Genomic DNA, 287670 nt, shown 5'->3' with positions numbered 1-287670 from the left:
CTTGCAGCCTTCAGGAAGCACATACGGTCAGTAAATGCCGTCGTGGTGTGCAGAGTGCAAGTCATAGATCAGCAAGGAGATAGCAAACCTGGAAAAAATGAGTCATGGTGAAAGGAAAGACAACGTCGGTCATCCACAGAGGATAAGAATCACCACAAGGCAGCATGACGGTGCAGAGGGCTCCATCTGAGGCTTAGTAGTAGCATCATGTGGAAGTGTACCAATATCACCAAAGCCCAGCACATCCCACACCCTCCATTCTTCTGAGTCCTCCTGGGGTTTTGATTCTGACAGTGTAGGTGAGGCGCATGGTGAAAAGGGCCATGCTTTATAATTTTACAGCTGCCTCTCATCATTGCATACTGTGTGACTCTGGAAAAGTCACTTAGTCTTTTCTGTATATCAATATTCTTTGTGAAACAGAAAAATTTGCTCACAGAGATGGTAGGAAGAGTTAATGAAAGCAAGCAGGTAAAGAACATGCCACAGAGCAGGTTTTTAATCATGTTAAAGTGTGTTTGCTTTCTCTTTTTCCAGTGGTGCATGTTCACTCATGTATCCATTTCCTCTTTCCATCAGGCCGTAAAGCAAGAGAGGATATAGAAGTTGATTATAAACAGAAAACAGGAATAGCAATGTGTATAAAGATGACATTTTAACCAGAGCTGTAGCGGTACCTTTATTCATAACAGTAAAAAGATGGAAGCAATCCAAATGTCCATCAACAGCAGACTAATTAAATAAATTGATTTAAACAACAATTTTAAAAAACTACTGATAACACACAGCAACATGGATGCCAACAGACATTATATTCAACAAGATAGACACAAAAAATACATACAATTTGACTCTATTCAAATGAAATTAATGAATAAACAAAACTAACCAATAATGACAGAAGTCGGCATGGACTCTGGCGAGGAGAACAAGAAGTCACCAAGAAGCAAGTCCTCCCCGAGAATCAGCGCCATGTGCAGGCTGTTGGGGTGGGGTGGGGGGCAAGATAGATGCTAACCCCTTCCAGCACTTGGGCTGAGAGACAAGAAGAGCCAACTCCCCCTCCACCTGCCATAGGCAGCCAGCTGATTCAGAGAAACACAGGCTGCGATGATGGCTATTGAGGTAAAATACAATTTAATGCTTGTAGTGTTAGTGCTTCACTGACTTTGCAGGTCTAAAGCCTGTAGTCTGATCATATATTCAGAGGGTAACAATACACAATATATCATCTATGGGGGATCTCCTTCTGAAGGTGGTGGCCACTGTTAATTCCAAATCATGTTGTTTTGAAGTCCTATATCATTTGCATTGTTTTGTTGGGTTGTGTTTGATTGTGTTTTATTATTTTGTTTTGTGTGATTTTAGTATATCCGATGGCATGGGCAGCTATTTTAAAGACAACAAGATATATTATGGCTGGAGATTTAGTTCAGCAGCATAAGTGCCTGCCTAGCAAGTATGAGGTTGTAAGTTCGATTCCCGGTACGAAAAAAAAAAAGATATTATGGTGGCCATTTTGGATTTACTCTTATCTTGCATTGAAGTCCTTTATTGTATTCATTGTTTTGCTTTTATTGATTCTATTCTATTCTATTTTGTTTGATTTTTACTATGTCTAAAGATATTTTCAAGACAACAAGAAGCAATTTGGTAACCATTTTGATTTCTTATTGTTTTGAAGTCCTGTGTCACTTACACTGGTTTGTTTTGATTGGCTTTATTCTGTTTTGTTTTGCTTGGTTTTATTCTCTTTAAAATAAAAATAAAATAGTGACAGAAGTCAGAATACACCTTTGTGGGAAGTGATTTGGAAGGAGTACAGAGGAGACTTCTGGAGTGCTGGAAATGATCTGAATTTTTATTTCTTTGGTGATTTGGGTTTATGCATAGTAAAAATTCATTGAGGTATACACTTAAGATCAGTGAATTTTTATTTTATACTATACTGCAATGGGGAGAGGGCTGCCACAAGAGTGTACAAGGATGTATTGCCACACTACCCAAAACCCCCAAAATGCCAAATCTGCAATTAAATAAATGGCTCAAAAACCCATTTTGCTACAAGTGCAAAGACTGAAAGAAAAAGTAAAATTTGATCTTGAGGGAACCCGACTGCTGGTCACAATGTCAATTTCATCATAAAGGTACATTATTGTGGGTGTATAATACCCACATTTATTCTTAAACATATTCCTGTTGATGAGCTTTTAATTTTATGAATTTTATTATATTAAACAATGAGTACTTAATGAGAAAAATATCAAAAAATGAAGTTTTGAATTTTTAATATTATTTATAAAGAAGCATCAATTTTCAACATCAACTGTTTTTGGTGTACAAAATCTAACAAATAACAGAAATAAATTCCTATACGAACTACAATGAAAATATCAGTAGTACTGCACAAAAAATTAATTTTAACTTCAATTATCATGCCTAGGGCAACCTTCAAACACGACACCAGTAATTCCATGCACATATGTAGCTTACACTGATAGCACGTGTGTTTTGCCTTCCTGGCTTTTTTCAAGGACATAGTGGGCATTGTGTTGGTCTTGCTGTTTTGTAAGGAGGTTCTTATTACATTATACAATGTGTAGTTAGCAAGAACATAAAATATCAACAAAGTAAAGTATTAAATTCTTAATGTGTATTGCCCAATTAGAATAAACTTCAACATTTTTACATTGGCTGTATACTTGCTTAAAAACCTAAAAGATAACATCAGAAATAAATTTCTATATGAACTGCAATGAAAATACTAATCTAATTCTGCAAAACAAACCTCTTTACTTCCATATCACACCTAAGGCAATCCTCATACATGACAACAGTATGTTCTGTACACACATCTCACTTACACTGACAGTACATATGCTCAGCTTTTCTTTCCTACGTGGCAGGCCATTCTTGTCCTTTTTCTAGGACATTCTTGATATCTTCCTGGCCTTTCTGTTTTGCCCAGGGCTTCTTGCTATATTTTTACAACACACACTTACTAAAGAAATATATTAATGAAATAAAATATCAAATACATGACAAGGGCTTAGAATAAACACCAACATTTCCACATCAGCTGTTTATGTGCTTAAAAAACCTAAAAGATAATATCAGAAATAAAAGCCTATGTGAACTACAATGTAAATACAAACAAAAGTCTACCACAGAAATCATCTTTGCTTCAACAGTCTTCACACATGAAAACTGCATGTTGCATGCACAAGTATCACTTCACTGATAGCATGTATTTTTTCCCTTCCTTTCCTGTAGGACACAGTTGACATCTTTTTAGTTTTCCTGTTGGTATAGTATGTCTTTGTGATGCTGTGCCTGTCAGCTCACCAGTGTGCTCCACAGTTTTTTTTTTTTTTTTTGCATAGTTCCCTGGGAAGTAATATTTTGTTTTTCCTCTGCTATAAATGATCTCTTATATGAGTTCATACCAATCTTCGAAGAAAATTTCTCTGTGATATTTTGTACTTATTAGTTTCTTTGTAAATTATCAAACTATTTATGCCACACATGTTTAGGATCAAGTAAAACACAACCATTAGCCAATCCTCTGTGCTGTAAGTGACATCATAGTTGCTATATAGCTCATCAACATCTACTCCTCCTTTGGTTCTGTTTTAGAACGTTACCGCTTCCATTTTGTTGAGGTTTCCCTATCAATACTTTTATTGTGGTACAATGTTGATACCAGTGAAATCATGCTACTATGAAACAGCACAGAAGAATGACTGTAAAGTATACAAAGTCCATCAGTTAATAATGTCCAAGTAAAAGAGTATCAAAAATGTTAGAATTCCTTGCAACTCACCTTTCTGCTTAATCATATTTTTTTATAAAAATAGACTCAATTAAAACAGTTATGTGTTAATGACAGTAAGAAAAACTAAAACTTGTAAGATATTTTTATTAAGCACCTTTTAGGGAACAACACCAAAACACTCTCCTCAATAGCTTCTCACTGCCAGTTATTCTTATTTCATTATGCCGTGAGGCATAACACTGGGTTACAACCCAGCCCATATTTTTCTACTGGAAATTTTTACTTTAGCATAATAGTAACTGGCTGTGTATCTCAGTAGCTGGGTCTGAGGGACACAGGAAGCAATCTTGGTGTTTACCGCTTGGTATGATGAATGGCAAGGTATGTGCATGTGTACAAAAATATCAAACTGGGGTTTTATCCACATAATGCTTGACAGGTTTTACATATGTTTACCTCAGTATCACAGTGGGTAAAATACACCCATACCACACTTTATTAGAGGATTTTATATGAATCATGGAGCCATTAAGAGGGGCAGAGAATCAAATCTGGAACCTCTGTACCTGGGAATGGTAGCCACTGGTCCTGTGAAGATATATAAATTGTACCATGAACGGAATGTGAGCCTGGCTCACAGTAACTGCATCTGGGGAAAGCAGAAACCCATCTGTGTATCTGTCCACTTGGCAGACAAACAACAAGGTGTGTACAGGAAATCCAAAGCACTAACAGGTGAGTTTTGCCCATGAAATGCTCATTGCTAAATTTCTGTGCATTTAAGATATATTTAAAAGTTTTCTTTTAATTTTTCTGGTAGCAGTCCAGTTCAGTAAAATGGCACATGACAAACCAGATTTGCAAGTTTTGGAGGAGGTTGAAAGTAAATCATCAGATCATTCATGCATGAATAATAAAGATGATAATGACTTTGACATTGGCCAAGTGAGCCAAAGTTCCTGTGACAGTGAAATGGAACACGAATTGACCAATACAGACACAGGGAACGCAGACCTCCTTGATTCAGATGATGAAGAAAACAGCAATGTGAATGCATATTTGATTAGTAGAAATGGTCAAAATGGCCAAGCAACCAAATGGAAAGATCCAATGGTAGGTCTGAAAATATAGTGAGGATCTTGGCAGTGGTAAAACCTATTGGATGGAATGCCAGCACTGCCATCCAATGTTGGAAAATATTTGTAACAAGTGAAATGCTACAGGATGTTGTGAAATATATAAATGCTGAAATATAACAAAAGTGTTCTGCATGCACTGAAAGTCATATTCAAAAATGTATTTATGACAACACCTCACTTGCTGAATTGAAAGCATTCACAGGTCTTCTGTGCTTAGCAGGGCTTTCTCCTGGCAATTGCAGGAACATAAAAGGCTTTTGGAATGTGATGGGTGTGGGTTGAGGTTTGTAGAATAACAATGACACTAAGGACATTTGGATACCTTCCAAATTGCCTGAGGTTTGATGACAACACTATCCACCAAGAAAGAAAAAGAACTGACTGGCTGCTAACTGATCCTGATTTGAGAGAGTTATGGGTAATTGTCAAACAATTGACATACCATCTAAACACATGACTATTGCTTCCGGGAGAACATGGCGGACAGATAACAGCAACTACCGGAGGCTCTCTGAAAAACTAGGCTCAGAAGCCAGGTATGGTGCGGACTAAAGAGACATAAGCAGGTGGAGTTATGCTCTGCTGACTCAGGAATGAACTCGGCTGAGAGAAACCAACTTGGAATGCAGTCCTGGTGCTAAAACAGGAACAGAAAAGTCTTGCTGCAGAGGCTGGACCCTGCGCCATTGGAAGCCGAGATTTGGGTTTCCCGCCGTGCGGTGGCTGGCTGCCTCTACATCAGCTCGGCAAGGAGAGAGACGCGCGAAAACTCTGAGAACGGGAGTCTGTGAACAGAGTCGAAAACAGGACAGGCAGAGAGGCATGTTCTGACTTGTGGCGAGGTGAGTGAGAGAAACTGACACTCCACCACAGTTTGACTCCAGCGGACTTTCTGGACCCGAGCAGTCCTGCGGGAGCAGGGCGCGGTGGCGACTTCAGCCACACATTGCCCTCTCGGGCGGGATTGGTGAAAAGTGCCTGGCCTGCGTGACGCTGCCGGCGGACCCCGTAGGCTGGCCCAACCCAGATCCCAGAGCCTGACGGAGGCCGGGAGGGGCGGGCCCCCGCGTAGGCTGCCTGGTGCGCAGCGGTGAGTGGGAACACCTAACTGGGGCAATTCGATCAGGCTGTGGCTGACAGGGAGAGAAGCTGGGCCTCTCATATAAGCTTGCATATATAAGGAACAGAGAATATGGGAAGAGGCAGCAACAAGAAAGGCTCCTCGGCCCCCAATTCTGAGAAACAGGCAATAGAGGACACCGCACCAATACACATAAAGCACCATATAGAGAGCCTCATAGACCAATTCAGGAATGAAGTTATCAACGACCTGAAGCTAGAAGTATGCAAAATAGTTAGAGAAATGCTAAGCACCACCCAAGAAAAAACAGATGGTAGAATGGAAGAACAGAAAAAGAGGGGAGAATTGTTTGATGGAGAAAACAGGGAAAGCATAGAATATGTGAAGCAGGTTCAAAGGGACTACCAAGAAACTAAGAAGTCTATCTAAGACTGGCATAACAGCTTGAAAGAAACTAAGGACAGACTATCTGAACTGGAGGGCAGAATTGTAATATGGGAGAATGAAATGAAAAACTTCTTAAAAATAACAAAGAAACAAACAGCAATAATACAAAGACAAGAAGATGATAAGAGGAGCCATAACTTAAGCATTAAGAACATAAAAGAAGAAGTAGGGACACAAACAAGTGAACTACAAAAGCTACTCACAGAAATAATCCAGGAGAATTTTCCTAATTTAGCAAAAGGTAAAGATACTCAGATGTACGAGGCATACAGGACCCCAGCTACCTACAACCCTAACAGAGAAACACCCAGGCATATAATAATAAAAATTCCAGAAATTCAGTACAAGAACAGAATATTAAAAGCTGTCAGAGACAAGAAACAGACCACTTACAAGGGAACACCCATCAGAATTACAGCAGATTTCTCTGCACAAACCATCAAATCACGAAGAGTGTGGGGGGAAATAATTCAAGCTTTGAAAGATAATAATCTCCATCCAAGATTGAGATATCCTGCACAACTGTCCCTGGAAATTGATGGGAAAACAAGGTGCTTCCAGGATAAAGAGGAACTGGGGGAATTTGCAACCACCAATTCAACTCTACAGAGAGTATTGCAGGATATTCTAAAAAAAGAAAAATACAAAGAATCCAGAAATAGTGGAGGCCACGACTAGTGGAGCAGAGAACAAAGTGAAGAAGACAAACTGACAGCTACTGACAGAATAAGAGCTCAACAGAAATGAGGCAGAGAAGATTGGATGATAGGAACAGCTATTTTGGAGAAAATGACATCTTAATAGGTAATACTGATTTAGTATCATCTAGCTTTTGTCCTTCTGTCTCCAATGGTCTAAATAGGTTGTATCTTACTGGATTTTATTATGTACGATAGTATAAGCAAAAACCTTTTAAAGACAAGGAGATTATACAGAAACCATTATTCATTTTCTGTTAGTCAATTCTAAATACTCTGTAATACTGTCATTCTCTTAAATGGTTTTACATTGTTTTGATATACTTAATGCTACAGTATACGAAGTTGTACTCAAGGATTTCAAGGAAAGAGACAATATGGTAACTACTTTTAGGTCAGGATTATCTGGTGGTGAAACACTATTCTGCTTAAATGGTTATGTTTTGATCTGTGCTGTTTCGTTGTTATGCCCTCTTTTATCTCAATCTCCACTCCATTATTTACTTTTTTAATACTTTTTAAAAAAATTTTTATCCTTTTAATTAAAGGAAAAAAAATAGCAGGATATATTATAGTAACACACTTTGACTTTCCATTACCTCGATTTAAAGCCTTGTATTACTCTCATCATCTGGTTTTTAACTGATGTTCCCCTATTCTGTTTTGCTGGATAGTATCAGGTTCGAAAATTTAGGCATCAGCTGTGAAGATAATGAGATTCATTATAACGCTCATTCTCGTTGACTTTTATCTACTTTTGAAGACCTACAATGTCTCCAATGGTTTGGCTTTGTCGGTTTTGTTCTTTACTGTTTTGTTCAATTGTATTATAACTGATGATATAGGCAATTCTATTAGAGATAGCGGGAGGCATTATGGTAACCATTGTTGATCACCTTGTATTATGTTTTCACATTATCTATTATGTCCACCCTTTTGACTTGACCGATTCTGTTCTGTTATGTCACATTTGGTTTTACTCTCTTCCAAAAAAATAATAAGAATCGTGAGAGCAATGAAACCCAAAATGTGTAATAGTCATTGTACAAAAGAGAGGAAAAGAAAGTGCTCTAAACTATATAACTGCATGTATATTTAAGTGTATAAGATAGAATATGATATCACAGAGTTTTATTGGATCATTGAACAGAACTGTTTGCAGTATCATTGATGGAATGTCCACTTTACAAGCTTTAATTTTGTGACTTGAACAATTATTTCTAAGATGACAGTATGTAATCCATTAACTAGTGATTTCCTACTGTTCATTTTTTTTCTGCAAATCTGTATAACTTGTACCCTTTCTCTGCTTTTTTTTCTTTTCTCCTTAAATAAAATTAAAAAAAAAATAAACACATGACTATTGATGAACATCTTGCAGTATTTCATTGTTGCCAAAGCTTCAGCAGCATATTACCCCAAAACCTTCAAAATGTGGTTTAAAGTTTATACCCTTGTAGATGTGAAGACTTACTATGCTTTCAATTTAGAAATTTGCACCGGAACTCAGCTGCCAGGTCCTTATTAGTATAGATACGTCTGCAACTATATTGAGCAGTTACCAGGTTGATAGAAGGTCTTTGCAGTATCCTAAAGATAGGACCCACAGAGACAAAGCAGAGCTAGGAAAATGTAGATCTGCTGAGGTAGATTTCTCGTGTTTTCCAGCTCCTTTGGACACCTTTCTTACATACAGGGAATTTCCATATTATGAATTCCCCCTTTCCAAGACTCATGCCAGGAAACTCACTTTACTACCCTCTCTTAGAGTGGTAAAACAGACACATGAGCCAAACCCCACCAATCAAACACAAAAGAAACATAAACTCTAACTGCAAGAAAATGAGAAGCAGACATCATATAGAATCCATTTTCTGGCAAGTAGCCATAGCAGCTGCCAGATTGGGAGACAGCAGTAGTGGGGCTCGGGCAGCAAAGGTTCAACTTGAGATACTTGCAATGAGTAGCAATAGCAAAGGGATTTTCATGGAAGCAGTGCTCACTACTCTGGGTCATATAGCCTTCAAGCCTAATTCCCTGGCTCTCTCAAGGGCTCGTGGATTATAAAGTGTCCTCTAATAAGCCCCTTCCTGCTTAAAAGGGCTAGAGAAAATGCTATATGAGTCAGAATTCTCCAGAGAAACAATCAATAGAGTATGTGTATATATATTATATATACAAGGGGAAAAAAAATATATATATATATATGGAGAGAGAAAGAGAGAGAGAGAGAGAGAGAGAGAGAGAGAGAGAGAGAGAGAGAGACTCACATGACTGTTACAGCTGGCAAAACTGAAACCCATAGGTCAGGATGGCAAGCTAGAAACTCAGGAGAAGCTGATACTGCAATTATGAAAAATTTCTCATTTTCTAGAAAAATCCCAGTTTTTGTTCTGAAAATCTTTCAATGGATTAGATAAGGCCCACCCATGTTTCCAAGGATAATCTTTAAAGTCCACCAATTATACATATTAACCACATCTACAAAACACCCTCATGGCTGCAGCTAGATTAGTGCTTTAACTGGGCCCTATTGCCTAGCCAAATTTATACATAAAACCAGCCCATTGCACCGACCAAAGCAAAACTCCAAGAATGGGTGTTCAAAGTATGAACATTAAGAGCCTTCACCCTGATGAAGCCTTCTTGGTGCATTTGACAGGTTTCCATCTGCAAAACTTCCAGGCACAGTTGTCCATGCCAAGCAAAGTTCACCTAATATAGGACTTTGCATTCGAGATAGGAGTCCTCCTGAGACGCCATCCCAACCACCATCATCACGGTCCTTCTCTGGCCCCAGATGGCAGTATCCCTGGGTTAGAACACAACCACAGTCTCTGCTATATACCAATCAGAGGCTGCTTTTTCCAAAACAGTAATTTTATTGCATTTTCCTTGATTTAATCTCCCCTAAGAACCATTATATGCTTTCTGTTTCCTTGGGCATGCAATGATTAAACTTTGCTTGCAAGCAACAGACACCAACTCTGGCATAAGCAATTTAGCAGCCCTTAGAATAAAACAAAAAACTAAAGTCCTGAGCAGATTGGAAATCCTGGCCTCCATGGGGATCAAGGAAGCAAGAATTAATTAATAGTCTTTGCAGAGCCCAGCTGCAGAGACGAATCAGAGTGAGGGATCTGTTTCCCTGGAGTACTCAGTGACCAGTTATCAAGGACAAGGTGTGCAATTTCCCAGGAGTGGCCCTGTCTCTAGTCCAGAATATGCTCTTGATAAACCATCGAGACTGAAATTAATGAGAGAAGTCAGGAAAGCAAAGCAAGGGGTATTAGAAGAGAAATAAATACCTGGAAAACAAAAATAAGACCCATGCCCATTTCTGGGACCCAAAGGACCTTCTACATCAAAACCACAGGGGCTGCAGAGAAGGATTACATTTTCTGCATTCACAAGGCCAGGAAAGAATGGCTGCAGCATCCTTTGACCAACTAAGGAGAAACAAAGATTTTCCTGACTGCAACAGTAGCCCCAGTCTCAAAGGTCGTCAATCCCAATTTCCTCCTGTTGTTTCTTATCCATAGCTTTTCCTAAGGAACGTGGTGTTCAAAGTGTTAAACACAAAGTCCTTTTCCTGAGCTCATGCCTTACCCCTCTCTCTTTGCTGAATACAAGGGTCTGTTTGGGGAAAGAATCTCATGCTGGGAGTGGAGGAAAAGGAGGCCGACATCCAGATCCCACTGCTTCCACTCTGGTCTTTAGTGAAGTCAGGGCTGATGAAGCAAACTGATTGAAAAGGAAAGCCATGCTCACCAGTATTTATCCTGTTTCATTGTTTTCTCATTTACCATCACTTCTAACCCCATTGGAATGTGAGCTCCACACTGGCACCTACACTGATCACTCACTGCTGTATTCCCAACCCCAGCACAGTAACTGGCACACAGCAAACACCTAGGAAAGTAAACTCTTGTGACTGAGTGAGCAGCTGGCATGTAAGGTACAGGCTATATCCCGCCTTCTGTCTTTGATCCTGAGCCAGATAGGTAAGGTCAGGTCTAGCATGAAGTCTAAGCCAGTGAGAGAGTAAAGAAAAGAGGGAGGGAGGGAAACAGGAAGAGGGGAGGGTGGAAAGAAGGGAGAGCTGGGTCCCCTGAACACAGCAGAGTTGGGTTCCATGCCTGGCTCTGGCACCTATGGGGCAGGCATGTCACCTGACACCCTGAAGCCAAATTTCCTTGGTTTTAAAATGGGGATCTTACCACTTCATACTGTTGATGTCAAAATTAAATGAGAACTGAAGAGGCTGGGGATTTAGCTCAGCAGCATAAGCGCCTGCCTGGCAAGTGCAAGGTTGTGAGTTTGACCCCCGATATCACAAAAAAAAAAAAAAAAGGAATCCACAAATAAATGAGAACTGAGCGGGCAGTTGGTGCACCATAGCACTCCCCTCCACAGGAGCCCCTTGTCTCTGTTGTCTGCCCAGAAGGAAGGGAGGGTAGTTGCTTAACCAGCTGGTGAGAACTGAATGCTTTATCTCCAGAGCTCGGGAACTGGGGTTATTTTAGAAGAACATCCAGGAAAGGGCAGTGCCTGATTCACAAGAAGCAATGAAGCACACTGGTGGTGTACTCCAGGGAAACAGATCACTGGTGGTGACGCACATGCACAAGGATGGGCCCTAGAGATCCCTGTAGAAAGCCTCGTGCTGAGATTGTAGCATGCCTAGCTTGTCACTAGGAGAAAGGCCACTTCAGTGCTGTCTTTGCATTCAGGGATAGGACCAAAAGACATACATAGCAAACAATTTTGAAAAGAAAATTTTATTAGTTTTATGACAGCTGCCACAAGTCAAGCCCTGGATGGGGACAGAGCTCTGGCAGCTTCCAACCAATGGACTGGAAAAGCCCTGATGTTCTCTCTGTACCTTTAGATCAGAGTTTAAGTGGAGGTCCCAAGAACACCCCCACTTCCTTACCCTTCAGGATGGAAACAGATTGAAGCAATGTAATCTTGTTGGTAATTAGGTTCCCCTGCCCTCAGTAATCTCCTTGGACAGTAAAAGGAATTGAATCAGCATCAGGACTAATGTGGCCCACCAGCCTCTGCTCTGGGTCATCAACCATGAGCACAACATTCCAGCCAAGACAGTCAACATTCTGAAGGGCCACCCAGATTCTAGAATACAAAATAAGAATCCCTTACCTTTTTAGGAGAACTTACCAGGAAATCTAAATTTTAGAGGGTCTACATTTCAGATCAACTAGAACTCTGATATTATAGGTTGTTAATTAGTTAACCACTTTTCTGGAAATCCCAGGGAGAACCAACCACTCCTACCATTCTGAAGGGTGAACGAGGAATTCAGTATTATAGAGTAACCAAAAAACAAAAACAAAAAACCCATGGTATTCCAGGTAAGACGTGAGACCCAAAGACCTAAATGTCAACCCTGACACTCACAATGCCAAACCAGAAAACCAAGGCTGGAGATCATCTGTGTTGGCCTCAGCATTCTGGAATCACCAGAACAAAGCTCTGTCCTCCAGAATGTCACTTCACTGTCCCCTCAGAGTTCTGTGGATGGCCGCTCAACAGCAGATCCATCGTCTTGACTGGAGTTGGGCACGCGGAAAGAGACGTAGGGACAGGTCTTGGTGTTGAGGCAGACTAGCTTCTTCAGTGTGGCCGTGTTGACGAGGTTGAAGCCCACCTCACCACCAAATGTGCTTGGCTTCCAGTACTGCGGGGAGCAGATGGGATTTCCCAGGAGTCCCTTGAGGGAAAAGGGAGCCCCAATCTCGATCATACTCTCCCCAAAGATGGAGTTCGGTAGGCATTTTTCAAGGAGCAATCCTGGGTAGAACTCTAAAGCATCGATGTCTCCATATAACTCCTCCAACTCAGCTGCCATCTCCTTGTCCCCTACAAAAGGGAGAAGCAAGAGTCAGAGCCATATTATCAATAAGGTAAAGCTTGGGAGGGAATCTTCTATGCCTATCTTTTTTTTCTGGGAATAATAGAGATTCCAGAAGAATAATTTGGGCAACTAAGCAAACATCTTAAAATTGGCCTCACTGGTGCTAGGGAAATGATAAGCAGGGAAAGCACAAATGGGCCCTTGTCCTAGCCTGAGTCTAGGGAATAAAGATTGCCTTGGTACTTTTAGGTCTAGGGTTAATTAGTTAACCACTTCCAGAAAAGTGGTTAACTAATTAACAATCTATAATATCAGAGTTCTAGTTGATTTGAAATGTAGACCCTCTAAAATTTAGATTTCCTGGTAAGTTCTCCTAAAAAGATAAGGGATTCTTATTTTGTATTCTAGAATCTGGGTGGCCCTTCAGAATGTTGACTGTCTTGGCTGGAATGTTGTGCTCATGGTTGATGACCCAGAGCAGAGGCTGGTGGGCCACATTAGTCCTGATGCTGATTCAATTCCTTTTACTGTCCACCAAGCAGCTTACCCATGTCTCTGGGCACTAAATATCTGGTAATTACAACAGGAAGGAGATTGCCTAGGTTGCTGTCTTCACAGGTAAATTCCACAGTCTTTTCTTGGTCCAAGCCCCTTTATTATGCTGATGATCAAGGATATAATAGAATGTGTCCAAGTTCCTACAGACATCAATGACAGTTTCCTTTCTGTCCTGCTGGACCATTTGTCTTGGGGATTAAATAGTGACAAAGGTTACTGTCCAGAATCACAGGGAACTTGTCATTGATCCTAGGTTCTGTCCCAGGCTAGGAGACCCATGAGTTTGCAGATAGTGATGATGAGGAGACAGACATGGAGCTTCCCTGCCTATTTCCTCAAACCCACCCACCCTAGAACCCTGGAGAGGTATCATGTCACACCTGCTTCAGGTGCTGATTATCTGTGACAAGCATTCCCAACTCTGCTGACCAACACCTGGGGACATGGGTGTGTGTGTGTGTGTGTGTGTGTGTGTGTGGTGCTGGGAATTGAACCCAGGGCCTTGTGCATGCAACACAAGAATTCTACCACTGAGCCACATTCCAGCCTCCCTTTGGTCCTTCTGTTCTTCAGCTGGAACATTCCTTCCTATTTATTCCTCAAACCTACTAGCTGAGAAGTTCCTTTCTTCCCCGGGCAGTGGCATTGCCACACTCACTACTCCTTATAATTCACACAGTCACAGCACCAGCCATGTATATTATCCTATTGTTTGCTTCAGGTCTCTCACTTTCCTGCAAGGCCCTCGAGGATAGAACTCTGTCCAGGAATGGGCTGCTCACCGGTGAGCTCCTGGAAAGAGGTGTAAGGCTTCATGCCAAATCTCTTGCGGTACTCATTGAATGGCTGCAGCCGCATCTCTCGAGCCTCCTTGATGACCTCCACCGCCACGTGCAGAACATGGTGGTCTATGTTCCTACCCCCACCAATCTGCCAAGAGACAAGCACAACAGTTGATCTGAGAGCCAGGGGGGAGTATGGTAGAGACTTCAAGGTCCTGTAAAGACTGTCAAGTCAGGAGTCTTCCATCTGGACAGAGAGAACCAGGAAGCCCAGAAGCCGCAATACGGGTACCTGGTCGTAGGCCTTGCCAAATTATGCTCTCTCCAGGCCCCCAGGGAGTCTCAGCTTCCCAGCACAGAAGTAGGTAGTGGGTCAGGGGGAGCTATGTAGTGACTCAAAAGCTACACCTCTCCCTAGTCCTGTCAGTCACACCAACAGGTGGTGTAATCCCCTGGGAGAAAAAGTAAGGCTCAAAGTCCAAGTGACCTGTAAGACAAAGAAGGCCCCAGGAAACACTTCTGATTCATGCCAGGGAAGGGGCATTGGTCTAAAGAAAGCTCTGTTCCTCAGATAGTGTTCATAGTTCAATGGAAGTGTAATGGACAGGGACAAACAAAAGCATGGTTAAATAAAATCATACAACTTGGAAAGTTGAAAAAAAGCACGCAGAGTCTGACCCTCATCCCAGATCATGCACTTGGTGCTGCTGTGAGTTGAACTGTGTTCCTCCTGAGATCTTAACCTGCAGCACCTGTGAATACGATCTCACTTGGAAACACAGCAGTCCCTCTTATTGGTGGTTTAGCCTGCACAGTTTCTGCTACCCACAGTCAACTGTCATCCAAAAGCACTGAATGGAAAATTCCGGAAATAAATAATTCACGAGTTTTAAACTGCATGATGTTCTGAGTATCGTGATAAAATCTAGTACAGTTGCGCTCTTCCCTTCCAAGCGTGTGAATCATCTCTTTGTACAGCATATCTGTACCATACAAGCTACCTGCTTGTCAGCCACTTAAGGTGGCAGCTAACTTGGCCATCAGATTGACTGTCACGATATCACAGACCTCATGTGCAAGCAGCCCTCCTGTAGTATGCTAAGCCTGCATCATATGCCTGTGACCTGCATCTCCCTTCATCCCTCTCCATAGGCACTGCATCATCACACATCATCCTAAAGATGTGCATAGTAAAACAAGATATCCTGAAAGAAGAGAGACAGACAGACAGACAGACAGACGTGGTTGGGCGGGGCTATAGCAACATGCTTTGTAACAGACTAGCACAGAGCAATGTTATAAATATTCAATTAGTTGTCACTAAAGATCTCTTATTGTAACTAATTCGTAAACTAGACTCATTATAGGTGTGTGTGCAGAGGAAAAAAACAGTTTATGTAGGATTCAGTATTATCTACAGTTTCAGACTTCCACTTCCATAGGTCTTGGAACCTATGCCCATGGATAAAGGGACTACTGCAGAGTCTCCACAGATGGAATTTACACGAGATCATGTTAAGAGCATTCACCTGAGATAGTGTGGGAAACAGACGAGATAAAGGATGCAAAGCAGTTATCGCAAGGTTGGTGACAGGGCGACCCCCACACATGATTATCTTGCAGAGTCCTGTTTTATCACTTTTCATTCTTTTTTTGGTATCCTGAGCGTCAACCCACTTCTGCTTCTGCCTTGTGCCATACTCAACGCTCCACCCTTTCCACACTCATCGTGGTCATTTCTGAAAAATGCTCTGGAAACCATGGAGCCCCACACAAAGGCTATTGTCTCTGTTCATGTGTGTGCCTCACAGGAACGAAAGCCACAACCCAGCCAGTCTGCCCCGATGGCAGCACATGCTAATGCTAGTCAAATTCCCAGATGGAGCCCTAACTCAGTGCGACTTTGTGACAGGGCTTAGGGATTGGAGGGAAGCAGAGGACTGAAGATGAGAATGAGACATTCAGACAGCTAAAACAAAGCAGGTGGGAACCTCCAAAGGCGGAGGAGGAGAGATTTTAGAGGGAGTTGGTTAGAATTCCAGAGAAAGAGGATGTTTTAGTTTGTTAGGGCTGCCACAACAAAGTCCAACAATCTGAGTGATTTAAGTGACAGAAAATTCTGTCATCTGTGTTGCAGAGCCCAGGGGGTTGGCCTCTTCTGAGGCCTCTCTCCAGGTTGTCTTGTCCCTGTGTGTGTATGTCTGTGTCTTGATTTCTCATTCCTCTGAAGACAATAGTCGTGCTGGATTAGGGCTCCAATTTCCTCATGTAACTTTAATTGCTTTTTTAAAACATTTTTTCCAAATGCAGTCATATTCTGAGGTTCTAGGGTTTCAATACATGAGTGTTGCAGAAGACAAAATTCAGACCATTTGCAGAGACTCTGATTTAATAAGCAATTACTATATGCCTATTACTGTGCCTCCTGCTGTCCTTTCTGTCTGGAGCACAGTCATCCCCTGCCCAGGAAATCCCGCTCCACCCTTCCAATTTCTGCTCAGTTTCTGTCATTTCCTTTCCCATAATCCTGATCTCTGGGCTGGAAGTTCTTCTGAGCTCCAGAGCACTGTGGCTTTTCTGTATTGTGGTTCTTAAAATGCTCATTTAATTCTTCTCCCTCTCTGGGTATAATCACCAAAGAGCAAGGACCTGAAGAACCACATCAGCCTTGTTCATCACTATATCCCAACACCTGAAGAAATGCCTGGGATTTGCCAGTGAACAAATGAAGAAGAGAATTCACAAGGGATGATGACAAGTAGCCAGCAGAAGTGACACTCTGCCTCCTTTATGGAAGAGGATACAAGGATTTGGCCCAGTTCTGCTGGACCCCAAAGCCCACATACCCTCACTGCTCTGAGACTTACCCGGCCAGCGCTCTGGCGAGAGAAGGCATCCACCAGGGCCTCGACTCCATAGTCCACTAGCATGGAGGTGTTGAACAAGAACTGCTCGTAGCTGTACTCCTGGGAGCCCACCTTGAAGGAGTCAGGCATGAGTGGGTGCCAGTGATACAGGTGGTTGAACTCCATGGCGATGCGGTTGCGGTACTGGAACTGGGCTCGGAACAGCAGTTCAGGGTCAAACTTGAGCTGCAGGAAGTAGCCACTCAGCTGCTGCACGTACTCTTCAATGACGATCTTGATGGTTTCACCTGCACAGAGGAGGATGGGAAATGCGGTCAGCAGAACATGGCAACTGACTTAGACACCAGACCTAGAAAGCAGGCTGGCATGTGAAAAGTGCTTCCTTTTTGTCGCCTTGTTGTGCTTGTTGTTAATTTTATCTTCCAACTTCCACTTTGTTTCTTTGTAACAGGATGTGAAAATGGAAGTTTCTGGCTCAGGTTTGTCTGGGGTCCCAAGACAAGAGCACTGCTACCCCCACATTCCAAAGGGAGCTGTAGATTCTGCTAAGCAGGACTTGCAAAGGAGGTGTAGGAGAACTGGTTCAGTGACCCCAGGTGCCCACCCTCCACTGCCCACTAAAAGAGTTTAGAGATACCTGGAAAGACAGAAAAGTTGGAGACTGACTTAGCAAAACCCCCTCAGTGACACAGGGGGTTTCAATGAGACCACACTCATAGCTGCTATAAGCACCCACAGAGGGATCATGAGGACAGGTGTGCTTAACCCAAAACATAGGTGAAAAAATATGTTTCATATGTTCATATATCAGCATTCTGATGGATAGAATTCTCTTCTGTCCCCTAAGAACCAGTTACAATGCAAACCACTGGGGAAGAAGCAAATCAAACATTCCACAACAAAATGAAAACTGGCTAACAAGGTATTAAAAAACTAACATTTTGGCCAACTGGCTTTTAGTTCATTGACTTGGAGCCACAGAAGCTGGAATCAGCTGACTTAGGTACAAATCTCAGCTTCACCATTTGTAGCTATCTGACCTAGGCCAGGGTTCCTAATCTCTCTGAAACTCACTTTTCTTATCTATAAGATGTGTACTGCATTTGTGTCAGTGCAATAACGTTTATTGGGAGGTGTGAAGCAGACGATGGATCCTTCTGAAGTGTTGGCCCCAGGGCTGGGCATAACAAGCAGTGTTGACACACTGGGCGGAAGGAGGAGCACCAAGTGCAGGTGTAGGAGCTGAATCCCCTCCCTATATACTTGCATGTCTCAAGAGACCAGAGTGAGGATTGCAACCCCTCTCTGCTCAGGAAGGTGGGCCCCACCTAATGAATGTCGTAGCATAAACTTTAGTAGCAGCCAGACCTACTTCAAGTTTCCCTGTGCTGGGTGGCCTTGGAGAATTCGCTTAACCTCTCTGAAACTTAGTTTTCACAAAGGTAGTCACATTTGATTCACACACGATTAGCCAGGCATGCTGCTGCATGTCTATAATCCCAGCACTCTGGGAACCTAACACACTAAGATCAAGTTCAGCCTAGGCAATTTAGCAATTTAGATTTTGTCTCAAGCAAAAAAATTAAAAAATAAAGCATGGTGATATAGCTTAATATGAAGGCCCCAGGTTCAATATCCAGTATGGGGCAGGCTGTTAGGAAGCATTGCAGGGGCTATTCTAGAAGAGTCTTGCCTTTGGTCACCAGCCAGTATGCTGGGCAGTCTCCAGTTATACACTGTCACTCTCTGGTCAAGGTCTCTGCAATGTTTGGGGCTTCAGACCAACTCCTCCACCCTCTTTAAGATATTCCTAAACCAGATGCCTGCACTTCCAGGCTCCAATGAATTAAGCACTATAATTGGGACCAGCCATGCCCAATGGTGCCCAGAAGTGGGGAGAGGAAGTTGTTAGTGACTCAGAGAGAACACGGTCTGGACAGAGATGTTAAGAGTCCAAGCTCCTAGGCAGGAAACCATCTGACATTTTAGGTTGCAAACACCCCCGGGGGGGGGGGGACAAAAATATCCCCTAACCCTGAGTCACCTAAAAGCTACCAAACTCCAGAAAGGCAAAGGCACATACAGCAGGAAAAAAGAAGCTCCTGGAGACTGAGCAAGCTGGTTTGATCCTGTAGGTACTGGGACATCAAGTGTACATCTGGATGCAGTAGGAGGGGAAACGTGAATCACCCAGCTAAGAATCATAATAGTCCCTCCTAGGCACCTTGCCATTCATGATCTCAGTGAATCCTTACAAACATCATTCTGCCCAAAGTACAGATTTGGAAACTGAGGCTCCTAGAAATGGAGGAGCCTTCTCAAGATCTCATAGCTGGAAAGCAAATGAACAGGGCTGTTAGAGCTCTCACCTATGAGGATGAGGCGGGTGGTCTGGAAGAGCTGTTCATCATCCCAGGTGGGATGCTCTGCCTTCAGCAGGTCACACACACGGTTGTGCTCACGCAGCCAGAGCGTGGCATACAGCATGAGCCCCGGCAGCAGCCCAAACACTTCTTGGCCCACGGCCATCCGGTTTTGGAGTGGGACACCCCGTGGATAGTGCATCAATATGGGCACCTCTTCCACTGATGGCGGATACACCTCCCCGTTCAGCACCTGCAGAATGGGTCCACCTGGCAAACTAGGCACTGGAAACCTGTATCTGCCTCCAGCTGACCCTTGCCTGCTCCTACCTGAGCTGCCTGTCCTTCTTGACCACATTCCCGCTTCTGCTTCCTGAATCTTTCCTCGAATCTGTCCTCAGTCGACCATCTGTTACCATCACCTTGTCCAAACCCACCCCCATCCTCCACCCTTATTCCTGTGAAGCGGACTCCTTGTGTCCATCCACCCTTGTCCCAGACAGTCCCTTCTCTTTATGGGAGCTAGCATAGTCTTTAAAAGACTCAAAACTAGTCACAGATACTAGCTTGAAACCTTTCCAACACAGCCTCATGCTCAGCGGGAATCATTCTTACCCTCAATCACTAGGCTCAGCAACAATCCGTTCTTACCTTCCTTCCATGTTGCCCAAGCTGCCTCCTCCTTCCAAGCCTTTACACATGCTAAATCTCCTTCCCGCAAACCCCATAGCCTCTCCTGGCCTCCTTATTTCCTCCTCATTTTTCAGGCTTTATTTCTAACTGTGTAAAGAAGTCTCCCTCAGGGACACTCTAATGGTACCCAGCTTCTCCTTAAGTGTCACTAGTTACGCTGCAGTTGTATTTACTTATTAAATGTCCTCTGCCACACTACCACATGCCAACTACTGTTCTGAGCCCTAAAGATTCAGCAGAGGACTTTGCTTAGGTTTTTGTTTGTTTAGACCTGCACAGTCCAGTGCAGCAGCCACTAACTGCATGTGAATACTGAGTATTAGAAATGTGGCTAGTGTAAATTTTAAAATCAATACTTCAGCTCCAAAAGGCCTTCAAGGATGGTTTGGAACAACTTGGGTACAGAAATCTATTTACTCAATTACACATTTTATGAAAATGGAACATAGACCTGACATCTCTAAAGAAAATTTAGCATCCAAATTGAAAGGTTCTGTGAACAGAAATGCATAAATGATTTTGGAGATTTAGTGTGGGGGAAATGAGATCATTAATAATTTTTGTGTTGATTACATGTTGAAATGATAATATCCTGGACACACTGCACCAGGTAAAATATATTGTTAAAGTCCATTACATTTATTTCTCTTTTCTTTTTTAATGTGGCCACTACAAAATCTTCTAACACATGGGACTCATATTACATTTCTGTTGGACAGTGCTGATTTAGACAAAAAGTCCCTGAGGAACTCCTAGTACTGACCCCAGTATCTATGTTAGTGACCCCTGATAGTCTGTGGGTGGTCGAGGGCAGAGTTCATAACGATGATGGTCACTGCTCAGTCACTTACTCAAGACACATCATGGTGCCCAGTGAGTACGGTGGAATAATTAAGTGAATAAACACGGGCAGCGAATTTCCATTTCCTGCTGAGCTCCACATGCCCCTCCCTGGAGGACACGGGAGGCCCTGTCTCCTCTTCGTGTGTGCTCACTGCCCCTCCTACTGGCACATATCTGCAGTACCCAAGGCTGGGCCATTCAGGACATGCATCAGTCCCCTCCCAGTAACCTTTGCCAGGGAAAGCAGGGGAGCCCCTCCCCAGAGCTCTCCCCCAAGACCAGTACTACCTGATACTTGAGTTTCCCATCCTTAAAGAGCCGCAGGTGATACTGACGCTCTAGATTATCTCCATAAATGTGGCCAAGGTCTACCTGAGGACAGAGAGGTCCACTCAGATTGCCCGGGTCCTGCCCAGCCAGTGATGACCCAAATGGGCAGGCCTGAGTACCTCCTCCTCCAGTACCTACCCCGTGGCCCAAGGCCTTGGTGAAGCCAGGACCCATCTTGCCGGAAGTCTTGAAGAACTGGTGGGTGAAGTGTTGTGCAAAGAAGGCAAACATGAGATTTGTGCCTTGGGGGTCAGGGATGAATTTCCTCCTGAGCAGGAAGCGCTGGCCCAGGAGCTGTGCATCCGGCAGCTGTTTCTTCCCTGGTTGGTAGGTAGGAAAAAGTGGTAGTTGCCTGGGTCCCGTTTGAACCTTCCTGTTACGGGGACTGCTGAGCTGCTTAACCCAGAAACGAAGCCCAGAGCGTCCTCTGAACCTCCACAGGTAGCCTGCACTCTCTACCAAAATACCTAGAACTATTTATCAATGTAATGGCATAATATTTGGAATTTGCCTTGAAATTAATTTTGAAATAAGATTGGCCACTCATGGGTAAATGTTAAAACTGGAAGATGGGTACATAGTTCACTGTATTTTCTTCTCAACTTTTGTATGTATTTGCAAACTTTGTACAGTAAAAAATTAACCAAAATGTTAAAAAAAAAATACCTTGAACACCCTGGCTCTGAGGCAAGGGAGGTTGTGTTTGTAACCAGTCATGTCTTTTTCTACTTTTGTAAAAACAGACAAATCACTTCATCTCTAGGCCTCAGTTTCTCCATATTATAAAGCAGATAAATGATGATACTTATTTATACAGTAGACTTGAAGATTACGTGAAATAATGTAAGTATGACAGAGAACTGGTACGGTCCAATCTGTTAAAGGAGTCATCAAACTTTTTCCTATAGAAAGGCAGGTAGGAAATGTTTCAGGCTTGTTGCACATTTCTAGGTTAAAGATAGTAAGTCATGACAGATGTTCTTCATGATGAGATTAAATATTGAGAAGCTTTCCTTAATGATGTCAAAACAGGTGAGTTGGCACCCAAGTCCTTAACAAAAAGGAAACAGTGAGATGGGCTGGGGATTTAGCACAGTGGCATAAGTACCTGCCTGGCAAGTACAAGATCATGAGTTCAATCCCCGATACTGGAAAAAAAAATATTAGTTTGTCTCTGCCCATGACTTTCTGGGTGACCTCAGATGAGACTTTTTCTGGCCTTTCCCGCCTTTATCCCTGGTTCTGGTCAAGTCAGCTGTCTGGCTTTGGACCACCCATCTATGAAATGGCTCACTAAATGCTCTTCTACCTGCTTTCTTTTTCCCCAAAAGAGATATAAGCACCTACTTACCCAGCTCCCCTGACCCCCTTACCTTTAGCGCCCATAGGCTTGGGGCAGTCTTTGGGCACAGAGGGCAGAATTCGAGTATAATAGCTGACATTGGAAAAAGATTCCCAGCTGATGTAGTCATGTGCTAAATTGTAGGTCGGGGGGCTGGGGATGAGATTGGACCGCACTGCAGAGAACAAAAATGATGGTGACAAGGATGTCCCCACCCAGTGACACACACCCCTTTCCCTGCCCCGTCCTGGATTGGGGCTTGTTTTATCTGGCATCTCAAAGGCTCTGCATCCAGTGCCTTCATGTGACACCAAGAATCCCAAGAACCGGCCACGCATCTTGTTCCCCAGATTAGAGGGGCCCTGCTCCACACCCACCTGTGAGTACCAGGCGCATAAGCATGTCTCGTATGAAGGTGGCATTGATGAACTCCCAAAACCAGCGTCCATGTGTAAGCAGGAAGTGAAAGAAAGCAGGGCTGGGCCGCAAGGAATTCCGGAGCCAAGTCCAGAGCTCAGCTGTGGGGGAAGTGTGGGAACGGCTCAGTTGGGTCCTCCTGGCAGGACCCAAGTGGCCAGGGCAGAAGGTGGGACTGGGGATACAGGGCCAAGTTGGAGCAGGGAGGCACCTGGGGACAGGGGCAAGAATGGAGCCTTGGAAGTGGTGACACATGACAGAGTCAGACCAGAAATGAGGACGGGGCCAGGGACTGTGGTGAATTCCTACAGAGCCCAGAGCCAAGGTATGTGGGTGGCCCAGGAGCAAGTGGTCCCATTCCAGCCAGACTGGGGAAAGGATCAGGATCACAAGTGAACCATGGCCACAGACAAAGGCCAGAAGTGGGGTCCAGGAGGAGGATCCAGGGGACTGTGAGGGCCCGGAGAGGAGGGGGGCTGGAATCTCGGCTCACGGACGGTGCAGTTGGGGCCGCTGTAGCCCGTGCGGGTGCAGTCACACTCGTAGTGCTCAAGGCCAAAGCGGACACAGACCCCCTGGTTCTGACACGGAAAGTAGCAACAAGGGTTCACTGTGGATGAGAAACAGGCATCAGAGACCACGTGACGGGCTCCTGACCACCCCAGCCCTGTGCAGGAGGAAGAGGACAGCAGCGGGGACTCAAGGGACAGCTCTGCTTAAATCACCAGGTAACCACCTCTGGACTTCAGAGTCCCCCAAGGCTACCCTGTGACCATTCCCAAGCCATGCACATAAAGCCCCCACCCTGCTTTTTCTAAGCCCTGCTCTGGACCTCTCCTTAGCCCACACTGGACCCCCAGGGAATCCCTACTGTCACCAAATGAAGACAAGGGGAAAGTCTATCCCTCATTCTGTAACACTGAGGCTAGGAAGCAGCTGATAAGATACTGCAGCCACATACTTCGGGAGTGTTCACTTCCTCCTTTCTCAGAGCCCAGCAGCAAGGGTAGGGTTTGCAGCATTTAGGAAGGGAGACAAAAATGGGGGAGAGGGTTCTGGTTGGGAGGGTTCTCCCGGACCAGTTGCCAAGTTCTGAGCACCTGGATATTAGGAAAAATGAGTGCTACCACCACCTCTCCATCTTCACAGCAGGAAAAGAAGAGCAGGCATCAGAGTGCCCACTTTGCAGGTGGGAAAACTGAGGCCAGGAAGAGAGCCATATGAGTCACCAGAAAATGTTCAAACTAGATCAGGGGCTAGCTATCCTTTACTTCCTCACCACTTCAAGAAGCTTGATAACCAAGAAAAGGAGTTTTCCAGAACCCTGGGCCCTGAGCAAGGGTTGCAGAGAGAGAATTCTAGGGCCTCAGCTGCCTTGGCTCCTATTCCTGAGAGACCCAGACTCAGTCCAAATTGCAGTGGCATCTAGACTTCAGAATCTTGAGAAAGGTCCTGAACCAAGGAAAAAGGAGAGCCTGGGCTGGAAGATGTCCTGAGACAGTAACTGGAGTCCTGCACCCAGCCTCTGGCTCTGGGAGTAACCCGCCCCCCCTCCCCTATGTCTAACTCGAGTCCCTTGATCAATCTGCACTGCCTCAGGGATTCTTCAGCAGCAAAGTTAGACTCTGTGGGCTCATTCGGGCTCCCTCCCACCCCATGCCAGAAAGAGAGCACCTCCCTGCTCAGCAAGGGAAACTGAGACGCAGGGCGAGGTAGAGATTTGGCCAAGAACACAGAACAGAGCTGGGCAGACCCAGGACTCCTGGCTCCCAGTGGGAGGCTTCCACTGCAAATGCCAGAATCCCTTCTGATAACACAATTCTTTCTCTGGGCTCAGGGCCAACTCTCTGTATAACTGATGAGTGGGGGGCCAAGAGAACAGTGAAAGGTGGGAGTCGCTGAGGGGAAGTGTTCAGTCATCTCAGTGGGCTGGGTCAGAGGTCTCTACTCTGGGGAAGGGCTGGTCACTCTGGTCTCAGTATCCTCACTCCAGGTCCAGCAAGGGGCCTGGATCTGGGCAGTAGTGTCCTCTTGCTTCTCTCAAGAGAAGGCCTCCATCCACACCACAAGCAAAACTCAAAAAATCATGCAAATCATTTTTGCCTAAGCCTTGCTGACTCTCCACAGTCTGACAATGACATCCATGTGGCCCTAACAAGGGTGAAGAGGGGAGGGGCCAGGAAAGAAGGCTGAAGAAAAAAGTCTTATCAGACTGTTGCAGGCAGACCTGATAGGCAGGACCCAGGGAAGGGGCCTGGCAGGACCCCAGCCTCCCCCTCCCATAGCCAGATGCCTAGAAAGTCTAACAGGCTCAGAGTGCAATCCCTGCTGCTGGCTTAGGGACTGCCCTTCCCCCTGCTGGGACCTCATGGACCATCCACTTGATTCACCTACCAGGAGCCCCAGAAGCTCGCTACCACTCAACTCCCAAGCCCAGTTCTGGGACTTTGGCTCCTATCCCTCAGCAAGCCCAAAGCTAAGGTCTAGACCTCTCTGGGTTTCAGTTCTCCATCCCTATAGCAGTAGGGGCTCAACGCCAAAGACTAAAGGCTTCTCCATCCTCCCCAGACTTTGCTGCTCCTTTGTAAGCCTCCCCCCTGTCTACCTAATCCTGCCCTCCAGGACTCCCCCAAGTCTCTGTTCTAACCCCTCCTGGTCTGACTCCACTGCAAGCTTCCAAGAGAAGGGTGCACACCTCTCTCAATACAGCCTGGGACCTCATGGACCATCCACTTGATTCACCTACCTGGAGCCCCAGAAGCTCCCTACCACTCAACTCTCTGTTGATCTCCAGATCCTAGGGAGATTCAGACAGGCAGTCCATGTGGTGGCCAGAGCTTAGCACACTTCTGTGGAATTACCAGAATGACGGGGGCAGAGTGACCACTCCCCTCTTGGCTGGGCTGGAGATGCCTTCATCTTTACAGCCTCCTCCAATCCCCTGCACACTCCCTGGTTCTGCTCCAGCTGACTGAGCTGGAGCTGGTGGTGGGCTGGAGGCAGCAGAGGCTGTCCATGCCACACCCACCCAGTGAAGAAAGGCCCTGTCCCTGGAGCCTCTGCCAGCTCCCCCACAACCACTGCCCTACTCTCCACAAACACCAGCTGCCCCCGGGCAGGAAAAATCCTTCTTGCCAAAGACAACAGCTGCCACCAGAGCCCCAGAGTGTCAGGTGGGCGGAAACTGGATGCTGCTTGTGCATGGCTGGACTGTCACTGTCAGGCTGGGGAAGCCAGAGCTATAACTGAACAAGACCATGGCCTCACAGTCTCCTGCCCACTTATCCTGCCAGCTCTCCCAAAGACAGGTGATCACCTGAGCCTCCTCCTGTACAATGAAGACCCTGAGGCCCAGAGAAGGCAGGGACCTTGCCCAAATTCCAGTGCTTGGAAGCTACAGAACCAAAACTGAATCCCATGTCTTCTTCCTGGAAGTGCTCAGGTCTGGATTGGGGAGGAGGGTGTCCCACAGGCCAGGAATGGCCACTGTCAGGGTAGGTTCACAGTGACCTTGAAAATGTTACATGAATGAAATCAGGAGCCTTGAGTTCACAAATATCCTGTCCCTCAGCAGAGATCTCTATAGCTTGCTCTCGCCCTGTGCTGGAGGCCCCAAGGTAGGAATGATCAGCCCACCCACACTGTCCATGAGACACAAGATCTGATGGTCAAGCAGCTTGTCCTAGTTCCTGAAGATGACACCCACCCAGGACTGCCTGGCTCCGAAAATTTTCCAAGAATTTGAGCAAGGAAATGCCCTCCAGTCCAAGAGTTGAGGCTCGGGACTCCAGGCTGAGCGTGACTAGGGGACAGACACATCTGGGGAACACCAAGTGCTCCAGAATGTGGAGGTGGTAGGCAGTGAGAGGCAAGGCTGAATCCAAATTCCCTAAGAATAATATTTACAGAAGCTCTAGGAGCCTGGCAGCTCAAGAGAAAATTGGGCCGTGAGCAGCACCAGGCCTGGACCCGAGCCCTTCCATTAGCTGTCAGCAGCTCCCGCCAGGCGCCAGCACACCAGGCCCTCACAGCAGCACCCAGCAGCTGCAGGAGCCCAGCTGGAGAGGAAGCCCCCTCCTGGCCCACAGATGCAGCTGGTGCTAGAGATAGGAGATGGCAGGCAGCAGGCAGAGGGAGGCCTGGCCACAGGCTGGATTCTCACCCCACGTGCCAGGGTTAGCAGGCCTCAGGCTCCTCTGCCTGGCACACAGCCTGGGTAGCCAGGTCGTGCCCTCTCTCTCCCTCTCTACCTCGGCAGAGCATGCCAGGCCAAATCCAGGGGCTGGAAAGGCTGAATTTGAGCATCACAGATCTGGCACAGGTTTGCTCCTAGCTGGACTCCATCTCCTCCCTCGAGAGGCAGAAGCAACCTTCCCTCCAGCACCTGTCTTTCAGATGAGCCTGCCGCCCTGTCTCTTCATTTTCCAGTATCCCTGGATTCTCCTTGAGCGCAAAACACAGTCTTTGGCTTCCTTGGCAACTTCTGCACCTGAACCCCACTAGTCTCATCATCCAGTCTCTCCTTGGTCCTTGCAGGAGTACGGACTCATTTGCAGACTCATCGCTACCCATCCTGGCTCTCGCGCCCGATGGCCCTCAGCCTAGGTCCACTCCCATCCTGCACTGCACAGCTCCGCACTCCCAGCTGCTGCCTCTTGTCTACTGCTCCGACCCTCCTGGCCTCTTCTTCCTGCTCAGACCTTTGCACCTCAGCTCAAACTGCTGCTTCCTACCTAGCTGCACTGCTTCATTGTAAAGTCTCAGTTTCCCTACTTGCCACCTCTTCAAGGCCTAACTCAGCGTCAGCACCTCCAAACAAGGGCTCCCTCAATTCCTCACACGGAGGGGCAGCTGCTCCTCCACTGGGCTCTGCATACCTCTGTGCTTCTCTCTCCCTGGCCCCAGTTCCCTCAGAGGACAGTCTGCACACTTTTACTTCCTTGGTCAGACTGGGAGCTCCTCCTGGCTCTGTCTGCAGGTGCCAGCGAAAGACTGGCGCAAAGCAAGCCCTCAGGAATTAAAAAAGTGACTCCATTTAGACACCAATGCTGTAAGAACAAGAAACAAGGCAAAGAAAAAAAAAGAAAGAAAGAAAAAAGTAATGGCCCAGATCATAGCTCACGCTGCAGCTGAGTTCATGCCCTGTCCCCACCCAGGCACAAAGCACCAGGCCAAATCCACGGACCCCCTTACTCAGCCTGGTCCTCCATGCAGGGCTCTGTCTTCTCCCCAACAAGAGAGGCACAAGCCACCGAGAAGAGAGGCAGGTATGCAGGATCCGATGGTGTCAGACAGCCCCCTAAGGAGAGCTAGGCTCATCTGGAGGGCTGCCAACACAGGTCACAGAGGCAGCCCAGTCAACTATGGCTGTGCTACCAACTGACTGTGGGGTCTCACAAGCAGGCTCACCCACTCTGAGCCTCACTAACCTCTTTTGTAGAATGGGTCTAACACATCTCCTCAGCAGGGCTGATGTGAGGGACCAAAGAAGTACACATTCACAGCCAACCTCTTGTAAACTGTAAAGTGCAGGCCACGTGGCTCTTCCTCTACCCCTTCCCACAAACCAAGCTTTCACAGAACCCACACCCTTTCCTGGGACATCCTCCATCCTTTCTTTTTTCTTTCCCAAATGCCACTCATTGAAACCTACTCCTTCACAAATCCTGGTCTGACCCACAGCCCTCAAACGTCCTGAAAGCTTCGCAGCAGAAGGCCTGGACTCCTCCTTGACTCTCCCGCCCTCTCTAACCCCGTTTCAGAGATTAAAAGTGGGAACTCAGACAGGGATGTGTTACACCCCTAGGTTAGTGGAAGGAGCAGTGTACACACACATGCACACACATGCATGCAGTGAGGAAGAGGAAGAGGAAGAAGCCGTCTGCATAAGGGGCAGATTTCCTCCTCCAACTGGTACACTACACGCTGCGGGGTGGCGCGCTGCAAAGGGCCTAACTTTCCTCACCAGCCCATGAACCCATCGCCTGTAGGGAATAGGAAGAGTTTCTACGCGAAGACTTTGCAAAGAGCCTGGAATCAGACAGGTCTGAGTTCTAATTCCAAGCCCACCGGGTACCGCCCACCAGGTACCGCGTAAGCGTGGGGTTATCTGCAAGTACTGAGTCTCAGTTTCCTCATTTGCTTAGTGAAGACCTCGTAGGTAAAAATTATGCCCCAGAAAAAAAAGCAGCCCTGCCCTGTCACTGCATCTCTACCTGTCACCTGCCTAGAATGTCTGGTGAGCCCGGAATCTTCACCGGGAGGCTTTCCTACTAGGGCTGGGGATCAGGCTGGATCCCCAGAAAGTGAAGAGGGAACTCTACCCAGCTGACTTTCCCCTGGGCGCCTGCCGCTTCCTGTGCAAGGTCCCCACAGGAAACTGCGGGGATGTGGGGAGCCCAGGGCAGGTAGGGAGGCGGGAGAGGGGCTGTCCCGCTCCCCGCCGGCGGCACAAGAGCCCAGTCTGCAGTTCGCCCCTTGGGCACCGCCACACTCTGGGGGTCTCCAGGGAGCCCCCTGCCACCTCCAGACTCAGCCCCCTCCTCTCTCCCAAATGTCACGGGCAGAAGGGGAAGCTGGGCCCTGTGGAGAGAAGCCAGTGAGCTGCGCAGGGACCCGAGGCTCCGCGTGGGCACGGAAGGGGGCGCCTACCGGGTGCGGGCACCCTAGGCTCGGCGGGCAGGACCGCGGGCGGTGGCAGCAGGAGCAGGAGCAGCGGGAACCGGAGCGAGAGGCTCCTCCCTGCGGAGGAGAGAGAAATGCGCGAGTGAGTTCGGCCTTCAAGGCTCCAGCTAAGAGCACGCGGATTCCCGGGATCCGGGCGCTGGGGTCGCAACTCACGGCTCATGGCGCCGGCGGAGCGGCTCACGGTGCGGGGCGCGGACGCAGACTCAGACTCCTGGCTGGGCTCCGACACTGCCCGGGGCTCGGCCCGCCCCCACCCAACACCCATCCCACAACACCCATCCCACGGCTCCACCCCCGCCCCTCCCTCCAGCTGTCACCTCTGCAGCCACCAGTTTACTTCCTCTTCTCCCGCTCCGTGCATTAATTCCATGATTAGACACTTGTGTGAATTCTGTGATTGCACCTGAGACCCTTAAAGCACTCGATCTTTTAAAACCAAGTTGGGGGCGCTGGGGCTTTAGCTCAGCGGCATAAGCACCTGCCTTGCAAGCAGGCGGTCGTGAGTTCGATCCCCGGTACCGATAAAAATGAAAAAGACAAAAAAAAAAAAAAAGTTGGAGGGGGTGCCAAAAAATGTGTCTGTTTAATAGCTAGAAAACTGAGGCTTAGCAAAAACATACAAGTCTGAGGACACCCAGGGTTGGGGTCAGAACTATGGCTGGAAGGGAACAGCTATCCACACAGAGAAGGAAGGGCTCGGAACTGGAACAGTCCAGCATGGCCTGCAGGTAGGGCCTGCAGGGGAACTGACCACTCTCAGAAAGATCCAACAGGATGGACTTTACTGCCCCCAGGGCTGAACTCTACCAGAAATGCAGAGCAAGGATTCCCAGCCAGGAGACACGAGTTCAAATCCAGACTTTACAGCCTGCTGTCACCCTGGACAAGGTACCTATCCTCTCTGGTCCTCAATATTCTCATCCATAAAATGGGTATAATAACAAAACCCATCCCCTAGAGGATGTGAAATGCAGTGTGGCAGCATACACAAACCTCATGGGCAGTAGGTGTTCAGTTAGCAGGAGATCTCCTAACCCAGATTCCAGGGCTGGCCAGGTTCAGTGCTCCAGCAGAGCTCCCATCCACCTTCTGACTGCAGAGGGACAGTACCTGACTCCTGTTTTTCACAACTGGGGAAACTGAGCCTACAAGAGGCAAAGAATAGCCCCAAGAGTACACAGTCTCGTGGTTCCCCCACCCAGAGGTTCTCTCTCTCAGTTTCCCCAGCACACTCAGCCCCACAATGGGGAGGTCTGGCAGAGGGAACCCAAGATCCTAATGCCAGTGCCAGGAGTCTCTGGGTGTGAAACAGAGCCGTGCCAGGTGGGAGAGGTGAGACCTGCCAACTCCTCACAGAGCAGTTCCCAGGCTGCACCAGGACCAAAGCCAGCCGTCCTGGGAAGATGAGCAAACCAGGCAGGACCAGGGAGAGAGTGGGGCCTTGGGGTGCTGGAACCAGCTTCAGCCTTCCCTACCACCCCAATCCAGGACCCCCACAACTGCCCATGCAAGGCAATGAGACATGAGCCAGCAACAGGATGGGGAGAAGGCATAGACTGGGGTCTCTCAGGTGAGGCAGAAAGAAGAAAAAAGCAGGAAGGAGGTTCCATCTCCAATTCCCAACCCCTCCCTCCTTTTGGGCCCCAGGCCCAACAATTTACCATGCCTGCATCTCCTGCCAGCATCTATGTCCAAGCCCTCAGCTGTACCAAAATAACAAATAGGTGCGACCCTGGCATTGAGGGGAGAGAGTCTGGGAATCAGAACTGAGTTCGAGTGTCACTCATCCTGTGCTGTGACCTTAACCAAGCCAGTGGGCCTCTTGAACAATAGGATAATCAGTCCCCATTGTGGCCTGGAGTGGACCATCACTGTGGCTCTGTGACCCACTGCAGATCCCAGGATGAATCTAACAAAGGGTGGATGCAGGCAAGGGGAGGCAGAGACCACGACAGCACACAGGATTCCAGCGCCGCCCTCCAGGGTGGGCTGCACCTGGAGGGAAGAAAAAGAGAAGAGGGAGAAAAGAGAGCAGGTGGCCAGTGTGCAGGGCTCGCTGGCTTGCTGGCGCTGGAGCTGGGGGAAGAGAGTTGTGGAAAACACCGTAAGGCTCCTGGCTTGATGCTGGAGGAAATACGCTGGGCATGGGGGAGCCTGCTGGGCTCGGTGGGGTTTGGATTTGGCCCATCTCTGGGCAAAGTTCCTGCACATAGCTAGAAATGCAAGAGAGGCCCAAGTTAGCCCTTGCCCCAGCCCTGGGAGAGGAGCCACACAGTCACCACGCTTGGCCCCTCTGCTCCAAAGCCAGGAGTAGCCTGAGACTCAGGTAGTGAAACAACGCATGTTCTCTCTTATAGGAGAAATCTGAAAATAATCATAACAATAAATGAGTGACTAAAATAAATGAGAGATGATGGGAAGCTAGAAGGTAGATTTTTGGAGATGAATGAGGATAGAAGGAGGGGGAAAAAAGGGAGAAGTGGGTCACAGGATCAAAAATAATCCAAAGATGTTACATGCATGTACTGATATACAAAATGATCTCACTTTTCTGTATAGGTCATGGGCACCAATACAAAATCAACGGAAAGCCAACAGCCTGGATTTGTCGATGAACTCCCACGGCCCCTCAGGAGTCTGCCTCCTCTGACCTGTCTCCCTGATTCTTCTGCAGGCAGTTGCTGTGCCTCCCCTGGCCACACCAGGGCTGGCTGTTGCTGTTCCTCTCTCCTCTTTATTGAGCTGTGAATGTCTTGGTCACTCTGATCACTAGTGTTGTCCCCAAGCCCAAGCACAGAACCCAACAAAGGGAAAACCAGTGATGTTGGTTTTGCTTGGATAAAGAAATGGGTAAGTGCCTATGAGGATAAGTGAACTCAGGAAGAAAAAGACCTTCTGTGAGTGAGAGAGGATCCAGGGCCAGCCTCATCTAGGGGCCTGCCAGCCCATCCATCCACTGTGATGAGTCTCAAATGTGCAAGTATCTGCCTCAGTTTCCCTGCCTTCCCCAGCCAGGCCCCTTGGCCAGCAGTCCTGATACAACCCCAAATTCAACTCCACCCTGGGACCTGAGCTCCTCCCAGTCAAGGCAGCAAGAACTCCCTTCCATACCCCTGGTGACAAGGGGTGAGGACATTGCCCCCTGCCCCTACTCACTCGCCCTCCTGCCCACCCTAGGCAGGACCCAGACAGCCCTGAAATAGTCTCACCTGTATGGGGCCCCACCTGCTCTTGGGAAACCCAGAGCTGACTCACCTGAATCACTCACAGGCTCGACCCCACCCAGCCCCACCTCTGCAAGCAGATCCACAGATGGGAAAACGTTGGAATGCACCCAGCATTTCTGCAAATCTCAGGCCCAAATCCTTGTCTCTGGCTCTTACTGTGACCTGCAGCAGCCAGCTACCCTATGGGGACCTCAGTTTTCCCACCTGTGAAACAAAGTTAATAATTTCCCCTTTGCAAGCATTAGTGAGAATCCTCAGCCTTCGGGAGAGCTCAGTGTTAGTTCTTCAGCATCCCTCACCTGGATCCCCTACCTGAGCAGGAAAGTCACGTAGAAAGCTCTATTCCCACTCCTCCTCGCTTTCCCAGGGTCCAGCTGCCACTGAGCAATAATAACAGCTGATATTTCTTGCGTATCTACTGTGCCCCCGGCAGTATTATGTATTTTCAGTACACTTGTATATTTAACTTTCTCAACAGCCGTGTGATGTCAATGTTTTCACCTCCATTTACAGGAAAAAAAAAAACTGAGGCTCAGAGCTGAAGCAGCTTGCTCAAAATTGGACTAAGGCCAGGTGTGGTGGTGCATGTGTTAGTCTCAGCATCCTCATGGGAGGCTGAGGCAGGAGACGGCCAGTTTGAGCCCAGCTTTGGCAATTCAGCAACTTAATGAGACCTTGACTCAAAATAAAATTTAAAAAGGCTGGGATGGAGCTCAGTGCAAAGGTCTTAGGTTCACTCCCCAGTACCTGGGGGTAGAGAGGTGGGATGGATATACTAAGAGAAAAGAGAAATTCCTGTTAGGAATCCAATGAAGTGACACAGTCTTGCTGAGATGCTAAGAACTGAGTAACAAAACGGTTTTACTCCTCTTTCTTACTGGGACCCTCACAACAGCTTCAAAGGGAAGCTATCATGATGTCCATTATGCAAAAGGGGATACAAAGATTTCCATGGATTATGGAGACAGATGGGAAGGGGGGCTGTTACAGCGCCTGCCGGGACACTTTCTACATGGCAGGCAGGATGCAAAGCGCTTACAGGGTAGCAGGATCTTTATAAACAGCCACATGGTAGATTTTCTTCTGGCCTTTGTTTCTGTAAACAGGAAAGCTAACTGGTTGCTAGAGGCCACAGGCTACAGTTGGTAGTGCTGAGATTTGAGTCCGGCTCTGTTTGATTTCGACATTACAGACGCAACTGCTTGCTACACCCGTCCCTGGCTCTCGTGGCTCCCCAACCCTGAATCTTTAAAACAAACATCTGAATCCCGGAGGGGATGGACCAAAAAACAACAAGATAAACATGCTGGAATTTGGTAAGTGGAGAGTCCCCAGGCTCATCTGGGGAGTTTCCACTATAGTGTCCCCGTCCCACAGACCTCACCACTAGGTACCTGGAGCCATCTGACTGGCACAGTGTGCCCGAGTGTCATGCAGCTGGCATCCTCCCCACCCCCACTACCAGTGTAATCTGCAGAGCATCAGACAATCAGTTCCTGAGATCAGGGGCCCAGCAGCCTGTGACCAAGGAGCCAGGAAAAGAGCAACTGCCTGGGCACGAGGCAGGAGGTTGCTGGGACTGTAAATCGTCAGTCCTCTCCTCTCTCCTTCTTCTCCTGGTCCTAGTTCTCCTCTTCCTCCTTTTCCTCCTTAGTTCAAGAAAGAGGAAATGCCCTCCTACATCATATAAAACATCTCCCTAACTCTGCCTAGAACCTTCACTAGCTCCCACCATCCCTAGACCTTCGCCTGGATTTCAAGCCCTTGTCATTTGCTATTCTTATAATTGAACCCCCTGAAATCATTGTGGGAATGTCAAGAAGTTTTGCTCCTTCTTGGGCCTCAGTTTCCCTTCTTGTTAAATAAGCCTGTTGGTGTGCTGAAGGTGAGGAGCAGGGATTTGGGAATCAGATCCAGCTTCAATATTCTGGCACTGTGATTTTGAACAAATCATCTGTCATCGCTGAGCCTTGGTGTCCCTGTTGAAAATCAGGACAATAACAGTGTCTATTTCCTGGAACTTAATCCAACCCCTGTACTTGGGAAATGATCATTACTGGTGGAATAATTGTGATTTGTAATTATTCAGTGAACCTAATCCTGTCATTATGGTCCTAAATGGAGTAGGATGGGAGATGTTCTAGACTCTTAAATTTAAGCTGTAGGCAAGCACTAGCTTAGTGTCTTAGAGCAATGCATTGGGCTGCAAGTAACAAAAACCCAAAACATGGAAATTTAAACCAATGGAAGGAGGGGACCCCAAGCCACCATACACCTCCATCATGCTGCCAGGTTTCCAGGCTCTCCTCACCTTTTGGCTCAGCATCCTCCAATCACGCTGCATCCCTCAGGGCTGTGCCTCGATCCCTTTCCGAAGGGAAAGGCAGCCCCGGAAGACTGCCAGGCACACAGCTCTCACCAGAACGCCAGCCTGAGGCCTCACCTGGCTGCCCAGGAGGTTGGCAAATTGCATTTAGGTGAGGGACAGGGAGTTGGAAATGGAGATGGAGTGGACCAGCCATCTGTGCCTCCCAGACTCCAGGTGAGAGTCCCTTTCTGCTGCAGTGTGGTTTCTGAAGCGTTCACTCGGGAACTTAGGGATGAGCAGATGCTGCATGCTCCAAGGCAAGGAGGCTTTTTCTGTCCTGGGATAAGGTCTGCAAATGGCAGGATGCAGAAAGGCACTGCCAGGGGCTTCCAAGAGGAGGCCCAATCCAGCCCCATGCAGGTGACAGACACACACTCAAAGCAAGACTGTGACAGTCCATTTTCTGGACCCTTTCCAATAGATGTGGGGTGACTCATGCCGTATATGGAATGTGTGTCCCTACTTTAATCCCTTGTTGATAACTTACTGCCATTTAACCATACACAGCTTGGAAAAACATTTCCACTTGCATGATAGTTCCCTTAAGCCACCCGGCAACCTCTGATGCCCATGTTTCCATCCCAATGCAAGTGACAGACACTTCCAACTGATCTGGGCAAAAGAAGAGGAGGTATAGGGCTGGGGATTTAGCTCAGCAGCATAAGTAGCTGCCTTGCAAGCAGGTGGTCGTGAGTTCAATCCCGGTACCGATAAAAATGAAAAAAAAGACAAAAAAAAAAAAAAGAAGAAGAAGAGGAGGTGTAAATGCTCCACTGGAAAATCCAGGGACACACATGGCTGCAACCAGATATCAGTTTCTCTCCTCTTCCCCTTTCTCTCTTTTCCTTTTGTTGGCTTCCTCTTAGTTAGGTGCTCCCAAGTGTCACTTGTGGAGTCTCAGGCATCTTCAGATCTACCCTGTCCTGCCCAACCCCCTGTGGAAAAACAAAGTGCCTATTTCCTGGCCTCCCACCAAAAACATGTGGGACATTTCTGATGGCTCTGGCTTTGTCCTGTGCCCATTCTTGAACCAAATGCAGTGACCAGGAAGACGAAATGTCCGGACTATGACCCCTCAGCCTAGACTATGTGCCCATGTGGCTAAGAAGAGAGCAGGATGTCCCCAGAAGAAAACTGGCAGTTATCAAAAGAGGAGGGAAAGGATGCAGGGTGGGGACCGATAACTGGTCCCTAGCCACTCTCTCTTCTCCCACAGACAGACCAGGAAGTTGGGCTCAGAGGGGCCATGTGGCTTTCGTCAGCAACCTCAGAGCGCTGATGTCTGAGGGCAGCTTACTTGGCTTTGGCCTCGGCCTGGATGGAGAGACAAGGGAGAGGTCACGCGGGTGGCAGAATTCGTGTTTGCTGGTAGCCTCGCCTGCCTGGACCTCAGAGCATTTCCCTTTGAGCCCTCCAGGAGGAAGGAGAAGGAACTGCAGGCAGATTGGGAGCGGAGCTGTGCTTCTCTGTACTTCCTGCCTTTTGCTTGAGCAGGAAAAGAACATTTGTGTTTACTGAGCAGCCAAGGGTGCCAAGCTCTTCAGGGCACCACATGTACCGAGGTCTCCGGCTGTGCTTTCAGAGATAGGAGCTGAGGCTCAGAGAGGTGACGTCATTGGTCCAAGTCACACAGTCTTGAAAGGACATGCCTGGGACTCAGTCCAGGTTAGAAAGTCTCCAAAGTATGTGCCTTCTTCTTGAATGATTTCTCAATGGGGCACTATTGCCATTTCGTGAAGGGCAGGAGGCTTGGCTGGATAAGAGTAATCCCAGGCATGGCAACAACAACAATCTCCCCCTACATATCCAACCTTCAGCCCTGGAAGCCACGTCTGTTCCAGAGGAGAACTATGACCACCCAGAGCAACTCTGTGCCCCTTTTGTGAACTTAAGGAAAGTGCTTTTTAAGTGTTTGTTGAGTGAATGAATGAAATACTCCAGAATCAAATGGGTCTAGACACAAACCCACCCAGTGACTCCGCCCTTCTATACCTCACTTCCACGTTTGTAAAATGGTGGCGATGCTCGTATCAGCCTCATAGGGTTATTATGAGGTGAAATGCCTAGGACACTGCCGGTGTGTTCTAAGCCCTGCATCAGTATTTGTTACAAATGCATGACTGTAGCCACAGGTATGTGTACGTGCATGTGTGTGTGTGTGTGTGTGCATGTGCATAAACTGTAAAGTCATTAAACTTTGCACACGTTGGCCTTTGCTGTATTGTTTGATCTCTCAAGAGGACAGCTGAGGAGACAGGCAGAGAGGCACGCTTGGTCCTCTCTGTATATCCCAACCTCTCAGAGCACCTGCAAGGTGGGGGTGTCCCCAGCCCCCAGCTGTGAGGGACGAGCGAGCCTCCTCTCCACCCAACCTGGGGCTGCCCGAGCAGGGAGTGTGAGTGACTGCGGAGGCTCAGGGGAAAGAAACTCAGCCATCTGCAGGGACCACGAGGAAGAACTTGGTGAGCGAGAGCTGCTCAGCTGCCTCCCACAGCTGCCCAGTGCCTCAGGAGAGGGGCTCTGGCTCTGGGCACCCCAAATCCCCATCCTAGCAACACTCCTCCACACTACCTGATAGCTAAGAACTGGTGTGTCCTCGGGCACCCACCACTCAGGGGACAGGAGTGACCTCGATACCCCGGGACGCCTTGCTTCTCGGCTCTGCCTGTCTTATAAAACAGTGTCTCGAGCGGCTCCCTGCTGGGCCACTGGAGACCTCTGCAGACAGCAGCTGGCGGCAGGCTCCGCCATGAGGCTCCATCTGCAGGGCTGCCCGCTGGCCCTCCCGCGGTCTTCCCACCTCTTCTCTGCTCTCCAGCCCTCCTGGTCCCCAGCTCGGTCTCTCAGCCGCTCCCTCTCCCCCGGTCCATCCTTTCCCTTCCGCTTCTCCATCCCTCGCACCTCCTTTACCCATCTAAGTTTTTCTGGTCTTCCTTCACCCTCTTGCTGTACGAGGTGTACAGACCCGAGCTTGCATCACACCAGCTGCATTGTTGTTTACAATCTTTGGACCACAGTTTTACTCCTATAAAGTGGAATTATTTGGGGAAATTGGAGAATTTGGCACAGAAACACAGAAAAGGATATGAAAAGGGCACACCCAGTAGGTACACAATAACTACTACATTTCCTTTTTCTCCAAAGGCTGCTAGCTAAGAATTTGGTTAAACGGCAGAGGAGAGACCTCTGACCTTTGTTCTCCCCTTCACTCACCTTTAAAGAAAATCCTCCTGCTCTGAAATTTACACAAACTTAACTCCTTGTCTACAGGAATGGAAATTATGTAAGATCTTGGCTCTAAGCTGGGATAGGCCCTAGCCTGGAAGGTGGTTAAGGATCGCCTATGGATATTTGCTCAAATTACACACATACACAGAGAAACACACATGTGCAACCATATACACACATGCAGTGTGCTTCATATTTTCTTCCTGTGTCAAGCTGCAAATCACAGTTCTAAGCCTCCATTACCAACGGGAGCGCAGCACGAGACTGGTCATTCTATGCCAGGCCACCTCAGATTTACAGACCTGCCTACATCTCAGCCAGGGACAGTCCCTATCGCCGTATCTTCCTTCCCCTGTCAGGATCTCAGTCCACCTTCCTGAGTCATGGGTTTGGGTTCCTCTTTCCTTTCGTTTACTTGGTACCTTTTAATTCACATATAGCCCAACCCAAACTAATTCAGTTCAACTCAACCCATCTCAACTCTCCTAAATTTGACTCAAATCAATCCAGATCAGTCTACTTCCACTCACCCCACCCAAACCCAAGCTAACACAATTCAGTCAAACTCAACTCCATTCAACGCAACCTAATCCAACACACCCCAAATCATGTTAACTCTACGTGGTGGCCCAGCTAACAGTCAGTTGAAGTGGGGTCACCCAGCTGAACTGAGTCAGCATGGCTCTGGGCACTGCCGAAACCACAGAAAAGGAAAATAAGAGGGGAAGAGCGCGTGCTGCTGACTTCCCTCGAGAGGGCCTCACTCCAGAGTCCCGGAGGCCGCCACCTGTGGGGGCTGCCAGAAGCTCCAGAGGGCACTCACCTCCCGCCCTCCTCCTACACTCGGGATAGCAGAGGCTGCTGAGCTTTGGTGCTGCGCTCTTTGGGGAGTTCGAGTCTTTGCCTTCATCTGGGCGTCAAACCTTGGCTGTCAGCGCTGACTCCTGGCCTTCCGCACTGGTCCTGGGCTTTCTGGAGCAGACCTCCAATCTTCTGTCACAGACTCCTTGGCCTTCTGATGTGGTCTCACAGGGACACTGCCATGGAACACTGGCCCTTGGCTGGATTCTTCAGATCTCCAGCCTGGGCAGATCTCTTACACTCTTTTGCACCTGACTGTATGGGTGAATATTTTAAGACATCCATATAAACATATATGTCCTGTACCAAATCTATTCCCTTGCAAACCCTGACTACAACACGTGACTAAAATCAATTTGCGTTAAAACAATTCAACTCATCTATGCTCAGGCAAATCCAAATCCAGTCTATTCATTCACCAAACAAATCAACCCAACCATCCTAACATGGAATAACACAACCCAACCCTACTCTGCTGCACCAGATCTAAATACACTAAAGCCCACTCAACACAATTCTGCTCACACATCTTTGACTCTCCATCTTCATTCCAGCACTACTTTCTCCCTACTTCTATCCCTCCTATGAGATTCCTTAAATAGTGAGACACAGTTAAAGACTGAGTGCAGTGAGAGTGAAGCCCTGAGGCTGGACCGTAGGTTCTGGACCCAGAGGAAGGAGATTTAGGTGCCAACAGCTCCCATCCTCAAGAGCATCTCTATGAACAGAGAAAACAGTTGCCTGGTGCCATCTGAGATGCACCAGTGCCTTCCTGACTCTCTTTCCATCTCTGCCTCTTCTCTTTCCTTTCCTCCCTCCCATATAGTAAGATGTTTCCTCTGGAAGAAGAGAGGAGAGGAGAGGAGAGGAGAGGAGAGGAGAGGAGAGGAGAGGGGAGGGGAGGGGAGGGGAGGGCAGGGGAGGGGAGGGGAGGGGAGGGGAGGAGAGGAGAGGAGAGGGGAAGGGAGGAGGGGAGGGAAGGGGAGGGGAGGGAAAGGCAGGGGACGGAGGAGAATAACTCTAGGTCCTCCTTGGTGAGAGTCCTCTACCACAGACCTCTGGCCCTTCCACCTCTTGGGGATGGGATCCCAGGCAGAACTTTGAGAGTCCAGAGGAGGGAAGGACACAGGGATGTCTTTGTTACTTTTCTCTCATTGCTCAAATAAAACCCCAAATACCCAAAGTTAAAGGAGGAAAAATTTACTTAGGTCACAATTTGTAGCAGTTTCAGTCCATAATGAGCCAGCTCCAAGGCAGGGTGAGAAGAATCACGGCCGGCAGAAAATAGCAAAGTGTAAGACACGAGACTCTTTCTGTCCCTTATATATTGTATCTAGACTGCTGGGGTCAGGGTGGTGCCAAACCAATCAGCAGGCTAATTTAGTAATCAGACATCCTTAATCCCAGCATCAGACACTCTAGATTCAGCCTCCTAAGACTGTATGAGGCTTTGGGGGACATCTAGACACAAACCATAACAAGGGGTTTGGTTCTTCACCCAAGCTGGCTGTCTGTGGGGAACAGGGCCAGCACTGTAACAGACTGAACCCAGAACCCAGCCCCTGAAGTCCAGGCTGCTGCCCAGCCAGGCACAGCCCCGGGACTGTCCTGGTCAGGGCGAGCACAGGGATAAAGCTCAGGACGGCATTCCTATCGCACCCTAACCAGCACCAGCACCCTGGGCAGTCCAGGCTGCGACAGGAACCAGCGTCCTCTAGGGGCTGGGGCAGGCAGGGAGGACAGGGCAAAGCCCCCGACACACCTTCCATGCATGTATTCTGCCAGCCCCTCTCCAGCCTGGAAGGCCCAGCTATGTCTGCCGTGAACTTCTAACTGCGTGGCTCCCTCTTCACCAGCTGCCTCCCTCAGCAGCTCAGAGTTCCTGGGCTGGCTGGCGCCTGCCCGGGTCTTCCTCAGAATTCTAGGATGTCTGAAAATAGAAAAGGAGAAGACAAGACTATGGTCTGTGTGGTGGACAGAAGAGGAGCAAGGAGGGGTAGGAGGAACTGGGCTCTGGCCTGTGGACAAAGGACACAGGACACATCCCACCCCTCTGCACCCCCCCAGGTCCCTGATTCCTGGCTCTCTACACTGAAGGGGCCTCAGGTCACTGGGCCCAAACCTCCATTCAACTGATGGAGAGACTGAGGCCCAGAGAGGGAAAGAGTGTTCACAGGGACACCCAGCAGAGAAAGAGCTAGAATCCAGGCCCCACGAGGCCACCAGGAGGGAGACTGTGTGGGGACTGATTTCTGCTCTACCTGCCTAATCCAACGGTCTACTCCCTGCCGTGATGTGCCCTGTGTTTTTGAGTCCAGACTCGGCCTGAGAGCTGAGATGGAGCCCCTGCCTGCTTCCCCTGCTCCTTCACTGACCTCTGCCTGGGTGGTTCTTCCTTCCTCTTTCCTCAGAACCCCTCTTCCTACCCCGGCCTGGGCCAGCGGAGATAAGCAGAGGCAGGGAAGTGTGCCCGCTCTCAGCTGTGTCTGGGCCTCGGGCCTCGCGGTCTCATCCTGTAGCAGAGAGGTTAAGCAGGGCTGTCTGCTGCCTCCGCACTTGACAGTCTCAGCTCTCAGAAGGTCTGGGGACCCAGCTGAATCTGCTTTTCTGGCCTCCCACTGACCCCAGCACCCCTGTGCCAGGGTCCCGTCCTCTGCCCTGTGACTCTTGAGAGACACATAGGTAGTAATCGCATTCCTTAGCAGCACGACTGCTTGGGGAAGCTATGCACATGAGTTCCTCGAACTTTAGCCCTTGGACCTGGGGTCCCACCTATAACATGCAGATAAATGGGGCCAGGGATTTAGCTGGCACAAATGCCTGCCTGGCAAGCATGAGGTTTTAAGTTCCATTCCTGGTACTAAAAAAAAAATGGAGATGATTGTGCATATGTGAGTCTTCAATTTGGAAAGAGATCGCCTTGGCATGGAGCCTGATATTTAATTAATAATAGTTTATATTATTGTAAGGTAAAAGAAACTCCCGATTCTGGCCCCAGTCTACTATTTTCAGATCCTTTGTCTAGGTCTAATTTAGTTGTTTGTTTATTTGTTTCTTTTTTAAATTCTGTAGTGAGGAACTCAAAAACTAACTTAATAACCAGTGTTTACTTTGTGCTGGGCACTGGGGACGGGAAAAAATGAGACAGACAGTGTCTTCCCAAGGTGGCCACATTCTGACAGAGGAGACAGGCATTGGCCACTGCCCAGGCCAGGATGATGGGATAAACACAGGACTGGAGGGAAAGAAGAGGACAGTCTCCCCAGAGAAAAACTGCTCTGCAAAGAAGCAGATGTCAAAGGCCCCCCGGCGGAGCCAGAGGGCATCCGTGTGGAGCAGACCACACTGCGCACAGAACAGCAGCTCGCACTCCGCTGACACGAAGCCAGGCAGCACGCCACTACTTCCGTGTGACTAGGGACTCGGCTTTGTCCAAGAAGAAGGGCGGCCTTTGCCCTGGCCCCACTGAATGTCATGCCACACAGGACTGCTTTCCTGTAAGCTCAAGTCATACAAATGTGGTGTAGGGTGGGCTGGCCACCCTGTATAGGGTTAAGGTGGAAGCTGACCAAACCAGAAAGATAAAAATATGAGTAGGGTACGGAGCCTTTGGATCATGCCACCCCAGCCAGCCTGGAGGCAGAGATCAACCACATGGTAACCAACCAACCACCCAACTAATCAGCCCACAGCAGGAACTCTGAACACAGGCTGAGGTGAGCTTACTGCTCGGCAAAGCTGTCACATCAGTGCTAGGGGAACCACGCACCCCGATCCCATGGGCAGAGGACACATGAAACTTCCCACGTGGATTCGGCCTGTCCACCTCCTCCTCTAGCTAATGTTGTTGCACACTGTCCCTGTAATGAACCCTAGCTCTGGGGTCTGACAGCTCTGGATGACTTTTGTAAGACTCCCTAACAAATGATCAAAATGGAAAGTGGTTGTGGGAACTTGAATTGGACATCAGCAGAGAAGGCGTCCTTGGGCGGAGGCTGTGCCCTTGTGGTTGGTCCCAGTGTAGTGAAAATTCTTCCGTGATATTTTGGTGAAGCTTCACAATCACTGCCCTGGACAAGGCTTTATTGTCACTAACCCTGTTTTATAGATCGGGAAATGGAGATAAGTAACCTGATATTACTCCTGTTGGTTTGTTCTGTGTTTTTCCCTATATTATTGGTGCATTTTTGATATATATCTGGTAGCTCATCATGAGGAGTCTGGACCTGTACAGAATCCATCTTGCTGCTTTTTCCCCATTCATTCCCTTTCTCCTCCTTTTTACCAAAGCTTTGTTTCCACTTTTTCCTTCTGTTTTTTCTCTTGTCCCTTCTACCCCCTCCCCCCCCCCCGCCCGTTCCCCTTCTCATTTGAGCATTTTCTGCTCATTTTCCAATAGCTATTACACATTTCTGTCTTTTGTTACACTTTAGGTTTCTCAAGCCGAGAAATGTGTCGGATTTATTTTGCTAAGAGTGTGGTCTGGAGGTGCAGCTAGCTATTCACCTAGGAATGGCCCAAGCTTGTTTCACAGGTTAAGAAACAGTGAAGCAAGCTGAGTGAGGTAACACAGTTACCAACAGACAAAGATAAGACCTTCAAAGGCAGCCAGGCATCGGAGTCCCCGCCCTCGCCACAGGGTGGCACTGCCCAGCCAGGGCAGGCAGCCGGGGCTTGGTGAGAAGAGGGCTGGGGGCTGGCCGAGGACCACTGCTCCCGGGGGATGCCTGAGGAGGAGGCCAGGCTTGTCCTGGGGTACTGGGGAGCCGCTGAAGGTGCTAAGCAGGGAGTTACGCGAGTAGCTATGGGTTTTAGCAAGGTCCTCTGGATGCGGCAGGCAGAATGAAATTATTGCAGAGAAAGAACCCGGTGGAGGTGAGTTGGTCTTGGGAATGGAGAGTACATGACGCTTTCCAGACCCACCTAAAAGGTAGACATGACTGGACCTAGAGACACACTCGATTCAGCACAGAAAAGAATGGGAAGGGTCTGGTAAAAGCTTCTGAATTAGATAATTAGGATGCTAACTCACTACGACTGGGAAAAACAGGGGGAAAAATGCAGAATTTTAATGGCTTATCCCACCACTAAGGGCCCCAATCCGCCAGACCGCAGCCCCTCCGAACCCAGGGCACAGGGTCCCTTGTCTGGACCGTTAATGACCTGGGCAGTGCTGTAGAGTGACCACCAGATGGCAGCAAAGGCCATCTTTTTCCAGAACAGACCTGGATGTCTGGCTAGAGGAAAAAGGAAGTTCTCACCGAAGGTGAAGCACAGGTACACAGTCCAGAGAGCCCTAGATGTGGATGCAGGAGCCCTGGGCTCTGGACACCACCATGACCCAGCAGCACACACTGCCCTCTGGTAGCTGCAGTTTCTTCTCTGGCTTTTCACTTGCCCCCACCCCATAGCTGTGGTTTCTAAACATATTTTAAAGGCATATTTTTTTTTCTTTTTCCAAGAAAAGCCTAAAAAGCCATCCCCATCCAGGCCAACTGTGCTCCATGTATAAAACAGAACTGCTCTGTCCCCACTGGAGGGGAAGCTGGGACCCTCCCGCACCCACAGGCCTCTCACCCTCAGTCCTCCCCTCCGCAGCACCACCAGCCACTGTGCCCCTCACTCCCACTCTCCACCCAGACCACATGTCTGTCCCCAGGCCAAACTTTCCGGGGGGAATGCCTGCCCCTCCTGTCAGGTGATCTGTCCTTTAATGTCAGGTCCCTTGTGGCCTCCTCCAGGAAGTTCTCTCTAATGCCTCTGGTGGAAAGAATCAATCCCCAGATTACACACACACACACACACACACACACACACACACACACACACACCTCGGCACCTGGCACCTCAGTTCCTCAGCACATAAGCCCCTGTGATGGCCAGGCCCTCTGCAAAGCTGAACACGTCTCCTTGTGCCCTGATCCTGAACACCCACTGTGGGGACCACGCCCAAGTCCCTCACTGCAGAGGGAGTTCAGTCTCACCTACCCAGGTGGGAGCTGCCAAGTCTGGCTGAGCACAGGCAAGCTCAAGGCACAGCGAAAAGGGACAGGCACTTGTTCAAACATTAACCCAACTCTCAAGACAATGACAGTAGAAGGTTTTAAACCACAGGTCACACACCCAAGAGCCACCCTTGAAATTTAAGCATTGCACAAGGGATCTGGAGTCCTGCCAACTTGTACCCATTAGGAAGCTCTGCCAACCAAGCGGACAGTCACCTTCCTCTTCACTCAAGGTGACTTTGCCACTCAAGCTGGGCCCCAACAGGGCTACATTGCTAAAGGATGGGACTTATCCTTGGTCTCCCAAGGTGCTTGGTCAGCATGTATCCTCCCCTGTGCCCTAAGTCCTGCCAGGAAAACTGCTTCTAGATTGCTGTTGAGTGAAAACTGGACACAAGAAATTAGAGAACAGTGATTACAATACAGCCAAGCACACAACTGAGGTCCAATGAAGGGATGGGCCCAGAGCATTCTAAGTAATGACCTGCAGCATTACAGCAATGAATATGACTAAACAGTCATCAGACTGGAGTTTCCAAACTGTGTTCATAGGCCTGACACAGCGATGCATGCTGTAACCCTAGCACCTGGGAGGCAGAGGCAGAAGGATCACTGAGTTTGAGGCCAGCCTGGGCTACAAAGTGAGTTCAGGTCCAGCCTGAACTACATAGTGAGACCCTGTCTCAAAAAACCAAAAAACAGGACTGAGGATGTGGCTCAGTAGTAGAATTCTTGCCTTGAATACACAAGGCTCTGGATTTGATTCCCAGCACCACAGGGAGAAAAAAAGATTTAAAAAAAATTGTATTCAAAGCTTACCCAGAGCCACACTGAAGAGACTGCAAAGAGTAGGGCAAAGAAGAGGGATCAGAGACACAGGTCAGAGGTCAGCCTGAGTCCCCAGATGAGAGCCGGAGGCAGTCAAATGCACCCAAAGGATGAGCACCAGAAACAGGAATTTCTTATCAAAAATTGTGAAATCAAAACATATGGGAGGCCGGAAATCAGGGATGTCAAATAGTACAGAGTAAAGAGATTCAAGGTCAGGTTCCAAGTTTAGAGGCCAGAGCTGGGGGCTCATTCATGGCTATGTTCATTCAACCAGTTTTTACTAAGCACCTGCTACGTACAAAGCACAATTCCAAGCCCCATGAGCAGCAAAATCGCTGCCCTCACAGACCTCCGATTCCTAAAGTGGGAACAGAAAACTACCATTATAAGAAAATAAATGAACCAACCAGTTGGAAATAAGCAGTAGGAAGAAGAGGAAGCAGCCAGCCAGTAGGTGGGCTAGAGCCTAGGGTGGGCAGGGAGGGCCTCGCTGCGGAGGTGACATTTGAGCTGAGCTCCCAGAGCCAGGGCCAGCTGTGAGGTGAGGGGTGGGGGAGTGGCACCCTGCCTGGGAGCCTGAGGACTGCACTGCACTGGAGAAGGTGGTGGCCCGGGCAGGAAGTCTGGCCCCCTGTAACCGTATCCCCAGGAAGAAGGAAGCCAGGAAGGCGCTTTCAGCAGTCGTATTCATCAAGGCCACGCTCAAACACCCGGCAGCAGCAGAGGCTCCTCAGGGCCCAGCCACTGCGGGCTGCCTCAGGCCGCCTGGGGAGGAGACGAGGAAGGCTGCCTGGACCCCCAGTCCAGAGAGGGCCCTGGATTCCCTTCCAGACAATAAGTGCTTCCAGGTTCCAGGGGAGCACAGCGCAGGTCACAGCTGCATCTGATCTCAATTACCCCTGCCCCCTGGTGTAGGGTTCCCCAGGCCTGGCGAGGTTGGGGGGCAGGGATGGGAGGGGAGCTGTTTCTCCACAGTCAGTCTCCTGGCCAGGCTGCAGAAGCACCTCGGTGTCACAGGACCCCAGTGCTTTACCACGCAGGAAGAAAGTTATGCCCCCCAAAGAACTCTGTAGGTGGAGCAACGAGGAGTGCTCCACAGCCATTGTGCTGTGTGACGGAGTGCACTCGATCTCTCTGGGCTGGGTGACAACAGTGAAGATTCAACCTTTTCCTTGGCCTCCCCAGTCCCGCCAGCAGGAGGCCAGTCCAAGGCAGGAGGGCAAAGCTCAGTTGCTGGCGGCTGGCTGGAATGGAGTTGCTAATCCCTTAATTTTTCCTGCCTTGATTAGGTCTTAAACATATCCCTGCCCTAAATTAGGGTGCTGGTATGGTGGGGATTAACATCTCCCAGAATAGACCAAGGGCCAGCCCTGGTTCCTCAGCTTGCTTGACCATGGCAGTGACCTCTCTGGGCCTGGCTTGCTCAGGGCCACCCACCTGCCCAGGGATAGGCGATGATCCCAGTAGCAGCGCTATTCCACCATCCACAGAGCCACACAGAGGGCTGTACTCCTAAGCACTGGGAGAAAGCCCTAGGGCTCGAGGCCTCAGTTTCCCCACTTATCATAGTACCTGTACAGTTCCATTTGGAAGGTTTGAGTGCCCCTCCCACACACACACACAAGCAAGCAGCCCTGTTTGCACAAATGTGGTTCACTAACACTAGGTAGGTAGGTTCTCTTAGCTGGCAGGTCCCCCCCACACACACACACACACTCAGGGGAGGCGATAACAAGGAAAAACAAAAACAGAAACAACCTGTTCCCCTGAAACTTGGTTTCACCACCTGCGGTTCTGTGGTTGTTTTGTTTTATGTCAGTCTCACTATGTAGCCCAGGCTGGCCTCGAACTCGCAGCGCCACGGCCGAACCCCACCTGCGTGTTCGAGTTTGCCTTTTGAGTGGGGTGCAGATGAGGTGAACCTGGGAGGGAAAGGGGTGCGAACCGGGCTTCCCTGGGATGGGCTCCAGCAGCTCCCGGTACTCTTCCGAGCTCCTAGAGGCGGCGAGTTGGGATTCGAACCCGGGCCTGGCGGGCTGCCCGGCGCGGCCGCCCCACCTTCCCGGGCCGCGGGCAGGGAGCGGATGCCGGGGTCAGCGGAGCGCGGGCCGCGCTTCCTCCGGCGCGCAGGCTGCTGGCCGCCCGGCCGCTCGCGGGCGCTGCTTTCTCCTTTCAAGTCCGCGCGGGGCCGGGAACTCCCTGCCGGGCCGCGGCCCGAACAATGCGCGGCTTCCTGCAGCCCACCCTGCCGCGGCCCGCTCGCTCCCCGCCCTGCGGCCGCCGGGAAGTGCCCGGGCCGGCAGGCCGCGCGGGTACACGGGGTCGCGCCCCGGGAGAGCGGCGGGTAGGGGCCTGGGCTGCAGACCGAAGCCACCCTGCAAGGGTGCGAGGCGGCAGGCAGTGGAATGCGTCCTCCTTCTAAGTATGCACGGAGGGGAAATGCGGGCGCGGGAGTGCATGCCTGTGATCCCAGCCACTAAGGCCATCCAGAGCAACTAAGCGATACCGTGTTTCAAAATGAAAACTAGAAAGGGCTGAAAATATAGCTCAGTGGTGGAGCTCTTGCCTGTGTGTGTAAGCCTACAGGGTCAGTCTTTGGTATTGCTACAACAAAATACTACCTACCACTCACGGAGCACTTTTTTAAACCAAGGATGGTGGTGCACACTTGTAATCCCAGCACTGTGGGAGACTGGGGGGGGGGGGGGCGGATCACAAGTTTGAGCCCAACCTGGGCAATTCACTGACTTCCTGACAACCTGTCTCAAAGGGAAAAATTCTAGGTTCAGTCCTGAGTAACACACACACACACACACACACACACACACACATGCACAAGACTGCGCATTTTTGTGTCCTACTGGGACTCATTCTAGACACAGGGAAATCAGCAGTGAACAAAACAAAACCTTTTTGTGCTAGTGAGAGAGAAAACCATAAACATTATAAACCATTGGATTGTATATTGTATTAAGAAGCAACAACTCAAAGATGGGCATGGGGAATTGGAGCTGTCTTCAATGGAGCAGTTACTGATACTTTAAACGTGACATTAGAGCAGACACACAGAACATGAATCACAAATAGGTACATTTCAAAATATATTCATATAGCCTCAGATACGGACGTTACACAATGTCTGTATATGGTGTACATGGTGCATACACATGAGCTATAGCCCATGGATAATCATATCACATACCTCCTCCTCACTAGACCATGGGCACACGTGGTGCCAGCCTCATGTTTGTTTCCCACACATTCTGCTGATGCTTTTTTAAATGTCCTGCACGCATGCATCATACACCATAATAGCAATACCATTTACTGCTGTACGCACTGGAGACTGCTGGATGAAAGCTGTCACACAGTCCCCAGGACACACCTATGCAACAGGCATCCCATTCAGCCTGGCAGTAAAAAAGCCCCACCTTGAAGTCAGATTGCTTGGATTTGAATGCTGCTTTCCCTTATCTAGGCTGCCAAAAGCTTGTCTCCCCCACTGGCCTAGTACTGTTTGGGGCAGTTAAAAAAGTGAACAAGATAGGTATATGGTATTGCAGGCACACAGTAAGTGTGCAGTATGTGTTAGTTGTTATTATTACCCATTTGGCAGACTAGAAAAATCAGCTTTCTAAGAAAAATGATTACTAAGGTCACAGAAGCTGTCAGCTCAGGAGGCAGGCCTACATCCAGGGTCTTGGAGAATTGCATGAGTCCTTACAGAGCTCATCACCCAGAGCACCTGGTGAGGGCAAGTCACATACATCCCCCCAAGCACCTTCCAGGCAGGCCACATGCAGAACCCTATGAGGTATCATGAGCACACAGTACATACCCGCAAGTCTTCACGTGCCTCTCTGATGGATGGGCTGTTCCTGGCTCCACAGACACAGCCTGTATCTCAGATTCATAGCAGTGCATTATACCCTGCACACCTGCACCATACACACACACACACATTTCACCTGTGGTGTGCACACAACAAATGTGTATGACATACCTGTGTGTATCACTCACACCCCCTCCCAGCATGTACATTCCTTATGTCATTTACCTATAACCTTTGGATGCATATTTCACACGTCCAGCATATGAGATGTTTGTGCTTGTTTCTCTGTCCGTCCCACGTGGGCAGCTCCCCTGGCCTGGGTGTGTCCAGCAGGGGAGGAGGTCAGAGAGGCAGGGCTCAGACACCCCCCACACACACACCTTCCTTACCCCCATCCCAGGGAGGGGAGGCGGCCCCTGGCTTCACAGCCAGTGACCAGGAAATTATAGTCGACACCAGACCAAAGCGGCCTCTTCGTGGACCAGGTAATCAGGCCTTTCCCGGATTCGGCCTGACAGTTTAAATGTTCTAATTCCGCTGCCAGGGCCCCACTGCTCCCCGTCTCAGCCTAGGCTTCAGCCCGCTGTCATAATTAGACCCACGTTTTCATTACCCTGAGATTAGACAGGTCCCCTCCGGCTGCCCGGAAGAAGCCCACAGCTGCTTGGAACCTTCCCCTACACGAATGAACGAAGCATTTACCTGATTATGGAGTTTATTTTACAGCAATTGCTCCAGAGCCCTGGAGGCCTCCTTCACCCCCTCCAACCCTCAGGCTCCACAGGCCTCTACCAGCTCAGACAAGTGGTTTGGCCCAATGCACTGACACCCCTTCCTCCAGGCCCAGATCCGAAGGCCTTGTGAGAACTGGGGTCCCTTTTAAAAAATCATTTAAGATAGTTGCCCAGGTTACCAGATACAGGCATGCAAAACTGATCAATATGATTCCCTCTGAGCAGTTTTTTCCCTTTCAGTATATCTATTGTTAACTTTTGGATTTTATTTATTTTCAGTTTCTTAACCTAGTGAGACAATATGATGTTTACATGTGTATTTTGAAAATAGCAATATGTAATAGAACAACCATTGTTAAATTCCTATCTTCTTATTTTGAAATCCTGTACCACCATTTTGTTGTTGTCATCATTTGGCTTTTATTGTTTTTTTATCTTGCTTGTTTGCTTAATTGTTCTTAATTTTTCTGTGCTTTTAATTCTTCTTTTTTTCTTTTTGAGACAGGGTCTCACTATGCAATTTAGACTGTCCTTGAACTCACTTTGTAGCCCAGGCTGGTCTCAAGCTCAAAACTATCCTCCTGCCTCAGCCTCCCAAGTACTGGGATTATAAACTTGCACCACCATGTCCAGCTTTTCTTTTTCTCTTTAAAGAAAAATAAAAATAAAAAATCATTTAAGGAATTGGGGAAGGGAAAGAAAAGTATTTGAGAAATCTCCTAGGGTACATATGGGGTCCCTAATGGGATCTTCCTTCAGAAGCCATGTTTCATTTATTCATTCAACAAACATATTCACAAAAAAAGCAACCCTATGGCTAGGTAAGGGTATTCATTTGTTCTATAGCAACTATGTAAATATGCACCAAGCCACCACCCTGCTGATCAGGGTCTAGAGGAGAGAATTATTTTCATTACACATCATGTATGCTTGTGTTGGGGCCAAGAGACCTGTAGGATACCTTGGAGGTTTAAAAAAAAAAGAAAGAAAAATGCAGAAGACACAGTGAGCACAACAGCCTGCAGAGGAAAGGCTTGGTGCGCGCAAGGAGACCTGAGACAGGAGCTAGCCAGATAGGGCTTCAGTCACAAAGGGCTAAACAGTTCTTCTGAGGACTTTGGAGCCATAAGAAAGAAGGTTGTTGTTTTGCTGGTAGGTTATTTTTTAAAGCTGAGCTCTCCCTGTGTTGCTAAGGCTGGCCTCAAATTCCTGGGCTCAAGTGATCCCCTGCCTTGGCCGCCTGAGTATCTGGGGCTGCAGAGATGTGCGGCTGCACCCAGCTCCCCTGGGGAGATATAGAGCTTCGGTGTGTATGTGCTGGGCACTCGTCGTGTGCAGGCACAACGCTGAATGCCTTGGGTGCAGTAGCTCATCTCATCTGCACATCGCCCCTCCCCCCCCAAGAAAGGACTCCGGCCGGGCCCGCAGACCCTTATTCTTGCCCACAGTGAAGTTTGAAAGCTTCAGTGGCAAAATAACAGATTTTTCCTGGGTCTGATGCTAGAACTAAGAGGCTGTTTGTGGATCTTTGGTTCACTACCTGGTATGTTCACGTTTTGTTGAAAAACAAAATGAATGAATGGGTTTGCTTATGAAAAAATGCCCAGACCCTAGCAGATCACGTAATTTATGAGTTGGCTTTGTATTAGTTTTTTTTTTCTTTGTATTAGTTTTATAGATTGAAAAAAAGTCTGAATCCCATCTGACTTCACGTGTTTTAAGAGTAAGGACTCAGGGGCTGGGGATTTAGCTCAGAGCATAAGCGCCGGCCTTGCAAGCAGGCAGTCGTGAGTCCGATCCCTGGTACCGATAAAAACGAAAAAGACCAAAAAAAAAAAAAAAAAGGAACGACTCTGAATTTATAAATCCCTATTATGTTTTTTTGTTTGTTTGTTTTGGGTCTCACTGTGTGGTTCAGGCTGGCCTTGAACTCTCAACAATCCTCCTGCCTCAGGCTCCCCAGTGCTGGGATTACAGGCACTCACCACTGATAGCTGGCTAATCCCCATTGTATGGATGAGAAGACCGTCACAGTCCAGGTGACTCAATTAGACAGAACCAGGCAGTGTCCTTTCGCTTTTGATGTGCTGAAATGAGGGTGAGGAGGAGGCGGCCCTGGCACGGAGGAGCCAGCTTACCCAGCTCTTGCCTGTGGCTGTTGCTTCTCTCTTTTCATATACAGGGTGAGTAAGAATCAGAAAGGAGGGTTTGCTTGGCCCCGACCTCACAGCAGGTGGGGAGCAGCACTATTGGCATGAGGTCTGGGCTGGAGCCACCAGAACTCTGCTTTTCCAGGGCCCAGCAAGATGGAGGCACAAACCCAGGCCAAGAGGCCCAGCCCCAACCTCAGATAGCACAGCCACTGTCCTTAGGGCCAGGGTGACAGCCTCTGTCCCCACCTCCGCCTACTGGGCTGTCTCCCTGCTCCTGTTAGCCCAGGTCCTACTCTTTTCCAGGAAGCCCTCCCCAGTCCATCTTCTCAATATTCAGGCCCTGCAATGATGTCTTGCTTCCTTCCCTTCACAAACTGGAAATGTCGTGAAGCCACTTCATATGTGTTAGCTCCCTGCCCAGAGATGTGGGGTCTCCCTCTGGAAGGCTGAGTGTCAGGAAGGGCCTGGGCACCAGCTCTGCAGTGGGTAGACCAGGTTCAAATCCTGGCTGGGATAATCATTAGCTGAGAGACCGGGACAGTCACTCTCCTCTGGGTCTCACTGTGCACATCACCAACAAGGGGCTAACAAAGGCCTCTCCGTCGTTGTGAAGACCAGCTGGGGTGATGCTTGCTGCAGTACCTGGCACAAGGCTTCTGCCCGTGGCCATTGCTACTGCAGTCACTCTCAGTTGCCAGCTGCACTATGGACCCTCAGTAAAGTCTGCCGATCATTCCTTCCCCTAAAACAAAGGATGTGTCATCAAAAAAGAAACAAACAAACAAAGCAAAAACCAGACAAACTCTGGGCCTGGCCTCCAGTCTGCAGGGCCCCAGCCTCATCTGCCAGAAGCTTGCATGTGGGGTTCCTTACCTCATGCACAGAACACTCAGGGCTCCCTGCTGCGTCTCCAGGCTTCTCATCTCTAGGCCCTTTCTTGTGCCATTCCTGACGCCCAGCACTCTCTCTCTGTGCCCCTGATGGTGCATATCTGAATTCTATAACTCCTACATTACTTACTCAACGACTTATTCCTAACAAATGCTTTATTGAATGTCTGCTTTGCGCCCAGATCTGCACCAGGTACTCTTACTTACATCAGTCCTCACGGCAGCCATGCAAGGGAAGGAGCGTAGTCTGCATTTCACAGAGGAGGCAGCTGGGCTCAGAGAAGCAAAGTCATTCCCCTACAATGGCCCAGAGCTGGAAATTGGCACGGACCTAGCATCCTCTAAAGCCCAGCTCGTTCCTCTCCAGTCTGCATAGACCACAGCACTGGGCCAGAATGCAGGCCTGCTAGGGGAGGCAGCCCTCTGTGCCTGTGTGGGAAAGGGGAGGAGGCTGGTAAGGGGGGTCAGGACTCACTTGAAATCAGATTGGGGAACAGGTTCATTCTGTCAGGAGGGACTGGAGATCAGGGATGCAGGAGGGGAGCTTCCCTAGGGGAGCCTGCCACAGACACGACCAGCTTGGACCTAGCTGAAGACTGGGGCCTGGAGAGGACAGCCCCAGTCTACTTGAGGAGCCAGTGGGAGCCCTTCAGTCCTCCCCACCACACCACACCCCCAGCTCCCAGCCTTTTCTTGTGTCTGCGTGGAAGAACTGGTCTGAGGTGAATAAGATGTGGCTGCTTCCCTGCCATCCTTGCCTGGGAGGCAAAAATGGCCAGGCCAGCCCAGAACATAGCAGCAAATGCTGCTCCTCCTTCTGGGGGGTCAGAAGCTATGGAGGCCTCCTTGGGTCTCAGATCACCTGTTTCCGACAGAAGCCAGCTCTGGAAACACATGCAGCAGAGAGCAAAGGAACATATGCAGCCTGGCAAAGGGACCTGACTGCCAGAAGCAGAGAGATGGAGTGAGGGCCACGGAGGCAGGGACAGAGAAAGAGGAAGGGACACAGCCACACCAGGGGACAGAGAGATGAGATGCACTCAGAAAAAAGGCTGAGAAGGGAAAGCAGAAACCACATGGGCAGCATAGGGTGGGCCCTTCTGGCTGGGGAAGAAGGACTCTGTGCCTGCACAGAGGAACAGAATGACGAGGCAATGGTCCCTGGAGGCAGCCAGTGGAACAGAGCAGTCCAGACCACACCAAGGGGCTTGCATCAATTCTGTGTGGCTCTTTGCTATATCTAACCCTCTCTGGACCTTAGTAGCCCCACTGGCAATGTGGGAGTCTCCTTCTTGAATTCAGATTCCTGGGTCTTCACAACACCAATCAGGGAGCCAAGGGCAGGGGTAGAAAGGAGCCTGGGCCTGGGGCTGTGCATTCACGGAGACTGGCTACAGCTCTGCCCTCCTCAGGGTTCCGTGGTGCCTGAAATATGACAGCAGATCTGTTCACTCTCCTGATGGCTCCCTGGTGACTTTTACACCCATGCCTCTCTCTCCAGGCCCTGGACTCTCCACTGTCTGTGACACATCTGTGTTCACATTTGGAGATCTCATGAAGAAGCTGCCTAGAGGATGGGATGCCAAAGTGTCCTGGCCCTGGCTACTTACAGCTCTAACATGGCCCCTGAAGAGTGTGAAATGCACAGCTGGGTCCTCTCCTCCCTGGCACTCCAGCCTCATGCCTGGTGTTGAGTGCAGCTTGCACTAAGTAAGACCTGTGACAGCCACCAGGAACATCTGGAGGACAGCGGATAGGAGGCTACAGCCTGGGTTCTGGAGGAGAAGCTGCAACCTTGGGGCAGGTGAGAGCAGAACATGGTCACATGCTGACCTTTAGGGTTGTCATGGGACCCAGGAGGAAGGAGTGTCTCCGGAGTCACAGCGAGCACTTCTCACCAAGGAGCTGTGTGAGCCAGAGACAGGTCTCTAAAGGAAAGGAGCTCCTCACTCATGGTAAGGAACAAGCAGTTGCCAAGCATTCAAGAACTAAGTGGGTTAAAAGCCTTCTGAGGCTCACTTCTGAGGCTTTCTTGCCCAGCTACTCACAGAAGAGGCAAAGAAATCAAGGTCAACTGTCCCAGGCTCCAAATCTCACCTGCCTTAGGTTGGCTTTTGACTCTTTTAGCTGATTGCCCTCCTAAGCCTTCTGAAAGAGTAACGATGATGCCAGAGATAATAACAATGCCATCACCACCAGCATCCTCCGGGGCAGAGGAGCATGCAGCAGGAATAGTGTCTGGCCCCATCAGTTACTAAAATATAGAAACTCATCCATCGCTCCAAGCATTCTAGGCATACCCTTTCCAGCCCAGCTGCCATCCCAGATTGCCATATTCCTTTCTTTGCCCAGAGAGACAGTCTGCTCCACCCAGTGCAGCCCTGTGCCTCAGTTCCCCCAGAGGACACTGTCTTGAATGGGGAACCCAGTTTGAGCCACAGAGGCTGCCCACAGAGGCCCACCTCCTCCTGGGGCTCTCAAAACCTGAGCAATCAAGCCTGGCTGCCTCCCTGGGCCAGCACGAGTGCCCGCCTCCTCCCGGCCCTCTCCTGGCTGCAAACCTAGCTCATTTGCATGTGGATCGTGCCTGCCACCATGGGTGCTGGGGTCAATTGAAACTCAAGAAAAGAGAAGAAATTTATGCAAAACTGTTGATTGCATTTGTATGTAATGAAATCATCCAATATTCATCTGACTATAGAATCTAATCTGAGAAGAGAACTGAAGGACATGAGTGTCACTGCAAAACCGTAATGAGCCACTGTAGTGATTAAAAAAGCTCTTGAGCCTTCTGAAAATCCAGGCAGAAATAGCGTCTAATCAACTCTGAATACAGGAGGCGAGATTGGGCTGGCACGCTGCGCACGGCCCGCCGTGGCGCTGGGGGTGCGTGGTAAACCCGGGCGGCCACTGTCTGTGGGTGCCAATCGCCTGGCCACAATCAGCTGAGGCCTCTGCAAAAGCAATTGCTGCCTCTCGCCATATAGAAAGAACCCAATCACAGCTACAGGGAAGAGCAGCCTGAGACTTCCACACCCACCTCACCAGCAGCTCCTTCTAGGTGTCTTGCTCCAGCCAGGAGGTAGGAATCTGGGACTGCCACACCTGGACACACCTGGGGCCTGGCCCAGGAAGAGGGGAGTGAGTGTTTTTCATGAGCCCTGGCTCATCACTGAAATGTCACCTCCTCCAAGGGATACCCCCTGATTACCCCACCTTTATTTTCACTGCTCCATCTTCCATTCTCTAACCCTTAACACTGCCTTTGTTTCCCTTCATGGAACTCAGTTAAATATACATGGCATATTGCCTGTGACTCTCTGCTTCATGTCTGCCTCTCCAAAAAGACTGTGAAGCCGATGTGATCAGAGACCATGGGACGGTTGTCTCAGCCCTGTGTAGGGAACCACACTTAGGGATGTGGAGGGAACATCGGGTGATGCTCAGCACACCAGGATTAAGATGAAGTATGTATTGGATGGACGCATCTGTTTCACTGAGCAGCCACATGGATTAATCTGTTCACTGGGCAAATGCGTGGAGTGGGTACAGTGTGTGAAGCTTTGTTCTGTTCTGGGCACAAGGTGTGCTATGGCAAATGAGTGAGGCCTGTCCTCTCTGTGCTCACAGCCCGGGCAGGAGACAGCTATTAAAGACACTGCATATAATCAATGGAACAATAGGAGGTCAGGGAAGGCTGCCCAGGGCAGAGAGGGCAGTTGGGAGGTGAAGGATGCGGAGGAGTTAGCAAGGCCCATAAGGTCCGGAGTGTCCCAGGCAGAGGAAACAGAACGTACAGTCTCTGAAGTGCCAGGCGTGTGTGGGAAGCTGACAGAAGCCAGTGTAGCTGGAGCCAGAGCAAGAGAGAGGTTGAAGAGAGAAGGGATCAGAGAGACAGCTCAGGTGAAACTCTGCCCTGAAGGCCTTGAGTTAAGAATTTTGGACTTTTTCCTGGGGCAAAGGAGAGCTACTGATAGGGAGCAGCAGGTTCACATGTTGCAGAGTTCTCCAAATGGAGAATGGAGCAGAGGGCCAGCTATGGAAACAACAGAGATGAGTTAGGAGGCTGTCAGTCTTCCAGAGAAAGGTGAGCCACTGAAGCAGGCCCATGTCATTGCAAAGGCTATGTTTTAAGATGATCAGTGTGACAGCAAGAGATGGAGTGGAGGGAGGGAAACCAGGTAGGAGGCAGACAAGGACCGGCCCAGCAGCCATCCTAGGTGCATTCCTGCACTGACATTCCAGAAGACTCTGGCTCTGCGGGGAAGCTGCTTTTCCCACACTCTAATTTATAGTTTCCAATCTGTACTGGGTTTGGACACCAAGTTACTTGTTATTAACAAGGGTTGTAAGTGGGAGTCAGTTGGTTCTGAGAATCCTAGAGACTGCAGATCACGAGGCTGCTGTTTGCAGCAAGGACTTTCTGACATCAAAGGGTCTTTGTGAGTGAGTCATTTGCCTTCTTTGGGCCTTAAATTCATCACTAGAGGGGCTGGGATTTAGCTCAGTGGCATAAGCGCCTACCTTGCAAGCAGGCAGTCATAAGTTCGATCCCCGGTACTGATAAAAAGGAAAAAGAAAAAAAAAAAAAAAAGAAAAAGAAAAAAACTCATCACTAGATATAGGCAGTCAGACCAGATGATCCTTAAATCCCTTCCCTGCTCTCTGGACCCTACAATTTTATGTCCCAAGAAGGCATAAAGACATCTCCAAGTCCAGTGGCTTAAAAATTGTAATGTGAGGTCTGCCCTGCTGTCTATGAAACTCCACTGAGCAGCAGGAAGTAGTCAGGAAATCTGAGGTCAAGTCTCAGGTCTGCCACTCACTGTGGCTATCAGTGAACAAGTGTTTACCCTCTTGGTGCCTCATTGTCCCCATTTGCATAGCAGGGAGTTGCCCAGAGGTCGGGGTTCCCTGAAACTGTCCAGACCCCAGAGACCGGGGGCCAGCTCCAGACTCCCACTGGAGGCATGGAATTTGAGTCCCAGGTCCAACAGTTACTGTGTGTTGTGACCTTGAGCAGTACTGCTAGCCTCAGGGTCTCCCCTTTCCTCCTCCCTTCAAAGGAGATAGTGAAACCTCAGCCAGAGAGCTGTTATGACAATCAAATTAGAGAATGCAGCTCAAGGAGCAAGCGCAAAGCCAATGTTCCACGAATGGTAGCTGCCTGGAGTGACTTGTTCTAGCTCCACAATGGCCCCATTTTACCAGCAACTAGATTCATCAGGGCTGGTAGAAGCAAAGGGTTTTTTTTTTTTTTTTTTTTTTTTTTTTACCTGTAGCTTTAGATAGAAAGGGTTAAATGCCTCTCCACTCTATGGGGTGAGACCAGAGGACAATGCATTGCCCCTAACTGGAGGCCTTGCTGACAATGCTGCCAACCAACTAGGAATGGGGTGATTCTGGGGCCACACCAAACACAGCCTCCTCCTTCCTCCTTGAACATTTCTGAGTAGCAGCTGGGCCCCATTTCATTTCTGAAGCCATGCTTTGACCGTCAGAAGTTTGCCCTCCCACCTCCCCCGTCCTGGTTGGTCACTGATACATTGGAGATGTAACCTCACCTCTCTTGGTTTCCACAGTGCAGGGTGGGAGAAACAAAGTTCAAACTTAAACCTTTGGGTGCCACCTTGGCTGGAGGTCCCTGCCTTCAAAGGGACGGCCAACCACTGGAGAACAGTCCCTGATCATCACAAGGGAAAGGAAGCACAGGAAGAAAGTGCTGAGTCCTGAGATCTTGGTGCAAGGAAAAAGAAAAGGCCACATCAGAATGGTGGGTGGCTCCTGCCTGGGAGACTTCCTGCAGGAGGCAGCATTTGGGCTGGGGCTAGAGAGCTAGGATTCTAACCCCGCCACCAAAAAAAAAAAAAAAATCCTAACAGCATACGGAAAATAAATACAAAACAAGGTAACATCCACTCCTATTTTCACAGCTCAAAATTAACACTATGTCAAGTTTTCATACATGCATACACACACAAACACAGGGCCGCTTGGTCATATGTGTATGATGCCTTCAAGTTGGGAGTTTAAATCTTCCTCCTGTTTCCCAGGGGCAATTGCCATTATGAATTTAGTAAGTATTCCTCACAACTTCCTTTTAAATTTTTTTTTGACCTTTTTGAATTTTTAAAAACATTTCTCCCTTTAAAAATCTTAAAATGGAAAATAGGGATAATTTTAAAAGAACAGCTGTTTGTATTATTCTTAAATAGCACCAGACTACATATATGGCCATGATTGCTTTCTCCACTGCTCATTTTAGGGGAGGGGGATATATTCTATTCTATTGTGGTGTGTATTGAGAATTGAACACAGGACGTTTAATTTGAGCAATACCCTCAGCCTTTTGTTTTGAGACAGGCTCCCCAGTTTGCCCAAGCTGAGCTGGAACTTGTGATCCTCCTGCCTCAGCCTCCTAGAGTGCTGCTGGGAGCTCGATTCTTGTTAAAATCTTTGGCTCTGGCTCACCAGTATCTCACAGATGCACCACATTTATTTACCTTCCAAAGACCACAGTTCCCTGATGGATGTAATTAGGGGCCGACATTCCAGGTAGTAGAGGGAGTGGCAGAAGCAAAGGCGTGGGGACAGGAAAGCCGGGAGGGGGACAGGCCAGGGCCTGGCAGGGAATGTAGGGGTGATCCCACGCCTCACGCAGGAATCTGGAGCTGGCCCACTGGACAGGAGTGCGTGTGGCAAAGGCCCCCTCTCAGGGCCACCGCCACCCTCAATAATTCCGCTCAGCCACTCTGGCCAACCTCCCCTAGGAGGCTTCTGTTGCTCTTTCCATTAATTGTCTCATTAATGACCCTCTGGGGTCAAGTACCCATTGTTCTCTGGGCCTGGGGCAGCCTCCCTGGCTTTCTCCCTTGGGGTGTTGTAAACGTCTTTCCTTCCCCTGCTTTCCTTTGGCCCACTTATCTAGTCCCGGCAGCCCGGCAGCTTCCTCCACCCACACCCTGTGCAGGGATGGGGCTGCCTGGCTCCCCCCAGTCTCTGCTGGACATGCTCGGCTCCATTTACATGCAAGTCTCTATCCACTTTTCTTTCATTTCCAAAAACTGTCTTTCTGGCTCTCTCCCCAGACTTCTGTCGCCTGTTCTCTTCATGTGTACTGGATGACCATCTGTGTTGCCATGTATCTGTTTTCATAGGTGTCTTGCGGTCTTGTATAGATGGCACTATCTCTGTTACTACCTCACTGTCACCATCTGTCTGTGGCCATCTTCACCTTCTTGCCAGGTATCCATGTGGAGATCTCTGTGCCGTACGTGTGTGTGTTTGCTGCCTTGCGTTTCCATTTTTGTCTCCAATTCTGCTGCCTCTTTGTGTCTCTCCCTCTGTCCCTGTGTGTGTCTCTGCCTCTGGCTCCCTCTCTTCTCTGACTAACCTCCTCCTCACCCTTCCTTCTTCCCTTTTGGGTCTTGGAACCCTCCTGATTGACTATTGTCCTGTTTCCCAACCCCTGTCTCCCAGCAAATGCTAGCTCGCTAGCTCACTCACCAGGTCCCTGACACCCACAAGGGTCAAACCGCCTCCCTCCCTTCTCTCCCTAGTTACAGCCCCAGCTTCCCCTGGATGACAGCCTCAGGGGCATCAGCAGCAGGAGTAGGCGTGAGGTCTCCGCAGCCAGACTTTAGGATTCATGCATCAGTGAAGTTTAAAAAAAAATCAGAACAACAGATGATCAACTCTTCATTTTTCTAAGTAATGATTTTTTTATCATTCCATTTTTCTTATCATTTCATAGTAAAAAGAATATTTTAACGTCAGAACTAAAGCAGGAAGAACAAGATTTAGGAATATACCAGTCCTTAATTTTCATTTTAAATTAAATTTAGACAAAGTCCACAAATTTAACAAAAGCATTTGCTTTGTTATTGTATTGTTTTTTTCCTCCCAAGCTTATATTAAAAGTTAATGATGGATGAAAGTATCAGGCATCAGCGGGCCTCTCCTGTTGATTAGAAACCAGTGATCTTGCCCAGCCCTCTGGCACCACAGAGAAGTACGGTGGCCTTTACTGGTGGTAAAGAATGAAACCAGGACAGGACCTGGAAGCTCTCCTAGGCCTCATGAGGCCCATTCCAGCCCCACTGGTTTGTCAGCTAAATGATGAGGGTGCCTACCTGGGCATCAGGCACCATCCTCCGTAGGTCCCAAGTCTTCCTCTGGGTGTCTGTGACCAAGTAACTTAACCTCTCTGTTTCCATCGTTATTTGCAAAACAAGCAAAGTGACAGCCAACTCCTAGGGTTCCCCAGAACACAGTCCATGTCTAGTGCTCTTAGGGATTGTTACTGTCTGCAAGACGGGAGGGCAGTAGAGTGGTGTCCTGGAAAAAAAGAGCTATTTTGGTGGAGGCCACAGCCCGGGAAGGAAAGTAGAAGGGATCTGTACCTTGTCTTACTCTGCCCTGCCCTACCTGTGGGCCAGCCAGAGTCCCTTGTCAGAGGCAGTAGTCAGCCGGGGGAGGAGCTGCTGAGCTGCACCTGAGGGGTTCTGGAGTCCAGCAAAACTGCCTTGGAACACAGCACCCCTCCACTCCCTGGCAGACACATGATCAGGGCAGAGACCCCACCCAACGTGCTCAGGCCACCCTAAGCCCAGAAGCCAGCACTCTTGTCATGGACACTAACACTCCCAGCAGGAGCCAAAGTGAAGTTTCCTTGAGCATCCTGTGGGGTCTTTATAAGGTATCTATAAACTTCTTATTTTTAGAATAAATTTATTGAAAGAAGGCTTCTGTCTGAAAGACACAGAAGGGGTCCTGAGCGGGTTGCCCTGTATCTACAAACTCTTGAGGCAGACTTAGCAGATGAGTTTGAAGGTCTTGATCCAGCAGGTGTGAGGAGTCAGAAAAACCCTGGGTTCTGGCGTAAATATGATCCCCTTTGCCTTCAAGACCTGGCAGGCCCATTAGAACAGATGAAGTATTTCCTTCATACCAGCTCTGCCAACAAACAGCGTGCTGGGTCAGAGGATGCAAAGACCAAAGGAGCAGGTGCTCACACATGCCTCCTCTCAGACTGATCAAATACTTAGAGCCCTGGACAATGCCTGCCTGCAACATTTGCCACACATGTTCCCTGGTAGGCACCATCAGAAAGGAAAGCATAGGTAATGTGCAGGGAGAACTGACAGGACCAGGTGACTTAGTAGAGGATGGAAGATAGGTGAGGCCCTTGGGTAGGTGGCGGCACCTGTCCTTGAGAAGGAAACGCAGGAGGGTGAGTGGGTAGGGGCTGTCTTCCAGGCAGGGCTAGCAGAGCGTAAAGAGCATGTGCATTTCCAAGTGAAGATGCTTAGGGCAAGACCAGGTCTAGCGTGCAGGAGACACACCACGACAGACTGAATCACTAACTGGTGCAATAAGGTTGGTCTCAGTCATGCTGATCTAATGGAACACACTACACAGAAGGAAACAAAGACCAAAAGAATGGAAAAGACAGGGAGTACCTGAAAAGTACAACTTTTCAGAAGGAGTTGTATTATGTGGAAGTAACCCTGCCCTCAATCTGATTTCTAGTTTCTAAGTGCAGAAGACTGAGACACCACAGTACTTGAGTGTTAATACAGACTGTAACACATGGTAATGGAAGCTGGGCATGGTGGTGCACACCCGTAATTCCAGCTACCTGGCATACTGATGCAGGAGGATTCCAAGTTTAAAACCAGACTGAGCAACTTAGCAAAATCCTGTCTCAAAATAAACTTTAAAAAAGGGCTGAGGATATGTCAGTGGTAAAATACTTACATAGCAAGGCTCTGCATTCAATCTGCAGTATAGAGAAAAAGAAAAAAAGGAAAAAAGATAAAAGAGTAAATGGCTTCTCTAAATTGATGAGTATCATCAATAAATGTAAATGATCTTAAATTGCCTATGTAAAGGAATTTCATATGTATATACATTATAATTTATTCAGCCTTGAAAGAAATTATAATCCATTCTACAACACAGATGAAACCTGAAGACATTATGTTACATGAAATAAGCCAGACAAATACTACTGTTAATTCCATTAATATGACATTTATACAGTAGTCAAATTCATAGAGACAAAAGGTAGAATGGTAGTACGGAGGGCTAGGAAGAGCGGGGGAAATGGAGAGTCAATGGACTTGGGGATGCAGAACGTGTTTCACAAGGTGAAAAGAATCCTGGAAACATTATACAACAATGTGAATATATTTAACACTACTGAACTACACATTTAAAAATGGACAAAATAGTAAATATTGTATGTACAACTGACCACAAATAAAAATCTGAAAAAAATAAATTTCAGAATGGTTCATAGGACAAAACTCAATACTGAAAAAGAAATACACCCAAATCAGTGATACTGGAAGGTTGAAAATGAAAAAAAAAGGGAAAGATATATCAAACAAATGAAATAAAAAAGCCAGCAAGGACTGTGGTCTTGACAGAATTCAGACTCAACACTGCATGAAGATGTGAGTCTGGAATCCAGGTAGGTATCAAACAACACAGCAGCAATTTTATAAAATGAATTATAGGAAATGCAAGAAAAAACAGCAGTGTAAATAATAGGAGACTGACACATACCACTTTCAGTTCAAGAGACTTCAAATGGCCAAAAAATGAGGACAGAGAAAAGATAAACAATGTAATCTATAAATTAGCACACACACACACACACACACACATATCCCCCTAAGTGTACATCATGAAAACTGACCATTAGGACAAAGAAAGCCTCAGCGGCTTTTAAGGATACACCATTTTTTCAGTCTTTTCCTAACTGCAGTCTCAGTAAATGGTTTCAATGGGATAAAGTATTGGGGACTACAAATCCACAGTGGCTACTCTTGTAAACTCCCTTAAGGAATAAAAGGGAGTCTTAATTCCAAGTTTTCATTTTATCCCTTAGGGAAATACGCAAAATTAGCCATTGAGAATTCATGGTCCCCAATACTAAGGAGGTAGAAACACCTTGAAAATTAAAAAGCAACAACCAAATGTTCATTATTGATGCCTGTTACAGCATTCTCTGCTTTGCCATCATTTTGCTGGTTATGGTTTTCTGACGTGTTTCAGAGAAGGCTGACAATCAGGCAGGGTATGAATGTCATCTTTACTGTCTCTAAGAGCTACTACTTCTTCAGTATTTACTATGTGCCAACTACTATGCTATTCAGCTGCACTTTTATTAGAAACAACTTTCTAATTATTTTGTATGCCAAGACTTTAACTTCTCTTACATAACTGTCCAGGCCCAAAGAGTACTACACAACTGGAGGAACTGAAGGAAGCACACCAATCTTCCCAGTTAGAAACAGGTTTAAAACTTTACTGCAGTACTTACGGCACTGACCATGGGCAAGAAATACCCCTTCTGAACTGCAGTTTTCTCATTTGTAAACACACAATGTAGTAACATATATAAAGGGTCTAGCATGGTACCTAGGCCACAGTAAACATTCAATAAATATTAGTCTTGAGACTGAAGGAGGAAGAGCAGAATTTACCAGATAAATCCTAGGACAGCAATCTTTTTCATCTTAAAAAAAGAATTTTAAATAGAAATATCCTTCAAAGCATTTATTAAAAAGTATGATAGGTGTTAAGAGAAAAATAAGTAATGGTAGATCCACATTATCAAATACTGTACTGCAATGAAACACTGAATTATATTTATATGTACTCATAAGGATAGATGGCCATGATTTCAAAAAAAAAAAAATCTTTTTGCCATGATTGTTTTTTTGCCACGATTGAAAAAAAGCAAACCAGAATATATATATAGAATATTTCTTTCCTTTCCTTTTAAAAATTATTTATGCAGATAATAATCTGCAAGGATAGAAACCTAATTTTAAAAAGGAGGTAAGACTGCAAAGTTTGAGTTTTAACTTTTTATATTTGTTTATTTTATAATTTCCAATACATGCATATCAGAAAAATAAAAAGAAAACAAAGTCTTTTGCCCACATTCTTGATAGGATTTTGAAAGCTGCTAAACAGAAAGAGCAGGTTGTTAATTCTTCTGGCAAGTGAATTTCCATGCCCAGTGTTCCCTTATGAAGGAGACCGGGGAAGGAGAAGGGGATGAATTACTCCAGCATCTGTGTTATTCAGCTTATCCAAAGAGGTAGTCTGTTCGTCCCTGCCACCACTGCAGCCTTGACATGCAGAGCAACAGAGAAACTCTTTGATAAATGTCAACTGAAATAGAGCAATCAGCTGAAAGCCATTTGCTGAGCCGCCTGACTGCCCTGGGCTCGAGGTTTTCCTTTATTCATTTATCATGATATACGGCTTTGGCCAACATACACACAGGAGAGAAATTGTTGACATGTGGAACCCAAGTACAGAAAATCTTTCATTTTCCCCCTCGTCTGTTCACCAAGTAAATTTTTGTTTATTTAAAGACTACAGAGGATTTGGCTGTTAAGAACAAATGCCTTTGGAGTGGAATTACAACATAATTTATCATTTCCTCTGTTTATTAAAAAAAATGTTCTTTGAGAAGAACATTTGCAGTGAGTAGGGGACTTCAGTCATTCACAAAAGACTGTGGCAAAGCCATGTGGCTTGCTCCAAAAGGGGCTCCTTCATTGCTCTCCCTAGCTCTGTTTTCCTGGCTGACTTCCGATAGATGGCAAGATGGCCACGAAGGGCTGGGGAAAACAGATAAACCAGGCATGGAACTACGTTAGCTCCTTTCACTTCTGACCTAATCCTGACCTAAATTTTCACTAGCTAGTTCCAATTTTCACCCCAGGATAAGCAGAGGAAGGAGTACAACCTTTTTTACCTTGAGCCCAGAACAAAGACTGGAGGGACTAAAATAGCAAGCTGAAGACAGATGCTACTTCAAAGGAACTCAGCCAGTTTCTGCTGTGGCCAAAGCAGTTCCGCTCTGAAGGCAGACACCCAGGAGAACCAGCACGTATCTTTTCACTCAAGATGCTATCGATAGCAATCTAGTTCAGTGTACTAGGCACTGTTCAAAGACAGGGGCTACATTGCACCCATTTTTGTATTCCCAGGCCATAGTACAATAACTGACAAATGACTGGTGTTTATTAAATGTTTATCAAAGTGGCAGATCCTTCAGGGTTCCTGAACACATGAGGTTTTGGGAAGATGGTATGCTGAAGGGGGCCACACAAGCTGAGTGCAATGCTTCCCCCATTACCTGACTCTAAGTACCTCTTTATCTGTATCTTATATAAAACACTGGTTCAGTAAACATGTTTCCCTGAGTTCTGTGAGCTGTCCTAGCAAACTGAGTCAAACTCAGTTTGTAGATGGTCATTCAGAAATATAAGTGGGCTAGAGTCATAGTTGGTATCAAAAGTGGAAGCAGTTCTGTGGGGCTGAGCCCACAACCTATAGGATCAACACTACTTCCAGGTAGATAACATCGGAATTAAATTACTATGTAAGATACCCAGTTGGTATTCACTGGAGAAGTGCTTGGTGTGTGGGGAAAATTCTCACATCTCCGGTCACAAAAGAATTCTGTGTTAAGTGTGAATGTATAGTCCGAAAAAAAATTTTTTTTTCTCCTCTGACATTAGTGAGCTTTTGAATCAGGTCTCAATCTGAATCTTAGCCTTGCTACTTGCTAGTTGTATTATCCCAAGGAGGAAGCCTCACTTCTTTGTAACATGAAACTGACAATGAATAATGAAAGCCCTCTACCACTTTCCAGCTTTGTTACTTTGGAAAGATTATCTACCTAACACTGTCAAGTCTCAGTTTTCCTATTTGTAAATAGCAGTAATATACATCTGTCAAATTTACTGTGTAGATTATCAGTAATGCCTAAAACCGAATCTAGCTTATGATGACTTTATGATGAATGAATGAATGAATGAATGAATGAGTGAATGAATGAATGAATAACTGGGAGAAAAATCTAACTTAACCAAGCACACAAAGATGGACCATAATTAACCACTTATCTGTTGACAGGCAGGTCCTAGGAAACGGTATCTCATTATCAAGTAAGCACATTATCAAGGACAACAATAAGAATAGAAAGTGACAGAAAGATAGTGTTAATAACAGAAAGAGAAGAAAAAAGCATTTGTAGAGCAGCTACTACATGTAATTTATTCCCAACACAAATATAGGAATACCTACGCGTTCTAGGTATTACGCTGAGATATAGGATAATTAGCAAACAAGAATAATCAGTGTTCAAATAAAAGAAGCAGATTGAGCTATGAGAGTCAATCATGGGTTCTAGGTTGGGGTGGGGAGAAGACTTCCCAAGGATGTGACACTGAGATGAAAAGGAGTGAGGAGTGAAAGAGTGATCTAGGCAGATGGCCCAGAGACAAAAGCACAGGTTCTTAGAGATCATCCATCCAGGCCAACTCTGTTCTTTTCAGCTTTGTGGTTGTTATTCTTTCCCATTTATTTAGATTTTAACCTTTGGTGAAAATGAGTCTCTAGCAAAGCAGTTTTATGCGTGAAATTCTGAGCAGAGTTTAAAATCAGGGACAGGTCCTGACTCACTGTCTGAAGAGGAGATACCTGAAATGATGAGTAGGTCCCAATCCCTTGGCGACATCACTGCTGAGGCAAATGCCTGACTGAAGATCAGCAGATGCTCACTGAAAAGGCGCAGAGCAGAATGAAGGACATAGGGAAGGAGGAAGCAAAAGACAAGTCTGAGTGTCCCGCTGTCATGCTGGGCCTCTGTGGACTGACAACACTGTGCCAGCCTTCCACACGAACAGGTAACAGACGGGACCAGTGTGCCACCTGGGGAATCCATCAGAACACGGGCTCTGTCTGGAGTGTGGCTGGGCCTGCTGGACTTTCATCCAAGGAGTTCTTTGGTCTTCACCGCCAGATACCTGTCCAGTTCTACCATGGTGTCATCGGCCATCTGGCTGATCTGCAAGAATACACAGTGAGACAGTTTGATAACTGGGGCCACAGAAGGATATGAGGATGAATGTACTAGAAATGTGAATGGTTTATGTGGGAAATAATAGTGACAGAAATTCACAGTAATGGAGGGCCAGTCAGACATTGTGCTAAGAACTTTACAAATACAGTCTTATTTTGGTTCCCAACAGCAACCCTATGAGATAACTATTATTATCCCCATTTTGCACATAAAGAAACTAAATATTAGGTCACTTATTCAGGACACAGATTAGAAAGTTGCCATACCAAAATTTAATCCATGGTAATGTGATTCCACAGTCAACATTCTACAAAACATAGAAGCCAGCCTATTTGTCTCTCAATGGGCCTTCAGAACACCTTACACCTCAGTTACTCTGCTAATAAAAAGCCTCTTAGAAGAAACAATAAAAAGAATATTAAGATTTCAAGAGTTAAGCAGAAAAAAAAAGCCTTGAAAAAGGATAAAGTACATCTGGTTAACAAACATGGAAAATTCAATAGACATTGAAGAAATGCAAATTAAAACAAGATACAGTTCAGCTATCATAGTTAGCAAAATTTGCTGTTGTGGTTTTTAATTACAATATTCAATGCCAGCAAGCTACAGTGAAATGGATAAGCTCATATATCATTGATAGGAATTCAAACGGATGCAAATGTTCATACCATCTAACCCCTGAAATTCTCAACTAACAAATTATCACATGAACAGGATCTGAACATTTTCTTAAGTTCTATATGCAAATATATTTACCCTAGGTTTATTTTTAATAATAAAAAATCAGAAAACCTGAAGTTACAGAATGAGGAAGTAGTTGAATACATATAATCATTAAAAACAGATCAAGGGGCTGGGGATTTAGCTCAGCGGCATAAGCGCCTGCCTTGCAAGCGGGCAGTCATGAGTTCGATCCCCGGTACCGATAAAAAGGAAAAAGGCAAAAAACAAAACAAAACAAAAAAACAAATCACACATGGACAGGATGTACACGTGAATAACATTCCGGTACCTATTCCAGAAATATTTAAATGCTTTATAACAACCATTTGTAATCAGAAAAAAAGTATTTGTTTCAGTACTGTTTCAGGATACTTATAACACTATGGAGACATGCTCACGTTATATTTCAACTTAAGAAGCAAGATTGAAAATTCTGTGTATCTGTAGGAGATATGATCTATAAAATATGTGTACAAAAAAATTGTATTTTTTTTTAAATGGAGGAAAGTTTGCCAAAATACTACCAGTAATTAACTATAAGTGACAGGAAGATAGGAAATACATTCGTAGTATCAGTATCTGTCACATCTCACCTAGGACTTAGCACAAACCAAGTTCTCAGGAAATATTTACTAAGTGAATAATTATCAACGTCTTCTGGGTTTTTTTTTTTTTTTTTTTTTTTTTTTGTCTTCTGGGTTTTTTGCATTCTCAAATTTTCTGCACTAAGCATGTACACCCTCTAAAGTGAAACATAAAACAATGTAATTTGGTAGGTGCGGGGCCTCCCTCCTATATCTCAATGGGACTAAAGGAAGCTTAGAAGTTCAGAAGGTGACAGCATACTGCCCAGGATCTGCACCCTCGGCCAGCACAACGGCTGTTTGACATCCATCTTTGCCAACGACAAGCCTTTGCCAGGAATCAGGAACTAAAGGCACCAGAAAGAGCAGAAATTAAAAAGGATGTGCAACAATTGTTCCCAGGTGGGAAGGCAGCCAGGCTCTTGCCATAGCAACAGCTGCATATTTTTCAGCTGGAAAAGCAAAGTTCCTGGGACTGCCAGACACTCTGGAAGAGTAGCTGGACTCGAGAATGCCCACTTGGTGTCTCTATACTGAGCCAATCACAAACCCCTTGAGATGCTTCTGTCCCCAGCCTGGGGCAGGGCATGATGCCCAGCAGTGCTCCAGCGCCTGCAGGCTAACAGCCGAGCAGAGCCAGAAACAAACAGCACAGAGGGTAGACTGGGCATAAGGATGGAGATGGAGAGGAAGCAGAGTATCCAAGGTAAGAATTCGATGATGCGGGGAGGAGATGTGTGAGTCACCCCACTCTGAGTCTCAGTTTCTTCATCTATCAAGGAAGATGCCAGTCTCTTACTCAGAGTAGTTGTGAGAGTTATAATTATGACCATTTTAAATTCTTTATTTGCTATTCAAGTTTTAGTTGTGGGCCCAGGATATAGATATAGCTCAGTGGTAAAGTGCCTGCCTGGCAAGCTCAAGATCCTGAGTTCAATTTCTGGTACATACACACACACACACATCGCAGAAATTTTAGGGCCAGGGTTATACAGCTCAGCAGCCTGGCAAGCATGAGGTCCTAAGTTTGATTCCCAGTACCAAACAAAAACAAAAACGAAGAAAATTCTGACAAGTATTAGTTGTATTACTGTAACTTTTACTATCACTTTCTGACTTCTTTTCAAGTTAATCCCTGAAAATATTTACTAAGTTTTTACTATATTATAGGCATGAAAGTCTTATCTGCAGTTCATTTTTTCCATCTTCATTAGACTTCTGATCATACTAATAATTAACAGCCACAAAAGCTCCCACTTCCTAAGTACATACTTACTACACTTAGATATTGAACTAATACTTTTACATGCATTACTGTACTTAATCCTCACAACATATGAAATACTAGTATCTCTTTTTAATATATCATGAACATTATTCCACCGGCCTGCTGTTTAGCAGTCTCTACTCTGCATCAGTGTTTTGTCTCTGTTATTTCATGTAAATCTAACCACTTCACATAACCTATAGAAAGTACATGCAATAGGTATCAATCATCCCAGTTTATAAAGGAGTAAACCAAGGCATAGAACACGAACTGCTCTGCCCAAGATGACATCAACAGTCAATGGTGTGGCTGAGCCCAGAAGTCACCCACCTCTGCTGGCCAGTCTGCTCCTACTCCCTTTGGGGTCACCATACCTCCTCATTTCAGCTAGCATGTATCAATGAAAGAGTCAGTCTCAGAGCCTTTAAAGTCAAAGTGCAGAAAATGAGCAGAATGGACAAGCACGGTGAAAAACCCCTAAGATCAGTGACCATTCTAGTCACTTCCTAAGTATGCTACATCACCAATCCTATGGGACAGGTACAGTTGGTTCTACTTTACAGATGAGCAAAGAGAGGCTTACAAGAGTGAAGCTATTTGCTGCCACAGCTGAGAAGTAAAAGGGCTAGGATTCTAGTCCAGGCCTGTCTGAAGCTAGAACAAGAATCCTTTCCATTTTTATGTGCTACCTCATAAAAGATAAGACTATTACCAACATTGCTATTGTCATCATGGTCACATTTGCTAGGCAGGGCCAGAAGAGGGATGGCAGGGACACAAAGTGCAGCTCCAGGGTGGGTCTGTATACGTTATCCTTCCAGAAGCCTGGGTCAGGACATCCACTGCCTGCTGCTGGGTCTGCAGGACCCTCTCTTCTTAGTCCCACTAGCACCCAGCTTCACTCACTTCAGAATGGCCTGCTTCTCAGAGACAGGCAGCAGTGAAAGGATCTTGGCTAGCATTACTGGTGTTTTCTGCCAAGTGCTTTAATGTTCAGCAGGCTCATTTACAGCAAACTAAAGTGAAGGTGAAACAGCAGGCTGGCAGATGTCAGAGTCCTACAGCAGTGCTGGCCAGAGCGGGGGTGGGGTGGGGTGGTGGTCAGTTTGGAAGGGTAGAGAAAGTTTGGGGGTCAAACGTCAGGGAGAGAACCTACAAAGGAATCACTTCATTCCTACCCACCAGTGAAAGAAACATTGATATAATAAAGTTTTTAAAAATCTGATTTCAAAAGAATTTTGGGAACAAATTTTAAAAGAAAAAAATCTCGGGGCTGGGGATTTAGCTCAGCGGCATAAGCACCTGCCCTGCAAGCAGGCGGTCGTGAGTTTGACCCCCAGTACCGGAAAAAAAGAAAAAAAACTCATGAAAAACTAAAATAAAAATTGTTTACAATCCCAACACCTAAAATGACCACCTTTAATATAAGCTGCCAAGTATTTTATGTATGTGACTTTCTTTTACAAAAATGGAATCATAAGAGGCCAGCCATGGTGGTGCATGCCTGAATCCCAGCATTGTGAGTTTGAGGCCAGCAAACTGTATAGTGAAACCCTCAAAAAAAGACTCTCCTCCCAAAAAGAGGAATTATAAATCACCATTTTCAAACAATAAATTATAGGCCAGGTATGATGGTACATGCTTGTAATCCCAGCACTCTAAGTCCTTGAAGCAGAAGGATCACATGCTTGAGGCCAAACTGGGCAACATAAGAGACTTAAACTCTGTCTCAAAATAAAAAATAGAAGGAGCCAAGATATAACTCAGTATAAAGGTCCTGGATTCAAACCCCAGTACAGCAAAATAAAACAAAAAAATTAATTCTAAAAATGTCTATGTCGGGGTGTTTTTTGTTGTTGTTTGTTTGTTTGTTTTCTGTGGTACTAGGGATCGAACTCGGAGCCTTATACGTGCTAGGCAAGTTCTCTACTACTGAGCTACAACCCCAGCCCTGTATAATTTTATAATTGCTTTCTAATAGATTGAATGCAAATAAAACAATTATTTTCCCACTGTCAGAAATTTAGACATTTCTAGCTTTCTATTATTATGCATAATACATCGATGAATATCCCTGTACATAAGATGCTTGACAATTTATTTTGGATAAATTCCTAAGTTACTGAGTCAGGAATGTACAGATTTTGGTACATACTGCCTTATTATCCTCTGAAAAGTTGTGGGTTTTTTTTGGTCTTTTTCCTTTTTATCGGTACCGGGGATCGAACTCACAACTGCCTGCTTATAAGGCAGGCACTTATGCCGCTTAGCTAAATCCCCAGCCCGAAAAGTTGTATAGGTTTGTATAAAAATCATCTTTTCAGAAGAACACACAAATAAAAGCAATACTTGTAAGATAATCAACCTTTTAGATTCATATTTAAAATTCTAGGTTCAAGTGTGAGAACTTAGAAAAAGCAAAAAATTTAAATACAAACATCTAAAAATCCTAAGTGATTTAGGCAATAAGTAGTAGGAACCTTAAAAAATACACATTTCTTCTGTTTAGTAATTCCACTCGAGATGTTCTATTCTAAGGAAATACAAAGGCTTATAATTTATTGTAACTTTATTTATAATATAAAAATTAAAACAAAATAAATGTCCAAAAAGAGGGCTTCTAAAAATGAACCATAAGATCTACTATTTAACAGGCTTTAGAAACATTCACAAAATGTTTTTCAAGACACAAAAAATGCTAATGGCTTTAATGCCAAATAGAAAATTAAAAGCTGGATGCAAAATTGTATATATATGCCATGTACTCAGTCATAGTTTAAAACTATGGAATGTTAATGTTTAAAAAAAAAAAAGTATTCCAAAACATATAGAGCAGCTGCTCTGTGATATGAGCTTATGGAATGAATTTCTTCCCTATTTTTGAAGTTTTCTGTATTTTACATTTTCTATAATAAGCAGACATTACTTTGATAATCAGGAATAAAAGTAAACAAAATTTTTATAGCCACTGATGAAGCAATAATCAGCTGCACCCTTGTTTATACAAAGAATAAAAAATTCGTACCATAAACTTTAGGTTGATACCTTCTGATGGAAAAATGAGAGGAGCACGCAAGGCTATTTCTTACTCAAGCTTTTCACCATATGACAGTAAACAAAAATACTAACCATAAGGGAGGAACTAACATTTCAATGACAGTATCTTTAATATAATGCTTTCCCTAGGGAGATAAATATAGCACACAGTATAATAAATACAAATATGCTTCAAGAGTTCCTGAAGAACTGATCAAAAATGCACAATGAGATTTCTTCATGTACATGTACTAGTTTAATAACAGAAACATGTACTAGTTTAACAACAGAAAAACTAACAAAGCTATTTTCACTTTGAAAAAATTATTCACAGTAAAAAGTACTAGAGAAAAAAATCTAATCTGAAGAGGACAGTGAAAGGCTAGTGCTAATAAATGAAGGGTTCCAGCAGGGTCTTGTCAAGCAGATCACTTGACCATTCTTCCTTTTTCTTTTTCTTTTTTTTTTGTCTTTTTCCTTTTTATCGGTACCGGGGATTGAACTCACGACTGCCTGCTTGCAAGGCAGGCGCTTATGTTGCTGAGCTAAATCCCCAGTCCACATTCTTCCTTTTTCAAGGAGAACAGTACACTCTGGTCCCTGAGGCAGACACTCCACTGCTGAGTAAGGAGTACCTGCTAGGTCAAGGCTTACACCAGGAAGCAAGAATACACAGTGTGACCTGAAATGCACAACAAGCTGGCCCCGCTGGGGCCCGGGCCCTATCTATTTTGAGGCCCGAATGGTGCTCAGAAAAGGTCGGCCTGTGCAGGCATGATGGTACATGCTTGTAATCTTAGTACTTTGGGAGGCTGAGGCAGGAGGTTCACAAATTCCAGCCTGGCACTTTAGAAATTTAGTGAGGCCCTGTCTCAAAATAAAATCATAAAAGGGGCTGAAGATGTAGCAAGAAAGAAAAGAAAAGAAATCCAGCCTAAACCATGAAACTCCTTCTAGGATCAAGAGGAGGGCAAAAAAGATAGCAAGTAAGGAGCTTTGAGGGTTTAGGGATCAGGTAGTCCAAGAGTGCACTCATTCATTTATTTGAGACAGGGTCTCACTTTGTAGTTCCAGTTATCCTCAAACTCACTATGAAACCCAAACAAAGAAAAAAAAAAGATAGAAAAGGAGAAAGAAAGAAAGAAAGAAAGAAAGAAAGAAAGAAAGAAAGAAAGAAACTATATAAAAATTTCCTGGCATCTACCATATATACTCATTGATTTGGGAGTGAGGCTTCAGGTACCTGTATTTTTATAAGCTCCTCAAGCAAACAAGATACTATGGCAGATTAGATTATTTTTCAACAACTATTCACTTTCTCCCTCAGACCTCCATGAACATACAGTATATATATAGTACTTACCTGTGCTACGGTTAGACGATCTACATGACTTGCTTTGGCCAATGGGATATGACAAGAGCAGGTGCTTAAAATGCTTTACCATAGCTTGAGGAACTAGGTTAGAGAGTCTGAGTTCTCATTGGTCATTTTAAATCCACAGATCTACTTGTGACAAAGAACCACTAAACAAATGAGCAGTTCCTATGCTCTGCTTATCTGTATTTATACGTAGCTCTGGCTTGACAGGCCATGTGACCACCCATTCAGGACCCTTTCTGGAAATCCAAGAGCCATTCTTATTTCCAATAGAAACTCTCCTAATCTCAAAAAAAAAAAAAAAAAAAAAAAAAAATCTAGCCTGACTGGCTGGATTTAGCTGCCAAGAAAAATGCCCCAGGCAATTTGTCTTTGGCAAATCAAGAAAGATATAAAGCAGACTTGAACCCAATCCAAATTCTGGAGTCAAGCACACTGAGAACGCAGCCTAGAACAATTGTACCCCAGTGGTCCACAGAAAAAAAGTTAAGAAATACGGTTGGATACTAGAAATTATTGAGTTTTTGGGCAGTGGTTTATGCAACATTGTTGTGTCCATGGGTCACTGATACAGATGCAGTGTTCAGGTTTTTATCTAGAAATCCCCTCAAAAGGCAGGAATTTTGGAAGGTGACTGGATCCTAGGGGTGCTATACTCATTGATGGATTCATCTATGGATGAGCTCAGAGCTAAACGTGCTATTAGCAAGTGGAGCCTGGTTGGAAGAGGTGAGTCACTGCCATTCCCCTCTGCCATGGTGTCCTGCTCTGGAACAAGCCTACCACGACTGAAACATGAGCCAAAATAAACCTCTTCTCTCTTAAACTGCAGGTGTCAGATATTTTCCCAGAAATGAGGAAAGTGACTAAGACATATACACAGCCAATACAGGAATCTTAGAATATGCTAAATTTTAAACACCTCAACCCAGGATTAAGACCTTCTATGGTCTGGCCAGTCTGTCTTCTCTACTCATTACCTAATCTCCTCCTAGGTTCAATCCCTACTAATCTTAAGTGAACAACTTCCTTTTACATCCCATATGTACCTTTGTACGTACTGTTCTATTTCTTATCTCTATTTTACTCCATGAGCTCCTTTAAAATTTGCTCAAGTCTCACTAGTAGCTCACTGAATAGGCAAGTACTCACTTCTTAGCAACCACAAAATCACACAACACAGCATAAGCAAATAAGCTCTGAGGTCAGTCTGCTGGTGTTTGAACCCTGTTTCTGTCACTTACTAGCAATGTGACCTGGGAAACTTATTGAATTTCTTTGAACCTCACTCTCCTCCCTACCTATCTCACAGTTTGTTTTATTTTGGCAGTGCTGAGGATCAAACCAAGGGCTCTGTGCAAAGTAGGAAAGCACTCTACCACTGAGCTATTCCCCAATACCTACCTCACATTTTTTCCCACAGGCATGATGAGGATTAAAGAAGCCATGTACAATGTTTAGTAGAGTCTGACATACAGGAAAAGGTCAATAGCATACTATCCTCTTTTACAGATTCCTCCAGGATACAGCATGTGGCTAATCCCAGAATATAGAGTTGGTCAATGTTGATCATGTGAATGAAAACATCAGTTTAAATTCAGTTTAATTGTCTATACCTCAGATATGAAAGAATAATTCCCTGGGTCAGACACATTTGTTGGCAATAATACCTGCTTCTCTATGAGTCTGATGGTATCCTCTGAAGTCTTGTCCTTTGATTTCTTCAGCTTATTCATTGCATCAGCACGAACTCTCCGTAAAGAGTCTTTGGCCTTGTTGGTATTTTGTTTGGCCAATTTCACCAGCATCTCCCTGTGCTCCCTGGTTACTCTAATAAAAGACAAAAAAAATTTTTTTCAACAAAATTACTGTACACATTCATCTGTAACTAAGAACGTAAACCTACTCTGTCCACTAGCTCACTGTAACTTTACTCTGTCAGCTGAGGATATTCATGTTCCCGACATACAGTATTACAGATAATATCAGTATAACATATTCATGCCCACGGACATGCTCAGAGTTGAATACTATAGCTGGAGAGTTACAGGAAGAAAGCTGGTAAGAGTACTACTTTAGAGTATGAGCCAGGAATCTAGGAAGATATGAGACCAAATCCTTATCATGTCACTTAAAGATCCATTCAGGACCTCTTCTCTTTAGAGTTCACTTTTGCCTAATTGGGATACAAGGAGTGGTATAAAGACTAAATGAGATGATGCATGTGAATTGTTTAGTACTGATCTTGACATGTCAGCCATAACTCTACCTCTTTCTCACTAATGAAAACAATATAAGTGAGTGACAATGCTACAGAAATAGCATTATCTTTAAATATGCAAATCTTCAAAAACAGGTAAGTAGCAGCTTTTCATAACCTTAGTCCATCAGTTCAGGTCCCAGTATGACTATCATGAACAGTAGCTAGCATGTTTCATGAGACAGAAATAAACTCTGTAACAAGCCATGGAGATCTGGGGATTGCCTGTTGCTGCAGAATGGTCCACTCTCACTAGGATCTGAAGAGTTAAATCCAAATTAGGCAGGGTGAGGAAGGATTTCCAGGAGGAGGAACAGGCATATATAAAGAAATGAAACTGCAAAGAGACCATGATTCATTTAAGAAACTGGCTGGAGCACAGGAAAGGAATGCAAAGAAGCTGGGCAGCCATATTGTAGAGGGTCATATAAGATCATGAACTCCATTTTACACAAAAGGAAAATGAGGCCCAAAGAAGGTGGATATCTTAGGCATAGACCAACCCACGTTGGCCTGTTTCAAAAGCCAGTGGTATTAGTGTAACAAAATTCCTTTGCCCGGAAATGGCCATCACTGGTACAAGGTTCCTGACCCTCACATCAACATGGTTCTAGCCAAATAAGGACAATCCCAGGTTCTGGACATGTGGTCAGTATGGAGTCATGATGAGTAGCTTCTAAACAATGACAGCTATCTAATATTTTCTCTGATGAGAAAAAAAAATTAAGAATTTTGAGAAAAAGCTTGAAGACAAAGTGGACAGCTAAATCCTGGATTCTGCTCCTTGGAGGTATTCTCAAAACAAAAATCGTCTTGATGACTAACATCAAATTCATCTATGCCAAGTGAGTCCTTTTAAGTATATTATCTCATGGGTTTTCATATCAATGCTTCAAATTAGGTTCCAGTACTCCCTTTTCTAATGAGAAAATGAAGGCTCACAGATGAGTGACTTGCCCAGGGGCTTGACTGACAGCACTGGGACCCAAATCCAAATCTTTCTGGCCTATATCCTTTCCACTTTTCCATGCTGCTTACTCTTATAATCTATTCCAAATAAATCATGTACTTATGCTTCCAGGCAGAAAACTTCTCAAACTCAGTAATATGAATCCTGGGACCAAAAAGGACAAAACCACCATGTTAGGACTTTAGGGATTTGGATCAGATCTTGTTACTTTTCTGTTTTTTAATTCATTGAACAAAAGTCATGCTGACATGTTTAGGTCTCTTTTTTGTTCTGCCAAAGCATATGTCAGTATAAGAAGGAACAGGAAAATTAAAACTTGATCCACTGATTCAAAACTTAATCCTGCTGAAATACTAGGAGAGGCAGAAAATAAATCAATCTAAGAATGTTAAAAAAAAACTCTTAAATGTCTCTAAAAAAGACCTCAATGAAGTGTTCCAAGCTTCTACTTCACATATAATATGAAATAAATATTCCACTGGTTAGAAAAAAATCCTAATAAAAATTATCTAATCTGTTTTACACTACCTTGTTATATTTATTTATTTATTTATTTTTATTTTTTATTTTTTTGGTCTTTTTCCTTTTTTATCGGTCCCAGGGATCGAACTCACAACTGTCTGCTTCCAAGGCAGGCGCTTATGCTGCTGAGCTAAATCCCCAGCCCCATTTTATTTATTTTTTAAACAGAGGAAAAATGTACATTTTAAGGTATAAATGGGGGTTCAAAAATCTTAAATGGCCATATTAAAAAATCAAACTAATTACATGTAATTTAGCCTTAGTAAAATGTATGGGTATTTATTAATGCAAATATGACATTATCATGTTATTAACATCAGTTTCTAAATGTAATAATGTACAATCTCTATTGACAGTGTCAAAAATATTTCCATTTCAGGATGCAAATACAGAATGAGTCTCCAAATAGAAACTATAAGAAAATGGAGAATGAACTATAATGAGGAGCTGAAAAGGAGGGGAAGAACCAAAGGATCTTGGACACAAGAAAGGCTGGGAGGAAGAAGGGCAAAAGGTGCTGATTCAGGGCCTGAGTCAGAAGGTTTCCAATATGCTAGATAAGGCGCCTCAGGTGATAACTAAGACACAGGTTTTAAAGTCAGCCAGACTGGTTTAATTCCCTATCACTGAGAAAGTGACTCCTTGGACAAGATATTTAATCTTTCCAAGCCTCCATTTCCTTATCTCTAAAATGAAGATTTAAAAGACACTTTACAGGGTGACTGGGAGAAGCAGAAGCAACAAATATAAAGTACCAATCAAGACAGCAGCATATAGTACCTTTGAATAAATGATAGCACTTACAAATTTTTTAATCATTTACTTACTGCCTGCTGATACAGTAAGGGCACATCTACTTTTAAAAAAGAAACATATTAGACTATGAAAGTATTTTAATTCCTTTCTAAATCAGTGATTAATGCATCTGATCATCTGCACCTTACATTCATGGAATTCTCTAAGTGTACAATTAGAATTGCGTTACAGGTTTGTGAACTCAGAGGGTTGGTTCCGAGGACCCACTCTAACTTGGTGCTCTACCTTTGCTTATCCAGCACTGGCTGAGTTGTTTGTGCTCTGTGCCACATCCTAGGCCAACTAAGTTGCTCCAGAGAGGGGATCAGCCTAGTCCAACTTTTCCAGACTCAGTCAAGTGATGGAAACCAAATTTTTTAGCTACTATTTATAAAGGTTATAGCCACTGCTAGGACAGAGAAATGGAATTCCTATGAAAGAGCAGGTAGAAAGAACAATTTGCCTGCCTTGAGATCTGTAAAATGCCTAGAGATCATAGTAATTACCTAACAAGAGAAGACAGGAAAAGGCATTTTGGTGCAGAGAAGCAGGGTGGGAGATGTAATAGTGGGAGACTATGAACCAGAAAGGGTCAAATTTGCTCTGCAAGATTGGAGGTTAAAAGTTCTTTAGCAACAGAACTCTAACTTCAAAGAAAACCAAGGCAGAGACCCTATTTTTATAAAACAGGTAAAAAGAGACTATGCTCCAGTTGATGAGGGGAAAGGTCCTTGCTCTACCCTAGATACAAAGCGCAGCTCTACAGCTACTTGTAAATCTGCTCCTTACACACTTAGTGAGCTGAAGTAAGTTGCTTCACCTCTGTAAACCTTGTTTTTCTCATCTGGAAACAAATTAAAAACAAACAAAACAGCACCTCTGTTTCAGACTCAGATAAAATGACACATGGAAAGTAGATAGCTTCAAGCCTGGTAGAGAATAAGCATTCAGACAATGTAAGATCTTTAGGTGCCGCTCCTATTTGCGGGTTGGCAATCCCTTAGGCATCTTCAAATAATGAAGAGTCTATTCATGGAAGTTCTTATCAACAGGGAAATGATTGGACAAAAGCCTATCTTTCAGCTAAATGACTTCTGAGATCTGAACAATATATACACATTTTAATGCATACAGCCATGAAATTTTTTCTTTCTGGTATTCATTCAACTCATAGCTTTCTTCATTATGTATTTACTGGGCACCTTTATAGATAGAAAAGGGATATAAAATTGAACACACATGAGTTTACAGTCTTGCAAGGCAGGCAGTCATTAAAGAAACGCATGTACAACTAATCCCTAAGTTACAGTTATGACAAACACTGTAAAGACAATATAGAGTTGCAGGAAAATAATTAGTGCAGGAAAGGAATCTGAGCAACTTTTCCTGGAACTATAGATGGAGATTTTTAAACTATACAATATTTAAGTTAGGAAGAGAACAAGTGGATGGGATAGTGGCAGAGATCATTCTTACCAGAAAGAATGGCATGTAGAAATGCATGGTTTTCCCAGGTACGGACCCTGGCCTTGAGGCACTGAAAACAAGGGAATGTTGGCAGAGTAGAAGAAGCAGAGGTAAAGACTGCTTCCTGTCTCAAGAAAGCTGAAGAGGCTGGCAAGGGAAGGATTATAATAGGCCCTTCAATGTCATATTAAGTCATAGGAGAAATGAAGTATTATTTTGCATTCAAAAGTAGGGTCAGGGATATAGCTCAGTAGCACAAGCGCCTGCCTGGCAAGTACCAGGTCCTGAGTTCAATTTCCAGTAACAACAACAACAACAACACTATGAAAGTAGTAAGATTCTGACACCTGCTACACAGGGGTGAATCTTGACATTAAACTAAATGAAATGTCATACCCAAAAGGACAGACACTATATGATTCCACTTACATGAGGTTCCTAAAGTTGTCAAATTCATAGAGGCAGCAACCATTACCAGGGGTGGGGTACGGAGCAGGGAGTTATTCAATGAGTATACTTTCAGCTGCGTAGGATGAAGAGCATTCTGAAGATTAGTTTCACAACAATGGGAATACACTTAATGCTACTGAACTGTACACTCAGAAATGACTAAAGTGATAATCTTTTTTAAGAATAGGAAAATATATTAGAGAAAAGGAATGGGAGATAGGTATAGCTTCTGAGAGACAGGAGAGGTCCCTAATGGGTCACCCTGAAGTGGTTAGTTTTTTTTTTTTTTTTTTTTTTTTTTTGTCTTTTTGAGACAGGGTCTTGCTATGCAGTTCAGGTTGGCCTTGAGCTCAATTTGTAGCCAAGGCTGATCTCGAACTCGCAATGATCCTCCTGCCTCAGCCTCCCGAGTGCTAGGATTACAGGCATGAGCCACCACCCCCAGCTGAAGTGGTTAATTTTTAATGTATATTTTATCAAGATTTTTTTTTTAAAGTTAAAAATGAGAAAGATTCCTAATAGATTCTTCTTCCTAGGAACTCCACAGAAGAGTTTCAAGGACCAGACTTGTATTTTCCATAGACAATGTGCAAACTAATCTGAGTATACAGAGAAACTGTGCAGAAACTCTTGGGCAAGTATATGGGAATCCAGGGACTCACCCTGCAGCAGCTCTTTAGCTTTAGTGATAAAGACTGAAGTCTTTTCCGCTGGGGTCACCAAGCCTCTCAGCATAAGGCAGGGGTTTTGGCTGAGCTGGCAGGGTCACATTTTGTTTGTACAAGCTCCACCAGGCAGATCTTCCAGTAACATCCTGGATGGGAGACTTCCTGAAAAATTCCTTGAGCATGTTCCCGTGAACAATAAGCAGAGGGCACGCCCGCCAGTAACTAACACAACACAGAATCCCCCTACAACTGAAATGACACTTCCCATTGTTTAACAAGAATGGGCACGTGCACAAAACTATATAGCATCAGAGGAAGCCACGCTCATATTGGGCAATTATGTGACACTCAGCACAGAAGGACTTCTAATCACTGAATGGGTGCTTTAAGCAAGAAAGGTTATGCTTTAAATGCCAAGAAGATGTAAGTTAGAATCCTACCCTTGCCACTTGTTAGCTTCAGAACATCAAATAAGCAATTTAACTTCAAACTCACTTTATTTGTGTATAAAATGGGAGTAAGGGTATTACTAAGAGGGCAGACATGAAGATTAAACAAAATGATGGGCTTGGTCCAGTGCCTGGATGTATTCATTGTAGGAGCACAACACTGGGTGACTTGGAGACAACAGGATGTGGGTGGTATAGGAGAAACACTCAAAAAGGATTTGATCACTTGGAGTGTGGGCATGAAGTGGATGTGAACAGAAAACAGCAGGATGGAAACAGAGAACAGCAGCAAGCTGTGGGGACTGTGGGGCCATGAGTTCTGCTCCAGTGGCAGGGGAAGCAGGCAAAAAAAGCTGCACTCCAGGCATACTGACAGAAACCTTACCACCTCCTCATATGCTGCTGGGAAGCTCCCCAGAATAGGAGCACTGCCTGCACTCAGCAGCAGACACAGGGCCGGCTACACTGTTCACTGGGGAGCTGCCCAATACTTGTAGCCACTGGTCCTAAAGGAAATGTTTTTGTTTGCATAGCCCAGCCAGATTTCCGATGCTTCTAGGTACACCACGCCCACCCCTACCACCAGCCTGTCTTACAAACACTGTGTCATAAAGACATCAGGCCAAAGGAAATTATACATTTGGGGAGGCCTTATACTTAATTTTAGTTCTCTCTGGAGACACAACTGGCCACCTGCTTTTCTGGAACTAAAGCCTGGCTAAACCATTCTGAAATACGAATCAGCATAACAGAAAGAAAGGAACTAAGGTTAGCTTCACATTCTCAGCTGAGTGGCCTTGATTAAGTCATTTGTCTTTTTCCCCATGACTCAGAAGGCTGAGAATTCAAGCTCTGGAACAAGCAGACATAACTCTTGCCTTAGCTCTAATTATACAAGAAAAAGCACAGGATCCTTGGTCAAAGCGGACCTGACTTCCAGTCTTCTCTCTGCCAGCTGCAAGCCGAGTAACAGTGGACACTGGCTTCTCACTAACTTGCACAAAGGCTCTCTGGTGAAGTGCTTGAGACAAGCCACAGTTCAAGGCTCAGATGACTATTTTTAAGTTATGTGGTCCTGAGCAAGTAAATTGATCTTAGTTTTCCTGTCAAGTATGTAAATACCATTTATTTAATCAAATTATTATGAGGCTTAAATTAATAAATGTGTTGGCATATGGTTATATGCTCAATAAACATCGTCTGTTTTTATTTCCTCAACTGTCAAATGCGAGCTAGGGATGTGCTAGTGTTAAAAATGTTACCTTTCAGGGGCTGGGGATTTAGCTCAGCGGCATAAATGCCTGCCTTGCAAGCAGGCAGTCGTGAGTTCGATCCCTCGTACCGATAAAAACGAAAAAGACCAAAAAAAAATGTTACCTTTCAGCCGGGCATGGTGGCTCATGCCTGTAATCCCAGCACTCAGGAGGCTGAGGTGGGAGGATCCTTGCGAGTTCGAGACCAGCCTGGGCTACAAAGTGAGCTCAAGGTCAGCCTGAACTGCATAGCGAGACCCTGTCTCAAAAAAGACAAAAAGTTACCTTTCTCCCACAGCACTATAAGCAAATAAGAGACAATGGTTAAAGAATCTTATCTACTCAATGTAAGTAATAGTGTGAATGGTAGGCCAGGGATGTAGTTCAGCAAAAGCATGCTTGCGCACATGCACACACACACACACACACACACACACACACACACGCAAAAGTGATGTTTCCTACTGTAAGTACAGCACTGTGCAACAGGTCACAGATAAAAAGACTACCTTATTATTAACTGTGGCATTGGAAACAAAGAACCTTCTGCCTATGACTTATTGTTACTATTGTAAAATAGAGATAGTAACATGCTGATCTCAAAATGGTTATGAACATATTTGTTAATACACAAATGGCATCTGGAACAGCACTTTTATTTATTCCACATCACATTTATTTATTCCACAAACACTACGTTATTGCATACTTACTATGTGCTAGGCCTGCTCTGAGGGCTACACTGACAAACTCTCCCTCTCCCCGACAAAGCATTCACACTTTAATGAAGGAGAGACAGAAACACAAGCAAGTACATAGATAAAATGCCACATAAATGCTATGAAGAAAAAGAAACAAGATAAGGAGATAAAGAGTGATCTTATTACTATTACACCGTTTATATTTTCAGCCTGGTGCCATCTGCTCCCCTTCAAGAATAATAGTATTTGCAGAGCCCAAGCTCTCAGCTGATGCACTCTCTGTGCATTAGCTCAATGAATTGTCACAACACTCCAATGATATTAGTGGTGTTGCTACCTGCATTTTATAGACTAGAAAACAGAAGATAAGTTATCTGCCTAAGGCCACATGACAAATGTTGGGGAAAGCTGATGATGCCACTGTGATGATGCCACAGTGATGCCACTGTGGCCTGACTCTTGAATTCCCCAACCTTCCACTTCCTTTTCCCTTGCCGGTATAACACAACTTGGGCAGCTATTCTTACTAGTGGTAGCAATAAAAACAGCACTTCTTGTACATTAAGACCTGCTCAGATATGAAATTCACTGCTACCCTCCAGTTCCCCTATTCATCCTAGATATGAGGAGAAAGAGCAATGCAATGGAACTGTAGTCTGATCTTCAGCAGTCAATTGCTAGGTACCATAAATAAGTGCATGATTCAAAGGGTGGTGAACCCAGGAGAGATGCAGAGAGTAAGAGCCCATTCTTCGTGTACAGCATTTGGTAGCAACTTGCTCCTCAGTCCTGGCTCTGCTCTTGATTCCAGTTTGCACTTCCTCCTATGTTTCAATCAGCACAACTGTGCTAGGAGGGAGTCTTCATAGCACACACCTGGGAGCTGTAATAGCAAAACACCTCTAGAAAGCCACAGGCTAGGCAGGACCAATGCTGAGCAAAACAAGGCAGACATCCTGAACTGAGGCTGCTGTGGACCGGAAGGCAGAAAGACACTGTGCTGGTCAGGTGCTGAAGAGTGAATGGCGCAACAGAGCAACTATAGAGAACAGATCGTGGAGTCAAAGGCAGAAAAACAACTGGGATTGTTTAAAAGCACACGTGTCTGCCTCAGCCCATGTCACGTTCCTAGGCAGTCTTCTCTGTAGTTTTTGGCTTGTTTGTTTTGTTTTGCTTTCAATATTTCCTAAAGTAGGCAAACTATACAAACGATCCCTGTACCAAGACCTACAAGGCGAGATCTACAGCAGTGAGCATAAGGAGACCACATATAAAAGGACAGTGGGTCCCTTGTCATCTACCCAAGGAAGGAGGAGCTGCTATGGCAACGGCTGGGCTTGGAAGAAGACAGACTCATGTTTGAATAATGGTTTCTCCATTTACTGATCTCTACCTTTGGGCAAGTCACTTAGACTTTTTGATCCCATTTCCTCATGTGTATTACACCCATCTCAAAATGGTATTTCTAGGGAGCCGGACATATAGCTCAGTGGCACAGTGCCTGCCTGGCAAGTGCAAGGTCATGAGTTTGACTCCAGATACAAAAAAAAAGGTATTTCTAGACAGCCTAAGACAGATGGACAGACAGACAGAGAACTATCAACATGAAAAGATGCATACAAGGTATTAAGCAAACAAAATGAAAAGGAAAGGAAAAAGAAAAAGAAACAAAAAAGTCAAGCATCCTAGTGCATACCTACAATCCAATTAGTCTGGGAAGATCACACAGAAGAATTTCAAGTTGAAGTTCAACCAGGTGAACTAACAAAATCCTGTCTCAAAAAATAAAAATGGGCTGAGGGTGTAGTGTAGTATGACAGCCTTGGCTTTAATCAGCAGTAACGAAAACAAAGAAACAAGCGAGAGAGAGAGAGAGAGAGAGAGAGAGAGAGAGAGAGAGAGAGAGAGAGAGAGAGAGAGAGAATATTAAAAAAACAGGCAATATTATTCCTTTTGTACTCAGGCCAAAAATTTTAGAGTCATCGTTGAGTCCTATCTTTCTAAATTGATATCCAATCCATCAGCTTTTCCTTTAAACTCATCCAGAACCAACCACTCTTGCCAATGTACCATTATTAGACTAAACCCGCAACCACCATCTCTCATTTGGGTTACTGTACCTACTCTTAATTTGTCCCCTGCTTTCACCCTTTCCTTCTCACACTAATCCTCAAAATAGCAACCAGAATGATTCTTTCAAAACCTAAGTCATATTACTCTCCTGTTCAAAACTCTCAGTGGTTCTCCATTTTATAGCAAGTAGAAACCAAAATCATGGTCTAGCAGTGGTGGTGAATCTTTGGCATGTGTGACACAGCCAACTATTTGTTATCATTGAAAGCTCTAAAAGGTTCACCATCTCTACAGAGACCTCACATGATTTGGTCTCCCCATCCATTCCTACTTCATCTCCTGTTTCTCTGTTTTAAACTTACTCTGCTATGGCCACATGAGTCCTCTTGCTATTACCTGCACATCCCAAGCAGAGCCCTACCCCACGGCTCTGCTTTTCTACTCACTCTGCCTAGTGCTAGATACAGCACACTTTACTTGCCCCACCCTTCAGTTAGTTCTCAGCTCAAATATCACATTTCTCTGAAAATTTCTGTGAATTTTCTCCCTAATTTAACCAGCCCCACCCACAGAATTCTTTATTTCCTTTCACCGTCTTTAGGGCTTCCCCATCCTCATGTGTCTGCCTGTCTCTATCACACACACACACACACACACACACACACACTACACAGTATGACTACCTTCCCAGCTTTGCCTGAGTTGCTTAGTACTTTATCCAGTGTCTAAAACTGTCTGGCTCATACAAGGTACTCAATAAATATCTGTTCAATAAACTTATGAATTTCCTAGAAATTCTATATTTCAGTATAAAAATTCTATTTTTATAAGAGCAGACAAATGATTGGACTCAGAGGAAGAGGACTAAGGACTGAGCTGCAAGGGGTAGGGGAAGCTTCCTGAGATAACTGAATTGTTTATACTATATATCGTGTTGAAGTGGTGGCTAATGGAACATATGTATACCTGTTCAAAATTCGTCATCATGTACATATATATTTATTACATGTCATTAGTGTAATAACATGTTATGCTATTAGATGTTCATTTTATTACATGTTAAGTTATTGCTTAAAGGGTTAGATTTTTAAAGTGTCCAGTATCCCAGACTGCCTCTCTTAACCAAAAACAGCATACAAATTCACTGTCAGATCGTACAACCTAATTTGAGCTTTAGTAATTATGTTCCACATAGTTTGTATTATTATATAATTGTCATTCCTAATTTTGATCATCAGTTTGAATCGTGAACTTCCCAGGAATTTAGTAAAGCACACTTCTGGATGAGTAAGGTTTCTAGAGACCACCAATTGGCTTGTGGGACAACAAACTGAGGGGGAAGAGCCACCCCGAATGTGGGTGGCACCATTTCGTGTGCACACATTCAGTATCAACCATGATATTTCTCGTTTGCCAGAGGCTTAAAACTAATGGAGCCAGCTGTCCATGGACTGAAACCTCAAGATAAATCTCTTATAAGTTGATTTTCTCAGGTATATTGTCATAGTGACTGTTATGGTTTGTATCTAGATATCCCCCCCAAAGCCTCATGCAGTCATAGGTGGGGCTTTTCAGAGGTGACTGGATCTAGGATGTATGATGCTGGGATCAAGGGAGTGATGCTAGGATTAAAGGTGTGAGTGCTACCCACCCAAGGAGTGGGTACCCTGGATATCCTGGATAAGATCAAAGGGACAGAAAGAGTATGGTGGCTTGTCACTTGTACCTTGCTTGCTTGTTATCTTCTATCTGAACTGTTTTATCATGGACTGTTTCCTTCCTTAATGCCCTCTGCCATGCTATATTGACCTGGAACCTGTCAACTCTGAATTGATCTCTGCAGGTTTATCCGAGTCATATAAACCTTTTTTCCTTTAACTTTGGGTATTTTGTCTCAGCAATGAGAAAAGTAACTAAGTTAGTGACAAAAATCTAGTACAATAATTAAATTTTAAAATTGTACTATTGCCTTTAGTAAAAAGGCAAAACAAAAACAAGCAAACCAAAAAAACAGAAAGTACTCTTGGAAGTTCATAGATGTAAGAATATAGACTTTGAAGCCAAACAGATTCAAGTTTCATCTTCAACTGTACCTTTATTATTTAAGTGAACTTTATTATATAAATGATCCTCAACTCCACCTTTACGATTTAAATGAACTTAAAAGTTATTTAATCTTTGTTAGGCTTATACTGCTCATCTATAAAAACTAGCAAATAGCAAAATGAAATGAGTTAAATATAGTAGTTAGTTTACTCCCAGTAAGCAGTCACTTGACAAAGTACTGTTACACAGAGGCAATACCAGAGGCAGTACCAAAGGAGGCATTCAAATACCATTAGGGTTTCCTTAAAGAGTAATGGCAAGTTTGAGTCAGGAAACCAAGGGAGAGGTCACTTGGGTGTGATACAGATGGTTGTCTGGCTTTGAAATGTTCATGTCTCTAAGTAGCTTACCCTTATCAACTCTATCGCAAACAAGTGCTCAGACAATCAAGCAGTAATAGTGACACCAAGGACCCTCACAATAGACATTCATTTCTTTCCCAATTACAACCACCCTAAAACAGTGCCACTCCCAGCAGAACAAGGAGTGAGGCTTTAGAAGATCATTAAAACATGGTTACTAGAAAAACAACAAAGTAAACTGTGGCTTCTTGTCCCACAGTATTCAGTGAATCTGAAAAACAAGTGTGAAGTGTTCAGTTCAGCACCTCCAGAGGATACATCTCTAGGATATGTGGTTCATAAATGGTACCCAAAATATAATCACATAAATAGAAATGAATATTCCAACATTTCAAAGAACACTTACCAGAGGGGGAAAAATCCAAATATATACATTGTCACTGGAGGAGAAATAATTCAAAGTCTCTAAGGCATAACAGTATCTGAAGTGAGAGCCATGATTAAAAAACTCACAGCCACATACCTGATCCTCAGGGGCTAAAAAAAGAGGATTTGATAAGGACCACCCAGTTTGCAAGAATGACCTGTTCCTGATTTAGGATTTTATCTTTCCACCTACTCCCCCAAAAAGATCAGAAGCAGATTATCTGATGAGTAACATATTCGATAGACATTTAAATAAGAATATAAGAATCAGAGGAGTATAATGATGAGAAGACAGGGGCTGAGATCTGCTGCAACTTAAAATGAAACTTAGTTCTGGGCAACCAGAGCTAAAGCAAAAAGCAAATGTGCAAAGAACTATCACTAGGCAGTGGAAGAATCATAATTAATCAGGAAAGGCAAAATTTACCCAGAACTAAACATGAAGTTTTATAATCAGAAACTGGCTAAGCATAGTGACACAGGCTTATCATCTTAGTTACAACAGAGGCTGAGGCAAAACGACAGTGAGTTTGAAGCCAACCTGGGCAACTAAGTGAAGACCTTGCCTCAAATTTTTAAAGCCCTGGGACTGTAGCTCAACACTCCCCTCATTCATTTCACAGAGCTCTCTCCCCGCACCGCAACCACCACCACCACCAAACAAAACATATCAGAAACTGAATTTATGCTTATTTCTGTAACTCCAAGACTCCTAACATAAGCTTTGATGTGCTATTTTCTCCACAGCTCTACCACTTACTAGCTATGTGACCCAGAGCCAACGGTTAACCTCGCTGAATTTCAATTTTCTTTCTATTTGTGAAAGGGAAGTAAGGAAACAGCAACATTTGCTAGCATTAACTGAGCGTTTACTAAGCTCTGTGTATACTCACACTTTTCCATAAATTTTCATTTTTCAGCTGAGTTCTCTGAGATGCAGAGATGCAAAAACAGTTGCCACTGTCACGCAGCTTAAAGCAGAAGAGTTGAAATTGAATTTCATGCTTATGTAACACCACAGCATAAATTTAACCATGATACCTTTCTGCATTCCCTGTGTATGTCAAGCATCTACAAGTTCCTAGTACAAAGTAGGTGTTCAATTTATAAGCTCCTTGCTCCTTTCTTTTCTCCTAAATTATATATGAATAGAAAATTAAGTTTACTGAAATAATATTAGCATATTATATTTATGTGGTTTCTTTCATACTGCTTAATTTATTCTCTATACTGTATTAATCTCACAAAATCTCTGCCTGTCATTATGTACAATTCCAGCTACTTTACAAATAATGAACTAGAAGGCCGCAAGCCAGTACGGTAATGGTGCCCAGAGTCATATGGAAGTCAGTGCCAAAATCTAATAAGAACCTTGGACCTCTTTACTTCTAAATCAACCTTTATCCTCTCACATGACACAGCCTCCATAATACAGAACAGATCATTCATTTTTTATCTGGAAAACTACCAAACATATAATTCAGTAAGGGGCCTCATGACCCTACCACCTTGTCAAAGGAATGAAAGTATACAAAAAAATGAGGTTTGCTGGAGCAGACGGTTTTGCTCCATCAATTTTCTCTTAGATTACACTCATTAACCAAGATAAAATATTGTAAAAAAAAATAATGCCCACATCTTTGAAACTTCGAATTAAACTCATGGATCCTCAACTTTGCATGCAATGCACGAAAGGCAACTGTTAATTCCTGGGGGCTGCAGAGGTGTGCGTTGTATCACATCATATCACTGATCCTTGAAAGAAAATGTCACACAACTGAGCTGCTCTACAAAGAATCCGAGTCAGCAATGAATATTTAGCTGCACAAATTTATAGCAACACAGAGTACTGGAATTTCAGAAGGGACCTAAGAAAAATTCTTTCATGTTGTATTCCCAAAGCTTAGGGAAGCAAAATAGCTTTTCCAAGGTTCTGCAGACAGGAAAGCAAGAACTAGGAAATAAACCTACTAACAAATGTGTAGACTTTGGTCCTAATGTCCATGAATACACTTAGTGCTTTCCAAAATTATTCATCTACCCAGAAAGAAACAGAACAACTTTGGATTGGAATCCTGACCACTACTTAATGCCTATGTGATCTCGGGCAATCTTTAATTTCTCTGAACTTCAGTTTTTTGGTCTCTCAACTGTGCATCACAGTAACTTACACAAGTAAGCAGTAACCCAAACAAAGGACCTGGCACACAGCCTGTGGGCTCCACAAAGGCACACATCAGGTCTGTAACTACTATAGCTGACACTGAGCAAATCAATAAACTTACCAAACAAATAGTTACTAGACTTAAGCCCAGGTCTATCTGAATTTTAAACACTAGATTATTTGTTTCTAATGTACATGATTTGAAAGCATAGTGTTAATTCAGCCTTATAGACTGCTAAGGACATAAGCAAACATAAGACAGGAAAAATTTCAGCTCAGAATGTTTGTGGTTCTTAGTGTTAGAATTATTCTTGTTGGTGTAATGAGGCTCTGGAATCCTCTAAATCTGGGTTTAGTTTCCAGAATCAGCATAAGCTGTACAGGCTCAGAGATACTACCTTACCTCCCAGGACCTAGATTCCTGTAACTGGAAAGAAAAATTACCTTGTGTCTACTCTGTCTTCTACATTCCATATGTTAATAGCAGCCAGAGTAAAGTAAACTATCAAATTAATTCTTTGTTCCAATCCAGTTGCTTCCTATTACAATGAGACTAAAGCCCAAACTCCTTAGCATGGCCTATCAAACTGACACTATCAGCTTCTCCTGACCAGTCCAGCTCTCTCTCTTAAGTTCCAGACATACTAGTTAACTTGAATATGTCGAAGTATTTCCTTTATTAATTTAAAAATGAATGTACATTTCTAGTCTTGGGTGGGGCAGGTACCACGACTAGAACTTAGGACCTTGAGCTTGCCAGGCAGGCACCGCACAACTGAGCTATATTCAGACTAGCCATTTAAATTTTTAAGTTTTATTTGTTTACATAACTAACCATATTCTGTTCTTACGCCTAAAATTCTTCAACTAGCAAGGAGTATTCTTCAAGAAGCAGGAGTTAGAGATTACAGGTATTAAGGTGTTTTTCTGATCTGGAGATCTTGTGTTTCTGTTTACTCTGCCTGGAATATTCTTTTTTTTTTTTTTAATCAGTACTGAGGATCTAACTCACGACCACCTGCTTGCAAGGCAGGTACTTATGCTGCTGAGCTAAATCCCTAGCCCCTGCCTGGAATATTCTTCCCCTAGGCTGTTGATGCTCTTCCAAGAACATGCAGGTCTCAGTAGAAATGTTACCTCCTTAAAGAGTTCTCCCAAGCTAAACTGCCCTGCCACAATCACCCTCACCAAGTCACACTCTATTGTATGCCACTTTATCTTGCTTCATACCATTTCATTACCTACTTATTTACTCTAACTGCTCAACTAAAATGTAAACTACATGAGGACAAAGCATTTCTCAACCTTACTGCTACATATCCAGCATCCAGGACATAATACAAATGCAATAAATATTTCTAAATCAGTAAACATGATTTCAAAAGGTATTTGTTAAGATGAAAGATACAGGTAAGGCATACTACTGGCCTGATAGTATAGGGAGGCATTGGTTTTCTTCCAAAGACAATCACTTCGCTTCATGAACTATGTGAACTTCAGCCAAACTTACTTAGGAATGGGTACCCGAATTAGCGTCCCTTCCACTTCTGGGTTCAGATTCATTCCACTTTCTCTTATAGCTTTGATAGCTGCAGCTGTACACTGAAAACCAGATCAAAAGGTAAACAGAATTAGTAAATAATTATTACCAGATGCAAGCCCTCTGCCGATAACTGGCAACCCATCTTGGCAGAACATGGAAACATTTAGTTCTGTTACCAGTAAGATCAGGAAGTTACATTGGTGTAGAGTGCTTTGATCAAGCTGAATAGCAAACTATGTCCACTCCTGGTACCAGTGTACTGCGGAAGGAAAAAAAGAAGAAGAAAAAATAAAAAGAAAACAGCTCTGCTTCTTTGAAAAGATTTCAATGGTTTGAGGCAACACAGATCAAAACCACAATAAATCCTCAAGGGAGGAGGGCTGGTCTCTGCAAAGATCGGTGTAAAGACAGATGAAAGATTTCATACTCCAAAAATTCCAATTGACATTTTACACTCAGAATATACCAGTGCCGACTGGAATGAGTAAATAAATTTAACTCATTCACATCTACACTCAAACCAAACTCACTCACAGTGTACAATCAATCTCCACTGGTGCAGGCTCTAGAACAGGTAGTATGGTAGAGTAGTTACTGAAACCATGGGCTTGGGAGTCAGTCAGCATGAGCTCAGTTCAACCCTAGCCATGGCCCTGAGCAGCAAGGCTGTGAGTCACCCTTTAACAGTCTTCAAAGATGTGGCATCTAAACCTGACCCTTAGTGCAATAACCTGAGCAATGTGTTTTGTTCTGTGCCTGGCACAAAGTAACATCAAACAGGGCATAAATTAGACACATTTATTAAAAAGGCATAAAACTCCCCCCAAAAGCTGAGTAGATGTCATCATTTAGCCGATGCACTGTTGTCCTACCCAACATTCTTTAGGGTTCCTCTGATAAATGTGCTCACTAACGTGACAGCTGGCAAACTACTATGCTGATTTACCAAAGTGCCTTGCCTCATACTTGATCAGTACTGCAACTACACCTGGTATGCAGTCATAAAGGATAAAAAAGAAAGCAGCCAGAGAAAGTTAACTCCACTGGCACAACAATGTGGAATTCATGAAGACAAGGCCTTTGACATTTTCAAAAGAGCTTTAGGTTTGATCAGAGCCAATCAATGTTTCTTGGATACAAGACAAATTCCTGGCCTCTAGTTTCTCCTAGACTTTATAGTTTAAATGAATAGGAGTTAATACACATCTATTTTGTTTTTTCAATGTTTATTATCGTTGTATGGGAGAAGATGCCTAAATAGTTTATCCATCTTTCTTTTTTTTTTTTTTTTTTTTTGTATACTGGGAATCAAACTGGGGACCTTGTGCTGGCCAGGCAGGTACTTATGCCACTAAGCTATATTTCCGGCCCTATCCCTTTCATTTTTAAATGACCTTAATTATATGAGGTGTTACTATAAGGTCAAAAAAATAAACTACTACACAAAGATGAGCAATTCCCTGAGGAGGCCATGCACAGAATCTGTGGTCAGTGCCTAAAATAGTAAATTCCCAAAACAGCACCTCTGACCACAAATTATCAGAGCTAGAAAGGACCGGCACAAGCAAGCACAGCCCATTCACTAGATACACAGGGACCTGTGGGGTACAGTCAAATCCCTAAGAATAGACATAGTTTTCCCTAAGAGCCAAGAAGGATGGAGTGAGGACTAAACTCATCACACTTCCAGTTACTGGCAGAGTTAAGAAGACATTGAATATTTAGTCTAATAACGTTACTTTATATTTTTTACAGATGTCCAAGCTGAATATATATACAGTAATCAGGACATTAAAAGTTGATTTTTTTAACTAGTCAAAAATAATTTGGAATTAAGAATTAATTAAACTTAGCAGGAAAAAAAAATGAAATCAGTTTTTCTGTGCAAGAGGACAACCACATTCCTTAATAAAATTAAGCACTGGTTTCTACAGTTAACTCTAATGGGATAATCTCCAACTTAAAGGGGTATTCTGATCTCAAATCTCTCAGTTCTTTTCTGTAGCTTCTCACTGAATGGCTGGCAATCTACTATCAACACCACCTCCTGCTGACAGTCTAGCCCAAGTAGTTCCACATAGCTTTCCCCTGTGGGAACAAGAGTACTGTCTCGGCATACTATTGAGCTGGGCAAGAACTATGCCTCAGTATTTACACTTTTACAGTACCAGGCACAATGGCAGGTACATGGTAAGTGCTCAGTAACAGCTTGCTAATGATTAGCTTTAATCTATTAGAAAAACTCACCTTACTTTATTTCAGGTATGTAACCCCTCAAAACCTTATGTTATACTTTAACTTTTCATGTTTTTTCATTGGTAGAAAAAATGTTAACCAACTGTGGTTTCATTCTACAAAAGAAATCTACTGAAAGAAGCAGTTCTTCTAATATATTCTAGATATGTGTATTTTGGTTTGACATGGTAGGCTGCCAAACTTCAGGGAAATCAAGAGTCATTTTCCCAGTGTGATGTCTGAACTACTTATGGTTCAAACAAACAAACAAAAAATACATATATCCACACAGAATTTACATCTCTCAGCTTAGTCTTTACCCCTCACTGCAGAAGGGCATTCGCCAGTATCCCAGGGAAAACTGGCTGCTCTCAAGTGGCAATACTGACTGACTGGTCATGACTGCTTGGAGTACCAAGTTCAGGAAGATCACTGACCTCCATCTGAAGAAAAATGATGACAAAACTTGTATAAACTAGTGAACCAGTCCTTGAGAAGCTGGGTTCAAGTTGTCTTTGTCACTTTCTCATCACTGAGACACAGAGCCTGACAACCACAACATAAAAAAGGAGAGGATTGTTTTGGTTCACAGATCTTAGAGGTTTCAGTACATATTTGGCGGGCACCAAGCCAGGAAGGCATGGCAGAAGGGCACAGCAAAGGAAAAGCTGCTCATCTCATGGCAGCCAGGAAGCAGAGAGAAAAAGGAGGAGCCAGGGGATAGACAGACAGATAGATAGACACATAGATAGATAGATAGATAGATAGATAGATAGATAGATAGATATAACAAAATTAAACATCCTGCCAGGTCACAACCTCAGTCAATTCCCAGAACCTCAAATAGACCCTAACACTTGCTCAGAAAATATATGTTGAATTAATGACTAATAAGTTGGTTCTATCATAACAGTGAATCTAGAGATATTTTACTTCTGAGCCTCCATTTTCTTACCTATGAAATAAAATATTAATTTTTGTTGTTGATCTTGTGAAACAAAAGATACAAAAGCAACTGGCAACTGGCAACACAACAGACACTCCATATCAGTTCTTCTCCTTCTACAAGAACAATAATGGAACCTGTGGAATTTTTCTTTTATTTTCCATGTTTTGTTCAAATGATACTATAGTTTTTGGTTCCTTTTTCCCTTTTCCATAATTAACTCTAGCTTCAGGCAAGTTTATGGGAGGCAGCAACTGTGTATATCATTTATCAAGCAGGACACATATTAAACAAATGTAACACAGTTTTCTGTCTTCAATGCACTCAAAAGATTATGCATGTAAATCTGGATCATGTCACTACAGCATGACACAGAAATGTTCACACTTGGAAAGAAAGCCAACTGCATGGGAAACAGAAAGGGATTATATAAACACAGTGGATTAGCTCAACATTTTGAAGCTATGAAACTGGGTATTCTATAGACAGCTTCTAAGCTGGAGGAAGGAAATGTTTAGTTAAAGCTATTTGTTTAATATATACACCAGATGAGACAAAGGAATTCAAAAGACAATGCATCTCACACTATCCCTGAAAATGAACCTCTCTGGTGCAGTACTTGTTAAGTTTTTTGTAAAACTTAGGATATTTCAACTTGGAGAAATGGCAAAGATATCTAGGTTGAAAGATGATGGTTATACTACAACTTCTTAAGAAAAAACTAAGCTGTTAATACCTCCCTTTGCCCCTTAAAATGCTCTAGTAGCCAATCAGAGGCTGTTTCTGTGAATACCATTTGCTATTTAATAACAGAAGTGGCTGACTCTAAAAAGCAATCTGCCTGATGAGGTCTTCAAACTGTGTAATTAGGAGGCTATTCCCTAAATTGGCCCACAGTGCCTATGGAATTAGATGAACAAGGCAAAAAGAAAAGCCTCAGTGGTTTGGAGAGAGCCAGTAAGAGAAAGTTGACAGCTCCCTTTTTGTCCACTTCTGTGCTCCTCAGTAACACCAGGAATGAGTGCCACCCTTCCATCACCTTAACGACAAGTATTCGTCCTCCTCAATTTACTGAGTGCCAGGAACTTTGCTAAAGGACACAATGAATAAGTTAGATATGACTCATATATTTCAAAATTGTAACCTAGTAAAAATGAGATGAAAAAAAAAACATGTAAATCTATGTATAACTACTAACAGTGGCAATGTAATCAATATAAAAATTGTGCTACATGTGTGAAAAATTTAGATTTGGTAAATTATGGAAGGCTTCCTCGAAAAAGTGACATTTATGTTGTGATCCAAAATAAGAATGCCAGTTAGCCAAAAGTATTCTAACAAGAATGGTATATGCAAGGGTCCTGGGGTTGCAAAGGACTTGGTATATCTCAAGAACTGAAATGCCAATGTGAGTAGAGCAATGTGCAAGGATGACAGTAACACAAGACTGGAAAGAATGGAGACAGGGAGAGGTCAGACCATACAAGGTCTTCTGGATTACCATAAGGATTTTGGACTTTTAATTTCTTAAAGATTAGTTAAATACCTGATAGATTTAAGGTTGAGAATGATGTAATCCAATAGGTACAGTATTTTTTTTTTAAATTTTATTTAAGGAGAAAAGAAAAAAAAAGCAGAGAAAGGGTACAAGTTATACAGATTTGCAGAAAAAAAATGAACAGTAGGAAATCACTAGTTAATGGATTACATATTGTCATCTTAGAAATAATTGTTCAAGTCACAAAATTAAAGCTTGTAAAGTGGACATTCCATCAATGATACTGCAAACAGTTCTGTTCAATGATCCGATACAACTCTGTGATATCATATTCTATCTTATACACTTAAATATACATGCAGTTATATAGTTTAGAGCACTTTCTTTTCCTCTCTTTTGTACAATGACTATTACACATTTTGGGTTTCATTGCTCTCATGGTTCTTATTACTTTTTTGGAAGAGAGTAAAACCAAATGTGACATAACAGAACAGAATCGGTCAAGTCAAAAGGGTGGACATAATAGATAATGTGAAAACATAATACAAGGTGATCAACAATGGTTACCATAATGCCTCCCGCTATCTCTAATAGAATTGCCTATACCATTAGTTATAATACAATTGAACAAAACAGTAAAGAACAAAACCGACAAAACCAAACCATTGGAGACATTGTAGGTCTTCAAAAGTAGATAAAAGTCAATGAGAATGGGCGTTATAATGAATCTCATTATCTTCACAGCTGATGCCTAAATTTTCGAACCTGATACTATCCAGCAAAACAGAATAGGGGAACATCAGTTAAAAACCAGATGGTGAGAGTAATACAGGGCTTTAAATCGAGGTAATGGAAAGTCAAAGTGGGTTACTATAATATATCCTGCTATTTTTTTCCTTTAATTAAAAGGATAAAAATTTTTAAAAAGTATTTAAAAAGTAAATAATGGAGTGGAGATTGAGATAAAAGAGGGCATAACAACGAAACAGCACAGATCAAAACATAACCATTTAAGCAGAATAGTGTTTCACCACCAGATAATCCTGACATAAAAGTAGTTACCATATTGTCTCTTTCCTTGAGATCCTTGAGTACAACTTCGTATACTGTAGCATTAAGTATATCAAAACAATGTAAAACCATTTAAGAGAATGACAGCATTACAGAGTATTTAGAATCGACTAACAGAAAATGAATAATGGTTCTGTATAATCTCCTTGTCTTTAAAAGGTTTTTGCTTATACTATCATACATAATAAAATCCAGTAAGATACAACCTATTTAGACCATTGGAGACAGAAGGACAAAAGCTAGATGAGACTTCAAAACAAGATGATACTAAATCAGTATTACCTATTAAGATGTCATTTTCTCCAAAATAGCTGTTCCTATCATCCAATCTTCTCTGCCTCATTTCTGTTGAGCTCTTATTCTGTCAGTAGCTGTCAGTTTGTCTTCTTCACTTTGTTCTCTGCTCCATTAGTTGTGGCCTCCACTATTTCTGGATTCTTTGTATTTTTCTTTTTTTAGAATATCCTGCAATACTCTCTGTAGAGTTGAATTGGTGGTTGCAAATTCCCCCAGTTCCTCTTTATCCTGGAAGCACCTTGTTTTTCCATCAATTTCCAGGGACAGTTGTGCAGGATATTTCAATCTTGGCTGGAGATTATTATCTTTCAAAGCTTGAATTATTTCCCCCCACGCTCTTCGTGATTTGATGGTTTGTGCAGAGAAATCTGCTGTAATTCTGATGGGTGCTCCCTTGTAAGTGGTCTGTTTCTTGTCTCTGACAGCTTTTAATATTCTGTTCTTGTATTGAATTTCTGGAATTTTTATTATTATATGCCTGGGTGTTGCTCTGTTTGGGTTGTAGGTAGCTGGGGTCCTGTATGCCTCATACATCTGAGTATCTTTACCTTTTGCTAAATTAGGAAAATTCTCCTGGATTATTTCTGTGAGTAGCTTTTGTAGTTCACTTGTTTGTGTCCCTACTTCTTCTTTTATGTTCTTAATCCTTAAGTTATGGATCCTCTTATCATCTTCTTGTCTTTGTATTATTGCTGTTTGTTTCTTTGTTACTTTTAAGAAGTTTTTCATTTCATGCTCCCATATTACAATTCTGCCCTCCAGTTCAGATAGTCTGTCCTTAGTTTCTTTCAAGCTGTTATGCCAGGCTTCGATAGACTTCTTAGTTTCTTGGTAGTCCCTTTGAACCTGCTTCACGTATTCTATGCTTTCCCTGTTTTCTCCATCAAACAATTCTCCCCTCTTTTTCTGTTCTTCCATTCCATCATATGTTTTTTCTTGGGTGGGGCTTAGCATTTCTCTAACTATTTTGCATACTTCTAGCTTCAGGTCGTTGATAACTTCATTCCTGAATTGGTCTATGAGGCTCTCTATATGGTGCTTTATGTGTACTGGTGCGGTGTCCGCTATTGCCTGTTTCTCAGAATTGGGGGCCGAGGAGCCTTTCTTGTTGCTGCCTCTTCCCATATTCTCTGTTCCTTATATATGCAAGCTTATATGAGAGGCCCAGCTTCTCTCCCTGTCAGCCACAGCCTGATCGAATTGCGCCAGTTAGGTGTTCCCACTCACCGCTGCGCACCAGGCAGCCTACGCGGGGGCCCGCCCCTCCCGGTCTCCGTCAGGCTCTGGGATCTGGTTTGGGCCAGCCTACGGGGTCTGCCGGCAGCGTCACGCAGGCCAGGCACTTTTCACCAATCCCGCCCGAGAGGGGAATGTGTGTCTGGAGTCGCCACCGCGCCCTGCTCTCGCAGGACTGCTCGGGCCCAGAAAGTCCGCTGGAGTCAAACTGTGGTGGAGTGTCAGTTTCTCTCACTCACCTCGCCACAAGTCAGAACATGCCTCCCTGCCCGTCCTGTTTTCGACTCCGTTCGCAGACTCCCATTCTCAGAGCTTCCGTGCGTCTCTCTCCTTGCCGAGCGGATGTAGAGGCAGCCAGCCGCCGCACGGCGGGAAACCCAAATCGTGGCTTCCAATGGCGCAGGGTCCAGCCTCAGCAGCGAGACTTTTCTGTTCCTGTTTTAGCACCAGGACTGCATTCCAAGTTGGTTTCTCTCAGCCGAGTTCCTTCTTGAGTCAGCAGAGCATAACTCCACCTGCTTATGTCTCTTTAGTCCGCACCATACCTGGTTTCTGAGCCTAGTTTTTCAGAGAGCCTCCGGTAGTTGCTGTTATCTGTCCGCCATGTTCTCCCGGAAGTCGGTACAGTATTTTTAAAAGCTCACTCTGGCTACAAATGGAGAATGGAGGATGACAATGGTAACAGCATCCCCACAAGTGTGCCTGACCCATTACTTACAAGAGCCCTCTGATTCAAAACAGCATGTCCAGAGTAAGAGCTTTCCCTTTGCACAGTCCCTTTGTAGAATCCAGCGTATTCAACTTTGGTCTACTGCTTTAGGGCAGAGATACTGAAAACAGACCATCAGAACAGGAAGATTTTTTTTTTTTTATCGGTACCAGGGATCGAACTCACAACTGCGCACTTGCTATGCCGCTGAGCTAAATCCCCAGCCCTAAAACAGGAAGATTTTTTTTTTTTTTTTGTCTTTTTCCTTTTTATCGGTACCAGGGATCGAACTCACGACCGCCTGCTTGCAAGGCAGGCGCTTATGCCGGTGAGCTAAATCCCCAGCCCAACAGGAAGATTTTTTAAAATTCAGGTTAGCAGATGTGGAATTGGAGGTCCACTGAGTGAAGATAATTGCCCAAGGCCAAACAGCCAGAAATGGGACCAGTTTCCAGTTCCTGCAGTACTCTCAATTCAGGCCAGTTCCTAGTAGATCCATGAAAGACCCAATTATTTTCCACAACTAGACTTAAAATCATATACCTTAAAGGCCACACCCCATCTGCTAGTCTTCCATCATGATCCGCACAATATTCCTGAGAGGTTCATTTAATTTAAAAGAAATGAGATTCCTGAAGGGTCTGTTCCAACTACCAATGCAGATGTCACAAACCGATGCCCCTCTAGTCATTTCTGGCTGATTAACTTATTTGTCACTAAGTTTTTAAAAGAGAAAAACAAATTAATAAACATTTAGTGAATAGCTTCTTATGGTAATAAAATCATAGTATCTGTTAACAATGATTACAAGGCCTACATTTCTGCTTAGCAATGATAATGATGAGCAGGCACTAAGCAGAGGTGCCCTCTTCAGCCTGAGCACCAGCCCTACAGTTTACCAGAGACCCCCCACCACTGGCCAAGCATCAGTTGCTGTATCTCCATAATTACTTTTCTTAGATGGAGTTCACTTCAGAATTTAAATTACTTGTTTGGTCCCCATCACATTTGAGCTTAACAGAAAAGGAATTCAAAGAGAAAGAGCTTTCTTTATCCTCAAGTTCCCTTTTGTAAGTTTTCTCTCCTGTTTCATCACAAGTGGAAGAGATCACTTCCTCCTGACTTGACTCAACCTCCTCCATTCCAAAAGAGATGGTAGAGAGGGACACTCTCAGCAAGGCCACCTTACCTCTGGGAAACTGGCCATATTCACCAAAATCAGCTGTGGTGACTTCATGGAGATCTGGCTAATCTGGTTTAAAGCAAGCTTTCCATCAGCAGTTACCACAGTAATATGATCAAGGGATCCTAAAAGAAAAATTACATGGTTTTAGAATTCCAAATGACCTATGAAGCTCCACATCTAAACCCCTAATTCAGATTCTACAAACACTCAAGGATCCTAATTCACATTCTACAAACACTCAAGGATAAGACTGTTCAAGGGGCTTTAGTAGGAGTAACAGTGTCATGTCATGAAAAAAGGCTGAAATGTGAACACCTAGATCGTAACTCCTTACTAAGGAACTAGGGCAGGCAGCTACTCTGACTTGTCTGTGTCACAGAGCTTTTAGAAATAAAATTGATCATGCTAACAGCAACTAAACCATTTACTAACCATAAAACCTCTGAAAGTTACTTACCTTCCCTGGGCTGCGGTTCCCAACCCAGTTAAAAAATACCTTCTGAATTAAAGTGGGTACTAAAGGATTATAGCTAAATATAAACCAAGTATAAAACAAAGACCAAAATCTAAGCACAGACAAGTTTTCTACATACATCATATATCATTATTACTTCTTGTACCTTACCAATGAGAATATGTGACTTACAAAAAAAGATAAAAGAGGCAAGATCATATAACTAACAAAAAGAAAATCAGAGACCAAGACTAAAACTCAGCTTTGCTTCTATTCTGGTATCAATCAAGGTTCCTCACCTTACACAAGTTGAACTCAAATCTGGTTGTGTATCAGAATCACTAGGGAGCTTTCTCATTTAGATTTCTAGCCCCCCCCCCCCCCATTTCTCCTGTGGTGAAGTGAGAGCCTGTGATTTTGTGGGATCCTGTGACCTTTTTTTAAACTCACATGACTCTGACATTCCCTCATATTACTCTTGGTTTTGGTGCCTAGGTCCTCTTCAGAAACAACCCCACTTAAAACAACAAACAAACAAATAAAACTTTATTAATACTTCATTGTTATCATATCCTTATTTGAATTCTGGAAAACTGAGCAAAATTTTCAGAAATCCAAGAAAGCAAGCAACAAAGCCACAGTTACAGATGGGATATTATTCAAATTCCCTGATTTCCTATGCAAATGACAACTAGAAGAAAATCCTTACCATTCACAGTAGGAACCACTCATGGATGGCTCATTCTGAGACACAAAGAAAAAGGGAGGAGGACAGAATGAGTCTTTTAAACAAACTGGAGTTGTTCAGGCAAAATGTGTTAGAAAAATACAGTATTATAATGTATTAGTCAAAGATCTGATTTGAAGTTTTCAATCAGATTCAATGTTAAAAGCAAGTTGCTAATGCACTGACCAACCTGGGAATCTCCAGGAGGTCAAACAGTAAAAGATGCCAGGATCCTGAAGACTAAATAGCTGAGTTCAAACACCAATTCTGTCACTTCCAGATTATGAAATACTGGGCAGGTCCCTTCAAATTTCCAGAGCTATTTCCTGATCACTAAATGAAACATAAAAACTGTAGAGGATTTTTATGAGGATTAAATGAAAGGCAATATGAAATGTATTGATACTGTGTCCCAATAATGTTAATTTTATTGCTTCTTGACATTCTTTTATATATTAATCAAAATAATCTATCTACAATTTCTTGTTGAGCATGATGGCACATGCCTTTAATCTCAGCACTCAGGAGGCTGACGCAGAAGGATGGTGGCGAGCTTCAGGTCAGCCCAGGCTACAAAGTTAAGTTTAAAGCCAGCCTGAGCTACACAGCAAGACCCTGTCCAAAAAAAAAAAAAAAAAAATTCACAACCAAAAACAAAGCAAAAAACCCAATTTCTCAAGTATACTTTTGTCTCACAAATTTTCCTTAAAATTTTCTTCCTACTGAGGGTACTCTTCTGCTCAGATAATTCCTCTTTAACACTCAGCAACAGTAGTGTCTAATCTCAGAAGTCTTGTCTCACCTTAGCTGGATTAAAAGACTCCTAAGAGGAGTCCCCAACATCTTGGGTATATTTATATAAATAATGATAGCCTACATTTATTGAGCATTTCCTATGAGTAACACATCATGTTAAATTCTCTCAACACAATAATCCTTTGATATAGTTATTATTACTTCCACCATTTTACAGACAAGCAAATTTGAGACCTAAAGAGTAGCTTGCCCAAACTCACAACATCTCTTATTATTGAAGCCTGGGCCAGGCACAGTGGAGCATGTCTGTGATCCCAGCACTGAGAAGGTGGAGGGAACTTGCAAGTTCAAGGCCATCCTGAGCTACATAGTGAGTTCAAGGCAGCCTGAACTGCACAGAAAAAAACCAAAACAAAATAATGTAGCCTAGGTACCTTAAGGTCAAAATATTAAGAAAAATAAATCAAACACATGAGCTTGTATATGAGAAACACAAAATATAAAAAAAGAGCAAGATAAAAGATAATAAAATGTAGGTAAATCTTTTTCAAATGGAAGGAGAATAAGAGACAGAAGGAGGGAAAAGTATGGAGGATGTAAAAGGGATGAAATAAAAAAACTGAGAGGAAAAAAATTTTGCAAATGGTAAAGAGACCTAGAGATGCAAGGAGCAGGGAAGAGTGGAAAAAGGGAAAGGACAAAAAAAGAATTAAAATGTGAAAGCTGAGCATGGTAGTACACTCCTGCAATTCCAGCACTTAGAAGGCTAAGGCAGGTGAATCTTTTGCAAGTTTGAGACCAGCCTGGGCTACAAAATGAGCCCAAGGCCAGCCTGAACTGCATAGCAAGAACTTCTCTCAAAAAGACAAAAAAAAAAAAAAAAAAAAAAAAAAAAAAAAGAATTAAAATGTGTTATGTACATGTACCAACTCCCTATAATAAATATAATCACCATGGAGTGCAAACACATACTAATAAAGACAGCTCACCCCTCCAAAAAAAAAAAAAAAAAAAAAAAACACGTAATAGTTCTCACCAAAATAATAATACAGCCCAAATTCAAAGCCAGATTTGTCCATCATCAAAGCCACAATTTTCACCACTTCATTTTGTCATATTGTTTTACACATGCTGTTTGATTTGTGTAAGCACCTGCCTGGCAAGTGTGACATCGTGAGTTCGCTTTCCGGTACACCCCACCCCCAAATGTTTTAACAAGTAAGTATGGATGGAAGCACAGATGGATGGATAGATGGACAGAAAACATGAATGAACACACAATATAAACTCATAACTGAGACTTCCGGAAGAACATGGCGGACAGATAGCAGCAGCTACGGAGGCTCTCTGAAAGACTCGGCTTAGTAATCAGGAATGGTGCGGAGTAAGGAGTCATAAGCAGGTGGAGATATGATCTGCTGACCCAGGAACGAACTGGGCTGAGAGAAACCAACTTGGAATGCAGTCCTGGTGCTAGAACAGGAACAGAGGGGCCTCAGTGTGGATGCTGGAGCCTGCGCCATTGGAAGCCGTGATTTGGGTTTCCCGCCGCGCGGCAGCTGCATCTACATCGGCTTGGCAGGGAGAGAGACCTGAGAACGGGAATCGGCGAACCGAGTTGAAAACAGGGTGGGCGGGGAGCCATGCATTGACTTGCGGTGAGGTGAGTGAGAGAAACTGACACTCTTCCACAGTCTGACTCCAGCGGAGGACATTCTGGGACTGGGCAGACTTGCGGGAGTGGGGCGCTGCAGCGACTTCAGCCACGTATCCCCCTCTCAAGCGGGATTGGTGAGAAGTGCATAGCCTACGTGACGCTGCTGGCGGAGACCCAGTGGGCTAGCCCAACCCAGATCCCAGAGCCTGAGGGTGGCCTGGAGAGGCGGGCCCTGCGTAGGTTGCCGGGTCTACAATTTCCTGGTGTGCTGTGGTGGGCGGGAACGCCTAGCCGGCGAAATTCGATCAGGCTGTGGCTAACAGGGAGGGAAGCTGGGCCTCCTATATAAGCTTGCATATATAAGGAACAAAGAATATGGGAAGAGGCAGCAACAAGAAAGGTTCCTCGGCCCCCAATCCTGAGAAACAGGCAATAGCGGACACTGCACCAATAGATATAAAGCGCCATCTAGAGAGCCTCATAGATCAGTTCAGGAATGAAGTTATTAATGACCTGAAGCTAGAAGTAAGCAGAATAGTTAGAGAAATGCTAAGCACCACCCAAGAAAAAAACAGATGGTGGAATGGAAGAACAGAAAAAGAGGGGAGAATTGTTAGATGGAGAAAATAGAGAAAGCATAGAATATGTGAAGCAGGTTCAAAGGGACTACCAGGAAACTAAAAACTCTTATCGAAAACTGGCATAACAGCTTGAAAGAAACTAAGGACAGACTATCTGAACTGGAGGGCAGATTTGTAATATGGGAGCATGAAATGAAAAACTTCTTAAAAGTAACAAAGAAACAAACAGCAATAATACAAAGACTAGAAGATGATAAGAGGATCCATAACTTAAGAATTAAGAACATGAAAGAAGAAGTAGGGACACAAACAAATGAACTACAAAAGCTACTCACAGAAATAATCCAGGAGAATTTTCCTAATTTAGCAAAAGGAAAAGATACTCAGATGTATGAGGCATACAGGACCCCAGCCACCTACAACCCAAACAGAACAACACCCAGGCATATAATAATAAAAATTCCAGAAATTCAATACAAGAACAGAATACTAAAAGCTGTCAGAGACAAGAAACAGACCACTTACAAGGGAACACCCATCAGAATTACAGCAGATTTCTCTGCACAAACCATCAAATCACGAAGAGCGTCGGGGGGAAATAATTCAAGCTTTGAAAGATAATAATCTCCAGCCAAGATTGAAATATCCTGCACAACTGTCCCTGGAAATTGATGGAAAAACAAGGTGCTTCCAGGATAAAGAGGAACTGGGGGAATTTGCAACCACCAATTCAACTCTACAGAGAGTATTGCAGGATATTCTAAAAAAGAAAAATACAAAGAATCCAGAAATAGTGGTGGGGAGGCCACAATGAATGGAGGAGAAAACAAAATGAAGAAAACAAACTGACAACTAATGACAGAAAAATAGTTCAACAGAAATGAGGCAGAGAAGATTGGATGATAGGAACAGCTATTTTGGAGAAAATGACGTCTTAATAGGTAATACTGATTTAGTATCATCTTGTTTTGAAGTCTCATCAAGCTTTTGTTCTTCTGTCTCCATTGGTCTAAACAGGTTGTATCTTATTGGATTTTATTATGCACGATAGTATAAGCAAAAACTTTTAAAGACAAGGAGATTATACAGAAACCATTGTTCATTTTATGTTAGTTGATTCTAAATAACCTGTAATGCTGTCATTCTCTTAAATGGTTTTACATTGTTTTGATATATTTGATGCTACAGTATACGAAGTTGTACTCAAGGATTTCAAGGAAAGAGACAATATGGTAACTACTTTTATGTCAGGATTATCTTGTGGTGAAACACTATTCTGCTTAAATGGTTATGTTTTGATCTGCACTGTTTTGCTGTTATGCCCTCTTTTATCTCAATCTCCACTCCATTATTTACTTTTTTATTTTCATCCTTTTAATTAAGGGAAAAACAAATAAAAATAGCAGATTATAGTAACCCACTTTGACTTTCCATTATCTTGATTTAAAGCCCTGTATACTCTCACCATCTTGTTTTTGACTGATGTCCCCCTATTCTGTTTTGCTTGATAGTACCAAGTTCGAAAGTTTAGGCAACAGCTGTGAAGATAGTGAGATTCATTATGACGCCCATTCTCGATGACTTTTATCTACTTTTGAAGACCTACAATGTCTCCAATGTTTTGGTTTTGTCGGTTTTGTTCTTTACTGTTTTGTTCAATTTTATGATAACTGATGATATAGGCAATTCTATTAGAGATAGCAGGAGGCATTATGGTAACCATTATTGATCACCTTGTATTATGCTTTTACATTATCTATTATGTCCACCCTTTTGATTTGATTGACTCTGTTCTGTTATGTCACATTTGGTTCTACTCCCTTCCAAAAAAGTAATAAGAACTGTGGGAGCAACAAAACCCAAAATGTGTAATTGTCATTGTACAAAAGAGAGGAAAAGAAAGTGCTCTAAACGATATAACTGCATGTATATTTAAGTGTATAAGATAGAAAATGGTATCACTGAATTTTATTGGATCAATGAACAGAACTGTTTGCAGTCTCACTGTTGGAATGTCCACTTTACATGCTATAATTTTGTGACTTGAACAATTATTTTTAAGATGACAATATGTAATCCATTAACTAGTGATTTCCTACTGTTTATTTTTTTCTGTAAATCTGTATAACTTGTACCCTTTCTCTGTTTTTTTTTCCTCCTTAAATAAAATTAAAAAAAAAAAACCCCATAACTTAGCTATTAAAAGGTGTCAAATAGGACTGACGATGTAGCTCAGTGATAAGGCGCTTGCCTAGCATGGGGTTTAGGAAGACAGAAGTGTAAGAGGAAAAGTGCCTGCTGGTTCAGAAAATAATGAAAGAAGATATGGAAGAATCTAGTAAAAATAAAAGACTTGATAAATTTAGCCTTTTTCTCCCAATCCTTTCACAGATTCAGGTTCTACACAGAATGTTACAAAAACATAACCCTAAAGAAAAAGAAGCAAAGAGGAAATACCAACAGGAGGCCTTTTGAAAATGGATCTTAATTTAGCTTTCCAGATTTGCCATAAGATCCTTTGCCACAAAAGTCCCAATATGGGCATTTAGGTATGCAATTGTGGTGGTTCCCATTCCCTAAATATGTACTGACATAATGCATCAAATCCTTTTCCCTCAATCTGTCCCTAGCGAGAATCTCCCTCAGCCTCATTCTTGCCCCTCATTTTCTCAGAGGTTAACATTTAACAAATTACACTCCCAACCTCTTTCCAGGCCCATCATCTTTTTAAGTTCAACAAGAGTGGAGTTTGCTGGCTAATTTTAAGTATCACATTTCTCCCTGAGCTCCTCTCAAACTGCTCTCTGATTTCGGCTGCAGAATGTTAAGAGGCCAGAAAGCACAGGGGAGACAGAACACTTTATCAGTTTCATACCTAAAATAATAAGCAAGTTTAAAATAAACAGTTGGGAGAGATTGAATGGCATGCTCTACTGTCAGCAAAGGCAGAAGTGCCCCAGCCCACAGGTTGACAAATGACGGGAATGGTCTTCTAGTTTCACATTGGATCTCATCTTTGAACTTAGCATGTTTCTAAGTATTTCTAAGTGGAGCCAGGTATTTTTCATCTGACTTTCTTAAAAACTAGTTCATGAAATATTTTCTAGTTTCCTTAAAACTTCCCCAATCAAGATGTGAGTGGGAGCAGCCCCAACTCCCACAGATACTTCAGAGGGGGTCCAGGTTTAACTATAGGATGATGACAATTTGCAAAAGGCCAATTTCACAGCAATTGGATTTTTCCTGCCTGCTTGCACCATTAGCTGACAACTTACTTCTCTATCACATCTGCAAACGGTTCTCCTATACAGTTCTGACATTTTCCACTTAGAAAAGTCACTTTCAGGAAGCTATTAACCCAAAAGGAATCTTCCTGGTCAAGCTCAGGGGTATAGGAAGGCCTCAGGTGGGCAGGTTTACAGCTATTGGTTCCCAGTAAGGGATAAGAACTGCCAAGTACGACAAATTGGAAATATCAGAATAACGATGTCAGAACTATGAGCCTAACAGTCATAATAAAACTCCTATTTTTTAAGAGTACAATTTAATGAAAGCAATGACAACTATTTTTGTTTACTTCTGTGTACCCACATAACGCTTAGTTCACAGCAGACAAATATGGAAACTGAGAACCCAAAATAACTGCCCACGGTCATCATTAAGTCAGTGCCAAAGTTAGAACTAAAACTCGGCTCTGCCAAAGACATACTCTTTCTACTAGGTCTTTCCCGAAACACTGGTAACTAACCTGGTGAAGTCCTTATATTGAGAGTCTTATTGAAATTATCCTTGAGTAGTTCTATCACAGACTTCATTTCTTCATCCACTTTTTCCAAGTTGATTATATCTTCAACCAAAGCTGTGTTAATGTTCACTCTGGCTTGGGACTGTCCTTTCCCTTTGGCTAGAAATTAAACATTCAGTGAATAGAAGAATAGCGGCAGACACAGAAACAATAAGCAACTGGTGCAGCATCTACTTTGTGCGGGACAAAATGTCAAGTACTAGAAAATTACAAAATAGTATCTCTAAAAAAAGAGAGCCTATATTCTAAAAAGGGAGTCGTTATCCTAAGAAGAAGCCTGTATTTACTGTCAAATAGGTTCTCAGTTTTGTGCTGCATACATTCGCCGACATTATTTAAGGCACGGACTTGATAATCAGCTATTCCAGGTTAAAATTATGTCCACACTAGATTTATGACCTTGGGTAAGTTATTTTATTTAAATATAAAGTTCTCTATTGTGAAAGACAAATAATAATGTCTATGTTGTGAAATTATTACAAGAATACAAATTAAGCCGTTGAAATGATAAAAAGCACTATCCATATGTTAGGGAATTTGATAAACTAAGCAGATAAAAAAGTAAACAAAGCACATGCCTGTAATCCCAGCACAATGGGAGGCTGAAGCAGGAGGATGGCAAGTTTGAGTCCACCTAGGGCTATGGAACACCTTTGCAAGACCATGCCTCAAAATAACAATTGAAAAATAAAGGCTGGAGATGTAGGTCAGTGCAAAGATCTTAGGTTTAATACTAAAAAGGAAAAAATAAATATATAGAAAATTTGCCCACATAATTAGCCAACTTGATCTAATGAAGACATATAGCACCATACACTCAAGGATAAGAGAACACACAATCATGCTTCAGGCTTTACATGAGATCACCATTTTTTTTTTATTCCACAAAGCAAATATCAACATATACCAAGCAGTTAATCATACAGCTTATGTTCTCTGATCACAGTGGGATTATGTTTATCCCCCAATTAACCACATGTTTGAAAAATTTTAAACATTTCAAAGTAATAGTCATGGACTAAAACAAAAAAATACATAAAAATTTTAAACAGTCTAAATAATAAATACTCAGCTAGGTGTGGTGGCACACATCTGTAATCCCAGCACTCGGGAGGCCGAGGCAAGAGGATCATTGCAAATTCAATGGGCTACAAAGTGAGCTCAAGGCCAGCCTGAACTGCAAAGTGAGACCTTATCTCAAAATGCCAATAAATAAATAAATAAATAATAAATACTCATGAACTATGGAGAAACCTTCAACAAAAATTTGAAAGTATTTACAAATGACCCTAATAAAAATATTCTATCAAAAATGTTTAGGAAGAACTAGTGCTGGGAATTTAGCTCAGGGGCATAAGCACCTGCCTTGCAAGTGTGTGGTCGTGAGTTCGATCCCCGGTACCGATAAAAAAGAAAAACAAAAACAAAACAAAAATGTTTAGGAAGAACTCAAAGTTGTATTTAAGTAGAAATGCACAGTCTTAAGTGTTTGTAAGAAAAAAACAAACTATTACTCATAATAACTAAGATATGGAAAACAACTGAAGTGCCTGTCCAGGGAAAGATGAAAAAGAATATCTCTCCCTTTCCCTATGCATATGTGTGTGTGTGTATAAAATATTATTTAGCCTTGAAAATAAGAGGTTCTCCTATTTGCCCCAACAAGGATAATGTACTAAATAAAATAAGCCAGACACAGGGAAATACTACATGGTCTCACCTATAGGTAGACTCTTTTTTTAAAAAAGTTGAATACACAGAAATAGAGACTAAAATAGATTGGGGAGGAAAAGATGGAGAGACAGAAATCAAAGAATATAAAGTAGCTGATACACAGGATGAGCAAATCTCAGCATCAAGTGTGCAACACAAAGGCTGTAAGAGGTCAAGCACGTTTGGGCCACAAGTTCAACATGACCTGAACAACAAATGACAGTGACACAACTTATAAACTTTATGGAAAAAGAAACATAAATTTGATTCTTAATTCATACCATATTCAGAAATAAATTCTCTTGGGACAGAAAGAATTTCTTTTTGTTTGTTTTTTTGAGACAGGATCTTGCTATGCAGCTCAAACTGGTGTTAAATTCACTATGTGGCCCAGTATGGCCTCAAATATGCAATGATCCTCCTGCTTTGGCCTCGTGAGAACTGGGATTGCAGGTGTAGACCACCATATCTGACTTGGAACAAGAAGAATCCTTGCAGAAGACAAAAAACACAAGTGATAAAGGAAAGGAATGACTGTATTAAAATTAATTTTTAACACAGACACCATAAATAAAGTAAAAAGCAAATAAGATACATGTAACACATGCAACAAAAGATTAGTATTTCTAATACAAAGACTTAAATAAATCTTTTCAACAGTCAAACTACATGGAAGGCTGAGGCAGGAAGAATGCTGCATGTTTGAGGCCATCCTAGACCTCACAGTGAATTTAAGGCTAGCTTGAACTGTATAGTGAGACCCTGTCTCAAAAAAACAAAAACAAAGACACAAAAATCATTTTGTCAAGAGAGTTTATTTCTGAATATGAGCCACCCAAGGTCAGTCTGGACTACACAGCAAGACCTTGTCTCAAAAAACTGAAACAACAAAAGTCAAAACAATAAGTTTTTAAGGAGGCAATCAAAGACATCAATACTGAACAGCACACAGAATATGAAAAAATGCTGCTTACAGACCAGTTAGTGACTAGTGTCCAGAAGACTGCACCATGGGAGACACTAGTAGGTCCAGGTTTCCAATTCTCCCAGTAACACAACTATGGGGCAAATTTTTCTACAAATGTAAATGCACCTAAGTTTCCTCATTAGTAAAACACAAAATCTAGATTCACTAGATAATTATAAAGATTTTTTTCACTGGAAAATTATAATTTCTTCAGTGGATAATGATACAGAACAAACTAATAAATGTTGGGAACTTTAAAACATACAATATAACATATATATTAAACGTTATTTACTACTACCACTCTTAATAGAATGTAAATCTTCTAACATTAATGCTGCTTCAGCAACTTCTAAATTTTTCTAATAACAAAGAGAAGCATGAAACTAGAAAAAGAAAGTCAGTGGGGAAATATTCAGCAGCATATTTCTAGCACTATTGCTGAGAATGAATTATCTGACCCACCACTATAAGTGGGCTGCTTAATAATTTTCTGTCACTCCTTAATTCATTCAACAAAACTGTTCAATGCATATACTGTATCAGGCCCAGTTAGGTACAAAGTGACAAAGAAACAGATGCTTTCTTCACTGAGTCTAAAGTGGAAGCCAGGTAATAAACAATAATCTTATGATTGATTAATTAATTAATTACTGCTGTTCTAAGTACATCAAAGGTAAAACAACAGTGTGCATGAGTGCATGTAACAGGGGACCTGACCTACTCTAAGAGGTCAGGGAAGGCTTCCCTGAGGAAGTGGCATTTAAACTGAGACCTGCAGTATGTCAAAATCCCATTCTTGGATGACACAAGCCATTAAGATCATCCATCTAAATCCATGCCTTTAATACCTCTTTACCCAAAAACCTTCTGGTTTCAATTATATATTCAACATACATCTTCCTATAAGGAGAGAATACGTTGATCCCTGCCACAAGCATTCTGGTTTGCTTGGTACTTGTAATTCTAAATCTAAAGGAAATAAACTAGGCATTTTCTCAATCACTAAGAAAATATATGAGCTGGAATGGTAATAAGAAAACAGGACTTGGGTTTTAATGTAGTCTGTCACTGTGACCTCTTAAACTAATCAACTAAACTGAGCAAGGCATCATTTCAAGGGGAGAATTTAGTACCTCTCTCTCTTTCTCTCTTTTGGTTTTTTTGATACAAGATCTCAACTATGTAGCTAAAACTAGCCTCAAACTCATTGTGATCCTCCTGATTTAGCCTCCCAAGTGCTGAGATTATAGGAGTGCACCACCACATGCAGCAGAAATTCACTACATTTCTGAGATCTCTAACAATTACAACAAATCAAAGGCCAAATATAAGGGGTGAAGAAGGGAAGGAGGTCATTAAGTTTCTACCTTTCGTTTTCTTGGTTGCAAAATGGCGAACTGGTACAGCCTGATAAGCCATGTGCTGACTATGGTCAGGCTGTTTCCCACTCACTGTCTTCAGTGCAATTTCTGAAACAGGTCTGATCAAGACTCCACGGTAATTGCAAGAGGCCGGGTGGATCAAGCGGAAGCATTTTAATCCCAAGGCCATGACTAAAGACAATCCTTGTTGAATATCCTCTGAAAAGAATAAGACAAAAAGGAGACATGAGAGAGACACCACTGCAACTTCAGAAAATATGTATCAATTTTCAAGCACTCCGATAAACAAAGTACTAGGCAATTTAAATATATTACCTCAAATCCTCTTTCCAACTATCACAGAAGAAAACATTAGTCTTATTTTATAAAATTAAGAAACTAAGGCTCGGGGCTGGGGATTTAGCTCAGCGGCATAAGTGCCTGCCTTGCAAGCAGGCAGTCGCGAGTTCGATCCCCGGTACCGATAAAAAAAGAAAAAGACCCAAAAAAAAAATAAAAAATAAAAAAATAAAAAAAAAAAAAGAAAGAAACTAAGGCTCACATACAGTCTGTAAGGCTCTGAACATCAAGTTCTTTCCACTACACCAAAATGCCTGTTAAGTAAATGTGCACCATCTAAATCTTCAGAGACACGAATTTAATCCCTATATGAGGAAAAGCACAAAATCCTGATGAAATTTTAAAAGGGAACGCAGAGCACTACAAGAGGACTTTAAACAAGAAAAACATTTCAACAGGCAGAAAATGACTGGAAAATTTACACGCCAGTATTGAATTAAAATTTTCTTTGGTTCCTTACGTGCTGATTACCAATTAGAATGCACTTCAATGAGAGCCTGAAACATGACTGAAGGTTGAGGTCTTCCATGATCTAGAACTAAAACTCAAAAATGGCACGCTCACGTGAGTAAATACGGTTACATGTCACACTTCTGAGGTCTCTGATCACAGAAAGATGCTAAAGCTTACAGCTACCTCAGATAAGACACAGTCCCAGCTGACAAATGTAACACTAATAGCTTATGACAGGAATCTATCATTCTGCAGAAAATTATGAACAAGTATCATTAAATAGCTGGAAGTTTGTATCTTCAAAAATCAGCTCCACACTTCATTTTGAAAAGTCCCTCCTAAAATTTTGATACAGTATGACGGAGTGAATAAAAGCATGGATTCTGCAGCCAAGGAGATCCAGAACCCCATCTCAGCTCCACCACTGACTAAATGCTCAAGTATCTTTGTACCTTGACATCCTCTATTGTAAAATGAGGATAATTATATTTATTTCTCAGAGTTGAGGGATAATGACTTTAGGAAGATACGGTGGATTGAAAACTGATGGTAAATTTAAACACCAGCTGAACTGAATCAGCGTGGTGCTCTGTGAAGAGGGTCCACTTGAGGACTGTTGCCAGCATAAAAAGGAGAAGTGGAAAAGAATAGAGTAGCACTGTGGATTCTCCTAAGTGCTGGTGTTGTTTGAAGCTGTTGGCTCTCCTGGAGGAGCTTGTCACACTAGCTTCCTTGATATGAACTCAGCTGTTATTTATTATCAAAGAAGCTCAGGACCTTGTCCCTGAGAATGGCGGCAGCCCGCTTTGGGGGAGCTCTGGTCCTTACTCTGAGCATCACTTCCTGGCTCCAGAGGTAATATATGTGCTGTTCAATCTCCAGGAGAAGCTCACTAGCTTCCTGATATGTAGTAGGCTGTTCTCATCATTGGAGCTTAGGACCTCATTGTTACTGGGGATGACTGTGGTACTTTTTAGGGAAGCCCTGGTCCTCACTTTGAGCATTGCTTCCAGGCTCCAGTGCAGAACCCTCAATCTACTGGCGCAGATCCTTCACCCCGCTGACAAAGACTTTCTGGCTTCCATTGCTGATCCTTGGGCCTTCCCAGGGCAGATCCATGGAACAGATTTGCATGAGTCATTTTCATGGGATTCAGGCCTCCAGATAGACAGGAGAGAGACACTGTCATGGGCTCTAGGTCTTCAGCTGAACTCAGTCACAGGATCCAGGCCCTCAGCTGGATTTTCTACGTCTTTAGTGTGTGGACAGATTCCCTGTGCTTTTTTTGTATTTGACTTCTTGGGTGACCATTATAAATACTACTACAAGTCATGTGTCCTATATATAAGTGTTGTCCTTGTAAACACTGACTACAACAGCAGGTAACATTTGACACAGTGCCTATAGAAGCAGGCAGCTAAAATCCACTGGTAGCTATTACCTTTCCTTTCACACATATTCATGCCAGGGTCAGACACAATAAACAAACTGTATAAATGTCATTACTCCATGTGTACATGGCCTATAATCAGTTAGACTTAAAAGCAAACCTCCACTTTAAATAGCTCACTCTTCTTTTCTGGGCATCACTTTCCAGATCAATGAGAAAAATAACTCTGATCTTAAAATGAAACACTGAATCCATATAAAACACCTAGTCTAGTGCCTAAAATATGATAACTGCTTTATAAATATGGTAGCTGTTATTATCATCTTCTAAAGAAAAGCAAATTAGTCGAGGCAAATAATTCCTCCTGACAGAATTTCTAATAGTAAGTAATGTTAGACATAGCAGTTTGTGTAGACTGTACAAATAGATTTGGATGAAGGAATATTTTATCATTATCAATAATTACTATCCACTGAAGTCAGGCCTGGGCTGCTTGCTTAACCCATTACTATTTAATCCTATCAATAATGCCATCAAGAAAATACAATAATCCCTTCTTTACAGGTGTTAAAACTAAGGCTCAGAAAGATTATTACTATCCAAGAATTTGGAGCTAAGGGCCCAATCCTACTCAAGCAAAAGCTTGGCTCGGGCTAGGGATTTAGCTCAACGGCATAAGCGCCTTCCTTGCAAGTGTGCGGTCGTGAGTTCGATCCCTGGTACTGATAAAAACGAAAAAGACAAAAAAAAAAAAAAAAAGCTTGGCTCAAACTGAGGTTTCTATATCTAGGTTTTTGCCTAATATAGCCAATGCCTAACTTGTACTTATATCCAAATATGGCTGTATAATGATGCATAATTTATTTTGTTTTGTTTTGTTTTTTTCATCTGCAGTGTCTTATTCTGGCTGCTCCATTTATGGTGAGTTTCCTGGTTTTCCTGTTACAGGTCATAATACCAATCCACAAAGCAACAGAAAATCAAAATGGGTTAAAAATAAACAACCTTTGGCAGAAAATGCAACACCCCAAAGCAGGCCCAGTACACATGAACTGGAAGACAATTCTATAAATAAACCACATTGCTGAAATGCTTAAGGCATACATTTTAATTGCACAGAAGTCAGGAAATTTTAAACTGGAAGTTCAGTACAGCCGGTCAGTCCCTGGGATCTTTTGCCCTAAGGACTTACACGTTAACATTAAGCTCAGCACAGATGAAGAATTAAAGCTTAGAAACTTGTTATAAAAGCTCAAGTATTATCCAATAAAAGTAACTAACACACAGAAGCAATGTGATAAAAAATACACAAGTGTTAGACACAGTCTAAAACTGGAAGCTCAGTTCTTCTACTTACTAGATACATGATTTTGAGTACATCATTTAGCCTGTCTGAACAACAGCTTCCACCTCTCAAGCAATACAGCTTGAGTCTGTGTTCTTAGCCAATATACTATATACTACGTACACAAAGGAGTACAATGTGTCCTAGGCAATAGATGCATAATAAGTATCCCACTTGTTAAAATATTTTTTTTTGTCTTTTTCATTTTTATCAGTACCAGGGATCGAACTCACGACTGCCTGTTTGCAAGGCAAGCACTTATGCCGCTGAGCTAAATCCCCAGCCCCTAAAATATTTTTAAACTATCTGAAACACACATTCTTTTACCAACATTGCTCAAAACTTGAATTTTCCTGTTCTTCATAGAAGAAGCATTTCAACTTTGGAAAGAAATAGTTGATGAACCTGAGTCCTGGCTTGATCCACTATCCCAGCAAACCCTCCCAATCCAATATTAACTTACAACATGCACATATTTATAAATGAGTATACATACATACAGGATCTTAGATGTAAAATACTTTCACATGTGTTACTGTATTTGATCACCATCCATATTTTACTAAATAAAATAATCCTTTGTTTCTTCAAGAACTCCTCTTGCTCTAAGGTCTTCAAACATGCCACTGCATCTTCTTGGAATGATCTTTCTTTACTCCTTACCTCTCATTGTTTCAGATTTAAGCCTAACTACTATTTCTCCAGAGCATGCCTTCCTGTCCACCTCGTCCAACCAAATAAGGACATGTGTCCTACAGCCCGGTTTCCTAAGACTGTGGACTTCATCACAGCACTTAATTTTTAACATAATATATGTGTAATTACTTATTATCTAAATCCTGCTTAAGACTAAAAGTACAAGTATTACAGTAATCTTCACTGTTACAGAATCCATGTCTACCTAGCAGTGCCTGAATGCAGAAGATGCTGTATAAATGTGACAAATACATGAATGAAAATCCAGAAGAATTAAGTCCTTGCCCAGGGTCAAAATGATGACACCGATCTTGAAATCTAGACCTCTAATTGTAGCTCGTAGGCTGTACTTCTCAACACTGTCTCCATTAACCTTTGTGTCAGATTTCTTCATGTTCTTCAATGTTATGTAAAGAAGGATATATATAATATCTGACTCTGTAATGAATCATTATGTCTTTGTAATGAATCATTATGTCTTTGGCACAGCTAAGAAAAGGATTAAAAATGTTCCAAGTAAAGAGGGAACACTTTATCTAAAGCAAGAATACTGTGATTCTAATATTCCTACTTCATCCCTTCCTGCCATATATTTCCTTTAGATTCATTACCATCCATATTCAAAAAAGTATTTGCGGCAGCTCTACTATACAGAGGTGAGGACATAATCATATAGATAGTTAAGGCACAGTTACAGAATAGCAAACTTATATAGACATGTTATAGCAAGTTAAAAATCAAATAGTAGCTCTGCCTATGTTCCTGCTGCCTGTCACATAAACACTTTACCAAATTCAGTCAGCCTTAACTATCTGGGTCCAGCTGATTTTCTTCTGATAATGCACTGGGCCAACCTGACCATTACAACTTGCTTCAAAGACTTGGGTTGGGACAAAGTGACTCAATCAAGAACACTTTTAACTTTGCATGCTCCACTTAAACCTCTCCCCTCGTCCCCAGAATAGTATGGTAAACAACTCAGGTAAATCTATTTAGAGTTAACTTACCTGATAATGTGTAACTTAATTCATGTAACCAATCATGTAATAACCTGCCATCTGCTTTGTACTTCCTGTTAGTAACCTGCATTTAAACTAGACTCAAAGCTGGCACCTTACTAGTGATCTGGACTACGTTATAGTCCCCTGCTCCGCTAGTGTAAAATCAGGGAAATCACCGTCTAGATTCCTTGGTGCAAAGTCTTCCATTTAGTTTGATAATTGATTTTTCTGCAACATTTGGTGCATTGGCCAGGAAGACACTTTGCTGGCCACTGGGGCTATTGTGTAGGGCTGCTGGCCACAGCGGGATCCATCCCTCAATCTGTGCACAAATTTTTCTTGGGAGTCTCCTCAGCAGTCAGATGAAGGGGCCCCTGCACAACAGTGGAGATCTTATCAGACCCCAGGAGGCAACAGAATGTGACCAGACCAGACCCTCAGAGAAGGCCTGCCCATGGTTGTGTCCCACAGTTAGCCTGTTTACCTGCTTGTTACCGTCCCCACTGTGGTGGAAGGAGGAAGTAATCATTCCTTGACATTTATGTCTAACAAACATTCCTGATCCAGTTCTTATTTTAGTCAGAGTAGTCAGGTACAGGTGCTTTTCCAGTTAAAATTGCCCATAGACTTGGGAATGGAAATGTAGTAACTTCTGTGTGCCTGTGTGTGAATGTATATATGTATGTGTACAAAATAAAACACATGAGTTGAAGATCACCTGAACTCAGCTGAGAACTGAAAAAAAAAGTTTAATCAGTCTGAAAACAAAAGTAATTTTAAAAATGATTTACACTGCAATGGATAAAGATATGCAAAATCTGCTTAGCTTTAATACAGCAAAATATACAGGTGGGGTGATATAAATAGACTAATAAAAAAAGAGAGGAAAAAAACAGAACATTTGAAAAGCCAGCTGGCCTGATGGCTCAACTATAACAAAGACACAGGGCCAAGTGACTTAGGCCCAACTGTGCGTGCCACAATTAAAGGGACAAAATAGGAATTATCTTTTCATTTCAAAGCAAGCAAGGAAACAAGACACAGGCTAAGCTCTTCTCTTGGCTTTGGGAGCCCCAACGCCAGCCCTTACCTGACATCTTCTAGGAAAAACCAAACTACAAATATTAACTAACTGGTAATTATACTTTTGTTTTCACTTTGAGTTGATATGCATAAATCATTTGTTGTGCATTACAAGTTTTAAATTTTCAGGGTTAACTTGCTCTTTACTTCATTGTTTTAAAATAAAAACACTGATTCAAGGTTACTCAGAGGTCTGTTGGCAGTCAGTCAAGTTTGCTATCTGAGGGGAAAAAAGAACACTTTAAAATTCAAGGGGCTATAGTCAAGTTTGTTGTAGATGGTTACAGTAAATGGGAGAGGAAAATATTTTAAGAAGGCTACAAATGTAAGAGATATACTTTTGGTATGAGAGAATTCTGTATGCTCTGTTAAAGAGATGAAAGGTGAGCTAGTGACAAGACTAGAAAGTTTATGTATGTTAAGGAAAGTCTGTGGATGTAATCTATTAAAAGAAAATATATGTATGGTCTCTTGTTAATTTGGTAGAGCTCAAGTTGTTCCTTCTAAAAACCCCACGAAGGAAATGGTAAATCAAGATGAGATTTCCAGTCAAATACTAGTATGTGATACACATGCTGTATGTTAGTCAATACTAAGATGGACATTTAAATCTGTTACAAAAATAATGTTGCCATGATTGTCATGATTGTCAAGTTGAAATAAAACTATATAACTGTGATCACTGTGATATGCAGTTGGTTACTACGATATATCTTTCCTACCTATAAAACCAGTTCAAGATCTTCAAGCTGCAAAGGCCATTGTGACTGTCCTTACCCTTTTGGACTGTTTTAGTTTCTATATTTTATTAGACTGTTAGTGCCTGAAAGGCCAGCTGCCTGTCTAAAACATTAGATTCAGTGTCAAGAAAATGGCCCCCTTTTTGCAGGTACTTACTGTACCGGCCCTCTTCATCAAGGAAGCACACAAACTGACTTTTGGGACATTAAGATAAATGGTTCTGGGACAGCTATGAAATCAGCATCCCAAAAGCAAGGAAAATTCCCAGGGAATGACTGATAGGTGACCCTGGTCCTGTCATGGCCACCTATAGCCACCTTCTTAGAAATCTAAAAGACCCTGAAGGATTGGGAAACAGTCAGTTTGGCCCCTGAAAGATTGGGAAACGGTCTGTTTGGAGCCTGAGGATGTCTTACCAGCTTTAAAAATAATTGAAACAGAAACTGGATGAAACAGTGCCTGCATGACAGTGCCCACATGGCAGTGTCCCATGCCAAGGCTATGAGACAATAGGTCTGATAACACCCACAAGAGATATTCCAAATAGCTAATGTAGCTGGCACCCTCCACTATGAGATGGGCTCTGCAAGACATGCAGAGGACAGCCCTAAAAGCAGATAATCAGATTGTGATAAATTGGTTGATGGCAGCGCCTCACTTCATTTGGGAGAATACAGGTGACCCGCTAGAGCAAGTCACTATATAGACTTGGTAACTGTGCAACATAAAATGGGCATACAGCAGAGAATGTTTGCACTGCATAGCTGTAGTCCCGATGAGGAACTGCTGATGGCATGCATAAGGGACATATGATCCTGGTAAACGAGTTGGCTGGCACCTTTGGGTCAATGGCAGCCCTTCTAGCCTCCTTTACAGATCGCCTGATCCACAATGCTGCTGATGCCGTGGCCAGGTTGGGAGATTTAAAAATAAAACACCACAGTAAGGCAAGATCTGTAAAAACTGTACTGGCAGAGGAAAAGCGGGCTGTACCTTGGCAAATGCAGCTGTCCCCCCAAGGACAAGCTGGGGAGCTATTGAAGGTCAGTGGAAGTCAGATCTGGATAGACCTGCTGGCCTAGCCACAGATTAGACAGGCAGTCTTTGGATGTGGAGGCAATTACACTGTAAGCAGCAATTCTGGCCGATGGGTCAGGGCCAGCAGGCCAAAGCACCCCAGTGAAGCCAGAAGAAATTACACTGGCCTCCTTCCACCTTGATTAGGAGGCAGGCCATGCTACCCATGTCCCCAGGAAAACCAGAGGTCACATATGAAGTTGACTATTTACTGGTCCTTCAAAATTTGCTGGACTATTTACTGTGCAATGTGTACCAATATTGATACCAGAGCTGAGTCAATGCTGATGTACCACAACCCAACTCTGTATCCATAAAAGGATACAGAGGTCACTACATTGTGGTCTGGAAGATTCTGAGTATCAGGTCTTTGCCCCTATGTTTATATGTTTATGTTTCCCCAGTTGCTGAATACACACTGGGAGTAACACACTGACTGGTGCTCAGCTTGATATTATGCAGGGAGAATTCCAATGGTGAATTCATGTGGTTAAAAACTATACTCCCAGGCCATCCACACCACGCACTGCTGACTCTCTTACAGGCCATGTGGGTTGTGCACATGAAGCAGTACTGGCTACCTGGTGGCCGTGAGGAAATGGGACAGACTGTCTTGAAATTTAAAAAATATGGCTGGGGATTTAGCTCAATGGCATAAGCACCTGCCTTGCAAGGGCGCAGTCCTGAGTTTGATCCCTGGTACCAAAAAAAGAAAAAAAAAGGATGAAACTTTAAAAATATGAGTAATACTCCATACACAGAGCCCTGCAGTATAGCTCATGCAGAAGTCAGATAGGTCATGGTTGATCACTGTGAAGTCTTACCCTGACGCTGGCAGTCAGGACCAATTTGTCTTCACCCAGGAGGGCAGGCAACAGACCTTCCAGATGTCACCACAAGGCTAGCTGCATAGCCCAACTTTGAAGCATGGCCTACTGGCTATGGACCTGGCCATCTAGGCCAACCCACACTCTGTGTCAGTTTTGTTACTAAGTTAATCTGGCTGTTGTACAGATCTAAAGGGCATCATATATAATCTGAAGCTTTGCTGCCATGAGGTGGGTCATGGACAAAGACAAGGTCTTTGTTAGGGACATAACCTGGAGCTGGACAGATACAATAAAAACACCCTGATGGGTTTTGGTCATAGTAATGAAAGGAAGCTGAGAACTAATATTCCTTGACTTAAAAACAACAGTGTTGTCCACTGCTGTGCATGCCAATGAGGAATCATGGGAGAGATATGTGGATGGTTCATCTCAAGATACACAGGCCCCCATTCTGACATGTTGGGGGACATACCTCCAACAGTGGGCCTCTTCTGCAGCTAACCTGTTGGCAGACAAACTGGCAATGGGACCCACGATGTACATTGCCCAAAGAATCTTTCCAGGAGAACAAATTCACAAAATCCCCTTCAATCTCTTCTACATTGGTGTAACTACTGTACCAGCTACCTTGATCTCTTTTGTCAAGTTACAGATCCAATGTATTGTTATTCTGCTTGGTTTCTGGTTCTGTCTCCTGTTAATTCTACTGTTTGTTAGCATTCTCTGGCTCACAACTTTGGCAGACTAAGAGCCTCACAAAAGGGCTGCCTTTGTCTTGTTATATAAACATAATTCTTGGGATACTTATCATTAGCTACCTGTACCTGAAGTAAAAGTGACTCTCCTATGGATTATATTAACATCTTAGGAGTGTATGGAAATTCAGGATAGTGGGAATTCCAGGTTCAAACTGAAGGTAAAATCCAAGACTACTCTTAATCAGACCATATAGGACCCCTCACACAGCCTAAAGCATATCTATATTTCAATACATGTCCAACTCGGGCTGATTTTCCAGACAGGGAAAACCACCATCATTCCTCAGGCTATGGAGGATTAAAATAAGAACAAGAGCACTGTCCAGAATGCCAGTGAAGAAGAACAACAACAACAACAACAAAAAACACCAAACATTGTAAGCCCCCTTTCTCATCTTTGTTCAGCCCTAAGTGGGTTTGTGTCATAGACTGGGATGGATCTAAAGATGAGTCTGTTAGCTCAGCTTCCCTCTAGTCCAACTGCTGGAAGGGAACCTGTAATCTCTTACAGTATACTATTCCAGAACCCTCCATTTGAGACTAATTGTCAGGCCGCCAGATAAAAATCCAGGCAGACAGATGGTGACAAGACCTGTGACTAATTTGAAAACACATAAAAAGGTCTGGATATTCTACACTCCCATTCTGCATTAAGACTCCTTCCCCAAGACCACTCCCTGGTGTTTTCACTGGCCCCTGCACCTGTTGCAAATCATACAAGGTCCAGACTACTACCTTCTAGTAGAAGGACCCCATTGGATCCTTCAAGCTCTAAACCCAGACTTATGCAAGGCCTGCTGGCTCTGTGTCCCTCTTTCAGTCCTTTCCTATCTAGTTTTAGGTCTCACTTGCAATTAATTCTGAACTTAATGCAACCAATGCTCCTGATCATCTGCTTCAGCCCCATCCAGGGGAAACACTGCTTCTTAGGTTCCAGTAAATGCCAGAATGCTTTTGCTGACTGTACAAGTATGTTGACAGTCACTTCTGGTTATCTGGCAGCCCCACTTGAAACCTTTATTTGTGCTGATGAGTTACATCAAGTGTTTGAGAGCACCAAAATAAGTATATATGCACTTGTTTTGCTGGTACCTGACTCTATGTTTTTCAGGATGAGGCCCTGCATACGCCCGCCCATCCGTCACGTCAAAAACTTGACCCAAGGATATTGCCCATACTAGCTGGAATAGCAGTATCACAGTCTGACACTCAGTGTAAGCCAATAGCAGTATTCAGTGAAGTGCTCAGATAGTTGGAGATTTTGCCAACATACAAACCTCATTAGACATGCTGCAGGATTAAATAAACTCCTTGGCTGCAGTCATCCTCCAGAATCAAAGAGCCTACATCTCCTGACAGCACAGTATGATGGTACCTGCCTTTTCCTAGAGGAGAAATGCTGTTGTTATAAGTCAGGAATACTAAGAACTCTCATCAGTTGCGGGAATGCCTCAAGCATAGGGTTCCAAATCTTATGGGAGGCTCTTCTTGGTGGCGATCTTTCAATTTTCTCCCCTCGTGGACAGGATCTATTCTCAAACCCTTAATGGCTGGTCTGGCAATTCTTCTAGCCCCCTTGAGTGATTTATAGCCTAACATGCTTCTTGTCTGAATACATGAAAGTTATGCATAATAAACTCCTTTTACAAGTTACTTACTAGCTCCATAGTACTGCACAGACCACAGAAACTGAGGCAGAAGATTCTCCTCAGTATCAAGAGAGGGAGAATGTAAGGGTACCACTATATATATACAAGGACATAATTATATAAATACTAAAAGTGCAGGTATAGAATAGCAAGCATATAGACATGTTTTAGGAAGTTAAAAATCAAATAGTAGCCTCTACCTATGTTCCTGCTGCCTATCACATAAACACCCTACTAAATTCAGTCAGCCTTGACTATCTGGGTCCAGCTGATTCTCTTCTGATAATGCATTGGGCCAATTTTACTATTCCAACTTGCTTCTAGGCATTTGATTGGAACAAAGTGACCCAGTCAAGAACACTTTTAATGTTGCTTGCTCCACTTAAACCCCCTCCCCTTATCCCCAGGATACTATGGTAAACAACTCAAGTAAATCTATTTAGAGTTAACTTGCCTGACAACATGTGACTTAAATTCCTGTAACCAATCACGTAATAACTTGCCATCTGCCTTGAACTTCCTGTTAGTAAACTATTTAAGCTGGACTCAAAGCTGGCAACTTCCTGGTGATTTGGACTCTGTCACAGTCTCCTAGCCCAATGGCATAAAACCAATAAAGCTGCCTTCTAAATTCCTTGATGCCAAGTTTTCTATTTGGTTTAATACTGGTTTTTCTGCAACACTACTACCGACTTGCCACTGGCTTACAATTTATACCAAATAATTTTTTTCTGCCTAGATTGTTTTCTCAACTACAAATTTAAGAGGGGGTCAAATGGGTTTTCATGCATTTCAACTGTAAAGCTCTCCAAAATTAAGAGAAATGAAAGAATATGATTAAAGCAAAGAGCACTAAACCGAGAGATGACCTAGACAAGAGCCCTGTTTCCAGCACTTCCTTAGACTAGTCAAACTCTCTAGATTTCAGTCTCACCTGAGTTATGTAAATATAAAAAAGCTAATGAAATGGCAACTGTTTTCCAACTGGACAACGCAGAATAGTAAAAAGTTCAGGCTTGAGAGTCAGACTTAGGTTTGAATTTAAACTCCTTCACTTATTTAATGGCCGCGTGACCCTGGTAAAATTATCTCCGAGCTTCCGTTTCTTCATTATGGGGGAAAATAGTAACTACTTCCTCAGGACCTCTCTGAAAATGAAATGCTCCTGTCAGATGGTGTTACCAAACATCAGCTACTCTTTTACAAAGTCCCTTGGCATTCCCTAAATTCCTAGCTAGTGAGACCAGTTCCGCCCTCACCTCGTGAGATTTGTTCAACGCCGTAAGTCCCGCCCCTAGCCGTAAGGTCAGGCCCGACTGTAATGGGACGAGTCAGCCGAGGGTATCCGGTCCCTGGCGCCCCTAGAAATCCTTGAATGAGCGCCTCTTGCACGTGGACCCGCGCGAACCTCCGGACACCTAGAGGCCACTCACCAGCTACAGCCTCAGTTACTAGGGAAGACTCGAGCCACAGCGGCGACGACGGCGGCGCGGGCGTCATGACGTCACGGGGCGGGGCGACGGCGCAGGCGTAGCGCATCACGGGCGGCCTGGCAGCTTGCGGAGTCGAGGCAGACACTTCTTGTCGTCCTTAGGGTTCGTTCGTCGGAACCTGCTTTAAGGGCATGAGCAGAGGGCAGCACGCCGAGGCCGCAAGGTGAGTCTGGCTGCGACGTGTCCCTGTCGCTAGCGCTAGCCCCGCGAGGAAGGTTTAACAGCGTCTGCGTTCGCTGGAAGGCTTTCAGGCCCCGCCCCGGATTGTCCTGCTTGTGGCCCGGAAATAACCGGAGTAATGATTCCTTGTCCCTGGGGATTTGCTGCCAGGAATTGGAAGCCAGGATTCAAGGCTTGACCCCATTATTCTCATTTAGGAACAAATGCCTTTGCTTCTCTGGGCAGTTTCCCTAATGAATTTTCCTGGCGTCTAGGATTGTAGTTTAGCAGGGAAGATAAGGTGTAAAAGCATTTTGTGAATTGTTAATATGAGGTCTCCATTGCAAACCCAAAGGACTTTGATATTCGCATGTTATTAATCTTTTATTAAGATTTATCATTCCTCAAAAAGCCCTTAGTACAAAACGATCTCATGAGGCGAGGTTAATTCTACCCATTCTACTAAGAGAGATGAAACCGAGGTTCCTAATGAAATGACTTCATTCATTCACTCATTGTAAATATTACCAGTCAATAAATATTACCCTTGAACCAGGCAGTGTAGTGATCTAGATTGTCAAAGGTCTGCCTTTTTGGAGCTCACATTCTAGTGAGGGAAACAAAAGTATTAAATAACTCATTAAATTATATAGGAAGGAAAAAGCAGCTGTGATAAAGAATAGCGAGGGCCTCTACTCTGGTAGGGAAACGATATGTTTGTGGGAAGGGGGTGTTACTTAAAGGACGTCGTGTGACTTGCTAATGTCTCATAGTAACTAAGTGCACATGTCAGGATTTGAATACCGGCTTCTTCACTTCCTGTTCTGCCGGTACCTTTTTGGGGAGTATTCATAGCTTTTGGTGTTACCGGTATTTTTACATATGAGAAAATCACAAGTTCATTTAAATCAACTCAAATGTCTTCCCTTTCAGTCTAAAATAGTTCACCTTCAAGTCACATCACCTTGCTTAATAGCGTTTGCAGCATTTATCACTAATTACATCTTGTTTATTCTTTTGTTTTGCCTTGCTCACCTTCAAATGTAAGCATTCTTGTTTGTGCATTGCTGTAACCCCAGTAATTAATTAGAAGGTGCCTGGAAAATCGAAAATCAGTGTTTTGTGTTTTTTGGGATTTTTTTGAGTGAATGATCTGTAGGAGTTAGCAATTTGTAGTTGCTTGACACACGTAACTAGAGTGGAAAAGGAAGAAAAATACACTATGTGCAAGGCACAGATAAATTTGTAAATTTGTTCCACAATTAACCCAGGGCTGCTGTGTGCTAGATTTGATGGTGTGTGCCGAGATGAATAGGCAGTGTTAATGTATGTCAGCTTTTGCTGAGACACAGTCTTTGAGGAGCTCTGAGATACTTCTGGATATGTAGGGCACATGTGTTCTAAAGTCTGGCACAGCCTGCCATCTTTCAATCCCATTATCTTTTTTTCTGTGTCACATTGTGCACTTACTAAAGTTTTAATTTTTTTTATCCATTGTCCCATTTTTGGTCTTCTCAGCAAACAACTTAGAAATAGAACAAAGTTTTAAAAGGAGAAAGCTGATACTCAGAGAAAAATGACTTCTAGTAGAAACGCTGCCATTGGGGGCTGGGTACATAGCTCAGTAGAACAGCACCTGCCTGGCAAGTGCAAGGTCATGAGTTTGATTCCCGGTACCAAAAAAATAAAGAAGAAGAAAGAAATGCTGCATTTGGAAAGTAGGTCTGATACCAAGCTTTCCATTTTTAGTTTGAAGACAAATCTCCTGCTAAATTGTTTAGTCTGGGCTCAAATTTCTAATCCCCTTTCCTCAGCTTCTCAGAGTGCTCAGATTATAGACATGTGCACCATGCCCAGCTTTTCTGTTCTTTCCACTACTATCTCTATCATAACCCTCATTTCCTTGGCTTTGAGACGAACAATTTCAGGAGCTGAGACTAGTAGTAATTTACCAGTCTTAAATGCTTCCTCAGTGCTGCGTGCTTTCTAAATGTTTTAGGAGTATTAATTCATTGAATCTGCAGAAATTTATGTGGTTTTAGCCCCATTTTACAGATAAGGAAACCAAGAAAATGGTAACTTGCCCAAGGTTGTATAACTAGCAAATGGTAGAACTGGGGTAATTCAGTAGAAATTAGTCTCTTGTTCCTAGTGTCCCCCAATATAGTAAACATAGCTAGTATACATTGATAACTTACTGTTTTTAGATACAGTGGTTAGTGATTTTTTTCATGTACTATCTTTAATTTTCATCCTATAAAATAGAACTGTTATCTTCATTTTACTAGTTGAGGAAACAGGCCTACGAATTAACAGTTCAGTTAATTCACTAAGTCACACAATTTGCTCTCAAGCCCAGCTTTAACTCTGAAAGTTGTTCATAGATTTTTCTGGTGGTAGGTTTGTGTGTATGTGTATGTTTTTGTTTTGTTGTTTTGTTTTTGTGGTGCTGCATATTGAAAGTGGGGCCTCTCCCAGGCTAGGCCAGCACTCTGCTGAACTACATTGTCAGCCCTGTGGATAGATTTCTGGGATTGTCACTTCTCTTTGCTGTGTTGCCTGTTCCATGAGGACAGGTGATATAAGGCCCCTCTTCCCTACCTATCCTTTTCAGTGCCAATAAGACTCTCCCCTTCCTGTTTTCCAGGGTTTATTTTGGGTGACAGTTGTTGAACTGAAGTGGTACATAGTAATAGAGACTTTGGCCTCTTTCCTAGTCAGCCTCTAGCTTCAGACAGGAAAAGTGTGTGTTTCTCCACATAGCTGTGCCTCTTTCACCTTAAATGGCAGTTTGTGTGCTCTGGACTGGCCAGAGGATACATAACCACCTGGGAAAATGTTTGTTGGGTTGAATTTGAGGTATCTTATTCACATAGGGTCGCTCTTCCCCTGTCTGAATGTGACATTGCCTTTAGTTTTTCGTAGAGATTGATGGAAGCAGAAACCAAAACTCTTCCCCTGGAAAACGCATCCATCCTTTCAGAGGGCTCTCTACAGGAAGGACACCGATTATGGATTGGCAACCTGGACCCCAAAATCACAGAGTAAGTCCAAGTCACCTTAATTTACTATCTACAAATTTGTAGTGTTTGCATGATATTTAAAAAAATGTTAAGGGATATAGAATAAATTCTGGTCCTATCTTTGAAGGGACCAATGTTACTAGCTTTTTATCTTGTCTCTTTTCTTACATCTGTACTTTTCTACTCTAAGCACCTAGTCTTAAGTATCCTTTAAAAAACACGTAACTTTTTTTCCCTACTTACCAAAGATGTTCTCTTATTCCCAACTGTTTGAATCCTTGTGCATAATGACTGCAAAAAACTTTTCTAGAATCAGTCTTGGATGTTTATATTTTCTCCTACAATGAAGGAACAAGCAGAAGTCTTAGTACCTTTGCAAGAAGGCAAAGGAGTACCACAGAACCATAGAGAAAATGTGATCTTAGATCTCTTGCCAGTCCCTTTGGTTTTCATTTTCATTAAATGATTTGAGTATCTAGTATGTACCAGGTGCCATGTTGACCAGTTTATATACATTTTAACCTGAGAAGTCTTGTCATAAAGTAAAAGTAATCAGAAGCAGCATATAAAAGTTCAAAGCTACTTTGGTCACAAGGAAGAGATGTGCCCAAAGCCTTTTGTCATCTGCCTCCCTTTCTTTGGCAGGCCCTGATGAGGCTACATAGGACTCACTTGAAAACCTCTGATGCATTCCAGCACTCTAATCCTGTAATACAGAAATCAAGGGCCTAAGAAGCACCTTGCCTAAGATCACCGAAGTAATCTAATTGTCCTGACTCCACTCGGTTCTTCACAGCCATTATTGTGGAAAGGAATTTCTTAACAGAGGATTTTGAGGGTTTTCTTCCATAGTTGTTTGGTAGGGGATAGGTGGTGCTTGGTAACAAGAGTGGTGAAGGGTGAATGAATTAACCTGCATGAAATAAATGTTTGCAGCAAGCATATCGTATGCCATCAGTCATAGGAGTTGCTTCCTTTGGAATACTGTCTTAGATGAGGGCAACACTGCTTACTTGAGATAAGAGGAAGTATATTTTAGGATTAGGAGAAATAATAAGTACATTAAAATTATAGATCAGAAGATTGACAGGAAATTTAGTTCCTTAAACTTGCTCAAACTCAGATCAGCTAAATATAGATGTTTGGATCCCTATAGAAATTACAATGTTGTTTAAGATATATTGCCCCCATATTATGTCACCCTGGTCACAGAAACCATGAACATACATTGCATTTATTTCTGTTTTCTTATCACTCGTGGCTTTGAAAATGGATGTGTGGATCTTCCTGACATCTCAGTTAGTGTCCATTCATCAGAGGAGCTTTTTCCATTATCTAAAACCCAAACTATGAGGAATGTGTCCAAGAGTAGTTTCCATTCCCACCTCTGCTTGGTGGAATGGAAAACTGAAGCATGGAAGCAGTGTTGCTGTATCGGCTGCAGTTCTCTGTAATGAGACTCTTGTGCTAATTGTGTCCTGCTGTTCATCAGGAAGGTTCAGATGGGCATATGTTTATCAGGAAGGCTCATGATGGTTCAGCTTTATGTCATAAGTTAGGATATGAATTTTTTGTTAGAGCTTTAGTGGAAAATAGAATCAAAACTTTCCACTAATACTGCTGATTTTTTTTACCTGAGGCCAAAGGGGGACATCAAGTGCCAAACTATAGATGAAGGCTTACTGGCCCAAAGTGCTTGCATTCACACACAGCATCGCCACTTCTGTATCACCAAAGGCCATTTGTAATACTTTTCTTCTGTGGATTCCTTACCTGAAAACAGTCTGTCTACCAAACAGATTTATTAAACACTAACTAATTTCTTTTTAAAGATGTAATTACTAGTCACAGCTTATGATTAACATTAAATGTTTAGTATTACTTTATTTAATTTACTTAATTATAGCAAATAAACCTAACATTTTAGAAAGGTACGTCTTGTGGAAGCATAATTTCCTTCCAGCTGTTGAAATATTTAAACTTTTGGATCTTGCTCTTAAGATAGATAATGGTGGGGCTGGGGATTTAGTTCAGTGGCATAAGCACCTGCCTTGCAAGTAGGCGGTCGTGAGTTCAATCCCCGGTACCAGTTATTAAAAAAAAAAAAAAGATAGATAATGGTGAGCCCTAATTATAATATAATCATTACCAAACATTGAAGCTGTAATTTAAGTAAACATAGGATTCTTGAATTGTGGTCCAGTCTTAGAAACTATTAGTTGAATCCAAATCTCTAAACTTCTAATGACCCTTGACAAAAGTTTATAGAGGATCCTTTCGTTTTCCTAGTTAACTTTTTTGTTTTTTTTTTTTTGTACCGAGGATCGAACTCACAACTGCGTGCTTGCAAGGCGGGCGCTTACGCCGCTGAGCTGAATCCCCAGCCCTTTCCTAGTTATGGTCATTAGTCTTTTCTCAATGGAATATGCATTCCTGTTTAGTACTCTAATATTATGCTTTTTGTTTATTTGTGTCCACTCTGGTTGCCATTCAGACCATTTTAGAGCTATGCTACATGCCCAAAATACTTATTTGACTAAGCAGCTCTTACATATATGGATCTGAAGGAGTGATGATAAACTCTGACTTAGAGAGGTAGAGGAATCCAAACCCATGTTCTTTCCACTATATTCTATTCCTCAATTACATTAGCCCTCATATTTCCTACCTATAAAATGAGAATGTTCAACTAAATAATATAAACAGTTCTTCTGACTCTTAGTATTATATGAAGTCCTCTTGTTTAAGTTCATAACAACTCTCAGAAATAAGTAGAACCGATATTTTATAGGAAGAGTTGAGTGGGTTGGCTCAATTTACTGAAGTAGGTACTGATAAGACTAATCTCCCACTATCTAATTTAGTGTACTTTGCACAAATATTCTAGTAGTCTGAGTAATTGAATAGTCATGACCTTAAGTATCCTATTTTAAATTTAAACAGATAAAAATTTATTTTAAATTGTTATGGGGCCAAATAGAACTATAGTTTAAGCAGTACCTCAAAATATCATTACCAGTGTCTGCAGCAAAAAAGCCAAAAAAGTTATATCCTCAGACAATGTTTTTCATGCTGTGATTTCCTTGAAAGGGTTAATGCTGGCTTTCATTTTCAAACATTGAATATGGTATATAGAAAGCCAAATTAATAGACACTGCATTATACATAAGAAAGAGAAATATAAGAACAAAGCTAGTAGAAATTCTAATAGAGCATTTTAAGTGGAGGTGAAATCATGAATAAAAGTGTGTAAGAATAAGCAAGATTCTTTTTTTATTTTAATGCAATACATGTAAAAACTGGATGCTACAAGAACCTACGTGTCATCCTTGCACAGGGGCCACACTAGTCTCCTCTGTATTGTTCCAGTTTTAGTATATGTGCTGCTGAAGCAAGCACAGAAAGATTCTTTTGTGTGAGCAGAATATTTGGAAGACTTTTTTGGCATGAGAGAGATTAACTGCTGAATGGTTGTAGAGTAGTAGATTTATAGAATACTATGGGGCTAAGATAGGTCTTTACAATTTATCTGGACAAGTTTGAATTTCATGTTGAAGAGATTTATTGTGGGTGTTTAACAAGAGAATGGCATCTTGAAAGTAATGTTTTAGTAGGGAAATCAGACCTCAAATATGTAAGATGAATTGGAAGGGTGGAGACTGAAGATGGTTAGGAGAGACTGCTGTAAGCCAGCCTGCTTGTCACCACCACCTAGGTAGAGGCAGTGAGCTTGGAGACCCACGAGTGAGTCTGACGCATGACTCACATGAATAAAGAGGAGTGGAGGGTTGAAGATGATCCTTGATTTTGTTTTATGGAGCTGGGGAATTGGAGCACCCGAGAGTTCTTACCTGAGGGATGTAGACAACTCACGTTCCCACTATACCCATGGGATAGCTGGAAGGGGCCTTCATTTTGTAGTTGGGGTTTATTAACAAACAAAAGCAGTGGCCAGCCAACCAGGTAAAAGTATCCTGAGGTAGATTTTTCAGAGATTAACTAGATAAACTAGAATGCAAGGGAAAATAAACACCCAGGTATATGAAAAAGGTGCGTTTACCCCTGAAGAAGCTGCTTTCTCAATCCATTCCTTACTGTTCCTTCATTATCTGCTTTTTATGTCTGTTTTCTTACTTAAATCTAACCTACAGTAAAACCATTAATAAGATACCTACCATGGGTTGTAAAGACCCTTCCCCAATAATTTTATGTGTTTATGAAGAAAATTTGTGTAGAACAAATTATGTTCTAAAAACAAACTTAACTGTCATTTCATTGGCTTCCCATTGTCTACGATATAAAATTAAAATTCCATAAGCATACAGTATTCTTCACACCCTCTTCCCTCCCTCTGTACCCCGACTCTGTCCCCGTGGGTCAGATGGTTTTTACCTTTATGTCTTTAGTCTTACACTGACATACTCTGCTCACCTGTCACCCATCTCACAAAGCTTTCCTTAGCACATTGAACTTCCTTCATCTTTGTGAATATATGCATATTCCTGTGTGCAAGTGTTGCACCATTTTATAGCTGATTGTATACTGCTTTCCTTCTGACCAGAATGTGATGCCTTTGGAGTAGTTTTATTTATTTGCTTAATTGTATGTGCCTAATTGGTTAGTAGCAGTAGTAGATATTATTAGTGTATATTAGTTACACAAATGGTTTCATTTTGGCAGATTTATATATGCACATAACACTCTTGGATCATTTTCATCCTTGATCCCCTTTTTTCCCTTCACCCTCCACCACCTGTTCCCTTCTTTTTCTCTAATAGTCCCTTTTTATTTTCCCCTACTTTTCTTTTTTTTAAAAATTTATTTATTTTCTTTTCCCCTACTTTTCTTGACACACAGTAAGTATCCGTTGTAACATTTATGTAGATGTATTGCTTCTGTGCCATTGGACAAGACAGCTGTTTTAAAGACTCATTACAGAAAACACTTATTAAGTTGCAAATATGTGTGTGGGGTTGATGTACTAGTTCTTTTCCTCCTAAACGCAGCAGGGCACACCTGTCATTAAGTGAAGGAAGCCTCTGATGAGTAGAGAGCTTGCCCAACTGCAGCAACAGATAAAACTGCTTGCAGATGTGAAAGCAAAACCTTTCAGGCTTTTTTCACTATCAGAGCTTGCAGTCACCATCTCCAGGAAGCAAAATAGTAAACATTTCATTCCTTTTGTTTCAGTATTGTGATAATTTCAAGAAGTTATCAAACAAGAAAAGAAAGCTTAGAGAAGTTGAAAGACACAGACCTAAGCAGATGTTCCTGCAATCTTAAGGTCACACTTCTTAGGCAGAATGTGTTTGTTAGCTTTACAATGAATAATCTGTTGGCATATTTGGAGGCCGGGGGTTTCTTAGTAAATTAAAATTCATTTCCTAGGAAATGCCAGTTGTGTTACCTTCCTGCTATTAAGCAGAATGGAGCTAATGAAAAGATGGCCAGCCCACAGTAATCCAAAAATTTTTTTTGTTTTTTTCGTTTTTTATCGGTACCAGGGATCGAACTCACGACTGCCTGCTGCAAGGCAGGCGCTTATGCCGCTGAGCTAAATCTCTAGCCCCCCAAATTTTTTTTTTTAATGAGTTTGTCCCACCATTCTAAAGCAAGTATCGTAGTGTTCAGGTTTCAATGGGTATAGTAAATGGAAGGTATGTACAGCTGTGAATTAAAAACCCCAGGGAAGCTTTGCTCGCCCATCTGTCTGTATCTAAGAGACTCACCCTTGCTATAAGCTGCCTATTCAGACAATCAAGTGAAAGCAGAAATTTGCACCTGAGGTGTCTCCATACCCTAAAGAATTACTGCCTACATTCTCACTGGCTGCTGAGGTTTCCTGATGAGAATTGGGAATTTAAGAAAGCAGGGATTGCAGTTGTTTTCCATTTTAAAACAGACCCAAAAACCAGATTGCTTTCCATCCACAATATGCCTGGGGATCCTTCCATCCTGCCCCAGCACTAGACCTGTATTATGTCTTCCTTCTACCCTGATGTCAAATATCTGATCCAGGATAATGGGCTTGCTTATTGATGTGTGTTAGTATCAAATTTACTATAGCTTATGATTTATTTCATATCTTTCTGCCTCCCAAAGGAGTTTCTTGTTCAAGAATAAAAGTTTGATGAGTTTCTCCTAGAAAACAATGTAAATATAAATGTGGCTCAAACGACAGCTTTACTGGCTCCCTGTGGGGTAGAATTCCCAGTAATAACAGATTTAGCATGTGGGCTGATACCTTTTTAGTATCACAGGGACAGCATTGTTTAGAGAAAACCTTGACTCCGTTTGAATAGCTTGGAGGATGCCAGGAGGAAGGCCAAAGGAAAAGGAAACGGGAGAGCTGTTGGTTTGTCTCACCCTTACATCAGATGACAGGAAGTTGGGATTGAGATTGGCCACAGCAACCTGTTAAGGCCACATCTGTTTGAATAACTTAAAAGCCCCATAGAAACCAAATAAGTTTTATAGTAAGCAATCCAAGAAAAGGATAGGGAGTAGAATGACAAGAAATAACTTATAATGGTGAACTATCCTGCCAGGAATAAATTTCATCCTTGAATATCTGTATTCTTTACTGGATCATACCCCTGGATATAAACTGTATTAATTCAACTGAGGCAAATACTTACTGAAGTGCTACTACCTATAATTTGGTTTTTGGCAGTTTCTTACAATTTGGGTCTAATGATTAATTACAATCTAATAGGAAACTCTTCCAGGACTATTTTCTTATTTGTGTGTGTTACTTTGTTTTGAGATAGGGTAGGCTTTGGTTTTTGGAGTGTGGGTGTGTATTTCTGATGGAGTTAGTATTCACAAATACTATCTTACTGCCAAGAAATTAAAAATAAATAAATCGACACTATTTTTGAGCTTTTCTCCAAAAGAAAAACAAATGATTCTTGTGGGCCAGACAGCTGTTTGTTAGGTGTGGTTTTTTTGTTTGGCATTTTTATGTTGGACAGACCCATAGGCATGACAATTCTAGTTCCCATTCCAAATAGAAGCAAACAACTCTTTTTGCCAAATAAACTTAACACTGCCATTTGGATGAAGGCAGCGGGCAAGGGCAATAGATTTAATCCCCAGGGTAAATCTCATGCTTTTATCTTGCAGTTGAGCCTGAGAGACAAACAAAATTTCTAGTGCATTCATGGCTCTTCTGTCTCCACAGATACCACCTCCTCAAGCTCCTTCAGAAGTTTGGGAAGGTGAAGCAGTTTGATTTCCTCTTCCACAAGTCAGGTGCTTTGGAAGGACAGCCTCGAGGTTACTGTTTCGTTAACTTTGAAACTAAGCAGGTAATTGAACCTCTTCCCCCTTTTATGGTACTGCCCCTACTCTGTCATGATTATTTGTGTATCTCGTGACTACTAGACCAAGAGCTCCTGTGGACAGGAGCCATGTCTGATTTTTCTCTGTGTGCCTTAAACCAAGTACTGAAAGAGATGCTCAGTGAACAAATGAATTAGTGATCAACTTGCAGAATCTTCTGTCTCTCTAAGCTCAAGGATCCACTTTACTGCTCAAATGATTTTTGGATGTCCACAGCAAGCATATGGACATCCCCCTACCCGTCCTGTTTTGTTTCTTTAGTGGCTGATGAGCAAAGCCTCCTTTTCTTTCAGTAGTTTTGTCCTGTGATACAGAAATCCTGTCTGTGGTGAGCCATCCACAAACTATTTTGATTTTTAAAAAATACACCCTTCTGGCTTGGGGATGTGGCTTTGTGAAAGTGTGCTTGTCTAGTACACACAAGACCAAGAGTTCAGTTCCCAACACCAAAAAAAAAAAAAAGAAAAGAAAAAAGAAAAGTGTCCTTCAATGGGTACAGATTTTAATATATGCACAAGAGTGTTCCACTTCAACCATAATATGTTTCTGATCTTGTATCAAACTTTAGTTATAGTTATTGAAGAAATACATTGAACCAGGGATGTAGCTCAGCTCTACAGCCTCTGCCTGGCAAGTTTGATGTCCTGGGTTCAATTTCCAGTAATAGAAGAAATACATTGATAGAGAAATGCAATTCAATGTTATTAAATATAGAGATGCTGCTTAGTACTCCATAACTTTGTCATTTGAAGGAACATTGCCTTGTTATTTTACTAATATTAGCATATGGATGTTTTTCTTATTATAAAAGTAATAATGCTCTTGTGAATGAAAATAATGATAACTAAAAAATTTTAAATCACTGAGCCCAATGCAGAAAAATAATTTTGAAATATTTTGTTGTATATTTTTTCAATCTCTTCACATTCTCTCACACATATAACATAGAAATAGTATATTATCATATTGATTGTTCAGAGCATATTAAAATTTTTCTGTCTAGTGCACATCGAGATAACACAGTAAACTGTGATACTGTGATTTTTGTTGGTGTGTGTTGTGTACATACGTATGGGTGTATGTGTGCAGAAGAACATTGATCTATATCTGAGTTTAGTGCATTTTTTATATGTGATTTAGAGTAGTTGAAAACTGATCAGTGTTTTTGATAACTGAATGATTGAATTACCTTCAATGATTTTTTTTTAATTACCTTCAATGATTGACAAGTGTCGTGAATATCTTTCTATATGTATTACTTACTACATTTCTGGAAGTGGGTAGTATTCTCAAAGACCATGCACATTTTTTCTTAAAATAGTTTCTAAAATGCCTTCAAGAAATTATGTCACTAGTGCTGGGGATTTAGCTCAGTGGCATAAGCGCCTGCCTTGCAAGCAGGTGGTTGTGAGTTCAATCCCGGTACTGATTTTTTTTTTTTTTTTTTTTTTTTTTTTTTTAACGGTACCAGGGATCGAACTCACGACCACGTGCTACAAGGCAGGCACCCCGGTACTGATTTAAAAAAAAAAAATTATCCCCTGCTGGCATCATGTTACTGCTGATACTTCAGAACCAATAGAGTACCATCATGTAAGTTCCAATTCACCAAGTAAAATGTGAGGGTTGGAGTTATAATTCAGTGGCAAGTGCAAGGTCCTGAGTTCGATTCCTAGTACAAAACAACCAGTGAAATGTAAAAGAAAAAGCACGTGTCTCTCATCTAGCACTTCTAGTAGTGAAGCAGAGAAGGCCAGTGAATAATCCAATGCCTGACACACTGTGGGTATTGAATAAATATTGTCAAATGCCATGATGGTGAACTCCAGCAAGCCAGAGGATCACACAGTAAAACTAGGCTGGAAGGCTTTTTTGTATTACACCTTAATCTCAGACAGACTCTCTGCCCTGCAAGACTTCCTATTTCTCTTCTGTTCCTTAAGGGCTTCTTTATCCCCATTAAACAACAGGTTGCAGTACTTGGCTAAATGCCTCTTGGATGCAAACAAGACAAAGAAGCTTTGTCAGGATGGGAAAGTACAGCCAGATTTCCTGGGAGTGACCCAAAGTAACTGTTTTCTAGCTTCAGGAATTCCTTTCAACCTTATTACAGCTGTATCTAATGGGGAAAGGGTCAGGAATCTTGTGGCTCTGACAACCAGGTACACAGAGTGACTTACAGACACCTTGCTCACAGGTTCTCTGACTCACTCTCCTACTTTTTTACCCTAGTTTCCTTCACTCCTCTATCTATCCTTTGGACCCAGGGAGGAGTACCCACTAGTCCAGGACACAGTTCTAGGGTCCTTGGGGGAGTATAATTTCTTGAGATAATAAGTGCTACCCCAACTAATGGGATGTGTAGCAAAACTTCACCTCATTAGAACACAACTGTTAGCTAAAATCTATTAAGTGCTCCATGCTTTACATGAGCTCTGAATCCTTACAACCACTAAAGAATAAGTAGTAATGTCCATATTTACACGTAACACAACTGGAGACCTTAAGTAACCTACCACATGTCTTACTGCTAACAAGTGACAGCCAGAATGCAAATTTTTATCTGAGTGGCTTCTTTTTTTATTTTTAACTTAATTTTAAAGGGAATAAAACAGAACAATAAAACAAATCAAAACAGTGATAAGACAGTGGGAAATTTATAGTACTTACTATCGTGCATGTTGTTGTCCCCTCAGACTGGAAATGGTTGCTCAGACTACCAGCTTTAGGTTTTGTTTTTTTTGTTTTTTGTTTTTTTTTTTTTTTTTCATTTTCTTTTTTGTCTTTTTCGTTTTAATCGGTACCCGGGATCAAACTCATGACTGCCTGCTTGCAAGGCAGGAGCTTATGCCGCTGAGCTAAATCCCCAGCCCCCTAGGTTTGCAAAGTCATCTAACATTACAGTTCCTCCGAATCAGCTGGTTGCTGGGAGTGGGGCTGTTCTCTCCCCAGCCTGCACGCAGGCTGGCTCACAGGTGGGGGCTTAGTTTTCTTCCTGCTTCACCTTGGTCTGTGCTCTGACTCCTGAATGACTTATTAAAATTCAAACCTTTTTTTTGTTATTCTGCTTTTTAAAATTATAAACTCTTTGCCAACTACTTGCTAAAAGCTATTGAGAGACTAAGCCATCAAAGCTGGTAAGGCCCTGTGAGAATAAAAATAGCTACTTAAGCATTTGAATTTTTGACTATCGTTCCTCTCGTGGACAGGAAGCAGAGCAAGCCATCCAGTGTCTCAATGGCAAACTGGCACTGTCTAAGAAGCTGGTGGTACGATGGGCCCATGCCCAAATAAAGGTATGTCTCAGAGGCCGGAAGCCTGCCTCCTGCCTTATCCTACATGAATCTCTGAAAAGCAGTTGCTCATTTCTCCATTTGCATCCCAGCCTCTTCACATCTGGAATTGCCATGCTTTGGTCTCCTACTTGTATTTACCATCTGTGTTGCCAGATTTTTCTTTTGAGAAGCATCTCAGGAGGGATTAAGTTCCTTCGTTGTTTCTCCCCACATGCCTACAGATCCTGTTTTTGATTGATTTTTCCATGTGGCTGATGTGTATATTCAGACCTCTACCTTTTTTTTTTTTTTGGTGGGTAGTGTTTTTTGGAGGAAAAAATGTAGTATTTATTTTTAAGATTAGTTGCCATAGGCATTATTAGACTCTTCCCAGCCTCTCAACTCTGTGGAGAGTTTGAGTTTGTTTATTATTATAAGTGCTTGAGAAATGGGTAGTTTGTGTGAGTGCTTATAGCATTGGCATCTCCCCAGTCCAGAGATCTTGAGAGTTATTAGAGTGTGGGTTTATGGGACCTTGTGTTGCCTTTGTCTCCAAACCCTGAGCAGGGCAAAATGCCCTGCTCACCCAGTAATTGCTCTGGTGGGGGAATGCACTAATAAAACTGCAACCACTGAAGAGAAAAAGATACTCTGTTTCGACTGGCACAGAGGTGTTGAAGAATGTGGGCTGGAGCGATCCCAAGAGCAGACTGTCTTCCTTCTGCAGTGGGTCTCTCCAAACCTGCCTGCAGAAAGATTTGTGACAAAGTTAGAACTTCAGCTTTTAACTGGACGAGTGTGGTTTTTAATCAGAGACACTCTACCCGCTGAGAATAAGCTTCCCAGTAAAGGGTCACAGAAACTAAACAGACATTTAAGTCCAGTGTCCATGCTCTGAATCCTTCTGAACATTTCAGGTGATCACAGAGCCTTCTCAATGTCTAGGACACATTGCCCTAAAAATAGAAACAACAAGGAGAATTACCAAATGCTTTTTACTCAAAAAAAAAAAAAAAAATCAAGTCTCATTGCCAAACCGACTGTCATTTTCTTGTTCTGTATCACTGAAAAGGCATGCAAGAGAAAGCATCCTTAAGTCATCCCTCATTTGAAAATCTTTACCTTGGGGTTCTCTTTGTAAATCTTTATTGACTGAAGGCTCTGATTTACTCTTTAATAATACATTTACTTTTTAATAGAGGTATGTGATTATCTGACATCAAATTAAACTCTCATACGGTGTAATATGTTCTATATCAGCAACTGAAAGCTGTTACTACTTTTCTTTTCCACCCAGTTCTGTTAAGAGTTGAACATTACACTTAGTGCTCTGAAAAATCTAGCAAAGTTTTAAAGTGTTTTAAATAAAGCAAATACTATAAGATTCAATATGTGACAGACTATAAGAGGGTAACCCTGCTGTGTATTTGTGCCATCTGTGAATTTGAGTGTTGGAATTCTTGCCCTGTCAACCAAGAGCAACTTTAGTGGATGCTTTTTATTGACTCTCCCTGAACTTAAAACTTTTAGAGCAAAACTGTAGAGTTTCATAATAATTTTACATGTATGGCATCCTAAAATTGTCTAGAAATATATTGATGATAAACTGGATGGGTTTAGTTTCTGAATCTATGCACTGCAAAAAAAAAGGCAGTTTCTAACCAAGTAAATCCCCCCCCCTTTGTTTTCTAGAGGTATGATCATAATAAGAATGATAAGATTCTTCCTATCAGTCTCGAGCCATCTTCAAGCACTGAACCCACACAGTCTAACCTAAGGTAAGCTATTGTAATGTAGGACAGTTATTCAAGAACCTGGGCTATTTCCATTCCACCCCTTCATTTAGTCAATCTCTTAATAATGATTCTTAATTTAGAATAGTACTAATTTGACATATTGAGAGATGTGTTCAGTTAACCTCCAGAATGTAAACATTTCTCCTTACATACCCTCAAGAGCATGTAACAACTCCCACACACACACCATTTATAGAATCCATTCACTTAGAAAAGGGTGGGCTTCATTACCACACACCAAGCCTTATGCTAGGACTGGGGATACAAAGATAAATCAGACACAGCCCTTACCCTGAAAAGTGTTTTAATATGTCCTTGTGTCCCTTTGGCATTTGTCGCTGTATACTTGATCCTTTCCAACTATGAGTTCTCTTACACAAAGTTTTTGTTTGTAGTCTTTTAATTTTGTGTACCATTGCAGCAACTCTAATAGTTTTGACTCTATCTTGTACAAATTGTCCATTACCTCTTTAGAGTTAATTCAAAACAGGGGCCCCAAGGGTTGGGTAGAGAAGGGGGAAGTTAAGTGGGCAGCCGAGCAGAAAGAAGAGGGAGGAGATTTTTGTTTGAGTCTTTTGTTGTTCTTATTGTTTCAGTTTTGTTTTTGTAACTTCAAATCAAGTTGTTTTGGTTTCCCCCCCCCCCCCAAATTTTAACAGTAATAGTAGCCATAAAGTTGAGCATGGTGGTGCATACCTATAATTTCCATACTCGAGAGGCTGAGGCAGGACGATTGTTGTAAATTCAAGTCCAGCCTGGGCTACAAAGTGAGTTCAAAGCCAACTTTGAACTGTGTAGTAAAACTCTGTCTTGAAAAAAAACCAACAGGGGAAAAAAAAAGAGCCAGTTTGTCAAGCTTATTATGAAGTACTCTACTAAACACTTTATATGCAGTGTACTTATCATTTACTTATCATAAGCGTTATTTTACATATGAGAGAACCAAAGCTTAGGTGAACTATCTTGGTCAAAATTGTGCAGACACCAAATAGCAGGGTGAGAATTCAAAACCAGGTCTAATGGACTTTGAAATTCAGTCCTTAGCTACTACTTCAAAGTTACTGTAAGCTGTAAATGTAGGAATATGGTTTCAAAACCTAGCCCAGAAGAAGGAAGATATATAAGGAACCATCAGTGATACATAAAGATTAGAAATAATAGTCATAAAACCAAGAAAGTGATGCCTATTTGAACTGAGGGCCAGACAAGAGGAAAAATGCCTTTCTTGGATATTATCTGCACCACATAAAACAGATTTTAAAAAGTATTACTTAACTAGTGAGAAATATTTTCAGAATTAGTAAATTTATACATTGAAGTTAATTTTACAGTTAATTTACTGTCACGATACTAATTTTATGTTGCCTTTATTGTTTTGTGTTCCTGGAAATAGAAAAAAAAATTGTCTCTTACATTCATTAAGAGTGTATCTAGTGTGCTATTTTCCCCATAAGATTTGATCCTCTGTGATCACAGATTGATTTCTGGAGGTTTTTATAAATTTAATTGCATGGATAAGGATGACCGGGTCTTTATTTTGTTTTGTTTTGTCTTGTTTGTTTGTTTTGAGATAGGGACTCACTATTTCCCTCAAATGCATAGCTGTCCTCCTGCATCAGCCTCCCAAGTGCATGCTCCATCACACCTGGCAGATGAGTGGGTTTATGCTTGATGGTTTCCATACTACAATAAACATATATTTAATTTATTGTGACAAGTATTTGTCACTTGTTTACCAAGTAGCCTGATATTTTCTCATCTCTTTCTTAATCCAGATAATCTCAGCTTACATCTTTGTATTCACACCTATGCCTAATTAGAGAAGGTTGGGAGGGCTGTCTTGTCTTGTAAATAAAAGAGGTGCCAAAATGTATCCTGGTAATACCTCAGTATTCTTTTTATTATAACTTAGGAGTTTTAAAAATGTTTAATGACATGAAAATTACACATATTTTTGAGGTGTTGTGTGATGTTTCAGCAAATGTATATGTCATGTGATACTGAAATTAGAGTAAATGTATCTTTCTCCTCAAACATTTAATCATCTCTTTATGGTGACTTAACGATTAATTTCTTGCCATGAAAATTTGTGGCTATGTGGAGCAGATGTATAGCTTTCAAGAATCCCTAGAAGATGATCATATATATACTTTCAAGTTTTTCTCACTGCCCATAGACTATTATCTGCATCAAAATTGGAAAGTAAAAGTATCTGGGCCAAAAAATTCCCACTGCTTGAGTGCATTCTAATTCAGGGATAGCAGTGATCCCACTCAGAGACAAATTCCCCCTAATTTCCACAGCATCTCCTCATGCTTTCTGTGTAATTCAGCCTATTCAGCTCCCATTCTGATAGAAAAAAACACAGGCTTTGACAGTAAACAAACTGGAATGGAACCCTAGCTCTGCAGTTAGTTAGCTGTGTGACCTGGAGCGTATCACTGCCTCTGCATTTGTTTCTTCACCATGAAATGTGGGATGGTAATCTTTGTAGGGTTACTACAAGGAAGCAGGCAAATATCAGTAAAATGCTGATTACTGTACCTGGCTCATTGTAAGTAGCACACATTTGTCAATAAAAGATGGCTGTATAGGATGTCTAGAATGTCTTTGTTATTATTCAGTAACTTAAATGGTAGTATAGTGAATGGTTAATAATAGCATGGGCTTCAGAGTCAATTTGTATTCAAACCTCAGCTTTATCACTGACCAGCAGTTTAATATTGGGCAAGTTAACCTTTCTGTGCCTCAGTTTCTTTATCTGCAAAGTAAGAAATGTACAAGTGAATGTTTAAATTTTTTTAAAATTTAGTACAGTAAAAGACATTGCTGAGAGTGATAGAATAATTGTGTTTGAAGCAAAGGGGGGTATTTGAGAGTTAATGGCAATGTGTTTTCTTGTAATTTTTTATTTAAACATTTATATTTATAGTCACCCTTTGTTGATCAAATGTTTATAGCAATTTATATCAAATAAAAATAATGTCGTATGTCCTCATCCACTTTATTTGCTAGGTCTAGTACTTCACAGTGCAACTTCCAGCTCTTCCCCAAAGTCAAAATGACCGTGAAAGGTAAACATTTTGAATCAATTCAGGACATTGAGGCAGCTATGACAGTATAACTAAAGACACCCAAGAAAGAGAAATTTCAGAACTGCAAGAATAATAGAATGCCTGAAGTGATCTAAGAGTATTTTGAGGGAGATTAATGGCAGTGTGTCTTTTACTGTAATACATTTTTAAAATTTGAACATTCACCATATTTTTGAGTTACCCCATGTAATGTACTCTATGCTGTCATTTTTAGTCCTGTCTTTGAATGCTTAGGTGCTGAATAGTATGTGTGTCTGCTTAGATACAATGATACGTGTAGAACTTCTAACAGTGCTGAGGCTTATCTGAAAAACTTCATAGGTAGTTTAGACTTTATCTCTTTCTTAAAAAGAGAGTATTTTTTGGTCTCTTACATGAAACGTTTATGTCTTTGTTATTCAATGTTTTGTTGCTTCTCTAATGTGTAAGAGGCACAAGAAGATAAAATATCCTGTATTTTCCAAATGCACCTGGATTCATTTTGATCCTCTGCTGTCCTTTTTCCAGTGTCACTGCAAAGATAAAAGCCATTGAAGCAAAGCTGAAAATGATGGCAGAAAATCCTGATGCAGAATACCCAGCAGCACCTGTTTACTCCTACTTTAAACCACCAGACAAAAAAAGGACTAACCCTTATTCTAGAACAGCGTGGAAATCTCGAAGATGATGATTGTGAATTACTGTAACAGCAAAAACAAATTGCTCTCTACACCTGACCTCTTCTGCCTTTGTATTTTGTAGATGTGAGTGGTACTACCCGACAGAGCACAATCACATGTTAGTTTGGTAACATAATGTTTTTGGATGTTCTTACGAATGTGTCTTCTCTGAACTATGTGTGGAATTGAACAGCATCCAGAATAAATAGAATTGTGTCCAAAATTGTGATTTGAACACTGAGTTGCTCTAGTTGGCTGGTCTGTTTGAATTTGTAACTCCAAAAACTTTATATAATGTGCCAGAGAGAAAGGCAAATGTACAAAGTGTTATTATTTAAATGGGAAAGTAAATTGATTGACGTCGATTTTTTAAAAAATACAGCATTTTTCTTGCACATGTCTTTTACAACATAAAGAAAAAGACAGAAGTGAAAGGCAGATTTTTAACTGTGTTTAGAACTGCAGTTGGAGAATTTATGATGGAACTCCCTCCAACTGGACTAAAAAATAGAGTTTTTGGCAAAAGAGAGCTGATCCTTTGAGCAAATGTAGTAATCTGCTTAAGAATTATGCTTATTGTTTCAAAACCCCAATTAGGAAAACATGGTGTATATCTTAAATTTGTTTGTGTTGACAAACTGTAGAATCAATATACCATAACAGAAGTTCTGTTTGACAATTTAACTTTTATTCTATAGTGGTCATTTTTTAAAAATCTAGATAATCTTGCCTTCTATAATAACCAAACGTTGTTACTAACACAAGACTTTTAAAATTGTACTTACTGCATGGGCTTGTTTTTATAGCATGAGATTGTTCTATTTGGAATTCTATAAACAATCTAAAAAATAGCAAAATTTCCTTGAAAACTTAAATATTGCTACACTGATCACTATCCAACTTATTTACTTTATAGTAATCATGTGGGGATTTGGTAGAAGTTGAATGATTTTGTGCAGAATGAGAAGAGGATATGTACCAGGCACAGAAAGTCAGGTACTACTCTGGCACCTCATGCTTTCCGTAGTTCAGTGGTGGCAAACCTTTTACAGTGTTCAATGATAAAAACAGCTGGGAGTGGCACATGTGCCATAGGTTCGCCACTGCTGATGTAGTTTTAAAACTCTGCATGCCTTGCAAAAATGATCTCCCATTCATAGGACATTCTTCTCCCTACATATTTTTGGCACTATGAACATTCTAAATACAACAGTGGAGAGTAGTACATAAGCTGACAGATTTGGGCGAGTGTTTCTTCCACATAGTATGGGTCATTTTGGTGCCAAGCTTTGACAGACTGTTTCACTGGGCAGCATCACTGCTGCTTTAGTAGGTAGATCACTTTGTTATTTATTCCAGGTGCCACTCAGGTGGTTAGACAGTATTTATTACTATCATTTCTAGCAAGAGGAAGCTTTTATCATAGGTATTTAAGTCTTCCGGCAAGTATAAATGTAGTTAAAACACTTGAATCAAAACTTAAGCATAGGGGCTGGGGATTTAGGTCAGTGGTGTAGCACCTACTTGTCAAACGTGAGGTCCTAAGTTCAGTTCCCAGTACCCAAAAAATAAAAACTTTAGCATAGTGAGGTTTTAGAATCCACAGGACTGGTTCCGAGACATTCTTACCACTTTTCCCAAGGTCAGTCTTTAGCTATCCAAATACTCTCTGCTTTTACTAGCTGTGTCTACAATGCAAGTAACTCTCCTCCCATTTGTGAGATAGTTCAGGGAGGTGGGAGTTTGTCTCCCATTTTTCTGGTGACTTTTTGGAGTGTAGAATTCACCATTTTATACTTAAGTCCTCAAAGGATTGTGGTGGAATAGAACTTAATGCAAATAGCCTTCTATTTTTAATAGGAACTTAGGAAGCACTTAGGACTATATTATAGTGTTGTTTTCTTTAGAAACTATAACTATTTATTTGTATTTAAAGCAATGTTTTTTTATTTGTACCAATTCTTATCCCTTCTTATGAATAAATGCAAGACAGTATGTGTGTGTGGTTGTATCTTCTCTTCTATTTATTGGAATAAAGACTGCAGCTTTCTGGAGCGTGTTTCTCTAAGGTCTTAGGCTGGTGGGGCCAGGCCGGACATTGCCTCCAAGTGAGTTCTTTGCAGTGGAATCAGACTATACAGTCTTCACCCTTAAGAAAGGAAAGAGTGAAGATTGAGAGAGGTACGAGCTGTCTTAATCCTAGCTCCTGGTTTACCAAATGTAAAATGTAACCCTAAGCGTATGGAATTCTGCAGTTGGCATTTCAGCTTTAGAGAATAGGATCACATAAAAATAGATTTCTTGGGGCTGGGGCAACAGCATAGCACAACAGCTTAGCTCAACAGCATAAGCACCTGCCTTGCAAGCAGGCAGTCCTGAGTTCGATCCCCGGTACCGATAAAAGTTTAAAAAAAAAAAATAGATTTCTTAAATGTCATAAATCAGCCCCAGGTTTATGAAGCTAAGTTTTCTACAACCTTGTCCCTTGTTTAAGATAATGCGACAATCTCAAAGTCAGTAAATACATCTAATTTTTATACTACTGCATAAAAAGTATCAATTCTTGTCTTATAAGTTAAGTCCTAAACATTTGCTGTGTGTAGCCACTGTATTCCTAAAATCTGATTTGATTCCAATAATACACCCTTAACTTTGTTTTCTGCTCCTGTCCAGCCCTGAACAAGTACTGTCAATTTTACCTTCAGATTACATCTTAAGTCCAACTACTCTCCACATCCAACACTTAGTTTTGTTCAAGCCACCATCATCTTTTACCTGGACTGTTACAAAACCTTAATTATCTGTCTGTCTCTACTATTTCCACCTTATAGTCAATTTTGCACACAGAAGCTAGAGCAATTCTTTTAAAATGTCATGGTGCATGTCTGGTTGCAGCTACTCCGGGAGCTAAAGGAGGAAAATCCTCTAAGCCCAGAATTTTGTGATCAGCCTGGGCAACATAGCAAGATCTCATTTAAAAAAAAAAAAATTGGGTTATGTTAGCACACAATTCCAGCTGTTGGGAAGGCTGTGGCAAAAGGATCAAAAGTGGTGACCAGCCATAAAGAGTCTGTCTCAAAATAAGGCCCTGGATATAGCTTAGCACTTCTGGATTCAATCCCGGTACCAAACAAAAAAATCTTTAAATGCCACTTTCTTAATGGCTTTCCATTACACCTATAATTAAGCTCGAAGACCTACAAGGCCCTTAGCACCCATCTGATGCCATAGCCCTCTCCTTGTGCACTGCGCTGCAGCCACACTGGCCTTCCTGTTCCTTTCAAGGGTTTCACCTTCCCAGAATGCTTTAATTCACATTTCTATTCAAACATCAGTGATTCTAAGATGTCCCTGCCCTCCGTTTTAAACTATGATTTTGTCACTTCACAATACTTGCCTCCTGGGGTTCTAAATAGAATGTATCACTACTCAACATTATATATAAGCTAATTTTGTCTCCTTTCATAAGAACATAAATTGAATATAAGTGGTAACTATATCTTTGCTGTATCACCAGAATTTAAAGCACTGCCTGGTGTACAATACTCCATAAATACTTGCTGGATGAAATAGCAGAATGCAGCCAGGCGTGGTGGCTCACGCCTGAAATCCCAGCACTCGGAAGGCTGAGGCAGGAGGATCATTGTGAATTCGAGACCAGCCTGGGCTATAAAGTGAGCCCAACGCCAGCCTGAACTGCACAGTGAGACCCTGTCTCAAAAAGGCAAAAAAAAAAGAAAAGTCAGAATCCTAGTGTTTGGGAGTTCAAGGGTCTTGTGAGATCAACCTACATAGCCCATCATTGTGCAGATAGAAAAAATGGAAACCCAGAGAGGCAAAACGGTTTGGCCAGGACAATGTGGTTAATGGGTGCTGTGGTTTGGGTGCTTCCCTCATGTGTTGAAATCTAATCCCCGTTGTGAAGTATTAAGAGGATGAGGATAGAAACCTAACCACTGTGATGTTTATAGGTAAGACCTTTAGAAGGGGATTAAGGATAGATAAAAATCATCATTGTGGAATCCCCATGATTTATACTGATGGATTTGTAGAAGAGGAAGAGAGACCAGAGAACACACACACACACACACACACACACACACACACACACACACACCTGATTAATACCTGTTCATGGCTGTGTAATGTCTCAGATCTCTGACAGCAAGGAGGCTATCACTTTGTGCAGCCCCTCAACTTTGGATGAGCCTCCAACACTATGAGCCACAATAAACCTTTTTTTAAAAATAAATATCCTTCAGGCATGTTGTTATAGTATCAAAAACTAACATAATGAAAGAAGTTTAGATAAAAACCCCCTACAAACACCTATGCGGTATACATTGCTTTGGCAGACTGACCTGTGCTGTCTCTTTTTGTACAGTCTACAAGCAAGAAAGGCTTTTTACATTTGTAAGTGATCGCAGAAAAAAGTCAAAAGAATACTATTTTGTGACATATGAAAGTAATATGAAATTCAAATTTCAGGGTCCATAAATTAGGAAGTTTTATTAGAACACAGGCCCATGCATGTACAAATCTAAAATTATTTCCTCAGTGTAATGACATATTTGAGTAGTTACATAAAATATAGTGCACGAAGCCTAAAATGCATACTGTCTCTTCACAAAATTTGACAAGCTCTGCTCTGAAGTTTTCCATTACTGGAAACATCATTTTGAATCTCTGTGGTACTAAAAGATTCTAGTATTACTGCAGAAAATGAAAGCAGTAAAAAGGTGGCAAAATGATACATGAGCACGGTTTCTTATTCATGTCTCTGTCCCTTTATACATCTTTTGGGATAGGAAATTGGCTCTCCCAACCTAGCTTCACTACTGTAGTAAGTTGTAAATCCCTTCATTGTCTGTTGTGATTTGAACCAAAAATGTCCCCCAAAACTTTTATGTGTTCAGAAGTAGAGCTTTTGGAAGGTGACTAGATCATGAGCATGCTTAACTCGGGTGAGTTAATCTATTGATGAATTAATAGTTGAGGGGGCTGTTAAGAGTGGGGCCCAGCTGGAAGAAGCAGGCCCTTGAGGGTGTACCTGGAAGGGTACCCCTTGCCCTGGCTCTTCCCCTGTCTTTCTGTCTCTGTTGCCCTGTTGCCAAGACACACTGCCTTGCCGCAGACCCAGAAACCATGGAGCCAGCAGAAGACTATAGGCTGAAACCGTAAACTAAAATAAATCTTTCCTCTCTTAAATTGTTTTTCACAGGCATTTTGTCACAATCACGGGGACCTGATTAACATACTGTTCATGCAAGGAATCCAGACTCGTAAGAACTTTGGCATCTGATAGGCCCAAATTAGACTTCTCGCCCCAGTGTGTGAGCAATCAGTCAGGGTTCTTTCAGTGCATGTCCAACTGCCTTATGGCAGAAATTTTACTGGCTCTTGTAACTGAAAAGTCCAGGTGTTTCAATGACATGGCCAGGGTTCTCTCTCTTGATTGTGTTTTCCCCTGGGTTGCTTTCATTCTCAGAAAGGCTCTCCTTAGTAGTCTCTGGGGAAAGATTTGAATCCCAGATTTAAATTTTAAAAAGGGGGGGGGGGGCTGGGGATTTAGCTCAGCGGCATAAGCGCCTGTCTTGCAAGCAGGTAGTCGTGAGTTCGATCCCTGGTACCGATAAAAACGAAAAAGACCAAAAAAAAAAAAAAAAAAAAAAAAAAAAACAACCAAGAATCTGCCCCAGGACATGGCTCTGTATCTTCTTTCCTCTGCATTCAGTCTTTGGCTAGGATTACTGATTATACAGAATGGCATTTTATTTTGAATGTGCCCTGTGACCTTCCCAAGCTAAAAAATAATTTAAAATTTAGCCTTCCTATCCTGAAAACTAACCTCTCTCATTTGAGTTTTCTTGTGGGTGATCTCATAGGAAGGAAATGTATCCATCCTTCAGACATAGTATGGGCATCTGCCATGTGCCAGACTTGAAAGGTGTAAAGATCAAGCACAGTCACCACACACTGGCACCTGCTATGATAAAGGGAAGACTCAGGAACTATGAGGGACCACAGGGCAGGCATCTAATCCAGCTGGCCACAGCAGGTGAGGGCATAGATGATTTCCCGAAGGAAGTGACATCTGCAGTGAGCACTGAAAGGTATTAAAACATAAGCCAGGTCCAGGATTTAAGAAGAGCAAAGGAGGAAGAACACAAGAACCCTAAGGTAAGAGCCCTGAAGGTTTAATTATAAGAGGAATTGCAACGTTCCTGAAACCTATACCACAGGGTAAGCCAGGTTTATAAGGCATTCTACGATATGCATTTTCCTAAGCAGAATAACGGGTTGAATACAAGAGTATCTCCAAAAACCTCATCTTTGTACAAGATGTTCCTTCTACATAGAAATCCTTTTCTCCCTACTCCACCCAGCCATTCCTTTCACGGATACCTTCCTATTTATCCTCAAGGATTAACTCAAAACAGTTACTGCCTCTCTGCTCCTTGAATATCCAGTTCTGTTTCAGCATTTGTCACTATACAATCCCCTTATTTAAAAAATGATTCTGGGGGCTGGGGATTTAGCTCAGCGGCATAAGCGCCTGCCTTGCAAGCAGGCAGTTGTGAGTTCAATCCCTGGTACGGATAAAAAGGAAAAAGACCAAAAAAAAAAAAAAAAAAAGATTCTGACTGGAAATAAGATGAGCCTCAAGGGCAAGTTGCCTCCCAGAACACAAACAAGTCAACTGTGATCCCTCTCCCAGATGATATAAATCTTTTTTTAAATCCATTTTATTTCAAAGAGAAAAAAAAGTCAAAACACGTCAATCAGGGGGCAACAATGGTACATACATTACGCATTGTCATCCCCAAATCATTCACCCAGAGCACAGGACATCTGCATTCGGTTGTCTGAACAATAACAGCACAAATCTTTCCCTTCAGTGAACTCAGAAAAATCAGTAGTATAACTATCTTAACTATTTTTATACACATATATACATAAACATATACATATGTGCTTCAGTTTCTCACACTAGTGAGACAATACAATGTTTATACATATGAGTTTGATTTATTTCACCTATGATTATGGTCTCAACTTGCAATCATTTACCTATAATAATCTCTAGTTTATCCTTCTTTACGGCTGAGTAGTACTTTGTCGGATAAGAATATCACATCTTTATTATCCATTCTTCAGTAGATGGGCATTTAGGTTGGTTCCAAGATCTAGCTATTAAAAATTGTGCTGTTGTAAACATGTGTGCACATATATCGCTGTGGTATGATGTTTTTAATTCTTTTGGGAAGATACTGAGAAGGGAAACAGCTGAGTTGAATGAGACCTCTAGTGCTTGTTTTTTGAGGAATCTCCATACTGATTTCCACAGTAGGTGCACCAGTCTACACTCCCACCAACAGTGAAGAAGCGTTCGTTTTTCTCCACAGCCCCTCCAGCATTTGTTATTGGTTGATTTCTTGATAGTAACCATTCTTTCTGGGTGAAATAGAATCTCAGTGTTATTTTAAGCGGTATTAATCTTGTCTGCTGTGAAATCTCAGCACCTTCCATGGCCTCCACTGCCACATTACACTGAATTCCCTTTTCCAGTTCCAGCCTCAGTCTGAGTTAGAGATTCATATAAGCATTCATTTCTAGGCACTGCCACCTAAATTGAGCTCACTCACCCTCCTCATGTGCTCCTGTTTGCCATGGCTTTGAGAACAACCTAATGAAGAAAACAAAAACTAAAATTTAAAGCCAGGCATGGTGATGCATGCCTGTAATCCTGCCACTCAGGAGGCTGAGGATCACCATGAGCTCAAGACCAGCCTGGACCCTGTCTCAAAAAAAAAAAAAAAAAAACTTTGGAAACTTGGGAATTATTTTTGACATTTTCCACTTCCTAACTCCCCAAATCCAGTCTCTTAAATAATCTACTTTGTAAATTTATATATGGTGTTATATAGAATCATATATTAAAGTTGTATGTTATATAAAATTATAAGACTATATACACATATATTCCATGTATATTGTTAAATACCTTCTATATATAAATATGTGCAAATACATATGACTATATAGCATCCTCATATATGCAAAGTAGATTACTTAGGAGACTAGATATAGACTTAGATGGATATAAAGCTTTGTGGTATTTGATTATATACAACATAACAAAGTGGCATATAATCATCTTCTAACTATATTCTTTCTTTCCATCCTCCTCGTCCTGCAGCTACCTCACCATCTCTCCCTTAGATTATGTCAGTACTTTCAGGCCTCAGCACAGGACTCACAGCTTTCAAATCCGTCCTCCAGCCAATCGCTTAACTCAACTTTCCACCACACTCCCCACAACATTCCCATGTCATCTTCATGCTTAAAGGTTTTTGATGGCTCCTCACAGTTTATATTTCCAAGTTGAAGCTCCTTAGCATGCTATACAAGGCGTGTGTTAGCACAGCTATTTTTAAGTTTTTTCTACCCTCTGCTGGAAACAAGATCAATAGGGGAGACTTTGTTAGAATACTATGCTCACTGCAGAATTCTCTGAGGAGGGGATATCTGATCTCTGAAGTCCCCTACTTATCTAGAACCTTCTGTGTACGCATTACAGCCTCTTCTTAGTGATGACATGGTTTTGGGTGATGAAGAATTTACTGGATGCTGGTCCAGAGCCAAGTTCCTAATGCAAAAATGCATTTTGGTCTCTTGGGATCATCCCAGCACTTGTAAATAGGTTCTCCATTGATGCCCATTTTAGGATGGAGGAAACGAAGGTTCCTAGTGCTTGTCGCCTGCCTGAGAGCCCAGAGCCAGAGTGTAATAGAGTCAGGCTAACAACTCAGGCTACCAGAAGCCTTAACACAGTGCCATGCTACATTGGCAGAGAACAGGATGCTGCTTCCTATGGAGCAGTTGGCATTCAAACCCAAGCTTTTAAGTCGAATCCAAACTCCCCAGTGCACTATTCAGCCCTCTATCCTTCCCCAGCCTAATGCTGCTCTAGCAGTTACTGGGTCATCCTAATCCGACTCCCCTTCAGTTTTGCCCTGCCTCACACGACATCCTCCAAAAATGGTCCTGGTAGGTCACCTTCTCTAGGATTCCTTACCTGGTAATCTACCTGTGAGCCAGGTTAAGTACCCTTCTTTTTTTCTGTTGCACCCACTATAGCACCTGTCACTTCACACTGCTGTGCTGGCTTTTCTTTTTCAATAGGCTGTGGGCTTCTTGTGGCAGGGACCAGGGCAGCTTCTTCTGTGTTTCCTGTACCTAGCATAGAACTTGGTATGCAGCAAACATTTCAATAATGTCTCCTGATAAATGAATGTCTGCTAATGTCAGTGGCTGTCCAAACTGGAGGAAGAATTGAGGTGACTACAATCGTACACATTTGCAATATACTGGGAGGTTCAAAAAGCCCATTCAGATTGATCACATTTGTGCCTCTAAGGTTGACATTGTCCCCGAAGCTGAGGAAACTGACATTCTGATTACTTAAATGACCTTTCCACTTTCACTCAACCAGGAAGTGACTGGACGGGGATATGATCACAGGTCTCTCTAACTCCAAAGCTCTGCCCATCACTTCGCAGAGCATCTGATTCAAACAACACACGTTGTACCACCAAGAATACTTTGACCAGGAGAAGTAAATTGCTGGCCTTGGGTCATGCAGTTTGTTCCCTACTCTGTGCTTTTTCCTCAAACAGGAAGTGCCCAGGAAAGTGACAAGGTGAGAATAGGGTCCTGAGCTCAGGAGGGGGGTGCTGCTGGTATCTCTTCCCATTTGCTCCCTCCCTATTTGTCACAACCGGGTTGTTTAAATTTTGTATTTAGTATTTACTCTGAAATGGCTTTCATCTGATTTCTCCCTTGCTCACCAATTTAGCTGTCAGAGTAAATAAATGTGAAGCTGAGTCTCCAGCCTCTCCCAGCTCACATTACCTTCCTAGAATTACTCCCCGGCGGGGTGGAACCTCTGCTGGGGGCCTCCCACAGAATTATCCAGTTACTAATGAAGCCTCTTTTCAAACCCAAACCTTAGACAGAGACTCAGGTGGGGGAGGATGTCAACCCCCCCCCCAACCCTGGGCCAGATGACCATATCTTGTTTAGTGATTAGAAAGAAAACTAAAGTGAGAACTAGATGACATTATACATGCTGGGTGCTAATGAAAGCTCCAGGAATGGAGTCAGCACTTCTAAAAATATTCGTTTTGAAAATATAATTCATTGTCACTCCACCCGAGAGGTCAATATTGTTATCCTCACTTTGCAAGTAGGGAAACCAGACTCACAGAAGCAAAGTGACCTGCCCTTAGTCTTCCAAAGGAAAAGATCCAGTATCCTGATGGGACGCACTAAATTCGCTAATCCTAATTTTTCCAAGCTTACTCTTATCTAGACTCTTTTTGCTGCTGAAGTCTTGGGTCATTGGAAGAGAGATTTCTTGACCAAAATGATTTCACTTCTATCCTCTTTGGAGTCAGGGAAGTCATGGCTAGCATGATGAATGTGCAGCTTCACTAAATGAGTTACGAAAATTTTGATAGGTTGATTTATGCTCTGTCTTGCTCACAAAGAATTTGCAGTGGTACCCAGTAGTACCCTATTGGAAAACTTGACTTGTTCCTGCCTCTGATGATGGCTAGTATTTATCGGCTGCTTACTATGAATCAGGCACAGTTCTGAACTCTTATACATGAATCACTGGCATCAACTTTACAATTAGGATTAAGGTTAGGCATAGGAGATAGACTGTCCGATTATCCCACTTCACAGGTGAGAAATCCAAGTCTAAATGACTAACTGAACAACTTGCCGAGGGTTAACCAAGTAATAAGAGGCTAGGCCAAGATTGATACCCGGGCAGTTTAGCCCCCGTGTCCTTTGCTTCACCACTGAGTTTAATACATGTCCTTTCAGTTTTGATTTTTTGAGTAATTAATCAGGACTCAGGATTACAATTGCATAGCAGGTAAGAGTTTGGATTCAGAGTCTGAGTGCCAGAGCTTGAAATGGGAGCGCCTATAGCTTTTTCCTCAACTGTAAAATAAGAACAGTAACTCAAATGTGGTAGGGCACACCTGTAATACTAGCTACTCAGTAGGCTGAGGCAAGATTGCAAGTTGGAGGCCAGGTTGAACAACATAGTGAGACCTTGTATCAAAACTTAAAAGAAATATAAAAGGTTGCTGGTATAGCAAAGCAGTAGCACTTCTAGGTCATTACCAGGGGTGAGCTAAATAACAATATAACCTTCTTTGTAAGGTTGCTATGAGGATTAAAGAGGGTAATGCAGGTAAAACAGTCCCTGGTATATAAATACTTAATAAATGGTGATTATATTGTTATTATCACCCCAGAAGCACATGCTTCCCTTTCCTTTTCATCATACTGCAACAGCTTGTTTGTTGAGGCTTTGAAGTTTTGCCAGCATACTTTCTTCTGTCCCTTGACATATCCCCAAACCTATCCAGATTTCACCTGCTCTTTAGTTTTAGCTCAAGCCTCCTCCTCCTCCTCCTCTTCCTCCTCCTCCTCCTCTTCTCTTCTCTTGCTTAGGAAGTTTGGCAGCGCCAGTGTTCTCTATGCCCTTTTTATTTCCTGGAGTCCTTCGGCCAATATAAGTGCAACATCATATGTTGACCTCCTGACTTCCCTCTCAACTCAGAGGGGCAGAAGAGAAGGAATAAAGGAAGTTCTGTAGTTATTCCCATTTTCCAGATGACAAACTGGCCTAACATGGTTACGTGTGTGGCCTGGAAATCAAAAGTCTGAGCTCTGACATGGGATGAGTCTTGCTTTGAGTTCTTGCCTCTGGCAATTATTACCATCTGGCACCAGTTTGAATGCATCAAATGATTTCTCCGAACCTCAGTTTCTTTGTCAGAAAAACAGGTGTCACAAGAGATGCTGCCTCGTTATCATGAATAACTTTCCCGGCCTCATTATTGTGAAAAGAAAAATGAGATCATGATTGTAAAATGCTTGGCACAGATTAAAGTACTCAGGAATGGTAACTAGAATTATCACGTAAAAGAGATGTTTGAGGAGGAGGGTGCCATTCATCTTTGGTCATGTTTGGCAGTGCAAGTGTATGTGTGTACACCTGTATGTGCACACGTACACCTTATCCACTTCCATGTTGCAACCTGTTCTCTAAAAGATTTATGATTCAGAAATCTTTTTATCTCAGTTTCTGTGTTAGAGCAATAAATTACTGAAATGCAGAGGCTGGAAGATGCCATACTCTTGGGCTGGGATGATTTCAGTGTAAAGGAATAGATGTTTGTATCTTTGGAGGTTATGGGCATGAGTCTCTTGTACTGCATAGGTATGCAAACCTCCTCATCTGCCTAAACAGTTGGGATGTGCCTCTGTATGTGTAGACTGAGACCGGAACTCTTGGAAACCCCACATGTGCATACATGTGTACCATTTCTGATTATGAATGAAAGTCCTGCGATCTGTGTATATATTTGGGGGTCACCGAGTGAAGGATATGAGGTGATACAGGGTGTATGGGAGTCCTTGATCTCTTGAGGATGGATATGTGTAAAACTGTAAGAACATCTGTAAATGAGGGCAATTGTGGAGGTGATGGTGTCTGTGATAGGGTGCCAGGAGTTGTCTTGCTGCCTGTAGGGCTTGATCTGAGTCTGGTTGTGTGCATTTGCTTTTAGATGATGTATATTTACACACCTCTTTAGGCGCAGTTTGTGTGTGGAGGAGGACTGAGGCTGTAAATGTCCTCTGTGTCCGTAGGCCACAGGGCATCAGTGTGTAGGATTGTCATTGAGTCTGAGGGTTCTGTTTCTGTGTGTCTTCTTTCTAAATGCCTGAGCCCCTCTGCTCTCCCCAAGATCTAATCATCAGTAAAACTCTAGAGAAATGAGCATTGGACTTTGTGGCTGAGTAAATCCTGAGAGGAAGGGGAATGTCCCAAGCAATCCTTTGGAAGAGAATTGAGAGGATCTACCCTGGATTCCCACTAGCATCCACCAAGCCCAATGCCATTCAGTTCTTCGGAGCTGGTGGTTTCTCTGGCCATTGTGGAGTAGAAGTTATTTGCACCTTAGGGTATGTGTGGGTGCCTCCTTACTGGTTAAATGATTCGGGCAGGTCATCACGCACATCAGGATCTACACAAATGTGTCTGGCACGGGCGTTCCTATGGAATCCAGCTCCAGGGCTGGAATCACCATGGGTCAACCTTGTATCTGTGAGTAGAACTGTATCTGAAGACCGGGGTGCCTCTTGAGGGAGCGGCGGTAGGGAGGGCTATTGTGGATGTGTGGCCCTCAGCGTCTTTGTACCTTAGAGTGTCTTGGAGTCTGTCAACAGCTCAGAGTGTCTGTGTGTCTCTGTGTTTGCGTGTGCATGTCTCTGGGTCTCTGCCTCGTTGTGTGTGTCTTGCTCTTCCTTGGCGGGGAGGGGATTGGTCACGCATGACTCATCTTGAACCGAGCGGGGCTCCAGCGGCAGGGCGGCTGCCGCCGCAGCTGGAGGGGGAGGAGGAGGACGAGGAGGAGGGAGAAGAGGAGGAGGACTACCAGGAGGGGGAGGAGGCGAAGGAGAAGGAGGGGACAGGGGCCTCTCCAAGTTTGTCGGGACCTTCTTCGGAGGCAGCGGCGCCGGCAGCCTGGGAGGCCGGGGCTGCGCGCGGGCCGGGGGCGGGGGCTGGGGCTGGGGCCGGGCCCGGGGCCGCGGGGCCGGCGCCTCCGCGCTGCTCCTGCTCCTGCTCCTGCTCCTGCTGCTGCCTCTGCTCCGGCTGCGGCCGGGGCCCCCCTCCGCGCCGCGCGCCCGCCGAGCCCGCCGCTCCCGGGCCCATGTACTGGAAGCATGAGAACGCGGCCCCGGCGCTGCCCGAGGGCTGCCGGCTGCCGGCCGAAGGCGGCCCGGCCACCGACCAGGTGAGCGGGCGAACGGGCGAGCGGGAGCGCTGCCGGGCCCGGGCCGGGACCAGCCGAGCCGGGCCGGGCCGGCGGCGGGCGGCGGCGGGGAGGAGGAGTGCGGGATGCGCCCGCGAGTGTGTGTCTGTGAGCGTGCGAGCGCGCGCGAGCGCGGGGGGGGGGGTCGCGGAAAGCGGGAACACATTATGCAAATGTTGGAGGAATTTCTCAAAAAGCGATTTAGCAAAGACACAGGCGAATCAAGAGGAGGCGAGGCCGGTATTGTCCGTCTGAATAGGCGCTGATAGCGCCGATGCACCGGGGGTTGTGCGGGCGCAACGCTGAGAATCCCGACGCGGGGCCGGTCCCGGGTGCGCCGAGGGGCTGGAGGGTGCTTTTTCCTCCTCCTGAAGGCCTCTCTTTTCTCTTTTTGGTTTGGTTTAACCCCCCCAACCTCGCTCCCTTTGACTCCGAGGTTCCCTCGGACCGGCCCTCCAAAGGCGCCTGAATCCGTGTCACTGTCGCCGCTTCAATTTCGCGGCACGAGTCGGGCGGGCGGGCCGAAGCTCTCGGCGCTCCGGGTTTTATTTTTCTCAGCCACCACCACCACCACTACCACCACCCCCATCTCCTTTTTATTTTCTTTCTTTCCCTCTTTTCTCCTTTTTGCATTTTGTGCCGAGAGGAGAAGGGAGCGAGGAAGGGGGGTGGGTGGAGAGAGAAAAAATTCGATTTTTAATTACTACCATTAAAAAATCAAATTTGCAATTCTTTGGGCGGCCTGATGGATCTCACTGATTGACAGTTGGAATTGACACTCTGGCTACCTCTTATCTTGGGCATTCACGACAATTTCTAATTGCAGGTAGTTTGTGTGTGTGCGCGTGTTTTTTTTCCCCCCTCGGAGGCTTGGATTGCAAGGGAACTAAGCGATTACTTCAAGAGCCACGGGTTAAGTGCAGGGAGAGGGGGAGAGAGAGGGAAAAAATCCAATCCAAATTCAAATTGCTTCATTAGAGAGACACCGCTTTTGTGGGGAAGGGCTTTAAATGCCCACTACAAAGTTAGGACTCATTGTTCGGCGCCGGTTTATATAACAGGCGCGGGGAGGCGCTGGGCTCAGGCTGCGCGGAGCCAGTTCTGCAGCCGCCGCCGCCGCCTGCATTCCCTACCCCACCTCCCCCAGGTGATGGCCCAGCCAGGGTCCGGCTGCAAAGCGACCACCCGCTGTCTTGAAGGGACCGCGCCGCCAGCCATGGTGAGTCCGCTCGGCTCTGCCTTCGGCCCTTGGTCCCTCAAAAGCCCGGCTCTGGGCACCTGGCCCCGTTTTCTGGCCACGAACCGCTTCCCGGTGCGCTGGGGAACACAGTGGGGGCGCCGCCTCTCTCTGAGCCTGGGTTTTCCGGCCGGAAATGTGGGCTTTGACGCTCTCCGCACCCCGGACTCAAGTGTTAAGAGTTGGGGCCGTCCCTTCCTTTCCAGCAGGCCCTTCCATTCCAGTCCTCCAGCCTAAAGCGCGAAAACCCAAGCAGATTTCGTTGTTAGTTGATGCGCACGCGAGCTAGACTTCCCTGGAAGGCAAGGGCAGCTGTGGGCGCCTGGCTCAGGGCTGTGCGGTCTCTTCCCCACTGCAGGCGCAGTCGGACGCCGAGGCGCTGGCAGGCTCTCTGGACAAGGACGAGGGTCGGGCCTCCCCATGTACGCCCAGCACACCATCTGTGTGCTCACCGCCCTCTGCCGCCTCCTCCGTGCCGTCTGCCGGCAAGAACATCTGCTCCAGTTGCGGCCTTGAGATCCTAGACCGGTATCTGCTCAAGGTGAGTCAGGGTAGGTGTTGGCAGGTGTGGGTTGCAGCCCAGGGGACCCCAGGGAAACAATTTGGGTGCCGGGTTCTTGTAATTCCAAATACGGGTTCGGCAGCTGTCCGATTTTGTGGTTTTGGGTAACCCTTAGGGTCTCTGCACAGGGCTCCCTCAGAAGAAATGGAAAGCATGTATTTCCACGTCCCTGCACCTCAGTATTAGGGAAGAAACATAAGGGAGTCACACGAACCCTCTGAGCTTCAGCGTCTGTCTGTCTGCAAAAGAGGCTGGGGAGGCTGGAGCCAGGCAATAAAGAGCCCTATGCTAAGCTGACCCCCATTTCCCCCTCCTCCCCAGGTCAACAACCTCATCTGGCACGTGCGATGCCTTGAGTGCTCCGTGTGTCGCACGTCGCTGAGGCAGCAGAACAGCTGCTACATCAAGAACAAGGAAATCTTCTGCAAGATGGACTACTTCAGGTAGGCTGCGGCCCCTGGGCCAGCAGTGCTGCTGCAGTCAGGCCCCGGGTGCACACCCAGGCCACTTTTACTGCCCTCTCAGACTGGAGTCTTGTGCTCGAGAGTGCACTCCTGGAGCACGGTACCCACCCAGACCCGGTGGCTCTCAGCATCATGAATCCAAGGCTCCAGATCACGCTGCCTGGAGATCTGCCTCCGGTTCCCACAGCCCACTGGGTTTGGGTCGTGTCTCTGACTCCGTCTTGGGTGTTGCTGGAGTCTCAGGTTCCATTTCTGACCTCAACCTCTGCGGTTGAGTTCTGATATGTGGGACTCTGGCTGGACCCGCTTGGATCCCAGGCATCTTCTAACTGCATCTCCAGTGCCCTCTGGGTCTGGTTGCAACCCTTCCAGAACTGCAGTAGTGTCTCTGGAGGGATCCTGAGCTGAAGCCCGACTCTCCTTACTCAGGCTCTGACACCGGCTCTGCTCCAGGTTCCAATCCGTCTAGCCCCAAAACACCAGAGCGACATTCATCTCAATCCTAGTTCATGTGCAAGGGTTCATCCTAATCCCCAGTCTTGGTCTTCGGCTCTGCCTCAGTTCATGCCTGGGTTGTTGGAATGTCCCATTTCAAGTCTGAGGTCTTGCCCTCATCCAAAGCACCTGTTCCAGGCCCATCTCCTCCATTGTTTCCAGTCCATCTTCAGCCTTTCCTAGGTCTAGGCTCTGCTTTGGGCCTCTAGGACGTGAAGGCAGAGAAGCAGGCCCCTCAGCCTTGAGAGCCTGAGTAGGATCACCTCGGGGGGCCACACTCTTCCCACTGCAGTGTCCCGCATACTGGCAGCTCACAGTCACTGCCAAGTAGCATCCTCTTCCCAAAGCATCTCAGACTCTTGTGAGTGCCTCACCTCTCCCAACGCAGCCCCAGTTTGACTAGGTCATGTGGTCAAGGTCACTATAGTGTCCAGGGCCCAGCAGCATTCCATCCTATCTTGCAGGGAAGCAGGAACCATGAGTCTTAGAAAAATGAGGTTGAATTGGTTCCTGGGAGCGATGCTTGCTCCCAAATATTTTCTTAGGAAGTGGAGAAAGCTGCTATCCCTATAGTCCATCCTTCCAACCCACATACATCCTTTCTTTCCCTTGGGAGAAGTCATGGTTTCAGTCTTTCTGGGAAGACCCCAACCCCAAAAAGAGCTTCTGAGAATGGGGAATGTGGTGGATTGCAATGCCCCCCCCCCTTGCTCCCTGCTCCCTGGATACTGAAACTCCAGGAACGCTGAAGGAGACCTTGAGCCTAGGGGTATGTTGGAAGCATTTGAGGCAGGGGTTCCCTGAGGAAACCGAAAGACGCATGGTTATAGAGGCTCTTCCTTCAGCTGGGGGTGGTACGGGGGTGGGAATGCTTTAGCAGGTGACCTAGGACTCCTGATGCAAGGAGTATGGGTGTCTGTATTGTCTGGAATCCATGAAGTAGTGCTGGGAAGTATCTGAGTAGGGTCAGGCATTTGTGGATAGCATGTGGGGTTTTTATACACAAACATTTGTTTTTTAGTCCATGTGTGTATATAGGCAGTGTGGTGTCTATATGTGAATGTTGAGACTTGGTGAATATGTACATATATGTATGTGTGTGTATGCAAGGCAGTCAGAGCAGGGTCTTATCTGGATAAGGATCTGGAGGTGGGAGGGTGAGGTGGGATGAGAGGATTCTGAAGCCCACTCACTCTCCACACCCATCTTCTCCTCGGAGGGAGCATTCCTGCTAAGGCACTCCACCCAGCACTGAGGGAAGAAGGGTGAGGAGTGGTGTGCTGTGAATGTGCTGCTGTGTCTGCTGTGTGTGATATGTGACCAGAAAGTGACATCTCCTCCCACTGTCCCATCTGACTGTTGATTTGGTCCAGGCAGGAAATGGAGGTTAGAGTCACTGTCTAGCACCTCCCTGATCTAAGCTTGATTTCAGTTGGGGGGGGGGAACCAGCTGCTGCTTTGGAGTCCCCTAGATTCATCAGCTACCAGGGAGCATAAGGAACCCAACAGGAAGGTGGCTAGGCCCTCCCTGTGACAACAGGTCTTGAAGCCTTACTCCTTGCTTGAATTTCTTTCCTGCTTTTCCAGCCCTAGTTTATGCCTGTGCCAGACTGAGCCTCCTTGGTGCAGTGTTTTACCAGACCTTTTAGGACTAGCCAAAACTAGGGCCTTGATCTCATCATTCAGAGCCTCCACTCCGGCCCTGCCCCACTGCAGTGAGGTGAAGGGTGGTGTGTGCAGCCTTTGTGAGGAAAGGCAGGAGACTGAGTTCTGCAAGGCCAGTTGTGACCTTGGGCATGTCACCGAATCTCTCTGCCCTGTTTTCCTCTTCTAAGATTGTTTTCTTGAGCTGCCAGAGAGGCCACAGAGGGAATGTCTTCACAAAAGCACTGTAAGTAACAGTGGCTACCAGTTCTTCAATTACCAATATTGTCATCATTGTGATAAGGGGGGCCAGGGGGCTCAGGTCCATGATGAACGCTAACCCTTTTCCAGTGAAGAGCCCCCAAAGCAAAATTAAAGCAAATTTTTTTGGATAAGAAACTAGAGGGAATAAAAGCTCACATTCTCTGGGATGTGGGTAGAACTGTTGCTTTTCTAAACATTTTTCCTCCTGCCAGGTCTCTCTTGGTAGGCATAACCCATCTCTGGCAGTCCCACCTGTATAAGAAATAATAAAATCCACAAAAAAGAGAAAGAAAAAGCCAGCAGACTGCCAGTCAAGGACGGCAGTCTGCACTGAGCACGCGGCAAGGGCTGCTGTGAGGAAGCCTTTCCTAGAGAAGGTTGAACATCTCCTCTCAAGAGCTGGTGCGTGAGATTGTCTGGGACTCCTTCCTGAATGTGGGGTTAAGCAAATGTGGGGTGGTGGGATGTGGACTAGAGCACTCTTCTCAGAGAGGGGCCGAGATCTTTCCAGGATAGTGGAGAGTAAGGAGGAATGCAGTGGCCAAGGCTCCACAAAGAGGCCACTTGGACACCCGATGGTCCTCTACACTTGATCTTGTCTGGACAGGGTAGGAGTTCTCCTAGATTGTGTCCCCTGTCTTGGTCCTCCAGAACACTGTCTTGTGGATCTTCCTTGAGTCTTCGTTGGCAAAGCCCGCACTGGTGACTCAGAAACTAGAGATTAGGAAGGAATTCCAAGTGTGCCAGGGAGGCAAGCGGCAGAACACGGGCAGATTCAAGGCCCAGTGCTGCCCAGTGCTGTTCGTTCTTGTCTCATTTGTGTGTGTGTGTGGTGGGGGTTGATTTTTCACTGGCTCTGTGTCCTTGGTCAGGTCTCTGGACCTCTCTGCCTCACTGTCTCCAATTCACTGTCCAAATAGGACCTTATAGGATTCAACCTGATTCAACCTCACTTACCTCCCTTTACCTCTCACTACCTCTCAGAAAAATATTTTCTGAGAATCTTTACCGGAAAACAAAATAATAACAACAGGGAAAAATAATAGGGTTTTAAATTTCTTCACTTTTCTGTTGGGACTTATTTGTTTGTTTCACAAAGTAAAGAAAACTCTGAGAGACAAACAGTATTTGGGGCCACTCGTATTTCCACGGGCAGTAGCAGTCACAATCCTATTTTCTAGCCCCTCTTGTCCTCCTACCTGCACAAATAGGGCATGGCTAGCTCAGTTTCCTGGGACATCATTCCTATTAGATCGTTGGGGAGACCCATGTCTGGGGAAGGTAGGAAGAGATGTGATCAGGGTCACAGGATGAGTAAGAGCATGGAAGAGGGGCAGGGCAAGAGTGAGGTTATCTATCATCAGAATATATGGAGTTCTGTATGCCAGGAACTGTGCTAATTGTTTACTGCTTTGTCTTACTTAATCCTCAGCTTCACCTTGTGAACAGAATAGCTCATAATCTGAGGGGAAACTGAGGCCTAAAGGGTCAGATTATACAGCTAGCAAATGGTAGAGGCCATGGACACCTAACTCCATGGACTTCCCCACAGTCTTCTACATGAAGGACATGTTAGCCATCTCTGTGCACTGGGGGACCTATGGAATGGCAAAGGCCTCTCTTGGCTTGCTAGTCCCCACTTCCAATCTAGTTCCCAAGGCTTTACATAGGGACCAATCCTGGGTGACCCCGGGAGTCCTGGAGGAGCATCCTGCTCAGGCTGGAAACTAGAGCAACTTTGCCAAGATCAAATAGCTTTAGTCTCTCTTGCCTTCTGACAGTGGCACAGGATGAAAAAGGGTTAACTGCCCCCCTCCTTGTGTTCATGGGGGTAGGGCACCTTGAGTGCTGAGGTCTGAAGTTCCAATTCCCTGCTTGGTCCTCTGGACCTAGAGGAGGCCCTCACCTTCCCTAGCCTTCACCTAGAGCCCATAAGCTGTTGGGCTCTCGTTGAACTCCGGAGGGAGAACTGTATCATCTAAAGTGAGTGCCCTGGGCAGGTGGAGAGCCTGCTAGCAGCCCCCTACCGCGGTGGAGGTGGGGGTAGCAGCCTCCAGCTGTTGGGGGACAGATGTTGGAGGAAAAGGAGAGGGGAGCTGAAAGGGTGGGGCCTCAGGCCGAGACCTCCGGGGAGCTGGCCGCTTTAACCTCTTAATTGCTGGTTCTAGCTTTTTCTGGCTTCTTCCCCTAAGGGTTTGGCTAGAAGGGAAGAAACACAAGGAACAGAAAAAGCTCCACCTCCAACACTCCTTGTTCGCTGCATAGAATCTCTCTAAGGCCATCCATCCAATGAGCATCTGGAGCCCCAAACAAGCGAATTGCAGTCTGAGTTTCAGTGCCTTGGCTCAACAGCCTGCTAACATTCGTGCTCCCACTCTGAGCTTTGGCTTCTTCGTGTAGAAAAGGAGTAGCTTAATGAATGAGGGAAGGGGTCTTAGTGAAACTCCGATGGGCTCATTCATGCGACAAGTAATTACTGAGCGTCTGCTAGGCATCCAAGGGAAGTAAACCTGGAAAGCGAGCCGCGCTGGGCAAGGGCGCACAGCTCTCGCTGCACAAACCGCGAGTATCTAGATCGCTGTGAGGACGGAGGGCTTGGCGGTGCGCGAAGCCTACGCTGCTCCTTTTTGCGGTAGCTGAGACGCGCGGCAGCGGTTGGACACTTCTCCGTCTCTAAAGCACCTCGGTCCTTCTCGTCTTTACCTCCTGCGACCGGGTCCCAGGGAAGAGCGTTGCAGGTTTAGAACTCACGGCAAGCCTGAGATAGCAGCAGCAGCGTCCCCTAAACCTTTTAGCGCTCTGATCACAGCTCCCGAACACCCATTTCTTGAAGTTTCGTTGTCTGCGCCGCCCATTTCGCTGCTTCCGGATTAGGGCAGCTCGAATCTCGCAGTCCGCCTGGGAAGAAGTCTGTCAGTGTTAGAGCCTCGATCGGAAGCCTCTTCGTCCCTTTTGTTCGTGCTTAGACCCCTTTTCCGCGTGGCCCACACATTGCAGAAGCGTCCCTAACTCTTCCCATCACACATAGAGACCACCCGGTCACCACTCCAAGGATCCTGCGCGAGGGTTATTTCGTTGATTGGGTCGAGTCACGGCAAATTCCGAGAGAATCTATGGCCGGGACAGCTCCTGGACCTTTTGGGCTAAAAATTTTGCTGATGAGTCTCTCGGCGGTATCCGCTTAGGAGCAACGGTCTGGGGGCGCTGTAGTTGCCCTGCGCTGGTGCAGTGTGGTCTCGAGGTCTGGGACTAGCAGGGCAGGAAGACCAAGCGCGCGCAGGGAGATTCGGTGGCGGAGGACGAGGAATCCCACCCAGCCGACGCGAGGAGCAGAACGGCGCGTTCTGGCGCAGCAAAGAGGTCACCGGCGCCGCGTAAAGCTCACACCGTCGGGAGGTTCTGCTGCTTTCACGCTCCCTGCCGCTGAAGTCTGTTCTCCTGTCCTCTAGGGAATGCACTTCCCGCCTCTTGAGGCGCCTGCCCCCGGGCCCAGTCCCACGCGCGGGAATTCTCAGAATCCACGCCTCGCACCCCATAGCGTCTGAATCAGAAGATCAGACCAGGCGCCCTTCTTGTTCTTGCTTCTAGGTTCCCAGGTCGCCTCATAACCAGACTGGGTTCTAGGTCTGTTAGGAACCTCAACCCTGGCCGCATCCTGGCCGCATCCTGTGCGGTCATTGGCAGTATCTGAACCACCAGTCCCACGTGTGAAAAATTGGTTAGTCTCAGAGTCGCTACCTTACACGGTCTTGACAATGCCAGGGTATCCAAACAGGGCGTTGTGCCCGAGACCCCACCACCACCCGCAAGAAGGGCTCTTCGCTCTTCTTCCCCAAGCACAAATAATGGAAAGAAAGTCAGCCTTGCCTCGGAGACCAGAGTGTGTACCTCATCCGCACGCCACTAGTTGGGTGGCAGAGCCCGGAGGCTGGTCCCACGGTGAGGAGGTTGGGATCGGCAACGTGACTTGATCCTTACTGCAGGATTAGGAACAAAGTCCATAGGCAAGCTGAGCTCTCTCAGGAGAAGCGGTTGGTTTCTGAGGTCTGGAGCCGTCCCTGCTGAGCGGCTTGAGGAAACTCATCCAGAGGGCGGTGGCTGTGGGGAACGAGCACCCTCGCTCGCCGCTGGAGCTGTCTGAGGCCACCGCAATCTTGCACTCCGTAATAAGCAACATTTTTATCAACCATCGACTGCTTGAACTTTCCAAAGAAGGCAGGCTGTAACCAGAGAGGTTTTGCTAGGCTGTTTCCTCCAGCTACACACAGATTTTTCCTAATGCTTCTCTGAGTGGAAGGGCGTCATTCTTGGACACGTAGAGGCAAATCTTGGTCTGCTGTCCCCCTCAGGAATGCTTAGGATAAACCACCGGGAAAGCCAAGGACCCAGCCATTAACAAAACCAATATGATCAATGCTAAGAGGGTGGTGGGTCTCTGGCTGACATGTCCTGGAAAGGAACTGGTCTGGGAAAAGAGCTGGAGGTGGAAAGTGCTTCAGAGGAAGCCTTAGAGACATGGGACTGATCTTCCATTGTGGCTGACAGGGACTCAGGCTTGGATTTGGGGGTGGGGAAGATTTTGAAGAAGGTCAGGAAAGAGATGAGCTTGAAAATGATGCATCTTGTAAGCCTTGGATGAGATTCTGAGGGGAAAGCAGAGCTACCAAAGAATGTAGTAGGCTGTACAGAGGATTCCAATGTGCATGTTGGGCACTTCTGTGACTGCGGGGTAGAGGATGAGGTGGCAGGGCAAGATTGGAAACTAGAGAGACTGGCAGATCGGGCTGCCTGATGGGAATGTGGTCTAAGAGGCAGAGTGGCAGTGGAGACGGAGTGGAGGAGATGAATCTCAGAGATCTTAGGACACAGAATCCTGAGGATTGAATGTGGAGTTTTGAAGAGGGAAGGGTATATGATTTAGTGGTAGTGATGGCATCGATCCCTGATCTAGAGAATACAAGGGAGGAAACTGAGGCTGTGAAGTTGGGACAGTCAACCATTTGAACAAGCCTTCCCTAGCAGCCAGAGCCTGATTCCTGCTTCCAGGAGAGGTTCCCAGTCTGGTGACATGCTGGCTAAGCAAATAAGCCACTACAAAGCAGGGAGGGAGAAGGGGAAGTTACAGAATCAAGGAAGGTGTAAAGAGGCAAGAAAACATTTGATTTGGACCTTTTATTTTTGTCCGTTTTCAATATTCAATAAGGATGTCATAGACTCCAGAGTCTTGGGAATAGATGGGTTCTTTGTAGACTACAAAGACTTCACAGATGTCATACACTAAAGAAATAGTAGCAGTCACTGCTGTCCTCTAGCTCAGCTCAGGGCAAGGAAAACAGGAACTAAGAGGAATTAAACAATTTGCTCACTGTCACAGGGCCAATAAGTACATCTCTGTCTTTCTTCCAAGGAACTCTGAACTTCTGTTCAGCTGGGGCTATAGTTTAGTCATCTCTGGAGTTAGCTTGCCTGGGGCTTCTATCCTTGTGAGCTGTGTGATTTAGTGACTCCTATTTTCCTTGCCTGTAAAAAGAGGACTAATTGGAATAATTGACGTAAAATACAGAGAATCTTGTTGGGCATGCGGTGCTCAAAAATTTGCCTATCAATATTGCTATATTTTCCTAATAGCTATGAGGTATTTTAATGTATACATTCATTAAAGTGTAAGTGACTATGATAGGAAACTTAGAAAAAGTCATAAAAGCCCCAAGAAGAAAACGGAAGCACCCACCAGCTCACCATCTAGGTGAGACTTGGCGGTAGAAGGGTAGTTCATCCAAGAAAAGGTTAATGAGGGAGCAAGTGCATCTAGGCCAGAAACCTGGGCGGGATGTGGAAGGGTGGAGTGTTGAGATTGGAAGATAGCTGGCCTGAGCTTTACCAACCTGTACCTGTTCCCTTGTGTCACAGCCGATTTGGGACCAAGTGTGCCCGGTGTGGCCGACAGATCTATGCCAGTGATTGGGTGCGACGGGCACGTGGCAATGCCTATCACCTTGCCTGCTTTGCCTGCTTCTCCTGCAAGCGCCAGCTGTCTACTGGTGAAGAGTTTGGTTTGGTGGAGGAGAAGGTGCTGTGCCGCATCCATTATGACACCATGATTGAGAACCTCAAGAGAGCTGCGGAGAATGGTACCCAACTGGCCCTGCTGGCCTCCTCTGTCCTGAGCCCTTTCCCACCCAGCCCAGCACCCCAAACCGCCTATTCTGCTTTACAAACTGGGCGTTCCTTTGACCACCTGGAGGCTATGTGAAGGTGGGGCTGTACAACTGTGGCGCATGCGCTCTGGCTCCACCAGTGACGGGAGTGGACGATGCTGCTGTTCCCTGTAACAGTGCTAACTTATCTGTAAAATGGAGCTAATGACATAGTCTCAGAGATAGAGGAGCTGATGCGTTGTAAAAGCAGAAGGTACTCTACTATCCCTAGAGATGGAGCCTTAACGAGTCAGCTTTCTTCAGCTGTTGAACATCTCTCACTCACCTGGGGGCTTATCACTTCTAACTGCCTGAGCCAGGCCTCGAGATGATAGGTATCTATTCTCCCAACTCCCAGCCTGGCAACACTGAATCAGAGGCTTGAGGGTAGGAGTTTCATCCTGGAGCAGTAGCTCTAGCTATAATGGCAAAGAATGTAGTCCCTGAGTCTAGAGACCCAGCTCTAGCACACTGTGCTAACCTATGAAGTTTCCTTTCCTCCCAGAGCCTCAGTCTCATAATCTGATCCCTAAATTTTCTTTGGCTGTGATAACTGTTACTTCCAAGACATACAGGCCCAAGAACAGATTCCAGTTGTTCCAGGGATCCGGAGGACTGTCACAGGTGGGGTGAGAGCTGGAGAACGAAGTGGAGCCTGGGCTTTAGATAGAGGGGAGGACCTCAGTGTCTGGAGACAGTTATTTTCTCTATAACATGGATTATTTTGGATAATCTTTACAATAGTTCTAGGAAATTGATATATGTCCCCATTTTATACTTAAGGAAAGAGGCAGAGGTTATCTGTAGTATGTAGCTTGCCACAGGTTATGTGCTAGTAGGTCTGGCTAATTCCAAAGCCCAGGCTTTACTACCAAGCATAGCACATCATACCACACTGCACCTCCTCACCTCAGGCTAAAGGTCCCCTTAATCAGATTTCATAAAGTCAGAAATGTGCTGATATGAGTTTCACTTCTTTATCTAAAAAACCCCCAAAACAGCCACACTAATTCTGTGTGCTTTGCTATGGGATATTACCACTGCACAATTTCTGCCTCTGGGGGAGGTTATGGACCACCCTGCCTTATTTTCTAGGCCCTGGCCCAAAGACTAATTGGGGACCACCACAGTGTTCCTGGCCATGTCTAAACCAAGACTATCACCTGCCAGGATCAGGGTTAAGTGGGGAGCAAAGGAACGGAGTGCTAGGCAATTTACCTGTAATGCAGTAGGCAAGTCAGAAGTAGAGTCAGGATGGAAACTGGGAAGTCAGGGTTTCTTTAGCGCCATCTTCTTCAATTACCTCTGCCTCCTTCCACACCTGGATCGATAAGAACTACCTTTAGTCATGGCCTTGTCTGTTACATCCAGTTCTCATACTGCAGAAGCCATGAAAGTTTGAAGGCTTGGGGCCTGGGATCTCCCTTACTTATCAACTCTCAGTATGGGCTACTGTTTTGTTAAACATCACATGTGCGCGTGTACACACACACACACACACACACACACACACACACACACTACTCCTGTTTACCATAGAAAAATTAGAAAGGATGGTGAAGCAAAAGGAAAACAAAATCAAGATCATTCCAAATCTACCTTCTCTCATTTTAATGTTTATCTTTCCAGATTTTTAAAATTCTATGTATTTTGGAGTGTTTGTTTATTCCTTCAACATAATTTTTGTCCTAATTTAAAAATTACAGTAAATTGTTAGCAGTGGTTATATCTAAGTGGTGGAATTACTGGTGATTTTCCACCTTTTTTGTGTTTATTGAAATTTTCTAGACTTGCAGTAAGGGCTGTGTATTAATTTTGTACTCAGAAAAAAATGAGGTGTTAAAAATAAAATGGGTATTTAGTGGTTTACAATTACAATAGTAAAAATAACACAAGGGGAAAGATAACATATAAAATATACAGCACTTAAACCTTAGAGAAGTTAGCTGACATTTAATTGTCTTGAAAACTTCAGTCGAGAAATATTGAAAGTAAAGAGTCTCTATGATCGCACTTTTTGGAGATAAACCATTGCTAACAGCTTGGTGTATATACTTCTAGTTTTCTTCCACTTGTTTTTATAAAATTGGAGTCAGTTTTGGAGCCTGCTTGCTTCTTACCTCCACCAGTCTTTGGTTTCCTGCAGTTTAACCAGGAGGGAGTCCCGTTTGGGGTGTTAGGATCCACCAGCTTTCAGATTCTAGCCGGAAGATTCCAGGCAGGGGGTTTCTTTTTCTCTGAGCCTGTTTCTTTTCAGGTAAAATGGGGATAGTGCCACCTCTCTTAAGGTTGTGACACTTAAGAAACTGTATTCAATGGACTTTCAGAAACTCAAGCCCTTTCCCCAAAGACTGAGCTCAGGGGCTAGGACCCTGGGATCCCCACCCCCAGCCAGGTCCACTCCTGACCCCTCCAGGGACAAGCTCCCCCCACCCCCGTCCTTTCCAGGCTGCCACTAGAAGAGTTGGGGACGCGTGGTCAGCTGCTTCTGTTGCCCCCAGGGAACGGCCTCACGTTGGAGGGGGCAGTGCCCTCGGAACAGGACAGTCAGCCCAAGCCGGCCAAGCGCGCGCGGACGTCTTTCACAGCCGAGCAGTTGCAGGTACCCGGCGAGCCCGGAGCGGAGGGGGCGTGGGCGGGGTCTCGGAGGGACGGGACTGAGCAGCCTTTTGGCCCCACCCCCTCGGCCTGGGCCGGTGCACGGTGGGGAGCCGTCGGGGGCGTGGCCTAGGGTCCAGAGCCTCTGATTGGGCCGGGGTCTTGGAGACCTCTGCGCTGCCATGCTACATCGCCTGCGGCGTCCCGCAGGTTATGCAGGCGCAGTTTGCTCAGGACAATAATCCCGACGCACAGACTCTGCAGAAGTTGGCGGACATGACGGGCCTCAGCCGGAGAGTCATCCAGGTGGGGATCGGGTGGGTAGGGCTTCCAGGTCTGGGGCGGGGTCGGGGGGAAGCCGTGGAGCTAGCGGAGGTACAGAGGGTCGGGGGTGCACGTGGCCACCCTTCCTCAGGAGGCGACGAAGCAGCCCCGCTTGGGGTCCCCTGGCCGCAGAACCGACCCTCTTCCGCGAGGCTGAGGCTGCTGAGGCTGTTGTTCCAGGTGTGGTTTCAAAACTGCCGGGCACGTCATAAAAAGCACACACCGCAGCACCCAGTGCCGCCCTCAGGGGCGCCCCCGACCCGCCTCCCCTCCGCCTTGTCCGACGACATCCACTACTCCCCGTTCAGCAGCCCCGAGCGGGCGCGCATGGTCACCCTGCACGGCTACATAGAGAGTAAGTAACTGCGACACGGGGGGTTGCGGGACCTGCGGGCAAGGTGACGCTGAGAGTGCGTGGCTTTGAGGTTGGGGGGGGAGGCTTGAGGAGCATTCTGGGTGAAGATCCTCCTCCCCCATCACTTGGACCTAGGAGTTGCAGGGAAGGAATAAATTCCCAATCCTGCCTCAATGGGGCGGCAGTCTTGATAGAAGCAAGCAATTTAGCCATTCCCAAAATATTTTTCTAGTACTCATTCTCTGCCAGGGCCCAGGAAAGAGAGAGATGAACAAAGTTCCTGCTCTGTGGAGTCTGTGTTTTGGTGGGTAAGAAAGGTGGAATGATCACCAGAGTGTGTGACAGCCCTCAGGATGGTTTCTGCAGGAAAGGCCCCTGCTAGAGAGTTGACATGCTGTTGGGGAGGCTGCCTCTGAGAAGGGAAAATCAGCAGGAGTTAGGCATGTAGACTGGAGGCAATGGAATGTGGGCAGCATAGTGTGGCGGGACCACCCAGGGCTGTGGGGCCTGGGGTAGTTCACCTCACCTCCTTGAACCTTGGTTTCCTCATCTGTAAACCAGGATGTTAACAATGCCAGAGGGTGAGGATGGATTCATGCATCCTGTCAAAATATCAAGCATCTCTGTGTTTTCAGCACAGGGATTCAACAGAGAACACAACAGACCTGCTGCTGTCCTTGAGACTCACATTCCAGAGGAGATGGGTGGGCAACAAACTCCTAAATGTGGGAGGGCTGGCATAGATAGGCACTGGGCATTAGCAGAGGATAAGGTGAAGTGTCCTTGGGCTAAGAAGCTAGAAGAGAGAGAAAGAGTTCGGTGAGAATCTGTTCCTGGGCAGGTGCTTTTTACAGATTTTCTTCCTTTTGGGTTTGTTTCCTCAAAGCTGAGGGTGACAAAAAACCAGAAGTTAGACAGACAGACAGACAGACAGACAGACACACACACACACACACACACACACACACACACTCTTCTCTGGCTCCAAGTAAAAGGGGAAAAGAAGGGAGGTCAAATAGAGAATTGCTGCTTACTGGACACTATATTGTTTGTGTCTCTGAACATCGCACATCACTATCCCATTTAAGTAGATAAGGAAACCAAGATAGTGGAAACCAGTGCCATTTACTGATCAAATGTAGGCTTTAGTGTCAAACCGCTGAGTTTCAACCACCCTTAGCATTTACTAGCTGGGTGTCATTGGGCAAGTTTCTTTGCTTCCTTAAATGTCAGTTCCCTCATCCGGAAGAAAATGAGGACAATAAAAGTACCTATTCAAAGCAGTGCTGTGAACATCGAATGAGATAATTGATGTAAAGTCTTCAATGTTTAGTGTCAGATAAGTGTTATCTGCTCTTGTGATGGTGGCGGTGGGGCTGATTGGCAGAGTTAGGAGTGGATAGTCCTGTCTACAGCACCAGGCTGCCAGATGGAACCATGCCTCTTTATATGTTCCATTTCTGAACCATCTGCCTGGCAGAAGGGTTGCTTTTCCCCTTCTCATTTCTAAACAGTGATTTATGTTCAGCATTGCACAGAACCCATTAAATATTATTAATGATGCTGAGGACTAGGAGCTCTCTAGGCCCCAGGGTTCTGGTCTACCAGCTAATCCTTACTGTGGAATTGATAATGGATATATTGAAGTGCAGCCAGGACTGTGTTCACATATTCCCAGTGACCAAGTCTGGACCTCTCGTTGATGCCTGAAAAGGGTCTGGAGGTCCTTTTCCTCTTCCCCTGGAAGTGGAGCCCATCTTGAGGTGGAAGATGCTTGAGAGGTCTGGATCTGTCACCTCTTGCTGCATGGCTGAAGGTTACCTTATAGTTTGCTTTATAGTTAACTAAAATCCTGGAATCTTGAATTTTCTGAAGGATTAGAGATGGATGTTGATGAAAGTATTAGAACCAGACCCCAGAAAAATGCACCTCTACTTTGCAGCTAACTAAAGTCATAGGCTCCTGAAGCCTTAAGAGTTTAGAATCTGATGAAAGCTTTGGAACTGCACTCCAGAAAATTGTACAGACACACAACTATTTGAGTAATTTGAGGCTGCTTATAGATTCCTTGAACACCCAGGGAGTTAGAAATCTTGAACTTAATACAATTGCTTTATTCTATGGATAAGGGAACTGTGGCTCACAAGGGCACCATGACTTGTCTCAAATTATATATCAATTGTAAGTCTGCACAGAGCTCTTTCAAAGACCAAAGAGAAAGAAGTCTGAACAGTCAGGCAAAAGACTGGTAAATAGGCTGTAGCACGAGAGATTTTAGATCAGACATAAGATAGATTTTTCCCAACAGTTTTAGATATTGGAATAGGGTATGAAACTTCATGTGACAAATATTTAGAGTTCCTGTGTCTCATTCTAGGTACTGGAAATCTCCAGCAATCTAGAAATCAGATAAAAGTTCCTGACTTCATAGAGTTGGCAGAAATAGATCAATTATCAAGTAATAAAAATACAACAAGTTAGGTGATTAGAGTTAAAGAATAAAGGTGAAAGGGAGGGCTAGGAGAGAAGGGGTGGCTCGTGGTGTTGAGTTGCAGTTGTAATTAGGGTGGTGACCTATGAAAGCAGAGTCCTCATGGTTAATCATCTTTGGTAAGGATCTGACAGATGGGGTACAGGCTTGCTTGCAAGAGGTATTCATCACCTATTGATGTAGGAGTGTTTCTGCGTGAGCTGGGCAGTTAGCCCAACCCTCTTTAAAGCCCTACACGTACAGCACTGTGGCCAATCTATTGGTCTTGTCCAGGCCAATGAGGTGGTAAGTGGCAAATGGGCTCCAGCTTACAGAGCACAGGGCAGGTGGGATCCTGTGGGGAGCTTGGGGGATGGCATCCTCTCCAAGGCATCCTCTCATCCACAGGTCAGGTACAGTGCGGGCAGGTGCACTGCCGGCTGCCTTACACCGCACCCCCCGTCCACCTCAAAGCCGACATGGATGGGCCGCTCTCCAACCGGGGTGAGAAGGTAAATGGAGCCAGGCTGGGCCTGATGGATCAGAGCTTTCCTGCTGGGGATGGGTTTCCAGCAGCATAGCCTGTTACTGAGTGGGCACCATGTCTCTCTGTGACAGACCATCTCTGCCCAGCTTGCTCCCATGGTGTCCCCAAATCAGTCAGTTGAGCAGCTGCCAGTTTGTTCGATGCTTATGGCCATTCCCCAAGATCTCCTTGCAGGGTCCCTTTCCCCACTGGCTGTGTGGCCTTCTCTTCAGTTTGGAGAATTCATTTTACCTAAGCTTTCAGGTTCCAGGAAGGCTTCTGCCTGCTATCATCTCACTGACTTCTCTTCTTCCTTTTCACCCCTGTCTGTTGGGGTTGAATAGTCAGAGCTGGTGGTGCTCAGGGATCAGAGGCCAGTGACCTTGGTCAACTGGCCGGGTCTCTCCTTTGGAATTGGATCTGTGGTTGTTCAGGCATTAGAACTAAACATCCAGAGGCATGCTTAGACATAACAGTCCAGTGGCTTGAGGGCTTTGCTTTTTTAAGCACTAGAACCATTTTAATTTTGTCCTTAATGCAGATGAAAATAGACAGAGCTGTGTGGTGAAACCATGGAGGGATAGGAGCCTCACTTCTTTCTCAACTGTGAGACACTTCAGTTAGCCTTGAAAGACATTGTTCTAAGGCAGATTCCCATTTTAGAAGTAGGAAAATAAGAGTCCCATGTAGCTCAAGGTGAGTACCTGTGTATACATTCACTTACGAGTCTGGAGCACAGAGATGAACAAAGCATGGTCACTGCTCTGGAGGAGGCCATAGACTGGAAGGGAAGACACCGTGATCAACTTGTGATGAGCCCTTGGGATATGGGGAGGAGTGGGACAAAAGAGAGATGTTGGGAAGAATTCCTGGAGGAAGGTAACCTTGGAGACCAGGCCTGGAAACTGAATCAGAGTTTATCAGGAAAAGCAGGAACCATTCTGATTTTCAGGGAACTGTGAGCCTCTCAATGTTCCTGGCACATAGACTTAAAGGGGAAAGTGGTGAGAAATAGGTGCCTGGGGCTTCCAGGTGGAGAGCTGGACTTTATTCTAGGGCAGCCCAGGAGGGGGATGCTAGGTCTTGTAGAAGCATCTCCATGGTTATACTCTGAGAGGATGGGGCATGTGCCATATGAGGGAGAAAGCCACACCTGATATGGTGTCTAGGTAGAGAAGATCTGTGCTTTAAAGATAAAAGGGTCCTCATAGACCCGCCAGTGCAGTGGATCCCAGTCGTGGTGTATCTTAGAATCACCTGAGAAGCTTGGGAAGATATGGGTTCCCAAGCCAGAGAACTGGTTAGGGAGGTCTGGGTTGGGATACAAGGATCTGCATGTGTCATTCCCAGCCCATGAGATTCTGCAGGGCTGCCTAGATATTTCCTCTAGCTCTGTCTCCGATTTTGCATGTGCTGAGCTCTGCAATGGACATCACAAGAAGATGTCTATAGGGTGAGATGGAGGCATCATAGCTGGGCAGATATATTTACAAGTAAATTGTCATCTTCAGCACAAGAATCTGGGAGCAGGTGAGAACACCCCAGCAAAGTCCACTCTGAGACAATCCTGTTCACAGTAAGAGCTGTTGTTTATTGCGTTCTTTCTCTGTTTGAGACTAGCACTTTGCACACATCTAGTTGATACCTCCCAGCCTCCTTGTGGATATGGAGATGGCCTTCCTCAAGTGAAGATGATGTGATTTGTCCAGGGATGTGGTGGATCTTTGGTCTCTGAAGTCTGTGCAGTTTAGTAATTACGTCCTTTTGTGTAGCACTTCTGAGCTTATACAGAACTGTCTCTGATCTCATCTTTCACAGCCTCGCTGGAAGGATGATTATGTTGTTGGGGTCTTTGTGTTTTGTTGTTGTTGTTGCTGTTTTTGAGATAGGATCTTGCTATGTAATTCAGGCTGGTCTTGAACTTACTGTGTAGCGTAAGCTGGTCTCGAACTCATGGTGATCCTCCTGCCTCAGCCTTCCGAGTGCTGGGATTATAGGCATGCTCCACCCCACGTAGCTGGGAGGGTGATTATGATGATCTGTGTCTTATAGTTCTAGAAACTGAGGCTCATAAATAGCAATAGTTTGTCCAAAGTACACAGTAAGCACAGTAAGCTGACCTTAACCCTAGGACTGTGCCTGCCTTGGAGTTGTTGCCCCTTTCTGGTGGGAGAGAATTTGTCCTCTTAGATTGACATTGGGACTGAGGAAGGAAGCTGGCATGATCTCTGCCAAAAAGAACTTGTGGCTTAGAGCAGGACATGGGTGGTTATGCTGCAGTGTGATACAGTTGGCACGAGGAACAACCATGGGTTTGGAGGACCCAAAAGGGGGAGTGACAAGCTCTTGGGGAGAAGGACATTCTATGCTAAGAAGCACAGAGGAGAGGGTTTAAGGGGACCATGGGGTGTTTAGTGAGGCTGAGGCCCAGGGGCGTGTAGAGAGCTGACAGGGCTTGTGTAATAAAGTGCCCGATTCACTGAGGGAACAGGATGGGCCTTGGAAGTGTATGGGCCTGGTCTCAGCACTTGGGGAGGAGCTCCTTTCTCCTGGTTGCTCAGCTAAGCTTGTGGTTATGTCTTGTTCAGCTAGAAAAATGAGCCAGGCCAGGCCCTGGCAGCTTTGGCTTTAGGTTTCTGGCCCCTGGGTTTGTCTGCTGAGCCAGAATTCTTTCTTGTTGGGCTGTGTCCCCAACTTTGTGTTCACTCTGTATTGCGGTACAGAGTGTCTCCTTCCTTCATGACCTATGCCCTCACTGTGAGGCCTTCTTCCAACTTCCAGGGATCTTTGTGTTCACATCCTATCAGACGGTAGGGCCTGGTGGATCACAGGGTGTGGGCTGAGAAGTCAGCTCAGCATTGCATGGGTTTTCTCTCAAGTCCCTCTAGGCCTGAGCCAGCTTGGTTGTGAGAAGACTCAGTTTCCCCCCTAGGGCTGGTCCCTGAACCAACTCATCCAGACCAGCACTGGCCTGGCCCTGAACAGTCTTTGCATCATCATTTGGCCACTTGTGCCTGTGAGTTTCCAGAATCACATTTCTTCCTGACCAAATACCCTGATCTCATGACTATAGCATTTGCAAGGCTTTTAGAACCAAGCCATCCTTGATAAGATGGAGAGACTGAGGCCCATGGAGGGGAAAGGTCTGACTAGCATTATTTGTTTTGAGAAAGCGTCTCTTAACAAGAGCCCAAAGCTATATTTCCTACATGACAAAGGGGAGAAGTGCCCGAGGCCAGGTGAGGGATGCTCCCGAGTTCTGGAATGCCCAGGTGACATATCTGCTACCTGTTTGTTCTGAGACTGTGAAACATAAGTTTCTTGGAGCTTCAGTTTCTGCATCTATAAAATGGAGATAATAGTAATTCCCACCACCTAGGACTGCTGTGGAGAGTGAATGTAATGATGTATGGAGTCTAGCACACTCCATGGTATACAGAAAGTGCTCCATAGGTATTGGTTATTATTTGATTATGGAAATCCCACCTTATATGTGGGGGATTGGTTGAGCAATACAAAGCCCTATATACACTATCTTTTTTCCCCATATATCTATACCTATGATAAAGGTTCTTTTGCAAATTAGGCACAATAACAGTATTAATAACAAAATAGAACAATTACAGCAATATACTGTAATAACAGTTATATGGATGGGTTCTCTCTCTTTTGAAAGACTCAAGACAAATTCTAATGTTTTAAGATTACAGTTGATCAGAGATTACTAAAACCATGGATGGGGAGAGATGTGCTCGGGGTAGGGACGATAGAGAACCATCCTCACTGCCTTCCTCCTCCACCTCTGCTGGTAACTGTTGCCAGGCAAGAATCTTTCCTGATCAGAGCGTATCAACCATGTGGTTGTGCCCACTGGATGTCCCTGGACCACTTGAAATCTCTTATTTTCTTGTGAAAAGGCACATCCTATTGACCAGCCAGCTAGTAATCCCTGACCTGAACTTCAGGGAGCTGGGTATGTGGGTGGCAATGAGGTGTCAGCTAGGTGCATCAGTAGCGAAGGGAAAGAGAAAGTTGTCACATGCCTCTTGGCTCTGTGAAGATGAAGTGTGTGTGGAATGCTTAGCCTGCTGTCTGCTGGGTATAAGTAGTCTGTAGTATTGTCATGGTGACCTTGATGAGGTAGAGGTGATACAGTAAAAAGACCTTCTCTGGAGTGAGGCCTGGTTTCCACACGGGGTCTACATCTTCCTAGCTCTGTGACCATGGGCTCACTAATTGCTACCTCTTTGAGCCCCAGTGCCTTCCTGTGAAAAAGGATAATACTGGGGCTCCCTCATGGGGTCAAAGTGTGGCTCCAATGAAATAATTCACAGATGGCACAAGCTAAAATGCCCAGGCTTTTTGTTGCTGATGTTGTAGCTTACTGAATCTTCCCTGTCATCTCATTTTATTGAGGAAGCAGACTCAGAGAGGGGAGTGATTTGCCCAGGTTCTCACAGCAAGTAAACTGGTGGAACCAGGATTTAAATCCAAATCTAGGTCCTGAATCCAGCCTCATTCTCTAGTTTTCCCTGCCTTTGAGATCCCTTGGAGGCTGCCTGGTGGGGCCTGTCCCCAGCTCAGCCGCCTCCCATGTCCTCCTCTTGCAGGTCATCCTTTTTCAGTACTAATGCTGCCGGCACTTGTGCATCTGTCCATGGGCACTCCACAGCTGCCCCTCAGCTGCTGAGATCCAGTGTCCAAGTCACGGCCAGGGATCCACAGCTTCTGCATTCACTCCCACCCGCCATCCTGCCCGCCGCCAGCTTGGCTCCCCGGCCTAGCCTTTCCCTCTCCTGCTGAGAATCAGAAACCCCCCAGGAGCACTACAGAGTCCTCCTCTTGGAAGGCAAAGCTCCCTGAAATTTGGAATGAGGGTGAAAACAACAGTCTGTTTTTCCCATTTAAACAGGAGTCATCTTCAACTTCAGCTGATCACAATAGTAAAAGGCAAATGGAATCGTGTGACGCCAGCAGCCTCCCAATTTACAGGTTTTCTTTCCTTTCATATTGGCCTTTATGTACTACTTCCTTGGAACCATCTCTGAATTCTGAATAGCCAACAACCCCCAATGTTATCCACTCTATTGCCTTTGTCTGGAAAACTCTACAGTGTTTGTGGGATGTCCCCAAGGGAAAGCTGTGTTCTAATTTTATCATTTCCATCTGTCTGGTTATGTGAAGTTAATTCAGAAAGAGAAGAGACACTGACCAGCCCTAAGAGGCCCAATAGTGCCGAGATGGAGGCCCACCCGGACCAGAAAGCAGACAGACCAGGGGAGATGGGGGGCACTGGACTGGGAGAAGCATTATCCTTTTCAAGGAGAGGAAAGAGAAAATTTAGTGGAGGGGAGATTTCATACCCAATACACTATCTACCATATATGCAGGAATCATGGCAGACATGGTATTCGATGTATGTGATGACACTTCAGAATGTGTGGGAAAACTAGAACTGGGAAGTGTTGGCTATTTGTTTACTCCTAATAGATGTGCCAGGTCAAGTCTTCTTTTGGGGGAGGTCACTCATGGGGAGCCAGGGAACAGAGTCCAGTGAATGGCACCCTGAATATTAATTCTGATCCATTCGTCATTAGAGAGAGGTGCCCATTGGCCCATTTCCCAGATGAGTGTGCCAAACCCAGGGTGCCATCTGGAACCTCTAGGTTTCCTCACCAGCCCTGCCTGGCCTGTACCCCACCCACTCCTGAGAACAGAGGCCAGACATAGCTGTGCTCACGTTCATCCCATTCTGCTGCAACTCTTCCACTCTGAACAAAGGGCTTGGGCAACACACACACAACCATGATGTGTTTTCAGGGGATGCCCATGTGTTTCAAGTTTATTCTGTAATTCTAGAACTACTTGGAGACCTGATGCATTTCCCACTAGAGGCTGCTAGTAAGCATGTTTTAGCTCAAATCCTCATTTCTACTTTTGGAAAGAGACTGTAGGACAGGGAAACATACGCAGTCACTGTCCCTATTTTCACCCATGGCAGATATCACTAATCGAGTGCAACATTCCCATTCTCACTGAGGCTGGGCAAAGCCTTCAGAATTCTCATGCTTGAAGTAGACATTTAAATGAGAACCTATATGCCAGTTGCTCTGAGACCTAGAGGAAGGTTAGGCTTGAGGGTGGCCCAAGAAGGGAACCTGAAATCCCCTCCCTTCCAAAGACGTTACAGCTGACTGAGAACAAAGAAAGCAGCACTCACAGTGTGGTGAGTGTGGCACAGTTCAAAACTCATCCAGAAGCTTTTGCCCAGCCCTGTGCTGGGCACTAACTTAATAGGAGCTACCTGGACCTGATTGTTGGCCTTGGGAAGCTCAAATCTTTCCTTTGATTTTTGCTCCTAATGATCAAAGCCCCAATCACAACCATGTGGTCAGTGGCCTGTTAAGCTCTGCCCAGGGTCACCTAGGACCCGCTTTGCCTTGAGCCTCCTCCCAGGGTCTATTCCTTGAGTGGATTACATGGCCATAGCATGTTACAGTCAAATGTCTTCACTACCCTGTTAAGAGCAGCCTGGGAACATACAGACCGTCGAGACTATTTATTTAAATACATAACAAAAGGGGAAAACACACACATGGAAAAAAATTGTAAGCACTTTTTTGTAAAACCAATGTCTGTTTTGTTACATACCTTTCATGTTGTGCTTTGTAAATGTCTTATTTGTGTAATAAATAAAGTTAATGCAAGTAGAAGTGCTGGCACTTAAATCCAGAACACGATGGGATTCCATTTCTTTCCCGTTCTCTGGTTAAGGGGTTAGGTATGTGGCTCCTAGAATATCTGGGCTGTTGGGCAGTGCAGCCGTGGAAAGTAGGCACCATTTCCCTGTTGGTAAATGGTGAATTGCAAAGGCACAATGATGGATTTTTTTCTCTAAGTACTGCATTGCCCCCATGTCCTAGTAAGCTTTGAGAAAATCAGGCTGGTTTCTGTCTTCTGTTTCCTAAACAGCAGGTCTCTACTGGGCCCAGTGTTGTCTCAACAGACTTAGTGAAAACTCCTAGCCTCACCCTGCTAGAGGAGTTCTCAGTCTGCCAGGTGCTGTAAACAGCCATCCTCCAACGTGCTGTGAGGGATAAGGGAGGCTTTGAGCTGGATGCTATCAAATGAGAAGTTCACAATTTAGGAACAAAAGAGGAGAGTGTGGTTGGGTTGATCAAGGCAGGAGTATACAGGGGCCTGTATGGAAGACTGCGAAGAGTTTAATAAGGTGAGGCTAAGGGAGTTAGGGATGGGAGACGGAACCCAGCTTCTGGACAGCACTGGCTCGTACAGTGGCTTTGTCAATTTCAGGGCCAATACACCATCTGCAGACTAAGAGAATGCATCTTTCTAGTGGTTGTCTAATCTTTTATCTTAGAGTCCTTTGTTCAAGCCCAAGCTCCTGGTGTGGAGGGGGAGCTGTCCTGTAGGAGAAGGCGTTTACATCCCTGGAAGTTCTGTTGGTACCTGTGGTTAAACTGGGATTAGAATCCAGATGTGGATGCTGCCAAAGCCACATTATTTCTGTAGCACCACATTGATTCTTTGCCTATGGTAAGTGGCTGAAATGGTGGAGCTATAAAGAGGGAAAGGCAGTCCTGGGGAGTCCTTCTTGGACTTATAGAAAGGTACCAGCTATAAAATGGGCAAAGTGCTTGGTCCTACCGCCCTATGAGACCAAATGAGTCACTGTCCCTCTGAACCTGATTCCCCATCTGAGGATGCTGAGATGCTCAGTCTTCCCTTGCAGGCTATTGTGAGGAGCAGAGAAAATGAGCACTGTCTGTGTCCCTTAAGTTGCTCTCTAGTTCCACAGATCTATTCTAAGACAGTGGTTCTCAAGACTTTCATATGCATAAGAAATGACTGGGAATGCAAATTGCCAGGTCCCATTCCCAGAGATTCAGGCCTGGGAACAGCTATGCATGATTGTACCTAGGTGATTCTGATGCAGGTGAAATCAGGGTGCCTTCTGAGGAACAGTCTTCTAAAGCAAACACACATGGGCCCACTGAGTCCATGAAGGCTTTATTCTTCTGTCAAAACTGTCTACAACTAGAACCAGGCTAGTCAGTGCCAGCCAGCAGGGCCGATGGAAACCTCTGGTGGAGGTGGCTGAAAGGTTCATTTTGAGCCTGTAACCCCCCCAATCTCCCCCTAACCCTTCCGACATGTCCGGATGATCCACTCGTGCTCATCATCATCTGTAGGGAAGAAGAAAGAGCCAGTCATGCCTGCTGTTTGCTGGAACCTTCTCTGCCCCAGGAGGTCCCCAGGTGTGATCCTGAGGCTGGAGTGGATTCCAGCACAGGCTCATGGTCTGCTGGGAGTCTGCCTGGAGAAGATCTTGTCTAAATCGAATTCCTCAACAGAGCACCTGGTCTCTGGGAAATTAAACACAAAAGGGTTTGTGGATGCTGATGGAGGGTGAGGGGTCATCAGAAAGCAGCAGCCTCGTACACAGGCATTTACCTGGTCCTGCATACCACCAACAGCACCTGCAGAGCCAGGCCTGGCTGGTAGTGCCAGGGGACAAGACTCTTAGATGTTACTTTCTTTCCTGGAATCTCTGTCAATGCCCATCAAAGAACCTGTGGTTTCTGCAGGGCCACCACCCTGCTGACTCAGGTACCTTCCTGGAGAACACAGGGGAGCAGCAGCTTCACCTTTGGGTGTTCCCTGGGCCCCTGAATGCAGCCATCTGCCTTTGCTTAGTCCTGTGGCCGCCTGACAGGCCAGTCTTTCCCACTGCTTCCCACAGCAACAAACAGAGGTTCTTGGGGGTCAAAACACTTGTCCACAGCCTCAGGGTTACTATTTGGGAGAGAGTCCAGGATCTGAACCCAGGGTTGTCTGACTACAAAGCCTGTGCTGCTTTTTAAAACCTGGAATATAGAAGCGAGTGAGTCAATCATCAGTCCATAGCACGCTGCTATCCACGCACTGTGCCAGACCCCATGCGGGTTTACATTTTTATTTCCCACCCCCTTTTCCCTCAGACCTACACCCAGCCCCTTCCCACCACAACAGGGACCCACCATAATGGTGGGACATATACTCTTAAAATGCATGTTGCTCTATAAAATATGTGCTGTTGTTTTGTGTGTGAATGTGTTTTTAATTTACAAAAAATGGCATTGTGCTGTGAATTTCTTTGTGTCTTACTTCTTTCACTCAACAGTATGTTTTCAAGATCCTGCTTCCTCGTATTCCCAGGTGGCTCCCCTCACATTTTATTCTCCATTTTCCCAGTGGTGGAGATGGAGGTTCAGCTCTTTACTACCAGGAACAGCGCTGGGACTGACATTTTCAGGCACATCCCTTTAGGGACACAGGGGAGAATAGTGTTGCGGTTCTTTCCAGGAGCAGAGTCCTAGGTCCTGCACAGAATTCCTTCACTGAAGCTCCCGGCTAAGCCTCTGCTCCTGCTGCACACTGCCTGGCTGCCTCTCATCCTCGGCTAGCCGTCTATTCCCTCCCAAGTCATCTGCAGCCCCGGACTGGGCTATTGCAGCAGCAGGTCGCACCTTCTCGCCTTCTTCCCTAGCCCAGCATCTTCTGCCTAAGAGAGACAGATTGAGTTGTTCCATCCTCTTTGGGTGACAAATGAAGAGGCTAAGGAACAAGAGAACTTCCTGGGAGCTGAAATGCAAACAGCTTGCTCTCAGAATCAATCAGATTCCCCCGCCCAGGAACACCCCTAGGTGTCCTCCCCTACCAAAGACACCTTCCTCTTCTGAGAAAAGCCCCAGGCCTGGATCAGAGATGGAAACTCAGGGGCAGCCTCGTGGGTGCTTTCCTGGCAACTCATTGGGTCTCTGTAATGCCTGGCAGGGGGAGAGAGATGTCTCTATTTTATAAAAGGGCTGAGCAGAGCCATGAGTCAATTATTTAATTCTGAAGCCTGGCTTCTCACCCCAGAGCAGATGTGATGGTATTGAGGAGACCCTTCCCCTAAGACCCACACACCCACATCCAGGTCAGCTTCCTCTACCCTATTTCTTTACATGCAACTTAAGAAAAAAAGGCCAGCTAGCTTGCTCTGGTCTTTGAGAACTGCCTTAATGCAGTCTCCCCCCCTAGGTAAGCTTTTGGAGAGTCTAAAGCTGGCAAAGCAGGGGTGGGGAGAGCAGTGGTGATGTGTCAGCACACAAGGAGTTAAGCGCTGGTGGAGCCCACTTTTGCCACACTGTGAGCAGCCTGGTTGATAATTACAGTTCTGAAGTCTCCAGGCTATTCGAATCAGTGCAGCTGCAGCCTCTTCAGCGGTAACCCCTGAAACCAGACAAACTGGGTGTATTGTGCTGAACCAGTCCTCAGGCCCCTCCCTGATCGTTACAAATTGACAGCAATGGACTTAACAGCCCTCTTCACTACCCCTTTCACTCTACCTGGCTGCACAGCCACCAATTTGAATCACAGATGCCTCTCCTCCCGGCAGCTGCTCACCCACCCTCCCTCCACCTCCCCTGCGCCTCCATGGCTCCTGTGGCCCTGCCACGCCAGGGTGAGGCTGCCAAAGCATATTTCATCAATATTTAAAATGGAATTAAACCTGTAGCTTTGATTAATGCCTCCCAGATCCCGGGAGTTGTGATTACTATTTTGCAAATTGCAATTGTTGGAATATGTTAATATGATTGTCTGAGAACATCTTCACCTCAGATAATTTCCCCCTTTTTGACAGGAGGGGAGGGAGTCAGGAGGGAGGAAAAAAGATGGGGGAAAAACACCTCACCAACTCTTTAATCAATTGTAAATTACCACCCTTGGCACAATTGCCAATGATGCAAAGGAAAGGGAGGAAGATTTCTGGTTTGGTACATTTATCTTTTAAAGTTTTTGGCCCTCGTTGACATAGTAGGGGGAGAGAGATGTCCCCATTCTGGGACAGTGTCCCAAGGAATAATCTGTCTCAGAACTACTTAAAATCAAGAAAATGGAAAGTGACATATTTCTTTAAAAACAAGGGAATGATGACTTTGTTGTATAGCCATTCATTTAACAAATAATTTCTAAACACAAGTTACATGCCAGGAACCGTGCTGGCAGGGAGGGCTCAGTGGACAGTCACTATAAATCATGTGAGAGGATATTTAGCACTATTGAAAATGATAGTTATGAAGTATATATAGGGCAAACATTTTTTGTGAGATAATAACTCAAGAAATTGAGAGGCAAGAAACAAAATTATATAGTATGCTCCATGTAAAAAGTATGCACAGAAGAAAAATCAAAGATAAAATGTGAATCATGTTCAGCTCTGAGAAGTGAGACTAGAGAAGTTTTCCTTCTGCTTTTGGTGTTTTCCATTCTTTCATTAATATGTGTTGACAATATGCAAAAATTAAAAGTTATTGAATTTTTTCCTGTTCTTTGATTTAATGTCTTGGTAATATCATACGTTTTGTTAATGTAAATAATATATTCCTAGACTCTTGAGCTTCTAAAAAGTAAAAAAAAAAAACCCTAGCATAACATTATTGGTAAAATACATAAAAATCAGAAAAGACAGATTCTAAGAATCCCAGATTTTTTTTTTTTGTACTTGAAATTGAATTCATGACCTTGCACTTGCCAGGCAGGCACTTGTGTTGCTGAGCTCTATTCCCAGCCCCTCAAATAATTTTATGTGCATGATCTTCTCTCAAAAAGTTCAAACAAAATTCCCTATTTTTTGAGCCAGAATCTCACTATGTAGTTAAGGCTGGCTTTGAACTGACTGTGTAGCCCATGTTGGCCTTGAACTCAGCTTCTTGAGTACTACGATTATAGGTATGTGTCACCATGCCAGCAAAAGTTCCTACTTCTTAAATGTGGGTGTGCATATTGACTTCCAAAAGTATAATGTTGGCGGCGGGGGGTGGGGGGGAGGCGGCTTTAGAGTGGAGAAGTCTGCCCTTCGCGAGGTATTCAAGGTTAACTCAACACCAGTAGTCATTTCAGCACTCTGTAGCCTTGGTGTGTTTGGATGAAAATGGCATTTAACCTCTGTGACCTTCCTTCCTAAAAATTCATATTCCTCTTCTATTCATGAGAAAATCATCAGACAAATTCCAGTGAAAGGATATTCTACAAAGTTCCTGACCAATATCCTTCAACACAGTTACTCAACATAAGGAAGGCCTTAAAACAAATAAACCAACCAAACAAACAAAAAACAAGGACTGTCTGAACTATTGTCTCATGGAAGAAAAGTCCAAGGAGACACAACTAAATGTAATGTGGTATGCAGGATGGGATCCTAGAAAAGAAAATGGGAAAAGACTGAAGAGATCCTAATAAACTATGGTATTGTATTCATCTGTGTTAATATCCAGATTAATTCATTAGCTGGGTGTGAATCTCAGTACTCAAGAGGCTGAGGTAGGAGGATTGCCATGAGTTTGAGTCCACTTGGGCTAAATAATGAACTCAAGGCCAGCCTGAATTACATATTGAGACCCCATTAAAAAAATTCATTAAATGTGACACACATGTCACTCAGTGTAAGATGGTCGAAACAGGAGAACCTGGGTGTGAGGCATACTGAGGTTGCTGTACCAGCTTTACAAGAATTAGGAAACTTAGACCCAGTGTGTTCCCTCACGGGTGACACTGTTACCAAGTATCCGAACAACAGTCATTCACTCCCTTTCTCCCATAGCTCCCTTGTATTGCAATTTTTGATGTCCAAGTCTCAAGAGTCACCTCCTTGGTACCCTCATCTGAACTCCTCCTAGTCACTTTGTTTTGCTTAGCATACGCCACTCTGCAATCTTCTACTTATACACGGTCTCTCCAGTGAGACCCAGAGCCTCACCTTCTTGCCCACTGTGGTGTCCCCAGTGCTTACTTGAGTGTCCAGCATTTAATAGGGGCATGGTGGATTCCTGCTAAGTTAAGAGCCCAATCCTGTGGCTGATTATGTGCCCTTTGCTGGGACACAGGGGATCAAAAGCCAGCTTAAACACTGTCACGAGACCCAATCCAGGCCAGACCGCACGCTCCTCTCTGCAGGAGGTATGGTTAAATCTGTCGGGATCCAAAACCAGCTGGAAACTGGAGAATGGCTCCTCCAAAATCTCCCAGCAGGTTGGTGGCTTTATATCTGAGCCAGGCCTGTCAGGTCAAGAACTCTGTTCAGTGTACACTGTGCTGCCACATGCACCAGGACAACTTGTGGCTTTTCTCATGAATCGGGCTAAGTACTTTTCAGAAATGACTGCACTCCATCTTCACAGCAGACCTCGGAAGTGGGCACCTTCATAGATGAGGAAACCAGACCCATGGATGTGTGAGGCCACTTGCCAAGGTAGTGGCACGAGCCCCAGATGTGCAGACTGCACCGATGTTGCCCTCAGTGCAAGAGAAATGCAGGATTTCGTGTGAGCACTGAGGAAGTAGAAGCTACACTCATCATTCTGATGGATCTTTCCAAACTGGATGCCCAGAAGACAGCATCCTCGAGGGACTCACCAACACGCCCACAGGAATTCTGGTTCCCTGCCAGGATGTGAGGTGCTGCAGGGCGGAGGTCTCTACACAGGATCAGCATCATAAGGATCAAGAGCCACTGCTTAGCTAATGAGTTTTGTTCAAAGCCAGCAGAGCAGGCCAGGGCATGAGAGCCCAGGGAGGGCAAACAGGCAGATTGGGGTCACTGGGCACCACAAGCCTCTTGGCACATCTTTGGGCTGAGTGCACCTGATGTCACCATTGCTACACAAGTCCCACCTGTGTGAGTGGGGCCGGGGAGTGGGAAAGGGAGGAGACCCAGAAGGAACAAAGCATCTTCCCTGAAGCGGGAAAGAGGCTTGTGGGGCTGAGCACCTGAGAGGGCCTAGCTGTGTGTCAGCAATGAGGGAGCGGGGTTCATTCTCCTTTGGTGAGTAACATGGGCCTGGCCCCGGTTAGGATAGGAAGTGGAGTCTTGGAGGGGTGCAATCAATTGCCCACTTCATGCCATCAGGGCAGAGGGGAAAGTTCCATGTGCTGCAGCACCAGTCATGCTCAGCAAATCCAGAAGTGTACACACACATACAAATGAATGTGTTTCCACCCCTTGTTCTCATGTATACACCCACATGAATCAGTGTGTGCCTCAGGGGCGCAGTGTGTGAGTGGCTGTGTGTGAGGGTGAGCATGAATACTGCCTGCTACATGGGAAAGCCTGTGTATGTGTGGCCCATGTAGCTTGCTGAGTGTGGCAGTGTGTAACTACCTAGAGTTGAGTGTGTATGTAATCACATGCAGAGAGAGGTGTTACTGCCAAATTACAGAGACATCCCAGGATTCCACCGAAATACCAGGTGAGCATGGTCATGGAGAGGCTCTGGAGGTCTGGGGGCCCTGTCATGGAGGGGTTCCCTCTTCTCCAGGGTCCAGACATATCTTCAGAGGACTCTGGCTGGGATCAGGGGCAACCAGCAAACCACACTCCCAGCCTGCATGCAGGTGCCACACCCTCAGTGCAAATGTAGGGCTGTGTGAGCTGGTGGGGCAGGGCTAAGGTGATGCCACCATGATGGTGGAAATGCCCTGGCATCTCTGTCACAATTCCTAACAAGAAAGAGGCTTTGAACTTTGCTGCCAGTGGTGGTGGCCAGAGGCCAAGGCCACAGTATCGTCAATATTGACTGAGGGGTCATTGCCCAGGCAGAGCCTGTCATAGGCAGGTGGAAAGCCTTGGGGCTGCTTTTGCTTTTCCCTATAAAGAAGCTTTCTGGAGGCTGGGTGGAGGCTGAAGGGTGGATTAGGACAAGCCACCTCACCCACTGGGAGCCAGAGGTGCAGGCCCTAGCACCCACAAGCTTGTCAAGGCCTATTCAAACGTAAGAGGCTGAGAAACAGTGATTGACATTAAAATATCAAAAAGAGAAACTGCAAAACTGAAATTAAGAAATGCTATAATTAATGCATTTATACTTGATTAATTATTAAATTTAGAAGTCAAAACAATTTTATTACACTTGAACTCCATTTGCAGGCTCTGTTCCCTCATTGTGCCAGAATTCTCCAGTGAGCACGCCACTCTCAAGAAATCATGGCCAATTGTTAAAGCCTTGTAGTCAAACAATTGACCAAGCAAGTTAGAAAGATTCTTGCAAAGTTTTCACAGCAAAAATAATTCCTATTTAATAGGGGAGTGCAGTTACATTTTGTTTTGATATATTGAGATGGGATAGGGTCTCCAAGATCAAGCCTGGGACAGGATTTAGGGCTACAACTGAGAAGGGGCTAGTCAGGTAAGGAATGGGACCACCTGGTATTAGGAAGGCCATGCCTGGCAGGCACACTGTATGCCTGGCCACGAGCACCCTCACCAACACCTCTGTGAATGTATAGTGCAGTGTTGTCTCAGGTGGGAACTGTGGGTGCTACAATCAGTGGCTAAGGGGAAAACACCATAGTCACAATAAGCCTTAGAAATCTCTTAGAGTGATCCCATGCTGAAGTGGGACACCTCATTAAGTGCTATACAGTAGGTAATCTGACATTAGTATGACAGAGTCCTGCTGATGAGGTGCAGATGCATAGTAGTTGGCTTGAGCTTGTGGGTGATACTAACACTTAATTACTAAAACCACCTTCTGTGCAGCGAGATGCTCTGAGGGCAAAAGTTACCCAGGGATGAAAATCCAGCATATGCTGACTGGAGAGGGTACAAAATACCCAGCACTGCTTATATTGCCATTCTTCTTAGTTTTCTACTTTTCTTTTTTAGACACTAACTGGGATTTTGCTCACCAACCATAGTCTTGATGCCTACCCACTCTACTAAGGCAGCTCACAGAAGCCAAGGCCTTGGTCAAGGTCAATCTGTTGTCCTGATCTCATTCACAGCCTTTGTCCTGAAGTCTTGCTCTTTTTGTCCCTGTTGTTTGGCTGCAGATGGACAACGGGCCACAGGGGCCTGGTATTTGGGAGCTCATTGTCCAGTTGGCAGATGTGAGGGTCATGGGGACAGCCTGGAAGAAGGAAAGAGGAATTTACAGTATTTCATCATTGGCCAGAACTCATGACTCCTCACAGAAATCTTGCAAATTCAGTGCTGTTGTCTTTGCTTCCCAGGAGAAGACACTGAGTTTCAGAGAGGTGAGGGCATCTGCCTGGCGAGGGAGTAGGTACAGGGTCAAGACCCTGAGAAACCTTTTGGAACTCCTTACTGTTCATCATCTGAAGGGCAGAAGCTGAATTAAGTTTTCAAGGCTCTCTCCAACCTACCCAGACCCCTCTACCTTTAATGCCCAACCCAGGCCCACTCCTACACCCTCATCAAAGCCCAGTCTGTCCATCAGGCCAGAGGAAAGTCTCCTTGCTTCCTCTCCCACCCTCTTAACACAAGTACTCCATCTTGAGGATCTCTGTGTCTTTCTCCATGCCGCTCCTTCCCTTCTGTGCAGCAAAATCCATCTCTTGCCTTTTGAAGGCACAGTGGGCCCTCCTTTCCCAGGGTATCATTTCTTTGTGCCCCCTTCGTCGCACACTGTGAATGCAGCTTTGGGCAGCAGAAAACCAGGGACACTCCTAGTTTTGGAGGAAAAGAATCTCATATTTATATTTTAAATTAATGTGAACATGATCCAGATTACCATACAGCATAGGTCTGTCTTCCATATACTTTTTGTGGTTTATGTTACTTTTATTCCTAAACTATATTTTGAGGGCACAAGTTTCCTGATAATCATTTGAGCACTTAAGCTCCAAGAAGTTCCAGCTTCTGTCCAGAGAACCTCCAACCTAGTCCTGTGACTGTTTATGCATTGCTTTAGAGGACCCAGTCTTGTGACCACACAGGCTGCACTGGTTTGGAGGATGGATCTAGATCTGGCCCACAAGTGACATCTTAGTATCCACAGTGGCTCAGTGAAGATCTGTGTCTGGAGGAAGCTCAGAAGCTGGAGGTGGTTGAGAAATGGTGAGGGGTAAGGGGCCACATCTGGAACAGAAGGCCAGGAGCCAGGCAAAGAGATCAGAAAACCGGAGGCCTCTAGTTCAGTCTTGAAATCGGCATCCGAACCAAGCAGGCAGAGGCCAGAGGGCAGCTTGCCAAGATGACACTGGCATCTCTTTTGGAATGTGGAGTTGAAGAGGCCCTCGCTTTTCAACTATTCACTGCAAGGTGCAAAATAATCCATTGCGGAGGTCTGCCAGCTCCAAGGGCTTGGCACAACCAGGCCTGTTCTCATTGTAACCCCATATCATTGCCCTTAAGGCTCACTATGGTCTGATGATGCAGGTCTTATTTCTATTCCCATTTTTCAGATGAGGAAACTGAAGTTCAGAGAAGTTAAACCATTAGCTCTAGGTCTCAGCTGGTGAGATCTGGCTGTTCTGAATCTGTCATAATCCTATCTGCCTCACTGAACCTGAGGCTGGCCAGGGGCTTCAGTCAGTGGGCCTGATTTCCAGATCATGGGCCAAGGAGGAAAGATGGACTCTGGCCTCACATGCACTTCTTTTAAAGGAGACAAACAAATTATACTGGTGCTGGCCTGGCCCAGGCTGACTCCAGCCAGGAAAGGGAAGCATGGCCTCTGAAGGCCTCTAGGAGGCTGCTGTGGGGGTGGAGAATGCATTGTTATCGGAATCCTATGGGCACTGCAGCTGGAAGGGGAATTTCCAGGGCCTTTCGGTTGGGGTGAGAGGATGGCAATGTGCAATTCCGCAGGTCAGGGAGGGCAGCAAGCAGGCAAGCTGCCACTCTTAGGGCACAGATCTTGATAGGAGCCTATGCATGGCTTCCAGGTGGCCTCTCCTGCCCTCTGTAGGCAAAGTTCTGTTGGTGGATCCAAGCATATTTTTCTGAGGAGGAGATCTATAGCTTTGCCTAGGACATAGTCTATCTCACTGATTGAAAGCATGACTTCTAATTTCAGAAAGACCTCCGTTCAAATCCTGATTCTTCCCTTAATAATGGCATGGTTATTTATAATGTCAGTGAAAATCAAGACTCCTGTCTGCTTTTTCCAGACAAGTGAGAAACCTGAGATCCAGAGAGAGGAATCACATGCCTGCCCTACACAGCCTGTCTGTGCTAGGACTGAGGCAAATTATTAATAACCTACTCCCCAAACCTCAGTTTCCTCATCTGCCAAATAGAGAGAATGAAATTTCCTCAGATGGCCAGGATGTGCTAAGTTCCTGGCACAGTGGAGGCTTCAGTGCTTATAACTTCCCTCCTTACCCCTTTTGCTTGCAGCAGATGCCCACGTCTGCTGGAAGAGATGTGTGATTGGTGCGGGTACTTTATCTGGCAGTTACAAGTGTGACATTATCCCTCCACAAAGCCTTCATTATGGTGCTGCTAACAATACCACAGATAAAGCAGAGATGCCCCCGCATGCCAGCCTCCAGGTGATTATAACATTTGGGTAAATTGCCTTTTGTCTCGCTGGAGAGATGACAGGAGGAAGCTATGCAGGAGACTCCCACAGCCATTTTGCAGAAACCGCAAGGGAGGTGCGGTGAAGAGGGGGCCTGGGTTCTCAGAAAGAGCTGTGGCTGGCAGCAGTAAACTGGAATTTCTCCTCAGCCACAGGCAGGCTGTGTGGGGCAGGCATACGATCTCCTTCTCTGGATCTCAGGTTTCTCTCACCTGGCTGGAGAAGGCAGACAGGAGTTTTGATTTGTCACTGACATTCAGAGACTTGTTCACTGGCCAGTCTTTTGTTTGCTTGCTTTGGAGGTGCTGGGGATGAAACCCAGTGCTTCCTGCATGCTGGCAAGTGTTCAGCTGTGGAGCTACACCACCAGGTCTCTTGGCCAGTGTCTGAGTAATAAAGTGGCCAGAGAACTGTCTTGGGCAAACAAGCCACCAGTGTCATCCTACACGCTTTGCGTCTATAATTTTTATCCCTGTTATCATTGTTATTTTACTTGTTCATCTGAAGTAGAATATGGATACACTTGAATATCAATAGATCAATTTCTCAACTGCTGTTCTTAATGCTGCATTGTATTTTATTGTAAAAATATATCTTACGCAATTTAACCAGTTCCTCCTGTTGGGCACTTGGGATGTTTCCTGTTTTTTTTTTTTTTTAACCAGGAATTGAACTCATGACCTTGTGCTTGCCAGGCGTTGTGACGCTAAGCTATATTCCCAGCCCTGTTTCCAGTTTTCAACTGTTTAAACAATGCCAGAAAAACTTTAGAAGACCAAAGTGGTCTTTTGTTTCCAGGTGTTCACTCAGCAGTTTAGATGTCACCCGTTCTAATGTTAGCTGGGAAGCAGATAAAACATCAATGTTTGGGGGCTTCTCACCTCTGCTCTGTTGGATAGATGACCCTGGAGCAGGCCAGGCAAAATGGAAAGAGGAAAAACCTCAGGAGGCAAGTGAGACAATATGAATTCTATTCCAGCCAAATTTCCTGGGGGAAATTCTTTAACTTCACTGAGCCTTAATTTCTTCCTTTGTCAAAGCAGGCTCACCCGAGGACTCCCTTTCTCTCCAGTGGAGTGTCTCATGCATGATAATTCTCATCATCTTCATCTTCCTGCTCTTCATCCTGGTGAAGCCAGCCCTGCCCTCCCTCCCAAAGTGTCAAATCATACAAGCTGGGTCACTTTTCAGACCTCAATTCACACCCCTTCTTCCTACTGTCCACTTAATGGAGTATGCATTCAAATGAAGCGGTCTTGATTTTAAATTCTGCCTGGAATCCACAGGTTCAAGCGCAAAAGGGCCCTCTCTGCAAATAATCACTGGTGTGTGATATTTTTAAGAAGCCAAAGCCATTGTTTCTGATTGAAGGAAAGTTGGTGCTATTTTGAAGAGCAGCACGATTAAGCGGTGGCGTTATCTCTGTAACCATTGGGAATTATATGCTGTTTGAAAGATTTGTGAGCTCTAGGACATTTGCCAGATGTGCTTGATTCGACATTTCAGACAACAAAGGGGATAATGTTGGCGGGAATCTTGACAGCATTTCTGATGATCAGGATATTCTTTGAGGATGGTACTGAGACCTTTTGGGGAAGAATTTCAGCTTTTACATAAACTAATTTGGGATGCTCACTCTCTGTCTTCCACAAAGCAAATTTAGTTCATTGTTAGTTGTATATGTTAAAGTGGTTACAAGGGTTTTTTTTCTTTGAATATTAATAATGTGCCTTTCATCTGAGACACTTGCATGGGGTATCATTAATTGGGAGGAGGGAGTAAGGATTAGTGGTACAGTTATTTTGCAAATGATTCCTACTAGGAACACTGAGGCAAGCAACAGCTATGTGAAAGAGATACACACATAAACAGCCAACATGGCTCTAGCTTATCCTTCCTGATAGGAATGAAACGGATATGTGGGAAGGGTTAATCTCCAATTTCCCATCATATTAAAGGTAATTATCCCACATATCTTCAAATGCTTTCTTATTGGCTCAGTGTATAAAAGACCCTCGAGATAGCGTCTTGTTTTGGGTACTGTGGTGTTTTTTGTCTTTAGTGTCTAAAATGAACCAAACTGGAAGACCAAACTGCCTCGATCACAAGCCAGAAAGCCAAGCACAGGGATTGAGACTGAGGTCTCACAGTTACCTTTGATGACTTGTTCTGAGAACCTAGAGGGCTTCCAGAAGGCTCCACTTCCAAAAACGCCAATAGTGCCCCTTGGGGATCAAGCCTTTGGGGGATACTGCCCATACTCAAACCACAGCAAAAAGGTTTTGGGGAAGATTTGGGTTTGACTCAGATTTAGTTACTAGCTGTGCGATCACGACAAAGTTGTTAACTTCTCTGAGACCACGTACTGTGAGCACATGAGATAAGCTGGTAAAATGCAAGGATCCTCCACAGTGGGGTGAGCTTCCTTTGTTTCAGCTTTATCTCTATCGCTGTGAACATACAAGCAAAGCCACACATTTTTCTTGATGCTTATAGGCAAAGACTTCGTGCGTTTCTGTTATTTGCTGCACACTGAGAGATAAGGAGGACTGTGATTGTAGAGATAAGAGGAAGGGCATTCTGTGCTGGGGAGTAAGTGAGAGGAGAATAAGGAATAAAAAGTGCTGGATGTATCTACCAGTGGACGGCAGCCAGCCTGGCTGGACAAGAGCAGAGAGAGGAAGAGACTGGAGGGTGGAGATTGGACCTTCAGTGCTCAGCTGGGGTTCTGAACGCTATACGTCAGAGCCTGAAGATCCCACGAAGCTACAGCATTTCATTTCCCAAGCAAATTCTCCTGCAGAGGCAGAAAGACTGCATAGATCCAATCATATCCATCTCCCTAGAGACTCCTTGGCACTCAAACACCTAGAGAAAGCAGAACAAGTCCCAGGGTCTAGCTCATTTCTTTCCTCCAGCCCGAGTTAACAATCATCATAATGACAACAACCACAACTTCCAATCACTGAACACCTGTCCTGGTCCAGGTGTTGGGCTATGTATTTTGCATGCTTAATCCATTGTTCCTAACCATAGCTCTTCTAGTTGGGCACTACTGTGATGCCCATTTTACACACAAGTGCAGTTCTGAGAGGCAAAATCTGGTCTGTGGTACATCCAGAAATTGAGGCCAGCCAGAAGTACAGGTTCCAGGGCTTTCCAACTCCACACCATGCTGTCCCTCTGTGACCCCTACGAGCTTTCCAGGCTCCTGCTAGATCAAAGGTCCTAACACAGTCTATGCTTTTGCTTTGTTTGCTGTACTGATTGGAATAGACAACAGCTGCCCCTATTACTTACAGCTTTATGGTCTCGACATGAGTGGGAAGACACTGAACTTGTAGTAAGGTGGGAATGAGTTTGGGTTCATCCATCACACCTGTGCCCTGTGCACATCCCAGGCTGTGTCCCATTCCCAGCTCCCTCTCTGCCTGGTAAATCTGCAGGAGAGCAGAAATGATAGCTATTTCTGGGAGTCAGATAGCAGATAGGGGTGGTGACCTGGGCACTGGATGCCCCACCCACTTGCTCAAACCTAAGCAATTTGAAGAACTGGACCAACCAAAGAAAACCTTTGCATATCAGATTTAGCCTGAGAGCTGCTGGGTTGAGGCCTCTCTTAGCTGTTAAACTGCTTTGAAAACTTGGAGGTGCAGAGAAATATAATGGATTGCTTTCATTATTCAAAGTAATAAGTTGCCATCACCCTGGATCATGATCCTTTTAGGTGGCCCTCTCCACCATCTTACAAAACAATACCACATATTGAATTTTGTATAATTAGCTGAGGAATATGAGGGATGTGCGAGCAGGTGCTTTCCCAGCTTGCTTTTTATTTTACATTTAATTAGCTTCAACTTGTGGGACCTGTGTGAAACGCTGGGGACAGTGATGAAGCAGATATAGTCACAAGGTCCCTGTCCTCAAGCAACTCCTAAACAAAGATATTTTCGCTGTCATGGGCCCCCAGGTGTTGTTAGGGATGCTTGGGGAGTCATAGAGGAGGGTACCTAAGGCAGTGGAGGGTGGGAAGTGGGTCCAGGAAGGCTAGAACAATGGTCTGCCAATCACTGGTCCTGACCCTTAAGCAGGTTGTGAAGTCAGCATATCAACCAGTATTAAAAAAATAAAAGACGTCATAGTATATTTCATATGCAAAAATATGCATATATATATATATATGTGTACATGTCCTTATGTGAATATGGAGTTATGATGTAAAATGCTCTTTCCTCTAGGTCCAAATTTTAGAACCATACTCAAAGGAAGTATGTTGGCTAGTTGAATCTCCTGGCTTGCTGAAGGTACTTAAAACATTTTTGATGGATGACAGGATGGATTAAAATTCTGCTAGCAAGCCCAGCATGTTGGCATGCCCGTATAGTCTCAGTTACTTGGGAGGCTGAGGCAGCAGGGCCTCTGAGCTTTGTAGTCTGAGGCCAACCTCAGTAACATATAGAACCTTGGCTCAAAACAAAAAAACAAGCCAAACTAAAACAAAACAAAATCTCAGCAATCCAGCAAGACAGGTACTGCTTACCTCATTAAGATAGTTTCTAAAATCCAGGTCCAGAAAACCAAGATTTGTCACACATGGCTGCATTTAGCAGCAGCCAGGGCTTAACACAGATTTCTGACTTGGGAGATGAGCCTTTGGGGAATGAGGAAGGAGCTGAGGCGGTACAGAGTGGCCTGAAGGTGAATCAAAGGTGGCACTTCAGTGACTCAAGCTCCAGCCCATGACTTCCTATAAAATACATGACCCACCCAGGTGGCATGTGTTTCATAGTGGCAGAGGCTGAGGCTGCTGGGTCTACTCAGGAATGACCTTAGTCACCCATAAAGGCCCAAGAGCCAGCACCCATGCCTTCGGGATGCTAACCGGAAGCACTGTTTATAGGATTGGAATCCACTGGGAGAAGTGGCTTGAAAATGACAAGGTAGAACGAAGTGCAGATCAGCCCCTCATATGGAGTGAGTCAGGGGTAATAACTAGGTGGCCACAAACAGAGAGTCCCTTTTAGTGGTTTTCAGGGCACTCCGAACTTGGTCCTTTCTATAATACCAAGACCAAAATACCTCTTGCCTACCTTTCTCCTCCATTATAGACTCTTAAATGTAGAAGAACCCTAGAAATTATCCAGCCCACTCCCTCTTTTTACAGATGAACAGAAGTGGCCCCGAAAGGGAAGGCACTGGCCCAGGGTCAGCTGGCAGGCAGCCTGAGTGGGGGCCAGGACTTGGAACCCACATCGCTTATGCCATCACCCTGGGTCATGATCCTTTTAGATGGCCCTCTCCACCATCTTACAGAAGGATCTCCCCTACCTAATCTTACCCCTTTGGTCATTTCTCTACATATACACTAGAGAAATTTCTTTAAAGGAAAAAATCAGTTACTGTGTATTCTGGTTTGGATCTGAAACGTCCCCTAAAAGTTCCTTTATAATAGCAATGCTTAGAGGTAGAGTGATTGCATCATGAGGGCTTTGACCCCATCGATGGATTAATCTATTGATGGGTTTACAATTTGATGGGCTATTGGGAGATGATGGAAATTTAGGAGGCGGGTGGGATCTAGTTGAATGAAGTGAGTCTTTGAGGGTATGCCCATGGGGACAGTGTCTCCTTCCCAGTCCCTTCCTCTGTCTGTCTCCATCTCTACCCTCTCCCCTGCTTGTTGGCTGTCTTAAGGGGAACAACCTCCACTACAACCATGATGTTCTGCTTTGCCTCAGGCACAATAGCAGACCGTGGACTGACACCTCTAAACCTGTGAGCCAAAACAACCTTTCTTCCTTTCAGATGATTGATGTCAGGTATTCTGTCACAGCAACAGAAAGCTGACTAACACATTATGCTACCTGCTTAAAACTTTCCCTTGCTCCTTATGGCTTAAGGGTTAAAAGCCCCCCATAATCTTACCTACTGCTCTAAGCCCCTGTCTGCCTCTCAGCTTCCTCTCTTATTCTTCCTTTAACACATCATTGGCTTATGCTCCTGAAAGGTTCTCACCCAGTGCTCAGCCTTTTGTACATATATTCCCTTTGCCTCTAGCACTCTTCTCCACTCTGCCCTACTGTTCAGGTTTCAGAGTAGATCTAATTTTTTTCCAGGCATCCTCTCTGACCTGCTGTCCTCCAGGGCTAGTATCCTGAGTTCTCTAGTAGCAACTCTGTAGTAGTATGATTCATTTTACTGTCATTTCTCTTGCTCTCTGAAAGAAGATTCAGTGACACTGCTGCAGCCTCCATATTTAACATGGAACCAACCCACAGCAGGTACTCAAGAGACATCTGTTGACCAAATAGTCATCAGTGTCTGTCCTCTAAGTTTCCTAAGAATGGCCTTCCCTTCCTGTGATTTTTTTTTTTTTCAGTACTGGGAGTTAAACTCAGGGGCATTGTACCACTGAGCTACATTTCCAGCCCTTCTTATTGTTTTATTTTGAGGTCTTGTGAAGTTTCTCAGATTGGCATTTTTAAGTTTGTTACCAAGCATGGCTTCTTTTGCCTGTGGGATCCTGAAAACCAAAGTTCCTGGTTCCCTTGTCATGAAATGTCTTTTCAGGCCTCTGTCTTTGCACATGTGGTTCCCTCTGCTTGGAATGCCCAACATTCCTGTTCGTGAAACCCCTATTCATTCTTTAAGACCCATCATGTTGGTTTCCTTTTTGCTGATTGACACCCTCATTCCCAGCCAGGTGATCACTTCCCTTTCCTCAATATCCCCTTATTAACCGGGCTCTCCTCCACCATGGTTCATATTGCATTACATTACAATTGCATATTTCTGTGTTTGGCTTGACCAAGAGACAGTGAACCTCTCTGGGACCAGGATGACACCTCAGAGAGGCAAGATTACAATACAGTTCAAACCTAAAAAGCTGGATGTGAATCTTTTCTATTGCACTGCTATCAAAGAAAGATTTTACTATCCCAGAACACCTCAGAATGTATTCCATGGGGCCTTAGTTCCTTAAAATGCTCCTGTTCCTCCACCTTCTGACTAATTTCATGGTCAAATGCATCTGGATAGTAGAATAAGTATGTCTCCCTTGGTTCACTCCTTCACTCCTTGGTTAATTTGCTTCATATATGGTTTTTCTTTCTTTTGCAGTGCTAGGAACGGAACCTAGGACCTCATGCCTTCTAAGCAAGTGCTCCACCACTGAGCTGGGGATGTAGCTCAGTGGCATAAGCGCCTGCCTGGCAAATGCAAGATTCTGAATTTGATTCCTGGTACTCCTCCTGACCCCCCAAAGCAAAATGCTTCACCACTGAGCTACACCCCAAAACCTTGTTTCATATATACTTATTATCTACTGTGTTAGGTTCATGGTTAGTATAGAATTTTTGCTTCTTGTCCTTCAATTTTGAATTTTATTACTTTGAAAATTATAGTTCTTAAGGAGAAAGGTCTAATCAAGTGACAAAATCATCTCAGTGAAATGGAAGAAGCAGCAGCACCTGGCCATGTTGGATTCTTAGGTCACTGAAGCAACAAGCAAAGAAGATACCATCCTGTCTGGGGTGATTGTTCCAGATTGCTAAGGAAACTGCGTTGCTACTATTTGGTAGAGAAAAGGAGATGCTGTATAAACCCAGGCTGCCCCTTAGTACTTCCATCATCAATAGTTAAAGCTGATACAAAATGCAGCCAACCAATCAAACATTTGGTTTGGATAATTTTGGCAGGACTAATACAAAATCAGATCCTTCAAGAATGAAGGTTTAGGACTGGGAATTTAGCCCAGCGGCAAGTGCGAGGTCATGAGTTCGATCCCAGGTACAAAAAAAAAAAAATGAAGTTTTGAAGGGCTGAGGGGAGAAGGAACCCTTCTCCTCCACTGTTGGTGGGAGTGTACACTGGTGCAACCACTGGAAGTCAGTGTGGAGTTTCCTCAAAAAGCTAGGATTAGTAGTCCTATTCGACCCAGCTATCTTGCTTCTGGGCATTCTCCCAGAATAACTGAAAATATCATACCACAGTAATGTATGTACACCTATGTTTATAGCAGCACAATTTGTAAGAGCTAAATCTTGGAAACTACCCAAATACTTATCAACCGATGGAGAAAAAAAGATATGGTATTTTTATACAATGAAGTACTACTCAGCTATATAGAAGGATCATATTGAGGCTTTTATAGGTAAATGGGTATGACTTGAGACCATACTCATAAGTGACATAAATCAGGCTCACATGTACAAGTATCTTATTGTCTCCATAGTGTAAGAAATGAAAAGAATAAATAAGATCCAAAATGTACAATAGATATTGTGAAAGAATAAGGAACTGCTCAAAGGGGAAAAATAACTGGAATAGGGGAAAGGAGAAAAGGAAGAAAGAAAAAAGAGCAGATACAGATTTACATATATATATATATATATATACATAAGATAGCTAAAATTATTATACTAATTCTATTGGGTCTTAGAAAAGAACAGTTAATACTCATGATTTGATCATTTTTGCATCTATATCTGGTAATAATCTAATTCTTTTGAAGATAATAATGTGAGAGTTGAACCCCCTGCTATAACCCCCTCCCCGAGTTATAAAAAGCAGCAAAGAATGTTTCACTCCCTAACTCCCCAGAGCGGGGAATGAAAGGGTTAACTCCCTAACTCCCCAGAGCTATCAGAGCAGAGCAGAAAAAAAATGCCTAACTCCCCAGAGCTATCAGAGCAGAGAAAAAAAAAGAAAAAATGCACCTGCAAGGTTGTTCTGTCTCAACGAGATAAATAAGACAAGTAACTGTTCTGTTCTGGGCACATAGTGACTGGGCTAGGACCCCCAGTCTCCATGGTTACTCAACCCCAAACCCCTCCAATCAACTTCTGCCAAATCCTATGCTGCTCAAAATTAACCAATGCAATCTGCTTCTGTAAACTCGCTTGCCTCCCGTTTGCGCCCTTAAAAACCCTACACAATTCCCCCTCGGGGCCCTCCGCACTTGTTTGCCTGGAGGACCCCATGCGCATGGAAATAAACTTTTTTCCCTCACCAAGAGTTGAGTCCTTGGGGTCTCTTTCCCTGCGGCGTCGGCCCTAACATCTTGGAGGCCCTAGCGAGATAACACGTCTCACGGGAGGTGACCTCAACGGCTCTGCGGTGGGTGAGTACGACTGGTCGCTTCTTATTTTTACTCTGAGGATCAATCTACCGGTATTTTACGCCCCGAGCCAACCGGGCAATTTTTGTTACCTGTTTTTGTTATCTGTTCTCTGTTCTCTGGTGACCGGGGGACGCCCCACACGGTTTTCCGTGACTCACCATTTGCGATAGGATTTTCCTATCGGTTTGGGGAATTTCATTCCCAATCTGTGGTCCGTCCGGGCCAATTCGGAGACACCCTCTGAGGTGACTCGTTCGGGGAATTTCATTCCCAATCTGTGGTCCGTCCGGGCCAATTCGGAGACACCCTCTGAGGTGACTCGTTCGGGGAATTTCATTCCCAATCTGTGGTCCGTCCGGGCCAATCTGGAGGCACCCCCTAAGGTGACTCGTTTGGTGTGAAACTAATGCGTGAGAGTGAGGTGGCCGGCCTGTTTGTCCTGTGTGTTGTGACTGTTGTGAACGGTTATTTGTTGTGTCGCGTGTACGCTAACCACTCTTTGTCTTCAGAACATCATGGGACAGACGACATCGTCCCCATTGTCCCTCAGCCTCAACCATTGGTCAGAGGTTCGAGAGAGGGCTCACAATCTCTCCTTACAGGTTAAAAAAGTAAATGGCAGACTTTCTGCTCGTCTGAGTGGCCCACATTCTCCGTGGGTTGGCCACCGGAGGGGACTTTCCACCTTCCCCTCATCTTAGCAGTTAAGAACATCATCTTCTGCCCTGGACGAGAGGGCCACCCCGACCGGATCGCCTACATCTTGGTATGGCAGGACCTCAGGGAGGAGCCCCCACCGTGGGTAAAACCCTTCCTTCCTCCGCCCTCTCCTTGATTGCCTGTTTAAACTTGTTACTAACTTAGGGGCTTGTTGCCCATTTCTGTTGTAGGATCCATATGGCTTATTAGATTAAAGGTTCATGATAAAAAAATTATTTCCTTTAGCTGACCAAACTATGCAAGAAGCTCCCTTTGTTTGTGTCTTTAATGTTATGGCGCCTTGTTTAATATGTAAGACTTCAATTGATTGCTTGCAACCTCAACATGACTTTTAAAAGGAGTATTTTTTTCTCTCTGGTAAAAATATAAACATGTGCACATATATATATATCTATGGTTGTTAAGAGTCATGCCAACTTTGCCAAGTAAAAACCAGGCGGTACTATATTTGAGCCAGTTAAAAGGTTACAGTTTTGTTTTTAAAATACAGCATTTTTATGTGGTAAAAAGACATAAAATAAGTATGTTTTGGACTACTAAAAGGTGACTTCAAGGGTTTTGTTGAGAGTTTTGATGTTGTCTGAAAAATGAAAAAAAAGGTAATTGACTGATAATAATAAAAAGAGGGACAAAGAGAGTGGTCTTCAAGTAAAGGTGTCTGGCTATGCCAGAATGTGAAAAAAGATCAAAGCTTAGTTTGAGAGGTATTATTGTAAGTTGTAAAAGGCTCAAGAGGATGTGAATTTTATTTGTCTTGGTTTATAGTACTACAAATAACAGGTTTGACAAAAAGTAAATGTGTTCAAAATTTGACAGTATTAGATCAGTTTTGGTAAAAGTATACATAAGATTGTACTTTGCTGCAAAATGTTTTCATTAAAATGAGATTATAGGTGATACTAAAAATAAGATACAAATTCTTACATGTGCTGTAAACATCTGGGAGATTATACAGCACAATTTTGTTACCTGTGAAAAAGCCCTTTTTGTTAAGAATATAATTTTAGTAAAATGATGGCCTGCCATGTGACACCCTTGGACAAAAAACAGTGTGCCATCCAGATAAAGCCGGCACTCTGATCCGGAATGCCAAAACCATGTTCTCCTTTTGTGCCACCCTGACTGGACATCCAGAGGTAAGGAGGTTTCCCAGTATCGCCAGTTGTTCTCTTTGTAACTCAGTCGGCCCCACATGTTAGACAAAAATTACAAAGGTTTGAGAGGTTTAAAAAAATGCCCCTCAGCCAGTTAATAGAGATAGCACAAAAAGGTCTTTAAAAACTAAAAAATTTACAAAAAGATAGCCAAGATGTTAAAATTGCTGTATGAGAAAAAACTTTTAAAAAACAGACGAGACTTTCTGGAGGCAGTTGGATACTGTAGGCTAAATTTTACTGAAAAGCTTGCCTCTATATGACTCCCATAAGGGAAAAACTCAAAATTCACTGAACTGGACTGATAAATGTGAACAGGCCTTCCAGCAGCTCAAGCAGGCCTTGACAGAGGCCCCAGCCCTGGGACTCCCTGACGTTACCAAGCCTTTCATCTTGTTCATAGATAAACTCAGAGACATTGCCAAAGGAGTCCTAACTCAGGACATTGGCCCTTAAAAGAGGCCTATAGCCTACCTCTCCAAAAGACTTAATCCAGTAACAGGAGTATGGCCCCCTGCCTTAAAATACTAGCTACTGTGACAATGTTACTTAAGGAAGCAAAAAAACACGCTTTGGACAAGTGATTTCTGTGGTAACCTCTCACAGTTTAGAGACTCTTATCAAAACCCCTCCTAAAAAAAGGCTCTCCAATGCCAGAATTCTACTGTCAAGCCCTGCTTCTAGACCCAGAGTCAATGATATTCAAGACTTCTTCAGCTTTAAACCCAGCCACCCTTATGCCTGATGATGACCTGGAGAAACAAAGGACACCTCTCCATGAGTGTGCTGACATCCTCAAACTACAGCGGAACCTACAGGCTAAACTTACTGACCAGCTTTTAAAAAATGCCGACAACTGTTCGATAAAAGCAGCTTCATCCAGAACGACAGAGACAGATGAGTGGCCGGGACAACAGTGACCACCAAAAAGGAGGTACTCTGGGTTAAGCGGTTAGAGCCTGACACCTCTGCCCAAAAGGCGGAGCTCATTGCTTTGACTGATGTACTAAAACTAGCCACAAAAAAGAGGGTAAACATCTATACTGATAATAGATATGCTTTTGCTACTATACATATACATAGAGCCATCTATTAAGAGCAAGGTCTCTTAACCTTGGCCAGAGCTAAGATTAAAAAAAAAAAAAAAACTCGATTGGGCTTACCAGCCTCAGAGTTCAAAAAAGATAAGTTAGATTTTAAAGACTATAATTACTAATGGCCTTAAAAACTGGCAAAAACTGGGTGAGTCTCTTTTCCTTCTGCCCCTTTACATGCGTGATACACCCCCTATGTTACAGATATTTCCTCTTTTGAGGTTTTATGTGAGGTTTCTAAAAATTAGCTAATTTAACTAATCAAGATCTTATTAAGTCTCCCCAGACTTTTCAGCTAGCTGTGACTTCCATCCACTGGTTACTTCGCTGCTGCCCACTACAGCTAAAGAGCCTAGACACCTGGACAAGCGACCTCACCGTAAATCTCTTAAGAGCGACCTCACCGTAAATCTCTTAAGCCACAATAGATTGTCAAAATAGCTAAAAGCCTGCCTAGATTCAATGTTCCCAATGCAGACAAGTCCCAACTTCAAAAGACCGTCAGCCTACAAATAAGTAAACTGTCATTTCTTCCAAAGACACTTTAAAGCTTAAGATTGTCTAATATAACTAATAATTTTGTGTTCTCCTCCTTTATAGAGACCCCAAGGAGGCCTCTGTCTGACTTAAAAATTGTTACTTATATGATAAAACAGAGTAAATTTAAATGTTGGTTTTCTTTCTCCTTTTGGTTAACAGCTTTAATGACAGCTACAAGACCTTTGTTAATCCTCCTACTGGGCCTTATGTTGTAAACAAGTTGATAAACTATGTCAAAGTTCTTAAAAGCTTGTGATTTTAAAGACACATACAAGGTTATAAACAGATGCAATAAAAAAGCTAAGAAAAAAAAATTAAATCTCAAGAGCCCCCTTCAAATAAAGCCAAAATGTTCTCTTTCTGGGAATCAATCCTGCCCTATATTCTCCCTTTATTGGGACCCCTGGCCGGATTCATTATAGTCATAACTATAGCCCCTTGCCTCATTAACCGAGTAACCCGGTTTGTGAGGGCCCAGATTTCTCAAGTAAAAGTTATGGTGCTACGTCAACAATATGATCCCTTACCCATACAGGACCTTTAAGATTAAAAGTCATCAAAAAAAAAGGGGGGGAATGTGAGAGTTGACCCCCCTGCTATAACCCCCTCCCTGAGTTATAAAAAGCAGCAAAGAATGTTTCACTCCCTAACTCCCCAGAGCGGGGAATGAAAGGGTTAACTCCCTAACTCCCCAGAGCTATCAGAGCAGAGCAGAAAAAAATGCCTAACTCCCCAGAGCTATCAGAGCAGAGAAAAAAAAAAAAAGAAAAAATGCACCTGCAAGGTTGTTCTGTCTCAACGAGATAAATAAGACAAGTAACTGTTCTGTTCTGGGCACATAGTGACTGGGCTAGGACCCCCAGTCTCCATGGTTACTCAACCCCAAACCCCTCCAATCAACTTCTGCCAAATCCTATGCTGCTCAAAATTAACCAATGCAATCTGCTTCTGTAAACTTGCCTCCTGTTTGCGCCCTTAAAAACCCTACACAATTCCCCCTCGGGGCCCTCCGCACTTGTTTGCCTGGAGGACTCCATGCGCATGGAAATAAACTTTTTTCCCTCACCAAGAGTTGAGTCCTTGGGGTCTCTTTCCCTGCGGCGTCGGCCCTAACATCAATATACAATATAACAACCATTGTCAAATTCCTTTCATCTTATTTTGAAAATCTGTATTGATATTGTTTGGGGTTTTTAATTGTTCTTGTAGTTGTTTGTCTCTTTTGTTGTTTGTTTTTCTTTTCTGTTTTTCTCTTTAAAATAAAAAAAACAAAGTGTTAGCACACGCAAAAAAAAAAAGAATGGAGAACATGAAATGGGTAATGAAAGAAAATATAAATATTATCTACAGCCTAATGCAGTTAAAGATAACTATAGTGACGATAGTTTTTCTTCCTTGCTTTAATGTACAACTATCTATAGGTGAGTGGCTATTTCTTCCCTTTTCAGAGGTGGGGGGGTATGAGTATCTTTGTGAAAGATGGTCACATCTTGTTACACAGGAGGTATCACATTTATTTTTTCTTTGGAAGTTTTAACATCTAAGAGTGTGTGGGGCTGCTGGGCAAGGAAAGGGTGGACTGGGTTGGTTAGAAGCTACTGACTGTCTACCCCGTGCCAGCCTTTCTGACTTTCTGTGCAGGCACTGAGACTAACTGAACTGCTTTTCTGCTTTGCCAGCGGACTCCTTCTGAGGGGCTGCAAGGGATACGGAGACACAGGGGTTGCAGGCCCTTCTGACTGCTTGCCGTTCACACTAGTGTCATGGCATTTCACTTCCAGTTTCATGTTTTTTCGCCTGTACGTCAAGAATCCTCATTGGTGTTCTCTTGGGAGATCCTGCTAGTGCTTCCTCCTCTGTGGTCAGGTCTCCGCTCTGCAGGGCAGCCATTGGAGAACCTAAGGAGCCAGCCCTGGCTGGTAGTGTCCTTCTCTTGCAAGTCTGAGCAGCAGCCCTGCGATCACTAAATTGACTTTCTGGGTTTTCAAGACCCAGTCTCTTGCCCTGGGTGCTTGCCCCTGAAGTGGGGAGCTGCGTCCAGGGACTACTTCTTTCTGGTTTCCCACCTCTCCAAGAGCCAGTTAACCTGAAACTGTGTTCTTTCTGTTTTTCTGACTGGCCCTGATGGCACAAGTGGAGACAAGACAGAGGCCTTCCTCACATGGACCCTATGGTCTGGTATCGGACAGATGGTAAGCAAATCATTAAAGAAATGAGTAATTACAGTTGAAATAATGCCACAAAGTAAAAGCACAAAGCATATCAGTATATTAAAAGCCCCGAGAAGGCTTCAGTAAATAAACTTGTTTTAGCATCACTTAAGGTGACAACTTCTTTGCTCAGTAGACCAAAAACCATGTAAGGCCATTAACATGCAGCAGAATGAGCAGTACCCTGAGTTCATGGAAAAGGGGAAGTCATTGAAGAAACGTAAGCCAGGGCCCTGGCTGTGTGTTTGTCATGTTCCTCCAGCTCCAGGATTCCAACCACAGGACATGTGATTATTCACTTTCCTCCTATGGTGCCCCACAAGACAACTGTCTGATCACCACTGACTGACAAAGTAAATTCCCCTGTGGGGACGGGATGCTGTCCAGAGCAAATGCAACTTTCTAGTCCATTTGGTTTCTTTTTCATTATGAAGCAAAGTTTCTGAATCTGAAACTGATTCTTCAGAGGGATGATTAATCCCTTAAGACCATATGCAAAATTGTGTACATGTGGTCAATACATCGCATGTGTTAATACATGTGTGTGTGTGGGGGGGGCATGTGTAGGCATTTTTCTGGGAAGAGGTTCATAGATTTTGTTACTCCTTAGGATTTTGACTCTGGAAAAGGGAAAGGTTAGGGATCACTGCAGTAGAAAAAAATGTGTATGCCGGGTGTGGTAGCACACACCTGTAATCCTAGCATTTGGGAGGCTGAGGGAGGAGAATTGCCATGAATTCAAGGTCAGCCTGAACTGCATAGTGAGACCCTGTCTCAAAACAACAATAACAACAAAAAGACAAAGATGTTTATGTTCTTATTTGCATGGTCTCACTGTAAATCAGCTCTCCTCAGTTCCATCAACCTTGAGTTCACTCACTAAAGTGAGGTTCTGGCTCCTCCAGCTGGCTGAGGGGCTCACCAGCCTTCATGCTCTGCCTTGGATGCTCTCCTCTAAATGTATCTGTTCTGTTTCCTCTGGCAGGGAACCATTTCCCAGGCCTGTGGTTGATTCCCTTTGATTCTGGTCAGAAAGGTCCAATACTCCCTAAGAGATATTTTATTATTCCTTTCTTCCATGGTTTCCCCAAATACCTCATAGCTGACCTCGGCTTCATCAGCCACCTTACAACTGCTCTGGGAGATATTTGCTTCAGAGCTTTGTAACAGGTAAGACATTTGAAGCAAGTTTCAGTCAGGCCCATCTTAGTTTATCCCAGCCCACAGCCATCCTTAATCAGGTCTTTGAGAAGCCTAAACAGAAAGTCTAATACCACCCATATGCAAGTCCAACTTTTCTTCTATATAAGCACCCCCCCACACACACACACACCTTAATGGATCAGTCCCTGTGTAGGGAGAAGTTGAAGCTGGAGATTGATCACATATGTGGGGCTAAAGCAAGGCCAGACCAGAAAAACAGACCAAAACAAGCTATGTAGACAAGTTGTTCCAGCACCAAGAAGGCAAGGGGCCCAGGCCTGCTAAGCAATGGGTTACTATCAGAGGAGCTGAAATTGACATTATCTTTCCCAGTATATAAATAAAGGTGTTTGGTGGCAGACTGTGGCCCTTCCAAGGGGGAGAACTACCAGCAGCTCCTGAGATCCGCGCCATGTTGGAACTTAGGACACTGGGAAACCAAGCAAGCAGCTCCCCTCCCTGGTAAGTGGTGGCGGTGTGGCAGACTGTGGCCTTTCCAGGGGGAGAACTACCAGTGTCTTCTGAGATCCACCAGTGTCTTCTGAGATCCACACCATGTTGGAACTTATGAAGCTGGGAAACCAAGCAACCAGCCTGCCTCCTTGCTAAGCAATAGTGAATCTACTGGTGCATGGTCTAGAGTCAAACATCCCATTTCCCCTACCCAATTCTCCTGCCCCCCCCCCATTAGCAAATGGGAACCAGAAATCTGAGCATCTCCTGGGAGGTTGACCATGGCAAATAAGGGGGATTTCCTTTTACCATCTCTTTGAAGGCAAATATTTTTATTACTGTTTTGCTCTATTTTGATTAATGGTACTACTGTATTCAATATTCTGTTTTGATAAGTTCTATAATGTTCTGTATTTCATTTTATTTTTGATATACGTGATTAAAAGAACAACTATTATAAAGATAATGAAATATACTGTGATATCTATTACTGTTATCCCGGTAACCTGCTGTGAAGTTCTGTACCAATTTCACTGTACGATCTTAGTTGGCTTTATTCTGTCTTGTTCTGTTGTATTTTACCACTTTCAAAATAAAATTTAAAAAAATAAAGGTGTTACAGTGGTTGAGCAGTTCCTTTCCTCCCATCAGGAGGATAAGGGCTCCACCTGACCCCAGTTTTCTTTGTTTTTTCATCCTCTGGCAGTCCTTAACCCCAAGAACCTCAGGAGCCACATTGGGTCGCAGCACATGGTGTCAGAACACAGATGGGGCCAGAGATTGAGGGCAAGGGGACACTTCTCATGTGCTGGCAACTTAGGAGGAGAAGTGCATTGGTATAAGTCAATAGTCATCACTGGAGTGTATTGATATTGGCTTCATCAGGTATAAAGAGTGGGGCACTGAAACTCCTTTATTCTCTAGAGCCAGTTATAAATGGGCCTAAGACAAAAAAAGAGGTATATTGATTATCTCAGCTGTCTAACTATGGGACAAACTTATCCAAAAAAATCACAAATGTATACGGATCTATTTGTTGTATGCTTGATTCCAGTATTTACATTTCTTCTTGGATCTAGATGAGATAGGATCTTAATAATCTTAAGCTTCTTGAGACAATTACAAGGGAACTGGCTCCAGGCACTGTTTCAGAATCAGGTCCTGTGCAGGGAAAAGATGGCAGCATGACCACCACCCTGATAACCCTAACTGAGCCGCCTACCATTCAGCAAAACCTCCCATGACCTGTCCAAAGTGTAGAGGATGGTGTCATTGGGCCACTCGATGTAAATTCATAACTTCCAGCAGGGCCTGTGGCAGCCCTGCCAAAGAGTAGGGGTGTGGTGGCTCAGAAGGCTCCCCAAGATGGCCTGGCCCTGCTTGGCCAGGCTTGGGCAGGCTCCTAATGGTTGGGGGGTAATACGGTCCTGATTTGTGGTTTGCTGATTCCTGTTTACAAAATGCTTTTACAAAAGATAATTCAAATAACCAATATGACAAAAACTAACCTTTAAAACTTCTAAAAATTCAACATTTGGCTTTCACTAGCTGATAAACAGGCTGGTTCCAGCATATCACTGTCTCACTATGGCTTTGTAGTGGGTCTTAGTAACATAAATTCTCAAACTCCATTGTTTTTTTCAAAATTGTTTACTACAGAGGTACTTGTTTCAAATTTGCAATTAATGTAACTCTAGGATTTTTTAGGTCCCTTCTGCTTTAAGTCAATTTTAGTTGTCAATAGACTGACACTACCCAGCTTGCTAAATTTATTGAGTTTCTGGAGAGAAGAAATTGTAAATTTATATACTTGGGAGGAAATTGAAAAACAGCTTAAAGCAAGACTAGGGAAAAAACAAACCAACCGAAATCAGCTGGCCCTCTACAGATTTTAAAGGGTTATTTAATAAAACTGCTGCGTTCTGCTCCTCTCACTACTTCTCACAGGCCCAGGCAGGGGAGGGCACCAAAGCCTCCACTGAGCCAGACAAGAAAGGTAAAGAAACAGTGTTGCTTGTTTCAGCTGCAAGGAGAAATCAGGGTCATGGTTCAATCTACTCAAAACACATTTCAAATGTCCCTAGATTACCGTGTTTCTCAATTGGTTACTCTTCCCTTGACAAAAATTGGAAAATCTATAAAGAAAGGTTGCCTAAGGATTTTGGATCTTCTGATACTTATTAGAGAGGGACACGGCTCTGGCCTGCCCAAGCCACCCTAGTTTTTCCTATCACCTGTGCACGTGCTTTATGAATTAAAAGTTTACACTGCACTGGTGCTCAGATCCCCAACTACAATGGGGCCTCCAGCCCAGAGCAGGAGCACCACCTGCATGTCACAGGAGAGCCCAAGGTACCTAAATACAGAATACAGTTTCCATTTTCTTTATATATTACCACAAAAATTCTTTATAATCTTTAGGTCTAAAAGTAAGCTAAATGTGCTCACAATTTAAATTTAAAAAAAAAAACAAAAGGGAGAGTTCACCTCATAATAGATTTCACTTTGCAGTATATACCATTTAAAATATTTAAATTCTAATAAAGATGTAACTACCTCAGCAGATAGATAGTGTAATCAAACAAATCAAGTCTGTAAAGAGTCCATTGGAATAATCTTCCTACTGGACAATAAAAGTACCCAGTCAAGTGCTAATGTGGGGTTAGGGTTAGGGTTAGAGTTAGCGTATGCTTCTGTTTTTCCAGGAAAAGCTACATGACCTCTCTGGGTGCCAGTGTGTGCTGTCCAGCTATATCATGGGCCCAAACCCAGGAAACGATTTGATTCCCCCTCTCAAAAAGCTGATGCTCAGTCCTATGACAGTGATGCCTTGGAGACCATGCCACAACCCATAGAAAAGGATGAAGCTAGAACTAACCTTAATTAACCCGAGATACCCAGGAGATGGTAACCAAAAATTAAAAAAGGTCCAAATAGATGATAAAAGTGCATGCTAAGTTCTATGACAAAATATGTTAATTATAGATAAGATTTTGTCTTTTTCAAATTCTTTGATAAGAGATCTCTGCTAATTGACCTACAACAAATGTGACTAGTCTATTTAAAATCACAAATTCTACAATTGTAAAAATTTTGTGTAATTCAATCTGGCTAATATATACTTGAGTACACTCTGATTGTGAAAGATGTTTGTAAATCTGTCTGTGTATCTGTTTGTCCAGTCTGTTAAACTGTTGCTGGGAGTTGCTGAGCTAGTGATCGCTCACAGGTGGAGCCAATAGCACAAGTGCCCATACAGGAGTGTCCAAGTGGGACAGAGTGCCTGAGAAACACCCTCAGGGCCTGAGGTGCTGGTGGTGACAGGTGTTTCAACCTCAAGGACATGGGGTGTAAGTAATGAGCTAGTTCAGCAAAGGGGCGTGAAATAGCCCCCAGGAACTTGGAGAGTCTTGTGGACACCAACAACTCTGCGTTTGTTTCTATGTGTTTGAATCTGTACAGATTGCCCATGTTTGTCCATGTATCCATTTGTGAACAGCTGTTCTTTTTATTTTGAGCTCAGCAATTTTCCTTTTTCTTTTGCATTTATAGATCATTTAATCAAGATTCACCTGAGTTATAGAATTACAAAACATGCTTCTACCTGGGTTCCCACTTGGTCAAAATGATGCTAAAGTCAGTTGTGTAAATGTAATTCACATTGTTGCTTATTATAATTTGAGAGTCTCTCATTGTTCAGAAATATGTTAAATGGGGGCTGGAGAGTTAGCTCAGTGGCATAAGCGCCTGTCTTGCAAGCAGGCAGTCGTGAGTTTGATCCCTGGTACCGATAAAAAAGAAAAAAGACAAAAAAAAAAAGAAATATGTTAAATGTTATGATTGGAGTTTTCTTAAGAAAAAATTATTATAAAAATGATTAAACAAAAACCCCTTGGGATTATTGGATAGGACTTCAATTGATGAATAAGAAAGAGGTCACCTGGTAACATTTTATCAGCTCTTGTTCAATGACTAGAGGCCCTGATGATCTTCATAGCCTTATGAGAGACACCTCAACTAAAGTTATATAAATATTACATTAATATGTTCATATTGGTCATCATTTAAAAGAAATAATGCAAAGGTTTTTGATTTAAAAAATGCCCATACAAGGGTTTTCATATGGTTATGACAAATGATTGTTGTTAACCTTATGGTGTATTCATACATCCATGCCTCCAGAAGTACAGGTCTTTGAAAATGTAAAAACAGATTGTTTATGATAACAAACCTTTGTTTCAGATTCAGACCTCTGCCCCTAACAAATGCTTATGAGATGTATGCCTACTAAAGGTCAACAAGTTAGGTACTGATAGGGATTAGATAGGGATGACTGGCCAAAAGGGAGAAATTCAATGTCAAATGAAAATTTAAGTGAGTTACAAAATGTCATCATGGTTTTATGCTATAACATTGTATATGGTTTGAGTTCTAATTTTCTATGTAAAATATGTAATTGTTTGTTAATATTCTACAGGTATTCAAATGTTAAAACATCCATGGTTGTTAAAAAACAATGGTTCTATTTTATGTTGTAAGATGTTCGATATTTAGATAAGATAATAATGCCTCTAACTAAATTGTTCTGTTATCAATCTTTTCTTCTGGATGTTCAACAACAATTAGAAGTTTGGAGATCAACAATTAGAGAGACAGATGGGCTAAAAGGACAGCCAGCCCTAGCTTTCCAAGGTCAGTGAGGACTCAGGACATAAGAGAACTTCTGCTGTATCATCCTATACTCAGTGAGTCCCTGGTCTTCTGCTCAAGAAGACTGTGAGACCACTGAGGAAAGTGATCATCAATGTGTTGTGTGCCTAAGGAGAGTCTCCAGGAGCAAAAATCTTCCAAGCTTTCACAGAAAGCAACTTGGTCAAGCAATGCCATGGCTCATCTGAACAGCTGACCCTGACAGAATTAAGAGGTGCTATGATGGTCCCAAGGTATTCCTGAAGAGACTTAACTGACCTTGACAGATAACAAAAATTGACTGTGTTTAAAACAGGTCTCACCTTAACTTGGTCTTGAGCATCCTGCAGAAAATGTACAACTACTAGAGATATATAAAACAATGCTAAAGTAATATGTTATAAAAGAATCACATTTATATGTTATAAATCAAATCACTAATGCCTTTTGGCAATTGCCAGCTACACTGGTAGCTGACTACTGTCACAGATTAATGGACTGCACAGGGTTTTAATTGCAGAATCCAGGGACTTAAAATCTTTGGACTGCACTTAAAATAAAAAGATCTACAGAGCTCTCCAGCACAGCTCCTCCAGCTTCAACTGACTACCTGTCCTGTGCAACAACAAAACAAAAAAGAGGGATATTTAGGGAGCCGTTGAAGCTGGAGATTGATCACATATGAGGCTAAAGCAAGGCCAGCCCAGAAAAAACAAGAGACCAAAACAAGCTATGTAAACAAGTTGTTCCAGCACCAAAAAGGCAAGGGGCCCGGGTCTGCCAAGCAATAGGTTGCTAGGCAGAGGAGCTGAAATTAACATAATCTTTTCCAGTATATAAATAAAGGTGTTAAAGTGGCTGAGCAGTTCCTTTCCTCCTATCAGGAGGGTAAGGGCTCCACCTGACCCAACTTTGTCTTTTCTTTATTTTTCTCATCCTCTCGCAGTCCTTAATCCCAAGAACCTCAGGAGCCGCATTGGGTCACAGCATCCCTGCATTCTTCCCCTTTATGATGCAGCATAAATCCTAATAAAGCCTTTTCCTACTGACATATTTTTGCTTATTCATGAGTTCTGTCTCCAGTGCAGCAAGCTGAGCTGGTACACTAAGAGCTGATAATATCAAGATTCCCGGTGCTGAAAGCAGCCAGCAGCTGGGGCTGATGACATGGAGATCAGAAAATGACAGAGAGTAATGGAGAGCCACTGAGAACTTCCATCTCCATCACCAGTCAAGTTCCTGAGGGCTGCTGGTAGCTGCTGGCTCTGGCTACCAAGACAGTGACAGAGGGCTGCTAACACTAAGAGCTGACAGCTACTGGCACTCCAAGTTCAGGCTTTTAACACCAAAAGAACTACCCTGCCTGTTCACGAGTTCTATCCAAAGTGAGTAAAAGAACCCTCAGTTAATTGATGACATTAGATACCAGGTTCTTCTCAAAATCTTCTCTGTTTTGCCAGTTCTAGACTAGGTTCCTCTTCATGGTGCATCCACATTATCACTTCCACCTCTCTGGGATGCCCGTGTCCCTCCCTGAGAAATATGTTTTTCCTTTTGATGGTGCTAATTCCAAGATGTCATCAGCTGTCCTTGTCTTCTGCCTTTCAGAATAGTAGCTCCATGCATAAAGGAGTCCATGTCTATCCTTGCTCTGTTTTACCCCCAACACTAAGCACAGCGTTTAGCATACAGTAGGTATCCACGAAATACTACTTGAATGACCGAATCCAAAATAAATACTTTTGGGGCTGGGGGTTTAGCTCAGCGGCATAAGTGCCTGCCTTGAAAGCAGGCAGTCGTGAGTTCGATCCCTGGTACAGGGTAAAACGAAAAAGACCAAAAAAAAAACAAACAAACAAAAAAAACCAAAATAAATACTTTAGTTCCTTCAGTGCTATACTTAGTGTGCTGTCACACTTAAGTCTCAAGTGTCCTTGACATTACTTTATGACTGTGTATAGATACGCCAAACATGAGAAGTACAACTAGTGAAATTTCCAGATAATCAATCAGTTTTGTCTTTTAGTGAAAGTTTCTTCTATCAAATGCATACATGCATGTGTGCACGTGCCCGCACAGTCTTGCACGTAGTGGAGGGAACAGAGAACGTACTACAGAGTGTTGGCATAAACCTACCTGCGTTTCTCAGAAAGCGATTACTGTAGTCCCTGATGATTCTTGTGATTGGGTTGTAGAAGCCATCTCCACAGTCATAACAGCCTTTGGGGACTTTTCTGGGTGGGTCCATATTGGTGAGTTGACAGATAACTTGAAAGGGCACAATAGATAATTAGTTCACCACTGAGGCCAAGTACAAACCCAGTACCTGCCCCTGTGAGCCCACCCGTGGAAAGCTGGCTGTAGTGTTGGACTAAATGCTCTCTATTCAGGGCACGACGCAAACTCAGGAGAAATAGGCTCCTACAGGTGTTTTATGAAGATGCTTCTGGGAGCAGGGTGTTGGGAACTAGATTTTCCGTTTTTTTCCCTGACCCTATCTTGCTCTATTTCTTGAGACATCATGACACAGGGCATAGGTTTTAGAGTCAAAATGATCTTGAAGGTGAGTCAGAGCTGGCCAAATGAACAGGAGGACAGGTCTAGGAGAGGGGTGGCACTGAAATTATGGACAAAGGACACAGGCACAAAAGCCTAGCCTCACTCAGGAAACTTTGTGAAGCACATGAAGGGAGAACACTAGAACAGAAGTTTCTAGTAGACAATCTTCTCACCAAAATTACCAGTGTGGCTGACATTTACTGAGTGTTTTTTATGCACTCCTGAGAGCAACCATGTGGCTTCATTTTCATTATTCTACTATTATTATTTTTGCCTTTTTGAGACAGGGTGTCACTATGCAGTTCAGGCTGGCCTTGGGCTCACTTTGTAGCCCAGATTGGTCTGGAACTTGCAATGATCCTCCTGATGTGGCTTCATTTTATGGATAAGAAAACTGATGCTTAGAGAAGCTAACTAAGGAGCCCAGTGTTGTGCAGCTAGGAAGCAGCCTGGCTCTGAGACCCATATGCTAAGTGACCACGTGAAGCAGAAAAACAATCCTGGGTATGGCTCCAAGACAGCAACCCTAAGACCACTGGAAGCCTGAAAGGAGTCGTGTGTGTGTGTGTGTGTGTGTGTGTGTGTGTATTGTGGAATGCTATAGCCCGAGTAAAGGGAGATGTTAGAATAAATAACTCCTCAGGTTCCTAGAATCATACATCCTATAATTCTATTCTCTGGACAGACAACTAGATGACCACTGTTACAGTTTAGATTTAAAATGTCCCCCAAAAGTGTCATTTGCAGGTGAGGCCTATTTGAAAGGGGTGAGTCACAGAAGGTGTGACCTGGAAGTGTATATTCTTACCCTTGGCTCCTCCTCCTTCTCTTTGCTTCCTGGTCTCTGGAAGAGCTTTCCTCCACCAGACCCTCCAGACCCTCCAGACCCACCAGACCCTCCTACCATGCCCTTTCTGCCTTGGAGCCAACCAACCATGGAATGAATCCTCTGATTCATTCTGTGAGCGAAAATAAACCTCTCCCAGGTTCTTCCACTGTTTTGATTACTTTTCTCTTGCAGAGACAAAATATCAGACAGCCAAAGTGAAAGAAGAAAATGTTTATCGTAGCTCACAGTTTGTAGAGGTTTCAGTTCATAGTTGGCTGGCTCCAAGGCAGGGTGGCATGGCAGGCAGAGGGGCATCACAGAGGAGAAACAGTTCATGGCAGGTGGAAGGTATCAAATCAGTGAAGAAGCAGCAAGTGACAGCAAAGTCAACAGCAGCCTCTTTCTTTCCCTTATACTCTATCCAGGCTACCCATCCTTAAACCAGCTAGCTCCCACACCCACGGTTGGAACACTCTTAATCCTAGTATTGCACCAAGAATCAATCCAAGCATCCCATCCTTAACCCCAGCATCACACAATCTAGGTAGATCCAGCCATCTCCAAAAAGCTCCAACTATGACTGGATGAGGCTTCGGAGGGATGTCTAAATAAAACCATAACATCCACCATGCTGTTTCTGCCTTGCAGCCAAGCAATCATAGACTGAAACTTCTGAAAACCAAGAACCAAAATAAACTTCTTCTCCTTTAAGATGTGGGTGTTAGATACTGTGTCTTGGGGGATGGAGAAGCTTATACACCCACTGAGTACACCATACCATGCTCACAGCTTATTGTCCTACACACAGTAGGTGCTCTAACGTTGGTTAATGATACACTTAACTGTAACCTTGACCTTAACTGTACCCTTAATCTTATCCTATGCACAATGGGTTTATGATTACAGCACTGAAGACTTCTTCTACACCAATGCTTTACAGCTATTTTCTTGCAGAGGCACCACACTGGAGGAACTAGTTGCTGTGGGAAAGCAGCAGACTTTTTATTCAAGGGCCTTAATTGGTATGACAAGCCCAAGACAAAGTCTAGGACCCATCACTCCCAACCCAGCATCAGGTGCTCAGGAAACGTTTGTTAACGTGGCTTTCAGTCAAGTGTACCTCTCCCTCCAATATGGTGTCAATATTAATTTCCCTGTTTGTTAGGGCTTGCATTTAGACATAGTCCCAAAGCTTCATGTGGTCATAGGTAGAGTTTTTTCAGAGACAGCTGGATCTAGAATGTGTGATGCTGAGATCAAGAGTATGTGATTACTAAATTAGTCTACCACTTTATGTGGAGTATGTGATTTGGCTTAGTTCTAAGAGTGAATAATGAGAAGGCCCCGGGTGTGTGTGCTCCTTGCCCTAAGGGTGGATAACCTGGATATAATATAAGGGACAGAAAGAGGGCTGCCATGGTCACTTATTGCGTGCTTTTGCTATTCCCCTGCTGGCTGCCTCTGCCATGTCACTCTGCCTCAGAGCCAGCCAAATATTATTGACTGAAACCTCCACAAATTGTGAGCCAAAATAAACCTTTCCTCCTTTAACTTTGGGTGCCAGGTATTTTGTCTCAGCAAAGAGAAAAGTAAGGATGACAGTGTTTAATAAGAACTTCTTAGTAAGCACTTTCTATGTGCCAGCAACGGGCTATGCAGTGGGAATACAACCATGGATAAGGCCCAGCCCTGCCCTTGCTCAGAGCTGGCTTGGAAACATGAATGCTCCTGGAAAAGTATGCACTGTGACACACCCGGGGGAGACTTCACTTAGTCTAGCAATTCAGGGAAGAGGATCCTGGAAAAATGGACATAAAGCTGAGACTTGAGGATCGGAAGAAGTTATTTGGGTAAAGTGGGAGCATTAGAGTATTTCAGGCAGAGAAATGGCAGAAAGGATAGTCTACTAGAGGATGAGAGAAGGAGCAAATATGGCAAGAAAGGAAAAAGAAAAGCCAGACTGGGATTCTGGGGCTGAGTTGGGCATGTCAGCAGAAGCAGAGAGCAGTAAGTTGTTTTGCGAATGTGAACCCTCATAGTGAGAGTTTTAGGTGACACTAAAGGAGGTGAATGTGTGGGTGGCCACCAGATTCACTTTTTCTTCAGTACTAGGAATTGAACCCAGGCCTTTTGCACTGAGCTACATCCCCAGCCCTTTCTTTCTTCTCAACTGTGTATTTTGAGAGTCACTGTGTATTTATTAAGTCACTAAGTTGCCCAGGTTGTGCTTGAACTTGCAATCTTTCTGCCTCAGCCTTTCTGGGTGCTGGGATTACAGCTGGGGCACCACCAGGCCAGGCACAGACCTACATTTTAAAAGACGAAAATGATCACAGAATGGAGACTGGTAGGGATCTTGGGAAGTCAGGTAATCAATCAAGAAGTGAGTCAAGGAGGTATGGAACAGGGCAGTGACAGTGCATGAGGCGAATGTTACCTGGCACCTAGAGGCACTCAGGAAATGTCTGCTGAATGAACAAATGAAGGAATACATTTAACAGGCAGAATCTCTAGGGACAGGTGGCAACTACATATGGAGCAAGGGGGAAGGGAGGGCAGGCTTATCTAGGTGGGTAGATGTGATATTTACTATGGTATCAACACTAGGAGAGACTGGGTTGGTAGGATGATAATGAATTCAGTGCAGACAAGATATGGGATGAGCTGTACAGGTGAATGTAGAATCTGAGGCTCATTCTGATTTCAGTTTGAGAGTTGACAATAGTTTAAGACTTATAAGTGAATTAAGTTGTTTAGGGAGAGAGTATAGAATAACAGAAAAAGACCTGATCCAGGGAACTCTGGGAAATTCCAGGATCAAAAGTTGTAGGGTGGAGGAGAAAGAGGAGATGTTGGCAGGAGGAGGTACAGGTTCTCAGGGCTGCCTGACTCTGGTGCTTTCTGGAAGTTTCTGACTTAATGGAGGCGGACTTGTCCAAGCTCATCCATTGTTAAGAGGGGACATTAGGACTCCAACCCGGATCTTCCAGCGTCATGTTCTGTCAACTACACAGGGATTGTCTTTACAATTTAAAAGTCATTTTGCCATTTGTCATCTCTGACATACTGTCTCTGCTATACCCAAGGCAATGTTCTTCTTGGGGTTCACTGAACCTAGTATTAGTCTTAGAAATACAGAGAACCGCTTAAGCTGCCATTCTCTGAAGCCAGACTCAAAGCTTGGCTCAAATGTCACCCTATGGGATGGAACGTGGCTTTGCAGAGGGAAGGCATGATCAAGGGGGGTATCAGAGAGAGTCTTGGGCTCCTAGGTGAGCTTTGCCACTGGAAACATGTTGGGAATCCAAGGCCTCAAATTGTTCCTCTATGACATGGGACAGGGAAGAGGACAAGGCCAGGGTCTCTGGAGAGTTAGGGACACAGGGATTACAGAGGCTCAGCTAGCACCCTGTCTACGGGACACATGTTATGCCAGTGCTGCTCTCTGCCCACCTCTCTTTTAAAATATGTACCTATCTTTAGGGTTAGAGTAGGTACCATAAATAAGAACAGATGGCAGGTACACACAAGGTACTCTTCTGAGCCCTTTATGGGAATTATCTTTTTGACCACAATCTTTTGAGGTAGATGTTGCTATTAGTCTCATTTTGGAGAGAGAAATTGAGGCATTGCTAGCAGTCCCCTGGCCAGCCCAGGGAAGCTGAGATTTAAGAACTGACCTTTATGGCTCCAGGATCTGGCTCTTTTGCATTCTGAAGCTGTTTGGTTTCTCTCCTTCAAGGTGCTCAAGTGGGCCATAGGCACTCACTTAAAGTTGCATTTAGTTTTCCTCCAAGTCTGGGTGTGGAGGAAGAGGAAGGGGCCTGAATACCTGAAGGCCTCAAGCCATAGCAGATCTCGGTGTAAAATCTCCGGTCATAGCCGTCGCAGTAATGCCAGTGTTCCGCATCGTACTGCAGCCCATCTGAGAACGTATAGGTGCCCTGGGACACAAAAGCACACACGCATTTGAGGAGTTGAAACTTCTTATTGCCACAGATAAGAAACAATGACTCTCATAACTATTATGGTTGCGAGGATTAGCCGAATAGAGATAAAGAACTGAATTCTGCGCCTGCCACTTGGAGTAAGGTAACTCTCAACATGAACTTGAGCAGATGAGCTCCTCTCTTGGCTCTGGGCTTCAATATTTGTAAAAGTAGGATAATTCTGCCATAGAGTTAATGGAGGGGGTTGAGAAATTAGTGAGATGGTACCTGTAAAGCATTTAGCATAGTGCCTGATGGTGGAAGCTGACTGTGTGTCACCTTGACCAGGCTAAAGGAGGCAGATTGAGGAAAACTGATCCTTCCCAATGCAAGTGGGAAGGCCTGGATAGAAGAATATGTGTGCAATATAGATTTCTCTACTACTAATCTCTGAGTTCATTCAAAAGAACAGTTTGTGCTGTCACTGTTTGATGGTGAGATCATTTTTTAGGCCTAGACCTTGTAACCTGAACAACTACTTGTAAGATACCAATATGCAATATGTTACCTAGTGTTGATTTCTTACTGGTTTTTTTGTTGTTGAAATTTTGTATTTTTTTCTATCCCTTTTTCTGTTTTGCTTTTTAAAACAAAACAAAAACAAACAAACAAACAAAAAACAGGCAGAGGAAAGATCAATTTGCTTTCTGGTAGAGCTGGGACGTCCACTTACTCCTGCTCTTAGGCATCAGCACTCATTGGCCTTGGGCCAATTCACTCTGGGCCCATTCTTGGGCCTTTTCACTCTGACTGGGACTTATATAACTGACTCCCCTTGTTTTTCAGCCTTCAAGTTTGAAATAGATCCACAGCTCTGATTTTCTTGGGTCTTCAACTTGCACATTTTTTTTTTTAATTTTAAAGAGGATAAAACCAAGGAAAATAAAACAAATCAAAACAAACCAGTGTAAGTGATGCAGGACTTCAGAACAATATGAAATCAACAATAGTTACCATAATGTCTCTTGTCTTCAAAATAGCTGCAGCTACCTTCAGACATAGTAAAATCAGAACAGAATAGAACCAATGAAAACAAAACAATGAATGCAATAAAGGACTTCAAAGCAAGGTAATAGTAAATCCAAAATGGCTACCATAATATATCTTGCTACCTTGGAAATAGTTGCTCATGCCATCAGGTATAACAAAATCAAACAAAACAGAACAAAATACAACCCTACAAAACATTGAAAATGATACAGGACTTCAAAGCAAAATAGGGAATTAACAATGACTACCACCTTCAGGAGATTCCCCTTAGATGCCACACTGTGTACTGCTATCCTCTGAACAGATGGTCAGACCACTGGCCTTAGACCTGCAAGGTCAGTGAAACATCAAACACCACAAGCATCAAAATGCATATTACCTCAATAGCTATTGTCACAGCCTGTGTTTCTCTGGATCAGCTGGTCACTTATCGGGGGATTGGAGGACTGGCTCTTCTTGTTTGCTAGCCTGCACCCTGGGAGGGGCTGGGGACTAGCTGTCACCCCAATGGTGGTGGCCTGTGCATCGTGCTGGTTCACAGGCAGGGCTTGCTTCTTGGTGAATCCTTGCCCCCCCCCCCCACAGTCTGTGAATGGTGCTGACTCTTGGGGAAAGGCTTGGATCTGGCTGTTGCCTTCCCGTTACCCTCCATCAGAGGTCTGTGCATTTAGCTGGTTCGCAGGGAGGGTTCGCTTCTTGGTGCATCTTTGTTTTCTCAGAGGACATATTGTAGAGCAGCCTCCATAATCTCATAAGCCAATACTTCTTAATAAATCTATCTATCTGTCTGTCAGTCTATCTATTTATCTGTCTGTCTGTCTCTATCTTCTTTTGGTCCTGTTTTCCTGAAGAAGTCTAATCATAGACACTCATAAATGTTAAATTAATATTATTCTTTTATTATGATTATACTTAGAAAGGTCAGAGCCATCAAGCATGGCCCTTTGTCCCAAACACATGCATTCTGCTTTTGCTACCTCAGTGCTAAAGGGAGCCTCAGGATGTAGAAACGATGTTGGCCTAGGCATCAGAAAACAGGGGTTGGAAATTCCCACAATAGTATTAATTCACTGTGTGACCTTGGGTAAGTCACATCCCCTTCCTGGGGCTTAGATTGTCCAAGCTATAAAACAAGAAGTATTTTTAAAACCTTTTTATTTTTGATTACGAGTCAGGCCCTAACATACCCTTAATGAGACTGATAAAGCATATAGATATTATTCCCAAGAGAATAACAGTCCCATATACATAGAAACTTTGTATAAAAATTAAATTTCACTGATCCTTGACATCTATTCTTGGTCCACAAATCCCAGGGTTGGGATCTTTGAATTAGGAAATTTATAATGATCGTAGCAGAGGTAGCGGTAGTAATAGTTAAGAGCTAACACTTACTGAGTACCTACTGCATGTCAGGAACTTGGCCAAGTACTTGCATATTTTATCTGATTTACTTCTACAGCCCTCCTGGTAGACACCTTTTACTATTGTGGCAGACTGAACATTAGTCTCCCAAATACGTCCACATCTCTGAGTCTTAATATGTTACCTTGGATGGCAAAAGAGACTTTGCAGATGCAATGAAATGAAGGATCCTGCAATGTGGGAAATTACCCTGGATTACCTGGGCGTGCCCAAGGTAATCATAAGGTCCTTATAAGAGGGAAGCAGCAAGCTCCGGGTGAAAGGAGACGAGATGATGACAAAAGCAGAGAGAGGAAAGGTATGCAGTGCCGGAAGCAGAGGTCAGAGTGATGCATGGTCAGGAGCCAAGGAATGCAGGCAGCTTCCACAAGCTAGAAAAGGTGAGGAAACAGATCCCTCCCTAGAGCCCCCATGAGGAATGTGGTCCTGATGACCTAGTTTAAACTTCTGACCCTAATCTCAGAGAGGCAAAATCATATGGACCCTGGATCAGACAAGAAGTGGCATAACAGGACTGAAACTCATCACAGCCTCTCCAAGGGCCCTTCCAAATCAAGAGAGAGGAGATTCTAGAGCTGTGGGAGGTCAAGAAGCAGAGAAGAGAGAAAATGGGAGGAGTGGGCATCAGGCAGGGAGGACAGGACACCGTGGCAATGGGTATGTGTGTGTGGGGCTCTTCCTGCTCAAGGACCTCCCCTCTGCAGACCCTGGCTGTTTACCTTTACAGCCAGTCCCTTCTCCCAGATGGCGTCGTAGCGGCTCCCGCTGGGGAAGTACAGGGTTCCTTTGCCGTGAAACATGCCGTCCTTCATCTCTCCGACATACCTTGTTTCAGTAGGGAGGATGTATTCGGCGTCACCCTCCATCCTGCAAGGACATGGAAAAGTCCTGAGACCTATGTGACACTTAGAGGGGAGGGGAGGGGTGGGGACTTCATCCCCAGCTAGCCTCAGACATTATTTTGTCCTCCTAATAAAACATACCATTTCCCTCAAAATCTCAACAATGTTGTTCAAGAGCAGGGCACAGTTTTATCAGTTTACCCTCTCTGAAATATCTGCCTGCTAGGCCCAGAGAGAGCAGGGATGTACTCAAGGCCACACTGTCGGGTTACCAGCCCCACCCCCACCCAGGAACAGGAGGACTATTTGAAGTAGGAAACTTAGAGGCAGGAGATATGAGTTTGAATCTTACTTCACCATTTTCTAGATGTATAATCTTGGCCATGTCTCCAGACTTCCTTCCTTATCCTTCCTTCCTTCCTTCCTTCCTTCCTTCCTTCCTTCCTTCCTTCCTTCCTCCCTCCCTTCCCTTAGGTCCTTTTTCCCTATAGTTAAGTACAGAGCACCTGCTATGAGCCAGGTGCTGTGCTGAGCTGGGCCTGCTGGACCTGATGCAGACACAAGAGTGCTGGGGGCAGAGGCAGTCTCATGGCAGGAGGCTCACAGCTGAGAGGGAGACATGTTGGGTGAGTGCTCTGCAGGAAGAGATGGGCCTGCCCAGGAGCACGAGTCCATGGGTCCAGACTGATAATTTTTAAACAAGAATTTATATAATGTATATGTTATACTTAGAGATGCTTAAATAGTGAGCAGTCCAAACAATGTCACAAATTTCTTCAGTGCTCAAATGTTAATAGAAAATAATAGTTCCATTTAATGTTCTATGTTAAGCTTACTGTCTCTACTGCACAATACTGTTATCAATCTTCTGGATGGTCAACAACTAAAATTAAGAGATAATTATAAATCCTTTTGGATTCCTTTTGCTGGGATCCACCAAATCTTTTCCAAAAAAAAAGTTATATGATGCATATTGGGGCCATAATTAACTGTACTCAATTGGCTTAAATGACATTGCAGCTGATCTCTCTCCTAAATAAAAAGGTAAAACTAACAAAACAGGCCATCCTCCAAAAATCAGATGGCATTAGACATTCTAACAGCCTAAGAGATACTTATACAATTATAAAACCTGAATATGTGTATGATGAATGACATGTCAGCTTCTAAAATTCCCTGGACCTTATCCTTATCCTCCTTATGGGAAGCCATTACTAAAGTTATAATCATAAATACCCTATTGATTCTATTATTTGACTCCTGCATACTGAATTGATTCTTTGCCTTTGTCTCCTTTAGACTCAAAGCTATATACCTACCCAAGTTAAAAGCCAGATGTTTTGGGACTGTGGATCCCAAGACAAAAGGCTAAACTTGGCCCTCAAACCCCACAGGGAGACCTTCTTAATATGGTTTTTTGTGTTTTCAACAACAGAGATAAAAATCAAAAGGAAAAATAACAATTTGATCTCATAGCAGTGACACTTGGAGCTCTGAGACAGGTAAACCGAGACAAGGTGGAGCTGCCTGAGCCCCCCTTGGACCATGCTTCAAGTGCAACAAAGGAGGACACTGGGCAAGAGTGTGCCCCAACCCCTGTGTTCTTCTGGGGCCTTGCCCCTTATTGCAATCTCAAGGGCCATTGAAGAGTGGCTGTCCTAGCTGCCAGAGGGCAGGTAAGCCGTCCTCTAACTCCTTGCCCTCATAGGAGATCTCATCACCACCAGATTCATCACTGACTGATCTACTCAGACCTGCTGCTGAAGATTGATGGGGCTTGGGGCCCACAGCCCCCCATTAGGGTGTCCTTCTCAGAGCCCCAAGTCCCACTGGAGGTCTCAGGTAGGACATTCTCTGTACTTATGGACATAGAGACCATATATAGTGTTCTTCCTGAGTTTTCAGGCTGTTATATTAAGTCCTCAGTCTCTATAGTGTGTGCTGACAGCCAACCTATGCAGCATTTGCAGACAGGGCCTATTCCATGCAGGTTCCAGACTCCCTTCTTCTCTGGTCGACCCCATAGTTTGAGATACCTCCAATCCCACCTGCCCTACCTATGCCATACCTATTTTAATTTGTCTCAGGGATCTTTCAATTTTTCCTTGTGTTCACCCATATCCCATAGCTCCAAAACATTTACAGGGACTTACACCTAATAATTAAGTGCCTTTTAGACAATGGTTTTCTTTTTTCTTTTTTTTTTTTTTTTTGTCTTTTTCCTTTTTATCGGTACCGGGGATCGAACTCACGACTGCCTGCTTTCAAGGCAGGCGCTTATGCCGCTGAGCTAAACCCCCAGCCCCTACAATGGTTTTCTTAAACCTACCCATTCACCCTATAATACTTCCATTCTCCTGGTACTCAAGCCTGATAGGTCTTATTGTCTAGTACAGGACCTTAGGGTAATCAATGGTGCTGTTACCCCAATCCACCCAGTGGTGCCAAATTCTTATGCCATGCTCTCTCATATCCCTCCCTCCACCACTCACTTTATAGTTATAGATCTTAAAGATGCCTTTTTCACCATCTGCCTACACCCTGATTGTCAGGATTTCTTTGTGTTTACACGGAGTGATCCAGATGCTCTCACATCTCAACAACTTACTTGAATGGTGCTCCCCCAAGGGTTCAGGGATAGTCCTCACTTATTTAGCCAAGTTCTTGCTGCTGACCTTGCAGAACTCGATCTCACACCTAGCACTCTCCTTCAATACACAGATGAACTTCTCTTATGTTCTCCATCCCATATGTTAGCCATACAGCATTCAGCTAGTCTCCTTAATTTTCTTGCCAATCTCTTGCAAAAGCCCAAATAGCTTCCCCAAAAGTCAGATATCTAGCTCTACATCATCACTGATTTACATAACTATTTCCATATAGGATCACAGGCTCTATACAGACTCTTAACCCCAGTAGTTACACATCCTCCTCTAAAGGACCTCTCCCCAGGGACATATAGCACCCCCTTCCTTTCCTACTCATCAATTTCGCAGACACACCCCTGTTTAGGACTGGCAGATAGATTTTACACACATGCCCTGCCATGAAACTCTCAAATATCTTCTCACCTTTGTTTGTACTTTTTCAGGATGGAAACCGCTGATGTAGTTACTAAAGTCCTGTTACAGGAAATCATCCCAAGGTTTGGTCTACCTCAGAGTATTCAGTCAGATAATGGTCCAGCCTTTATTTTTCAGATCACTCAACAGGACTACAACCAAAGTGGAACGGTCCCTACCTAGTCTTCTTGGCAACCCCAACAGTGGTCAAAGTTGCTGGACTGCCATCCTGGTTTCCCATCACTCAAGCTAAGCAGTGCCCTCCCAACCCTGAATCTAACCATCCTGAGTGGTATCTCATCTTCTATTGCCCACCCGTCTCCATTTTACCAGGGCCTCACAGCCGCAACTCTCAGGCTAAGTGATGTTTTGCTATCCAATTTGGTTCCTAATTCCTTACATTCTATTAATTATCTTTTTTACAGCAGGACTCTTTCTGTCTTTCCTAAAGATTCCCGCATTATGAGTAAAATCGTCTTCATGTTGTTATACGTGACAACTGTCTTAGTTCTCTCTACCCTCAGCTTTTTAGTCAAACGTGAGATCCCTGAAGGCTTAGGCTCTTATCTCCCTTATAGTGACCCTCCTCTTTTCTACTCTGTAATATCCAAATATGATTCAATCAGGCCTTATATTTCTCATGCCTTTTATTCTTTCCAGCTCAACTCCTGGACCAGAGACAAGCCCTACCTACTTACCCTTCTAACTTTTACCCTTTAAGATGGAGGAATAATTATCTCTCATAACTTCACTCCTCCTAACCCCACACTTATTTTTCAGAATTCTACCTCACTGTGGTCCTGATTCTACCTCACTGTGGTCCTGATGGAACAGCATATTTAAATCAAAGGCACCTTTCCTTCTACCTCACCTGGGTCCTTAAATATAACCCAGGCACTCCTCCTCACAGCACCTTATCTCTTTGTCTTTCCAGTCTAAGATGAGGGCATTCACCAATGATAAAGTTGTCCTGGTGGAAACACCTGGTACCAACTTCTACATGGGCATCACCCATCATCCTGTCAACCTTCCTGAATCCCAATACGGTGCCCCCTTTCAGCAGGAAATAGTAAGAGAGAGACTTTGCCCTCTTCCTAACAATAAAAAGACGGGAATGAAAGGTTCTTGCCCTAGAATAAATTACTGCACAGTTATGGCAGTGGTCTAATGTGGCTGCTTCTTCCTCAGCCTTAATTGTAATTTCCCTTCCTGAAACCTCCAATCAGTTCCTCGTGCCTCATCAATGCCCGCCCTAAGCAGCCCCCCCCCATCATATGTTATATGTAGATCCCATACCCCACATTCAGGCAGAGAAAGCCAGGCCCCGGCAGTCATGGAGTTCTCTCCACGTCCTTGGAGTAAAGGCTATTTTTACTTTATATTCTCTTTTATCGTGCCAAAAACTTTCACAGACTCCAGCTGGACTACTGGTGGCTTTCCATGGGTGCAACGGCTGAGGTGAATCTGAGATCAACCCTGCTGACAGATGGCGGCTCCCTAGAAAGGGCTGCTATTCAGCAAGTGCTTGAGAACTGTGCTTTTGTTCATTTCCTTACTCCTTCAGTCCCTCCACAGGCTAAAGCCACTTCTAACTCTGACCTTCTCCAGCTCTCTGCTAGCTCTGCTGTGGGAGCCTTGGCACTTTCTGCCCTGCATCATGACTGCATGACCCATTGCCTGTCTGGAATCAGCCCCTTTTAACCGGAACACCCACCCAGGGCTCCTCAGCGTTTAGGACCATTCTTCTCTTCCTCCTTCATTTCCTTCTGCTTCTCCTTCTCTCTTCTCGTCCTCCTCCTTTTCCTCCTTTTTTTTGGTGGGGGGATTGAACTCATGACCTCAGGTTTGCCAGGCTGGCACTTAGGCCACTGAGCTAAATTCCCAGTCTCCTCCTCCTTCCTCTCTCTGCTAGTACTGAGAATTAAACCCACTTCACACTGAGCTACCTGCCCAGCCCCTTTTTGAGACTCAGTCTTGCTAAGTCATGCAATTGCCCAGGCTAAATTCAAACTTGAGATCTTCGTGCTTCAATCTTCCAAAATGCTAGGATTATAGGCCCAGGCCACCATACTTAGTTCATACTTTTATTTTTCTTAAATAAAAGTTATTTTTAAAAAATTGAAATGGTGGGTCAGGGATTTAGCCCTGTGGCACAGCACCTGCCTGGCAATCACGAGGTCCTCCCCCAAATTGGTTTATTTCTAACAATTTTCCTTCTAGTGTTTTAAAAATGTATTAGTCTGTTAATGACACATAAATAATTCATTGTGGGGAATTGGTATGTATACACAGCACTCTTTCTGCTTTTTTCAATTTTTATTTTTTATTAGTACATGTTTGTAGTGCATAATGATCACATGACTCATGGTGAATTGGTATATGCACACAGTACATTTCCTTTTTCTTTGCATTCTCTTTCCTGCTTCATCCTTCCCCTTCCATTTGAAAAAAGTACATCTCCTTACATCCTATTATTTATCCTTTATTTTGATCTTTCCTCATTTTTAAGCTTGACTGATTTATTTCATATAGCAGCATTATAGTCAAGGTATATCCATTTGCCTACAAATGACTCATTCATCTTTTTATGGCAGAGTACTACTCCATCAAGAATAAATACATTTTTTTTTGTCTTTTTTGAGATGGGGTCTCGCTATGCAGTTCAGGCTGCTCTTGAGCTCACTTTGTAGCCCAGGCTGGTCTAGAACTTGCAATGATCCTCCCACCTCAGCCTCCTGAGTGCTGGGATTACAGGCATGAGCCACTGCCCCCGGCTCAAGAATAAATACATTTTCTTCACTCATTCATCTGTTGATGGGCATATAGGCTGCTTCCAAGATTTAGCTGTTAATGAGTAGTGTTGCTATAAGAATGGGTATACATGTAACACTGTAATATGATGTCTCTCTTTTGGGACGATACCTAGAAGAGGAATAACTGGACCAAATGGAATTTCTAGTTATTTATTTAATTTTGGTTTTACTTTTTGAGGAATTTCCACATAGATTACCATAGTGGTTATACCCATTTACATTCCTACCAACAGTGGAAAAGAGTTACTTTTCCTCTAACACCCTTCCAGCAATTACTATTGGTTAATTTCTTGATGATGGCCATTCTTTCTTGAGTAAGATGGAATCTCAGTGTTGTCTTAATTGCTATTTAATGCATTGGTTGGCCACTTGTATTTCTTCTTCGGAGAAGTGTCTGTTAATTTCAGTTGCCCATTTTTGATGAGGTCTTTTATATTGGGGATCTAATTTTTAAATTCTTTTTATATTCTAGATATTAATCATCTTTCTGAGGTGTAAAAATCTTTCCCATTCTGTAGGTCGTCACTTCATTCTGATGGTTGTTTACTTTGCAGAAGTGATTAAATTTGATATAATCGAATGTGCTGATTCTTGATGTTGTTTCTTGTGTACTCTTCCTTCTGAAACAAGCTTCCTGTCACCATCTACTGAGTCAAGAGTGATGGACAGTGGCCAGTGAGCTGACAGAGCAAACGACCAGAGGACCCCAAGGAGCTGTATGCTGTGGTGGCTCCACCACCTTGTCCCTCAGTGACCTTGGCCCAGCCCCTGTGCCCTCAAAACCTGAATTTCTCATTTATGCAGTGGGACAATGACACCACACTCCACTCCCAAAGCTGTTGAGATACTGCAATGAGATAGTAGCAGTGACATTATATGGTGAAAGACTGGGCACAGAGTAAAGGCTTGAAAATAATTATGTCTTTACTCCACTGCAAGACATCAAGGGAGAGAAAACTCTTCACCTCTCATTTGCTCTGTGCTTGAGAACCTTGTCTCCAGGCCCTTCACTGAGTTCAACCTTTACACCCCATCCCCTTTTTTCTGCCAGCTGGACCCTAGTGGTCAGATGTCCCTAGCATACCCTTAGCAGAGTTCATTCTCTCCTCCCCAGACCAGCTCCTCAAGAGCTCTCTTGTTTCCATGATTTGTACCCAGACCCTCCTGGTTCAAAGCCTGGAGCAGGGCTTGTAATATCTAGATGGCACCAAAGCCAACCAGGTGCCAGGACCTGGCAATGACCCCAAACCTCTCCTGCATTTTCCACTTTCCTGTAGCCTGACATAGAAGACTACCACAAAGATAAGGAACAGACAAACTTCTGGGACCTTACCCTATTATTTACCAAAAGCATGATTTGAGTTTTCTGTTAAGAAAGACAAGGGTTTAAAAGTGGTTTTTGTAAAAACAAAACAACCCAAAGAAACAAAACTGGGACTCTTTACTTGGGACTACAAATGTCTTCTAGGTAATTGTAAGTAGAAAAAAACTTGAACTTTATGCTGTAAAACTTCAGTCAAATCTTTTCAGCTCTGTATTTAGACATATTAGTCATTCAAGGAATACCTTGTGCATTAGCCCTAAATCTTGTCACTCTTCAAAACAGAGAACATCTACACCTGGAAATCTCCATTGTCTTAAAGCTATGGTTGCTTGGGATTCCAGCAAAGCCACACATGACAGAAATGTGTCTCTCAAGTAATAGGACAACTCCACGGGAACACAATTGCCCCTCCAGTCATAAGGATTCAACTTGAGCTAGGAAATCAGGACTGAGAAAAGACTCAACCAGATACAAGCTTGATACAAGCACCCTACAAAACTGGTTCCTGGGCTCCTGTGATGGGCCAGTCTGATCATTTTCATCAAGTTGGAGTCCTTTTCTTATTTTCTTTCACTCTCCTTTGTCAAATATTTAGTCAGCTTTTCAGGTTAAAATTCCTTGTCATTTTCCTTACTTTCCAATTAAAGCTTTTTCCCTGTAAATTCATGATTGAGTTTTAATTTCCATTATCACTGAAAGCAAAGACACGCTATCTGGTGACAGCCTCAATGTGTCTACCTTGGCTCAGCTCAGGATCCTGCTCCCTCTTACAGAGAGAGACAACCACAGTGGCCCCTGGCTTAATCTCATCTTCCCTCTGCCTGCCTCCTTCCTCTATCTCCATCTTCTTCCTCTTTCCTTCCTCTTTCTGTGTCACTCCTTCCCTTTCATTTTAAAAGTTTATTCAAGGTGAAAAGCCTTTATTCAAAATTCCAAGCAAGTTAAAAAGAGCAAAAGGGCTGGCCGGGTGTGGTGATGCATGCCTGTAATCCCAGCACTTTGGAGGCTAGGCTGGAGGATTACTGTGAGGTCAAGGTCAGTCTGAACTACATAGCAAAACTCTTTTGAAAAGACAAAAAAACAAAACAAAAGAAAACAAAAAAAAGTTCAACCTTTACACCTCATCTCTTTTTTTCTGCCAGCTGGACCCTAGTGGTCAGATGTCCCTAGCATACCCTTAGCAGAGTTCATTCTCTCCTCCCTAGACCAGCTCCTCAAGAGCTCTCTTGTCTCCATGATCTGTACCCAGACCCTCACTGGCTGCTTACAGTGACTTCAGGCACAAGAAGGACATGATTACCATACTCGAAATGTCTGCTGTGCATTTTCTTATTAGTTCTGTCAGCCAAAGTTTACTAAGTGTCTAAGACCACACATATCGGCAATGGGGAAGGATACAGCGCTGAACTAGACTAGATTTCCCAGTGCTTGGTCTTACCTAGGGTTTCAAAGACTCCTCCCCTGCCACAGTGGTGGAAAATATTGAGATCTCTATGCCAGAGTACAACCAGCCTCTCCATTTCCCCTTGCATAGCACCTCTATGCCTACCTACCCTTTCCTCCGAACTTTTCTCGCACATCCCCTCTGAGCTATTGCCCTGCTGTTCCCCCTGTGGGAAAACATTCTTCACCTAGCTTCTCTGCCGATCATTTTCCTACTCATTTCAAATATCATCTCCTCCATTAAGCTTTTTGGGTGGGTCCTCTGTAGGGGTCCAGCAGCAGAGCTCTATAATAAGAACTTTAGAGTCAGACTTGGGTTTTAGTCCTGCTCAATCAAATACTACTAATGAGGGGACCAAGTTATGTAATTTCTCTGAACCCTATTTTTTGTATTTGTAAGACAGGATAATGATATCTATCACTTATAATTGCTAAAAGACAGGAATATGCAAGCAAAGCTTGCAGCATAATGGTTGCTAAGTATTATTGGTCTCCTTTGACGCTTTATGATGGAGCTATCAAAAACTCAGTTGTACTATTCTAGGGAAACCATGATCTTGCACTAAGACAGATCCTATAGTAACTTTTTGTTTTCTATATTCACACATGGTACATGTCTCTTTTAATGTTTTATTGAAGTATAACTGACATGGCAAAATATGCATATCTAAAGAGTATAATTTGATAAGTTTTGATTGATATCTGGTAAAACATAATTATAATCAAGGAATAATTCATATATGTTACCTACCCATCCCCCAAAGTTTCTGCACACCCTTCTACAACCCTTCCTTCCTCCCCACAACTCTTATGCCCAGACAGTCACTGATCTGCTTTCTATCACTATAGCTTTGTGCATTTTCTACAATTTTATATAACTGGCATCATAAACTATGTTCTCTTTCTGTGAATGGTGCTGGGGATTGAACGTAGGGTCTCATGCACATAGGCAAGCTGTCTACCACTGAGTTACATTTCCAGTCCTACATATGTCATTTTTTTGGCTTCTTTCACTCAACATAATTATTTTGCAATTTATTCATGTTGTTATGTATACCAACAGTCCATAGTCCATTCTTTTTTATTGCTGAGTAGTTTTTGAATGGATATACTACAATTTGTTTATTTAGTTGGGTTGTTTCCAGTTTTCAATTATTACAAAGGAATATGATGTGAGTGCTCCTGTAGGTCCCTTTGTAATTTCACTTCTGTGGGGTAAACGCTTAGAAAGGGAAAGCCTGTCTACTGATTTTTAAAAAAAATCATCAGACTTTTCCAAATCATTTTACATTTTTGTCAGCAGCAGTGGATTCTACATAAAACAAAAGTTACATATCAACTTTCTAATACACAAAGAAATTATTCTTGTCCTTTAAACTCTAAAAGGAAATGCTTGTTGAGAGCCTGAGGCAAGAGGGTTGTAAGTTTGAGGTCAATTTGGAAAAGGCAGTGAGACTCCATTTCAAAAACAGACAAACAAAACTCTAAAAGGAATTAGATGAATTAGCATTTTCCCATTTATAAACAAGGAACCTGAAGAATGAATGCTAAGCTTACAACTGGTAAGTGGTAGACTTGAGCCCAGACATCTCATACTGAAGCCTTTTTTTCTCTAGTATGATGTCACTCATCACATTTTGAAATTTGAGAAGCCCCAAATACAACTCTAGATAATTACTGTTAAAAAAGAATTTTAATATATAATTCATGGCTAAATTATATAACAATATAACAAGTAAGATAACTGCTGATTTCTTGCCAATTATGGAAAATTGAGAAGCCCTCTTCAGGTTTGGGAATCCCTACTAGGGTTACAGCAATACCAAAAAACCCAAGCAAGACACAGATTCCAAGGACAATAGTATGGACATGGCTGCTGCAATACACCACTCATTGAAAAAAAGTCGAGATTCTCAAATTTTTGTGTCTAACATGCCAACCTGTCATCTCTACCTGCCAAAACCTTACCACTTTCCCTGTAACAAGGTCTTATGGGAATAACTAACATAGTTTGGATACAGAATTGGGTCCAAATCCTGATTCTTGTTTCCTAGCTATGAATCAACAGTGGTGGGCAGGTCATTTTTCTTTTTCTAACGCTAGTTCCTTATTTGTGAGATCAGTGTGAACTATCTCACAGTATTAAGATAGGGAATACCAACCAAGCATCTCTACCACTCACATGCTGAGCTGGACAAGAATATCAAGCCTTCTAAGTTTTCCTTTTCTTGTTTTGAAAGTGGAAGGTAACAATATCTCCCTTGCAAAGTTGATGAAGGATTAGAGACAGCATCCCACATACACTTCTACTTTCCCTAGGAACCTATCTCCCAACCCTAGCCAGACCACAGGTCTCTCTGTCCTTTGGACGCAAAATGCCCTAGGATTCCAGAAAATTGTAAATATGGAGAATAGGTTTCACCAAAATCTTGCTCATCATGTCATTTCCATCTCCACAATGCCATGCTGGGAGTACTTCACATCCCTAATGAGCATTTGTTTGGTATTCTCACTTTCACCTCACTCAGTTTCAATGTTTCCAGCTATAAAATAGATTCCATCTTTTAATCCAGGGTTTTTGAAAGAGTGTCTGTCTCTGTGTCCTCTACTTCTGTCTACTACAGTGCTGATCACAATGAATTGTTACATGTGTTATGTGAACTTGTCCAACTGTATTGAGTGAGACTTTGGAGGCCAAGAATTATGACCAGGGTCAAGTTCAGGGCTTGGTACTTGAAGAATAAGTAACATTTGTTGAATTGTTCCATTACAATGAATTGTATACATAATTCTAATGATTCCTAAATTGTGAACTTCTTGAAGGAAGACTGCACATAATAGTTGAATCTCTGTATTTTCAAGTTCTGCAATTCTGGATTCAACATGAATGGAGATCGATTATAAGATCCTCTCAGATGTGCTCATGCTCAAGTTCCTTGTCTAAAATGACAAGAATCCTATATATTTTAACCTTCCCAAGATTATTTATAATACTTAAATGAGTATAAAGGTTATGTAAATAGAATAAACACAAGAATAAAAAGTCTGTTCATGTTTAGGACAAAAGCTATTTTCCCCCAAATATATTCCAACTGTGAAAGCTCCAACAGGGAAGGGAATCCATGTGAAGTCCTAGAACCAGTGCCCCTCGGAGAATTCAGCGATGACTGTATGCTGAAGATGGAGTAGATATAGTCCATCCTCCTGTCTCCACGTGTTGGCACAGGGCTTACCGCTCTCTAACGTCATGTTTTTATTTGTTTGTGATAGTAAACTCCCAGCTGGACTATAAACTCTACCAGAGCAAGGATCTTGACATTTTATTATAAATCCCACATCTAAAGCTGGCAGAAGTAAACACACACACCCCTATACACGGAGTGAATCTCTTCTGCTTATTAGATTTGCGTCCTTCAGCAAATTACTTGAGCAAGTTTCTGAAAATGCCTGGAGCAAGATCGGTCCAAGAGGCAGACAGCCTTCTTTTCTCTGTCCCGGATATTCAAAACACAGTAAATCAAATGAGACCCTTACCTCCTATTTACATATTCCCCGATAAATTTGCTCCCTGTGTACTCCATGGTGATCGCTTCTGGTTTCCAACCCTTGGCTCCAAGAGTTTCAATGTATACTGCCTCACTATGACAACCAGGAAAGGGAGGCGGGGCCAAGACAAAGCCCCACCCCTTGGAGTAGCACAACTTGTTGATATTGCGCATGCTTCATCGCTCGCGGTTGGGCAGGGCAGTGCGCCTGCGTGCCGCCGACGGCGCATGCGCAGGTGCTGTGCGTGGCTCTGCGGCTGAAAGGGGAGTTCAAGGAGATCCAGGAGTACGGCTAAGGGCTCCTCGCCGGGGTCCGGACTGCCGCCATCATGCCGGGGATAGTGGAATTGCCCACTCTGGAAGAGCTGAAAGTGGATGAGGTGAGGCTAGTTGGGAGGACAGACAAGAGGGGCAAAAAGGCTGCAGCTTCCCAAGCGTGGGCCTACTACTGGTTCGTCTCTGTGGACCCTGGGCTCCGGACCCCGCCCCTCACCCCCACCCAACACTTGCGTTGACCGGGAAAGGCCCCTGCACAGCTCGGGGAATCATACCCTTACCCCAACCTCCCGCCACAGCGCCTCCCGCTGTAGCTCTAGATTCCTCCCACCCCCACAGTGATCTGCTCCTTCCTTGAATAATGGTACTTTAAAATTAAGCATCAACCATGGCCACTTCATGTCTGTCAAACCTCCCTGTGAAGTGAGTGCACGGCCCCAGATGTTCACACTCGAAGGAGCGCGACAATCACCTTACAGCAGTATCCTCTGTGCAGAACTCATTACGGCGGAACTGGAGGAGCAAGTGAGCTGACATCTGCCGTGTGGTGTTTGGTAACAGGACACATTTGAAACATTCGTTTGTTAAAGAGATATTGGGATAATTACCACGCTCACGTGCATTGGGAAATAAGAGATGAAGTCCCTGCTGTTACAGAGTTTACACTCTTAATAGCGAGAGAGGTACATCAAGAGGCAGTTGCAGTACAGCATAGTTAGTGCTGAGAAGTGAAGTAATAACAGTGTACTACTAATTACAGCTGACGCAGTCAAGCCAGTGCTTTGAACTTTGAGCACATAAATTTATTAAATTCATCCCGGCAGCACTATAAGTAGGATATAATTAGTCTCTGTATTATAGATCTGAAATGCGCCCTGAAAGTAGAAGCGATTTGCCTGACACCACATACCTGGGATGTGGTAGAGTTGGAGCACGAACCCAGATCTGGATTTGAAATGTGTGCTTTTCAGCTAACAAACTATGGGCAATAACTCAATAAAAGAGACGGCTTCGCAGGACCTTAATGTTAGGGAGCTAGGTTGTTTGATGTGACTCTGTTAATGGGAAGTGGCAGGTGCTGATCCTAGAGAGGTAAGCTAGTCTGAGGTAGCACTTGGTAAATTCACAAGGCCATACCAGTTTGTGTTTGATTCTGTAAGTGAGTTGGTAAAAAGAGATGGAAGATTTTAAGGTAGAAGACTGACATGACAGGACAGGATAGTAGGTATTAAAGGAGAAGGGAGAGCAGGAATAAAAAATGTACCTGCTAGGCACTATGTTGATTTACCTGCATTTCTTCATTTAGTCTTAAATGCCTGTAAGGGTGGCAGCTGTTATTTTCCTCAGATGAGGAAATGATTAGTAGTGTTCAGGTACTTTATGAGAAGTCACATTTTCTTAGAGGTTCCAGGAGGGTTGCTGGCCATGGAGCCAGTCTTTGATTTCTTGCCCAACCATGAAGCTAGGTTAAACTTGGGTTACTGTGTACTTTTAATTTGGTTCAGCTAACATCTGAGGTTCTGTTTTATACAAGATTTCTCTATCTGGAATACATTTACCCTTAAGGTTCACACAGTTACAACTGAGATAATTATTTAAAAAGCTACAATATAAGACAGAATACAGTGAAATACTATGTTTTTTTGTTGTTGTTTTGTTTTGTCTTTTTCATTTATATCGGTACCAGGGATCGAACTCAAGACTGCACACTTGCAAGGCAGGCGCTTATGCCACTGTGAAATACTATGTAAGAGGAGAAGACATGGTTTAAGAAAAGAGAAGTATTTATTGTTAAATCTAGTTTGTAGGCCTGACTATGTAGTCACTTTGATTAGTTGCGTTTAGCATTTGTGGACTGGGGTGTGAGGTGTTTCAAGCTGTACAATTCTCTGAGGCCATTAAAGGAATAGAAAAAACACTTGTTGGGCACAATGGAAAACATGGCATTTTTTTGGGCAGACATGGAAGAAGTCTAGGATATGAGCAAAGCTAAGGAGATGGGAGGATGCAGGGGACTCATTCTGGAAACAGTGAACTCAGTATTTTGCGAGAACAGCAAATAGTCCTTTTGAAGAGTTGTGGATGCAAAGTCTGGGAAGATAGTTTAGACCCAGAAGCCTTTGAATGCTTACTAGAAGGTTTGGGTTTTATTCTGCCATGAAGGCAAAATCCTTTTAAGGATTGGTAGCTAATTTGTTTTAATAGCAAAGTAAGAACTGTTACGATGATCACTTTAGGAGCGTTAAGAAGAATGGATTGAAGATAGAAAAGATAAAGGATTACCAGTCTTAGTGGCTGTTAAAATTGAAAAAGATGTTAATGAACCTAATTTAACTGATGTCTGTGCTTACAGAGAAGAAAGAACGAGTGCAGTACATGTATCTGGAATTGATCTGAGTTAGCAGTGGATTAATAACAAAGGTAGGAAAGGGTGAGAGGATTGTTGTTGGATTTGCCACATAGTAATAGCACTTGGGAAGTCAAAAGAAGCAGTGGGTGTGGGGAGCACATTACACCCTTGCTGGACCTCACTGGCTAAGCATTACGACAGTCTCATGGAAAAAGCATTCAGAAGCCTCAGACTACAAAATCTTTGAACACATTCACAATTTTGAGTAAAATAACTAGCTAATATTGATGATAACATTGAAAAATATGAAAAATACTTTCTGTGTGTCAGGCACTGTTCTTATATTCTTTTTTTTTTTTCCTCATCCAAAGATTTAATGTTCTTATATTCTTGTATGTCCTATTTGATCTTTGTAATGATTCTATAAAATAAGTAGTATCATGCTCCATTTTTCATAAATTAAAGAAAATATATGGCCTGGTATAAAGTAAGCACTATAAAAGAAGTACCCCTAACAGTTTAAGGAAACTTGGCCTATCAGATTGATAGGCCGTAGATGGGGACTTTTTCTGCTTCCTTTGCCACACCTGCACACTGTATAATCCCTGCCATGCAGGGCGTCTGTGAGGGTAGAGAGAAGGGTGCTGAAACCCTGTGTTCCTGTGACAAAGGGAACTGAATGCATTTGAGAGGGTAATCACGGTAAGCAGCTGTGAAGGGATGCTGTAGCTGTTGGAATTCATAGCTTAGTGAAGGAGCAGGTGAGGGGATGTGTTGACATCTCAAGTTCTTCCCTTGTCCCAGTGATGCTGATGTCCTGAGGAGGGGCCTGACTGGACTGGAGGTCACAGTCTCTGGTTCCAGTTCTGAGATTGCTGCTGTCCTGCTTATCATCCTAGGCACATCCCTGTTGTTCATCAGTTAGGAAATAGACTCAGGGAACAGCCCTCAGGCTTAATTTCCCAGACAGGAATGATGTTTTACATACTGAATGACCCAGATGTACCTTCATTTTTTTTTTTTTTTCCAGATGTACCTTCATTTTGATAAGATTTCCACATCTGTAGAGAAGTAAATAATGCTGAAGGCTTTTTTTGTGCATGACTGCCATGGGCATTTGAGAAATTAAAGCAGTCGTTTAGGATATTTCAGAGCATTTGACAAGGAAACAAATATAGTTAATTTTTAAAATGTGTTGAGCTTTAAAAAAAAGCTTGAGTGTTTGTATTTATCTCGCATCTGTTCATAGGTAATAATAAGGAAACGGGCCAGGGATTTAGCTTAGCTGCATAAGCACCTGCCTGGCAAGTGTGAGATCGTGAGTTCAATCTCCAGTGCCAAAAAAAAAAAGGAAATATAGTCCACTTAGTTAACCTGGATAAACTTTTTAAAAATTTACTACAAGTATTTACAAATTATTTCATATAAATTTATTAAAATCGTCATGGCAGTTTTCACTTACATCATTACCCTTGTTTGAATAATTATGACAATTGTCATATTAGCCGGTATAATCATAAGCATATTCTCTTCCTGTACCATGTAGACATACTACTTTTCCTATTTACCTTATTAGTAATGTAACTGTAAAATACATTAAAATTATAGACTTTTCTACATTAAGTCCTTAATTTTGCTAATTAAATCCAGTAGTATATTAAATATAACACATATTAACTAGGTTTTATTACAGAAATGTGAATCCATTTTAGAAAATCTGTTCGTATTCTTTGTTACATTTATAGGTTTTATAAAAAGCTTGAAAATTTTAGTGAATAACAGAATGTTAGAGAATAGCAGCAACAGTAAAGCAAAACCAATTAGCTTTTGAAAGAAATTCCTTTAAGGAGTATCTGAACAGCTTTATCTTGGGTATCAATGGTAAATTTACCAAACTGCTTTAAAGTTTAAAGGGGAGAAAGTTGCCTACTACTGTTGCTGTAGATGCTTTTGTTTTGTTGAGACAGGGTCTCACAAAGTAGTTCAAGCTGACCTTGAACTCACTGTGGAACCTAGGCTGGCCTGGAATCCATGGTGATACTCCTGCCTCAGCCTCCTGAATGCCAGAATTGCAGGCCTGTATGCCTGACCCTGCTGTTGTTCATGTGTATTGTCCTGGTGGGTTTGGTCAGAGAAGTAAGATAAGAGGAGAGAGTAAGAAAGAAAAAAGATACAAATATGAAAAGGAAAGAAACATTGTTTTTAGTTGTAAATGCTAATTGTTTTCTAATAATCCTCTGAAGTTTTATATCAGAATTAACAAGAGTTCAGTAAAATGGCTGGAGAGTGCACAATGCATAGTCAAGCAATAAACAATTTGAAATTTGGGCAGAAAACTCCATTAGAACTAAAAATATTTTAGTACAAAAGTACTCAAATATTCTGGAATAAACAAGAAATGTGCAAGTCCCTATATGAAAGAAACTATAATTTTAACCGAAGAATGAGAGTAACTTGACTACAGATAAGTGAAAGGAACTACTGTGTTCTAGATGAGAAGACTTAATTAATACTTTCCTACCTCATTTGTAACTGTTGTATCCCCATTGCTTGGCAAAGTGGGTGTTCAACAGCCACTTACATTAGACACTATTTGGGGTGCTTGTTGGGGCAAATATTATATTATAGATTCATTTATGGAGAATTGATATCTTTAAAGTTTTGGATCTCTATTAAAAACAACATCTCTACCCCATTGGGGCTTACATTTCAGCAGTTAGATATAGACCATATGGATGAGTTCCTGCTTTTCCTTGTATAGGGTAATTAGAAAAAGGCTCTCAGAGGACATAAAATTTGAACAGAGACCCAAGACATCCTTCATCCAAAGTCTGAAATTCCACATCTAATCTCATATGACAGGTTGTCTCAAAACACGGGTGCGCAGCGGGGCATGGTGGTGCACACCTGAAATTCCTGCACTCATGAGGCTGAGGCAGGAGGATCAGCCTGAGTTCCAGGCTATCCTGGACTATCTAGTGAATTCAAGGCTCCTCAGACTATGTGATGAGACCTTGTCTTACAAAAACCCCTCCCCAAACCAAAAAATAGGTGTACAAAATAAAGTGTAATAACACCTAATGTATAACAAAGTTTAGTACAATTCACATGTAAACTGTTGAGGACGTTCTGAAAAAATAACCAAGATGATCTCATATTTTATTTTTTGAGACAAGGTCTCAGTATGTAATACAGGCTGGCCTTGAGTTAACCCAAGCTGGCCTCCAACTCAAGCAATTCTCTTGCTTCAAAAGCCTCCCACGTGCTGGGATTATAGGCATGTGCCACCATGCCCAGTTTGCCAAGATGATTTTGAAAAGAGAATGAGAAAGAGTTTAAATACCAGAATACTGTGTTAAAGTCTAGTCATTGAAATACTGTGTCTGGGAATGGCAGTGCACGCCCCTAATTCCAGCAAGGGTAGGGCGGCGGCGCCTGACCTGCCTGAACTACCTAGTGCAACCCTGTTTATAAAACAAAACAAAAAAACGAATGAATGAATGAATGAATATGACATTGACATGGAAATTACGGTACGGAGTAGAGGGCTGCAGGGCCTTTGCTTGTGTGGCTATTAGATAGACCTGGGACTGTTTGCCATTCCCTCCAAGCCAGCTGTATCTTGTTTTATTTTCAAGAAAATTTACTGGGATGTAAGTAAAGGTGACTGGTATAGGGACAGAAACTTTGAATTTTCTCTAAGTTATGATTTTTTTTTTTAAAATTCACTAATTCAAATAATTTATTATTAGTAATAACTTGCTAGACTCAGTGCTTTTTTTGATGCTTTCTAGTCTTTCTTCTGTGATTCCCTAGTCTTCTGGGAAACATAGCTTTATATCCTTAGCCTATGAATTTTATTCCTGGGGTGTAACAGTAAAGCCATCCAGAGTTGGCTGTCCCCCTCCATTCCTGGTGCCTCCCTTCTTCTTTTAAGCAAGATTCTCTTAGGGCTGCCTTGTCTGTCTCTAAAATGGGCTCAGTAACACAGGCTTAGTGAGATTACTGTAAACATGAAGAAAATGATATATATGAAATGAGACACCGTTGAGATCTCTAGGACCAGAGGTCCTAGAGCATTCTCGCGGCGGCCCCATCTCTTCTTTTTCTTGGCAGAGTCAGCAGTGCTACGTGTGTGTTCTTGCGTTACCCCCAGTGAGGCTGAGGAAGCAGCGCTGCTTCAGTCTGGTCTCCCACGTTCCTTCCACAGGTGAAAGTCAGCTCTGCCGTGCTTAAAGCTGCTGCCCATCACTACGGGGCTCAGTGCGACAAGGCTAACAAGGAGTTCATGCTGTGCCGGTGGGAGGAGAAAGACCCGAGGCGATGTTTAGAGGAAGGCAAGCTGGTCAATAAGTGTGCCCTGGACTTCTTCAGGTGAGAATCCTGTGGTGTCCATACCTGTGTAGCTGAGACGGGGGATTCTTGAATAAGTGATCATCCAGTTAATGAAATAGGAGGATAATTTTAGGTGGGATTTCATAAGGCTTTGAAGTCAGATAGTCAAGGTAAACAATAAATGATAGTTATTTAGTGTTTTGTTGTTATTATATGGCAAGTTCTTTAATCTCCATAAGTTTCCATTTTTAAACTATAAAGTGGTGCTTATCGTACATGATAATGCTGTGTAAAACTTGAAAAGTCACATAACAACAGCCCAGTGCAGTGCTTGTTAGCAGGCATTTACTTGACTTTTATCACTGCTGCAGAATGCACAATTGTGATGGAAGAACGATGTGTTAAGTCAGGTTTTGAGGTAGGCCACCTGCCAGACAGGTAAGTGCGAAAACTCAAGTGTGTGGTTATAGAACCCTTTAACAGCCATTTTGGGCAGAGCTGTATTAGAAGGGACAGAAACTCAACTCAGGGAGTGGCTCTTGTTACTCTGAAGTCCAGAAACAGTCCTGCCATCAGGCAGGTTTTGCATTCAAGTGATTAGGAGTTCAGAAATCATTTAGATGTCTTTTTGCTCCTGTTTTCTCCCTGTAATGTCTTAATCCTGCTTTTCTGTGTTGGCTTTATTTTTAGGGACATTCTCCCCTTGCTGTAGCAGAAGTGGCCTTTGGCCAACTTGAAGCTGTTAGCCTGTCTTGCTTAGCAACCCTAGACAGTGCCATTCCTCTTCAGCCGCAGAGTCTGCACTGAGCCCAGTGTCCTGCCTGAGTGGACATCCTTAGGTGTATTTTGAGCCTCTTGTGCTTCAGGAGAGACATGCTCCAGCTGGTGAGGAGGAGTTCACTCCACACTAGGAGGGGTTAGGAGGAGTTCACCCCCAGACTAGGAGGGGTTGCTCTCACATTGAAAGTTACAGAAATGTTACTGAAGATGGGGAGTAACCACTGCCCGGCAGACCACACATGGCTCCTGTGGGGATGCTGGAGTAAAGCTGCAGTACCTTAGCAGAACATACCTTTGCTTCTCTTGCCTCTGCTGTCATTGTCCCCACGAAAAGCTACTTTGATGGTTAGAACGCTAGTTGGTATATTTTCAGAATTGATTTTTCACTTGAGACTATTGGAAACATTCAAGTTGCTGTATAGTCTTCATTTGGAGGAGGAGTTTGAAACAGGCTCTTGCTATGTATTCCAGGCTGGCTTGAGCTCACTGCAGTATACTGCTTAGGCTAGCCGCACCCTCACAGTGATCCTTCTGTCAGCCTCAGTCTCTTGAGTGCTGGGATTATGGGTACCTAGCTCCATACTCAGCTGCCATAAAGTCTTCATGATTATCATTATCATTATTATTTTTGATACTAGGATTGAATGCATGACCTCATACTTGCCAGGCAGGTGCTTAAGCCACTGAGCTAAATACCTGGCCATAATCATTATTTTTAAAGGCTATGTAACACTCCACCAGAGGCTAACCATTATGTATATGACCAATGTCTGTTATTGAAGATCACTACTGATTTTAATTTTTGGTTGTTTTGGCTAAATCTATATTTATTATAGATATTGATTTCCTTTTTTTTTTATTCCCTTTTTGTGTAGCACTTTTTCATCTGGTAATTTTAATTCCTTGACATGTTTCCCAGCAATGAGATTTTTCTATAAAAGGCTTTGAGCATTATTTAGATCTCTCGAACTTTATTGCCTTACTGTTTTTTACAATTTTTATTTCATTATTATTATTACTTTGGGGCCAAGGATCGAACTAACAATCTCGCACTTGCCAAACAGGTGCCTAAATCACTGAGCTGAATCCCTGGCTCTGCCTTACAATTTTTTTAAAGTTGGGTCAATTTATGCTGTCTCCAGCATTGCTTTCTGGCATGCATATTTAAATATTTTTAGGTATGAAATGGTATGTTAGTATGCTTGAATTGGGATAGATTTGATTAAAAGCAAAGTTAAATATGTATGTTTATTTAATTTAAAATTTACTTTCTAAGAGAGCTTTCACAGAACATTGTTTCTGAGCCCAAAGGCAGTAGGTAAACTGGGTGTCACAGCTTCCAAGGTGCCTAACTGCCTGCCTGAAAGGAGTTTTTCTCTGGTAAAGTTGCTGTTTATGCCATCTGTAGGTTGTGGTATTCTGGGTGCAGGTAACTAGATCTGTACCCTGAAAGCACAAGTTTGCTGCTTCCTCTGGTCACAGCATTTAAGATAGGACTCCCCCTTGAAATGGTAGCTTTCTGCCAGTGAGAGTGACTGATTCTCAAGTAGAGAATGCTTGGGTGCAGCTTATTCCTGCAGTGCTGAGGGTATCTAGGAAACTGGTCCTTCTACTGGGCTCCTAGGAGGGGAGCTGAGTGGCTGAAGGGCAGAAGTAAAAAGCGGATTTTCCTCTGTGTACTTGCTTTTTCTTGAGACGGTATCTTGCTCTGTAATCCAGGCTGGCCTTGAATTTACTGTGTGTATCCCAGGCTGAGCTTGAACTGCCTCAGCCTCCTGGTGCTGGGATTACAGGCATGTACCACCTCCTCTAGGTACTTAAATCATCCCCCCCCCTTTTTTTTTAAACTGAGGATAGAACCTAGGGTCTTTGTACTTAGCTATGTCCTAGACTTTTTATTTTGAGACAGGATCCCACTAAGTCATAAGCTGCCCAGGCTGGTCTCAATCTTAACATCCTCCTGCCTCAGCCTCTCAAGTAGCTAGAATTGCAGTCATGTGCCTGGTTTAACTATCTTCTTGATAACAAAGAGAGGTCTGTATATTTACTGTTCGAAATTCTATCTCTTTTACATTATCAGTCACTTTAACTTCTGTCGGCATGCCTATCTCTGATTATGCTTCATTCTCTTCTAAATTTGATGGGTTTAAACTCTGTAGGATTAGATTTTAAGAAAATAAATAGGTCTCATGTGAGTGACTGTTTAACCTCTTGAGTAAAATACTTGAATACTCGTGCTTTTTCTTTTTACTACATAAAGAGTAAGTTTTATTTCTGAAAAGTGTGTGTGTGTGTAAGTACATACTGGTTATCAACTTGAGTGTCTTGAAGTTGTCTTGTAAGTGAATGAAGAGTGTTAATTCTTATACTTTTCAAAAAAACAAGGCTGTCTATTTGAGATTTGTGTCTGCTTCCTTTGCACTTCTCTCTTGTTGTCTGTAAAGAGCTTTCTAACCCAGCCCTCTTTTTCAGGCAGATAAAGCGTCACTGTGCGGAACCTTTTACAGAATATTGGACCTGCGTTGATTTTACTGGCACACAGAAGCTTCGTAACTGTCGCAAACAGCAGGCAAAGTTTGATGATTGTGTGCTGGACAAACTGGGCTGGGTGCGGCCTGACCTGGGAGAACTGTCCAAGGTAAAACGGCTCCTGTTGGGAGTCTCTGTGAAAAGGGGTCTCTGTGAGTACAGGTAGGATACGAGAAGCACAGATTTGCCCAACGGGTTAATTATGGAGCAGTACAAATCCAAAAGGGAGCCTTTTTAACAGGGACATTTCTGTAAATCAAGCTTGCAGCATGTGTGGATTTGCTTTTGTTTAATTAGCTAATTGAAGAAGAGAAAGTAGAGGAGGATAAACAAAATATTAGTGAAACACTGTTAGAAACATCCTTGAGGTTACTGTAAAAGTCAGTGGGGAAGGGGCTGGGGATTTAGCTCAGCGGCATAAGCGCCTGCCTTGCAAGCAGGCAGTCGTGAGTTCGATCCCTGGTACCGATAAAAAGGAAAAAGACCAAAAAAAAAAGTCAGTGGGGAAATAGTATCAGGTATGTGCCAGTCTTTTTAGTAAGATCTAAGATTAAAAAGCGCTTGTTAAAAAGTGTGGTTTCCTTCTCTTTCTCCTGTATTACTGCTCTTAATTGTGACACTATCATGTGTTGAAACATCAGAGCTAGAAGCCTGAATGTCTTTATTGCTTTTTCTTATTCCATGTAGTTTTTATTAGATTAGCATCTATTTTCTGAATTCTTTCCCTGGCCTTAAACTGTTTTCTTGTTAGAGAATATGCATGCAGATTAATCTGGTCATATTATGTGGAGTTGCTTAGAGGTTTTACCACTGGATAAACAATTAGAAGAGTATTACAACTGTGGTCAACATAGTTTACCTTATTTTGGGTAGTTTTGCAGTTGAGATTTGGGTGTCTGTTGGGATAAGTGTGTGTAGATATCTTCTTGTATCTCTGCCTGTTACAGTTCACTGCCTCACCGTCTCACTTGGCCTGTTGGCTTGGGTTCCTGAGCTTGGTCTTGCTTCTCCTCAGTCCAGCTTCCACATTTTCCATCTTAAAGATGTGACTGGTTACTTTCCTACTTCTAGATTAAAATCCAAACACCACTGCATATCATTCAGTACCCTTTACCATCCAGCACTAGGGTTGTGTGGGTTTTAAAAATGCAGGCTTTAAGCTGGGTGTACTGGAGCATGTGTATAATCCCAGCTATTTAGGAGGCTGAGACAGAGGATCACAAGTTCAAGGATAGCCTGGGCAACTTGGTGAAACTGAGTCTCAAAAACAAGGGTAAGAATATAGCTCAGAAGTAGAGACTTGCCTAGCATTGATAGGGTCTTGACTTCAGTAATCAGTATATAAAAAAAAATACCTTGGACTGGCAGATCTAGCTTTGTGTCCCAGTTCTGCCTCTGTTAGCCAGGAATCCTAGTGGACCTCTGCAGAATGACCTGATAGGAATATAAGAATGAAGTGGAATAATGTGCTTAGATTATTTCTTCTTTTTTTTTTTTTTTAATTTAAGGAGAAAAAGAAAAAAAAAGCAGAGAAAGGGTATAAGTTATACAGATTTACAGAAAAAAATAAACAGTAGGAAATCACTAGTTAATGGATTACATATTGTCATCTTAGAAATAATTGTTCAAGTTATAAAATTAAAGCTTATAAAGTGGACATTCCAACAGTGAGACTGCAAACAGTTCTGTTCAATGATCCAACAAAACTCAGTAATATCATTATCTATCTTATACACTTAAATATACATGCAGTTATATAGTTTAGAGCACTTTCTTTTCCACTCTGTTGTACAATGACAATTACACATTTTGGGTTTTGTTGCTCCCACAGTTCTTATTACTTTTTTGGAAGAGAGTAGAACCAAATGTGACATAACAGAACAGAGTCAGTCAAATCAAAAGGGTGGACATAATAGATAATGTAAAAGCATAATACAAGGTGATCAACAATGGTTACCATAATGCCTCCTGCTATCTCTAATAGAATTGCCTATATCATCAGTTATAATAAAATGGAACAAAACAGTAAAGAATAAAACCAACAAAACGAAAACATTGGAGACATTATAGGTCTTCAAAAGTAGATAATAGTCAACCAGAATGGGCATCATAATGAATCCCACTATCTTCACAGCTGTTGCCTAAACTTTCGAACATGGTACTATCAAGCAAAACAGAATAGAGGAACATCAGTTAAGACAAGATGGTGAGAGCAATACAGGGCTTTAAATCAAGATAATGGAAAGTCAAAGTGGGTTACTATAATATATCCTGCTATTTTTTATTTATTTTTTCCTTAATTAAAAGGATAAAAATAAAAAAGTAAATAATAAAATGGAGATTGAGATAAAAGAGGGCATAACAGCAAAACAGCGCAGATCAAAACATAACCATTTAAGCAAAATAGTGTTTCACCACAAGATAATCCTGACATAAAAGTAGTTACCATACTGTCTCTTTCCTTGAAATCTTTAAGTATAACTTCATATACTGTAGCATCAAATATATCAAAACAATGTAAAACCATTTAAGAGAATGACAGTATTACAAGGTATTTAGAATCAACTAACAGAAAATGAACAATGGTTTCTGTATAATCTCCTTGTCTATAAAAGTTTTTGCTTATACTATCATATATAATAAAATCCAATAGCTTGATGACACTTCAAAACAAGATGATACTAAATCAGTATTATCTATTAAGACATCATTTTCTCCAAAATAGCTGTTCCTATCATCCAATCTTCTCTGCCTCATTTCTGTTGAGCTCTTTTTCTGTCATTAGTTGTCAGTTTGTCTTCTTCATTTTGTTTTCTGCTCCATTCATCATGGCCTCTCTGCCACTATTTCTGGATTCTTCGTATTTTTCTTTTTTTAGAATATCCTACAGTATTCTCTGTAGAGTTGGATTGGTGGTTGCATATTCCCCTAGTTCCTCTTTATCCTGGAAGCACCTTGTTTTTCCATCAATTTCCAGGGATAGTTGTGCAGGATATCTCAATCTTGGCTGGAGATTATTATCTTTCAAAGCTTGAATTATTTCCCCCCACGCTCTTCGTGATTTGATGGTTTGTGCCGAGAAGTCTGCTGTAATTCTGATAGGTGTTCCCTTGTAAGTGATCTGTTTCTTGTCTCTGATAGCTTTTAATATTCTGTTCTTGTATTGGACTTCTGGAATTTTAATTATTATATGCCTGGGTGTTGCTCTGTTTGGGTTGTAGGTGGCTGGAGTCCTGTATGCTTCATACAACTGAGTATCTTTACCTTTTGCTAAATTAGGAAAATTCTCCTGGATTATTTCTGTGAGTAGCTTTTGTAGTTCATTTGTTTGTGTCCCTACTTCTTCTTTTATGTTCTTAATTCTTAAGTTATAGACCCTCTTATCATCTTCTAGTCTTTGTATTATTGCTGTTTGTTTCTTTGTTATTTTTAAGAAGTTTTTCATTTCATGCTCCCATGTTACAAATCTGCCCTCCAGTTCAGATAATCTGTCCTTAGTTTCTTTCAAGCTGTTATGCCAGTTTTCGATAGAGTTTTTAGTTTCCTGGTAATCTCTTTGAACCTGCTTCACGTATTCTATACTTTCTCTATTTTATCCATTAAACAATTCTCCCCTCTTTTTCTGTTCTTCCATTCCACCATCTGTTTTTTCTTGGGTGGTGCTTAGCATTTCTCTAACTATTCTGCTTATGTCTGGCTTCAGGTCATTAATAACTTCAATCCTGAACTTGTCTATGAGGCTCTGGAGATAGCGCTTTATATCTATTGGTGCTGTGTCTGCTATTGCCTCTTTCTCAAGACTGGGGGCCGAGGAGCCTTTCTTGTTGCTGCCTCTTCCCATATTCTTTGTTCCTTATATATGCAAGTGTATATAGGAGGCCCAGCTTCCTTCCCTGTCGGCCACAGTCTGATTGAATTGCGCCCGCTAGGTGTTTCCACCCACTGCAGCGCACTAGGAAGTTGCAGACTAGTCAGCCTATGCGGGGCCCGCCCCTCCACGTCAATCTTACCTTCAGGTGCTGGGACCTGGGTTGTGCTAGCCTACTGGGTCTCAGCCAGCAGCGTCACATAGGCTAGGCACTGCTCACCAATCCCGCTTGAGAGGGGGATACGTGACTGAAGTCACTGCAGCGCCCTGTTCCGCAAGTCTGCCTGGTCCCAGAATGTCCTCTGTTGGAGTCTCCTAGACCGTGGAAGAGTCCCAGTTTCTCTCACTCACCGCAGGTCAATGCACAGCTCTCCGCCCGTCCTGCTTTCAACTCAGTTCACCAATTCCCGTTCTCAGAGCTTTCACGCATCTCTCTCCCTGCCGAGCCGATGTAGACACAGCTGCAGGAAACCCAAATCGAGGCTTCCAATGGCGCGGGCTCCGGCTTCCACACTGAGGCTTTTCTGTTCCTGTTATAGCACCAGGATTGCATTCCCAGTTGGTTTCTCTCAGCCCAGTTTGTTCTTGGGTCAATAAGGTATTCCTTACTCCGCACCATTCCTGAATCCTAAGCTGGGTCTTTCAGAGAGCCAGCCTCCGTAGCTGCTGCTATCTGTCCGCCATGTTCCCAGAGTCCTCTCTTAGATCATTTCTGACAACATAAATAGCTAGATTAGGTGTCCGTTTGCCTTGGCCAATCTAAAGACACGCTCGGTCTTTGTGGGTACTCTTTGTTCCTACCTAATCTCCCTGGCTGGCTTCTGCTCATCCTTCAAGTTGAAGCTGAGTATTACCTCCACAGCAAGAGTCCAGACCCCTAGGCTTCAGCATGGGTGAGGAGTGCAGTCTCATCCAGTTGATGTCTCTATGGTGATTGTAGTATGGTAATCAAGAGGGCTTTCTTGATACTCCTCTCTGTCTCCCTCCCTGAACAGTGAGCCCCTTGAGGACAGGGTGTACCACATTCCTTATACCAAGTAGAATGATGCAGAGTAGGATTTGCAAGTGTTTGCTCAAGTAATAAATGTGCTTTGCTGGGGCTTCAAAGTATGGAGCAGTTGAGGCAGCAGGAGCAGAGAGGAGACACCAAGGGGTTCATTTCTGGCCAAGCCTGACTGCACACTTACTTTTAACTTTGCCTCTTCCATCTTTACCCTTCACAGGTCACCAAAGTGAAAACAGATCGACCTGTACCGGAGAATCCCTATCACTCACGACCAAGACCAGAGCCCAACCCTGAGATAGAAGGAGACCTGAAGCCTGCCAAACACGGCAGCCGCTTCTATTTCTGGAGCATGTAAAGATGGATTCATGCCCCACACTCAGTCATACGCCCAGACAGTGCCTGCAAAAACGTCCAAGTAATTTGCATCGACTGATAGTGTGTTCTTTCCTGGATCACAAACGTTAACAAAAAAGTTAATTTATGTGACTTGGCAGTTATTCTATACCATTTCCTGTCCATTAAAATTTTTAAAGGAAACAGTTGTATTTTATTATGTTTTATGTAATCTTTTGACCTCTGAAGATGACTTCCCTTGCCTTTTCTTCTTGTTCTGCCTATTCCTCTCGCTTTGCACAGGGGAGCTGCATTAGAGCGTGGAGAAAAGGTGTAAAGGAAGGGCTTTGTCACCTGAGGCAGCTCTCTGGGGCCCATCTGTGTTCACACATTTGGAATCTCAACCCTTTGTTCGAATCCAGCCTTTCAAGTAGATAGATTTCCTTAAAGGTCATTCCAGGGAAGCATCCAGGACGGACGCAAAGAAGTGTGTGAGCCTTGTGACTCAGGCATGGGCAGGGTTCCTGGCTGGGTGTTAGGCAGTCTTGCTTAAAGTTTCTTCAAGAACCTGACTTCCACCATTTCCCCTTGATATCCCATCCCCAAGCATTATAACCCAGATGTTTTTCCTGATAGACAAGGGAGGTGGAGGCTGAGCTCTCAGCTCCAAAGCCAGGAAGTCGGGAGGTCTGAGTGTCAATTCCAACCTTGGGTGTGTTCCTTAACCTCTTGTGAGAGGTTGAGTTTGAGGACAAGCTAAAGGGCGCATGCTTATCTACCTCCTGGGCAGGTTAGAACCACAAGTGTTTATAAAGCTCTTTGGTTCAAAGCATTACCATTTCCCCTCCCCCAACCCAATTCCTTTTTCAATACCAGCCTGTTTCCTCCCTCTCTATCTGACTGTCAGTCTGTACCTCCTGATTGTGGCTTTTATTTGCTTGGACCCTTGATGAGCTTTAGCAGCTCCCTGGGCCATGGTTTCTTTGCAGAAAAGTGTATAAAGTAAAGCAGTTGGATGAGTGTCTTTCTTAATGCTTGCAACTCTCAATTCTAGATTCTCTGAAAGGGGAGATGGCTGTGAGGCATTAGAGGAGGGTCAGGGCTGTTTGCCCATAGTGTTTGAGGACAGCTCAAAGAAGCAGCATTGCATGGTCGCTCATGTCCACCCACACTGCACCATGCCTACCAGTGGAAGCATTTTGGTTGCGTCTTCCACCCTTTGTGAAAAAGTTCCTTGCCAGCTGCCTTTTCCCTCAGGTTCTCCAATTTGGAAACTGTTCTCGGTATAGGTTCTAATATGTATATATTTTGGGGTGGGGGGAGAAGTAAGTACTGAGAATTGAACCCAAGTCCTTCACACTGAACTTTGCTCATTTTTTACTTTGAGACAAGGTCGTGGTAAATTGCTCGGACTGGGCTTGAACTTGGTATTCTGCTGCAGCCTCCCAGAGTGCTGGGATTACAGGCATGCACTGCCAGGCCTGGCTCTTTTTTATTTTATTTTTTTTAGTATCTTGCAGTGAAAGACACAGTGCCATTAATCTCCCTCAAGATACTCCCTTTTGCTTTGAACACATCCCATTTGCTTTTTTCTTTCTTTCTTGGGGAGGGTGGTCTTTTTGAGACAGTTTCACTATACACTTGAGGCTGGCCTTTACTTTGTGGCCCAGGCTGGCCTTGAACTCAGTGATCTGCCAATCCTCCTGCCTCAGGCTGCCAGTGCTGGGATTACAGGTGTGTGCTGCTGTGCCGGCTATCCCATCATTCTTATCACTGTCTGGAAGTCCTTTCTCAAGTTTGGCTCTTACGTTCTTAAAACAGCTGAGGCAGTGTTTGCAACTGATGGAAATGACCTTTGGTGAGTACAGTGAGCATGGTTACAGGTGGGCATTTATTTGATACTTTGAGCCGTGTATCACTATCTGCAAAGGAAGCTGGGTCTGGCATAAGTAATAACAAATACTCATTAAACGCTGCTTCATGCCAAGTGTATCACTCGTCGTCTTCTGTCTCAGACCCCTTTGAAAGATTCTATTGTGCATCAAACCCATTGCACAGATGAAGGAGCTAAAGCTTAGGAAGAGGCCAAGAAATCCCAGCCTTGTAGAAAAATTGGTAGCTACAGAATACCACCGGAGGTTGTCTGGTTCCATTGGCTGCACTCTTGTCCTTCAGAGCCATCAGTGGTTCTCAGCTTTGGAGCCTTTAAATACCAGAATCCGCCCCCTGCCCCCAAGGGCCGATTTAATTGGGCCTTGGTAAGTCTTGGGGCATGGAGTTCCCCAGGCGATTCTAAAATGAAACCAAGGTGTATGGCAAAAGCTTGATTTTGTATCTGAAGATGCAGATCGGGAGGCTGCTGATTAGTAAGATGTAAGTGGCAAAGCAGAGACGTAAACCCAGTTACCTCTGATGCCAAAATCTATACTTTAATGTGTACCTAGACATGGCATTAAAATGAAGGCTCGGATCCACTAAGTCTGAGGTTTCTGATACGCTTCTGGTCAGTGGTGCTGGCCATCTACTGCACGTGACAAAGGGATAAACCTGCTGTCTTTCTGAATCCAGGCCTAACTCATCTACGTGCAGCAATGTCTAGCACCGATCATCCTTCAGACACTAACTCAGAATCAATAAATTACCTCAACTGTTAAAGGCTTCGAATTTAATTCAAGGTTATTTTAACTTTTGCCCAAATTGGACAGAAGTTCTTGTTCCCTCCCTCCCTTCAATCCTTGCTTTGATTTCCTTGAACAAAGAAACCAACTTTCGGCTTTCCTGTACTTTTTTTTTTTTGGTACTGGGGATTGAACTCACGACCTCATGCTTGCAAGGCAGGCACTTATGCCGCTGAGCTAAATCCCCAGCCCTTTCCTGTACTCTTGATGGAATTACATGACATCATAGCCTTTGAGGACAGAGGGTCTAAGTAATTAAGAGATTTCTTAAATCCCCATGACAAATGCAAATCTCAATTCTAGTAGTTAAAGTCTGCAAAACAATTTGAAGTATAATTTAGTGTGAAGAAACCCTGAAGAGGGCTTTGAATAATAGACAGTTTTCCTGCTGGTTTGCCTTGGCTATAACAAGACTAATTCCTGACATTCCCAATGGAAATTTATCTGCCCCTTTTTCCTCTGCCAAGCCCATTCCTGTCTTCCCTATCTGAGTTCATGGTGTCTCCATCCTCCCAGTGTCAAAACATGTTTTGAGATGCATCTTTGGCTTCTTCCGTTCTCTCCTCTCCAACTTCCAGTCTAACACCAAGTCCTGTTGAGCTTCTTCTGTAATCTCTCACAACTGCTACTTCCTGTTTTATCTCACTGTCACTGTCCTAGGCTGCTTTTGTTTCCCTTGTCTGGATTATAGAAACTACTTCCTAACTGGTCTCCTATCACCATCTCCCTCTCCAGTCCATCCTCCCAATTTGCCAGACCTGCTTCTGTGGCCAGAAACCTTCAATGGCTCCCAAATGTGTTCTAACTAAAGCCCAAATCCTTACTGGAATGCTGATACTCCACACCTGGACCTAGCCCCTCATTTCCCCCATTATTATCTCTTCATGTGTACCTGACGCACTATAAAATGCCATTGCTGGATTGCTTTCCAACTTCTGAATCCACACTACTGCTATCCATTGCCAGGAAGCAATCCTTCCTCCATCCTTGCCTCTTGAACTTCCACCTATCTCTCAAGGCAAACACGAGTGCTGTCTTCCCCAGGAAGCGTTCCCTTCCTATAGCCAAGAGTGGTCTTTCCTGCCCCCCCCCTTCCCATGACACAATATAGCGTGATGCCTGAGCACAAGGGATGTGGATTGGGTTGTGTGTATTTGAACCTAAGCTCTGGCATGTAATAGCCTTTTGATTCTAGGAAAGTTCCTTAGCCTTTTTGTGCCTTATTTTCCTCATCAGTAAAGGGGGGAGGAGGAGGCACAAGAATACTACCTACCTTCTGGTATAATTGTGAGAATTTCACAAGTTATACACAAGAAGTTCAGTGCTATAATGCTAGTAGCATGGTTATAACGCCCTACTTATATGACCCCAGTGTCAGGGCACTGGGTATGGTTCTTCTTCCCTGGTCAGAGTGTTGGAAGAGCTGGACTTCTGCCTTATTTTACTTTCTGCATCCTGGTGGTCACTATGCGACACACATCTAGCAAATAACCCCTTCCTTGCTACAAAGTCACAAGCAAATTCTGTGTAGAAATAAGAATAATTATTTGATGTTAAATTGCCATCTTTGTAGATAACAAATCCCAGTTGAAATACTTTGGGTGTAAGACAGAATAGTTTTTTATTTGTGTGTTTGTTAGATGGTTGGATTTTTTTAAACAATACTGGGACTCGATGGATGCTCTGTCATGAGTGACACACCATTCCTTTTTCTTTTTTATTTTGAGACAGGATCTCTGAATTGTCGAGGTTTGAACTTGTGATCCTTCTCCCTCAGCCTCCTGGACAGCTGGGGTTATTGTCATGCCAGAATTTATTTAATCCCTGAAAGAGATCGTGATGTATTTGGACTTTAAAAAGTTGCTTCTTCCACATAGGAAGTTTTGGTTTGGGGTTGTGACACCTTTGTGGGTCTTGGTCATTTGTAAGACAGGAGACGAGGAAATTGTTTAAATAAGATACAATCATATGCAAGAAATAGTAGATCTCGGGGAACAAATGAACATTCCAATAGCCAAGCTCTTGTTCTCCAACGTCATCAGTTTCTCAGCCCTTTGTTCACTTTGCATGTATCTGGGGACTTTGAAATACTGATATCAGTTTCCTATCCCCAGAAATTCTGATTTAGTTGGCCTGAGGAGTGGCTATAACATTATAGATTTTGTAAAAATAATCACTCTTGTGGCCTTGTGGTCATATATCCTAGTGGGAGAAAAGAGAATATTGCAACTGGAAATCTGGAAAGACATCTACTAGATAGTAAGTTAACTCAGTCAACATTTTATAGCCCACTTTGTGTTGGTTTTCTTCTAGGCCTGAGTAATAACAAGATAGATAGAAGCCTGCTCCCCACGAGTGCTTGTTTTAGTGGTGGAGGCAACAAGCAGGCAAATATGAAAAGGAGATGATTTCAGGCTGTGAGAAAGTTGTGAGAAGAAGCTAAAAGAGGGCCAGTAGCTGGGGTTGGGGTTTTAGAAAGAGAGGTCATGGAGGGGGTCCCCAAGGCAGTAGTATTTGAGAAGGAGCCGGTGGAAGGGTGTCCCAGTCTTAGGAAATGATGGGAGCAAAACCCTACGCAGGAGCAAAGTCCTCTGGGTTGAGTATGGTTTGTGTGCAAGCCCGATGCAGGTTACAGCTTATTTACCTCTGTGTTTATCCTGATGGGAACATTTCCTGTCACAGATGTCTCCACAATCTGCTGGACAAGGCCCAGACTCAGCATACAGCCAGTGTCCTTGAGTAACTCAGGGCTCCCCAAATTTCAGCTCCAAGCTTTGCTCCCCTACAGTCCATCCTTTAGTGCCTTTTTTCTTGCTCCGTCCTCTGCCTAACAGCTCTTCCTTGCCTCCCTCTGTCTGGGACTCTTCCTTCTGAGGAGCTCAAATTTGGTCTCTTTGTGAAGCATCCCTCAGTGCCCCACCCCAGGCACTTCCGTCTTCCTTTGGTTCAGGAGCATCTTATATATCCTGCTCTCCTACATCTTAGGGCAAGAACCACACCTGCCTTGCTGTTATCATCTACTCCTTTGTCTGCAGCAGTGGATACATAGTCAGTGCTTGATAATTATTTGTTGAACAAATGCTATCCCATCATCACTTTTCCAAAAGGGACAGCCTAATTAATCACGAAATCTGCGTCACCCTATGCAGAAATAATGAAAGGTCATTTTCTGTTTGGGAGCAGGGGGTAGGTTGAGGATTCTATCTTAAAGATGAACACAATAGGAGAAAAAATGTACACTAGAGATTTTAGATTTTATTTAAAAATCAAAATAAAGACCCACATGTCCTTATTGCAGTTTCAGTAAAAACACTGTCTGTGAACTGAAGGGAGGGATTTATAAAAGGTCAAATTAGGCTATGGTAATAGGAAATATAATTGCAGGCTGGTATACCTTTAATTTGAGGGTTTAATGCAAATTAAACAGGCATGCCCTTTCTGGAAGCCTTGTTTTAATCAATTCTGCTGCTCTGGTGGAAGGGTTGATGTTAAAAAATGATAATAACATTCCCTTCACTTGTCAGAAATTAAGAGATTTTCTGATGCCACAGTGGTCTCATTGAAAGGCTTATTGATTTATTTATCTGACTGTCGGTTGAACATGTAGCACCTTGTGTTGCAGTGGTGGTTTCCAAGGATCTGAGATTCCCATGTGTGAACTCGAACCCCAGTACTTGCAAGGAAATTCTTCAGCAACTATTCTCCCTATCAGTGTGATGAGTAGCCAGGCAAAGAGAAAGGAAAGGCTGGAAGCACCTGGCTCCATCTCTGGTTTGTCATACAATCAACCACTTTTTCCTCTGTCTCAGTTTCTGTAGCTGTAAAATAAGGACCAAAATGACATCTTGCCTCTTTTCTATATCGAGTTATGTGAAATGTCATTTTTCTGTTAGCCAACATATTGGGAAAACAGTGAGATTTTGATGATTTTCTTTAAATATTATAGATCTATTATAGTTCATTCTGGAAATTTCACTAGAACAAGAAACATATTAGGCCTCTGTTTTTTTTTTTTCTTGGTTTTTTGAGACAGGGTCTTGCTATACAGTTTGGGCCAGCCTTGGACTCACCATGTTACTCAGGCTGGCCTCAAAATTGTGGTGCTCTTTTTGCCTCAGTTTCTGAGGCAAAAAGGACTCAGGATTTACACTATACCCAGCATAGGCCTCTGCTTTCCATAGATCACCTGAATGACATTTTGAAGGACAAGATATGGAAGAGATTCAGAGGTTCCATCACCCATTTCCCTCTCTAGAAACTGTTTTGTAGAACTTGATTGTTGTTTGAGATTGAGCCAGTTTAGAGGATTATTATGATGCCTGTGACTTTAAAAATTAATAGAGAAATCTTTCAGAAATCATCCCTCACTTGAACTGCTTCTGTCTGGGCTGTGTTCAGTGTGCAAACTTCTTGCACTCAGACTGGCTGAAACTAAAGGCTCTTGCTGTGTGGAGGACTGGGTTGAGAAGCTTATTCTGCAGAATGGGAAACAGCAGGTGGAGAACTACAGGAGGTCTGAGCCTCAGAAACAAAAGCACAGGAGTGGGATCGAAAACTTGAGACAGATGGGATTGAAAATTTGAGACAGAACTGAATCAGAAAGTGATTGGAAGACAAATGCCCTAGTAGAAATACCTACAAAGGCTGGCAATAGACAACTTATGGAAGAGAGCATCAGAACGGCCAACAAGCACGCAAAAAGATTAACTGGTCTAGCAATCAGAATAATACAAGCTAAACCACAAAGATGCCATTTATTCATACAGCAAAAATGTACAACCTTGATAATATCAAATATTGAACCAGATGTGGGGAAATGGGTACTTTCTTGCTGCTAGGAGCATAAATGGATCTGTTGGTGCATTGTGTTTGGAAAGCAATTTGCTGCATTTATCAAAACATGAAGTGTGCCTACCATTCCACACCTGTAAAAGTTTCTACTGCAGAAGTGCTGATTCAAGTACGTTAGGACGTGAGATTCCATTGAAGCATTGTTTATTAAAAAATGGAGAGAGAGAGAGAGAGAAAGAGAGAGAGAGATAGAACAGAGAGACAGAGAGAAAATTGGCAGCAGAACAGTTGAACAAATTGCAGTAGAACCACATAATATCATCCTGAACAGTTATGAAAAAAAATTGAAGCAGTTCCGTGAATGATGACCTGAGACTTTGCTATGTGATATGGTTCCCTGGTGTGGCAAATGCTGTTGTGGTTAATTATGCTGTCCTACCTCCTCTTTTTTTTTTTTTTTTTTTTTTTTTTTGACTTGGGCTTTTCAAGGCAAAGACTACTTTGTTCTCCACTGAGTTGTCAGTTTGGAGTTGGTGAATTGGACATCTGGCAACCGGAGGTTTGTAAAGAGACAGGAGAGGAAATGGAGAGAGAAGTGACTGTCCCAAGGCGCATAGCTATAAGTGTGTTCTGTGGACAGGCACCTACTTTCTCTGGGCCTCAGCCGCCCATCTGAAACTTGGGGGCCCTATCCTTCCCTAGAGAACCGGCATGTTGATGGGAGGAGGCAGCAGTGAGAGTGGGAACGGTAATACAGCTACACACTTTATGTAAATAATGCCGTAGGGTGGGTGCTTGGCTTGCAGTGGGTCCAAGTGGCAGCTCTACCTGAGATGGAGTTTTTGAGACAGGGTCTCACTATGTAGTTAGAACTCATGGTGATTCTCCTGCCTCAGCCTTCCAAGTGCTGGGATACAGGTGTGCACCACCACACCCGGTTTATCTGAGATGGTTTTGTCCTCATGAGACTTGAAAAACACACTTCCTTCTCTGAAGTTTAGCACCACCTCATACATCCTCTGTGCCCCTAGAATTGTGAATAACACAGTGCTTCTTCCTTTTCGGGCTGGTTTTGTTGATTCAGTAGCAAGGTAATTGTACATTGCCTGATACCAAGTTGATGTGTAACCAGTGTAACTCTGACGAGGTGACAAGTGCACTCGGCAGGGGGTTAATGGAGAAGCTGCACAGGCGGCAGCACAGTGGAGTTTCATGGGGATGGCAAAGCAGGGTGGACAGAACATAGTACTCCAGCCACAGCCGGCGGGAACGGCAGCTCCTAGCACCCCCAGCACCGTGTTCCCTGAGTCAGCGTCAGCTTAATTGGAGGACAATGGCATTAATGAGAAGGCCATGTTTCTTGACAAAAGCTCCCACCCTGCTCCCAAGCCTGGAGACAGCTTGAACCAGTTGTGCAGCACCCCTCTTTGGGGAGGATTCCATTCTGTTGGTGAACTGGAAACACAGAGGCCCTCGTGCGCTGGGTGTGGGCACCAGTTGGCTGGCAAATCCTAAGGGTGGGACTAAGTCAGGGAGCAGAAGAACTGGGAGACCCTCAGAGACCAGAAATTTCCCTTACTCTACAGTTGGGGAGACCAAGGCTCAGCGGTGGAAAAGGATCAGATCCGAATGAAAATTAAAACTAAATTTAGATTTCTGACTCTTCCACTCTAGACAATGATCTCTGGCTAGATGTCCTGAGGTTGTGCAGAGCTGGACATGGGGACAGAAGAGAGGGAGTGTTTGGGGGCAGCGGAACACATGTCCACGGACGGGCTGCGGAGGCCCAGGCTGGGCACGGTAGCAACTAACATTGCTTACAGGTTTACAAGTTTCCACCCATTTATTTCTCACCATGACGCCTGGCACAGGCATTCTTATTATTACCACTTTACAGAGGGGGAAACTGAAGGTCGGAAGGGCTATGTCATTATGTCAGGTCACACAGCTGTGGTGAGAGGTAGAACTGGGATTTGAACTCCAATTTTGCTTGATTTCCAAAACTGAAGTCTTAGCACAGTGTATGTAGCTAATATACCCGGAAAGGCTCAGCACTTCACAGTATTGAAAACTGTGAGTTGACCATCTCCATTATTTAGAGCCAACTCATTTGTTCCAGATGCCCATTGCAAGCCAAGCATCCACACTACGGCATTACTCACATATAGTGTGTATCTGTATTACCGTTCCCACTCTCACTGCCGCCTCCTCCCATCAACATGCCGGTTCTCTAGGGAAGGATAGGGCCCTCAAGTTTCAGATGGGCGGCTGAGGCCCAGAGAAGGTAGGTGCCTGTCCGTAGAAACACAGCTGGCTGTGGAGGGGGACATCAGACTGGAAGAGATAAGCAAAAAGGCTGCCCGGCCAGGTCTCAGGCGGTGGGGAGGGATGGGGCAGGACCAGGCATAGGGCAGCAGCCCCTTCCTGGCTTCCTGACAGCACTATTGTTTGAAGCCGGTTCTTGGACATCCAGGAAATGGGCGACATCACTCCCAACAAAGGAGAGGAAGCGGCTTGAATGTCTCAGCTCCACCTCACGCGCTCACCCTGGGGCTGGAGATGGGAGCCTGGCCAAGGCTGCTGACCCTCTGCTCAGCCAGGCCACCCGACCCCCACCCTGTGTCTGGCCTGCCCGCTCCCCTCTGCCAGCCAAGCTGCAAATTCTTCAAGCACTGACCTACAGGCCTTCCTGCCCTAGAGACGTCCCCAGAGCTGCACCCAGCTCTTCTCTGAGAGCCTGCAGCCTTTGGTCCTGTTAGAGGGAATTTACTTTCCACCACGTCCCGTGGCTGGATAGGACCACACCTTTAATTCTGGGCCTCAGTTTCCTCATTTTATGTGGAGGCAAAACTGGGTGGAGCAATCTGGCTCTCCTTGAAGGGCTCTTTCGCCTCTATGGTTCTGTCTCTGAGCATTTTTGCTGCCTGAATGAGCGGGAAGGGGCAGCACCTGAAGCCCTAACCAAGGAGGGGTCTTATGCAGCACAGCTATGTTCAAAGGTGGGACAAAGCAGCCTAGCAGAGCAGAAATCAAAGATGGTCTTGCTGCTAAGCTCCGGGATCAGGGAAGCCCAGGTTCAACTCTCAGCTCTGCCTCTCATTAGCTGTGCAACCCTGAAAAAGTCACTCTACTTCTCTGAACCTTTGTCTCCTCACCTTAAAATTCAAGCAGTAAGTTTTACTAGTGGTTGTGAGGATTAACTGGAGTCGTGGGCATAAAAGGGGTATCAGGCAAATGCTGAGCACACAGTTCCTTCTTCTCTTTCTTAGGTGACTTTCTGGCAGGAGTTGGAGGGAGATGGAGAAGTTGAATCTGGCATCATGATTAAGAAGCTCTAGGTGCTGTTCTGTTTCCTGCCTCTGCAAAGGTGTGTGTGAGGCAGGGCCCCACAGGCAGTGGCAGAGGTCTCTGCATGGCACCTGGCAAATTCATGGGCCATCACTGTCCAGGTTGCAAACACCTGTGAGCTTGTCTGGCTCCAGAACAGGAATAGGCAGCTGAGACTTGTCGTTGGGGTCATCTGGCTGCTCTTCTTGTCTAGAGCCCCAGGTAGGTGAGGTATAGTGACAGCAAGTGATCCTGTCCTCTAGGTCACCAGGCGAGGTTTGTGCCTCCCAGTGGGGGGTTACTGTCCACTGAAGAGCCCCTGGGATTTGAGAGAGATGACCCCCCACTTCCAGTTCCAGGACAAGAGAGCATCAGAAAATGGAGGAAAGGATGCATCAGCCGCCTGCACTGGCAGAGAAAGAGTGATCCTGAATGCTGTCCCTCTTGGACAACTTCTCTCCTGGGCCTTCCCAAGATCTCTGGCCCCTTCTGACTAGGGCTGATGACCTTGGTTCCTCTTTCTCAGGCACCTTTTCTAGTAAACTGACATTAAAACGTTCACCTCCAGGGCTGTTGTAATTGGTCGAGGCAAAGGGTTGTTTCAGAGCTTTGATCTCCAAAGTACCATTAGATGAGCACTTAATACATGCCATGCCACTGCCTCAGACCCATGGAGACTTTGTAAAGGAAGCAGAGAGAAGAAGGAATGGGCCTAAGCCCACACAAGATGTCAGTGACTCACATGGAATCAGGAAGTCCAGTTCCTGCTTCCAGTCCAGGGCCCTGCTCTCCTATGTGCCACATTGTCTCAGCCTGGCAGCCCTGAGGAGAGGGAACACAGGAGAGGGGAGGAGGGGGAGTGTTAAGAGCACGCCCTCCCCTCTCCCAACCTCCCACCATAGGGAACCAATCTCCAGGAAGCCCAGCGGGTGGCCAGGTCCCAGCACTGATTGCAGGAGATGGCATGAGGGCCAGGCGGTTGCCATGGCGACTTCCTGAATCACAGTGCCTATTCCTGCTGAGACTTCAGGAAGTCAGACATACCTGGGCAGCCCCTGCACATGGCTGGGCCTCTCCCAGGAGAAGGACACTTGGGAATGAGACCTGGCTGCAAGCATACACACACATGTGTATGAACTGAGGTGGCAGCAGGTGTGTAGCCCGTGGCCACACAAGCCTAGGATGTGCAGAGCCACATGAGGCCAGGCCCAAACTATCCTAACCAAGCCAGCCTGGGAGCCTGTTATGGGAGCACTCTGGGGAGGGTAGGGATGCTAGAGAGCACCTGGAAACTGCTGGGCCAGATTGTGCAGGGCTCTGCCTGCCAGGCTAAAGAGCTTGGACTCTCACCTGGAGGTGCGGGGAGCCAGCAAAGACTGTGGAGCAGGGAGACAGCACAGACGGACCTGAGATCCCTGCAGTAGTCAAACGAGCAAGACCAAGGGCAGGCAGGCCAGCATGGCCGCTCTTCCCTCCCTGCACTTCAAGCTTAAACGGCAGGGGCTTGATGTCTGTTGTCTGCTCTTAGGAGCAGAGGGTTCCAGTGCTCCTTTCGCTGATGCATGCGGAGCCCTGGAAGAGTGCCTGGCCACGGGGTTCAGTCACAGCTGCTGAGGGAACGAGGAGGCCTGGGCTGGAGAAGCAGCACAGCCAAGGGGAGTGAGGCAGGGAGAGCCATGGTGTCCGATGATACAGCGTGAGCCCTCTGAGGGCCCCTGGCGGTACTGTTCTAGCCTGGGGTGAGGCCAGGGGGTGATTCCAGGCGGGATGCAGGAGGCCACAGTGGGCGAAGGGACATGGAAGCCACATACCGTGTCCTGGACCTGAGTGCGTTGAGAAGGACTTGGGGCACAAATGTCCAGCATCTTTACCTGGCCCCTCTGCTGTTGGTGGCTGTGACATCTTCCAGACCTCTGCCATCCCACAGAGCCACCAATGCAGGCCACGGGACATTTTCCTTTTCCTAATGACATATTAGGAAAGTATAAAGAAGCAGGCAAAGCTTATTTTCATGATCTGTTTCACCTAATCCTGTATGTGCATAACATTACATTTCAATAGGTTACCTGTATAAAAACTGATATGTTTTTATGTTCCTTTTTCAGGGTACAAAGCCTTTAAAAACTCACGTGTAGTCCGCACCTGTGGGCAGTGCCCCTGCATAGCCCTGAGCTCCGAAGCTCCCCACCTATAATGAGGTTCCCGGGGACACTAGCTGGATGGAGGAGAAAACTGTTGCATGGCTCCAAGGAAGCCTCTTTCCTCTGCTCCTTTGGGGTCAGCCCCTCCATTCACTTGCTTGCTCATTTGACAGACATTTATCAGGCAGCAGAGCAGTGCGTGGAACATAGAGTAGTAGGTTTTTTAAAAGGAGTTTGTTTTATTAATGCCTATTCAGTTTACAAAATAATGGGTTCTGATGTGGTATTTTCATATTTGCATATAATCTACTTTGATCATCTTGGAATAGTAGGTTCTTATGTGGGTTCCACTCCCAGCTCATAAATGGGGAAGCCAATGCTCCAAGAAACCTAGTGACTTCCTGAAGGTCGCACAGCTGATGCCCTCTAAACTCCTTCGCCTGCCTGTGTTGCATGAGTAGCCAGGAGGGAGGAGGGCAGGTATCTGGTGGGAGCTACAGAAGTACTTTCCCAGTGAAGCCTGGGTCTGTGGGTCTTTATGCCCACAGGGATGCATGGTTCTTTCTTTCTCTATCAAGCTCTGTTCCCCCAGAGGCCTGAGCTTCGTCCCTCAGAGCCAAGAGACCAGTAATTCCCATGAACCTGAGTTTAGGGCATTTTAGGGCAGTAGCTAGTCACCGCTACTAAGATGGCAGCCCTGGAGGCTGGATTGGGCACAGAAGGTTTATCCCCCACCCCAAGGCAGTAGGGGTAAGAGCAGGAACAAGGAAACATTGTTCTCAGTGCTTGGAGGCATGGGTTCAAGTCCTGACTCCTTTTCTTCCCAGCTGGTGACCTTGGAGAAGAGGCTCTGACCTTCTAGGCTTTAAATTGTCACCATTAAATGAATAAGTGGGCCACCTGCCAGGATGGGGCTGCATGGTGGTGGTCAATGGCTGTGAATGTGCGTGATCATAAGGAGGGGAGTGAAGAACTCCGATAGAGACCATCTCCCAAGAAAGACAAGCTCATGAGGGTTTTTTTGTAGAAACCCTGACTTGATTGTTTCCAGCTGGGGCTGGTGTGGGTTTCTCGTGAGTGAAAACTCTAGAATGTGTGTCTGGCTCAAGTCTGTTGGGCTCAGTCTGGCTTCAGAGTCTTCCTGGAGCGGTCCTTCATCATATCATTTACTAGTGCCAATGAGTTAAACAGCTCATCTTTACAGGTGAGGAAACTGAGGCACAGAGAAGTCTGGCGATCAGCCCCAGGTCATCCAGCCAGGAAGTAGTTGCACTGGGTTTGAAATGTCTAAGGCCATGGGTTCTGGGCCCTGCACAACACACAGAGGTGCTGACAGGTTGCTCCCCAAGAGTCACAGCAGCTGCCTCAGGACAGCTTGTCCCTCACAGGCTGGGGTCACCCTGGCTCGAGACACGCAGGAGTGGCTGCGGGGCCAGGCGTGGCCGGATTCACAGGTTGAAGACTGTTCCTCTGGGCTTCCGGACTCCGTGCCTTTACCCACAGCCCCTTCTTCCCCCGGCCGCCTCCCTTCCTGGCCTGGTGCTGGGGGTGACCATCGGGTGGGGTGGCATCCGGGCCGGGGCTAGAGCTGTCAGGAGGGTGTCTGGACAGAGACTGATGGGCTGTCACTTGGCTGCCGGCACATCCTCAAATTCTTTGTCTGTGTGCAGGCAGGGACTCTGTGGGGGTGGGGGACAGAGCAGAAGAAAAGAAAGGCAGGGTGGGGTCAGGGATGAGCAGTGGGGGTTAGGAGACCCCCAAGTCAGCTACTGCCTCTGCTCCTGGCTGACTGGCCCCCACTCTGAGTATGTGTGTTTGTGTTCATGTGTGTGTGTATTCATGTGTGTGTGTGTTCATGTGTGTATGTGTTCATGTGTCTGTGTGTATGTGTGTAAGTCAGGCCCCTGTCCCTAGCTTTGAGGCCAAGCTGTGGGGACCTTGAGCAAATCTCTTCCCCAGTTCCTGTCTCAGGCCCGTTTCTCCATCCATGTAATGGGTCTGCCCAGCTCTGACACGTTGCAATCTGAGTTGTAAAACTGAGTTGATGGGAACAGTTGGCCCTGACTTTCCGGAGACTTGTGTATACTCTCTGGACAAGGGCACTCAGGACTCCCTCTCATAACACTGCCTTGGGGAGGTGGCCAGGGGACGGCTTGGGATGGGGGGGTCATCAGAGAGCCCGGAGAGGTGAACTCTCTCACTGAGGCACCTGCCAGGAAGGCAAAGCCAACCTGCCCTGCTGCCCAGCTAGGACCCCCTCGTGACTGTGCTGGGGAAGAAGGTGGCCTGGAAGGTGGTGAGGACAGAGTGGTCATCTGTCTTAAAAGATAACAGCTCCATAGTATCTGGGCTACCTCCACACAGGGCCCTGCCAGCTCACCTGTGCCCCCATTCTCCACAACTACCATCACACACACAACCATCCAACTCTGCTCACACAGCTACCCTGGGTCCCCATCACAGAACCACTGCTAGACCAATGGACGGCCACTCTCAGCTCCAGGTTGTCTCGGGGAGCCCAGAGACTGCACATTCCCAACACCAGCCATGCACACAGCCGTGCATCTGCAGATGGCCAGGTTACACACTCGCGCTGGAGGGACACACACAGATGGACCACCACGGGCACACAGTCCTCGGAGGGTCACACTCGGATGTGTGGAGTCATCGGTGCCCTGAGAGCACAGCGTGCCTGCCAGCAGGCATCTGAGTTCACACTGCATGCGCACGGGTCCTGCTCTTGGGAGATCCACTTCTCTTCATAGGTCTGCAGTGTCCCTGGAGTCGCCCAAATGGGGCCACCCCGATGGGGATCCCTCTGTGGCTCCCGAACCCCTGAGGATAAAAGAAGCGACATGGCTTTCTCCCTCAGCCTCCCCAGCACCCCTGGTCTCACACCCAAAGCTCTAGCCATCCCTTACTCCATCGGATGCCCGCTCTGGTCCTGCAGGACAAGCACGGTCAGCCCGACTTACAGAAGGGTAAACTGAGGCCGAGAAGGAAGGGATTGTCCAAGGACAGAGCCCGCCCATATCGGAGGTAGGATTGGAAGTCAGGGTGATGAGGTCTGCCAAACCATCGCTGTCCCTAGCCATCTACTCCCCAGTTGCCGTGCTGGAGACCCCGCATCATGCACGAGTCCCCCTCCCCACCCCCAGCACCCAAGGGCTGGCAGGCACAAAGCCACTTGGCGGCGCTCAAGGGGGTGCGCGTGGGAGCGCGCGCGGCGGCCCGCGCCTCCGGCCAAGATGTTCCCTCTCCGCGTGATTGACAGGCTCGAGTGCCGAGAAACAAAATTGTTTATGCGCTAATGAATAAGGCCCTGATTGCAAGATCCTGTTTGGAAAATTATAGTGCGGCGGCGGCGGCGGCGGCCGCGGCGGCCCAATTACAGCCCGCGCTGCATATTCATTTCGTCCTCCTTTGCATGGAGATGAACGGGCACGGGCGGCCCCGCGCCCCGCAAAGCCAACGCCAAATTTAGTCCCAGGTTCCGCGCTCCTCCGCGCCATTGTCTGCCCCGGACCACCTGCCTCCTGCCGGCCTGATTGCCCGGGAGGGCGCGGGGAGGGAGGCCGAGAGAGGTCGCTGCCCCCTCCGCCCGCCCGCACCCCCTGCGCTGCTCCCCGAGCAGACTTCCGGGGCTCCCCGTCCGGACTCTCCCCTCATGCTCCCCTCGCGGCTCGCTCCTGCCCGCGGTTTCTCCTTCTCTGTGCCTGACACACACCCTCTCTTGATCCGTCTCTGCCTCGGGGTGTCCTTCCCTCGGGTCTACAGTGTGAACCAGGGGCTGGGGTGCAGTTCGGTGGTCCAGCGCCTGCGGAGCATGCACGCACACACAAGGCCCCGGCTTGCAACCCCAGCCCCCCCAAAAGAAATACAATGCGAAGCATGCGGACGAATTTCGGCGGCCTCTGCTTCCCCACTCGGGCTGCAGAAATTCCCTGCATGGGAAATTTCTAGGCCTTTGGGGACAGCAAGGGCGGTTAGAGGGACATGGGTCCCGTGGAGGCCACGTTGGCTTTGAGGAATGGCTGGCTTGGAGGGTCCCCCAGAGGTTCCTCCCTGGGGGCGTCTCCTCCCCTCTTCCAACACCACCTCACCCCGCAGCCTCCAGATCCCTGGATGCCGCGCTGTCTCGCCTCTGGGCTGCGCTCACAGCCGGCTGCAAAGACCCTTCCCACCACCCTTCGTTCCACAGGGCCCCAAGCAACAGCACTCCCTCCCTGGTCAGCACCCTCTTCTCAGTGCCCTTCCGGGCTGGTCTGGGAGGCCTGGGCCCTGGGCCTTTGCTGAGAGCCCTGGTGACCAGCTCGGGGCTGACAAAACCAACGCAGCTCCTCTGTGACATGCGGTGTTGGGGGGCGTTGGTAGGTAGAGTGGATTTGTGAAGCTGGGAGGGGGACGAGGGCTTCCAGCCCACAGGCCCTGCCACCAGGATCAGGCCCGGGCTGCAGTCAGGAAAAAGGGCTACCGCTCCTTCTCCCCCGGGCATTGCCCTGGCAGCCTGGGTGTGGCCAGTGAGGCCCATGGGAAAGGGATGATGGCCCAGTGCTTCCCATCGTGCCACAGGCCACGAAGTGACCAGGAAACCCTTTCCTAGGGTTAAATTGGGGCACAGGAACAAGAATCGGGCAGCCAGACACCCACTGGCTCAGACAGACACCCCCCAGTTTGAGACACACGGAACAACACAGTCACACAGTCAAACGCAAACACAGACACACGTTTTCCTCGGAAGACCCTAACAGTGGAGACACAAAGGGAGCCCGGCCCAGGGCCGTGCGTGGGGCAGCACTGCCCTCTGGTGGTTATTGCAGGAGGCCGTCGGGCCCTGCTAATGTCCTTCAATCATAGCGGAGCCCTCCTGGGTCACTGTGACCCAGAGAACCCGGACTCCCAAGGGTGGGGTTTCAGGAAGAAAGAGGAATCTAAGTGTCCTCCGTGTGAGGGTCTTGAATTCCAGTTCCTGCCCTCATCTCCATTGCTCAGCGACAGAACTTGCTCACGACAAGACCTGTTCAGTGATGATGAGAGGGAGGAGCTGCCCATTCTGGGAGGTGTGCAAGGGCCACCTGCAGATCGATGTTCTTACACGGCTCAGGGGACGACATCAGAGGGCAGCGCCGGTCCTGGCAGCTGTTTCTAGCCCCTCCTACTCCCACCCCATCCGCGGCTCTTCCATCTGGTTTATTCATCGTGTCCAGCAGAGGGCATCTCCGCACCTGGATGTCACTGTGACAGCCTGGCTGGCAGGAGATGGGAAATGAGGCTGCAGCAGGCAGCAAGGCCACATGTCTGGGAGGTGCCTTCAGCCAGTCTTGGGGGCACGGATTTACTGTGGGTGTACCAGGGCTCAGGAGGCAGCCCCAGACAGACGGGGAGGATGACAGAAGGGAAAACAGACTGAGGCAGGAGGGCCAGCCTGGAGGGCAACAATGGCCTGGCCCAGGGCAGGGCAGGGGCAGGGGTGGGGAGTCAGGCACCCATTGAGGAGCTCTTCTTCCCCTCCTCCTCCTCCTCCTCCTCCTCCTCCTCCTCATCCTCCTCCTTCTCCTTCTTCTTTGATAAGGTCTTGCTCTGCATTTCAGGCTGGCTCTGGCTTTCAACTCACTTTGTAGATCAGGGGGCCACCAGGGTCCTGCTTTTGGGCCCTTTTCCCTCTCCCTCTCTCTGCTGCCCCTCTCTACCTCTTCCTCTCCTGTTTCTCAGCTGCTGTGGGTTGAATATTTTTTCTCCTATCACACTGTTTCTACCTCAGAGCCAATCAGCCATGGCCTGAACCCTCTGAAACTTGAGCCGAAACAAACCTCTTCTCTTTTAAGGTATCAGGTGTTTTGCCCCAGAGATGGGAAAGTGATTAATGCAGCGAGACAGTTTGACAAACTCGAGAACCAGAGAATACGATCTCCAGATGCAGCCAGGATGAAGTTTGGAGACAGCCGAGTGTGAGAGGTTACTGACAGGTGCTTGCCAGCAGTAAGTAGATGAGGTCACACAAACAGGAGCCTGAGAAACCCTAAACACGGAAAGGGATGGTGCTCATGCTCCCTGTGCGACAGAGAGGAGAAGGCTGAATTGTAAAACAACACTTACACGCATTACAAAAATTCTGACATCACCGTGTTCCTGGGATCATGAAAATCCAGTTAAATTTTGTCTTCCGTTTTTGGTGCCTCCTTTTAAGTCGGATGCTATCCTACAGTGTCTGCCCACTTGGTAACCCAACTCCAAATTCAAGCAAGAGCAAGGAGGCCAGAGACTCAGAAAACACCAGCAGTCGGTTCAGAGGGAGCAAGAAGCCCACCCAGAGAAGTTCAAGAAGGACCAGCAGGGGAAGCAGGAGGAGAGTGGGGTGAGGCTTGGGGTACAGCAGCACGGAGCCAAGGAAAGGAAGGGACTCAAGAACGAGGCTGCAGTCAGTCATGTTGAAAACCGGAGAGGGCAGGGAGATGAGGACTGCAGAGGTGCCCAGCTGTGCAGCAGGGCTGCCCCCCAGGGGCCTGGGAATCCACATTCACTCAGTGATACTCCTTGGGTGGGTATTCCAGGAGTTCACATCCAAGCCGGTCAACTTTGGGGGGACACTCAGATGCCCTTTGCACTTGAGTATCCTCCACACTGAGACACAGGGTGGAGATTGAGTCTCTGGGCACGGGTGAGGGGAGCTATGTTGGGAAGGAGAGAAAGAGACCAGTATATGAGGTATAGGAGCAGCAGTGGGGGTTGGATGGTAGTTCCTCATTGGGCCACAAGGGGGCAGTCGAAGAACAGGTCCTGCCTTGGTAGGACCACCGCGTTTGAGGATTGTGTTTCTAGATCCTGTTTTCACCTGCAAAGTATCCTTGGGATCCCTGGGTCTCTGAAGATGACTCTTATAGTGTTGGGCAGTGTCCCCATTAAGTCTCAGTGGGACAAGTCCCTCAGAGGACGTCTCTGGGCCTCAAGACCTATCTAACTCATCTGAGTAACCACAAAAAGGGAGCACGAGCCTGTTTTCAGTGCTTTTCTGTCCCCATTCTTATGAGAAATCCCGGCCTGTCATTTCATATCTCCCAGAGCTGCCCTTGGTCTCTGAAGCTGGCTCAAGCTAGTTGGCTCCTAGCTTTGTGCCATGCTTGCATCTTTAGGGAAGCTGGCCTGCTGGTGCCCTCAGCCAGGAATGAGGAATTAAGGCCGATGCCTCACGCCCATATATGACAAAGAGTGGCCTTAAGTGATCATGTCTGGAGGCGTGGTGCATGGCCAGAGCTGGAGCATGAGCATGAGTGTCTGTATAGGGAGACAGGGCTTTCTGGAGATTCTTCCACACAGAAGTGAGCCCACCCAGGGCAGCTGATGAGGGGGACCAGATGTGTACCCTGGACTGATGGCCAGGGTCAATTCTCTTGCTCCGCACCCTTCAGCAAGTGGGCAGCCTTCTCTGGGATTTGGTGGAGAGATCATGTAGGATTCTGTGCAGCATCTTGTTGTAGCTCAGCATAACTAACACCATCTTGTACCCTGTATTTGACCCAGAAGACTGAAAAATCACTCAAGATTCAAGTCCCATGAGACAAGCAGAATGAGGTGTACCCACAAGAGAAAAATTAACCTACTCAACAAAGAAGCAGGATACAGGTGTCAACCAAAAATTAATGCAAGATCCTAGCTAAATTGTTTCCAACAGGATGTCTTTTTGTGGTTCTCTATTTTAAAAGCTCTGTAACTTTCCAGTTGGGGAGCACTTGTTTGGACTCTGAAATGGGGTGGGGGGGGGGCTCTGTATAAGTGGTCCTGAGCTCAGCTAATTAAGTTTCAAATTTATCAGTTTGGCTGCTTGGATTCCTATACTGTTCATGAACCCACTTCACTTTTAAAGGCTCAAGGTGGCCCAGGGAGCAAAGAGAGGCAGTCGGTGGGCTACTCATGTGTGCCTGGGGTTCAGTCCCTGGAGGTTTGGTCTCTCCCCAGGGCTCCAGGAGAACTGAGGATGCTCTGACTTGATTGGGTCCTGGCTCCAAAGCCCATGCTTGGGGATGTGAGGGGTAATTTCAGGACTCTGCAGTCACAAGAGCGTGGTCTTTCATGGACAGGCCACCCCACGCCAGTCTCCAAGCAGCCATTTTGTCTTCTTTCTCACCCAGGCAAGCCCTTCAGAATTGCTCACTCCCACCTGTCCTGCTGCCCCCCAGGTGCAGGGCTGAGTCGGGTCTCAGGCGGGGGGACCCTGAGTCTTGCCCTGTAGGTCCTGTGGTGCCAGGCGCTGTCACAGGGCCTACATTCATGGCTGATGCAGGGAGTAGGTGGGTGTGGAGCTCCCTGCAGGCCACCGCCTCTGTGCTCAGCTGGGCCTCATGGAGGGCACTGGAGGGTCTGAGTCATCTGCCATGGGGAGCAGTGACCTTGACCCAGCCGTCAGCTTATAGCCATTCTCACCCAAGCCTCAGCCTCATGCTCCTGCAGCTGCCACAAACTGGGCACTGGAGTCACAGCTGAGCGCCCAGTAGATACAGCGGGAGATGCTGGGGCCTGGGCCTGGGTCTGGGAAGTGGAGACTCTTCAGACAGGAAGCAGCTCCTCATTTCTGTTCTGATCCCTCACCTACCTATGCACAACCTGTGGGGTGTCCTTTGTCATCTGTGGCTTTCTCTATTCCAGGAGCCCCAGGAGAATGTGTATCGCAGGCTTGGGGAACCCCATGGAGCATCCCCAAGCTGTTCCTGCCCTCCCCTGAGGCTCACTCGTGGTCAGTATCAAGCAATCCCCTCTTTTTGGGAGTTTGGTCCATCCATGGCAGCTGTATGGGTCATCTGGGCTGCAGACCCTCAGAGCCTGCGGCAGCACTGGGGCTGGCCATGTCAGACAGGGAGGCAGCAGCAGGTGTGCCTTCAAGAGGTGTACCTTTCGCAGTGGGTAACTGGCCTCGTCTGATGTGGCAAAATCTCAAAGCCCTGGGCTGGGCCCCGACCACGGTGCTGTTTGGTGCTGTTTTGCACACACAGCAGACACATGCACAGGTAGGGACTTAGGAGTGCATAAGCTCAGCCCTTGTGTGCAGGCAGGTGTAAACGCAGACCTGAGCACTGTGGACTCATGGACATAGCCAGATGTGTGGCCAGTGTTCAAGCACAGGCAGGTCCATGCTGTGTGCAAACCCTGCTCTGTCTGTAAGGCATCTGTGTGGCTGGTCAGGAGCACAGACACAGGTGAAAGGTAGAGCTCTCTGTGGGAGCACAGGTCTCCATGTGAGTAGACAGGAGTGCAGGTGAGCGCGTGGGCACGGGCACGCTTCTAGGAACACGCTCGCCCAGAGCACGGATGGTTCTTTCAGGCCACTCCTACAGCTCCCAGGTGTCCAGGGCAGGCCGTGGCTTAGAGCAGGTGATGATACATGCTCCACTCTTATGGGTCCCTTTTCTTGGACCCATAGCTGTGGACGGTGTCTTGGGCACCATCTTTGGTAATGTAGCTACGTGTGTTCGGCTCCTGGGACTAGTAACATATAGACTCATCACCAGTGTTCCGGATTTCAGTGGTAAATCTCACAGCTTTACCTGTTTCTAAGTGTTGGTAGCTAATCATAATCACTTTTCAGCATTCTCCAAGCTACAGGCCCTGGGAAGCTGGGTTTAGCACAGAGGGAGGGAACACTCGCCTTTGCCGTTGGCCCACCAGCAGCACTCGCTTGTTTCTTTCTTTCTGACATTTGCTCTTTTTTTTTCTTTTTTCTTTTTTTTTTTTGTTCTTTGTTTCTTTTTCTCTTTCTGTTTTTTGAAATAGGATCTTGTTGTATAACTCAAATTCTCAGCCTGAGATCCTCCTGTCTCGGCCTCCCACGTGCTGGGAGTATAGGTATGAATCATGCCTGGGCCCCTGACATTTCTGGCCTAGGCAGGGAGAGGTTGTCCCCAGGCACTGGTCCAGCTGAGGGCTGTGCCTCAGCAGGGTCCCATCACCCAGTGGTGGCCCTGCCACTCCCATGGAGACACTGGGCCAGTCTCTTCCTCTCTTTGATGCCACTTCCTCCTCCACAGTATGGGGCAGGAGTTCCTCACAGGACTAAATACGGTGGCTGGGGCGGGGAGCAGTGGTTTAGTGGTCACCTGCTGCCTCTGAAGCCGTGTTTGGGCTGCAGGCTGGACAGGCCTTTCATCTATTTTATTTATTTGTTTGTGTATTTCTGTGGTCCTGGGGATTGAAAGGAGGGCCGTGTGGATCACTTTATCCAACCTTGAAATTGCTCTGCAGGGCAGGCACAGGGTATAGGCCTGGGACTTCTTAGCTGATGACCTTTTCACTTTTACTTTTTAAAATTTTAAAGATAGTGAAGTCCAACAAAACAAACAGAACAAAGCCAATCAAAAACAGTGCAGCAAAACTGATCCAGAACTTCAAAGCAGGATACTGGAAAACAATAGCTACCATAGATAGCTTACCTTCACGATAGTTGTCCATTCCATCAGGTATAGCAAAAATCAAACCAAAAAGAATAAAATCAATCAAAACAGAATATTGAAGAAAGCAAAACAGTTAATCAGAACAAAGCAAAACAGTGAGAACAATATTGACCTTCAGGGGCCAGGGATTTAGCTCAGTAGCATAAGCACCTGCCTGGCAAGTGGGAGGTTGTGAGTTCGATCCCAGGTACAAAAAAAAAAAAAAAAAATTGACCTTCAAAGACAAGACAGAAGGAAAGCCCCCACATTTGCTATATTGCATGCTGTCATCCTCCCAAGAGATGCTCAGACCGCTGGCCCCAGGCCTGCAAAATCAACCAAACAATACAAGCATCTAGTCACTTTGTGTACCCTAGTTGCTGTCCTCCCCTGAACCGGCTGGTTGCTTACGAGGGGGACAGGGTGGGTGGGTTGGGGGGAATGTGGTGTTTGATTTTCAGCCCGTGCAGGTGGGCTCACAAGGTGCTATCTGGCTTTTCTCTCCCTTAGCCGTATGACCCTGTGGGCTGGGCAGTGCTCACACTTGGGAGAGTAATGTTCTCTTTTAGGGCAGAGGGGAGGATTCAATGAGCTAAAAACATAAAACGGATTTCTTTCTTCCCACTGCCCCATCTGCCGTCTGACTCCACGGCTTTTTACGCCTCTGCCTCAGGAAGAGCTTCACTTTTCCCTCCGGGAGTTTTAGTCCCCGTCCGTCCCTGCCCCAGCTTTGGCTGGGGAGGAGGGAGCTTGGCGGGTCAGAGGTAGCTGTGTGAGGCGGAGGGGCCTTGGACTGCATCCTGATCCCCAGGCAGAAGCCTGGCAGCCCCTCCAGGCTGCCCCTCCCTCGCTGCAATCCCCTGGCCTCTTAAGAATCTGGAGGAACAATGGCTAATCAGCTTCCCAGCCAGGGATGAAAGGAGGCGCCAACAGGCGCCTCAATTACTGCAGCTGCTCCTCTGTTCGCAAGCAGCCACAGGCCGGCTCCCGGTCCCTTCCGGGCTCCACTCTCCTTCAGTCTGTCTGCATCTCCCTGTCCGGGTGGACCACTGCTCATGCCCCTTCCTTCACTTTCCCGGGCTCCCAGTTCCCCAGGGTGAGGCTCCCAAATGCCGGTCAACTCTTGTTTCATCTTCAGGAATCAGACTCCTTCCACAGCAACAGCCTTCCCTCAGCTAGTGAACTCCTACCTATCTTGCAAAGCCCAGCGACCCATGACACCTCTTCCTTGAAGCCTCCAAGGCAAACCACCTCTTCACAGCAAGCTTGTGTATTCATCCCCTGCATAGTGCCCAGGAAAGGACAGCCCTGGGCCCTGTGGGCAATTCAGTATGACACTGGGGGAGCAGAGGCCAGGGAGTTGGGTCTCTGACTCATAGTCTGCCAGATGATTACAATGCTTTTTTCTTTCTTTCTTTCTTTCTTTCTTTCTTTCTTTCTTTCTTTCTTTCTTTCTTTCTTTTTCATATGGGGATCAAGCTCAAAGCCTCAGCTTGTTATACCATGGAGCAAAATCCCTAGCCCCTTCTGCTTATTTTTCTGGTCCACCCTTTTCTGGCCATTCTCTCCCCACAGACTACACTCAGGCTTCTTGTGGTTCCCTAGGAAGGACCCAGTGTTCTGGGCTCCTAAGGGACAGTTATCCCAGGTAATGAGTAAGAATGAATGAGCCTTGAGCTTCTCATCTGTAAGCTGGGGTTCCTGGTGACTCTCCCCAACCAGGGCAGCTGTAGCCAAGATCAAAATTTCCTTTTTGCCAAGTCTCAGTACTGAGCTCTCCTAACTCTGATTGTAAATGTTTCTCCAAGGGAAAGGAATTCCTCCAAGGCCACTGATGAGATTTCCTCCAGCAGAGCACCTGAGGGCTCCCCAGAGGATCCGCTGGAGGGAGGGGCAGACCTAGGGAAGCTCTGAGGATTGGTAGAGTGAGGCCCAGGCCCAGGCCCAGGCCCCAAGAGCTGCCTGCTGCAGAACCCCGCACTCCAGTTACAGCTGAGAGGAAGCAAGATCCAGGGGATGAGGAGGTAGGGGGGCTGGCAGCAGCTCTGGCCCCACCCAACTGATAGAACTGTGGAGGACCGGCTGCGGCTGAAAAGATAAGAAGTATGAAATATAAATGACCTTTATTTTGAGAATGCGGGGAGAGACACCCCCGATCCCCTGGGGCACAGCATCTCCACCCCTGGGGTCAGCAATTTCTCTGTGGAACACATGGAGTGAGGCACATAAGTAGCCTCGGTTGTGAGTGGAACCTAAGAGGGCGTTAGGGATGCACAGGTAGCCCATTGGTCTTTGTTTCATACCATAGGTAAATTCCTAGGGGTGGGGGAGATAGGAGCTCCTTGGCTTTACTGGCTACAGTGTCCTGTCTGGGCCAAAACCCTTTCATATCCCGTCTTATGATTATTATTATGAAAAGGAGTGAAGATTTCTCTCTTTAACTGCTTCCTGCTGGCAGAGGGCGCTGTACTGCGGTCTAGGGGAGTTGACAGGATGACAGTTGATGCACATGTAGAAGCTGGTGCCAGGTGTTTTAGCCAGGACAACTTCACTGGTGAATGCATGTATGTTAGACTGAAAAAACAAAGAGACAAGATGTTATGAGGAGGCATGGCACTGTCATATTTAAGGACCCAGGTGAGGTAGAAGGAAAGGTGCCTTTGATTTAGACATGTCATTATATCAGGACAACGTTGAGGTAGGAACATTTCCACGGTAAGGCAGAATTCTGAAAAATAAGTGTGGGGTTAGGAGGAGTGAAGTTATGAGAGGTGATTACTCCCCCATCTGAAAAGGTAAAAGTTAAAAGGGCAGGTAGGTAAGGCTTGTCTCTGGTATGCATGACGTTGGAGTCTGTAGGAAATACTGTTAAGAGTCCTGCTGTAAAAATGATCATTAATAGAACGTAAGAAATTAGGAAACAAAGTGGATAACAAAACATGACTTAGCCTGTGAGTTGTGGCTGTGAGGCCTTGGTAAGGCAGAGATGAGTAGGCAACAGGATGGTTAGATCTAGGGCCTGAGTGATGCAAAACCAGAATGGCAGTCTAGCAACTTTGATTAAAAGGCATTTTAAGATTTAGGACTGGGACCTGCACTAAATAGGCCCTGTTTGTAAATGGTATAGATTGACCTTTAATACCTCCTAGAAGAGGATTTAATATAGTGGCCTGAAAACTCAGGAAGAACTCTGTACGTATGGCCTCTATGTCCACAAATATAGAGAATGTCTTACCTGAGACTTTTAGTGTGACTTGGACTCTGAGACGGACACCCATAAAGGGGGCTGTTGGCCCCGAGCCCCATCAGTCTTCGGCAGCAAGTTTCAGTGATGAATCTGGCAGTACTGGCATTTCCCATGAGGGCTAGAAGTTAGGATGGCTTACCCACTCTCTGGTGGCTAGGACAGTCCAGTAGCCCTGGAGTAAGGTCTCAAAGAATGCCAGGATGGGGCACTCTCTTGCCCAATGTCTTCTGCTGCATGTGAGCGTGGTCCATGGGGGGGGGCAGGCAGCTCCACCTTGTGTAGGTTTACCTGTCTCAGAACTCCAAGTGTCACTGTTATCTCTGTTGTTCAAAACATGAAAAACCATATTAAGATCTCTATAAGGTTTGAAGATCTCTATAAGGTTTTGCCTATTTGTTTGGGACTTGGACTACAGTAGAAGGTATCTGTAGGATTAAGTAAGTATGTAGGAGTCAACAGGGTATTTATAACTTTAGTAATGACTTCTCATAAGGAAGACAAGGTCCAGAGAACTTTAGGAACTGACATGTTATTTATGTCATATACATAAGTATTTCTTTATGGTATTAAGATGTCTAATGCCATCTATTTTTAGAGGATGGCCTGTTTATTAAGTTTTACTCTTTTATTTAGGAGAGAGATCAGCTACGGTGTTATTTAAACATGGTTTTGGCATTCCAGATCAGAGAGCAGGCTTTATCTGGATGGCACACTGCTTTTTCCAGGGTGCCACATGGCAGGCCATACTGAAATTACATACTTGACAAAAAGGCTTTAGTCTGCCCTCCCTCTTTTGGAGTATAATCTCATTTTAATGGAAACATTTTGCAGTAAAGGTTTACCAGTCTTATGAATAAGTCTACCAAAACTGATCTAATACTGTCAAATTTGGAACACATTTACTTTTTTTAAAAACCTGTTATTTGCAGTACTATAAACCAAGACAAATTTACATCCTCTCGAGCTTTTTGTGATTATCGGTGACAACACAGTACAATACAGACAATAAGCCCAACACAGAACACCACTTATGACAATACAGTACAGGCAGTAAGCTTAACATACAACCTTATGGGTGGTTTATAGCAAAAAGGAATTGATCTCTGAGTCGAGCCGCCGAGCTGCTGCCTATCTGTGCCTGTCTTTAAAGTGGTGCATGTGTTTGGCAGAAGCCTGCCTGGGAAATGCGCCTGTCTGGGAGACGCACAGAGGATGGAACTCTGAGGCTGGGCGGGGCGCACCCAGGGTGGGGGCATTTGTCATGGCTGGAACACAAAAAAGGCAGCAGAAACAATCTGAACTTTATATCTGAAAACACGAACAGCATCAGATCAGCAATATGAGTTGTCTGCGGTGCCTGTGTGTGCCGGCAGACAGAGCGCACTTGCAGGGAGCTGTGCCCACGCTTGGGGGCGGGGGCTGAGATCTCTCTGGCACGCAGCCTGAGGTGGAACATGCAGAGTGGGTGGGGTGAGTGTCTGGATGTAGCATGCAGGGGCAGGCTGGAACTGCCCCTGGAAACACACAAGGCGGAGGTGGTGCTGCAGTGGCCAGTAGCCAACCGGCGTGGCCAAACCATCATGTGGAGCTGAAACTGCTTGCGGGACACGCGGACTAGGGCGCAGCATTAAAGCCGAATGCATGTGTGGACCTGGAGTGCGGCATGAGAGCCGCATGAGAGCCACAGCCAAGCAGAGCCAGGGCTGCTATGGGGGACCCGAGCTACTGCTGGACCTCAGCACCAAGAGGGTGGCCAAGATATCGCGTGGAGCTGGGAGGCAGAGTGAGAGCCCAAAGCTGCCCAAAGCCCAAAGCAGCTTAAAACAGTCCTGCGCATATCTCTCAACACTGCCCCTGCTCACCACCCTCCCTGGTGGGGAATGGGCACGGCGAGGGGAGGGGAAGTGGTGAGGAGACAAAGGGACAGGGATGCTGGCAGGAAAGGACACATTCTCAAAACAAAGGCTTAAAGATAGAGTTTTGTAAACTTGTCATCAGTGTGATAAGCTATAAATAGGTATGGTTTTTTGGGGGGGGGCAAGAAGTGGTCCCCAAGATAGAATCTGGTGTGGCGTCTAGCCCATGGAGTTACAGCCAGATGAGGCAACAGACCGTGGTCTGCCAAGTTTAAAGTCATCACCTTGCACTCCAGACCGATCAGTTATTATATGGCTCCAAAATTCCTAATAATTGGCCATCACCAATATTATGAGTGGACTTCATGTGGGTTCAGTAGCAACTCTGCCCGTGAGAGCGTAAAGCTCTGAGGGATGTGAGAGCCTTTCAGTGTGGGTTGGCCCAGGAAAACTCTGCCTTGGGCTATCCGAACCCAAAGGACCTGGGTTCTTTGAGAGTCCTCCAGTATAGACACAGGTTGCCCAGAAAGACCTTGTCTTGGGCTGTCTTAAGGACGTGAGAGTGTCACGGGAACCCACGGAAAAGGGGAGAAAACCCGCCTGGGGCCTGGCCCAGCGGCAATCTCCAGGGGTTGCTCACCTGTGGTAAATTGGGTCAGTGTTGTTTGCGAACCGGCAGTGACAAGGTTACAGCTCCTGAGTGTAGAAGTGAGGAATTAATGCAGGATGCAGTCCAGTCCTGGTCCTGAACTGCAGGGGACTCAAACTGGGAACCAGCCCCAGGAGTCTCTCATCTGCCGTTCCTGGTCAGGGAACCATATGATAGAACTGTGGGGGACCGGCAGCGGCTGAAAAGATAAGTATGAAATATTAATGACCTTTATTTTGAGAATGCGGGGAGAGACACCCCCAAACCCCTGGGGCACGGCATCTCCACTCCAGCGTTGGCGATCTCTCTGTGGAACACATGGAGTGAGGCACATAAGTAGCCTCAGTTTGGGGTGGAACCTAAAGGGGCATTAGGGATGCACAGGTAGCCCATTGGTCTTTGTTTGGCGTCATAGGTAAATTCCTAGGGGTGGGGGAGATAGAAGCTCCTTGGTTCTGCCTCTAAGGCTTTACCTGGCTACAGTGTCGGCCTGGACCAAAACCCTTTCACCAACCACAGTGGCCCCACCATGTAGGGGAGAGTACCTGGCTTCTCTCATAGCACCAGCCCCTCTACTGGTGTCCCCTGTCCCCTCAGTGGTCTGTGAGCACCAGAAGCGTGGGCCCTGGTGTGCAGACTCACCCCTGCGTAGCCAGGCAGCAAAGTGGCTGAGGGAGAGAACAGAGGACTAGTTAAGAATGCTGGTGCCCCAAGCCTGGACAACGGTGAGCACTAGTGCGCTGGTGCCGGAAGTCTGATGGAGCCGGCAGGCTGCTCCTCTGAGGGTACCGGGGTGGCCCCTGGCTGGTCTGAAATGCTCTGAACAATAATGAAAGTATAATGTGAAGCAGGAACTAGGTATTCACAACAGTCACTACGAGAATACTATGTCAGCAACTCACATTTTCAGAGCACTTTGTGTTTTATTTTGGCTTCCTTGTTGAGAACTATTTGTGGCAGGCATGGCTGTTCCCATTTAACCAACAGAAGCACTGGGCTCTGGGGGAAGGGCTGCCAGGTCTGGGCAGCATAGAGGTGCCCCACCTAGGACCTCGACCTTGGCCTGCAGTGACTGAAGATTTCCTTCATCCTGTATTCTGCTTCTTTCACAGCTCAGCCTGGGGTGCTGATTTTTTTTTTTTGAAATGAAGTCTCAATGTGTAGTTCAGGCTGACCTTGAACTTATGGCAATCCTCCTGCCTCAGCATCCCGAGTGCTGGGATTACAGGTGTGAGCTACCATGCCCAGCTTTCTCTCTCTGCTCTTTGCTCCAGCTACCCAACTTTCATTTCTGGATCCCTCCCCCATTCCCAAAGACCTGTACTTCACCCAAGTGTGGGGTGAGAATCACTCTAGGGTTCAGAGTTGGCCTCTCTGAAGTGGGGGCTTCTGGGTAGAGACCCAGGGCATCGGTGGACTTAGCCTGGCAGAGGAAACTGCAGGGGCTATGACCTGGAAAGTCGAGAAACCAGCCTGAGTGGGCAGGGTTGGGGTGAGGCAGGCCCCCCAGGGGCTGCTGTCCATCTGATGGTGCTTCTGGAGCTCACTGAGTCTTGGAGCAGAAGCCGTATAAGGGCTGAAAGCAAATTGCAATTACAGGGCTGGGGTAGCTGGACACGAATGTGGCTGTGTAATACAGCCTGGCCCTGCCACCTTGGCTGCCACAGGCTAGCTCGGCTGCCACAGGCCCACACCGAGGGCCCCGGCTCAGAGAAGCCCACTTTAGATCACATATGAGCAGCTTTCTGGGAAGTGAGGCTGAGGCGCTGAAGAGCAGGGGGCAGAACTGGCTGCTGCAATTGTGTGGGCTGTAGGCAGAGGGCCAAGAGGGACCAGGCCTGCAGGTCACGTGGCTGCCTCACCAGGTGACAGCTCAGTGTCTCCGTGGGTGAGATGGGAATAGATGTCATGGATCTCAGTGAGGAAGAGGAGGCCACACACCTGGTGCCTTAGGCAAAGGGGCTCTACTCTGTCACCTGTCACTTGTTGCTTGAATGAGACTCAGGTTTTCTTGCGGGAGCTTCTGTCCTTGCCACAGATAAACCTGGAAAGCCCAGTGCCAGGGAAAGGGACATGGATGCTCAGGGAGGAGCATCCCCTGGCAGGCACCAGGAGGTGGGTCAGGGCAGGTTTCTGGAGGCAGTGGCAGGTGGCATCCTGCAGGCAGGCATGGCTG

At 44.4% G+C, this 287670-nt stretch overlaps 6 protein-coding genes, 2 long non-coding RNA genes and 1 other non-coding gene across 24 annotated transcripts; 3 read left to right on the top strand and 6 right to left on the bottom strand.

Annotated features, from left to right (window-relative positions):
* Window positions 1–11905: 11905 nt before the first annotated feature.
* On the bottom strand, window positions 11906–30174 carry Ptgs1 (prostaglandin-endoperoxide synthase 1). The gene is made up of 11 exons (XM_063227071.1): window positions 30054–30174; window positions 29865–29954; window positions 23707–23823; window positions 23174–23314; window positions 22828–22971; window positions 21593–21774; window positions 21413–21496; window positions 19595–19841; window positions 17226–17512; window positions 14359–14506; window positions 11906–13023 (listed from the first exon to the last, which is right to left on the bottom strand). The coding sequence occupies exons 1-11, from the start codon at window positions 30163–30165 to the stop codon at window positions 12668–12670; spliced, it is 1908 nt and encodes a 635-aa protein (XP_063083141.1). The 5' UTR covers window positions 30166–30174; the 3' UTR covers window positions 11906–12667.
* A 35722-nt stretch (window positions 30175–65896) lies between these two features.
* Mrrf (mitochondrial ribosome recycling factor) lies at window positions 65897–128215 on the bottom strand. Of its 3 annotated transcripts, XM_063227054.1 has the most exons (8): window positions 127910–128043; window positions 126279–126386; window positions 115274–115486; window positions 111167–111322; window positions 103247–103365; window positions 94033–94124; window positions 77587–77746; window positions 65897–68913 (listed from the first exon to the last, which is right to left on the bottom strand). In XM_063227054.1, the coding sequence occupies exons 3-8, from the start codon at window positions 115455–115457 to the stop codon at window positions 68836–68838; spliced, it is 789 nt and encodes a 262-aa protein (XP_063083124.1). In that variant the 5' UTR covers window positions 115458–115486; window positions 126279–126386; window positions 127910–128043; the 3' UTR covers window positions 65897–68835. The 3 variants fall into 3 exon arrangements, with proteins under 3 accessions (XP_063083124.1, XP_003470860.2, XP_005004100.1); XM_003470812.4 differs by lacking the exons at window positions 126279–126386; window positions 127910–128043 and adding an exon at window positions 128084–128215; XM_005004043.3 differs by lacking the exon at window positions 126279–126386 and having other exon boundaries at window positions 127910–128189.
* Rbm18 (RNA binding motif protein 18) lies at window positions 128165–149489 on the top strand. 3 transcript variants are annotated; one of them, XM_013153457.2, is made up of 7 exons: window positions 128165–128306; window positions 131218–131346; window positions 138509–138635; window positions 141879–141965; window positions 143637–143722; window positions 146756–146814; window positions 147343–149489. In XM_013153457.2, the coding sequence occupies exons 2-7, from the start codon at window positions 131234–131236 to the stop codon at window positions 147357–147359; spliced, it is 489 nt and encodes a 162-aa protein (XP_013008911.1). In that variant the 5' UTR covers window positions 128165–128306; window positions 131218–131233; the 3' UTR covers window positions 147360–149489. The 3 variants fall into 3 exon arrangements, with proteins under 3 accessions (XP_013008911.1, XP_005004099.1, XP_003470862.1); XM_005004042.4 differs by lacking the exon at window positions 146756–146814; XM_003470814.5 differs by lacking the exon at window positions 146756–146814 and having other exon boundaries at window positions 128167–128306; window positions 131228–131346.
* LOC111757092 (U6 spliceosomal RNA) lies at window positions 134618–134724 on the bottom strand. The gene has a single exon (XR_002791477.1). It is a non-coding gene; the product is annotated as a U6 spliceosomal RNA (small nuclear RNA).
* Window positions 148562–174664, bottom strand: LOC134470802 (uncharacterized). Its single transcript, XR_010039965.1, has 3 exons — window positions 174382–174664; window positions 173480–173582; window positions 148562–149643 (listed from the first exon to the last, which is right to left on the bottom strand). It is a non-coding gene; the product is annotated as an uncharacterized LOC134470802 (long non-coding RNA).
* Lhx6 (LIM homeobox 6) lies at window positions 161145–185269 on the top strand. 10 transcript variants are annotated; one of them, XM_063226984.1, is made up of 10 exons: window positions 161146–161380; window positions 162546–162617; window positions 162994–163176; window positions 163519–163640; window positions 171975–172195; window positions 174763–174863; window positions 175070–175165; window positions 175316–175538; window positions 178417–178520; window positions 183447–185269. In XM_063226984.1, the coding sequence occupies exons 1-10, from the start codon at window positions 161297–161299 to the stop codon at window positions 183591–183593; spliced, it is 1353 nt and encodes a 450-aa protein (XP_063083054.1). In that variant the 5' UTR covers window positions 161146–161296; the 3' UTR covers window positions 183594–185269. The 10 variants fall into 10 exon arrangements, with proteins under 10 accessions (XP_063083101.1, XP_063083054.1, XP_063083073.1 ...); XM_063227020.1 differs by having other exon boundaries at window positions 161147–161380; window positions 183145–185269; XM_063226995.1 differs by having other exon boundaries at window positions 161149–161380; window positions 175364–175538.
* Window positions 185270–186549: 1280 nt separating this feature from the next.
* Morn5 (MORN repeat containing 5) lies at window positions 186550–241077 on the bottom strand. 3 transcript variants are annotated; one of them, XM_003470663.5, is made up of 5 exons: window positions 240900–241077; window positions 228601–228748; window positions 225310–225421; window positions 220226–220357; window positions 186550–186741 (listed from the first exon to the last, which is right to left on the bottom strand). In XM_003470663.5, the coding sequence occupies exons 1-5, from the start codon at window positions 240944–240946 to the stop codon at window positions 186695–186697; spliced, it is 486 nt and encodes a 161-aa protein (XP_003470711.4). In that variant the 5' UTR covers window positions 240947–241077; the 3' UTR covers window positions 186550–186694. The 3 variants fall into 3 exon arrangements, with proteins under 3 accessions (XP_003470711.4, XP_013009028.2, XP_063083137.1); XM_013153574.3 differs by lacking the exon at window positions 186550–186741 and adding an exon at window positions 192968–194487; XM_063227067.1 differs by lacking the exon at window positions 186550–186741 and adding an exon at window positions 196889–217181.
* A 19-nt stretch (window positions 241078–241096) lies between these two features.
* On the top strand, window positions 241097–256591 carry Ndufa8 (NADH:ubiquinone oxidoreductase subunit A8). Its single transcript, XM_003470817.5, has 4 exons — window positions 241097–241290; window positions 247747–247910; window positions 251124–251289; window positions 256272–256591. Exons 1-4 carry the CDS (start codon window positions 241240–241242, stop codon window positions 256407–256409), a joined length of 519 nt encoding a protein of 172 aa, XP_003470865.1. The 5' UTR covers window positions 241097–241239; the 3' UTR covers window positions 256410–256591.
* A 25257-nt stretch (window positions 256592–281848) lies between these two features.
* LOC134470766 (uncharacterized) lies at window positions 281849–286308 on the bottom strand. The gene is made up of 2 exons (XR_010039930.1): window positions 286137–286308; window positions 281849–285693 (listed from the first exon to the last, which is right to left on the bottom strand). It is a non-coding gene; the product is annotated as an uncharacterized LOC134470766 (long non-coding RNA).
* Between the last annotated feature and the right edge of the window lie 1362 nt (window positions 286309–287670).

The sequence above is a fragment of the Cavia porcellus genome, unplaced genomic scaffold (assembly GCF_034190915.1).
Source record: "Cavia porcellus strain 051 isolate PalLab524CR breed Dunkin Hartley unplaced genomic scaffold, mCavPor4.1 scaffold_1, whole genome shotgun sequence".
Lineage (NCBI taxonomy): Eukaryota > Metazoa > Chordata > Mammalia > Rodentia > Caviidae > Cavia > Cavia porcellus.
Note: the sequence above shows the minus strand (reverse complement) of the source record. Positions and strands in the feature narration are given on the sequence as shown.

Bases quoted from the DNA above. Each gene is read 5' to 3' on its own strand.
- Rbm18 (XM_005004042.4), top strand. From the start codon at position 131,234: ATGGAAGCAGAAACCAAAACTCTTCCCCTGGAAAACGCATCCATCCTT. The intron at 141,966-143,636 runs GTATGTCTCAGA...TTTGTTTTCTAG, and splicing joins GGGCCCATGCCCAAATAAAG to AGGTATGATCATAATAAGAA. The intron at 143,723-147,342 runs GTAAGCTATTGT...TCCTTTTTCCAG, and splicing joins CCCACACAGTCTAACCTAAG to TGTCACTGCAAAGATAAAAG.
- Ndufa8 (XM_003470817.5), top strand. From the start codon at position 241,240: ATGCCGGGGATAGTGGAATTGCCCACTCTGGAAGAGCTGAAAGTGGAT. The intron at 247,911-251,123 runs GTGAGAATCCTG...CCTCTTTTTCAG, and splicing joins TGTGCCCTGGACTTCTTCAG to GCAGATAAAGCGTCACTGTG. The intron at 251,290-256,271 runs GTAAAACGGCTC...TACCCTTCACAG, and splicing joins ACCTGGGAGAACTGTCCAAG to GTCACCAAAGTGAAAACAGA.
- Mrrf (XM_005004043.3), bottom strand. From the start codon at position 128,189: ATGCGCTACGCCTGCGCCGTCGCCCCGCCCCGTGACGTCATGACGCCC. The intron at 115,487-127,909 runs GTGAGGGCGGAA...TATTCTTTTCAG, and splicing joins CGTTGAACAAATCTCACGAG to AGGATATTCAACAAGGATTG. The intron at 103,366-111,166 runs GTTAGTTACCAG...TTTTTCTTTTAG, and splicing joins CAATATAAGGACTTCACCAG to GATCCCTTGATCATATTACT.
- Lhx6 (XM_063226984.1), top strand. From the start codon at position 161,297: ATGTACTGGAAGCATGAGAACGCGGCCCCGGCGCTGCCCGAGGGCTGC. The intron at 174,864-175,069 runs GTACCCGGCGAG...GGCGTCCCGCAG, and splicing joins TCACAGCCGAGCAGTTGCAG to GTTATGCAGGCGCAGTTTGC. The intron at 178,521-183,446 runs GTAAATGGAGCC...CCATTTAAACAG, and splicing joins TCTCCAACCGGGGTGAGAAG to GAGTCATCTTCAACTTCAGC.
- Morn5 (XM_013153574.3), bottom strand. From the start codon at position 240,946: ATGGAGTACACAGGGAGCAAATTTATCGGGGAATATGTAAATAGGAG. The intron at 220,358-225,309 runs GTATTCAGGCCC...TGCCCTTTCAAG, and splicing joins CTATGGCTTGAGGCCTTCAG to TTATCTGTCAACTCACCAAT. The intron at 194,488-220,225 runs GTAGGTTTATGC...TCCTTCTTCCAG, and splicing joins TCGCTTTCTGAGAAACGCAG to GCTGTCCCCATGACCCTCAC.
- Ptgs1 (XM_063227071.1), bottom strand. From the start codon at position 30,165: ATGGGTGTTGGGTGGGGGCGGGCCGAGCCCCGGGCAGTGTCGGAGCCC. The intron at 23,824-29,864 runs GTAGGCGCCCCC...TCTCATCCACAG, and splicing joins GCCTAGGGTGCCCGCACCCG to TGAACCCTTGTTGCTACTTT. The intron at 21,497-21,592 runs GTAGGTACTGGA...CTCTGTCCTCAG, and splicing joins CCAAGGCCTTGGGCCACGGG to GTAGACCTTGGCCACATTTA.